Source organism: Eptesicus fuscus, chromosome 3 (genome assembly GCF_027574615.1).
Source record: "Eptesicus fuscus isolate TK198812 chromosome 3, DD_ASM_mEF_20220401, whole genome shotgun sequence".
Lineage (NCBI taxonomy): Eukaryota > Metazoa > Chordata > Mammalia > Chiroptera > Vespertilionidae > Eptesicus > Eptesicus fuscus.
Genome location: NC_072475.1, coordinates 20,441,427 through 20,695,000, shown reverse-complemented (window position 1 = coordinate 20,695,000; position 253,574 = coordinate 20,441,427). Strand labels below are relative to the sequence as shown.

At 40.9% G+C, this 253,574-nt stretch overlaps 1 protein-coding gene across 3 annotated transcripts; it reads left to right on the top strand.

Moving 5' to 3' along the window:
- Positions 1-10,003: 10,003 nt before the first annotated feature.
- PLCH1 (phospholipase C eta 1) lies at positions 10,004-166,203 on the top strand. 3 transcript variants are annotated; one of them, XM_054710964.1, is made up of 23 exons: positions 10,004-10,082; positions 90,910-91,056; positions 93,088-93,331; positions 98,919-99,048; positions 102,465-102,635; positions 111,684-111,777; positions 113,498-113,701; positions 120,935-121,055; positions 125,187-125,358; positions 127,741-127,848; positions 140,543-140,704; positions 143,392-143,463; positions 148,200-148,291; positions 148,628-148,725; positions 151,759-151,938; positions 152,030-152,137; positions 153,426-153,550; positions 156,696-156,780; positions 158,659-158,805; positions 159,035-159,114; positions 160,608-160,667; positions 161,089-161,443; positions 164,057-166,203. In XM_054710964.1, exons 1-23 carry the CDS (start codon positions 10,004-10,006, stop codon positions 166,138-166,140), a joined length of 5,118 nt encoding a protein of 1,705 aa, XP_054566939.1. In that variant the 3' UTR covers positions 166,141-166,203. The 3 variants fall into 3 exon arrangements, with proteins under 3 accessions (XP_054566939.1, XP_028002288.2, XP_008140436.3); XM_028146487.2 differs by lacking the exon at positions 160,608-160,667 and having other exon boundaries at positions 164,060-166,203; XM_008142214.3 differs by lacking the exon at positions 160,608-160,667.
- Positions 166,204-253,574: the final 87,371 nt, after the last annotated feature.

The window sequence follows — 253,574 nt, the reverse complement described above, 5'->3', positions numbered from 1 at the left end:
ACAGAGCATCTAAGATGTAGTCAATCTTGGTGACCAGCTCCTGTCACTTTCCTGACACGACCTTCTGGTTCTCCATGTAGATGTCTTTCTTGAGCTCGCCAACCACCAGCTGCTCAGCTTCCACCAATTCAGCACCAGCTCCTTGACCTGTGTACCCAGCTTCTCCTTGCTCACTTGGCCGCACAGGGCGGAGCCCTCTGTATTCAGCCTGGACTGCAGCAGTGCAGTCTCACTGGCCACGGCCTGGTGTTTCACCTCAGGCTCTTCTTGCCACCGTGAGGGTTGGGCACATCCTGCTTGTACCTATTGATGGTCTCATCAAACTGACGGTAGAGACTTACTTATTCTCTTGTTGACCAGGGTTGAGACCTGCTCTGTGATGCAGGCCATGACATATTTAAAACTTTTATGAAATCCAGTTTATCGATTCTTTCTTTCATGGATAGTGCCTTTGGTGTTGTATCTGGAAAGTCATCACCAATCATGCATGTCAAACTCAGTGGCCGAGTTTGACATGCTTGCTCCAGGTCATCGAGGTTTATGTTAATCTCTAGGAGTTTTATAGTTTTGCATTGTACATTAGGATCTTTCATTCACTTGAAGTTTTTGTGAAGGGTATAAGGTCTGCTTCTAGATTCATCTTTCTGCATGTGGATGTCCAGTTGTTCCAGCGTCATTTGTCGAAAATATTGTTTTTGCTCCATGATATTGCCTTTGTTCCTCGGTCAGAGATTAGTTGATTTCTATTTATGTGGGCCTATTTTTGGGCTCTCTATTCTGTTCTATTGATCTATTTGTCTACTCTTTCTCGAATAACACACTCTCTTGATTACTGTAGTTTTAGAGTAAGTCTTGAAGTTGGGTAGTATTAGTCTTCCAACTTTGTTCTCCTTCAATATTGTGTTGGCTGTTTGCAGAACACAAAAGATAATGAGAAGATCTTCACCAAGGTCAGAGAGAAGAAGCAGCTTATCTTCAAAGACATGACAGATCATCCTGGCAGTGCAACAGTAGAAACCAGAAGGCAGTAGAATATTATTTTTCATGCACTCACAAAATTAATTGTCAGTTCAGTGTTCTATTTTAAAAAATCTTTTAAAAACAAGGACAAAATAGAAACTGGAAAACAACAACAACAACAACAACAAAAAAAAAACACAAGGACAAAGTAAAGACTTTTCAGACTTACAAAAACCTGGAGAGTTTGTTCTAGCAGATACTCACCAGAAGGATAGGCAGTTGACTCTTGAATAATATGGTTTGAATTATGCAGGCCCACTTACATGTGTGTTTTTTCAGTAAGTGCAGTCAGTCCATCCTAACCTTGGATTTTGCACCTGAGGATTCAACCAGCTCTGGATGAAAAATAGTATTTTTGCATTCCCAGTCATGGTTTTGATCTGCAGTTTGTTGAATCCATGGATGCAAAGTTGTAAGTGGATTTTCGACCGCATGGGGGTCGGCATCTCTGATTCCCACCTTGCTCAAGAGTCAACTGTTCTTCAGGAAGAAGAAAATTATTCCCAGGTAGAAGGTCTCAGAAACAGGAAGTAATGAAGTGCAAAGAAAGGGAATATTAGTGAGTTAAAGTACATATTGACTATATAAACTAATAATGATGAAGTTTTCAGTGGGAACTACATAAAATTGGAGAAGCAGAAGGAGTTAGTTAATATCTTCTAAAGTTCTTGCATAGTTCAGGAGGAAGTTAGCGATATTGATTAAATTTAGACTTTTATAAGTGAAGCGTGCATGTTAAAATTTCTAAGGCAGTCACTAAAATTATTAAAAGAATTAATACCTTTCTAGCTAATGGGGAAAATTTGAAATGAGAAAAGTAGTAAATCTTGAAGTCAAGGAAGCTGAGAAAAGAAGTATAAAATAGGTAAGATAGATAGCAAGAACAAAATAAGATGTAGAAACAAATCCATATGTATCAGTAATTATAATAAATCTAAAGATATCATACATTGTTAGAGTGTATGAAAAATGAAAATATAGATGTATGCTATTTAGAAAAAACGTGTCTAACTATAAGGATATAGAAAGGTTAAAAGTAAAATAATAGCTAGAGATAAATAGGTGATTAAAAAACAAAAGAAAACTGGCAATATTGACATTAGACAAAATAGACTTTAAATGCCCCCCAAAATGTTTTTAGAAGCAATGAGGGTCATATTGGTTAGAAAGTTGCAACTGAGAAATATAAAAAACTTGTATGCATCTAATAACGTGGCCTCAATGTATAGTAAACAAAAACTGACAGCACTACAATGAGAGGCGTATATAACCCCAGTGAGATTGTAATATACTTTCTCCATTCTTGATAAAGTGGGAAAAAGATCAGTTACCACATACAAGATTTGAACACTATGATCAATAAGTTTGAGCTGATAGACATGTGAAGAGCACTCTATCTCAAACTGCATAACACATTATTTTCAAACACACATAAAAATGTATAAAAAGTGACCTCAAACTATGTCATCAAGCAAGTCTTAACAATTACCAAATGATTGGTATGGTACAGACTAGATCTGTGACCACAATGTATTAAGCCAGAAAGTGACAACTAAAAGAAAACATACTAGGACCTTGGGGTTTAGTGGTATCTCTTGTGAACTTTAAAAAAATGAACAAAGTACCCTTTTATTTCTTTCCCTTTGTGTACATAGCTGGGAGGGGGCTAGTGATGGAATTAGGCTGTTTGCAGAGCCTTTTAACAACCAGTTTGTCAATGCTTAGAAACCTGTGGGAAGTGGGGGAGGGGACTTGTGAGGGTGGAAAGAGGCAAGACATTTCTGGGCCTGGGCCAGAGGAAGAGGAGCCTTGCCCCCTCCCACCCCTCCCTGCACTGTGTAATTCTCTTAATTTGCCTTAAAATTAGTGGAGAAACGAGAGAAGGGGCAGCTCTCTTTGAAATCTTACCTTCTTAACTGGATTTACAGATGCTCCTTGATTTACCATGGTGTTCTGTCCAGACATACCCATTGTTAAGTTGAAAATATTTCAAGTCGAAAATGCATTTAATATACCTAACCTACTGAGCATCACAGCTTAGCCTAGCCTACCTTAAACATGCTCAAAACACTAACAGTTGGGGAAAGTCATCTAAAATAATGCCTATTTTAGAGCAAAATGCTGAATAAAGTAATTTCTTGAACACGGTACTGAAAGTGAAAAGCAGAATGGTTGTGTGGGCATCATTTTCATACTACTGTGAAATTGGAAAATCATAAATCAAACCATCATAAGTTGGGAACTGTCTGTAGTTTGAATTCTCAACGTTAAGGGAACCTGGATACTGAAATTCCCAAACGTATTGTGTCAGAGGCTATGAGGTTCAGGACTTAATTTTGGGACCTTTTCCCCTATGCCTTCCTGTTTCTAAGCACTTAATGTTTTACATATATTACTGTCAAAGCTTATTAATTATGTCTTTTGTCTCTCAGCAAGGCTTAAAGGGAAGGAAATCAGCACTTCTTCATATAAGTTAAGTGCTGTATTACTAATGGGAATTAACTCTGTGGTTTCTCAGGACTATTTTAATTCATAATTAAAGATGAATGGATTGGGATATTAGGAGGGGTTGCCCATAATACTTACTAATACAATGTGAAATATTAAGGTTGGAAGCTCTGAGAGACCATCTCATTCACCACTACCTTTTTTGGTTACATAGATGAGGCAGCTGAAGCACAGGGAGTGAAGGGATTTACGTGACACAGTTTAGTTAGAGGGAGGACTGGTTTCTTGACTTCCAGTGGGGCGTTTTCCCATGGACCCTGGTACCTTACTACATCCCATGAGCTAGTTGTTCTTTTTTCCAACAGGGTGAATTTATGCATTATGTTTATGTATGGCTGTAGCCTTCTTCCCTGTTGTTAGCAATTTGGAGAACACATGAGCCCTTGAGACAACTTTCATAGTGTTGTTTGGCTAGAAAACTTGGCCTTGGAATTTTTGAACTTGGTACAAATAGCTTACTTAAACTTCATTGCAAAGAAACCTTCCACTATTTAATACTAAAAATACAACCAACCAACCAACCAACCCTTTGCTCTGATTCCCTCCAATCCGTATACTTCAACAGCTCCTGGCTGGAGGAACAAGTGGAGTGGGATTGAATGGTGGAGGTGGGAAGAATTAGTCTTATCTGTCATGAATAGCGAAACGAGGCTCTTTCCATAGGGAAGCAGACTGCAGGGGGAACACGGTAGGACAGAGAATAGCCCTGGACTGGGGACAGTCGGTTTGCAACCTACTGTTTCCTATTAGCCTCTTTGAACTCATGCTTAATAATACATTGGTCACAGCGTTATTGTAAGGGTCATTAAAAATATAAGATATAAATATTGTATAAACCACAAATAGTATTATTAAAAAAGAATGTAACAGGGTGGGATAGTTGATTTAATGGAAGGCAGGTTCCAGTGGAGAATGAGCTGTGGTAGTGGTATTCCCAGTAGATAAAGAGGTGCACATAGCAGTCAGCATGTAGAAGATAAATCCCTCTACTTAAAAAATATATATATACATACACACATATAAATACCTCTCCCCCAAGTTCTCTTTTGAAGGTTTTCCTATTTTTACCCCCTTTGTGTTAGAATTCTGATTCCCATATAGTTTGTCTTTTATGAAGCCATTTAAGTGACTCGGACAGATTTGTAGTCTTTCATGAAAGACAGTTACAGCAGTGATGCGGATTTGTCTCAGGTGTAAGAACAGCTAAGGGAATTCTGAAGATGAAGATAAGATTTCAGGTTTTATTCTGCCTAAATGCCTTCAGAGGGTGTCAGGGAATCCTTTGCTACCAGAACAAAACTTGAATGTAGCAGATCCCTAGGGAAGGCCCAAGTAAATACAGAGCCATATTTTGCAACTCTCAGAGGACCGGTTAGAACAACATGCCCAAGGCCTGCCAGTGAACCAGTTGTTAGATTGAAACCGGAATAGAGAGCTCATGACTGCCAGGTGGGTTCTCTTTACGCTTGGCTGTGCTGACACATTTCATCAGTCGGGACTCTTTGGTTGCAAGTGACAGAAAACCCAGCTCAATGGCGTTTAAACAAAACGAACCAAAATAAAAAAGGAAAACGTATTGGTTTGTTTAACTAAAGGGTGCAGTGACAGCTCCAGCTTCAGTGTGACTTCAATGATATCAACAGGACTTAGTCTCTCCATTCCTCTGGGTTGGATCCAGTTTGCCCCGATTTTCCCTTGTAATGACAAGAAGGCTGCCTGGAATCTAGGTTTTGTGACTTCACAACTATATAGACTCACAATTTCAAGTCCAACAAACAGACAAGGAAGTTCCTACAACAGTTGAAACAGAAATCCGTATCTGACTCTCAGTGGTCTGAAACGGGCCATGTGCACCTCCCATGTAATGGCCTGGACCATGGCAGTTCTCTGATTTGTCAGGGCCAAGCCACGTGCCCACCTGAGTCGGGATGAAGCTGACACCACCTAAATCTCATGGACAGTAAGTGGGAGAAAGCAAACAGTAGATGGCTGCCACCATGAGCTTTTTCTTAAGGGGCTCTAGTTAAATTAAATGGGTGTTGGTGTGAAGGATTTCTTTTTCCTTTGTAGAGTTTTAAAAGCATCGACACATGTTTTTTTACTCAAAACATGTCCTGCTTTTCTTATTTAATGGTGTCATCCTAGAATTTAATGTTTTCTTAATTGTTGGTCTCTACTGCTACAGTGTTCTGACTGTCACAGAGTTTGACATTGGCAATTTTAATCATGTACCCGGTACAGGTAAATATGGCAAAAATTAGAAATGTAGAATGATTCTAGAAGTTACTAATCAATTATAAAATGAGGTTAGGTGCATTTTAACTTTAAGTTAATTTTTCTTAGTTCACCTGATGCATGCTTACAAGGCTCCTTTTGTTTCTTGCTGCCTTGGAGTTTTTGGAGTGTGCAATCTTTGAGCAGAGTTGATTACAGTTTCTTTTTCAAGTTACATTTATTCTGTGGAGGTTATTTATTGATACAACTAGAGTGTCAACATACTAGTAAGTTGTAAGTGAAAAAAGTAGACCATGAAATAGTAGAATCTGATACCATACACCTCTTAGGAGGGGTAGTAAGCATTTTGTGAGCCCCAAAGGAAAGTTTAAAAAAAAATCTATTTTTAAACCTCTTTGCTTTTGCCTGGATAGTGATCAAATAATTTCAATTCAAGGTGCATTGGAAGTACATTTCTAATGCAATTTAAATTATTTATTATTATTTTTAAAATATATTTTTATTGATTTCAGGGCGGAAGGGAGAGGGAGAGAGATAAACATCTGTGATGAGAGAGAATCATGGATCGGCTGCCCTCCGCACGCCCCCACCGGGGATCGAGCCCGCAACCCAGGCATGTGCCCTTGATGGGAATCAAACCCAGGACCCTTCAGTCCGCAGGCCGACGCTCTATCCACTGAGCCAAGCCAACCAGGGCTAAATTGTTATTTTTTGAAGAATTAGTTAAATGCCCACACAGAAGAGTTTCTTCAAGGAGTAGAGGTAATGTACATGAAGAGTGGTATTCAGCTTTGGATGTACTTTGGAATCATCAGTGGAGTTTTAAAATCTGCCAATGCCTGAATCCCATGCCCTGAAGTTCTGATGTATTTGGTCAGGAGTATGGCCTGAGAGTGGGGGTTCGAAGGCTACCCAGAGTGATTGATTCTAATGTGTAGTCAAAGTTGAGACCCACTGACGTGAAGCCTTACCACAGTGCCTGACACATAGTAGGTTCTCACAATTGGTGGCTAGGATTATGATAGTTGAGTGCATAAGAGAGTTTTAGGTAAATTTGAGGGAGAGATTCCTGGGGGCATTTTAGGAAGGCAGTGACATTTTACCCAGCCCTTAAAGAAAAGGGCAGTGATTGCAGTGTGAACAAAAAGATCTGGAAGTTGGAAAGCCTAGTCCATGAATCAGTGCTCAACTATCTCAATATAATAGGCATCTCTGTGGATTTGTGTCTCTGTCCTCAAAGAGTTGAAAGTCCCACCCTCATTGGATATATCTGATGGTGTTACCTATATTCATGATCTATTATTATGTAACAAATTATCCCAAATCTTAGTGTCTTCAAACAACAATAATTATTTATTATCTTTCACTGTTTTTGTGCATCAGAACTACAGATGGGGCTACAGTGGGGATGGCTTGTCTCTGCTCTTCTGTCTGGGGCCTCATCTGAAAGTCTTGAAAGTTGGATTTAGAATCCTTTGCAGGTTTATTCACTCACATGTCTATGGTTGATGTTGGTTGTTGGCTGAGGGCTGAGGGCCTAGCTGGGCTGTCAGCTGGAACACTCCTACCTAGGCTTTCTTTCAACTTGGTGGCTAGGTTCCCAGGGCAAGCATCCTGAGAGAGACAGGGAGCCAGTCAGAAGCTGTATCCTTTTTATGACCTAGTCCTGAAAGACTCAATAGCATCACTTCCAACTGATTTTGTTAGAAATGAACCACTGAGTCCAGCCCATAGTCCAAGGAAGGCAAATTAGATTCTTCTAGAGTTGAAGGGGAGAAATGTACAAGACTTTGTAGGACATATTTAAAAACCACCACATTACAGAGCACTTTAGTTCCTCCTAGCCTGTCATGGCTAGAACCTTGGGTTTGCAATCTGAAATAAGATTTCAAGTTCCATTGCTACCTTTCCCTAGTAGCATGGGTGAATCACTTACTCTAATATAATCCTTCTTCTCTCCTTCTTTCATCCAGTTAAAAGGAAGCCTAATGGGAGTCAGGTATGTGCATGTGTTTTGATAACCTTCTACAAATGCACAATATCCTTTCATCTTCCAATAACCTTCTTCCTTGGACTGAGAATGAAGAGAGAGTGCAAAATATAGACTGGCATGTGAAATCATAAGATCAAGTTAGTAGGAAAAAATGATCATGGATATAGACAGGGTCCTCTTTAATTCCATGTAACTTAAAATATTTTCAATGTAAATCATAAAGACACTCTCTGTAGGAAACAGTTACTACTGATATTATCGAAAATTATTTCCAATTCTTGGAAAAAGTTCTTATTAAAAATATAGCCCTGGCTGGTGTGGCTCAGTTGGTTGGAGCTTTGGCCCATGCACCAAAAGCTTGCAGGTTCAATTCCCAATCAGGGCACATGCTTAGGTTGTGGGTTTGATCCCAGGTTGGGTGCATACAGGAGGCAGCTGATTGATGTTTCGCTCTCACATCAATGTTACTCTCTCTCTCTCTCTCCCTCTCCCTCTCTCTCTCTTCCTCTCTTTCTTTCTGGAATCAATGAACATATCCTCATGTGAGGATTACATATATACATGTATGTATGTATGTATACATACTAGAGGCCCGATGCATGAAATTCGTGCAATAGTAGGCCTTCCTTCTCCCGGCTGCTGGCACCGGCTTCCCTCTGGTACCTGGGACCCGGGCTTCCCTCTGGCTGCCGGCTTCGTCCAGAAGGATGTCCGGTCCAATTAGCATATTACACTTTTATTATTATAGATATGCATAGAAAAGGAATTGGAATAATACACACACACTAAACAAAATTGATCATTCTAGGATAAGGACATTAAATGAGGTCAGACGGGACTTTCAATTAAAAAGAATTTAGGCATTACTTATATGCCTAAAATTCTTTTTTAAAGAAGAGATCTCTGTAGTATGCAGTGTTGGGTGGAGAGAGGAGAGGGCAGGTGAGGGAGGCTGTCTTCATAATCTGCCGTTTTCTGTCATGTTTTGCAGTAGGGTCCGTAGGAGATTTTATCTTGGAGTGCTGGGGCTCATTCTCAGCCTGAGGGTGTAGGAGGCAGACAGACTTAGCCAGGAGGGGAGGAGGCTAGAAGAACCTGGAGCCAGAGAAAAGGTAGGATAGGTTGGAGTCAGTGAGATCAGATCACTGTTGGGGAGGGTTAAGAATGAGCCTTAGGGAGCCAGGGATAAAGCTCTGGTCAAAGCGTTAGGGACTTGCACCAGTTGTCCCATGAATGAATAGACAAAGCTCTGATCATTTATTTACTTTTTTTCCACCAAGGGGCTGACTTCATCCTGGAGTACCTTGACAAAACTGTAGATTGTTTTAATAGGACAGATGACAAATTGTTTCCCACCTGTGGGCTTTCCTTCATGCCAGCCTTGCTTGGGTTTATTCTGTGACCAGAAAAAAGAGTTGGAATTCTGAAAAGTTGCTTTAGCCAAATCCTGGGAACAAAGGGGGCCTTGTTCAGGGTTATGCACATCAGCGTGTGGAGGAGTTTAAGTCATCAGTTCGGATCTGCGCTTTTCAAGTCCTTGCTCCAGTTAGCATTGTGTTTCTCTGTCTGCGGAGGGGCAAGCCCTGCGGAGGAGTAGGCAGCGCTTCTTGGTCACTCCCCTTGAGGCCTGTGCCCGATTCTAGTTGCACCAGTGAGTTCAGCCTGAGCAGAGCCAGGCCCTCCTGGTCCTACAGGGACACCTGTGAGGAACCCAAAAGAGGGAGGCAGACACTGCTACTGCGTTTGGCTTCCCCAGGGTTTACACGGATGCTGCTATAATTTCTAAGATCTCCATGGGTCACGTAGTCCACCAGAGGAAGGGACACAAAATTCAGCAACTGGGAGTGACAGTCACACTTCCGCGAGTCACCTCCCCTCCTGCCACTGCAACATCCTGAAAAGTTACCAGCATCGGCAGGTTAGGGTCCTGGCCGAATATGGCCGAGGCCTGGAGCACATAAGCCAGTCCTGAAACTTGTTCCCGGTTAGGTTTGTTTTCCCTGTAGACAGCAGCTATATGGTAAACGACATTCTACCCCCCCGGGAGGACTCTGGGACATTTCGCAGGGCCTGGAGGGTTCCAGCTCCGTGTGAGGAGTTGTATGCACCATGTGTTGCCCCCTAATGCCCGGTAACTGTTACGTTGCCAGTGTGAGTGTGTGGCTGTCATTTTCTTCATTTCTGTCTCATTCTCTTTCCCTTGACAGGGCAATCTGGTTTTGATGCTGTGCCAGAACTCCTCCGACGATGAGTTACTGGAACTCGGAGAAAAGGAACTGTGTGCAGTACCGCAGGCATTTTCTGGTGGACAACAGCGTGTTTCACGGTGAGCTGCCTCGGGTGTTTGTGTGGGTGGCTTTTTACTGTGTCTCTGACAGCACTTTTCTAACAGCCTCTGGGCACAAGGGTGGCATAATTGTTGGGTTGAGCCAGGAGCTTGAGTGAACTTGTTTATGGATAATTACCAAGGAGCCCCATTGGACCCCTTCCCCGCAGTTGTAAGCAGTGTGCCCCACCTCAGCAACCACATGTGCTACCACTCTCTGCCTTACAGGTTCGTTTATGTCAGTGCCTTTTCTTTCTTTCTTTTTTTCTTCTTTTAAATATATTTTTATTGATTTCAGAAAGGAAGGGAGAGGGAGAGAGAGAGAGAAACATCAATGATGAGAGACAATCATGATTGGCTGCCTGCTGCACGCCCCCTACTGGGGATCGAGCCCGCAATCCTGGGCATGTGCCCTTGACTGGAATCGAACCTGGGACCCTTCAGTCCACAGGCCAACACTCTACCCACTGAGCCAGACGAGCTAGGGCTGTCAGTGCCTTTTCTCTTCTACTACATGGTCAGTTCCAGAAATACCCCTTTCCGATGTTTGAAACTTGTGGATCATCAATCAGGGCTTATTACCAGCACGGTGTGTGCCTTCGATCGGGCCACATGTAAAACCAGAACAGAGCAGTTCACAGCATTTAACCAGCGCTATTGGGGTGTATTACCACAGCCATAAATCACAGAGGAACCGGGATTAGTCATTTGCGTGGCGCACAAAGACCGATTGCCTTTACCCTGCTGACTTGTTTACATTGTGGTGTACAGTCAGGGATAAGCTCTGTCAATCCTGCTATCAGGATACCCTGGAGTGAAATTTATTTAAGAGGCAAGGATTTATGTGTTTCCAGAGTTTTTGGCGTAATCTCCACAAAAGCCGGTGGAATTGTAGCAGAAAAAGAGATTTCACAGGCAGTGGAGTACTTTGACAGAATCCTATAATCTCAGCTGCCTTCAGCTTCCTAAGTTTGGTTTTTCTTCTCCAATTTGGTGACAGACAATGTTTTTATTACTTTAAAATGTTTAACATAACAAACTTTATTAAAGCACTTAAGAGTTTACAAGATGTTTTTCCACATTCCTTGTACCACCTCACTATAGGACTTTCCTAGGTAAGGAGATGATTTTATTTTATAGGTCAAGAAAGGGGAGCCGAGAAGAGATGACCAGCCCACGTTGAGCTAATTATTAGCAAGGGCAGAACTGAACTGCCGGCCCCCACCTTTCCAGGCCGGCTCTTGGCCTCTTGGCCTTGCAGGGGTGAAGGAAGGGCCCTTAGCACAGGAGACATGGGAATCGTGACTTAACCTGGGGTGCTGAGTCCTGTTTTGTTTTTCTGTGACCCTCACTCATGGAAGAGTCTTGTTCATTGCTTCATCACTTACATACAGTGCTTGCTGTGTGGTGTTTTCTCTCAGAACTTTAAAAAAAAATCTTTATTGTTGAAAGTATTACATATGTCCCCTTTTTTTCTCCCATTGACCCCTTCTAGCCCGCCCCCACCCCCTGCCCCAGGCCTCCACCACTCTATTGTCTGTGTCCATGGGTTATGCATACATGCATACAAGTTCTTTAGTTGATCTCCCCCTCCCCCCTCGCCTTTCCTCTGAGATTCAACAGTCTGTCCCATGCTTCTATGTCTCTGGATCTATTTTGTTCAACAATTTATTTTGTTCATTAGATTCCCCATATGAGTGAGATCATGTGATACTCGTCTTTCTCCGACTGACTTGTTTCGCTTAGCATAATACTCTCCAGGTTAGAACTTTGTATTAAAAGCATTGTAAATATGGTAATAGAAGAAACACACGTGCTAGAAAAACTAGCTTTATATTGTGCCAGTTTTGAAGAAGTTCAGATTTTCATGCCTTCATACATTATTTTAGGACGCCTTTGTCCAGAGATCTCAAGTTTATAACGATTTAAAAACCATTTCCTATGTATGCTTATAGTTGTATAACCACTTGAGTGTATTACTATATTGCAGATACTTATGCTGAGGGCTTGATGATCATTGTTGTATTGAATCCTTTCAATATCTTTGCAATAGTTATTACTCATCCCATTTTATGGATGGGGAAAACAGAGGCTTGGGAGAGGTTGTGAGGTGGTTTTCTAAAATTCAAACTGTGTTCTGCCTAACTTCAAAACCTTACTATTGTCTTCCTGGCTGTCATCTCCATTTCAGTAGAGAAATTAGTACCATGAGAGGTTTAAGTTCTATTAACTGTATTTTCTCCTCTATTAACTAGCCCTATGTGATCTTGAGCAGGTTATATAATCCTTCAGGATCTTATTTCCCTCCTCTGTTAAATGTATATGCCGGTCTTGATGGGTTTTTGAGGTTCTTTTGAGTTCTAATATCCGAGATCCCATTGAAGTATTTCTGAGAGTAAGAATTACTGTATTTTTGTGAGCTACATTTTCACTAAACATGACATACACAAGAGGGCAGTAGAATGCTTAAAATATGAACAGATTACTTTTTACATTCAAGAATTATGCCTTTTGAAAGGTTGCAGAGATTTTACATCTGCTCAAGATTAAAATGATTAAAGCCAATTAGAATTATAATTCTATTCATTTATAGTGAAGCAGTGCTTTAAGTATTTCTGGTAGCATAAAATATCATTTTGGATTTTTATGCCTAAGGCGATGTAATTCAGCAAAGAATGATGCCTCTGGTCTTCTTTACCTCTGCAGAGAATTAATGTTTTTAAGATAGAAACTCATTTAACTTAATGGAGTTTTGTCAGGATTCTTGGTATATTTTAAGCCCAGGGAGCTCCAGTGATAATATCTTTGAAGAGGATTTCAGAACCTTTCTGAGAGAAGAAAGGGACAGGACATGGTTAGTCAGAAATGTCAGATTTCTTTTAGAGGGGCTTCGGGAACATAGGATGGGCATTTGGAAGCTTTTTGTGGATTAACTTGGCTTCTCCTGGTCTCCCAATAATTGTTTTAACATTTAAATCAATCAAAACAAAAAGAAAATTGTCCATTATAAACAGAAAACAACCATTTCCTCTGCAAGATAATTGACCTGTAGAATATACAGACTTGGATGTGCAAATTGTGCCGGTCAGACTCCTTTTACACAGACTTAAGTGGAATTCCCAGCAGAAAAAAACTACATTAAAGTGAGGGTTATGTGGGCTAAAATGGTCAATACAAGTAACAATAAGAATGTGACATAGGTATAGTGTTTCACAGTTCATGAAGCATATTGATAGCCTGTTTTTATGAGTACAGAGGAGGTATGGTTCTCACTGGAAAAAATTTAGAAAATTACCCACAATCCAAAGAGAAACCCTGTTACGAGTCTTTTTCTGTCACTCTTTTATCTATTTCATCTTCGCAATAATCCAGATATAGAAATGGACTATTTGGAAAATCTGGGAAATGGTGGATGCTAGTCAACAGAAATAAGCTGGTTGACTTGACTTAATTCTGTGTCCAGTAATGAGAGGTATCTTGTTAAGAGTTATGAAAAGTTGTTTTAGTATTTCCCACTAGTTTGTCCTTTGCTCGGATTTTTAGGGAATCTACTGAATTTAAGGGGATTATGTACTTGTCAAAGAAGCCATTCGCTGGAGTTTGTCTCTACTTGCTTTTATTCTCCTGATATGTTTGAAACAGGAAAAACTTGGGCAAAGGATGATTTGTGTAGTCTGAACCTTCAATGGCTTATACATTCATCAAAGTATTCTTATTTAAAAATTACCTGTATCCTCAGCTGTTTCTCTTGGTTGAAGTAAATTGCAGCATTTTTTGAACCTGGGACACAGGTTCTTCCCACCTCCTCCCCCCATGATCTTGAGAGAGAGAGAGAGAGAGAGAGAGAGAGAGAGAGAGAGAGAGATGGGAGGGAGAGAAAGAGAGAGAGAGAGAGAGAGAGAGAGAGAGAGAGAGAAGAGAAACATTGATGTGAGAGAGACACATTGAGTGGCTGCCTCCCGAATGTGCTCTGACCGGGGCCAAGGATCAAACCTGTAACCAAGGTACATGTCCTTGACTGGGAATCGAACCTTTGACCCTTCTGTCTATGTGCTCATGCTCTAACCACTGAGAAAACAGACCAGGGTGGAACAGGTTCTTTAATCAACAATCACTGTATTTTTAATTAATATATACAATTTCTTATGCACATAAGCTTTTCAGACATTTGAAAAAAATATATATATTTCAGAGAGTAAGGGAGAGGGAGAGAGAGATAGAAACATCAATGATGAGAGATAATCATTCATCAGCTGCCGTGGTATCGAGCCTGCAACCCGGGCATGTGCCCTTGACCAGAATCGAACCCAGAACCCTTCAGTCCACAGGCTGACACTCTATACACTGAGCCAAACTGGCTAGGGCTGAATTTCTTAATAGAATATACTTCGAGGTGACTTAATTTTTGTTTTCATTCGTTGCTAGTTACTATTGTGATATTGGGAAAAATTATTAATTGCTTTCCTATAAGTTATTGTGGTATCATCCCAACTTAATATATTGAAATTTATTTCTGTTGCTATCATTTTGTTATAAGTGTTAAATAAAAATGTAACCGAGTAAGTATCAAAGATCTAATTGGCTTTATTGACTAATTCATGAATTGAGCAGCATCCCATCTAACAAGTAGAAAGGAGCCCTGGAGGACTATACAAAGGGAAAGTTTTTTAAAGAAAGAGATGGGGTGGGGACAAGGAACTCATAAATGAGAAAATAATTATTTGGGGGAAGGTCACCTATCTTTGGGGAACAAGAAAGTTGGTTAGGAGGATTACCTCATTGATGTTGACCAGGAAATTCCAGACAGGCTGAGTAAGATGACATTTTTGAGGGAAGTTGTAACTGTAGTTAGGTTAGCTATTAATTCTTGTTTGCTGACATGGGGCTTAGCACATGTGACTCCATTTTGGGCTTGTTGTTTCTTAACATGTGAATATTTCTGAATAACCATCATAAATCTAGACTAGGAATATTTTGAATCGAATTATGAGTGTCTCTTACTATTTGGCGATAAAATTAAGGATCGTTCTCTTATTAAATATTTATGTAGTATGTCTTTTCAAAAAGTTCCTCATATCACCCTGGCCAGTTTGGCTTAGTGGTTAGAGTGTTGGCCCACAGACTCAAGGGTCTCAGTTTCGAGACCCAGTCAAGGGCACATTCTTTGGTTGCATGTTCAACCCCTGGCCCTGGTTGGGACATTCAGGTGATAACCAGTCAATATGTCTCTCACATCTATGTTTCTCTCTCCCTCTCTCTTTCTCTCCATCTTCCCTACTTTCCAGTCTCTCTCTAAAGATCAATGGGAAAAATATCTTCGGGTGAGGATTAAAAAAAAAAGCCTCATATGTATTTTTACTTTGCCTTACAACAACCTTCTGATGAAACCAATTACTTTGGTTTAAGTAAATAAATTTCTATTTAATTCAGCATCCCTTCATGGCCAGCGGCCTAGTCAGTGAAGTGAGGGCAGAAACCAGATTGCTAGTTTGTAAAGGAAAGTAGGCTGGAATGGGATCCTGGAACTAGTTTTGTTTCCAGTTTTGCTATTAACTTGTGTAGCCTTTGTCACCTAGGAGACCCTCAGTTTGCCTGTCTCTCTAAAAATGAGGGTTTGGCCAGATTGCAAAGTTCTCCTCAAGCAGCACCATGGGTGGGTGTGTGGTGAGTGGGAGTGTCCTATAGGCCAGGATGTGGGAAGAAACGGCTGTCAAGATGGTGATGAAGAGGAGGTAAGGCTTCCTTTTAACTGTAAACTTTGTAGTTAGCTCTGCACTTGCAAAAAGCTACTTTTTAAAAAAATTCTAGGTTGTCAATGTCTCTCTCTCTTTTTTAATGTTTTTTATTGATTTCAGAGAAGAGGGGAGAGGGAGAGAGATAGAAACATCAGTGGTAAGAGAGAGTCATTGATTGGCTGCCTCCTGCATGTTCCCCACTGGGGATCCAGCCTACAACCCAGGCATGTGCCCTTGACTAGATTCGAACCTGGGACCCTTCAGTCCTCAGGCTGACGCTCTACTGTATATCAACTGAGCCAAACTGGCTAGGGCTACATTTTTTTTTTAAAGAAGCGGTGTGTGTGTGTGTGTGTGTGTGTGTGTGTGTGTGTGTGTGAGATGGTTATGAGTTCCTCTTGACCATGAAGAGACCAATAGCTAGGACTGACAAGCAATCTTTCTGGACAAGTGTCATTGTATTATTTATTATTTTTTTTAAAAGAAAAAGAGCCTGACTGGTGTGAATCAGTGGTTGAGCGTTGACCTATGAATCAGGAGGTCATGGTTCGATTCCCGGTCAGGGTCCATACCCTGATTGTGGGCTCAATCCCCAGTAGGGGTTGTGCAGGAGGCAGCTGATCAATGATTCTCACTCATAATTGATATTTCTATCCCTCTTTCCCTCTCCCTTCCTCTCTGAAGTCAATAAAAATATATTTAAAAAAATTAAGAAAATAAAATAAAAAAAGAAAAGGAATAGAGAATTTTCCCTTCACTGGAATTCCATCCTCACTGGACAAAGAAGAATGCCAGATCCTGCCTGGTAAATATGAAGGAGAGTAGAATTATGTCGAAGTGAATTATGGTTCTTATTAGCCACTTTATTCACAAATTGTGACTTCTGAAGCCTGCCTGCTTTAGGGGTTTGGGAGTATTACTAGATTTTATATGGGAGTGCCACTCCTGCACTGAGCCAAAGCCTAGCTTTTCCAACCAATGACATGCTCTTCCAGAAAATATCAACACACGTTAATTCCTATGGACGCGGTGATAATTAAGATTTTGTGACCATCAAGATCAGAAGTATTATCTCTTAGAGAGGAACACTGCATGGAAAAATTTCAGGGACAAATTGAGAAAAAGAATTAAAGTAAAAAGAAGATAGGATTTAAAGGAGGACATACACTTGAGTCATTGAAATTTGATAGATTATAATAGAATGAACTCTGGAAAGAGCCTTGCCCAGTAGATTTCTCTTTAGCCCCACCTTCCAATGATGGCCACAGGCAGAACGCTTTGAGGGCATGTAGATTTCCAGGTCTGTGATGTTCAGGGACATCTTGCAAGTGTGAAGGTTTAGCAGACTCAGTGAAGGTTTAGCAAAGCCTGATCCAGGAGTGGCACCTTGTAGGGCTGCCCTCTAGTTGGGTTGCTTTGGGTGAGTTTTCCCTTTGGGACTAAGTTTCCATGTCAGTAAAATGCTGCACCTTAAGGACAAATGACCTCTAAACTCCCAAGTGCTAACATTTCAAGAAATGCTGTCTCGCTACCTTTCCTCATCTCCCCACTGTTCAATAGAGACTAATAGAAGAATCTGCTGCGAATTAATTGACCCATTTGATTTGCACACTTTTAGTCTTCCCTTGTCTGAGATAAATCAGAGCCAACCTTTTAGGCCTTACAAAAGTGGGTACTTAGGTTTGGATAAAACACAAAGGAAATAACCTGTGTGTATGCCAATGGTGGTGAGGAGATCAAGGCTCCCTCTGGTTCCATCTTCTGAAGATGTTTCGTTTCACTCGGCTCTTCAGGGAGGACCCACCACTCCCTCTCTGCAGCCCATTCACTGCCCATTTCTAATTCCCTCTGGCGGAGGCATGGCTTCCCTTGCCCGAGGACACTTTGGTACCTGTCTGGCCCCTGCACTTTGTCTTACTCCATGTCTCTTCCCATGGAGTTGTGCAGACTGCTGCGGGCTGAGGAGGATGGGATGGCGTATGAAGTTGTCTTCTTTCTCGTCCCACATCTATCAACTGCAGTCTCTTCTCACACTGTTATGAGGGCTGCTCCTATACACAATCGCCGTAAGAAATCTCTGAATCCTTCTTTTGTAGCTGCCCACCCCTGCCCCCGCTTGTCTCTGGGGTGATGCCATTTCTGCAAATCCAGGCACCTCATTGTACACATAATAGGGCTCAGGTAATGGGATTTTGAGTGGATGGAATTCCATCCCCTTAGCCCTGTAGAGCCACTCCGGGCTGGTCCTTGTCCATTAACATTTTGGCTTGGGCGACTTCATTTCCCTAAATGTACTGGTGCTGGTGTTCTTTGTTGGGCTTGCTTCTTGAAAGATTGTGTAGCTGGATTGATCAGAACCAGGCAGCAAACTAGACTTATAAAAACCCATGTTGAGGTGTCTCAGCCTTTCCCCGTGGGGAATGTAATATGATGGGGAGATTTTGCTGGGTATGTCATGCTTTCTATGTAGAGGTCATTCAGACTCTGTAATGCTGTATAGGAAAATGGCAAGTTGAAGATCTGGATACCTGGGAAGCTCAGGTGTGTGAGAAGGAACAATGCTCTATCTTTGAAGCTTTAGCTTTAGTTGTCTGAAACAAGCCTCTTGCGTCAAGGGAGATTCTTGGCTGGCCTTTGCCATTGACTGTCACATTCTTTCTCTTAAACTTGGGGCCATTGGGAGTCCAGCCAACCAGAAAGGTCCTTAATGATTTTAATCCTTTAGGCTTGAAAACACCAATTTTCTAATTACTAAATTAGAAGGAAGAAATATGTCTAATAAACAGCCAACTTTTTTTTTTTTCAGATTTGCAGACTTTTAAGTGGTTACTTATGGGAATTATTTCTCATTAAACCTGTTACAAATTTAGACCATTGTTCTTTAAGCTTCATTTCCATAATTACAATTAATTTTCCTCTGCTCTCTCATTTTCCCACTCTATGGCTAAATTATGCACAGAGATTGATGGGCGGATGAAATGTCTTTCCACAAGCAGATTTAGGGTTCTTCCAGGACAACATAATTATTTAATTTAGTTTCCAAAGGTCCAGATTTCTTTCTTGGACAACAGTAATAATTGTTATTGATTCCATTTGTAATAAAAAACTCCACAAACTCCTGTTTCCCATCTATCATAACAAAGATTGAAAATTCTAGTTTGTCCCTTTATGCTATGTAAATGAAAATTTATCCTGATAGACCTGTAATAGTTTATATTTTTTTAGGGCTCATTCCTTTCAACAAGTATGTTGGGGGTTATTACAAGTGCCACCTGTTGGTTTCAAAGGGATATCTAGATTTTTAATTTAAAGCCCATAGCCTAGAGTGTGTTTTACCCATGTGCACAGATTCAACTCCTAACTAATATGCTGATAACTCTCAACAGTGGGTCTCTGGCTTAGACCAACCCTCTGTGCTCCATCCCCAGATTTCCATCTCTTACTTGATGGCTCCACTGATGCCTTCCAGCTCTTCAGGTTCAACATACTGGAGCAGAACTCTTACTTCCCCACTGGCACCCGCTGCCTCTCCAGCCCTATCTCACCCTTTCCCTCCCTCTTTGCACCCCAGCTACACCAACCTTTATGTTCCTTGCCCACAAAACTTACCCCATCTTCACTTAGCCAGCTTTTAGTTCATTCTTCAGATCTGAGTGAAGGTCCCTTCCCAGACCATGTCAAGCCCTGTCTTATGCTCTCCTATCTCCGTGCATTGCTGCTTTATTGCACTATCACAATTAATTCTGTGATAACGATTTAATTTTTTTTAAAATATATTTTATTGATTTTTCCACAGAGAGGAAGAGAGAGGGACAGAGAGTCAGAAACATCGATGAGAGAGAAACATCAATCAGCCGCCTCCTGCGCACCCCCCACTGGGGATGTGCCCGCAACCAAGGCACATGCCCTTGACTGGAATCGAACCTGGGACCCGTGAGTCCGCAGGCCGACGCTCTATCCACTGAGCCAAACCGGTTTTGGCTGTGATAACGATTTAATTTCTGTCCCCCACCTCCTACCTTCTAAGTTCCAGGAGACAAAGACTATACTGACTTCTATCTACAGTCCATAGTAGAGTGCATTGTATACATTCAATAAGATACTTCTGAGTGACTTTACTCAGTTTATTTAGTAGGGGAGATGAGAACAACTTCCTGTTTATTATTTTGGCACTCTCTGTTAAGTTTGGCCTTCAATGTTTGTGCTGTGGAATGCCTCATTTCTCTGGCTGCAAACCCTTTTCTTTCATTCACTCATGCTTTTGCCTTGAACAAAAGAATACCCATAAACCGCTCCTTCCTGACATTGAGAAGGAAAGGCCACTTCTGCTGAGAATCCTAGTGTGCTTTAGAAAAGCTTATTACAAAGGTATAATGCCTTGATATGGAAAAGGACAAATCCATTCCTTTAAAAGAATTTTTTAGACTTTTTGAGTTCATTTAATGCTTTCCAGAATTTCCATTGGTTATTTCTATGTGTTTATTTTTATTCAACTCTGAAAATGGAGGTTTTGCTCATTAAAATGACACTGTTAGTCAAAGCTGTTAATTGCAGTATTTTGCATGCTATTAAAATTCTCTGCTGCTTGTGTCTGAAAAATCTCATCACAGAAGTTTTGTCTATGGGTTAATTTTTACCCCAGAGAGCATAAAATAGACCTGCAAAAACAAAAGCACCAGTTTTCTCTGAAGAGAGGAGGCCTGGGGGTACATGAGGAGAATAATTAAACAGCACACAGCTTCTTTAAAAGTTAAGAACATGCACTTTTATTTCAGATTTACAAACAAGAAAATGGTCAGCATACAGGCCTTTCATCTTAGAATCTCAAGCAATGTGAGAGTACAAAGCTCACTTCCAGGTAGAAAAGTTACTCTGAGAAATAACACCCACCTGGTAGGATAAATGTGGACTCTGTGAAGACATTTTTAATTCAGCTTTCTTTTCCCATATTTGTCATTTCGTTGGAATACATGACTGACACATAACAGTGTGCTCAGAATTTCCTGTATTTAAATGTAGAAGATGGTGACTTTGCCCAATTAAAAGGAAGACCAGTGAATACATTTATTATTTAGTGTTTTATTTTTACTCCTTGCCAACTTGAAATCGAACATTAATGCATAGCCGCAAATAACCAACCATTCTTTGAAATTACACCAGTGTCAGAGTTTCAAAGTATTGTGCTTTTCAGCTAGCAGAAGCTTATCTCCAGGTGTGGAGACTTGTAATTAACTCTTAAGCCAATGGTTGCCAGCCTTGGCTGCACACTGGAATCAATATGCATATTTTTGTGTGGGGCCCAGCCCAGAGGTTTAGCCCTGATTTCATTGGTTTGAGGTACATCCAGGGCCTGGGGGGATTTTTAGAAGTCCTCCAGTGATTCTGGTGGGTTGAAAATCCCAGACTTAAGGTGACAAAAGCATATTTTCTCAATTGAACTACAGAATTTATGAATTGGATAATGGTTATATCCTATGAGTATAGCCCATTTTATGCTAACCCTGTATGTATGGGAACACTGGGCATCTAGGAAGAAGGATATGGATACAAATAGTATGTTAGAATATAGAATAAACAGGATATGGAGAAGGGCCATTTATGCTTGGGATTTTATGGATGGTGGTTTTCCTTGAGAAAATATTTTCACTTTATTTTTTTCTGATGATAGCAACACAGGCTCACTGGAGAAAAGTTAGTACAGAAAAGACTAAAGAAACCAAAAAAAAAAAAAATCTATAATTTCAGCATGTGTTTTAAGACTACACTTAAAATGATTAAAAATGAAAGACTAGTGATTCTCAACTCTTGTTATACATTAGAATCTGCTGCAGTGCTTAGAAAATATGGATGGTTGGGTTCTTCCCAAGCCCAGTTAAATCACTCTGGAGGGTGGGCCCCAACTGTCTTCCCTCCCTCCCTCCCTCCCTCCCTCCTTCCCTCCCTCCCTCCCTCCCTCCCTTCCTTCCTTCCTTCCTTCCTTCCTTCCTTCCTTCCTTCCTTCCTTCCTTCCTTCCTTCCTTCCTTCCTCCCTTATCTCTACATCTTTACCTATATAATTACATATCTTTATCCCAAGTGATTTTGATGCAGTGGGAAGTGTGAGACTCATTGGACTACAGTGGCTAATTGACTAAAATATTGAACTGATCAGAACTAAATTAGGAACTAAATTAGGTTATTAGTTTACTGATTTACTACAGTATGTATTTGGTAGTTTGTGCAAAACTGGTACATGAAAATTATGATTTTATGCAGAGGAGTGTTTACCTTCATGTAGTTATTTTTTTCTTTTCTAACATATTTATTTCATATTCCTTTTAATATCATTCTTTCATAGTGCTCTTAAAATGTGATTTGTCTTAACTTTACAGCCAATATATCTGTTACATGATATAAAGGTAATAGTATATCTTTGAGCATTAACTGACTCCACAATGTTATCTATGGCCGCCTGCTGGTAAACATAAATACTTTGGGAAGGTCTGTAACTACAGGCAACAAAGAATGTAACCTAACCCTAACTAATAGTGCTTTGTTTTGATTAATCCATATTGAGGACAACACAGTTCACAGCAGGATAATTTAAAGAATTGATACAGAAATAAATATGAAACACAGGAAATGGGAGGACAGTACTTGGAGTACATCAGATGTAACCTTGAATATCATTAAATTGTTTGTTTATCCACCTTGGAAAATTAAGGGGCACCTAGAGACTTAAGAGACGCACACACATTTTGTGGAAGGAAAGCTTTGTCAGCCTGTAGACATCTGTCTACCTTCATCAACTCTACATGTGAGAAAAATGATGCTCAGGGTCCCTGTGCTATTCCTAGAAGTTTCAGAGTTGTAAAGGAGAAATCTTGACCTCTCAAATCACTCTTGGTTTGCACGATACCTCCTTCTTTGCACATAGGTCCATGTGGGTGACACAAAGGAATTGGTCATACTTTTAAATCTAGGGTTTTCCCACTATTGTGAAACAATGATGTGCTACACAAACTTGTATCTTTTAAAGCAACTGAGGGAGTGGGTTTTAAGGTTTTAAAAGAGCTTCAAGACGCTTTAAAAGCCATTAGAGGATGCTATGGAGATACCATTATGAGTTAGTTGCCCTCAGGCTGAGAAGGCGGTGCTTAGAGAACTGGCATGGGAGCAGAAAGCTGGTATCTGCTGAGGGCTTAGTCAGAAATGCAGACTCACAGCCCCGCCCAGGACTAACAGAATTGAAATCTGCATTTTAACAAGATTCCCAGGAGAGCTCTATACACTGTAAAGTATGAATAGCACTGCTCTGAGAGACCCACTGGGCTTGGGTGTGAGTCCTCTGAGTGAGGGACTAGTCCCTATTCTCTAGGGAACAGGCAGGTGGAAGAAGGATGGGGTGTGGGGGAAGAGAAGTACTGTTTTCCACCAACAAAAGCGTTTAGAGGGTAGAAACGTGTGTGAGGTATGCAGCTAATGACAAAGACCCCAAATGGTATCCCAACGTGCTGATTCCCAAATAGGAGACACAAGGGCTACAAATGCCCAGGTAGTTTTCTTTGTAAGAATCGGCTTAAAAATTTGAACCTCCTATGTCTGAAACATAGGAAGATATAGTTAAGGATATAAGCAACTCCCTGGTCTGCAAATGATGCTTGTCAGATTGGAACTAGAGAGGACTTGAGAAGACATCTGAATGAGGGATTTGTATCAGTGAGGGAGAGGGGAAGGGGGAGGGGGAGGGAGAGAGGGAGAGAGAGAAAGGTATCAATCAGTTGCCTCTCACCCCAACTGGGGCTGGAACCCACAACCTAGGTATGTGCCCTTCCGGTGCACAGGACAACACCCCAACCAACTGAGCCACACTGGCCAGGGTGAGGATGGTTGCTTTTCAAGGAAAAATACTTTTAGTTTAATTATTTCAACTTGCAGCCTGTGTTTGAGACCATTTTCATAGATGTATGCCTATTTTAGCTCCTGAGAACCCATCAGGGAAATAATATTCTCATATACCTCTTATTTTGTTCTCTAATTATATATTTTGATCCTCTATCCCTTGCCATTTCTCCTAAATTATAAAAATCAGTGCAGAGGTTTAATATCTGGTATATGTAAGTACCATGTTTTTGATACTACTGACATAAAAATTTTTCTTGGCTAGATAACAAGTTCAGTATAAATCATAGTACTAGATTATTTCTAGATTGGATTAATTTTTTATAAAGTGATAAAATGTTATTGGTTTCCTATTTTATCATCTTTAGTATTCATGAAAGATCAGTTCTTTCCTCTTTTCTCCAAGGTCTTTAACAAAATTAGCCTTTGTAACCATTTTTGTGCTAGTTGACTATGAATGAGGAGAACTAATGGAGCAGAAAATTAAAATGCTTTTGATGTTTTAAATTTTAATACTAATCATTAATCTACACTTCAAAGTTATTTCTCATTGATACATTTATTGCTTTAAAAAGAGTTCCTATCATTTATAGTATTTTTTTTCTAGGTATAGAGCTTTGTTAGAGCTTTAAAATACCTATTTGTATGACTTGTCAAGAAATAAGAATTTTGGCTGTGAAAACCAACTTGATTATTGACAGAAGGCTCAGTTATATATGCTCTCAAGCATTTCACTGTTCATGGGGATGGATTCTTTTTTAAGTTAAAAAACATTGGGCATCTCATATAGTTTTTCACCTTCAAGAGAATATGCCTTTGCTATGAGGATGTTAGAGGGTGGTTATGCTGTAATACTCATGCTTATCTTTGAAGCGAAAAGCTTCAGAGGTTTTTGTGTAGAATTTTCATGGCTGGAAAAGACCTCAAGAAATTATTTAATGCAGTCAGTTTGTAGATCCCTTCTAGAATGAAAGCTCTGGAGAACAGGAGACATGCCTGGCATGTGGGAGATGCCCAGTAAGTTTGTGGTGAGTTAATTAGCAACCTCCCACATTGTATCACTCAGGATCCTGAGGCTTAGGAAGGTTAAGTGATGGGCCTAAGGCAGGTCTAACTAAATTATTAGTAAGTGGTGAGAACCAAGGCCCTGGGCAGTGGGGTGCAGTGCAGGGTGTGGTACTTACCACTCCACATGTGCCCCTGTGCCCACAATTCCTTGGTCTTATTCTAAACAGAGGCAGCTCCTTGATTCCCAAGCACTGGCATAACTATCAATCATTTGTCTGTGTTCCAGGTACTTATTCCCCAGTCCAGTTCGAACACAGGATATTGCTGCCTTTTCTCCTGCTTGCTTTAAATATTTGTTAATCTGGGTTCTGTACTGGAGTTTCAGAGTTAACAAAGTAGAAATAGCTTCTCTCTGTATAGAGTTTACAACCTTGTCTCTCTTTGCCGTTACCTCTTCCTCCTTCTGTGCTCAGATGGGACCTTTATGTTATGATAGCTTTTTCTTTAGAAATAATTTTATCTTCACAGAAAAGTTGCAAGAATCTATAATAATAAAAGTGTAATATGCTAATTAGACTGGACGTCCTTCCAGACAACCTTACGGACAAAGTTGGGGCTGCGAGGGAAGCCCAGGTCCCGGGTGCCAGTGCTGGCAGCCGGGGGAAGGAAGGTCTACTCTTGCATGAATTTCATGCATCAGGCCTCTAGTATGAATATAACAAAGAACCTCCATATAGCCTTTACTCAGATTTGTTTACTGTTGGCTTTTACCCTATATGATTATTATTATCATTATCATTACACACACACACACACACACACACACACACACACACACACACACACACAGTTACTTTCCTGGAATAATTTGAAAATAAGTTGCATACCTCATGGTCCTTTGCCCATAAATACCTCAGTGTATTTCCCAAGAATAAGGATATTCCCTTATAGAACCACAGCACAGTTATCAACCTAAGGAAACAATATTGATGGAACCCTTTATTATTTTTTTAAGGTTTTTTGTTTTTAAAGGATTTTTTTTCCAACTAATATCTATAGGGAAACAGACCTGGGAGAAAGAAAGTAACAGATGGAGAAAATGTTACGGCTTCATAAAACCTATCAAGTTTTAGGGTTAGGGGCAGCTTCATGGGTGTGGTCTGTATGGGGCTTACAAGCATCCTGTGCTTGGTGTAATGCTCTGCTGTTGCTATCTTGAAATTCTTTATTTTTTGAAAACAAAAAAGCCCTATATTTTCATTTTTCACTGGATCTGGAGATTATGTAGCTGGCCTAAGTCCTGGGCTAGTAGCTTTATAATCTGTAGGTGGGGAAATTAACTTGACTTGGGATGCCGAGCTATCTGGTAGAATCAAGATTTAAATTTTCATTACACAGTTGATGTCTGTCATGTTGCTTTGAATTACTCCATGCCCTCAATTCTCAGCCACTGTACTTAATTATCTCTAGATTTGTAATTGAACCAACCTTTCTCTTTTCCTCCTAAGGAACTCTACCTTCTTTTGGTACCACAGGCTCTCTCTCTCTCTCATCCTAAATTCCTAGGGTAAAGTGTTAACTAGAATGCCATTTGAAAAACTTTAATGAATTAATAATTCCCATCACAAGGGAAATGCCCAGGAGTAGTTTCTGTCTTAATCTTCTCCCTGGTTGTACAGAAAAGGCTGCCTGTGGTCATTCCCTCATTGACCGGTACCATGGCTCACAGTCCCAGCAACTGGTTTTCTTCGTGCTCCCATCTCTTGCAGTCTTCCTGGGAAGTGGAAAACTGTCCGCAATCTGAGTTTCTGTGTTGGGCGGGTCTTCTGCTTTCAGACCTTCTTGAGGTGCTCGCTATTGTCCTAATGTATTCCCGAGGATACATCGGTGAACAAGACATTCACCCTTCCTGCTCTCCAGTTTACATTATGGTCCTCCTTGTTGCTGTGTTCCATCTACCTGTTGAGGTGCCTTTTAGGCAGAACAAAAAATTTGGCACATCACAATTGTTGTTGAGGATAATAGTATAAGGAGAAAGGTTAAAGTAGTGAAGTTATTTGACTTGTAGAAGAGACACTATAAAAGTTTTAATGTGTGTAAAAAATGCACTATTGAAGTTGTGGAGAACAGCCACTTTCTGTTTCATTAAGCAAGTGACAAAGGAGTTGATTTTTTAAAATTGTATTTCTGTAGGGTATTTGGGTTAGGAATTTAGACTGTTGTGATAGTACTGTGTGCTGTGACATATTGAAACTTAACACCAGAGTTGTCGGTACAATCACTTTCCTTGGTTTTCTTCTAGAAAGAGGGGTGATGTGTCTCTGTCTAGGTCCTTTGAGGTCATCATTTCCCGGAAGGTCATGTTTTGTTCCTAATATGTCTCTCCCAGATATTTCAGGGTTAGATTTTCAGAGGAGCACATTTCCTTTCCTGTCCTTCCGGGGGTTTATGGCCACTCAGCTCTCCCAGAGATACACTGGTCAGCTATGCCAAGGCAACAACCCCAATGTTGGCAGAGGCTGGGGTCCCCTCTCACTGCTGAAGGAGCTTTGCAGTTTGGATCCTCCTTGGCCAGGCCCTGGCTTGGGCTGGCCTGGCCTGTAAGAGACTGTCTCTTTGATCTGAGCTTTGGTGGCTATTGACTTTGGATTCAGGGGATCAGAGTTCTTCTCAACTCTTTTTATACTCAGAAGAGCTTTGTTTAGCGGGGAGGTTGTTTAATAATTTAGAATCTCTTCTCCCCTTTCCCTAACTCCTCCTTCCTTAGGGTTAACTTTGTGTTTGCATTATGGGGTCAATCTGTGTGAGTAGTGTTCTGGGGTTCAGTGCTGCCAGATAAGGGGTTTGGGTTATGATATCCACATGTGCCTCCCATTCGAGCGCTCACATTGTGACCCCTGGGTAGATATCATCTGCCTTCTATTTGACCCAGAGATGTCAGATTTAGGCATGGGGAAATGTCCTCTATTACCATATCTACTCCAGCTGCTCAGTTCAGAGGAAAGGGGGAGTCTCTGTTCAAGGGTACACATGCCTTCTGAGTGCTGTGGGGAGGGGACTTGAAAATGTCACTACTGGAGTTTTGAGAATGTAATTAAAGCTTCAGCTCTCAGAGTAGATGTTTGTTTTAATATGTGTCACTGTCAACAACCATTAGAGACTCCCCTGCGCCTACCTGTCTCTGGTTAATTCTCTCTGTTAATGTTATAATTAACACTGATCAGAACTGATGCTAGAGATGCAGTCAGACGCTGATTTATGAACCTGGGTACCTTTATTTATAGCTGGCCCTGAGTTCACAAAACCCAACTGTCAGTTGAATTTCACATTTAACTGAGTCTCTACCAAAAGCAGTTGAAATGCTCTTCATATGTGTTCGCTGGCTGCAATCTCCGAGGTCTCTCACGGGGTCTGTGAATAAAATCTTGCCTGAGAGGTCTCGGTGGCTCGTGGGTAGCTCAAGCTGAAATCAGGCTCCCAAGGACTTTCCTTTGAATCATATTGACATCTTCATCAACTGACAGTGATGTGCCCGTAAATTTTCATGCTAACCTATAAAGTCTCAAGTGACGTGACTGATAAATAGCCAAGTCTTTCCAAGAAATAATGAGAAATTTTATTTTAAAGCCAAGATCTCAAAGGGGAGATGAATAAATGATCAAGGAGGCACCATTTCAAAAAGGCAGTTGGGCTTAAGGGTGACTCCTCTCTGTCCTATGGAACATAGCAAAACTAAATGTGGTTAATATTCAGCTTGTTTTGGGATTCAGATGCATAAAAATGTGTGGCAATTGCTGTCCACTGATGCATGTCAGATTTTTATTGTAGGGGAGCCCCAAACTGATTTATTTGACAACAGTGTGTGACCGATAGGACACGTTCTGTATCATTACGATGTATAGTTAGGTCTCTCCCATAAAGAAGAAAGCGTTATGGTCAGCCAGCTGGGCACCACCAAGAGGCTCTTTCACTGCAAAGCCACTGCTGCTCTTCACTTGCTTTGCGCTACCTGCTGTCCATCTTGTGAGGAAAGCTGAATCTGCTTCAAAAATTGGATGGATAAATAAGGATCATGGCTTTATAGACTATTTTTCTTCCTCAGCATTTCTGTGTGTCTATGCCAGAGGCACCCACAGCTTCTACAATTGTGTGGGAATAGTTTCTAATTGGAAAAAAAATGAGGAATTTTAAAGGTAGGCCTGAGATCTCACAGATGGTTTCCATGATCTGAAGCATGGCAACCCTGGGAAGGGCCTGGACCGGGAGTGGGCTTGGTTTTGCTCCTGGTTCTAGCACAGCTGTGTGATCTTGGACCATGTGTCCAACTTTAATCTGTTTTCTTCGCTTTAAAATATGGGTCCTATTATGTTTTCCTGCAGAATTATTGTGAAGATTAGAGAAGGTAATGTTTGATAAATGGTAGCTTTTATAACAATTGTCTCATGAAGTGAGGTGGCTCCCATGTTTGTGTCAGTAGGTTTTCTGATTGGACTTGGGAGTCTCAGAGGGCAGATAAGTGCCATACTTTTGCCCTGAGTTTGTCTTGGTTCAGAATTATGCAACTGGTGAGGTTGAGGTATAGGGAGACAGTACAGTAGAACCTCTTCAGTGTGATACTTTATTAAATTAAGTTATATCAAACCCGTGATTGGAGTGGCCATTCACTTAACTTCTAGCTATTGAATACTTACTTGTCCTGGCACTGGGGTTGGCCTATATGAGCTCATTCACCCTTTAGATATATCCTATGAGGTGAGTACTACACTCCCCAGATGCAAATAGTTAGGCTTAGAGAGCTCTTCTCAGTTGGGTAGTCAGGTTTAACAAATGAAAATGCAGAAAATATTGCCTGGGGCATATTCATGCTAAAATGTTATTTGTTGTTTATCTGAGTCTCAGATTTAACTGGGCATCCTCTTTTATCTGACCACCCTACCCATAACTCCCCAAGATCATGCAGTGAGTAGAGGAGAAAGCTAGGACTTAGAACTTTGCTTCACTGGACTCTGAAGCCCATCCTTTGACTTTTTTACTTTATGACATTTCTTTAAGACAACAGACGTTAGAACTCAGATGTGAAAAATGAGGAAAACTATGTCAGATTGGGTTTCAATTCCTTTACTCTTAAATTCAGGAGCGGAACTCAGATACATTTTTTCTCTGTCTTTCACCTGAATAGTGAAAGGTATTTTCATATTAGGTCTAATGGTTAAAAATGGAGACAGCTAAGATAGTAACTATATGCCCAGCACTGGGTTAGAATTAATCTGGAAAAAGCCCAACCTTTTCAAATGAGGGTTTCAGGTAAGAAAAAGATTTTAAAGCCATATGGTTCCTGAGGTGACTTGTTAGTGGACGCACCACTGCTCCCCAAAGCTGATTAACCTAGACTTGACATTGTACATGACCTTGAGTTGGGAGAACACTGAGGAGTAATCAGGGGTTATGTGCTATTCATCCAGTACCCCTGCAGACTTTAGAATAGGTGTTTAAGTTTTCTGATTCTTTCCCATGGGCTGCATATAAGGTTATTCGCTGATGCTGAAGAATTGGATGTATAGTAAGGGATAGATATTTCTAGGCTCTCAAAAATCCATGAGTGTTCGTTGGTGGTCAAATGCATATGCATGGGCCATGCCTGCTCTTTTAAAGCTCACCCACCTTCCCCTACAGAGCCTCAGAGTGTTCACCTTGGGAGCATGAGTGGCCCTCAAAGTGCCCCAGAGTCACTAAAGATAATCCTGAGGCACTGCTCATTGCTGTGGTGTTAGGCTCCATATCTGACCTATCTGCCGGCCTTTCCAGAGTGGAGCCTGGAGTGCTCTGAGGGCAAGAGGATTAGAGGGATGAAGAACTTGTTGGGAGAAGATTCCCTGTGGAGGAGGAGCAGTTGACTCCCTTCTCTTCTCCTGACCTCCCTTGTGTTGGTATTACAAGATTGCTCTTTGGGAGGAAAAGGGAAGGGAGGTGTTCCAAGCCTTCCTTGGGAGAACTTTGACCTCCATCTCCTTTTTTTTTTTTTTTTTAAAATACTTTATTGATTTTTTACAGAGAGGAAGAGAGAGGGATAGAGAGTTAGAAACATCGATGAGAGAGAAACATCGATCAGCTGACTCCTGTACACCTCCTACTGGGGATGTGCCCGAAACCAAGGTACATGCCCTTGACCGGAATTGAACCTGGGACCTTTCAGTCCACAGGCCGACGCTCTATCCACTGAGCCAAACCGGTTAGGGCTATCTCTTTTTTTTTTTGATTGAGTGGGAAATCAGCCCAAAGATGCCCTTTGCTTTTTGGGTAGCTTTGGTTCTGGGAAGCCAAAGGAAGTAGGAATCCATCATTTGGCACTTTCATGTTATGGAAACAATTTTGTGTTATAAGATTACCTGGGAGCATCAATCATTTGAATTATTTAACAGGAGTGGGTATTTCTGAGATCTCAAGTTTTGGGATGCCACGCTGTGTTCAAAGTCCTGGTTAGTTCAGATTAAACAATGAAGTCCATTGTTTTTCCAGAATTTCAAGGCTAATAACAATAGTAAAATAATAATATAAAATAATTGTGATTCTAAGCATTTTGTGCATTGAGTGGATACTTTCAATATCACTTTAGGGTGGGAGCTATTATGCCTATTGTACAAATAAGGAAACCAAGGAGCAAAGAATGTAAGTAACTTGCCTAAGGTCACACAGATGAGTGTGACTGGCCTATAATAGACTGTCTCTTTGATCTGAGCTTTGGTGGCTTTTAACTTTGGATTCAGGGGATCAGAGTTCTTCTCAACTCTTTTTATACTCAGAAGAGCTTTGTTTAGCGGGGAGGTTGTTTAATAATTTAGAATCTCTTCTCCCCTTTCCCTAACTCCTCCTTCCTTAGGGTTAACTTTGTGTTTGCATTATGGGGTCAATCTGTGTGAGTAGTGTTCTGGGGTTCAGTGCTGCCAGATAAGGGGTTTGGGTTATGATATCCACATGTGCCTCCCATTCGAGCGCTCACATTGTGACCCCTGGGTAGATATCATCTGCCTTCTATTTGACCCAGAGATGTCAGATTTAGGCATGGGGAAATGTCCTCTATTAACATATCTACTCCAGCTGCTCAGTTCAGAGGAAAGAGGGAGTCTCTGTTCACACTTGCAAGATGTCCTCTTACTACATTTGAAACCTCTTGTCCAACAGATGGTTGGTGGCAGAGGCAGGATTTGAACCCAGGCAGATGAGCTCCAAAACTCTTGACTGCTATTTTGTGTAGTTGTGTCTATATCAATGTCGGATATATCTTGCAAAAAGAATATTCTAATTATGCGTACTTGCATACACATACACACACCTTTGAAATTCAAATTTCTCAAGAATATTTAAGAAATTGGAAAAGAGGTGAATGGGAATCGAGGTAGAATTTGATACCTCCGAAGAGTGGGGTGGGTTAGTCTTGAAGGTAATGGAGTAAGGGGGTTGACACTGGCATGTCCAGAATGGGAGGTGCCGAGAGCTTCAGGGGCACAGCTGAAGCTGGGGAGAAGAAAAGAGCAAGGGAGCTTAATATTACAAAGAGAATTCTGGGAGTAAGGGAGTTAATTCTCAGATGCAAAGACTTGGTTACAACTCTTAATGCAAGACTACAGTAAATTTGCTTGTGAAATATCTGTCTGTCTGTCTACCTACTTCTATAAAGAAATTGATTAAAACATGCAAGTAATTCTTATATATTCTTCAGGGAAAATTGTATTCTAATAATATGCTGCTTCATTCACTAAAAACTGGGGTTTTTTAGAGCCATTCATGCTACTGCCTTTGCTCACAGGCACGTGATTTATTTTTACCTGAGAAGGAACTCTCACTGTCCAAGTGTTTTGAAACTGTCACCTTGTTCATGCTAAGTTGGAAACATTCCAGTCTTTCTGTGACCATTGTGTGTGGAGTAAGAATAAAAATCAAGGGAAAGATTTTTTAAAAACAGGGCAATATTAATCAATAAATATGTGTTTAACCCTACCGGCACAAAAGTAGTATGCAGTGTAGAGGACCACACATGCCTTATTTTTAATGGAGTGCTTTAGCCTCCAATGCAGTGATGCTTGCTTCTGAGAGTGTGTGTGTCTGTGTGTGTGCTTCTGTGTGTGTGTGTGTGTGTCTCTCTCTCTCTCTCTCTGTGTGTGTGTGTGCATGTTCTTTTCTGCATTCAGCCTGCGTCACTACCACGGCAATCAGTGTTTTCTCAATGCCCTCTGTAGGTGAGGAGGCTTTCTTTGATGGTTAAAGTCCTACACTTCCCAGACATTAAATGTGCATAATGCTCGTGGGCTTTAAGCGCTGCACTAAGCACGCACGTCTCATACCCAAAGTAGCCACAGCGCCTGCATTCCCACAATAGCGGCAGCCCTGAGCAGATGCTTCCAGTGTTCTTATCTGGCTGTGCTTTTCACTTTGGGACAAAGTTCTATACCCACATCTCCTGGATTTCTTTTCTCCACACAATAAAGCCTGCATGGGGAAGATCTCATCATGCTATGCAGGGCAGCGTGAGCCAAGTTCTTGGGACTGCTAAGGATTTCTTTGCCTTTTTTTTTTCTTCCCTTGTCCTTTTTTGGAGATGTGTATCAGGAAAAGGCTTTGCCTTTAGAGAGAAATTTTACTGCTCTTGCCAATAATGTGTAACAATATTAAACTTAATGGCAGACCTTGAAGTGTATAAAAACTTAAGTCCAGAAAAAGGTAAGAGTCATACTACTAATTTTATGGTAAGTATAATAGTCCTAATAAGAGATGGTATACATTTCTTATTTTGTTTCATGTTTAGTTAAATTAAAGCTTTACCTGACTCTTGACAGCATATTTGAGATGAAAAGGTAACAAAGTATTTTTTATTAGGCAAAAGAGCTTGTTTTCTTGCAAATGTGTACTTTTATAATGGTAGAATTTGCATGCTGATAAATTGGAAGTGCATTATTGTAATACAGTGGTCAGTGACAAAACCTTCTGCATTCTTATGTTGAAGCACAGATGTGTTTAAGATTTTGTCTAATGCTTACAAACTGTAGGTTTTAATTTAAACATTGTCAGGTCTTATTTTCAATTTGAATAATGATGAATTAAGCTGTATTTTCACTTTTTCTGGTAACCTGGACAGAATGATTCCCAATTGTATCAAAGATAGCCATGTTTCATAATTACAATTATTTTATAATGATACATAATATGTTTACAATTAGCTTTCTAAAACGAAATGGCCTAAGTATTTGGCATAGATAAAATGGAGGCAGAATCCATGTATCATGTTCTTAGAGCCTATCTGTTAGCTCCAGTAGCGTGTGGGGAACATTTTAAAGTTAGGAGAGCAGAAATTTAAAATACATGGAGACTGTTCTTGAATGATCAGAAATGTTTCTGCCTGGTCAGACAGAATAAATGGAATGTCAAGAAATGTCTTCTAAACTTATCTTCAAACTGAAATTGGTCTGGCATTTCAGATTATTCATGTGCATCTACTCAAATGGAACTTTATCATGCCGGTGCTGGATCGGAGAGCCTGCCTTGAGATTGTTGCTAGTTGTGGTATCACCTTCAATGTGTCGTGTTCACAGTTGCAGCATCGATGCTTGCTTCTTATTCAAAAGAGAAATGGGACCCTTGTTGAGAGATGTGGAGTATAACTGAGTTTTCTAAGCCTTGGAAGGAACTTTTATACAAAAACAGGGTAGAATTTGGTTTACTCGGGATGCAGTTAGAGGATTTTCCATTTAGAGTTTTGACTTTTAATGTGTTTAGAAACTCTTGTGAGTAGGAGTTGAATGTAGGAGTAAATTGAATTGCACAGAATACTATCAGGATTGTCTTGTTTTATTCATCATGGAAGTAATGACAAGAATGACCTCTATTACTTTCACCACATAATCTTTAAGATGAAATTAAAGTGAAAATTAAGCTTTAATTCTTAAACATTATGGAAATTGGAATGAGTTTTTCTAGTTGTATAAGCTTTTAAAGTTGACAAATGTAAGATGTCTTGCTTCAAGGTAGATGTCTTCACATACTGATGGTCTGACTAGAGATTTTTAAAAATGAGTATATATTTCACATTTTACTTCATAGATGTTCAATTATTTATTTTAATGGTTTGTTTTGCAGAGTGAAAAATGTCCTTTATTGACTGTACATCTTGGTATTAAAATCAGTTTAGTAGGTTGCAAGACTATTTTAAAATCATTTCTTTTGAATTCCAGATCAGTTTTAAGTGGAACATCTTAAAATATACAGGTCAATCTCAGAGTATATAAAATTAATGGAGTCTGAATTCTCATGAAACCTGAATTGTCTTATTAATAGTAATGTTAGTGGAAGTGGCTTCAATGGATGGGGATATAAAGTTGAAAAATGTTCATGGAGAGCCAGGAAGACCAGAGGGAAGAAACCTCACTTTAGATGGCACCTCCTTAGTTTTAAAACTGTATACTAAGTGCAAAACTCAGGTCTGCTCCTACATTTTGTATTTATGCATATACTTAGGAAATCATTATTATTAGCTTCCCAGTTAGAATTCATCTTAGTGATTCTTAAAGCAGTCAATACTGAATGTGTAAGGGACTTGAACTGCAACATAAAAACAGATGTCAGATCAAGCTTTAGGCATCTAAGGCAAGTGTTTTTATAATCTTGTTATGTCTGCCAAACCCAATTTCCTTTTTAGTAACAAGATATAATACTACTCTCTTGCTTTCTTCACAAGGTTTTTGTAAGAATTACTGGTATAATGTCTCTGAAAGCATTTGGAATATGGAAAAGGGCCACAGAAATGGAAACTGATATAATCATAGGAATAAGAATAATGCACATCTCATCTACTTTAATTGAAAAGAAATTATATTTGTTTAAGAGTGCAAATAAAAACACACACACATTGACCTAGAACTTTGGTAGCATCTGCTACTAATTTTCCCCTTGACTCTGTGTAACCTACATGCTGGCAGTGTGCGTGCTGTGTGTGGATGCTTTATAGGGCTGATATCAGTGTATGAGTGAGTCCTAGATTTCTAGAGCAGGAAGAAACCACAGCAATATCATTCTTTTTTTTTTTAAGGAGAAGAAACATAGACTGCACAATTTTCTCCAAGACATGAAGCAGATCTGTGGCCAAAATCAAGTTTGATCATGATGGCTGGACCTATTCTTTTCAATCACAAAGATTTTTGCTCTTAGGAGATGCTAAACATTAGGATACTTGTGATTTCCCTCATTATGTCATTTGAATTCTTTGTACAAGACCATTTTTAGGGAGGGGAAAATTGAGTTTCTTATGGAATTTTTAACTGCTAATAATTGGCACAATCACGGATATATTGAATGCTTTGTATACATGCTTTATGCTCATTGAGGATATAAAGGATAAATAAATGTATTAACCTCTTTTTTAGTAACTCATAGGATAGTGCAAAGACATGCTTGTATCACTGTAATTATGGTAGCACTGGGACAGAGGAGCATTCCAGTGGTACCTTGAGCGTGGAGAAGTCAGCAAAGGACTTCTGGAGGTGACATTTGAACTGACACTTGAAGAATACAAATAATTATATCAGGTAGATAAGCAAAGATCAAAGATGAAGAAGCAGGCAAGGGCCAGGTGTTATAATAAAGACCTCATATCCAGGTTAATATATTTGAACTTTTTACATATATATATAACAAAGCAGCAGAACATTTTAAGTTGGGGAGAGACTAATCTGATTTGATTTTCAGAAAGATCTCTCTTCAAAAAGATCAATCAATAGTTTAGAAGCTGAGGGGAGGGATGAGGCTGGAGCAAGGGAGACCAGAAGGCTGTTGCAGTAAATGGGTGAGAATACAATGATTTCAACTCAAGGTTCTTAGCTTAGATAGATCTTTCCTGAGAAAACATTGTACTTGCAAGTTCACACTGGTAGCCTTTGCCCTGATCAAAGCTGCCCTAGAATTCACACTGCTTCTTCCTCTGCACATGCCTTTTTTTCCAGTTACTGTCTTGTTGTTGGGATAATTCAGCTATAAATTAGAAATTGCCTGATATGAAACTTAACATTTCTGCTCTTACTACATTTGAAACCTCTTGTGCATTAGATAGGAATGTGCCAGTTATGAGTATTTCTCTCTTTTTTTTTTTCAGAGATAAAAAAATATATTTACCTAAGAAGCTCAGAGAAACTCCAACTCAACCTGTTTTAGGTTACAGGACATTGATTTGAATGTTGTCATGTTGCTTGCATCACCAGTCCAAATATCGCGTTAGAGTAGGGAGGTCAGTGGCCATGTCTTGGTATTTAACTTTGTTAAAAATGGCAATTTTCTTATTTAATGAAAATGATACTTATGATACTGTGTACTTTATTCTGTTCCACAGATCTATTAGTCTAGTTCTGAACTATCTGTTAGGGCAAGTTCTCCATCATTGTTCTTACTAAAAAAAATTGTTTTAGCTCTGTTCTATTCCAGATAATTAAAAAAAATATATATATATTTATTGATTTTAGAGAAAAAGGGAGAGAGAGAGAGCGAAAGAAACATCAGTGATGAGAAAGAATCACTGATCAGCTGCCTCCTGCATATCCCCCACTGGGGATCAAGCCCGCAATGTGCCCTTGACCGGAATGGAACCTGGGACCCTTCAGTCCGCAGGCCGATGCTCAATCCACGGAGGCAAACCAGCCAAGGGCCCAGATAAATTTTATAAACAGTCTGTTTAGTCTCCAAAACAATCCTTTAGGATTTTTTTTATTGGAATTGCATTGCATTTATGGAATAACTGAGCAGAACCACCAACTCTAAGACGTTGACTCCTCCCTTTCAGGAACATGGTAGGACCCACCATATTTTAGGTTTTCTTTTATGTTAGTAAAGATTTTGAGTTTTCTTCATGTAGGTTTATTCTTATGGTTTTAGTTGGTATTGTGATTTTTTTTCAGTTACATTTTCTTATTTTTAAAAACAGTTGAAAATTTTAATCTAATATAAAACATTTTCACTAGTAAAAAAACTAGTACAGAAAGTATGATTCCCTCTCTTAGTCCTCTTCACCTCTTTCTTAAATAAACCACTATTAACTATTTTACTTTACTTTTTTTGGGGTTTTAGTGTTACTTTCATATTTCTGAATGATGTACTTATATTATTATCTATTGATTTTTCTATTTTGATATTATCTCCAGTGATAGATGAAGAATTAGTTCACCTATTCCATCACCCCCAAATGTCTTTCAGTTACTCTATTGATTACCTTTAAACTTTAACAATTCACTTACACTTTTGTTTTCTGCTCTGCCAAATAGAAATATAGTGACCATAGCACTCCTTTTACCAATCCTTTCTCTCACTATCCCTCCAAACTTCTATCATATATAATGATCTTTCCATTCTTTTTCTGTACTTATAATTACTCCTTCCATGTTTCAATCATAGGTTGATTTAAAAAATTATTAATAAGAAAAGTTTACATACTATAACTACATAATATTACATTGTTGTGAATATGTAAATTCTCATAAGAGCAAAGTCATCACCTAAGTTCATTCTAGTTAAGGATACTGCTTCAGAAAAAGATGTCCGAGGAAAAGGACAGATTTTGGAGATCTCTATACCAGATAATCGCATCAAACTCATTAGAAAAATTGAGTGCCTAATAATATTTTTTTATTTATTAATTAAGGTGTTACATATGTGTCCTTATCCCCCCATTGCCCCCCCCCAACCCACTCCCATTCATGCCTTCACCCCTCTGGTGCTAATAATAATTTTGACAGTTATAGTTTTCATCCTAACTCAACAAGGCACATATAGTTGCTACCTCCATTTTGGGATGAGGATTCTGAGGTGCAGGGAGAGGAAAATAATTTGTTCCAGGTCATACTGTAATTGGGCGAGCTGAGGTTTGAGTGCTGTTGGCCAAATTTGGAACCTGGACTTGCAATCATGCTTTTTCTTCTTGATATTATTTTCATAGGAAGGAAACAATCGATTGCTTTCTCTGTAAAAATTCTCTACCTTCTCTATAAAGACAACTCAGTTTAACGTCTCCTGCATTCTACATCTGCCTTTCCATAGCCCACAGGTTGGCCTGTTTTTCCTTTGAGTAAATAGACCTGTAAATGATTGCTTCTTGAGTGAGAGACAGAAAGAAGAGTGGTGTGGTGTAAGGAAGCAGTCGGGTGAGAATGGTTATGGTGGGTCCACATCACACAAGGTTTTTGATATCCCCCTGAGAAGTTTGGGTTGGATCTAATGAAGAAAGGGAGAAATGGTAAGATTTGTAGTGGATGGATGATGTAAAATTGCTGTTTTAGGGGAAAAAAGAGTGGTATTTTAGGAAAAAACATGGTATTATAGAAAAGGAGTACTGTGAAGAATTGATTCAAACAGCCAAAGATTAAGTGTCCTGCAATCTACTTGAGAAATTAGTTCAGGCATATAAGGCCATGAACCCTTGTCACTGAGTTTTTGACAAATGATCCTGTACTATCTCTAATTACTTGTCAACAAAACAGAAGCTACCATGAGTGAGCTAGAGTTACTTCACCTATCTCTTTGAAGAAAGGTGAATGATTGTTTCTATTGATCTGTTTAAAAAATTAGTCATGGTTGAAGATGTGTATAACATAAGGTTTTTGTCTAATCCAGTGACCTGTTGCTTCTTGTTTTTCTTTAAAAATGGTGTCAGTATGTCTGTGTTTCTAGGGAGGATGAGAAAAGATAAAACTTGAGAGAATATGCAAACAGGAATCTGAGGCAACCCCTGACCAATGTAGATACAAAATCAGGAGAAGAGAAGATGAAATAAAAGCTATAAAGGATAATTTTTTTATTTCTTTTATAATTTCTCTTTGCACATCCCCCCCTCATGTCTAAGTGTATTCATCATCATTTGCCCTTTTCTTTTTCTTTGTTTCATTTTGAATGTCCAAAGTTATATCTGATGATTAAAAAAAAATAAATCAAGCACTATTGATTTATATTAGGTACTAAATGAAATTTCTCCTGGCCTTTCCCACCCCTCATATAGTACCATGGTTGATATTTTGGCTTGTAGATTTGCATTCTTCCAGGAGTGTACGTATGTGTATGTATATGTGTATGCACACTTATACAGAGAGGAGTCACATTAGTAATGAAGATCTCATAGGGCCTTACATTTTTATGTTATCAACAAGAAGAATGAAAATTTTTAATTGTGTGGGCCATTCTATAACCCCACCTTCCTATTTCTACTTGTTGAATCCCAGAATGAACATGAGATAGGACTTCAGCTATTATTTATTTGGCTATTATCATTTAGTTACTAACCTAGACTCAGTAACTAAAATGTCCTCATACAGTGAGCATTCTCCTGATACTGAGATTAGAAGGTTAATTTCAATTATTTTATACTTTCCTTATTCTTATTTTTGTATTTTTTTTTACATTTGCTCATTCTTTTTCCTCAGGTTCTCATTGATGTTTTGAAAAATGAAAAGTCCAGGAAATTAACTAGGAACATGAGTGAAGGCAGGCATGGGGGCATAATGAATAGGAATATGTAAATTTTGGCGGTGGAGGGGGAGAGGAAGAGAGATCATGTCTCGAGTTTCTCATCTACCACTTACTTTTCATTTTATTTAAAGAATTTGGCTGGCCAGTCCTCTTCATATTTGATCATGGTACATGGTCATTCTGAACTTCATTCCATATTCTCTCACTACTTTTTCCTGTCTCAAATTTATACTCCTTTTTCCTAAAGGAGTGGCGAATGGAAGCAATATACAGTATATACACGAGGGCCAATGAAAAATAGAACAAACGAAGAATGAAGTTCTTCTGCTCTTACCCTGGTGTTTCTTACTTTCCCCACTCTGGGGCACTCATTCTTCCGTTGGTTGTGATCTTTCTTCCACAAAGTCTTCCTTTTTGTGTTTAAACTTCTTTGCCCTAGTTTTCTCATTTCATTGGTTTCTTTTCATTGAAATAAAATTTAGGTTATTTTTTTGATTTATAAAATCAGATACAAGATAAGAATCAATGGTTGGTATTACTCCGGCTCTGACATGTAGTAGCTGGAAGATCTTGGAGCAGATGCCCACCCTTTGTGTTGGGCTAGGGGATTTTTCTAAGATGCTTTCCTTGGCTTTTCTTATTTTAAGCTCAGAGACGTGTCAATAAGAACAAAACAACACCACACAAATATTGGCAGGCCTGGTAGAAGCCCTGAGGATGGGGAGAGTAAGAAGCTGATGAAACTGTCAGCTGTTAGTGCAAACGGTGTGATCAGGCCCTGGCTAACATTGTAAACCAAGCATATCAAATTCAAAGGCTAACATGGGCCAAATAAACAAGGTTTAACTTTATGTGGGCCTCAAAAACCCCCCAAAAGCTTAAATTTTAATAGAAACGTGGGTTTATTTCGATAGAGACATGCTGAATACAAAGGGCTGAAATATTAGTAAATGAGTAATCGTTAACATAAAATAATAGAACATTTTAATAAAAATTAATATTTTTTCTTGAATATTAACTTACCAGACACAGAATAACTGCACAAATTAATAAGCGTAACACAAATAAACCCATTTTTCTTCTCCAAAAGGGAAATATTTCCTGTTGCTCACACCAAACAAGTCAGTCCAAGACTAATGACGTGGCAATTGGCTGTTAAAATATTCTTTGCTAGTATTAGTGGAGAGAAATGGTGCGCTTGTGTGTAAGGCGCGTAAGGGAAACAAATGCAACACGATTATAGTAATCAGTCATTAGCAAACATTGTAGTTTGTTATTAATAACTAGAGGCCCGGTGCATGGATTCATGCACTGGTGGGGGTGTGTGACCTGCGGGGATTGCCTGCTGCAGGAGCTCCGCTCATCCTGGTCAGCCAAGTGGTGCTCCCACTGTGGGAGTGCACTGACCACCAGGGGGCAGCACCTGCATTGAGTGTCTGCTCTCTGGTGGTCAGTGCGTGTCATAGCGACTGGTCGACCGGTTGTTCTGGTGGTTCTGCCATTCAGTCACTGGGCTTTTATATATTACTAGAGGCCCAGTGCACAAAATTTGTGCACTCGGGGGGGTCCCTCGGCCCAGCCTGCACCCTCTCGTAGTCCAGAAGCCCTCGGGGGATGTCCGACTGATGGCTTAGGCCCGCTCCCTGTGGAGAGCGGGCCTAAACCATCAGTCAGACATCCTTAGTGCTGCTGTGGAGGTGGGAGAGGCTCCCGCCACTATGGCTGCTCTTGCCAGCCATGAGCCAGGCTTCTGGATGAGCGGTGCTCCCCCTGTGGGAGTGCACTGACCACCAGGGGGCCGCTCCTGCATTGAGTATCTGCCCCCTGGTGGTCAGTGCGCATCATAGCGACCGGTCATTCTGCCATTTGGTCGATTTGCATATTAGCCTTTTATTATATAGGATAGATTATGTACAATAGGATATTGTAAAAATTAAGTTATGAAATTTTTATTAAAACGTTTCTTACATACCATTATATTGGCTAGGCCACAAAAATATTTGTTGTGGGCCACATGCTGCCTGCGGGCCCCAAGTTTGACATGCTTGTTGTAAAATAAACACTGGGTGTATATGGCACTTATTTGAAGAGAGGCTACAGTTTTGGTCACTGCATGTGGTAACAAATATTAAGAGAATGGAAAATGGGTTCCTTTGGGGACAATTCAAAATTAAGGGGCTGGCCATACTGTTTCTTGGTTGAACCATCCAGCTTTATAATTCTGTGGTGTTTGGTATTATCTGTCTTTTACTTCTTTTTAAATTTCTTCATTTTACTAATGTGTGTTTTTTTCCATACCACTGTTTTATTGTGCGACTACTTTATTCTATACTCATTTATTCTTGTCTTCTGGGCACAATTCTAAGTTTACATTCCTTTCTTTAATTTCTCATTTACTCAATACAGTTTATTTCCTTGTTCTTTTATTCATGTTTCTGGGAACTTTCTCATTCTCACATGTAACCTGTTCTCTCTTAAAAAAAATTTTATTTATTTTTTATTGATTTCAGAGAGAAAGGGAGAGGGAGGGAGAGATGGAAACATCAATGATGAGAGAGAATCACCACTGGGGATCGAGCCCACAACCCGGGCATGTGCCCTGACTGGGAATGACCTTCTGGTTGATAGGTCGATGCTCAACTACTGAGCCACACTGTCTGGGCCTGTTCTCTTTTTTTAAATATTATCATTTCTTTTGTACCCCAGAATGAGAGAAGAGGGTCACTGGTGGCAGGGAGACCCAGAAGTTCTAATCCAGGATCTCTCCAGCACTTTGGTACCATGGTGGGTGAATATAGGATGTGGAAAAAAAAAAAATAGGAGCAAAAGACAAACAAAGTTTCTAATAGCAGCTTAGGTTTTTCAGTAATCACTTAGGCCAATTTCACTGGTACTCATCTTCCTCATTAAAAAACACAGATTCTATGCATTTCGAAAAGTTGTGAGAATTAAATGAGGTGATAGTATAACAAGTCTTACTGAGTGCTCGGTACATAGGCCTTCAGTAAGTTGTACATCTTTCCCCTAATAATACATGCTTGCTCATTTTAGTACCTTCCACACGCACCTTGTCTGTGTTCCAGTCCTTCCTTTCTCTCACGGTTGACAACCTATGGCAGTGCTCTATTTGTGTGTTTTTTTCTCACCCTCGTCATGTACCTATCATTTTACCTAGCTCCTATATAACCAAACCAAAAATAAGTTAAGCGTATGATAAAGGTGGGAAAAGAAAAAACGAAGGATGCAGTAAGTTAAACCCTCAGCTGGCTTTAATTAACAAAACAGCTTGTTTAGTCTTATATAAATGCAAAAACAGCTTACCCACTCAATTTTGATAATCACAGCTCTCCCACAATATCCAGTTTTCCCTGAGAAGAATTAATATTTGATCATTTGCTCTGACTTCTTTCATGCTAAGTCTTTCAAATCCCTAAGTCCCTCTGCATCTAGTCATTTAGACCAATTGAGTAAAGGAAGCACACACACCAAGCAGAGAGGATGTTTTTAAAACTTCCAAGGAAGAGGACTAAAAATTATTGCATTTTCAAAAATTAAAAGAGCTACAGGGTGTTTTTCTTACCTAATTGCCAAAGGATTAAAAAAATATCTAGTGTCAGCAGAGGTGTGGGAAAATGGGCACTTTTTGCATGGTTAGTGGGGATCTGAATTCGTGTTTCTGAAGGGCAGTTTGACAATGGACAAAACCCTTTAGCTCAGCAGCTTTACTTCCAGAAACTAGTAAAGGTACTTGCACAAAGATATAGTAATAGGAATGTTGATTGCAGTATTTTTTTTTTTTTTGTAAAAAGCAATATATGGGAAACTACCTAAATGTACAGTAAATAACTTTTAAAAAATCACCCCTCACTATGGAATGACTTAAAGTTCTTTAAGTTGCTTGAGCCTCAGTTTTCTCACTTATAAAATGAGGTAAAAGACCTACCCACTACAACGGTTTGGTGTGCAGATTAAATTTTGAGTCAGCGGACATGAAATAGCTTCATTGTTTCTAAAATGTTGTGCAAATACAAGGAGAAACTTTCATTAACACAGATCTTACTGTTTTGCATTTTAAAAAATATGTACTTGACTCGTGGATTAGACCGTGAATTGGCAAACTCTGTTGGGCCCAAACCTGGCCAGCTGCCTGTTTTTGGAAATACAGCTTTAGTGACACACTCATACTCAATAGTTTACCTACTTTTCTAAGGTCGTTTTTGCGCTACACTCGAAGTGGAGTGATTGTCATAGAGACTCTATGGCCCCTAAAGCTAAAACATTTACTATCTGGCTCTTTACAGAAGACGTTTGCTGACCTTCGGATGAGACTGAATGTCTGAGGTCTTATTCATTTGCTATTTTAGGTCAGTGTCTGGGACATAGCAGATGCTCAGAGAATCTTGACTAAGGGGCTGCAATCTTTCTTGGAGGCCTGTAGTTCAGAGATTATGCAGCTGGAAAGCAATTTCAGCAGGAAAGATGCCTCTGCACCCTAGGCTCCTTTGTGCTCTTCGAGTAGCCAAGTGGCCAAGATTATCAGGGACCCTGAGTTCAGTCCCAGCAGAATCCCCCTTTCTGTGCTGCCTTTGCCAGGTTTTTCTCTGAACATAAGCAAATGCCCCTTCTCATCATTATAATTGGTATAGTCATCACACTGTGTATGACACATCACTGTTCAATCTATTATGGTTGGCAACTATGAAGGGAGTGATAATTGCAGAGAGTAAAGGAGAGAGTAAAGGACAGTTGACTGAAGCATGCTTTGATATTACAAGTGCAACCGTCTCATTAATGTTAGTTTCTGCTTGTTATGTAGCCTGACTTTGCTACTTTGAAGACCTACCAGCCTGAACAAGGGTGGTGCAATCTTGCTAGTAAGTCTTTTCCTCTAATGATTGGCAAGTTAAGAGATTATAATCAGCCGGTACAAATTCAGTATTGAGCTTGTAGAGATATTAAGATAGATGATGGAGGGGAAGTTCGTGGAGCGACATTTATTGATCGCCTAGAAGCTGTTACACTAGTTGCCAAGCATGGTAAGTAAGATAAATAAGCCAGAGTCCTTCCTTGAGGCACACACAGCTTAGTGGGAGAAGATACAAAAAGGAACGGGCAGATCCCTTCTTATGCATGAGAGACAGGGAGAAGTTTGCTAAGAGATATTATTTTTATAGACGCTAATATCTGGAGCAGCAGTCTCTTCAAATGAAATAATCAGAAGGTTGAACACTTGGACTGGCTTATGGAAAGCGGGGAGAGGGGCCCTAGAGGAAAGGAGGGAAAAAAGAGCAAAAGATTTCATTAGTTAATTAATGATAGAACTGGGTCAAGATTGACTTCTTTGTGCATATTCTGAGTTACTCAAATCTAACCAAAGGCACTTGTCTAACTCGATTAAATCACATATTACAAAGGAGCTATGTTTAGCACATATTTTTGTAGCTTTCTCTTTTTTGTTTTTGTTTTGAGCAGTTAGATTTTAAGAGGGTGCAAAACCACAAGGTATGCCCATAGAATTTGTAGAATTTAGCCATTGAAAATAGCAGGTTGTGTTGCTGTAAAAAAAATTGTAGGACCAGGAACAGAATCTCGTTCCACTTGGCATCGCTAGAAGCTACAACAATGTCCTACATGGAGTTGGTCCTCAACTATTGTTTATTGATAAATTATTGGGAGTTTTGCAATTGAAACTAAAGATTTAATATCCCTTTTAATTATTGCAAAAAAAGAGAGAAAGAAATACATAAACATAGGAAGCAAATATCAATGAATGATTCAGAGTTCTCATGGGGACTGGGGCTATTTGCTTGCAATGCATTCACTGTTCTCTCTGGCTTCTTATTTTGCTAGTCTCAAGCTTATGACAAAGAAAATGATTGATTTAAGATTATGGCCTTAGTTCCTCTAATTCTAGTGAATTAGAAGCTTGTCCAAACAGTACCTTCAAGGTCTTTTACTGAACTGTACAGCTAGAATATGGATGGGTCAATTGTTGGCCTTTCTCTATAGATTCTGCTGATTCACTAAGGGGACAAAACTTCTCTATTCTTCCATATGCCAATTCTCCATGTGGCATTATGTTTGAAATCTGCAGGCAGGTAGGGATTTGAGCTATATGGGATGTTCTGCAGAGCATATTAGACCTTTGCTATTTGGTAAATTTCATATCAAATTCAATTACCTATGAAGTCACCCTAAGGGAGCCACTCACCCTAAGGTACATAGGAAAAGGAAAATTGTCAATCTATTTTTCAACAAGAGACTTTTTTTTTTTTAAAGAGAAGCATGTTGATTTTCTTTCAGTAATATAAAACCCAAATGCACAAAAGATGCGGCAGAACTCAAGAGACTGATACGGATAAGTGGGTGGAAGAATTGTTTTAGACACCTTCCTCCCTACCCCCCCTCCGCAGTCTTTGAAACTATTTAGCTAAAGTTCAGGTGCACCTGTAGCTCAATAATTCTAATATTAGGATATTAGGTTGGAATATTTGTTTCTCAGGCACAGAAACAGTGCTGTTTTCCCCTGTATAGTGCTGAGCACACGGTGGGATTCCAAGGACCTTTAACTATAGAACAGTCCTTGTTGTGTAACACCTACTGTCGCTGGCTGCAAATAGCCTTGGGGTTTGAGATGTGCTGCTGCCATCTCGATTTCAAATGCCTTGAGTTTCTGTAGCATTCTTAAGAATTTTAGATCCTTAGAACTTATTCATCTTATAACTGGAAGTTTGTACCCTTTGCCCAACATCACCTCATTTCCTCACCCTCTAGCCCCTGGCAACCACTTTTCATTCTCTGTTTCTATGAGTTAGGCTTTTTCAGATTCCACATACAAGGGATACCATATAGTATTTGTCTTTGTCTGTCTGACTTACTTGGCTTAGCATGATGCTAAGTTTCTTTCATGATGTGGTAAATAGGATTTCTTTTTTTTTTTTTTTTTCATGGCTAAATAATACCCTGTGGGGGGTTTGTGTGTATATCACATCACATAGATTGTTTCCATGTCTTCACTACTGTGAATAAACATGGGAGTGCAGGTAGCTCTTAGAGACTGTTTTCCTTTCTTTTGGATATATTCCCAGATATAGAATTGTTGGATCATATGGTAGTTCTATTTTTAGAGGAACATCCACACTGTTTTCCTTAGCAGTTGTACCAATTTACATTCCTGCCAGCAGTGCACAAGGGTTCCTTTTTCCACATCCTTGCCAACACTTGTCTCTTGACCTTTTGATGATAGCCATTTGAACAGGTGTGAGGTGATATCTCATTGTGATTTAAAAAAATATTTATCTTTATGGTTGTAAGTATTACAGATGTCTCCTTTATTTTATTTTATTTTTTTCCCATTGACCCCTCCACCCCGCACCCACCCCTCCCAGGCCTTCACAACTGTATTGTCTGTGTCCACAGGCAATGTATACATGCATATAAATTCCCCAGTTAATCACTGCCCACCCATCTACCCATCTCCCCCAACACCCCCCCCATCCCTCTGAAATTCGTCAATCTGTTCCATGCTTCTATGTCTCTGGATCTATTTTGTTCATCAGTTTATTTTGTTCATTAGATTCCACATATGATTTGAGATCATGTGATACTTATCTTTCTCTGACTGCCTTATTTTGCTTAGCATAATACTCTCCAGATTCATCCATGCTGTTGCAAATGGTAAGAGTTCTTTTTTTTATATAGCTGCGTAGTATTCCATTGTGTAAATGTACTACAGCTTTTTTATCCACTTATCTGCTGATGGGCACTTGGGCTGTTTCCAAATGTTAGCTATTGTAAATTATGCTGCTATGAACATAGGGGTGCATATATTCTTTCTGATTGGTGTTTCTGGTTTCTTAGGATGTATTCCTAGTTGTGATTTTGACTTGCATTTTCCTTATGATTAGAGATTTTGAGCAAATTTCATGTACTTGTTGGTCATTTGTATATCTTAGTGGAAAAATGTCTATTCAGTTCCTCTCCTCATTTTTTAATCAGGTTGTTTGTTTTTGCTATTGAGTTATATGTGTTCTTTATATGTTTTTGATATTAAATGTATGATTTTCAAACATTATCCCATTCTATAGGTTGCTTTTTCACTTTGTTGATTGTTTTTCTTGTTCTCTTGCTGTGCAGAAACTTTTAGTTTGATATAGTCCCACTTTTTTTCTTTTTTTACTTGTGTTTTTGGCTTCATAACCAAAAAATTATTACCAAGACTCATGTCAAGAAACTTCCCCACCCTCCACCCCCCTATGTTTTCTTCTAGGAGTTTTATGGATTCAGTTCTTATGTGTAAGTCTATTTTGAGTTAATTTTTATGAATAGTGTAAGATATAAACTCAATTTTATTTTTCTTCATGTTGTTATCCAGTTTTCCCAATACGATTGATCGAAGAGACTATCATTTACTCATTGAGTATTTACACCTCCCTTGTTAAATATTAGTTGACCATGTATGTTTATTTATTTCTAGGCTCTTGATTCTGTTCCATTGGTCTATGTATCTATATTTATGCCAATACCATACTGTTTTGATTACTATAGTTTTGTAATATAATTTGAAATAAGAAAGTATGATGACTCCAGCTTTGTTCTTGTTGCTCAGGATTGCTTTGGCTAATTGTGATCTTTTGCGATTCCATACAAATTTTAGGTTTGTTTTTCTATTTCTACAAAAATATCATTGGAATTTTGATAGGGGTTGCATTGAATATATAAATGGCTTTAGGTAATGTGGTCATTTTTAATAATATTAACCTTTCCCATCCATGAAATTGAGATATCTTTCCATTTGTTTTTGTTTTCACTTTCTTTCATCAATGTCTTATACTTTTTAGTGTACAGATCTTTCACCTCTTTGGTTAAATTTACTCCTAAGTATTTTTTTATTTTTATGTTATTGTGAATGAGACTTTTAAAAAATTTCATTTTCAAAATTTTGTTAGTTTGTAGAAGTATAATTGATTTCTGTATATTGATTTTGTATCCTGAAACTTTAATGAATTCATTGATTTTTATTTCTAGTAGCTTTTTGGTGGAAATATAAATATTTTCAAATGCTCTATATAAATATTACATCATCTTCAAATTCCTTTGTGATTTGGATGCTTTCTATTTTAAATAAGAAATGGCAATGAATTCTATAGTAGGCCCTTTTAGTATCTCTCAAAATAATCATATGATTTTTCTTCTTATATTTGTTAAAATGGTGAATTACATTATGGATTGCCTACAAATGAAATTTTCCTTGCATTCCTGGAAAAATCCCACTTGTTGAAGCATTATTATATTTTTTACATGTTATTCATTTTATATCTGATTTTTATATCTATATTTATAAGTGAAGTTGTTTTGTAGCTCTCTTTGTACAATCTTTATGAAGTCAAGTTTAGGTATTAGTATTATATCTGCTTGATAAAATGCATTTGGTAGTTTATGCTTTCTTTCCTATATTCTGGAACAGTTTAAGTATCATAAGGGTGATCAATTCTTTGAAGGTTTGTTAGAATTCCTCCCTTAAAACCACATGGAGCTGGTGCTTCCTTATGGGTTTTTTTTTAAATATATTTTTATTGATTTTAGAGAGGAAGGAAGAGGGAGAGAGAGATAAAAATATCAATGATGAGAGAGAATCATTGATTGGCTGCCTCCTGCACGTCCCCCATTGGGGATAGAGTCCGCAATCCAGGCATGTGCCCTCGACTGGAATTGAACCCAGGACCCTTCAGTTCACAGGCCAACACTCTATCCACCGAGCCAAACCAGCTAGGGTGCAAAGGGTTAAGTCACTGTCACTAGGAATGATGGCAGGAGTAGTAGTGAGCTTGGTGCAGAAATGGTCAATGAATAAGAGAGTGCCTGAGGGTGTGGTACACAACTCAGTGAGGCCAGGTAGCAGGTGCTGGAGCACAAGCAAATAAGCTAAAGCCCTTAATGATCTTCCTGCATATACTAAGCACTCTATGAATGGTAGATGATATCTAGTATTAAATGTTTGGTGAATAAATGATCTTGAAAATGTAATGCTATGTTCAAAGCAGGCTCAAAAAATTTGAATGTATTCAATAGGGTCTCAAACATAAAACAAAACAGAACTCTTTCCCTTTACTCACCTGAGGAGAATTCTGGCCTCCTGTAACCGAATGTGGCTTTGTCCTACTGACTCCATGGGACTCTGGTGGATAATAGTCTTTGCCTGGCCATCTCCGCCATGCTGGCTTCTTTGTAAGCATTAGATACATGATGTGGTGCCAATGGAGATTATTAGCAAGCTATAAATTAATCAGATCTAAGGAGTATGATGTAGAGATTTTTAGTGTGAATATTATACTATTTGAGGGATCTAGCAACATGAGTGATTAAAATTAACTGGCTCCTCATTGCCAAAACTCTCCTGGAATGCTTGGAGAAATGAGAGGTATGGATAGATGTAAAGCCAAGTAAATGCATCACAGCCATTGGTGATTTAGCTCAAAGCAGGCTGCGTGGGACGACAGGACTGTGCTCTGTCCTCCTGCTCGTTTAGAATAATTTGATCATTATGTTTGCTGTGAAAGTCAAATTAATAAGCTTGTTCTGCATGGTTACCTGCATGAGTCCAAAGGCGGTGAGGCGTAACTTACATATTTGTAGAGGTTCCTGGAGGGAGGAAAGCTGAGGAAGTTAGGACTTGAAAGTGGAAGCTAATAGAGATGCAGCTTTCCTTTTAGTTTATCTGAGGTGAGAATTGGTCATTTCTGAGAACAGATTTCGAATTTGCCCTTTAATGAAGGTAATTGGAACAGCAAATCTGCCTATTAATAAAAGTGGAAGAAGAAAGTCAAGATTTCATATACTAATGTTTCATGTGAGATCAGCTGGAAAGTAATTTCATATTAAAACATAAAGCAGTCCACAAGTAAAGTGAGTATGAGTGGAGTATGCTTACACAACATTTTATTTTACTTTTTGCTGAAGGATATTATGCTCCCAGGTTTTCTAAATACTAAAATATTCTTACTAATTAAAAAAAATTATAATAGATGCTTGTCATTGGAAAGGTAATAATACAGGAATATCCTATATAATAAAGAGGTAATATGCAAATTGACCATCACTCCAACACACAAGATGGCCACCCCCATGTGGACACAGATGGCTGCCACAAGATGGCCGGCAGGGGAGGGCAGTTGTGGGCGATCAGGCCAGCAGGGGAGGGCAGTTGGGAGGGACCAGGCCTGCAAGGGAGGACAGTTGGGGGTGATCAGGCCAGCATGGGAGGGCAGTTAGGAGTGACCAGGCCGGCAGAGGAGGGCTGTTGGGGGCGACCAGGCCTACAGGGGAGGACAGTGTGGGGGGGACCCAGGCCTGCAGGGGAGGGCAGTTAGGGGTGACTGGGCCAGCAGGGGAGGGCAGTTGGGGGCAACTAGGCCTGCAGGGGAGGACAGTTAGGGGTGGCCAGGCCGGCAGGGGAGGGCAGTTAGGGGCAATCGGGCCAGCAGGGGAGGCAGTTACGGGTGATCAGGCTGGCACGCAGAGGCAGTGAGGGGCAATCAGGCCTGCCGGGGGTGGGCAGTTATGGGCGACCAGGCAGGCAGGCAGGTGAGCGATTAGGAGCCAGTGGTCCAGGGTTGTGAGAGGGATGTCTGACTGCTGGTTTAGGCCCTATCCCCGGGATCAGGCCTAAACAGGCAGTCATACATACCCCAAGGGGTCCCAGATTGGAGAGGGTGCAGAGGCTGGGCTGAGGGGGACATGAATTTCGTGCACTGGGCCTCTAGTTCATTTATATATGCCTTGTATCCTTGTGCAGCCTCTAAGCTCCAAGAATTGAAATGGAAGGCTTGAAAAATAGGAACATTTTGATAGGTGGTGCTAAATTTCCCCAATCTGTGAGAATGCATGTTTACCCATTACAGTTCTCCCAATTCTGATATGTGGGTCTCTCCCTATCCCCCCAATGCCAAGCAGTTCTCCAATACCAACTGGATGTCCTATAATGCAACTCAATTCAGACACTAGCTACCTGGAGATAGCATCAGATTCCACAGGTTAAGGTCTCAGTCCCCCAAGAATGCTCCCAGGTTAAGATGCCAATTGCAAATCCCAATCAACTTTAAGTTGGAGGTTTCCATGATCCCTTCCTTGGGTTTGATTAATTTGCTAGAGTGGCTCCCAGACCTCAGGAAAACATTTACTTACTAGATTACCTGTTTATTATAAAAGATTTTAACTCAGGAATAGCCAGATGGAAGAGACGCATAGGGCATGATATGAGGAAAAGCGTGAGGAGCTTCTATGTTCTCTCTGAGTGCACCAGTCTCCCCAAATCTCCCAGTGTTCACCAACCGAGACACTCTCAACCCAGAAGACCTGTGGGTTTTTATGGAGGTTTCATTACTTAGGCATGGTTGATTAAATCATAGCCATTGGCAATTCAGATCAATTTCCAGCCCCTCTCCTTTCCATGGAGGTCAAGGGAGCTCCACTGGCAACCAGCCCCCATGCTTAGTTTACCCAGGGGCTGTCAAGAAGTCACCTTATTAATATCACAAAAGACACCTTGATCATACTCAACACTTAGGAAATTCCAAGGATTTTAGGAGCTATGTGCCAGGGAGGAAGACCAAATATAGATTTCTTATTATAAATCATAGTATCAGACTCTACTGTAGCTAGCAATGGGTTATTATTGGTTTAATCTGCATTTCTTGAATTGTTAGCATTTTGAGCATCTTTTCATGTGTCCTGATAATGTCCTCTTCTATAACCATTTTTCTTTTTTTGATATATATTTTTATTGTTGATAGTATTACAGATATCTCCCATTTCCTTATCCTCTCTATCTTCCTCCTGCCACCCCCCACCATATAACCATTTTTCTTATTGACTTGTAATAGCACATCGAATATGAGGCATATACAATGTTTGCCACATATATTGCAAATATCTTCAACCATTTCCTTTTAATTTCTGACTTTGTTCATAGTGTGCTTTGCCTTTCCTTCTTTAGTTTAACAGAAATGTTCCAGTTTGGTGACTTAGGCTCATTCCAGGCTCCCAAGTAACATGTGGCTTGAGTGGTTATCTCCTCTGGCAGGCTCTCCAGGATAATGGGAGCCTACTGAGTGCTTTTTTGTGGCACTATTAGATTATTCTGTCACGTAGGGCAATGTGTTTTATTGCAAGAACATGGATTAGCATTCAGAATTCTTGATTTGGGTTTTGTTTTTCTGCTGTACACTTAATTGTGTGATCTTTTGGTGAGTTCCACTTTTGAAACAAGAATTATATCTGTCATGTCTCATGGAACTGTTATGATAGTCACATAATGTAATGGAAGTGAAATGGTACAAACTATAAAGGGCTCTGTATATATTTTTATTATTTATATGACAGGGTGTTTTTTTTTTTTGTTTTTTTTTTTGTTATTTGTTTTTTTTTTCTGACTAGTTTGAGGAAGACCACAGAAAATTGCAAAAGTATCACATTTTCTTCTCCCATGCCTCCGTATGTCTTTTGTCACAGACTACCTGAGTCTGATTAATTCTACTTAATTCACTTTGGTATTCTTCTCTTTCCTGCTATTCCCACTGCAATCATCCTACTCTGAATCAGAGCTGGAAATATGAAATGGAGAAAACAGGTTGGGTAGAGAAGTGAGACCTCTGTTCTCCCATCCCCCATAGCAGGGATTCTCTGTACTGTAAGTATAGGGTGTGTACTGTGCTGCTTGTGGGCTACACAACCAGCACACCATATGTGGGGGCTCTGCCTGAGGGTATGTGCTTGTCAGATGATCTCTGGGCCTCCTTGTAGGGAGGACAAAGTCCACTGAGTGGCCTTTTTTTTCTGTTGACCAGGATATTTGGGGGCCCACACAGAATGACCTAGGGCCGTGGTTGGCAAACTGCGGCTCGCGAGCCACATGCGGCTCTTTGGCCCCTTGAGTGTGGCTCTTCCACAAAATACCATAGCCTGGGCAAGTCTATTTTGAAGAAGTGGTGTTAGAAGAAGTTTAAGTTTAAAAAATTTGGCTCTCAAAAGAAATTTCAATCGTTGTACTGTGGATATTTGGCTCTGTTGGCTAATGAGTTTGCCGACCACTGACCTAGGGCAGTGGAGGAGAGGCTCTTTTGCCCCACATTCGTCAGTTTCAAACATGTCTCTAAATCACTATTGAACAAATATGTGAAGACTTCTAGTTGAAGAGGACCCCAAGTTATTAGCCCACGTATGTCAGTTCTGCTCTTGTCTAAGTCACTTAGTGTACTTGGTAGACAGCCCCAGTCTTGTCCTCCTAAAGTATCATCCGAACCACAGCCAGACTGACCTTTACAAAAGGCCAAGTTCATCACTTCACCTCCCTGTTTAGTAAAAGCCTATGACAGATTTCTATTGCTCTAAGGATGAAAACCAAGATCTTTGGCCTGGCCTGAGAGGTCCTGTGAGGTTGGCCCTACTTCCTCTCCCACCATACTGCCCCAGTGCTCCTGCACGTGTCCTTGCAATGGACTGCTCCCCTTGCCTTCTCCCTGGCTGACTGCTGATTTCATCTCAGCCTGAGCTCAGATGAAAAGCCACCTCCTCAGAGAAGCCTTCCCTGATAGCTCCAGCTTTGGCAGGTCCTATGTCATTTGTTTTCTCTGTCTATACTTCTCTTTCTGTAGCACTTCTGACAAATATTATGAAATACTTTTTGTAATTTGTTATTAATTGTGGATCACTCCTGCTTACTGAGCACAGGCATTCTGTCTGTCATTCTCATTACTGTGTCCTTAGTCCCTAGAAATACACTTTGTTATACTGCAGACACTCGCTATATAAAAGATAGAACAGATGACTATATAAATAACTGCAGCACTTTGGGTAATTTAAATGTGACCAGGCCTTTCTCCTGGCTGGAAGCTGGCCATTAGCCAGGGAAACGGGGACTTTGTCCAGGAGGAGCCTCCTTTGCAGGGAGGACAGGTAGACCAGAGGCCTATGCAAACGTACCTGGGCTACCAGTGGTCCCACTCACCCTAAAGTTGCCTTTTGATGACTTCTTTTTCCTTTGCAGACCACCAGCATCTTCTGGTGCTGGTTCTTCTGCCTGTTCTTGTTCGCTTTTAATCTGATTTGATGAATGTAAGACGGTTGAACCTGAGCATCAGGAAATCTCCGGCACCACCACCTTTGTCCCTTGGGGTTGGGGAAGAATTTAAATTCCCGAGCTATCTTGCTACCTACTCCCAGGGCCGGAGTATTTTAAGATGACAACATTGTTGATTAAATTATGCTTTTTATCTCATTTGACCCAAGAGTCAAATTTTTAACTCTTCAGAGCTTTCAATTCTCCTTTTACTGACTTCTGGTAAACACAGCAGGACGAAAGCACAAATTGCTCCTTCTCAGAACCCTGCTAAAATCCCTATACTACATCTGATGGGGACAGCGATACCAAGGAAAGAAAGGAGAACTGGTCAAGTACACAGGATTTAAAAATCTAGCTTTGCCGTAGGCTCAGAAATTCTTAGTACCGGATTAGATATTCCATAGATGCTTAACACTTGTTCAGTATAAAAATAATTAATGTTTATTCTGTTTTAGGATGGATGATTCTCCTTTTAATATTTTAAAATTTATTTCTTTTTTAGAAAGATTTTGGAAGTTCCTAAGTTTTAGAGTGAGGGGATGAGATAGATTTAAGTGTTTGCTAATTATCACTTAAACCCTTTTCCATATCCAAGACCATCTGGATATTTGGACTCCGCATTTTTCCCTAGAGTTCTGTGTACATCTTTCCCCACCCCTCTCTGATCTTCTAAATTGTCTGCTTTGTTGATCTACAAAGAAAACACAAATCGTTAATTGTGTCTTTCGATTTATCTTAAAGATTCTGTAAGTTTGGGGGAAAGGTTTAGGATATGTGCCTTGGCTTGCTGGTACCATCCCCAGGAACATTCTTTATTTAAAAAATTTCTTTATTGACTAAGGTGTTACATATGTGTCCTTATTCCCCCATTACCCCCCATACCCCCACTCATGCCCTCAACCCCCTGTTGTCTGTGTCCATTGGTTAGGCCCATTATGAATGCATACAAGTCCTTTGGTTGATCTCTCCCCCTTACCCCCACCCTCCCCTACCTTCCCTCCGAGGTTTGATGGTCTGATTGATGTTTCTCTGTCTCTGGAACTGTTTGTGTTCATCAGTTTATGTTGTTCATTCTATTCCACAAATGAGTGAGATCATGTGATACTTATCTTTCTCTGACTGGCTTATTTCACTTAGGAACATTCTTATTAAAGTACTTTTGAATGAAGCAGTCAAACATCTTTCATCCTGGAACTGTGAAAGTGTATGTAGGGAGTTATTTGCATTGTTAGGGACACAAATGCTTGTTGTTATGCTGGGTGGGAGAGCACATTCATTTTCCTTATTGACTCTGAGGTGAAGAATACATGCATTTTTTATTAGCTAAGCTTTTACATTCTCAGCCTGCTGACTAGGAAGAGCAAATGGAGCTGGCCCTGCATGATACTGCATTTGTATAAAATTGCTTCACTCTCTGGGAGGGAAGTTGGAAATCAAGAATGAAGGTGACGGTGAATTTTGCGCAGCTGCAAACAGGTTGACTCTATACTGTCAGATTTTGTTCCGGGGATGAATTCTGCTCGTTACATATGAGTCACTGAGGCCAGCCTACATCCAAGAGGTGGGAGAACTGGACTTGATCTTTCAATGACAGGAGTGTCCAAGAATTTGTGGATGTACTAGTTTTTTAAGCCCCAACAGCTATATATTGTAATGTCTTCTGTACTCCATTGCTTCATTGAGCTGTTTCATGAAAAGGCAGCCCAGCAAAATCATGTCAAAAACATTATCAGAAGCACAGTGTGTTCATGGGTTTGCAGTTTCAGAATTAGTGGATTGTCAAGGGCGTGAGCTTGGGGCAGGAAGCTGGTTAGGAGCGCTGCTCCAGGAGGGACTTGGTGTAGGCTCCCTACTTGGACCTGTGTTTTCCGAATTGTGGTGATTTTACCATTTAGGTCACTTGAAGGAGCGTCAGGTTAAAATGGGAACTATTCTTAGAAGGCCAGTTTTACTAAGGATTTTAGGGGACTCTTACTAGGAAGTTGAGATACCATTTCACTTTTTAAAGATAAAGGTCTTCAAAGGATTTAAGCATGGGAGTTAAGAGGTTAGAGTTGCACATTAAGAAGGTTACTATTGTTGTCAGTGTTGAAAAGAGGAGAGGGTGAGGTAGGATCATGACACTAGTTAGCCTCCAAAATGTCATATACTAAAAGGTTATGGTGTGACAGCCAAGTTTAGAGATGAAGGATTGAGCAGTAAGGGGACAGGGGAGATACCCAAGAGGGAGAAGCTAGGGTGTGGTGTAGGAGAATGGAGAAGAGAGCAGTGACAAGGTGTCTGGCTTGGGTGATGCCACCTATTCCTGAGACTAAACTAGGAGGGAGGGATAATGTGTAGGCAGCTATATTAACCATTTCTTTTTATTTTCTGTATTCTGATGCTTTCATATCTGGGGCCTTACCCTGGGGGACTACCCCTCCCAGGGCTAGCTAATCCTAGAGATGATAAACAACTCACCCGTGAGCACACCTTTCATATGAAAAACTAACCAATCCAGCCCAACCTGCATGGCTCAGTGGTTGAGCGTTGACCCAGGAACCAAGAGGTCCCCAGTTGGATTCCTGGTCAGGGCATATGCCCAGGTTGCAGGCTTGATCCCCAGTATGGGGTGTGCAGGAGGCAGCTGATCAATGATTCTCTCTCATCATTGAAGTTTCTATCTCCCTTTCCCTCTCCCTTCTTCTCTGAAATCAATTAAAAAAATATAAAAAAACTAACCAATCCAGATTCCTCATGCTCAGCTGCCTCCTTTATCATTCTCTCATATGCAGGTCACTATTCACCTTCCCTAATCACCCAATGCCCAGGTACCAAACAACTAGGGACAGCCCCTAAGCACCGGAGCCCAGCGGCTTATTTAAACTAGCCAATCCCAAGCATGCTTTCCCTGCCTGACCTGATCCTTCCTGCCAAAACCATAATAAAGGCTCTTGCCCACCTCCTACTCCCACCCCTACCGGATCCCTCTGCTTCCTGACCCACCCTGGTGCTTCCCTGTGTGGCCACTCCCACGACACGGCTTCCTGTTTCTAGGGACTGAGGGTATACCAAACCTCTCCTTCCTGTTAGCTATATCCACGTCTGTGTCACTTACTATACATACTGGGATTTTAAAACAAATCCCAGGTACCTTTAAAACCATGGGGCCAATGGAGGGTGTGGTTTTACATTTGCTGGGTTTGAAGTGTCTGGGGTACACCTGGATGGCGATGTCTAGGAGCAATTAGACACGAGGACCTTGAGCTTTAGGAAAGAGGTCTCAATATTTCCTCCCCATTTTGTCCCGAGGGTTTCTGTGGGAAATAGGTGAGATCATGTAGGAGAAGGGGCTTGAAAATTATGAAATGTTGTGTCAATAAACAGCATTCTCATTTTATCACTTTCCTTTAGAGTCTAGGGCTAATACTGTCAAAATAGCGGTACCTCGCTGAAAATAAGTGAAAAAGGAATTTTGCCTGAAAAAGGAAGTTTGCCAATCTTTATTCAGATAGAAATGTGTACAGGAGTTCACCTGGCTTAGTGTTACTGCCACCACACTGGCTTGGGTTTGATTTTAAAAAGAGCAGCTATCCTAGTGACAGAAAAGGGGAATATTAGGGAGCCCATTGGGGGTGGAGTTGGCTTGGGGAAGGGGCTGCAGGAGGTTGGCCGGCTGGCCCTGCCCCGTATTGAGGTGGGGGGAGCGATCAGGGGCGGGGCTGGCTGGGGGGAGGGGCCACGGGAGGTTGGCCAGCCAGCCCCACCCCCAGATTGGGCTGGTTTGCTGGCCGCAGTGGGTGTCATAGCAACTGGTCGTTCTGGTTGTTACAGCATTCAGGTCGCTGGCTTTTCATATATATAGATGGTTACTACACTACAATACCTGGAGTATTAATACAAACAGGCACACATTTTATTATCTATTGCTGATAACAAATTATCTGCAAATGAACAACCTTTTACTACCTTTCACAGTTTCTCTGAGTCAGGAATTCAGAAATGTCTTGTCTGGGTGGTTCGGACTTAGGGTGTCTCATGGGAATGCAGTCGGATATTAGCTGAGATTGTAGTCATCTGAAGGTTTGACAGGTTGGAGGATCCACTTTCAAGGTGGCTCACTCATGTGATTCTGAAGTTATTGCTGGTGGAGACCTCAGTTCCTCTTCATGGCGTCTCCACGGGGCTGGTTGAGTCTCCTTATGATACCGTGACTGGCTAACCCCAGAGTGGAATAATTTGAAATGACATGGTCACTTATGCCATTCTCCAGACTGCTTGCTTCAATGTGGGACAAGACTAAACAAAGACATGAATATCAAGAGTCAAGGCTGTCTGGCTATTTGGCAGGGTGGGCTCTCTTGGAGGTTGGCTTCCACTGGTATGGTGCAAGTTCAGGCAAATATAACATGAAATCTAAAAATCAGTGTCTTAAACAAGATAAGACTTCATTTTTCTACATATAAAAATCCTAAGGGTAGGTGTGGCAACTGTGTGCCCTTCTGGGTTTCAGGTTTCTTTGGTCTTTCAGCTCTAACCGTTGTTCATTAGGACTTTTGTAAATATTAAGCTGTTTGAGATGAGGGAGAAGTTTGGGGGCTAAGGGAAAGAGCTAGGTTTCCTATGCAAGGAAGCCTTGTGATGATAAGATGGCTGCTGTGGTTCCAGCCATCTAATCTACATTCAAGTAGCAGGAAGGATCAAGAACGAAAGGCAACTGCTAACTGAATCAGCCCCTCCTTTAAAGACACCTTTCACAAAAATGCACTCATGAAGTTGCACTTGGATCACACTGGCCAGAGTTTAGTCACATGACCACCTATATGTGCAAAGGAGGCTGGGAAATATTTTTAGCTAGGCACATGGCCACAGTGCTTGTATAAGCAATGAACAGTGCCTGCCAGAGGTGTTTGTTTGTGTTTTTTGTTTTTAAAAACCATCATGCTGTTTTGATTCTGGTGTAGACTGTTGTGGACTCCTAAACCTACCTTGCTTTCAATAACAAACAGAACATGCAACTGTGTGTATCCAATCACATGGGCCATTATTTTTAGGAAAACAAATAACAAAATTAAGCCAAATCTATGCTTCTCTGGATAATATTTGAAAATATTATCCAGGGAAATATAGGCTCCAATGTTTGAGAATTTGTTTTCCATATATGCCCATGGAAATTTAAATACTTCAGGTAAAGTTCCTATATGAGCAGCTATCTATGTGAATTTTCTGCCATTTGTCCAACCCAGTGCCTGACATCATTCAAAATGGACAGAGAATAGGTGTGCATTCTGTTCTGTATTTTGTAATTGGACTAGCTAATCATCATAGCTTTTTTTTTTGCTTGTTTGCCTAAAGCCTTATCTCTCAGAACCAGAAAATAGGGATGTTTGGTCTTAGTTCTACATTGAGTTCTAATTGCTGCTTATTTAAAAATCCCAATCATAAGCTTAATGTCTTGGAGAGATGAGGGAAAAGGCAAAATTCTCTACTAGTTAGCGTGGAAGACAGGCAGCTATTTAGAATAAAGTGTTAGATTAATCACAAGGGCTTTTATTTTAGGTCAGCGATTCTTAACCTATATTTCCATAAAACAACTAAGATCAGTTAGTTACAATTTGGTTAACGGCAGCTAAGGAAGGACATCCCGTGGGGAAAAAATTGTAACAGTTTTCACTTGAACGCAGACCCTTGGCAACAGAGCACTTGTTCTGAAAGGAGCAACAGTATTAATGGGCACAGTCCAAATTGCCGAATATACTTGGGTGACTTCTTTGTTGACATTCTAGCCAGTTGTCTGCGGTGTCATTGTCCCTGGTGTGTGTGACGGAGCTAAGTGTGTGAGTCCTTCTTGAGGAGCCTGGGCTGTGTTCCACGGAGAACTCTGTGACCCGCGGGTGCTCTGCGCCCTAATGCACTGATAGTCCCCCCCGCCTGTGAGGGGGTTCCTGTGATCCTTAACTGGGAAATGCATTTCACCTCTGGGTGCCACAGGACTGTTCCACTGAATGTCATTTTAAAACGCAAGTCTTGAGGATGCCATTTATTTGTAGATCTGTCTTTTTAAAATGAGAAACGACTGCAAAATGGAGTCCCTTAGATTTCTTTTCGATGAAAGTGATGGTGGAGGCAGCGTGGAAGAGCCTGCAGTGTACCCTGAGTAAAATTTTTTTTTCTTTCTTTTCTTTCTGCTTTCATTGTGCCAAAGAATGTAGTGATTTCTAGAAAATCCAAAGTCACATCTGGGCCTTGGGAAGTAGTTCAGCGTGGATGCTGGAATCGTATTCCACCACTTCTTGGTTCAGTGACCTTGGGCGAAGCTACTTAGCTTATTTATGCCTCTGCTATAATATAGGGATGATAATAGTACTGCTCACAGGGTTATTAAGCGACTCCAAGCATGCCAAGCACCGTGAATACTAGTGTGAGGACATATTACGTGCTCGATAAATTTTAGCTGTTCTTTTTATTATCGTATTAATGATTTTGCTCTTCTTGTTGGGCAAGTTGCCCTTGACCTATTTTCTAGTATGCCACCCTTCAGCAGCTGGTGAGTTTTTGAATTAACGGTTTTATTAAGATTTTTGGCTGATCTAAACAGAATTAACTTCTGGCGTAGTGTTTCATAACTTTTCTGCCAGAAAAGTTTTTTTTTTTTTCCTTTTGGGGGGGTGGTGTTTAGTATGAATTTTCAATTGCAGGATTCAGGTACTCTAAAGTAGCTTTGATGAAAATTGCCTCCCACAATTTTGACCAGAAAATGGATCAAGCATAGTTAGGGGATTTGGGGGCTTATTGTATAGGTAGACATACAAGGCAGTATAATGTTTATGACCATTTAAGTCTAAGAAAAGATATATAAAGGCAGGTTATAGGAAACACTGAGTTGAATTCTCAAGATTAGAAAAATTAATTTAAATTTTAAATTACAGTTTAGATTCAATATTATTTATATTACTTGTACAGCATAGTGGTTAGACAATCAAATACTTTAAACATTGTCCCCTTGGTATTTCAAGTACCCAACTGGCACTCTACATAGTTATTACAACATTATTGACTACCCTATGCTGTACTTTACATCCTCGTGACTATTTTGTAATCACCAATTTGTACTTGTCAATCCCTTCACCTATTTCACTCAGTCCCCCAACCTCCCTTCCGTCTGGCAACTGTCACTCTGTTCTTTATATCTATGAATCTGTTTCTGTTTTGTTTTGTTTGTTTGTATTGTTCTTTAGATTCCACTTATCAGTGAAATCATGTGGTTGTCTTTATCTGACTGACTTATTTCACTTAGCATAATACCTTCTAGGTCTATCTTCTCAAGATTTTTAAGTTAAGGAAATAATAAATGTCAGGGTCAATGAAATAATCTAAAAGGCATTTATTTTTGTGGTTTATTTTTAGATTGAAAATCAGTTTGAAAAATGTATTTCAGTAGCTGCACCTGTTGTAGAGACAGAATAGTTATACAAAGCTAAGTTCATTCTAAATGCACAGCCACTATGGTCTGCATTTCAAAATCTAACTTGAATTCTACCTCTCTCCTGAGTCAGTTTAATATTCAGTTATATTTAGAGGAAGCACAGAGAGTCCCAAATCTTAAGGGATTTAGAAAGATTTTGTGAAATTAGCAAAAGTATCTGCTACCAAGAGTTACCTTACGAATTCATTTGTTGACATTTTCTTTGAGAGGGTTAGGAAAGAGCTACAACAGTCAGGAAGGAATGTTAAAGACGGTGCTAGAAGAGCGGTGGAGTGATATTCTCCCTAGGCGATCCTGAAATACTGCTATGTTAAATAATGGGAGCTCCCTGGTGACTTAATCTCCAATCCTAATGATTTAATTACATAATCATGGAGATTTTAGACCAACAGTCTAATAATTTATTGTGCTGGGGTGCCAAAGAATGAGTCTTCATGTACTGTTTAGAAATCTTACATAAAACATGCCCTTTTGAAGACAAAGAGCCCATCTGTTTAAATTATGCCAGCAGGCAGCAGCGCACATAAGCAACAGATACTGCCCTGGGACATGGGCTGTTGAATTACCACAAAAGCCTCCTCATTGCGCTCTTGCTCTATTCCAACTCATTCACTACTCTGAGCCAGGGTGGTGTTTATAAAGATGATTTCTGATCATGGGTCACTCTCTGCTTAAAACCCTTCAGTGGCTCCCAGAGCCCTCAAAGGAAGTCAAACTGTATTGCATCCTTTCTCCTCAGTCCTTATTTTTATCCCACTCCACCATTTTATTCCCCACATAACTTGGATATTGTCATGGCAAGGAACCAAGGATGGCCAGGCTTCACAAGAGACTGGAGCTAGGAGCATAGGCTCTTTGGTGCCTACCCGTGATCTCCATGGCTCTCCCTGCCATCTGCCCTCTCCTTGTCTGCACACTGCCTTTCTCTGCCTTGGTGTGCTCAGAAAGGACCACTTCACAGCTCCCTGGTTTAGCTCACTTGCTTGCAAGTGATCATCAGAGATGGAGACTAGTTCCTCAGGCTCCGTTACAAGTTCCTGGGAATGTGAATCTGATAGACGCCCCAGCACTCCCTCCCTTGAGCCTGGGGATGATCACATGGGTAGTACTGGCTGTGAACGCAGGCTGCCATTTTTAAGAGTGGGAGTGTTTAAAATGCTCCCAGATAAAAACCCAGGGAGTGCTTTTAGATTTTCAGCCTGTGATCTGTGCATACCCCTCCTCTCATTACTCTCAAATGTCTTCAAATGGACTTTGTTTTTTTCTTTGGTACAAATGACTGATTGCCATCTACATGGTTTATTTGTGAGAAGCTAATTCAATGAAGAATTTACCTTTCCAAACAGGTGACATCTTGTTGTTGATTTTTATTTTTACTTTTATTCATTCATTTGTTTAACAAATATTTATTAACTAGAGGCCTGATGCATGAAGATTCATGCAAGAATGGGCCTTCCTTCCCCTGGCTGCCAGCACTGCCTTCGCTCCAGCCAGAGCTGCCTTTTCACTCCGGCCCAGAGTCGCCTTTCTGCCTTCCCACGCTGCCCAGAGGCCTGGAGTGGCTGGGGCAGTGCAGAATGCCTGTGTCCCATCCCGCCCCCAGCTGCTTGCGCCTGTGTATGCAAATTAACCTGCCATCTTTGTTGGGTTAATTTGCATACTCCTGATTGGCTGGTGGGCATCACGAAGGTACGGTCAATTTACATCTTACTCTTATTAGTGTAGATTATCTAGATTGTTTAGGTGCTATAATATAATTTATGGAATGTAATCATATGTAGCTTAAATTCAATTTTTTGAGGAAAATAATGTTATATATTTAAGCTGCATTTACTTGCTTGTCCAGGGTTATAACCTTTTATTCATTAGTATTCATCCCCAGATCTTGTTCCAATATTATGACAGGCAGTCAAACCCTTTAATCATTGCTTGTACATGTGCCTATGATTTAGTCAGAAGTTTTACTCATTCTAGTTATGTGTAGGAGAATAGACATGTTGGAAAAATAGAAATTTTCCAACAGCAACGCTGTACCATGTTATGCTTTTGACATTAATTAAATAGCAAGAGATAGATTTGGCATAATCTGGGAAGCTGAAGCTTTAAGATGATAAAACTTGCCCACGTTATTTTTAGAGTTGGAGGTAGCTCAAAGTCAAGACTTTACAAATAAACATTCATGTGCATAGAAAAAAATCATAGCCTAAGTCCGAAATGAAGTTACAGCTGGCTGCTTCAGGAAGAGGAGGGTGAGCTTTGATGGCCAAGTCAGCTGTTCTGCGTGTCCATAGTCAAGGGAGGAGAGCCTCGCAGAAATGCAGCATTGTCTCTCTCTTCTGTCAGGCTTCCGTTTAGCTCTTTGTGGGAACTGGTAGTGGTGAGGGACTTGCGCTGGTGGGAAGTACAGCATTGTATTTTTTAAAAAATATATTTTTATTGATTTCAGAGAGGAAGGGAGAGGAGGAGAGAGAAAGAATCATCAATGATGAGAATCATTGATCGGCTGCCTCTTTTATGCCCCACATTGGGGATCGAGCCCGCAACCTGGGCACGTGCCCTGACAGGGAATCGACCTGTGACCTTCTGGTTCATAGGTCGACGCTCAAACGCTGTGCCACAGTGGCCGGGCTGCATTATATTTTTTAAGTTCAGTAAAGGGAACTGTTGAAGAATTCTATCTCTTGAGTGTTTCTTAGGGTGATAGTGAACGGACAGTAGGAGACTCCCACAAAGAGACCTGTAGGTGAGCCTATTTGTTAAATATATGAAACCAAATTATCCTGTAGTGATGGAGGGAGCTTAATTGAACTTTTGTTCTTAAAATTGAATACCTAAAATAAAGAGAGCCATGTCACAATAGCCAATGGGAAATAAATAAGGAGAAGAAAGCGTAACACTAACAAATGCCGTCAGAGATGTACTAACGCTCAGAATGAGCTTTACTGTCAAGCTTCCATTCAAGAATCAGTTTAAAATTCTTAACTGCTGAGCCTCTTGACTCCTTTGTGAGTACCTTGTCTGTGGCTCTCAGGGATGTCAGGGGAGCTTTTCATGAGAAGATAGTATGTTAATCTATAACCAGAGGCCAGGTGAACGAAATTTGTAGCGGGGAGGAGTGGGATTCCTCAGCCCAGCCTGCGTCTTCTCGCAGTCTGAGAGCCCTCGGGGGATGTCCGACTGATGCGGAGGTGGGAGAGGCTCTCCCACCACCACTGCTGTACTCGCCAGCCAGCTTCTAGCTGAGCAGCACTCCCCCTGTGAGAGTGCACTGACCACCTGGGGGAAGCTCCTGTGTTGAGTGTCTTCCCCCTGGTGGTCAGTGTGTGTCATAGCGACTGGTCGTTCTGCTGTTCGGTTGATTTGCATAGTAGCCTTCAACCGAATGACCGAACAGCAGAACGACTGAACAGCAGAACGAACGACCACACTATGACACGCACTGGCACCAGGTCAGCCAAGGGGGGTACGATGTGATTGGTTGGGGGGGCCCTGTTATCACCCCACAATTGCCCCGCAGAGGGAGGCCCAGGCCACCCTCTGTGGGGTGATTGATGAGGGGGCTCTGCGATTGATCATCCCACAGAGAGAGGCCCAGGCCACTGGCTGGCGGGGCTATTGATGAGGAGAGGGGGGAAGCTCCACAATAGCCCCAAAGAGGGAGGTCCAGGCCACCCTCTGTACAGTGATCCATCACAGAGCCCTGGCCAGGTGGGCAGGGCCTCCCTCTTTGGGGCAATCAATTGCAGGGCTCCAGGCTACCCGGCCGGTGGTGCTCTGGTGGGTGGGCGGGGCCGGCCAGCAATCACCCCACAGAGGGAGGCCCAGGCCAGGTAAGTGATTGCACCCCACGCCTCTTGCCTCCAGAGAGAGGTGACTGGTGGCAGGGGTGGGGGACTGTGCTGCACAGATGGCAAGCAGTGGCAGTGACAGGGTTGGGGCCAGCTGCCGGCAGCCGGGGGAAGGAAAGCCCCGATAGGCCCTGATCACCGGCCAGGCCTAGGGACCTTACCTGAGGGGTCCCGGATTGTGAGAGAGCACAGGCTGGGCTGAGGGATACCCACCCCGTGCACTAATTTTGTGCACCTCTAGTAATTTTATAAAAACACTGTTAAAGACCCAATTTGAATACATTTTGAGATGAATGTTATCTCAGCAATTGGTGATTTGAAAGGTTACTTTAAATCTACTGAAAAAAAACAAAACATACCCAGGTAGGTGAGAGGTTCTTTGTTTGGTTATGAATATGTGCTATAGATGTATGCTAATTATGAAACATCATAATTAGAAAAGATAACCTCCTAATGTTCAATATTAACTACAGGTCTGTCCCGTTCTTTATGGAGAGGTTCAAGAATTAATTAATACAATTTCTGTCTGAGAAACTACATATGATAAGATGTGAGACTAATTACAAAACACATTTTCTTTTCTTAAAAGTATATTTTATTGATTTTTTACAGAGAGGAAGGGAGAGGAATAGAGAGTTAGAAACATTGATGGGAGAGAAACATGGGTCAGCTGCCTCCTGCACACCTCCTACTGGGGATGTGCCCACAACCAAGGTACATACCCTTGACCGGAATTGAACCTGGGACCTTTCAGTCTGCAGGCCGATGCTCTATCCCTTGAGCCAAACCGGTTAGGGCACAAAACACATTTTCTATAGCAGAAGACCTAAAGTGCTAATTGAATGTAGGTGCTATTCTCGTTTGAAGGAAAAAGTGATATTAACTTTAAATCCAGTTCTTTTTTTATTGTATTTTTTTTTATTGATTTCAGAGAGGAAGGGAGAGGGAGAGAGAGATAGAAACATCAGTGATGAGAGAGAACCATGGATCGGCTGCCTCCTGCACGCCCCCCTACTGGGGATGGAGCCGGCAACCCGGACATGTGCCCTTGACAGGAATTGAACCTGGGACCCTTCAGTCTTCAGGCTGATGCTCTATCCACTGAGCCAAACTGGTCAGTTAAATCCAATTCTTAATGTCAGTAACATTTTGTTCATCCTAAGGACTTTTCTCAAGTTGTGTTACAACAGGACCTAACAAGTTTTTCCCAATAATGCTGGCCTGGTCAAATTCATGCACAACTTTCTCTTACTCGCTTTTTACATGATGTGTCCAGGGGCTGGCTGGAGTTAAAGGTTGATTCTCTTCTGGAATGGACTAGTTCCACTGGTGAATGGGACTTGGGACTAAGGCTCATTAGTCCTAGATAGTTTTATTTAGTAATGTAATTTTTATATCCAATTATATTTTACAATGTTCAGACCACACATTTAGCTCTAAAAGTCCTAGATCTTAGTCAGGTTGGGAGGAAAAAGCTGGATGTGTTACAACAATTAAAGGTAGAATTTAACTTGTTTTATGTATAACATATAAACTAAAGTTAGACAAATTGCATAGGGCAGTCTATCACTGGTGAAGGACTGGGGCCCTATTCCAATTTTGAGGCCACCAGGGACTGATCATTTTTGTAGACTACAACGAAAATCAATGACTGGTATTAAAAACCAAGATTAAAAAAAAAGACAAGCTCCACATTTTTCATTAGATTTAGCTATAAAATTATCTGTCTATTGTGATAAAAGTCTCTTAAGTTTTTTCAGTTTCTATACTTATTTCATTTTGCACATGCCACAACCAGTTTGCAGACTGGCATGGGCCTTGACATTACACTATAAGACACCAAATCTAATTATTTAGTTGAAGTTGAAAAAGTTAAATCATACCTAGAAGCTTCCATTTAAAAACTTTCCCAGAAAGTTATCTTGATTTAAACTTGTTATAATAATAACAACAGCTTCCTTTTTTTTTTTTTTTCCTAACAGAGCCTCAATCAGGTTAATCCTATTCAAGGGAGGTCTGAGCATCTGCTGTCTGGGGGAGTCTTGATCAGATTGGTTATTTTAGTTTCCTCTGAATGCTTTGTGTAGGCAGGGACACCTGACCAATTCTGGCCAATGAGATGTGAAGAAAATCAGGGCACTTCTGAGAAAGTTTTCTTTTGAAAAAAGCTGCATGAAATGACCCAGGGACATGATGCCTGAAGCTGCTGCAGCCATCTGGCAGCCTATCAGTTTAGGAAGAAACTTGGACTTTTGGTGAATTCTTGAACATAAATTATCCATGTTACTGCCTTTCGAACTTCTTATGGGAATTTAAAAGAACCCTTTTTATTAGTTAAGCAGTTGGTAGTTGGTATTTATTTATTTATTTATTTATTTATTTATTTTTATTTTTTTACTTGCAGTCCAAAGCATTTAACAGTTAGCAATTCAGGAGTAGTTCAATGCATATATCTTAATGAGTTCAATTTTTAAGGAAAGGCAACAATTTATTAGATGTTTAAAAATCAATGTTCTATGTGGGGTTTTGCCCCAAGGCATGGCTTTTCATCAGGTGGTACCGCTAGACTGGCAGGCAAGAAACACATGGATCTCTGTAGAATTTGCTTTGCAAGCCAAACATGTAAGCACATGTCAGAAAAACAGGGTGTACTGCAACCATAAAGACTGTTTTTGTTTGGGATAAAGGGCCTGTCTAACCTTTGGGGTGGAATAGGTGAAAATCAAGTCTGAATCTTGTTTTGAGTGTTGCAGGAAACTACATAGTATACTTAATACTCTCAGAGCAGGCTGTGGGATTTAGATTATCAACAACTGCTGGAAGCTCTGACTGAAGGGTTGAACATTCTTCTTTTCCAACTGGGCACCCTGCTCCCAGACTTTCAAGTTGACTGAAATACCAGATGGAGGCGATAGAAGCTGCAGACATCCCTGGTGGTGTAAAAGGAATTATTACTAAGCTTTTTGGGACTTGGAGTGTTGGAGAAGTGGATGGGAAGGAAAAAGGAGATGGAGGCCAAATGGTCCATGTAACTGTAGCTGGTAATAGGGCAGGGAAATCTTAATTTTAAAATATTAAATAAATGGCATTTTAGGATCTGGTGTTATTATGTATCAGGCATTGTTGATAGCACTTTGCTTATGTTGATTCATTTAGTCTTGAACGAAGCAGATACTTTATCATACCATGTTACAAATGAAGGAAGTGAGTCTAGAGAAGTGACTAACTCTCTCGAGGTGCCCAGCCAGAGTCCAGGCTCTTACCATTGAACTCTACTCTCTCCATAGGGGATATCTCAGCTGTACAGACAAGTGCAGAGAATAGTGTAAGACTCAGCCATGTGGTCGACACTCCACTCTGTCTTAAAAGAGATACATTAGGGACGTACACTGAGTGGCTAGATTATTATGACCACTTGACGTTTATAGGCAAATTAGCCATACACTGCATCGTATGGGATATGGAAGCCTAAGGCCTGTTTGAACACCTTTGCTGTCTGCAGTTACCAAGATAAAACGTCTCCAATTCGCACAGGAACACAAGGATTGGACAGTCGAGCATTGGAAAAAAGTCATGTGGTCCAATTAATCACGTTTCCAGTTGCATCATGCAGATGGCAGAGTGAGAATTTCGCAGAAACAGCATGAAAGCATGCACCCCCCATGCATGAGTACAACCCTTCAAGCTGGTGGGGGCAGTGTTATGGTTTGGGGCATGTTTTCCTGGCATGATTTGGGCCCTTTAATTCATGTGGAACACCGTCTGAATAGCACAACATACCTAAGTATCGTTGCTGATCAAGTCCATCCTATTATGTTGATGGCGTATCCCAATGGAGATGGCTTCTTCCAACAAGACAATGCGCCATGCCACGGTGCTCGTATTGTGCAGGAGTGGTTTCAAGAACATGAGGGAGACTTTACCTTGCTTAGGTGGCCCACACAATCACCAGATCTCAATCCAATTGAGCATTTGTGGGACGAAGTTAAAAGAGCCATCAGGCAGCTGGTTCCACAACCATCAAATCTCACAGAACTGGACAGTGCTATTCATCAGGCACGGTGTCAGATTCCTCGCATCACCTTTCAACATCTCGTGGAGTCAATGCCAAGAAGAATCGCCGCAGTATTGAAGGCAAAAGGTGGCCCAACGAAGTACTGATAGGGTGGTCATAAGAATCTGGCCACTCAGTGTAGTTGGTCCCTGAGCAACTCTCTCTGCTCCCACCCCTCTTACATCCTGTGATCGTTCTCTCTCTGGCATGAGGTATGGTTCTGTTTTTGGTAGAGAAGCTCAGTCTGCTTTCTCATACCTCCTGGGCTCTGCTTACTTAAGCAGCTGTTCTGAAAGCCATTGGGAGCAGTTCTCTTCAGCCTTGGTTCTGGAGCCCAGAATCACACCTTTGCTCTGCATCTTAGTGAGCCTACCTCTGGCCCCCAATTATAGGGTGCACCCTTTTAGCCTTCATTTAGTCCTCATTTCCCTGCAAGTGCCCTACTGCCCACTGTTGGTCTTGGTGACCTGCTGCCCCATGGGTTCAGGCCTTCTTACCACTGTGAGCCTTATGGGAAAGAGAAGGGTCATGCAACTTTCCTGATCTTGTGATTCAAGAAAAGGAGGCTTATTTTGTTCAGTGCTACCCTGGGCAGTGTTTATTTATTATTTGCCGATCATCATCAGTAGGAGGCGCAATTGAGCATTGTTGTTTTTTCCTCTTACAGTACAGACAAACCATACTTGCACAACACACTGTGTTTCTTCGTGGGATAATGGCCAATCTCTTTGACTTCCAATACATCCCTCTCTTGGTCATGATTCCAAGAAATTAGATTGATCCTTTCAGAAGGATACATGAACATTTTAAAAAATATATATTTTTATTAATTTCAGAGAGGAAGGGAGAGGGAGAGAGAGATAGAAACATCAATGATGAGAGAGAATCATTGGTTGGCTGCCTCCTGCACACTCCCCACTGGAGATTGAGCACAACCTGGGCATGTGCCCTGACCCAGAATCGAACTGTGACCTCTTGGTTTATAGGTCAAAGCTCATAATCACTGAGCCATGCTGGCTGGGTTGAACATTTTTAAGTTAAATTAATTTGATATTGAAATGCAAGTTTTCCTGTCACCCTATAATCAGTAGAGTTATAGGTCTGTTAGGCTTAGTTATTGAAACTCTTAGAAAAATTTAAAGGAATTTGGAGAAGACATGGATTTTAGCCCACAATCCCCTAAATGTATGTTTACCTTAAGTTTAAAAAAAAAGTAGAGTCAGGAATGCAACAGCATGAAGTCCTCTATTAAGATTTATCCTTTGATTTATTCATCAACTGTGTTTTCATTGTTCCTCGCAAATATGAGGAGTATAGCAATAATAAAAACATAAAAAATTTTAACATCATGGATACATATTCTACTGGGAGAGACAGACAATAAGTAGAATAAGATTATGAGATGTAAAATATGTAGCCTTAGGGCATTTACATTTTTGAACTATGATATATTTGAGAAGTTGGGCCTCTGAATAATAGGCAACCTTTGTTTCTTCACCACTCTCTCTTGTCCAGGGTGACACTCTTCATTTTCTTCAGTTATCTCCTACCCCTTCTCCCCTCTTCCTATGTCAATAGAACTAACTATTGTACAAAGGAGATACTTATGAGCTCTTCATACTCAAGGAGAAGAAAATGCTGGGTCTGGAAATAGTTTATGGTAGCCCATTGCCATCATTGACCAAGTTAGCAGTAGAAGTGAAAGTAATTTTTCTTTTCCAGAAAAGAATTTTGCTGCATGTGTGTCTAAGTGGAATAGGACAAAGGTTAGCCTAAGCATTAATATTAGAGATCATGTGAAGACTTCCTCTTTAGTTTACTAATAAAGGACTCCCATAAATGAGATAAATTTTTAAGAAAGCCTCTCTTTTCTGTTCTTTTTTTCCTCTTCTTTCCTGTCCATTTTTTTAAATTTTTTTCTTGCAATTTTAAATAAACTGCACCAGTATTTTTTGTTTATGAGATCTTCCTTTAAGTCAGGGTTAGGGAACGTATGGCCCGAAATCATTTGGCCTTGCCCTGACAAGGCATTAGGGGTGAGTTAATAAATGTTTGACCAAATATAGCAGACTAATTTTTAAGTTGACAATTTTGTATGGCCTGTGAATGATATAAATATCCAAATGGCCCTTGACAGAAAAAAGGTTCCCTCACCCCTGTTTTAAACAGTGCCCTAAAAATCTTTTGTGATTCAGAATTTTATATTTTTATTTTTTTTTTTTTCAGGGGTGATTGAGCATTTTAAAGTGCCTACATGGGCATGGCTTTACAGAGACACAGTTAATTGACTTGGGCCTAATCATCTCAGAATACAGAAGAGAAAGGCAGAAATTGTATTTTAAAAACTGCATTTTGGATTGGGAAGTATTTAATCCCCACCAATAAACTGCTTTACAGCTGATTTGTTCATGATTATGGTGATGTCTCTAGAAGGCAGTAGATACTTGATTGAGTTGCCCTGAATAGTTTCAAATTCTGGATTAAAGCATGGCAGGTAATTTAAAGAAGATGTGGCTTTTTGTTGCAATACAAGTATAGGCAGTAGTGTGTGCTAAGGTGGGTTGGAACAGGGCATTTTGTGACTGCACACCAACTGGTTTAGTGGGGGTTCCGCTTGGAGCTTTCGGGAGTTGGAATATTTCTGCCACCGAGAGCAGCTCTTTTCCAACACAGTAGTTACCATTTGCTGAGATGGCCTGCCCTCTCAAGCTACAGCCACCATCTGGCCGAGCTGATGGTCACTGTGAAACGGAAAGCTGCTTTAGATGAGTCAAGCTGGCCAGAGTGGCGTAACCTTGGGTCCCCACATGTCAAGAACAGAAGGAATGGTACATTGGTCGGAAATGGGATTTTAGTTAAATGAACCTTGTTTGTTTTTCTGTTGCTGAGATAAGTGCTTAACAACAAGGCAGTCCTTCTGGTCACTGTTCACCTAGGATGGGCTCATTGAAACGGCCAGGAGTGGTAATTGTTTCCTAAATGCTGACAGATGCTTTTGTATCATTCAACCCAAAGTTTCTTCTGTTGTTAGCATCACACTGCTTTCACAGTGCTGCAAGTGTTTTTCTGAGATTGCAGGAAGATGCAGGACTAGTTGGTGCTTTCTTGTCTCTCAGATCAGGATTGTGGGGGATAAACGCTGATGATGGCATTGCCCTTGCTCTGCGAGAGGAAAAGAATTTCTGATTACAGTACTTATCAGCAATTACAGTGCTGAATCAGTTGCAAAAATTCAAAATAGCATGTGAGACTGCGACATAATTGTCCTGGAATAGATCTTCAGGAAAGCAGCCTTATGAGATGAGGGTCTCTGTGTATTACGAGCCTTTGAGTCAGCTCCGACTCCTGGTCACCCTTGGATGAGTGATGTCTCCTATGTCCTGTCCTCAACAGCCCCGCTCAGCTTCTATAGACTCATGCCTCCGGCTTCTGCTATGGAATCAATCCATCTAGTATGTGGTCTTCCTCTTTTCTTGCTGCCTTCTATTTTTCCCTGCATTAATGTCTTTTCTTTAGAACCCTGCCATCTCATGACATGCCTGAAGTAGGATAGCTTTCGTTTTGTCATTGTCATGGCCAGCGATGCTTCAGGCTTGATTTGCTCTAGGACCTACTTGTTCCTCTTTCTGGCAGTCCAGGGTATCTGTGGAGCTCTCCTTCCCGCATCATATTTCTTTCTTTCTTTTTATTTAATTCTTCATTGTTGAAAGTATGACATATGTCCCCCTTTTCCCAGCACCATATTTCAAGTGCATCATTCCCTGCCTCCACCCCCCATTTGACTTCTTCACTGTTCAACTTTCACATTTGCACATAGTAATCGAGAAATGAGGGTGTGGATGATCTTAGCCTTGGTCTCTCATGACACAGCTTTGCTCTTGGTGATCTTTCCTAATTCTTCATGGCTGCCCTTCTGAGTCTCAGCCTTCTCCTGAGTTCTTGGCTGCAGTGTTCATCTAAAACGACGACTGAACCGAGGTAAGCAACATCTCTAATCATTTCTCTTCTTTATTGTCTACTAGAGGCCCAATGCACTAAGATTCGTGCAAGAACGGGCCTTCGTTCCCCTGGCTGCCTGCACCGTCTTTGCTCTGGCCCGGAGCCGCCTTTCTGTCTTTGCTCCGCCCAGAGCCACCTTTCCGCCTTCCCACGCTGCCCAGAGGCCCTGAGCAGCTGTGGTGGTGTGAACACCTGGGTCCCGCCCCCGGCCCACTTGATGCCTGTGTATGCAAATTAACCCACCAACTTTGTTGGGTTAATTTGCATACTCGCTCCTGATTGGCTGGTGGGTGTCGTGAAGGTATGGTCAATTTGCATCTTTCTCTTTTATTAGTGTAGATGTTAAAGTTGTGTGTTTCTTCTGTAGTCATGATTCTTGTCTTCTTGATGTTCAAATGCAGTCCTGCTTCAGCACCTCTTTTTTCACTTTTATCCAGAAGTTGTTTAAATCATGGCCACTTTCTGCCAGTAAGATGGTGTCATCTGCATCTCTTGTTATTGATGTTTCTTCCACCATGTGTCACTCCTCCTTCCTCTGCGTCTAGCCCAGTTTTTTTTGATGATATGTTCTACGTACAGAATACACAAAGTGGGAGACAAAATGATGAGGGCCTAAATGTTGTTCACTCCTGTACTGAATGTTGTGGCCCAGGGCAGGGAGAGCAGCCATCCTGGGAAGGCTGCACACCTGTGGAGTGTTGACTTACACTGTTGCCTCAGTGCTTTCTTTGGGGTGATATGCCCTGCATTTCACTGACCTCTCAGTGTCATATGTGACTCTCCCAGTGTCCTGTGTTTCTGATATTAACATGGCTGTCAGGTGTTTGTCACCTTCCCTATTTACCTCCTACTTTTCTTCCTGGAACCACAACTCTTTTTTATATTTTGTGTCTTTCTTGCTGATTCTCTTCTTCACCATCTAAACGTTTACTTCCAGTTGCTCCTTCTTGTCCCTGGCACTGTTGTGTTTAATATTTTCCATTCTCTTTGGCTTGATCCCTAACACTCCCCTGTCCTCCAAGTCATTTTTTTTCTATCCTTCATCAATTCTTATATGTTTCCAATGACTTACTTGAAATACCCCACCAACCACAGGTTAATCATGTACACGGCTCAGCCTTGTTTATTCTTGCTCAGTGGTCAGCCCAGTTCTGCTGAAGAAGTGTGTGAATGTCTGTATTCATGTGCATGTGCGTGGTTAGTATAATTATTTCTGAATTCAGAGAGGCTCAAGAAATCTTATATTCAGGCAATTATGGTTTAATGCAAGCCTTTTCTCTGGGATTGACTGTTTAGAAAACTTTATAGCACATCTGTTCTGATTATATATGCAAACGTGGCTTAAAAGAAAATTTCAGTTTTTTATCTTTCTCCCATTTTTATATATATTTTTTTACTTAAAACTAATTTTAAGACCTATAGTGTAGTGATTTGGGATAGTAACTCCAATCAAAATGCCACACATTAGCTGTGATGGATGCTTGGTTACTTAGTGATGTTTATGTTATACTACATTTTTTAAAAGGGAAACTTGTAATATTAGGACCAGGGTTTGGTGAAGACAAATGATTTTTGAAAAATAAACCTGAGGGGATTCTCCCAGGCATTTTCCTTACCACATGGAAATATTTTTTCTTGTTTAGCATGGATTCTTTTTTCCCCACAAAAACACCTGCCACAGAAATAAAGTGCCTGCTTTTTAAATACCATACAACTGGATTTCCAACTGGCTGTGGCTGGCAGGTACCAGGCCTGCTCACGCAGCAGGTGGGCTCTGCAGTCTTCAGCCCTGGGAGACCAGTGGCCGAGAGCATCGCAGGCTTGTGGGTGGAGAGGCACTTGTTTTTTAGAGAAAATGTGATCACTTCTTCCATTTTCTGTTATTTGACTCTTAGATGGAGAGCCTTAAAGACACACAAGAGAGAAACCAAAGAACGTATATACTTATATGCATAGCCCATGGACATGGGCAATAGGGGGTGAAGACCTGGTGGTGGGTGGGTACAGGCTGGGAGGAGGGGAGTAAAGGGGGGAGGAATGGGAGACATCTGTAATATTATCAACGATAAAAAATATATATTAAAAAAAAGACACAGAAGTGAAACCTGAGTGGATAAAATTAGGACAGTTTACATGAAATCAATTAAGCTTTCTTGACTTTCTCCTCCCCTCTCTATTTTTAAAAATTTTTTTTAAAAAATTATTTTTATTTTTTTAAAACAGAACATGATTGCATTTTTTTAAACTATTTTAAAATTATTTATTTACAGAATTACATTTAAGTAGTTGACAGAGAAACTAGAGGAGGAGGCAGAGATTTGTAACTAGTGTTAAAGGATCATAGCACATTGAAGATCCAGGATATAAAATATAAAACATTTCTGAAGTGATATTGAACCTAAGGAGAAAATAGCATTTGCTTGATACAAAGTTGATCCTCTCACCCTCATACCCTGGATATTTTCACAGGCATGTTGATTTGGCTAAGTGATATTTCACCTATGCTAAGCTGAAATCAGACACAAATTGGAATATGTCTGGGAAGGAAAGCATCTGAGTTTGTAATCCTTTCCATAATTACCCACACACTAACCATTTCTTCTCAGTCTTCCTGTAACTTGTGGCAAAGTAGACAATCAAGTTCTATTGAGATTACCTCACTATGTGTATAGATTTCTAAAGTAATAAATCACCAGGGAGAGCCTGCTTTTAACTTGAGATGTTGTGAACTCCTTTGAGAGAGTGCCACTAGAAGAGGTACTATGACACCAAGCAGAACATGATTGCATTTAATGCACAAGTTTGATACAACCAAAAAGTAAAACACCAGAGTGAAATAGTAACAAAAACCATGGTATTTCATTTGCAATGCATGAGAAATGGTGAACATCTTTAGTCAAAAACAAGCTCTTAAAACCAGTAACAGAGACACTATAATAATGCAAGGAAACTAAAAAACAATAATTGGTGGAGGAAGTAAGAGTTTGAGTGTAAGAACTTGGAACTTCTGGGAGCATATGAATTTTTGGAATACAGAACAGGCATTCTGCATATGAATTTTTGGAATGCAGAATAGGTATTCTTCTTTAAAATGCAATTAAACCCAGGTAGAAAGTGTGCAAAGTGACTTTAAGAAATGAATGAGATAATAACTACCTCAACAAATACTTATTTTATGTCAGTGTATGTAGCACACTGTATAGGTATTCTATAGAGCAGTGATTTTCAACCTTTTTCATCTCATGACACACATAAACTAATTACTGAAATTCTGTGGTACACACACAGATATATTTTTTGCTGATATTACAAAACTTGGTTATAATTTTGACCCATTCACACCGGATGGCTATTGTTGTGTTGGCTGTCATCATTTAAAATAAAATTGAGAATCTAAGGGAAAATAGGTCAGTGCCCCTGACTAAATAGTCAGGTATTGCATCACACTAGTTGAAAATCACTGCTATAGAGGTATTTTGCTTTTCAAAGACATGAGTCTAGATGGGGTATGGGTGAGGTCAGATAAAATGTGATTGGTCATTAAGGCTCAAAACTAAGGAAGCACCTATGTACAAGTTAAGACACATCTAAAATTTTGAGGTATTGAGCAGCCCCCAACAGAACAAGAGATTATAGAGAAACAAGCAGTAATGATTATTTGACCATCAGCATTTCATCTTTTAATCCTCACTTTAACTGGGATATTTCATATTTTATAAGTGTGGGGTGAGACCTTGAGCTAATGTCCCAACATGCAACTGAGCAATAAGCCTTTGCTTCTGTCATTCAAGTGACTCTGAATTAAGGTCCAATGAAGGAAACTGGCTGGCTCCCAATGACCACATACTAAGTAGGTAGGGTGTAATGGTGTCTGGAGATGTGGTCTGCAAACTTAAACACGCCTCAGAATTACCAGGGAGAACTTTTAAATGCAGAGTCTTTAGCGACAAGGATATCTGGAGATGTGGTCTAGGAGTCTATACTCTAAAGAAAGCCAAGATTGGGATCCAGTTGCTGCCTTAGGAGAAATTAGATTTGTCCAAGGATTGCATTCAACTTCTGCCTCCTAGCAATAATGTACACTCCCCAACCAGCAATCAAATAATAAGCTAGTACTTTAAAATTAATGTGTGGTATGGTAAATTTTAAAAATATTTGCCTACTAAAGATACTTTTTGTATCTTATAGAACTAAGAGAAAAGATTTTACTGGTTTTATGGAAGGTTAAACCTTATTCATATAGCCAAATAAATTGCCCTTGCCCAATGTCACCCAAGAAATAGCAAGATTAGGAGTAAGCAATAAATGAAACATAGCCATTAAAATGGTAATTACTAAGACTGTGTAGAAAATTATACCTTAACTAGAGGCATGGTGCATGAAATTTGTGCACTTGTGGAGGGGGAGGTTCCCTCAGTCCGGCCTGCACCCTCTTGCAGTCCAGGAGCCCTCAGGGGATGTCTGACTGACAACTGAGGCCCGCTCCCCCTAAGCTGTCAGTCCGACATCCTTAGTGCTGTTGTGGAGGCGTGAGCCTCTGCGCTTGCCAGCTGTGAGCCTGGCTCAGGGCTTCTGGCTGAGTGGCGCTCCCCCTGTGGGAGTGCACTGACCACCAGGGAGCAGCTCCTGCATTGAGCATCTTCCCCCTGGTGGTCAGTGCACATCATAGCAACTGGTCGTTATGCTGTTCGGTTGATTTGCATATTAGCCTTTTATTATATAGGATAAGAATAAACATTAAGGTATAATTTAAAAAATATATATTTTATTGATTTATTACAGTGAGGAAGAGAGAGGGATAGAGAGTTAGAAACATCGATGAGAGAGAAACATCGACAAGCTGCTTCTTGCACACCCCCTACTGGGGATGTGCCCGCAACCAAGGTGCATGCCCTTGACCGGAATCGAACCTGGGACCTTTCAGTCCGCAGGCCGACGCTCTATCCACTGAGCCAAACCGGTTTCGGCAAGGTATAATTTTTAATGTGATGAACAGAGTATTTTTAATTCATTTTGTATAATTTTTCTATCTATTTTTAAAATGATCATATAGATTTCAGGTGTGGTTTCTGTTACAAGATCTGTATATTGCACTGTGTGCCTACCACCCGAAGTCAAATCTTCTCCAATCATGATATATTAAGACCCCCTTTACCCCCTACTCCCTTCCTTCTGGCAGCCACCAATCTGTTGTTTGTGTTCATGAGTTTTAGTTTTATATCCCACATATGAGTGAAATCATATGGTTCTTAGCTTTTTCTAAATGACTTATTTCACCTAGCATAATATTCTCAAGATCCATCCATGTTGTTACAAATGGCAGTATTTCATCCTTTCTTATGGCTGAGTAGTATTCCATTTGTATATATATGTACCACATCTTCTTTATCAAATCCTCTATTGTGGAACACTTTGGTTGTTTCCATGTCTTGGCCACTGTGAATAATGCTGCAATGAACATAGGGGTGCATATATCTTTGCGAATATGTTTTCAAGTTTTTCGGGTATATACCTAGGAGAGGGATTGCTGGGTCATATGGTAGATCTATTCTTAATTTTTAAAAATATATTTTTATTAATTTCAGAGGGGAAGGGAGAGGGAGAGAGAGCAAGAAACATCAATGATGAGAGAGAATCATTGATTGGCTGCCTCCTGCATGGCCTACACTGGGGATCGAGCCCACTACCTGGGCATGTGCCCTGACTGAGAATTGAACCATGACCTCTTGGTTCATAGGTTGACACTCAATCACTGAGCCATGCTGGTTGGTCTCTATTCTTAATTTTTTGAGGAATTGCGTCACTGCTTTCCATTGTGGTTGTACTAGTCTCCATTCCCACCAGCAGTGAATGAGGGTTCCCTTTTATCCACAACCTCTCCAACACTTGTTACTGCTTGTCTTGTTGATAATGGCCACTCTAACAGGTGTGAAGTTATAATTCATTTTAAATAATCATAGCTACCATTTATACACTCTGAGGATAAAAAAATGTACACAACCCTAGAATAAGAACAATTTTTAAAAAATCTACCAAGTATTCTTATTATGATCTTCAAGGGTCAGGCTCAAATTCTGTCTCCTCTGGAGTTCACCTAATCTTTGTGCACCGTCCTCCCTCTTCCCCCGCCTAAGTCCTTATTGTTCATATGTTTTGTATCCCGCCCCTATTATCACTATGATACATAACATTTCCAAAAGCTAGACCTGGTATATTATAGATTCCCAGTGCTTGGTAAGAAAGATCTTAGGAACCAGTAAACGGATTCTTTATTTTCAGAAAATTAGAGTCAAGGCTGTTTAAAGGACTTATCAGTCATCAGCCAGTTACTGGCCCAGACAGGACCTGCAGGTAGACATTCCACATGGTGAAATGGAGAGAATTGCCCTGGGATTCAGGCCACCTAGTTTTAAATCTGACTCTGCCACTTACTAGCTTTATGACCTCAGCCAAGTTCTTTGCTCATCTGCTCTACAGAGACAATTAATTGTTTTACTAACTTCAGAGATCTTAAGAGAATAAGCCACATAATATATATGTCAATAATGTTAACTCTGGATATACAGTAGACTCCCTGGGAAGCATCTATACTAATAAAAGGGTAATATACTAATTAGACTGGATGTCTTCTGGATGTCCTTCCGGACAAAGCCATGGTGGCAGGGGCCAAAGCAGAGGTAGTTAGGGCCGAGGCAGAGGTAGGGGAGAGCAGTTAGGGGGTGGGCAATCAGGCCAGCAGGAGAGAGCACTTAGGGGGTGATCAGGCCGGCAGGGGAGAGAGTTGGGTGGGTGATCAGGCCGGCAGGAGAGAGCAGTTAGGGGTGGGTGATCAGGCCAGCAGGAGAGAGCAGTTAGGGGGTGATCAGGCCGCCAGGGGAGAGCAGTTAGGGGGCGAGTGATCAGGCCAGCAGGAGAGAGCAGTTAGGAGGTGGGCGATCAGGCTGGCAGGGGAGAGTAGTTAGGGGGCGATCAGGCCAGCAGGCAGAGGCAGTTAGAGGAGATCAGGCAGGTAGGGGGGTGAGCCGTTAGGAGCCAGTGGTCCCGGATTGCGAGAGGTATGTCCTACTGCTGGCAGTCAGACATCCCCCAAGGGGTCCTGGATTGGAGAGGTTGCAGGCTGGGCTGAGGGGACCCCCCCCCTCCCATGCACGAATTTCATGCACCGGGCCTCTAGTAATAAAATAAAACAGATGCCAGCCCAGCCCCACCCCAACAGATGCTGATTTAATTGTTCTGTAGTGGGGCTGTGTGATCAATACTTTAGGAAGGTCTCCAGTTGATTTTGATATACTGCCAGGGTGGCAAACTATGAAATAGACTTGTTAGATGACAATGTACTCTATAAGTAAAGGCCATTATTTAATGTGGCTTGGGAATTTTGCCCCAAATATCTAGTCCAATGTCATATTACTGAAAAAAATGATGAAACAGGGTCTGTGGTCTTAATATATATATTTATATATATTTCACACATGTATGAATTTTATTTTTTTTAATTTAATTTTTTTTTATTAAAGTATAGTTGACATATAATGTTATGTTAGTTTCAGGTATATAACATGATGATTCAATATTTATATACCTTATGATGTAATCACTGCAAGTCTAGCAACCATCTGTCACTGTGTAAAGTTATTATAGCATATTGACTATATTCCCTGTGCTGTACACTACATCTCCATGGTTTATAGCTGGAAGTTTGTACTTCTTATTTCCCTTTTTCACTCATCCCTCACCCCCCTTTGCTCTGCCAACCAACAGTTATTCCTCTGCTTCTGAGTCTGTTCTTGATTTTGTTTGTTTTAAAGGATTTTTAAAAAATAACAAACCATATTGCAGAATGTTGATGACACTGTCATTTCTGATCCTATGTTGAAGTAGAAAACTCTTTACATATTAGATGAAACTAAATTTAAAATTAATTCATGCCCCCTTCCCCAATAGGACAACATTAAATAAATCCAACAAAACTGTATTGTTATGAATTCTTATTTGTATTTCTTTTGTTTTCCAGAGCCAACAATTGCGGAACAGAAACAATTATTGAATATAATACAGATTTCATTAAAAAACAAAAGTGTTATGTAAGGCTTTAGTAAAATAGAAAAAAAAGGTTCTGACATTTTAAAAATTACTGGTTAATTTCTTTCACTCTGGCTTAAATTCCCCCAAATGTACCTATAGTGACTGTGTGCCTATAGGTTTGCAAACAAGTTCCAAAATGTTACTGCTAACCAATTAGTTTCTAAAACCTTTCAAATAATCTCATCTTTGCCATAGGAGTGGTTTAAGCAATGGCGTAAAAAAACAGCAATCTCCACATTGTTTGCTCTTCACTGGGAAGAATCATGACTTAATAAGAGTGGCGTTTTCCCTGGTTGTTTGGAAACACATTTATTCATAAGCTGATATTACTTGACTTTAAAGCCCGACTATTGGTGAGGGAGGGCTTTTCAGGTGAAGCCATTTTCTGTGAAGAGCAGTTATTTATACTAATAAAAGGGTAATATGCTAATTAGACTGGGTCGACCGGCCATCCTCCGAACATTTGACTTCCTTCCGGACAAAGCCATGGTGGTGGGGGTTGAGGCAGAGGCAGTTAGGGGCGATCAGGCCGGCAGGGGAGGGCAGTTGGGGCAAGATCAGGCCAGCAGGGGAGGGCGGTTGAGGGTGATCAGGCCAGCAGGGGAGGGCAATTAGGGGCAATCAGGATGGCAGGAGAGAGCGGTTGGGGGCAATCTCTGTGGGATCAGGCCTAAACCGGCAGTCAGATATCCCCCGAGGGGTCCCAGATTGGAGAGGGTGCAGGCCAGGCTGAGGGATAGCCCCCCTGTGCACGAATTTTGTGCACCGGGCCTCTAGTATTTTATATAAATATCATCCAAAACATTCATGTCCATAGTAAAATGTCCAGATGCGAATCAGTTTATTTTTCCTTTAAAGTTATTCTTTAAAGGCTTTTGGATGAACAGGAATTTTGTCTTCCTGAAAGATAAAATATTTACGGAAGGCAGGTCAGTTGTTTCATGGACTCAGAACTCCGAGGAAAATGTAATTTTAGGTTGAGGGAATAACCAGAACTGTCTTTTGCTCCCGGCTCTCTGGCCCTGAGCCTGTGGGCTGACCTCTCCAGCTGCACTGCCCTCAGCAAGGTGTCTTACACTCACTGTGTACCAGGCCCCGAATCTGATTTTGGTCTGTGCTGAGAATTACACATACCCTTTACTTCTCTGGTGATTTTAGGAACTCTCCCTTTTCTTCCTCTGAGAGAAACATTACCTGTATCATTTGACACTTTTTCCACTGGAAATGAAATTGTTTTCAGAAGCTAATCCCTTTCAATCACTCAGATTTACTCTGATCGGTGGAGGCTGGCAAGAAATCAATTCACATTTTTTCATGAACCTTTTTGCTGAAAAGACTCTCTTGCAGACGATGTGGACTTTTGTTTTGCCTGCGAATGCACAGTCTGGTGATAGGCATGTTCACAAAAAAGTGCAAGTGATATTTATATATATATATATATATATATATATATATATATATATATTTTTTTTTTTTTTTTTGCAAGTGATATTCTTGTATGGCCTAACGCAGACATGGCTGTAACCCTATATTGCGATGCAGTCTCCAGGTGACGTTTACAGCAGAGGAGCAGGGTACCAGCTGTGCTTATTACTATTGGAGATGACTTTGCATCTTGGCTTTTTAAAGAATAGAGCTAGGGTGATGGAACTGTCCTAAAATTAGATCATCACACAACTGTCAATACACTAAAGCTATTGAACTGTACATTTAAGACAGGTGAATGTTAATGTATATAACTTATACCTTAAAGCTGTTATAAAAATCAGCATTGGATGGCATGTTTGGCATTCCTAACAGACTGTGACTACCTCTGCTTCAAACATGGCTGAAAGAATTGAACCTCTTAATATCATATATACGTAGTGGAAATGTTGGGAATCTCTCCCCAAAGGATACATATGTTGTATTAGGATACTTCATATCACAAGTATATATATTTACAATATTTTCTGCTTGAAGGATTTATTGAACTGATAGCCCCTAAGGAAATGTACTTATTTAAACTGATTGTAGCAAAATGATGGATTTAATCCTGATAGAGAGTTGAATTCTAAAGGACTTTGTAGGCAATTTTGTTAGCCCTTTCATTTTACAGATGAGACTCTGTTAGGCTTTAAACTCTAATTATGTAATAAAGTTAGAATATAGTTCTCTGTCATCTCTTCTGCTCTTTAAATATTTATGCTATACTATAAGGCAGCTATTAAAATGATAATTATTAAAACTGTGTAGAAACATGGAAAATGTTGATAATACAAATAAAATAAAGCAGAGGGCCAAATGGCTTAAGTATCATGATTGCAACCAGTGTGTCAAATTATGTACACATTAAGATCTGGACCATAATAGACCAAAACAATATGTGTATTATGTGATGGGTTGATGGGCATTTCTCCCTTAATATTCTTGAAAGTTGCTGCATTGTATTCACATAACTTGTTTTTTTTTCTAAAAATATTAAGGCTATCATAGGGAGAATGACGTAGGCTCAAAGGGATTATGCACGTGTTGGTAGCTGCCTGAATTTATAGCCCACATTTGCAGACTTTCCAGCACTGGGAATGTGTGTGATGAGGGTATACCATTCTAAGCCACTGGGACTCTGTCCTTGTTGACCTGCTTCTGGAACTCCTTCTTTGTTCCCTTGTTTCTCATCCCATTTAATGGAATTGACCGACCCAGAATGGTTGGAGAATGACTTTTACTGTTAATTCCTCCACTGAGGGCAGAGCATGAAGAAATTGGCTTATGCTGACACAAGTGACTTAGAGGACTCTGGAAGAATATTTTGTGATCATTACCTCCTGCGATGAATTACAAGGAATGATTTGAGGGTTTTCTTTCTCTGGTTAACTGGACAACTCAATGGCCTGTTTGAGGAAGGGAGAAGTGGGTTAGAATGACTCTCAGGACTGCATTGGACTTGATTTTTCCATTTCACTCTAACCAAATGGCTTTTCATTGTGACAGGGAAGGATCACGGAGAAAGTGGGAAGCAGCTCCATAAACAATTTAGGCAGCGTATTGTTTCAAAGTCAGCTGTGCAAGGACATTTGGATCATGTATGCTTGCCCACTCTACTAGATGGTGCTGGAGTCTTAACCCACAGCTGAGTTGGTGGGATAAATGTGAAGCTAGTGAATATTTAATATATTGTGTAAACATACTCCCTCTCTAAGGGATTGGATCCCATTTTCTAAAATGTTTTTGTTTCTCTGGATCAGGCGTCCTCAAACTACGGCCCGCGGGCCACATGTGGGTGTTTTTGCCGTTTTGTTTTTTTACTTCAAAATAAGATGTGTGCAGTGTGCATAGGAATTTGTTCATAGTTGTTTTTTTTTTTAAAACTATAATCCGGCCCTCCAACGGTCTGAGGGACAGTGAACTGGCCCCCTGTTTAAAAAGTTTGAGGACCCCTGCTCTGAATGGTATTTGCTTAGTGGCAGGTGGTATTTATTAGCTCAAGTAGCTGATTATCCTTTTATATCACTATGCTTTTCCTGTTAAATTGTCAAGATATTGTAGCCATAGCAATTCCATTTCAGGGAAAAGAAATGGGACTGTGAAAAGGAAGGGGAATGAAAGGCAGTGTGAGCAAAGCAGAGGGCACTGTCAGGTATGAGACAGTCTATCGATTTATAGTCCTTGCTTTATAGATCTGTGATGGTTCAGTTATTTCAACTTCTTTACTCTGGCTTAAACAATTTATTTTATTCTCTCTCCCCAGAGACATACATTCCTAAATTATGTCTTTTATTCTGTCACTCCTTCGCTCAGAAATATCTAGTGAATCTCTTATTGCCAATGTTATACCAGCACCTCTAACCCTCTACAGCCCAGTCTTATCCGGCCCATGGATTCTGTCAATGCCCTTTGAGTCACTCTTCCAGAGATGGAGGCCAGTCTTTCCCTACCCTCTGATCACACTTCTCCTCTTTCCTGCCCCAAAGTCTTCACTGATTCTGTTTTATTACCATGCTTCTCCCCATTCCAGCTCACTGTAGACTTCTTTTTCTATAGACCCCAAAGTATTTATGTCTTTACTTCTGACTTGGCATTTATTTTTAAAATATTTCAATAATAAAACCATAATAATAACTACCATTTACAGTGGTTATGATATGCCAGGTACCATTTTCAGTACTCCACTGGAATAAACTCATTCAATTAACAGCAATTCAAGAGGTAGGTAATATTATCCCCCATTTAATAGATAAGCTAATGGAGACACAGAGGGATTAAATACTATATTGCCCAATGTCATACAAGCTACTAAGTTGTAGACCTGGAGTTCTACCCCAGGCTGTCTAGATCCAAATTTGGTATTCTTAACCACAGCTCTGAACTACCATAATAATCTCTTTAGATGCTTCATTCTCTTCAAATTCAACCTCTTTAAGGTAAAGAGAAGTCTTTTTGCTTTTTGCTTTCCCTAATTACATAGCCCTGTGCCTAGAACTAGGAGTTGCTTTGTTTATTGAAGTTCTAATAGAGTTTTTTGGGTGTTTTGGCTTGGTTAGTTTTGATTTTATCTTGATACGATGACATACTCTCTTCTGTTCTCCCTTTAATTACTGGTATGAGATGGTCAATGTGACTGTCAAGAATTGAAATTCGTGGCCCTCATTACTTAAATGAATGGTGCTCAGTGGTGGTAAATTTACTAGTGTGAAGCTAAATCTCAAATTTTGTTCTGTGCTTCAAAGTAAACATTTTAAGAAGCATTGTGTTTATTACTTGGGTATTTGATATGTCAGGTAACGTGAGTAAGAGCAAGCTACACTTCCCTTCCCTTGTAATATCAGTTCTTAAAATCGTACTTAACTTTATGTTGTTCTCCCTTAATTTTTGGGGTGGAAAAAGGCTCTTCGTGGAGGACATAGTGAATGTTGGTTATAGGCACCTGTAAAGAGCACCTTGCACATGCAATGTTAAGCTTTGGGGTCAAATGATCTTTCTTAGTAAAGATAAGATACTCAGCCAGCAAAGTTGAAGTCTAACGTTGTTAAAGTTTATTTACTGTGTTTCCTTGATCTGTTTCTAACATCGTACTGTTTGTGGGTACTCAGCCAGATGCTTCCAGTGCTCTAAGGGTTATATATGTGTCTGTGTATTTGTTGATGAAGTAAAAGCTGTTTCTGGCTGATATGATAAAAGAACATTTGGAGGAATATTGCATAAGTTGCAGAATCAAGGGGAAAATGGAATAATTTGTCACCCTCAGGAAGAATAACTCTGACAACTGTGGCATCTTGGAGTGGCCAACCAGGAGCGTCTCTTAAGTCTTGGCCATTGCAACGGCTCAGTGCTGTTTTTATTTAGTGCTCTGCTGCTGTGGAGGGAGACAGATTTGCTGGAAGCTTAAGTCAGGTGCCCATGTCTTAGTTGGTGATTGACAGGCCACCAAAGGCACATGAAATGGGAAAAGAGTATTTCCATTTACCTGTGATGGGGAAACAGGCAACACCAATGGTCTCTTCCAACAAGGTTCATCTCAAAGCAGAGAGAATTAAATGACAGCTTTCACTTGTACAAGAGGCTATTTGGATATTACCAGAATTCAATCACCAAGTTATTCTCTATTTGGAAAATCCTTGCAGTTTAATTCATCAACACATCTTTTATGTCTAGATCCTTATTTCCCTCTATTATACACCAGGCCCCTTCTTTTAGGATAAGCCTTCCTTTTAGTTCAACAAGGGTTTTCTTTAGAGGAGCTGTCACTAGATTGTATCTCTGGAAGTTAGCAACTTTCAGTTTAGCCTCATAAAATCCTAAAGGTAGAATCAGAACTTGACAGGTTAATTAGCCTGCTCAAGCTGAGATAGAAGTATTATTGAGTGTATTGGTTAAAACTCTCTGTGTTGCAAGTGCCAGAAAACTCAAATTGAAGCTATTTGAGCAGAAACTAAATAGTTCAGGAATATGTCTCCAGTTTCATGAGGGGCTCGATACAGGGCTCAAATAGCAGGACCAGGACATTTTTCTCCCTATTTATCAGCTCAGCTTTGGGTTCTGTTTCAAGCAGACTTGCTTTTCATGGATCCCAGATGGAAGCTGGAAGCCCTGGGCTGCAAAATTTAGCTATAGAGGGGTTAAGATCCATTTTTTCCAGAAGTCCCAGTTGTCTTAGATTCAATCACATGCCCATTTCTGAACCAATTACTGTAACCACAGTGATGAGATACCCTGGAGCTGAAGGGTAGATCAATTTTAAACAGTCCACATGACTGAAAATGGAGGGAAAAATTAATGACTCAAAGAATAACCAGAAAGTTTTTGGCAGGAAAGGAAGAGGATTATGATGCTGGGAAGTAAAAAAAAAAATTATGTTGAATTGTGAAAACTTGATTTTTTAATTATATTTAAAATGATATTTAGTTATTTTCAAACATCATCTCTCTCTATATATATAAAACCCTAAGTGACTGGAACGATGGGTTACTATGACGCGCACTGCAGGGGGGCGGTGGGGCTGGCCGGCCAACCTCCTGTGGCCCCTCCCCCTGGCTGGCCCTGATCCCGATTGGCCCCCCCCCCCACCCTGATCGGGGGTGAGACCAGCCGGACCCCCACTGTGCACGAATTTGTGCACCGGGCCTCTAGTAAATATAATAATACTAGTGCCCTGGTGCACGGATTCATGCACATTGAAAGGAAATTAATTAGAAGGTGGCCAGTGGGGCAGGACTGGGTGAGACAGGCGGGACATGCCCTGGAGCCAACCTCCTTCAGTCCCTCCCCGACTGGCCACACCTGGACGGCGCAGCTTGAGGTTGTCTGCGGAGTGAGTGGGGTCCCTCCAGCAGGTGGGGTTCCTTAGCCTGGCCTGCGGGGCTTGGGCTGAAACCAGCTCTTCAACATCCCCCTAGGGGTCCTGAATTGAGAGAGGGCAGTTCTCGGGTGTTGCACCCCAGAATTGGGCTCCCTCCTCTCTGGTTCTAGGTGCATCACCCGAGAACCGCAGCTGCCAAGTCACTGCAGATCAGCAGCTCCTGCGTTGAGCATCTGCCCCCTGGTGGTCATTGTGCATCATAGCTACCAGCCAGTCGGCCGGTCATTTAGGCTTTTATATATATACTAGAAGCCCAGTGCACAAATTCATGCACAGGTGGAGTCCCTTGGCCTGGCTGGTGATGGGGACTGATCGGGGCCAGCTGGGGGGAGGGACTGTGGGAGGTTGGCCAGCTGTGGGAGGTTGGCTGTGGGAATGCACTGACCATCAGGGGGCAGTTCCTGCATTGAGCGTCTGCCCCCTGGTGGTCAGTGTGTCGTCATAGCGACCGGTCAACCAGTCATTCAGTCAAACGGTCGTAATGGTTGCTTAGGCTTTTATATATATAGATATACACTGAGTGGCCAGATTATTATGATCACTGAATGCATAATAATCTGGCCACTCAGTGTATATCCTATATAATAAAAGGCTAATATGCAAATTGTCCCCTCGACCAGGAGTTTGACTAGCAGGCAGGCCAGCCAACTGCCCATGTCCCCTCCCCTGGCCAGGCTGGCCAGACCTCACCCATGCACGAATTCATGCACCGGGCCTCTAATACACACACACACACACACACACACACACACACACACACACACTGAGTGGCCAGATTATTATGCGTTCAGAGATCATAATCTGGCCACTCAGTATAGATGAACACATATGTAGCCATCATATAATTCAGCAGTTGTTGAAACATTTTTGCCAATTATGTTTCTGTTGATTGCCTTTGAAAGCATTAACATAAGATGCTTTTACAACTGGCTATGTAAGAACTTAGAAGATCTAACATGAAATCTGAGACCTTGCTTTATGAATATAGATCCAAGTATCAAATGGTCATCGGACTCACACCAAAAAAACAATGTGTTGCACCCTTGAACAAAAGATGACTTTGTGCAGCAGTAATGCATTGTGTACCTGGAAGTACAATTTTATTTCAGTAAGTATGGTTTTTTTCCTGGCTTAAGCCTGATGAATCAATTGCTTAACAACTCTTTCCAGAGTATCTGTAGCAAATTTGCCTTCTGGTCCTGGGTGTCTTCAGGGGTGAATCAGAGGTTTTATTTGACAGTGAAGTTTCTGAACATCAGTACCCATGTGCATTGTCTGAGAGCTGAATGTGCTCTGATCTCTTGCAGTTGAAAGATGCATGAGTGTAATGCAGTCCGGGACACAGATGATCAAACTAAAGCGTGGGACCAAAGGGCTCGTCCGGCTCTTTTACCTGGATGAGCACCGGACCCGCCTCCGATGGAGACCCTCCAGGAAGAGTGAGAAGGCAAAGAGTAAGATCCATCTCTGAATTTTGTGTGTGGCCTGACACAGTAACACATGGGTTATATTGGGTGGGTTCTGTGGAAGCTTCAGACCTCTGGAACATCCATATTTTTGCAAGTTTTGGGGTCAGCTGTTAAAGGATGTGGAGAGGCAGAATAAGTTATAACCATTTTTGCTTTTTAAATTATTTGGGGAATTTAAATCCATAAAAGTTTTCTTGTTCATGAATGCTGTAAATGTTAATATTTCCCCTGTGTTGGAGACATTACACACTTACACACACACACACACACACACACACACACACACACACATATATATTTTACTTGACATATGAGATTTTATAGCCTGAGGTCTTTCATTTTCCTATGAAAGTTTATGGGTATCATAAATCCAATGGATGTTATGAATATAGACCTGTTAAAGTGTTTTGATTAGTTGACTGATTAATAAGTTAAGGAAATTGTTTTAATGAAATCAAGTAAAATAGCTTTGATCTGTCTCCTCGTTAAGGCCTGTCTCTCACACCTTCTACTCAGCACCAAGTCCGGTGGTCTCCTGTAAGGCCTCTCTCATCTGCTCCTTCCATCCTGTTGTCACAGGAACCTTGTCCAGGGTCTCATCACCTTTCCGGTGGCCTATTGCGAAGTCTCCTAACCAATTTCCATTTTGCTAGTTTTTTTCTGCTTTGATCAGTTCTGATGCTTTCCCCTTCAAGTAGCAGAAAACCCGGACCAAGTTAGGCTTACACGACACACAAATTTGTTATCCCATTTGGCAAGAAACCCAGAGATTGGCAGGCCCCAGGCATGGGGTACTGAGTCTCTAGTTCTGTTTTGCTGAGTGCTCTTGGCTCTGTCCCTCACAACCTGACATAACAGTGAAGAGGCAGCAAGGGACCTTCTCTTCATTTACTTCCTTTTTAGAAGAGAAGAACCTCTTTCTAGACCTTTCACTCTTGGCACATTGCCCCAGGTCTCCTTGGTTAGAGCTGGGACGCATTCCCACACCTAAATCAATCGTAAGAAATATGAATGGGGACACCCCAATACCTGAGCCCCACTAGAATTTGCCCTGGGGCTGGGCACATGCTCATTTTCCTGAATCATGAAGGGACCATGAGTTGATACCAGAAGAAAATCTGCTATTAAGGCAGGGGAGGAGAAAAGGATGGTGTATGTGGGCAATGAACAGGATATGCAGCTCTTCTGATTTATGCTTATCAATAAAGAGGCAAACAAGACATATTGTTTCAGTTTAAAGTACATAATATTCCCTGTAGTGCTTCTCTGATACAAATGTTCCGTGCTGCCCCACTGCATAAATAGTGCTAATCTCTCATCTACTGTTCTAGGCTCTGCACAATCTACCCTCTAACTACCCCTCCAGCTTTTACTCCTGGATTCCCCTCTTGAGCTTTGCAGTCCAGCATGAATGGCCTGCTCTGTGTCCCTGGAGTGGGCCCTATGCTTCTGTATCTTTATGCCTCTTTCCCTGGGATGCAACCTTGTTCCTTTCGACCTCTCTAACCCCTGCTCTACCTTCTCCTAATGGAATCCTTACTCTAAATGCCAATCACTTTTAACTATGCTATTTGGTTACCATTAAATTTTTTTTTTCCTTTCAATTTTCTATCTTCTCATGCATTATTTAAAACACCAAAGTTGGCTCTAGGTCTTTGTATGTTTTCCCTGCATAAATAGGTGAACTATAAATTTGACATATTTATTAGCTCCCTTTTCTACCAGTCTTCTTGCCCTGCTGGGCATATCTATCATTTTATTATAAATTTCAGCCCATCCCGACTCAATGCCTGGGAGGGCATTGCCCAGTCTGCCCAGGAAGGTCAAGTCTCATGTAGAGAAGGTTCCTAGCAGTAAGTGACAGGGCTTGTATTCCACATTTATACTTAAAAACCACAGCTCACAGGCAATGAATTTGTTCATGCTTATTTTTAAAAATTTAAAATGATTTTGCTTTTCCTTTTTCTCAGTCCGTATCCATATCTTCACCTGTCATGTATTTCACTTGCCTCACAGTACTTATTGACTCCATTTACAAAGTCACCGAGGGTCGGCAGTCTGAAATATTCCACAGGCAAGCTGAGGGGAACTTTGACCCCAGCTGCTGCTTTACCATCTACCATGGTAACCACATGGAGTCCCTGGACCTCATCACCTCCAACCCCGAGGAGGCCCGCACCTGGATCACAGGCCTCAAGTACCTGATGGCCGGCATCAGTGATGAAGATTCCCTTGCCAAAAGGCAAAGGACTCATGACCAATATCCTTCCTAAAGCGTTGTTTTTGAGTTCTGTGTGGAATCGTGTGTGTGTGTGTGTGTGTAAGTGATGATCAGTCTATGCTTATTGTCCCCCCAATTTTTTTCTTTCTTTACCCCTAGCCCTCACTATTCCCTCCTCACTCTCACAGAAAGTAAACGAATGTGTGAAACACATAAAAACAATCGTATATAAAGTCAGAAGCAGACTTCTGTGGAAGAGACTGAATTTAGCTCCAAGAAATATCCAAAATGAAGTTTCCCCAGAGAGATGAGGCAACCAGGAAAGCATTTATTTGTATTAAAGAAAAACCCTGCTTTGTTAGAGCCAGTTTAGTTTAACAAATAATTTTTTGAGTTCCAATTATGTACCCAGGACTTAGCTCCTTTATACTTTCCCTCTCCCTTTTCTAACATACAGTTTGGAAACGGAACTGATTGACACTCCAGGGGAACTTTCTTTTTACTTAATAACATTTATCCTATGTAAATTGCTTGAGAGACTGGAGGCTGAGTTTCATTATTGGTTAAACCCATTCTTGTGGTTCTGCAGTGCTGACAAGTTAAATGATTGAGGCACTTGGTCTGAAAGGCACCTCTCCTGCTGGGATCGAGCTGGTGGTTCTGGCCTCGGTTTTCTTAGCTGTGAAGTGTGGGTCTGAGACTGCTCTTTTGTCTCTTCTGCACATTTTGAATGGCCTTAGAGTACAGATGCCTCCTGTCCAGGTGTAGGGAGTAGTACCACTTCCTTGCTGTCATTGGAATGTGGGCCTTAATTTTTTGCCAAGAGTGGTGATAAATTTACATTACTCTAGCTGTAATCCCTCACCTGGGGTATTGTTGGAGCAGAGTGGAAATACTCAGCCCAGGAAAGGGTTTTGACAGTGTGAACTCCTGAGCTGATGAGCCATGATGCTTTCATCAGTATTCTCAGCGTGAAGATAAATGCAACTGGGATTCATAAGAGAACAAAACACACAAACATAGGAACAGCTTTTGGTGCTCTATTCTGTTAGTTTGCTTCTTAACTTCCTAACCTTTGGTAAAAACAAACAAAAATACTGACCCAGTAATAATGCTTTTTGGTGCAAGCCACGCAACCATACTAATATTGTTTAAGGCAATGTTTATTAAACAATAAGGAGTATTTCTTTTTCATGAACAACAGATCTGAAATGGGGCAGTTCCAGGGTTGGTTAATCAGTGGCCCAGAGATGTCACAGAGACCTAGGTTCTGCCATCTTCAGTGTGTTGGCTTCCCTTTGTTAATTATATTTTTAAGTTTTTGAGGACCTGCCATATTGTTTTCCACAACAGCTGTATCATTTTACATTCCCACCAACAGTGCACAAGGGTTCCAATTTCTCCATATCCTCACCACACTTGTTTTCTGTTCTTTTGATAGTAGTCATTTTAATGAGTGTGAGGTGGTAGTTTTTAAAAATATATATTTTTATTGATTTCAGAGAGGAAGGGAGAGGGAGAGAGAGAGAGAACATCAACGATGAGAGAGAATCATTGATTGGCTGCCTCATGCACACCCCCTTCTGGGGATTGAGCCCCACAACCAGGCATGTCCCCTTGATCGGAATTGAACCCGGGACCCTTTAGTCCACAGGCTGACGCTTTAGTCACTAAGCCAAACCAGCCAGGGCTTTTGATTGCATTTTCCTAATGTTGGTGATGTTGAGCATCTTTTCATGTGCTTGTTGGCCATTCATATAACTTCTTTGGAGAAATGGCTACTTAAGTCCTGTGCCCAGTTTTGAAGCAGGTTGGCATTTTTTGTTTGGTCATTAACTTTTAGGAGTTCTCTACATAGTCTGGATATGAATCCCTTATCAGATATATAATTCTAAAATATTTGCTTTCACTCTGTGAGTTGTCTTTTTACTCTGTTGACAGTGTCATTTCATGCATAACATTTTAAAATTTTCATGAAGTTCCATTTGTTACCTGTGCCTTTGCTATCTTATATAAGAAATCATCATCACATCCATTGTTATGAAGCTTTTGTTCTATGTTTTTCAAGAGTTTTATTGTTTTAGCTCTTACATTTAGGTCCTTAATTCATTTTGAGTTAATTTTTGTAAATGGTGTTAGATAAAGGGACCAGCTTCATTCTTTTGAATATTGATGTCCAATTTCTTTTTGGTACCATTTGTTGAAAAGACTGTTATTTTCTAATCAAATTGTCTTGCCACCCTTGTCAATGATCATTCAATCATATATGTGAGAGTTTCTTTCTGGGCTGTGTATTTTATTCCAATAGTCTATATATTTGTCTTTATGCCAGTATCATACTGTTTTGATTGCTGTAGCTTTGTAGTAAGTTTTGAAATCAGGAACTTTTAGTTCTCCAGTTTTATTCTTCTTTTTAAAGTTTTTTTAAATAATATTTTTAAGAGAGAGAGAGAATGAGAGAGAGAGAGAGAGAGAGAGAGATAAACATCGATGTGAGAGAGACACATTGATTGATTGCCTCCCACACACACCCTGACTGGGGCCAGGGATTGAGCCTGCAACTGAGGTATGTACCCTTGACAGGAATCGAACCGGGGATCCTTTAGTCCACGGGCTGACACTCTATCCACTGAGCCAAATCGGCTAGGGCTGCTGAGTATTTTTAAAAAAATCAATGATCATAAGAGAAATTGGTCTGTAGTTTTCTTGTGTCCTTGTCTGGCTTTGATATCAGAGTAATACTGGCCTCACAGAATGAGTGAGGAAATGCTCCCTCTTCTTTAATTTTTTTGGAAAAATTTAAGAAGGGTTGGTATTAGTTTTTTAGATGTTTGGTAGAATTCACTAGTGAAGCCATCAAGACCAGGGCTTTACTTTGTTGAGAGATTTTTTTTATTACTGATTCAATCTCTATATTAATTATAGATATATTCAGATTTTTATTCCTTTCTGATTAGATTTGGTAGGTTTTGTGTTTTTAGAAATTTGTCCATTTCATCTGTTATCCTATTTGTTGGTGTATGGTTGTACATACTACTCTCATTATCTTTTTATTTCTGTAGAATCAGTAGTAATGATCTCATTTTCATTTCTGATATTTGTAATTTGAGTCTTCTCTGTTTTTTTTTCTTAGTCCATTTAGCTTAAGGTTTGTCAATTTTGTTGATCTTTTTGAATAACTAACTTTTGGTTTCATTGATTTTTTTTTCTATTGTTTTTCTATTCTCTATTTCACTTATCTTTGTACTAACTTTTCTTATTTCCTTCCTTTTGTTAGTTTTGGGTTAAGTTTTTTCTCTCCCCATAGTTTTTTTAGGTTGTAAAGTTAGGTTGTTGACTTGAGTTCTTGTTTTTTTTTAATGTAAGAATTTATAGCTTTATATCTCCCCCTTAACAATGCTTTCACTGCATCCCATAAGGTTTTATATGTTGTGCTTTCATTTTCATTCATTTGAAAGTATTTCCTAATTTCTCTTGTGATTTATTCTTCAATCTATTGATTGTTTAAGAATGTATTGTTTAAATTCCACAGTTTTGTGAATTTTCCAGATTTTCTTTTGTAACTGACTTCTAACTTTATCCCATTGTGATAATAAAAGTCACTTTGTATAGCTATCTTTTTAAATCTAAAGACTTAATTTGTTGCCTAAAATATGGTCTATTCTTGAAAGTGTCCTATGTGCACTTGAGTAGAATTTGTATGTTATTGTTGTATAGATTGTTGTATGTGTGTCTGTGAGATCTAGGTGGTTTATTGTGCTGAGTCCTCTATTTCTTTACTTATCTTCTATCTGGTTGTTTCATTCTTATGAGTAGGGTATTGAGGCCTCCAACTATTATTATAGAACTATTCCCTTTTTCATTTTTTTCAGTTATTGCTTTATATATTTTGATGGTCTCTCATTAGATGCATAAATGCTTATAATATTGATATCTTCTTGCTGTATCAAACCTTTTATAAATATGTAATGTCATTCTTTGTCTCTTATAACCTTTTTTCATTAGTATAGTCACCCCTAATTTACATAGAAAGTCTTTTTCCCCATATTTTCATTTTCAACCTGTTTGTGCCCCTGGATCTCAAGTGCATCTCTTAAGACAACATATAGTTGGGCTATGTGTTTTTACCAATGCCAGTCTCTGACTTTTTACCAAAAAGTTTAGTCCATTTATATTTGAAGTAATTACTGATAAGAAGGGAGTTCTGTAATTGTGCTATTTCTTATCTGTATGCCTTATGGCTTTTTTGTCCCTCATTTTCTGCATTCCTGTCTTCTTTTGTGTTTAGTTGATTTTTTTTTTTTGCAGTGTAATATTTAAGTTATTTCTCATTTTCTTTTGCATATATTCTATGGCTATTTTTTGTGTGGTTACCATGGGGATTACTTTTAACATCTTAAAGTTATAATATTCTAAATAGAATTTATACAAGCTTAGGCAATAGTTCTTCAACCTGATTTGTTTGTCCATGTTTACTGGCAGTAGAAAGTTTCCATATTTGGATTAACCAGTTGATAACTGAGTGATTTCATATTCTGAAAATATGCTACCTGAAAAGCACATGTACCCAAGAACTGCACAAAACAGTTAAAAAAAATCAGAAGCAGTTGATATTTGTTTGAATGAGGAGAGAAAAGGAAAGAGGAAATTAATGAATGATAAAAAGGAAGCTGATGTCAAAAATAGGGAACATTATTTGAGTTAGGGAACCATTCTCATATGGTTTTGTCATAATTTGATAGGGTTTTAGATAATGTCTTAATGATAGTATGACATCCTTAATTGGACTCACATTTAATTACGTTAATTGAGGGAACAGATTTGGAATGTTCATGATTATTACACTTCAATTAGGCCTGAAAACTTCAACTGTGAATGAATAATGAGAATAATGAATCTTAATTGGCTGTAGGAAAAAAAAAATTCATCCAGTGTAAAGTGTAATTCAAGCTATTTCTGCAGTATGAGCATGTTGAATTGGAGGCAGATGCAGGACTCATATCTATTAGAAGCAATATGGTGTTGTGGTTGAAGACTCAGACTGGTGCTGGGTTCCAGCCCCAACTCCACAGGGGTGAGTTACTTAAACTCTTTTGCCTCAGAGTTGTTATCTGTAAAAGGTGATGATGTTAATGATAGCACCTACCCTATGTACCTGGTCCCCTTACTAATCCTTACTAAATCTCTCCTTCTCCTTTAGTTTATATCCTCATGTGAATAAGGAGATTGAACTAGATGGTCTAAATTTCTAAATGTAGGAGTGGAACTCAGAAAAGGGAATTGAAAAGATTGGGTACCATGGAGTATTGTGAAGGTAAAAAAGATACTAAATGCAAGGTCATAGACGGAGAAGGCCTAAGCTTGGAATAGTTGGGGTTTCATCACATCATAGAGATAGATACATAACATTTTGGATATCAATGTTGGAGTTGAAGAAGCTCTCACAATAGCATGGCTTGACTCGTTTCAGAGAAGGGAATCACCTGTTTGTGTTCTCCTTCCCCCATTTCTTCTGTTGTCACTCTTAGTAGCTCACTAAGAGCCTCCTCAAAAGAATTTCTTCTGAGTGTTCTGTTAGCAGCTTTTATTTTGTGAAACACAAGTGTTTTTCTTGACGTTTCTGCATGTGGGTGAAGCAGACCTTTGAGGAAGCTGATAAGAATGGTGACGGCTTATTGAATATTGAAGAGATACACCAATTGATGCATAAACTAAATGTCAACCTACCCCGAAGAAAAGTCAGACAAATGTTTCAGGTACGTTTTTTTACAATCAAGTTGGCCTTAGGTAAAACCCACATGAGTGGTTATTGGTATATTCAGATATTTTAAAGTGCTATTTTTTTGGAAGCTAATATTACCTGCTGTGTATTGCTTTGTTTTTCTTTGATGAAGAGAGACATTTTGTTCCATCAAGGAAAAAACACACTTTCATTCATAATTTCACTTCCTAAACTGCCTTGTTGCTGTTTTCAGAGAGTGATCATAAGCATCTTACCTGACAAATAATGGAGTAAATGTGATCAAGTCTCCTAGAGAGGAGGGCAATATCTCATCTGTCCACCTCACAGACTGTTGTGAGGATCAGAATAAAGACATGAAAAAAAAAATTGCACTTGTTGAAATCCCCGAGAGCCCTCTGTTTTATTTCAGATGAGTTTAAAATTCAGAATCCATAGGACTTAGAAGTGCTGTATCACTGCTACTGTTTAGGGAGCTCTCCCGAAGTTCCTTCAACTGCCTGTTGGTATTAGATGAGATGTTCTTTCACTGTTGGTAATTGCTTGAGAAAAAAATCCTTGGGCCCAAACTTAGTCCTCCATATAAGGTGTAGAAGTCAGCTCTGCTAAGTTTGAGTTAGTGTGAAGACAGTGTTAGATTATTAGTAATTACTGGGATATGAATTTAGGAAAGGCTCTTCTTTGGAGGCAAATTACATGCATAATCCATGATTTGCAATGATTTTCTCATTGACTACATAGGTGGTGTTTTGTACCTCTAAAAAGAAGTATAGGGGGTAAATATTTTATGATGTTTTGTGCTTTGTTTTCTAACCACTTGCTCTTAGAGGGGGTAAGGGCAGAAACAACATGAGGGGTGAGTTGCAACAATGAATGGAAGGTGGAGGCTGGCTTCCATCTGTGACCTCTTACAGTGGTCCTGTCATTTGAAACTCTAGGCTGGATATGGTCTGCATTGTGGAGAACTTGGTCCCAGTGCACCAGAGGACAACCTGAGAGGAAGGAATGAGATATGCTGTAGAAGAAATCCCAGAGATGGAGTGAGGGACTTTGGAATGGGTTGTCACGTATTTTGTGAATTCTCTTTAAACTGTATAAAAAGATTTGCCATGTTCCTGGCTCTCTCTGTGACATCTCACTTTTGTCCTGTTGTGAACTCCACATCCCCATCTGATCCTTTCCGTAGGAGGTGTTCATAGTACTGAAGAGGTAGCTGCTGATTGAATCAAAGAGGCCAAGCTTAAAGAGGAGGGTAAAGTTTATGTCTACAAAAATAATGATTTTCTGGGTACTTTTTGGACGATAAGGAAGAAACATTAGATATTGATCTATTTTTACTTCTGTATTTTTCTACTTCAGACACCTTTTATGTTTAATGCATCAAGCAGTTTAGAGGGTGAGTCAGGAAATGTGTATGTCAAATGTCTCTGGGCTCACAGTAAATCCTTTAGAGAAGTTTTAAGAAAACATTAAAGCTCTCTTTTTATGACATTTGATTTAAAGAACTTATCAAGTCAGAAGTGAGTGGAGAAGGTGTTGGGCCTGCTGTATGTAGAACATTGCTACTGGGCCTTGCTTCTTGCGGGGTTCTGTAAGTACTCGTGGTGGGAGAACCAAGGATCTTAGTATTATTTCAGGAACATTCTCTCTCTTTATTTTTTACTGAATTGATAATAAAGACATTAAAGCCTCCCTAGCATTTTCTTTGACTTTTTATGCCAATGCAAGATTCAAGTGATTTTTAATTTTTATTTATTTATTTATTTAAAAATATATTCTTATTGATTTCAGAGAGGAAGGGAGAGGGAGAGAGAGGTAGAAACATCAATGATGAGAGAGAATCATTGATTGGCTGCCTCCTGCATGCCCTCTACTGGGGATTGGGCCTGCAACCAGAATCGAACCCAGGACTCTTCAGTCCACAGGCCAATGCTCTATCCACTGAGCCAAACCAGCTAGGGCTCAACTGACTTTCAAAAAAAAAATCGTTTAATGTATGGATAACTTCTTTTGAAGTCTTTGATGCTATGGTTTAAACTTCAGAGTTTTACTATTCTTAATTTTTTAGGCATATAGAAGGAAGTCTTGAAAAGTGTTTCATCTCTATATCCAGGGTTAGATATTTTGAAACAAAGTTATGGAAGAAACATTGACCATTAGACCTAATTTCTTAGGATCCAAAAACTCTACGACCAGGAGCCTCAAACACTCAAATTGATATTCTATGGACCAATCTATCTCTACCTTTAAAATGACAGAAGTAATGGCAATCAGCCTCACAAAGAAACTGTGTATGATTAAATATTAGTCAAAGTTTTTGCTCATAAAAACTTTGACTTTCAAATCTATGTTTAAAATCATATAACAGCTGCCTGTGCTTCACAAAATCTAGTATTTCAAAATGCCATTGATTCCTTGTCAGTTTTTGTTCAGTTGCAATTGTGTACATGTAGAATGACGAAGAGCATGTAAATGAATTGGTTTTTCATGATATATTCCCAACAGTTTTATGGTTTTATGACAAATTCATTAAATCAAAAGAAAGATACATGGTGAAAGATTCTTGCTTAATAATTGCTAGAAACAAATAATTTGAACTACAAATCCGTGCAGATGGATTTTTCAGATTTCTGTGGAAGGAAGGCAGGGAGGTACCAATGATGCTGATGGCTGTAAGAGCACTAAGCTAACTATGCAGAATCAGCAGAGCTTCTGTCATAAGTAAAATTTATACATGATTGAAAAGCAGCTCAGAAAGTGATGAAAGACTGGTGTTTTTGTTATGTGTTAAGTGTATCTTCTCTCTTTTGTTTATGATAGCTTGGGCATATGATAGCTTTTTCATTCGTTTCTTCAAAAGATCAGCTTTTGGTTTAATTGTTCACCTTTGTTCTATCCATTTGTTTTCTATGTCATTGCTTTCTGCTTTTGCTTATAATTTATTTATATTTTCTTTAGCTTAAATTTTTTTCTAGATTTTTAAGTTGAATTATTAACTTCTCTATTTTTGATTTACTTTGCTTTCGAATAAATTGAAAACTGCAAGTTTCCTCTACTGCTTTAACTTCATCACACAAATCTTAATATATGGTGCATATTTTAATATGTGGTTCACTTCTGTATGTTTTAGTTTCTATTTAGATGGGTATTATGTTGTTCCGAGACACAGTTTTTTTAAAAACTTTCTTTGTTGATTTATAAATTTATGGTTCTGAGAGAAATTAGTTTTTAAAATAAGCTTGATTCTTTTTAATTTGTGATGTTGCTTGTGGTCTAATAGATAGCCAATTTTAAAACTGATCCATGTGTGCTAGAAAAGAATGTTTACCATTTGTAAAATGTGCACTCTCTTTTTTATAGTAAATATTTACCAGCACTGAATTTCCTGTTTCAAATTCTCACCCTGACTTGATTTTAATATGCCTCTTTCAGGAAGCTGATACAGATGAGAATCAGGGAACTTTGACATTTGAAGAGTTCTGTGTTTTTTACAAAATGATGTCATTGAGACGAGACCTTTATTTGTTGCTCTTGAGCTACAGTGACAAGAAAGATCACTTAACTGTGGAAGAACTGGCTCAGTTTTTGAAGGTGGAACAAAAGGTATTATTAGACTACTGAGTTGAATGTTTACTTAAAAATATTTTTGAAAGATGCATTGTTTTTTTCTTGGAGTTGGATGTAGATATAGTTTAAATTTAGGGTAGAAGTAGAAACATCACAATTCCAAAAAAAATCTTACTATGAGTTATTTAAAACGTGTTTCAGCAGCTTTTTAAAGAGGGAGTGATAAATTGAACACATATAATTTTTTACCTTAAAGATGTTGAGCATAGATATGTATATTTTTACACAAAGTAACCAATGGTAACTTACACATTTCATTTTAGATACAATAGTAATTTTCTTTATAATAACAATATAGCTAAGTATTTATTAACTATGACATAATTCCTAACTAGCAATGTAATAACTCATTGATAATTCTGATGGGAAATTGGCATTTGACCATATGAGAAGGCTAAGTAAATTAAGTGCTGGTTAGCAAAGGGAATTCCTAAATATATTTAAATAAGATCTTTTAATATTGTGTCAGCTGAATTGTGGCCAAGTCTTGTTCTATTGCTTTTTTTTTATATATATACTAGCTTTCCCGTTGCAGGAAAATTCCTGCAATGGGATTTCCTGTTGCACTCTACCCCGCCTCCGTTCCTCCCTTGCCGCCCGCCTCGCCTTCTCCTCTGGCCCTCCCGCATTTCCCTTTGCCCCAGGCCCCGCCTCTGCTCCGCCTTTATCACCCGCCTCACCTTCTCCTCCGGCCCGCCCGCATTTCCCTTTGCTCCGCCATTGTCGCCCGCCTCCGCCCCGCCCCGCCCTTGCCGCCCACCTCACCTTCTCCTCCGGCCCGCCTGCTTTTCCCTCCGCCCCCGGCCCCGCCTCCGCCCCGCCCTTGCCGCCCGCCTCGCCTTCTCCAGCCCGCCCGCGTTTCCCTTCGGCCCCGGCCCCGCCTCCGCCCCGCCCTTGCCGCCGGCCCCGCCTTCTCCTCCAGACCGCCCGTGTTTCCCTTCGGCCCCGGCCCCGCCTCTGCCCCGCCCTTGCCGCCGGCCCCGCCTTCTACTCCAGACCGCCCGTGTTTCCCTTCGGCCCCGGCCCCGCCTCCGCCCCGCCCTTGCCGCCGGCCCCGCCTTCTCCTCCAGCCGGCCTTCGTTTCCCTTCGCCCACGGCCCTGACTTCGCTCCTCCCTTCTCCTCCCCCCGCCCCCCTGGCTTGCTTGCTTCTTCGAAGCTTTACTCCCCTTTGCAGCTCTTGGCTTCTTTCGACACTGTCTTGATATGCAAATCAGCCGCCATCTTTGTTGGGGCAATTTGCATACTCGTCCTGATTGGTTGGTGGGCGTGGCTTGGCTGGTGGGCGTGGCTTAGGTGTAGCGAGGGTGCGGTCAATTTGCATATTTGTCTATTATTAGATTAGATTACCTTAAACTCTGTTTCTCACTAAAGTAGAAAAATGGTTTTTTTTTGTTTTTCCCAGGTTTATTGAGGTTTATTTGATGAATAAAAATATTAAAGGTGTACAATATGAGGTTTTGATATATGTATACATTGTGAAATGATGACCACAATGCTAATTAACATACTAGTATTCAACACCTCATATAGCTATGATTTTGTGTGTCTGTGTGTGTGTAGCAAAAATACTTAAGATCAGCTCTCTTAGCAAATTTCAAGTATATAATACAGTATTATTAGCTACTAGCTTTCCCGTTGCAGGAAAAATCCTGCAATAGGATTTCCTGCTGCACTCTACCCCGCCTCCGTTCCTCCCTTGTTGCCCGCCCCACCTTCTCCTCCAGCCCGCCTGCATTTCCCTTCGCCCCCGGCCCCGCCTCCACCACGCCCTTGTCACCCGCCCCGCCTTCTCCTCCAGCCCCCCTGCTTTTCCATTCGCCCCCGGCCCCGCCTCCACCCCGCCCTTGTCACCCGCCCCGCCTTCTCCTCCAGCCCCCCTGCTTTTCCATTCGCCCCTGGCCCCGCCTCCGCTCCGCCCTTGTCACCCGCCCCGCCTTCTCCTCCAGCCCGCCCGCGTTTCCCTTCGCCCCCGGCCCTGCCTCCGCTCCGCCATTGTCGCCTGCCCCGTCTTCTCCTCCAGCCCGCCTGCGTTTCCGTTAGCCCCCGTCCCTGACTTCGCTCCTCCCTTCTCCTCCCCCCTCCCCCCCCTGGCTTGCTTGCTTCTTCGACGCTTTACTCCCTTCTGCAGCTCTTGGCTTCTTTCCACGCTGTCTTGATATGCAAATTAGCCACCATCTTTGTTGGGGTAATTTGCATACTCGTCCTGATTGGTTGGTGGGCGTGGCTTGGCTGGTGGGCGTGGCTTGGCTGGTGGGCGTGGCTTGGCTGGTGAGCGTGGCTTAGGTGTAGCGAAGGTGCGGTCAATTTGCATATTTGTTTATTATTAGATTAGATAGTCACCATGTTGTCCATAAGGTCTCCAGAACTTATTCATTCCCCATAATTGAACCTTCGTACCCTTTGATCAACATTGTCCTCCTACACTCCCAACCCCCCCAGTCCTGGCAACCAACATTCTACTCTCTACTTCTATAATTTTGACTTTTTTACATTTCATATATAAATGAGATTAGTGCTTATCTTTCTGTGTCTCACATTTCACTTAGCATCATTCCTCTAGGTTTTAAACATGTCACAAATGGCAGGAATGGTTTAATCAATGGAACCTCTATAAAAAGAAACCCTAAACTAGTGGGGTCGGTGGAAGCAGGTTGGAGAGTTTCCCACTTGGTGAACACACAGAAATGCTTAGCAGCAAGCAGTCTCCAACATATCCCCCCTCTGTGCCCTATGCATTCTTCCATTTGGCTGCTCCTGAGTGATACACTTTATAATAAACCAGTAATAGTAAGTGAAGCACTTTTCTGAATTCTGTGAGTCATTCTAGCGAATTATGGAAACAAAGTCATGGGAAACGACAAAGACTTTCCCTTTGATTCCTTTGATTAAACTTTAGGCAGCTTCTTGTGAGCGCTTTTTTTTTAACCAGGCCCTGTCCCTGCACCTTGTCCCCCAAAACTCAGCTGAAACAAGAATCCTGTTAAATCAGTTTAACCAGAACCATCTGATCACCCTCCACATCTGAAAAATTCCTGATCCTCGCTCTCCCCAAGTTGTTATTTGGCCTGCCTCCAGCAAGAACTTGATTTGGTCAATTCAGCCAGGATCCCTCTTATCCCTGATGTTTCCTCTACCAAACCCCACCCTGCTCCTTGGTTACAAATGCCCACGGGTCCATCCTGTATTTGGAATTGAACCAGTTGTATACTGAGTTTTCCCTTATTGCAGTACATGGTGATTAAAATCTGTTTTTACTGCTTTAACTACTGGTTTTTCTTTGACAGAACCCCCAAATGGTAGTAGGGTAGGTAGAAAAGGGGATAACATGACACCTCATTTGTGGCTGGTGTCTGACATGGGAGCAGTCTATGGACTAAGCTCTTAACCTGTGGAGTCTAATGGTAACTCTCCATAGTTAGTGCGCCCAGTTAATGTCAGACAATCGGAGAGTTGGTTGGTGTAGGAAAAAAGACACTAGACCTGGTAATATTTTACTTTGCTCCATTACCACAATCTCATACATTTTAGGAATAACAGATTCAGATTTTGTAAATTTTGTTGTTGCTTTCTTAAGGATGAAACCAGATAGTATTAGCAAAACATTTTATCTAAATCAGTTATTTTAATTAGTTTGGTAATTTGGCAAAGGCAAAGATGCCCTATTAATGTTAGCTATAAGACAGGTAGAAAATGGGAACAGATTGATAAATCTCAGAGGGAAGGTGCGAGCGGGAAGAGATTAACCAAAGAATTTATATGCATATATGCATAACCCATGGACACAGATAATAGTGTGGTAAAGGCCTGGGGTCGGGGGAGGGGTGGGCTAAAAGGGGCCAATGGGGGAAAATAGGGTACATTGTCTTACTTTCAATAATAAAGATTAAAAAAAAAAAAAGAAATTGGGAAAGAGGGAAGTTTAAAAAAAACACACTAAGATAATATGGCCTTTCTACATTTCTACTTCTCTGTTTCCTGCAATTATAACTATTCTCCATTCTCATCTGAAGAGCACTTCATAGCATAGCAGAATGATCATTAGACCAGGAGCCTACAAGGCCTACATTCCACGCCCTGTAAACTTTATTGGTGGGAAACTCTAAGGCAGATCATTCAATATGGTTTCTGAGCCTGGTTTCTTGATCTGCACAAGGGGGAGCTGACATCTACCTTCCCTATCTCACAATGTCAAATTGAAGACTGATTGGAACGATGACTGTGAAAACCCTTTGACAGATATTCACAAGCACAGCAATGTGAGAAATTAAAATTAAAATCTTTAAAGCTACTGACTTTCATTTCAGTTGGGTTAGTGCAGTGGTCGGCAAACTGCGGCTCCCGAGCCACACGCGGCTCTTTGGCCCCTTGAGTGTGGCTCTTCCACAAAATACCACGGCCTGGGCAAGTCTATTTTGAAGAAGTGGCGTTAGAAGAAGTTTAAGTTTAAAAAATTTGGCTTTCAAAAGAAATTTCAATCGTTGTACTGTTGATATTTGGCTCTGTTGACTAATGAGTTTGCCGACCACTGGGTTAGTGGAATTAACCTAGTCCATTCGAATAGCAGTAGTGGATGTCACTTGCTAATGGGCCTGTGTGTCTTCTCTTGGTTTGGTTATAGTGACATTCAACCAGTGAATTTTATTTGGGGAAAATAGAAGCCAGTGTTCTGTGACATCTGTCCCTGGCAGATGACTACCTGTATCCAGTTTAATTTTCTAAATTAGCTAGAAGCTGCATATGGGCATAACCTAAAAAAAAAAAGATACATCAAGAGGCATAAACCATAAAGGAAAATATTAATGTCCTGAAACTTTAAATTTATATGTGGTCCAATATATCAAATATCATAAAATGAATATTAAGTACAAACTGGGAAAATATTTCTAATATATAAAAGAGAGAAAAAGTGAATTTCTGTAATATGGATCTAAATCTGAAGCAAGAGAGACATTAATTCAGAATTTTGTGGGGTTTTGAGTTTTAAAACAGGATTTTCACAATGAAACAAATCTGAGCCAATTTGATCCATATGGCAGTATGTCATTCATTCGTTTCTGGTGGCATAAGATTGGTGTAGACACCACAGTATTAAATTTGTACAGGTTTACTCCGTTGGAAATGAAATCTACTGCTGGCCACATATGCCATCAAGGATTATGTGAAATCATTCGCCCATGGGTCAGATTTTTATTTTACTGAGGCTCCCTGAAAATTGAATTTATGTCTTTGACAGGTCTTAGTGCTGTTTGATTAGGACTTTCATCCTTAAAATGTGCATGTATCAAGGGAAATTTTTACTCTTTTATATCCTTGAAGAAGCGCTAGTTAAGCAATAAGCTACCTGGCTGAGGTTTTTCTTGCATCTACAGATAAAAATCACGGACATCTACCAGTCTGTGGTTTCAAAGTACTAGAGCTGTTTGAGTTTATTCATTTCATTCTCCGCCTCCCCTCCCCCGTGTTTGCCAAAACATAACCAACCTGTCTCTCCAGAGTTCGGTTTCTTGGCACTGGGGGTGCATGTGTTTTGTGTTCAATCCTTTTGAGATTTTTTGTTCAGGAGTGATCATTTGATTGAATTCTCCCATCCTCCTTGACAATGGTTTTTAGCAAGCTGCTGCCCTCTTTTTATCTTTTTTCCTAAGGACTAAGAGGAGAGGAAGGGAAGGCAGAAATGCTGAAGCACCCTTATAGTTTGCAAAACCTCCTAGCTAGTAATTAAGAGCAAAGGCTAACTGCATGGGTAAGACAAAAGCAGATTTCTTTTCCTGCAGTGCTTTCATCTGAAATATGCATGGGGATGGTTAATTCCAGGGGCATTTTCAGGGCTTTCTGATCCCGTGCTAGAGGGTCCTCCTCGTCTGTAACTTTGTTTATCTGACATAAACCTGTACATCATGTTTTTGTGATTGTTCTACCTGTTGCTCCTTTTTCTTCTTTGTTCTGAGAGAGAATAAGTTTCTGTTGTTTTAAGCCACCAAGTTTGTGGCAGTTTGTTACAGCAACCCTAGGAAATGAACACACCAATCCACGAAAGCAAAACCTAAAGATATTTACATCAAAAGTCTCTTAATAAAATAGTCCGGCCAGAGAATGCCAGTGAAGCCCACGAGTCAGCAAGCTCTATTCATGAATATAGAGCGTCCAACTACTTTTTATTGCAGTAGTTTAAATATGTTTTTATTTTTTTAAATATATGTTTATTGATTTCAGAGAGGAAGAGAGAGGGAGAGAGAGAGAGAAAAACATCAATGACGAGAGAGAATCACCGATCAGCCGCCTCAGCCCGCAACCCGGGCATGTGCCCTTCAGTCTGCTGGCCAGCGCTCTATCCACTGAGCCAAACTGGCCAGGGCTAAATATGTCTTTAAATAGCCAATTTAAAAAATGGATTTTAAATAGCCAAGGCTTATGACATATTTGAGGAAATTCTCTTCTATAAAGTGAAGAGACCAAGGCAAGCAAATAGAATCAAGAAACTTGGAGGACATTTTTAAAATGGACAAAAGAATCAGAGGAAGAAAAGAGCAATAAATGGTTTAGAACATAAAGTTGAGAACATTGCCTATAAAGAAATGGAGAATAGAGAGGAAAGAGAAGGAAATTAGTAGATTTATCCAGTAGATATATCACTTTCTGAATAACAGGAATTACAAAAAAAGATAAGAAATAAAAGGGAGGAAATTATCAAGTAAATAGTACAAAAAACGATTAGCACCAAAAGATAGTAATCTCTAGATAGGCGGGGCTCGCTGAGTGCCAAATAATGAATATATAAAGATTTACGCAGAGGCAAATCATAGCAAAATTTTGCAGTGCCAAGGATAAAATAAACATTTGTGATAGGAGATGAATTGCAGCAATTAAATCAGAAAAAAGTATTCTATAAGAAAAGAAACAATCATATAACACACCCAGTGTTCAACATTTGCATAGACAAACCAGTTTACACAGTGAATAGAAATTTAATAAAAATTAAGATATAATCATATTGGGAAGATGGGCAGAGGGAGAAAGCCAGTTTTGCTGGTCAAAAGAGCTAAGTTTTTACCTAACACATAAAAGGTTAATAGATAATGTGTAAAGTATATAAAACAGAAAATAGCATCATTTACATAACTACTAAGAGTATATTAGGAATATGAAGACTCATTCCACAAGAAAAGCTAGGAATGTTGGCATTTTTAACTCTGCAATGTGCTTTTGGGTATGGGTGTGTGTGTCTGCTTTTAGTCTAAGTATCTTTGTTTTGACTTTTTAAATTAAGGATGTTGTTATACTTTAAAATATCTATACATAGATATTGAATTCTTTGTTTAAAGTATTACATATAGTATTACATATGTCTCCTTTCTCTCTCATTGATCTCTCCCTGGCCACTCCCACCCCCCAGCACATGACCTTACCCCCCTAGTGTCTGTGTCCATTGGTTATGCTTATACGCATGCATAGAAGTCCTTTGGTTGATCTCCCCTGCCTTTCCTCTGAGTTTTGATGGTCTGTTCGTTGCTTCTCTGTCTCTGAATCTATTTTTGTTCATCAGTTTATGTTGTTCATTAAAAAATATTTTTATTGATTTCAAAGAGGTCACTGGAAAAGCTTTGCTAGAAAACTTGCAAAGAGTCTGGGAATATGATATTTTTTGCTAGCACATTTTGCTTTGAGTCTTGAACTAGTAACATGTTCTTGCTCATCTGCAGTTAGCTCCATTCCAAATAATTGCAATATAAACTCAGTCTTTTTACTTTGTGAGAGGTTATTTATCTTTTGGACTGCATGTGATGAATCTACTTAGTGTGCAGCAGACAAATTAATGATGCTCAAAGCCTGCCTTAGTCAATAGAGTTCCTTGCATATAGCATGGCTTCATTTATTTATGGTATTTTCAAATGGTTTCTGGTAATGTAGGCCTCTGAATAAAGTAAGAATTATAAATTTTATGCAAAGGATGAATTATCCATTATGCAGCTAGTTTTGGGGGAAAGAAGTATTCTGTGTCCTTCAAATAGGCAAAAAAAAAAAAAAAAGCCACATACCAGAACATTTTCCCCCATGAAAAAAAATTAAATGCTATTAAATAGACTGTTTAGAAAAATTAGATTTTGCTAAATCACAAGGACTGAACCTAAGAGATAATATAATTTCTGAGAAGTATCACTGAAATATGAAATACTGGCTCACAAGATTAGCTTCCTCTATCACTATTCATTTTAAATATCACTGTTAAACTATGGGCCTCAATGGATTTTTGATCAAATATCACATCCTTTGTTTGCTACTTAATTAAAGAAATTATTCCTGAAGAGTTTACTTTTCCCAGTGACACTAAGTATGTAATGTTCATGCAGCAACCTTGAGGCCAAATCAGTAATATATCATGTCCTGCCTTTTGGTGCCTCCCATTAATATTCTTACAAATATTAATTCATTTAATCCTTACCTTATAAGGAAACCACAGATAAAGTAAGTGACTCATTCAAGATCATACCGTCAATGACAAGCAGTCCAGCTCCAGAGCTTTCTGTTACACTAGCCTAGCCATCTCACCCAGCTTTTTGTTTATATTTTTCTCTTGCTAACCTTTGTGTTCTTAAATCAACATGACAGGCTGCTCTCATGATTCAATGGAAGGATATATACAGATAATGCACAGGTAGATTTACCTACAACACTCTGTTTTGGTAAAGAATCATTTTCTTTCAACATAAATTTATGATTAGCGAACTTCAGTGTCTGCTTTTGCACATAGCTACTAGCTTACAGTGAGTGGATTTTTGGCAATGGATTTGCATTGATTATTAATTCTATTTAATTCATTTTATTGCTTCATAGAGCACATTTTTCCAGTAGTGGAAGGGTTGTTTTCACTGATTAAATGTGAAAGATGGCAAGTGGCTGTACATTAGTAACTACAAACACTACAAACACTGTTCATTAACCCACTTTGCACTATGCTTTTTTAGTGTAGAGGAACACGTATCATGAAATTTCAGGTACTCGACTAATGTTCTGTTTTGTTTAGATGAATAATGTGACAACAGACTATTGCCTTGACATCATAAGAAAATTTGAAGTTTCAGAAGAAAATAAGGCGAAAAACGTTCTTGGCATAGAAGGTAAAATAACAAAAATTCTTAATTCTTATTTTTCAATTTAGTTCACTAAGTTAAATTCTTGCAAAAATTTTAGGAAAAGAAATCAGAGAGATCTCTGGAATTACTGATGATTCCAATACCTATTTTCCTACGAAGCAGATGCCATCATATTGCCATTTCTCTTACTTCTGCAATGACAATTTACATGTTTTACTCCTCTCAAGTCAATTTGAAGCCACTATGTATGAAGATACTAAGAAATATTTGGACTTTTTTCAAATAGCTAATTTTGGGGAATAGCCTCAACCTGATAATTTTATGAAGGGAAATTAGGCCCTAAAATAAGTAATCTAGGAAACTAGGGACTTGAAAGTAAACATGTTTCTTACAAAATGTTGACAATGAGCCAGTTTTACCCAGTTGGTAGCAGTGGAGAGGTTTGTTGGAACCACAAATCTCTTTAATACAACCATCTCATTTTATCATCGAGAAAAGTGAAGCTCAAAGAAGTTAAGTAATTTGCCAACAGATAGATACTCAGAATCTAGATCCAAGGATCTTATATATAAATAGTATGATATGAATGTAGCTACTAGCTACATGCGTGTCTAAGTTGTGTGTATGTAATGAAATCAATTTCAGGCTTCTACTAAAGAAGAGAATCTTGCAGACAGAACAGATATCTTAGTGAAAGACCACTGGGCCATTTGCTGCCCTGAAGAGCATGCAAAGCCATGATTCATCTCACCATTTTTATTGTTGGCCTAGTCCCCTTGCTCCCAGGCTGTGTGGACAAGGGGGTTTTGGTGCCATGTACTTACTTCCTGAGGTTGAGGGTAATTAAAATGAAGAGGAATAATTTAAAATTTACATGATCAAAAACCATTTAAAGACAGCCAGAAAAAAATAAACTAATTTGGACATTTGCTAAGAAGTGAATCTTTTCCTTGGTGTGGCCCTAGAAGATGGATTAAACATGACTTCTAAGTTTTGGCCATAAAGAAAGGCATGAAGAAATTCTCCAGAGTCTCAGAGGATATTTACAGATAGAGTTTTACCATATGATTCTTGAAGCCTTGAAACAATTTACCCTAATAACCATTCCACTTAAGTACTTGTGAGTCATTCACATATTTATTCATATATTAATGAATGCCTCTTCTACTTAGACATTATGTTTTGAAAAACTGTAGAAAAACTGATAGGGTTTTCTACATAACCTTTAAGCATTATTTCAGAGTTATTAAATGTGCTGGCAATTAACAGCATCTTTGTAAGCCAATTTCATAGTCAAATAATCACACCCTAAATTTGGCCGTGCCTATTTTTCAAATTTACTTAATAACCTATCAAATTATTAGTACAGCATTCTACTGCTTAGTATAAATAATGCTTTAACATCGTGTCAGTCACCAATTAGGTCACAAAACATAATCTCAGCTTTAGCTCAGTAGTTACTGAATGGCTTTGTAGGAAACCTACTCAATCAAAATTTTTAAAAAGTCTGTTTTTCTGTAGGTTATATTTAAACTGCTACTCCCAAAGTCATATTTAAGTTTTTGGCATTACTTGACCCAACAAATCTTCTCATTGCTCCAGTGTTCCCTGCCAAGGCCGTCCTGAGGGTAATCATGAAGATAATCACTATGAATATACTTTGATCTCTCTTGTTTCTGTTACAATCAATCAAGTACTAGTACATATGCTTTAAAGCTATAGTTCTCCACTCTCTCTTCCAAAGGCTTCACCAGCTTCATGCGAAGTCCTGCTTGTGACATATTTAACCCATTGCACCATGAAGTGTACCAGGACATGGATCAGCCCCTGTGTAACTACTACATCGCATCCTCTCACAACACGTACCTGACTGGAGACCAGCTCCTTTCTCAGTCCAAGGTGGACATGTACGCTCGGGTGCTACAAGAGGGCTGTCGCTGTGTGGAAGGTATGTTCTTTGCCTGAGCTCTGGTTTGTGTTGGTGAACACGTTGGTCCGTCAAGTCTACTATAAATAATGGAGACCTAAAAAATGTATGCACATTAATGAGAATCATTTTCCTGCTATTGTACTATAAAGTCTTTCTTAACTCATAATCTTCTCTGGCTTCTCCCTCCTGTGAGTCAGGAGGGAGAGAGATCAGTACTTGCAGTTGAGAAATAACACCTTTGGTTGCTGAAAAATTGTACTAACAATGAAAATTTTTCTAGAAAGGTATTTTTTATTCAATAGTGGGGAAAATAGTTCAAGATTACTATTTGTTTTCAGGATACTTCATGGTCTATCAATCAACCAACATTTTTTTGATTTATAGTGGGTTCCTGGGGGTGAGTACACAGATGTAAGACATGGTTTCTATCTCCAAGGAGTGTAGTCTAGTAGAAGGGTGGAAGTTAAAAGCAATAGTACAGTATGAGAATTCTAGCAGTTGAATCATATACATAGTAGAAAAGTATGACAAATCATGTAGGCTGAGAAGATAGACTTGGGTTAGTCATAAAGGGTTATGAGTGCTATAGAGAGGAATTTCAACTTCAGCTTTTGGTATCTAGGGTCCAATAGAGAGTTTTAACACTTATAGTAATATAATTAGGCTTGAAGTTTAGAAAGATTGCTTGGGCAACAGTGTAGGAGGAAACTTTTTTTAGGATGTGTATTTGTGGGGGGGGGGGACATGAAGTTAGAGCAAATAGAATGATGGGAAGGCTATTGCAAAGATTCAAAGGAAGGGTTATAAAACCTTGGACTTGAGAAAGACTATTATATGGATATTAAAAAAATAAACTTAACAGGACCAGGTGAGAGAAGTAAAGGATATAAGGAATGAAAGGGAGAACTAGAATGAATCGATAGCACTAACCCATAGCTAAACTAGGTTAGTGTCAGCATTTTTCTGCATTAGAGAAGGACTTGATTATATAGGGCTGGGAAGATTTTGAGATATGAAAGAGGGTAAAATGTGGATAGAGGTTTGTTTTTAGATGGAATAAAGGGACAAGAGGTTTTTAAAAAGGGTTCATGTCTGAATTTCTCTCTTTCCTCAAGGAACTAGGAGAGAGAATCATCTACTAAGTATAAAATGGGTGGAGGTTGGCTTGGGGGCTTAGGAAGATCAGAAAACTTGCAAAAGTCATCAGGTAATGGGTAAGGAGTTGGCAAGATCTGTTGGGAAAGCCCCAACTAATTTCAAAAATAGTCTTTTAAAAAATTATTTTTTGTGATACAAAAATCAGCATGCTTGTACTCCTTCCACCCTCTCCCCAGCAGATTAAATACAGGAGCAGTGAGGACAGAATTATAGATTAAATCAAGCTTCTGGATTTCTAGGTCTGATGAAATGTCTTCAAGGTGTTGGTAAGAGCTCTTTTAAGTAATTGACAGTAAGTCCATGGGTCTAAGAAAGGAAGTGAAGTGAATAAAGGGCTACAAAATGAGGTTACGAGACTAGAAGACTCAAAGAGAAATATGGAGAAAGTTGTCATCACACAAAAAAAACAAGAACAGAGAGTTATGATCACCAGGTAGGATTTTGGATGCAGTTAAAAGTGAGGCCAACCATATCCAGGGCATGCCAGGGGCGAGCATGAATGGAGTAAAGCCAGAGATTGTTGACATTGAGGAGGTCAAAGCTAAGAAATTGAGTAGATTGCGCACATGGATGTTTAACTCACAAATGATGCTGACTGGGAGATTAAAAGTTAAAATATTAAAAGATGAAAAGTTAGAGATTAAAAACTGTAAGCCCAGATATCTATAATAATAAAAGCATAATATGCTAATTAGACTGAACAGCAGAATGACCATCCGGATGACCTTCCGGATGAAGCCGGGGCTGAGAGGGCTGAGCCCCTTGCACGAATTTCGTGCACCAGGCCTCTAGTAGAAGAATAATTGTTTAAATGTAGCAATAAAGTCCTAGAGAATGCATCCTGGTTCTTTGATTTATACAAAAAAGAATCTGTGGAGAAAGGAAGTAGTGTCCTTCTAGGTAAGCTAGTTATTAACTGAGATAAGGAGATTGAAGGAAAATTCCAAAAAGAGCCTGATAATAATAGGGAGTTTGTTTTGGTGGAATGGAGATCTCATGGATCAGAGGGAAACTGCTTTTTGATGGGGATACACTGGGAGTCAACATGGGCAGCAGGTTGTTCTTGGGGTGTTGGAGTAGCCTAGGGAAACGAATGAAGCAGTTAGGCGGTAAGGTAAGACTGTTAACTCGATGGGCCTTCCTTTGTCAGATAGTTTCTGGCTTGGAGATTTTTCTGCTATAAAAGTATAAGATATAATGTTATATATAAAATAGTAGTAAAGTTACAAAAGTAAATTAACATATTTTAAAAGTGGATAGTCATATAACTATCTGCATACGGAACCATTAAGATCACTACAGATTTAGCACTCTGGAAATAATGCTTTAAGTCCTGGCATTTTTGCTGTGGATACAGAGAACACCTCCAGACAACAGTGATTGACAAGTGAGTAACTTAAGCAACTAAATAATGAAGATGATCATAAAATATTAACATAAAGAAAAAGATTTCAAGCAACAAAAGGTCTTGAGGTGGCATTCTGCTCTTAGCCATTACTCTACCCTTTGTTCCCTCAGTGCTCAACAAGTTATACATGTCTGACATGCATAGAGATACGGGGCAGGGGTGGGGGTGGGGGGAGGTGGCACACACCATCAAAGTGTTCAGCTGCAGTAATGCCCTTGGTCAGGATGTATATGGTGTCTTAGGGAAGAGTAATCAGTCAGTCTTTCTTGGTAAAGTGGGCTTGTCAGAAAATCAAATTGATAACATTTTTTTTACATGGCCTTTTATTCCCCTGATTTTCAGCCTGAATTGCTTAATAAATATGGATGTTCTGCCCAGGAGATTTTCACTCTCATTACGGAAGTGATGTTGCATTGCTGGTATAATCGGTTTACAACCTTCCCTGTTTTCACTGGGAGCTCTATCAGGTGGAACGTTTTTAAGTGACATTATGAAGAGATGTCATGTTAGCTGCTGCTCGGCCTTTAGAACTGACCAACCCTGTCAGAGTGCTTTCAGGGGCCTCTATTCTATGGCCTGGTTGAAAAATGGGCTCTGGCTGTTTTGTGGCTAGGAGGATTGGTTAGAAGATTTTGACCTTGCCAGCATTCTCATGACAGCATGAGCTTTTACAGGAAATGTCACTGCCATTTGAACATGGTTACTGATACCACCTGTTAGGAGGCCAGCACCATTGGGAGTGTTATCCTCATACTAGAGACCTGATGCACGAAATTTGTGCAAGAGTAGGCCTTCCTTCCCCCTGCTGCCAGCACAGCTTCTCTCTGGCACCTGGTACCGAGGCACCCAGGACCCAGGCTTCCCTCGCAGCCACGGCTTCGTCCAGAAGGTCATCCATAAGGACGTCTGGTCTAATTAGCATATTACACTTTTATTATTATAGATTATTATAGATAACAGACAGTCAAGAAATCAGACCTAAAATCTGAACATTAGGAGAACAATCATTGACAATGGATATTCTGCCTGTGTGAAACTATCAGCAAAGAGCACCTTCTTTTATGATCAGTGTAGTTTTAAGAGCCATTTGTATGTGTCCATGATAATCAGGTCAGGGGTGGCATTGCCTTGTCTATGTTGCATTTCTTGGGGAAAAGATTAGTTCATTTGTGAGGAACCCTGTTATGCCCTTTCTCATCCAAGGTGGGACTATAAATCAGAGTATAAATTGTTAAAATTCTGTATTTTTGAAACACCTGTTTATTCTTTCAACACCTATATCCAGAGAGCAATGAAAGAATGCCAAGTGTATGTCAAAGGATGGATGGAACTTCTCTTCTGAGAAGATGCTTTTGATACATTATCACCTGCATAGTAGTGTCCTAAAACCTTTGGTCTTCTCAATAGCATATTTATTCTTAAACTTTGTTTCCAGTATTTTTATGCTATTAACTTTGTTCTTTTTTTCTTTTATTTTCTCTAAATGTTTCCTCCTAAAAATATTTTAACAACTAATGCTTAATTAATATAGGTAACTGTATTAGGTAACAGAACCAATAGGAGATCTCTTTCTCTCCCTCTCTCTCCCTCTCCCTCCCTCCTCCCTCTCTGTCTCTGTGTGTGTGTGTGTGTGTGTGTGTGTGTACAGTTTCTTTAGGAAACATCAGTATTTGCTTTTAAGGTCTCCAATGGATTGGCTGAGACCCACCTCTTTCATTATGAAGAATTATCTGCTTTACCCAAAACTTATTGATGTAAATGTTAATTACATCTAAAAATATCTTTATAGCAACATCTAGACTGGTGTTTGACCAAAACGGGGCCCAGCCAAGTTGACATATAACATAAACCATCAAATCACATTATGGTTATGGTGAACATGTTTTAGAAGGAAACGGAGATACTATTTTGAGGTAATATACAAAAAACACATATAGGAAATGTGTTACTAAAATAAAGAATAGCTATGGTCCTGAACTGTGTGGCCTTAATTAAAAGGCAGTTTCAATTGGCATGCCATTAAGCCAAATCCAGCCTGCAGAATTATGTTTGGTCCACATTGTATTTTTAAAAATAGATTAATTGAGACTAGCTAAAATATGGAAAATTTCACAGCAATAGCACCTAGGTTTTGGATTTTTCTCAGATGTGGTAACCAGAGTGAGAAGTACTTGTCTCATTAGACATACATTTGCTGTTGGCCTACTAGTCTCATTTGTGTTACCTGCTAGGCTCTTGTTGGCATTTGAGCTTGTGACCCCCCCTACCATAAGGGAGGCCAATGTCATGAGAACTGTCAAGGTTCTACAGAGAATCCTGTTTAGCCTGGATTGGGATTTAGATAAACAGAGTGAAAGTGAAAGGAGGCAATTCAATGACCTTCAATGAAAGAAGGGAAGGCATGAGGCAGGATTGTATGTGAGGAAACTTGCCTACCCGGAAGAACAAGTCTGTGAGTTTGGGTGTAGGAGAAATAAGGTTGACTTGTCAGGCAGGAGCTAAGATACTAATTAAGACAATACTAGTTCCTTTAACTATCAAACCTAAAATCTGTTTCCTTAAAACAACTGAAGTTCATTTCTTGCTTATATGAAATTCAAAACAGTTGCTCCTAATGGGTGAATCTTTGTGGCCAGGCTCTTTCTATCCTGTGGCTGTGCCACCTTCAACAATGGCTTCTAAGTCACAGCAGAAGAGAGAGCAGGAATGATTGTGTAGGGCAAGCATGTCAAACTCAATGGCTAACATGGGCCAAATAAACAAGGTTTAAGTTTATGTGGGCCGCAAAAAAAAAAAAAGCTTCAATTTTCATAGAAACCTAGGTTTATTTCGATAAGAGACATGCTGAATACAAAGGGCTGAAATAAATGAGTAATCGTTAACATAAAATAATAGAACATTTTAATAAAAGTTAATATTTTTTGAACATTAACTTACCAGACACTGAATAACTGCACAAATTAATAAGTGTAATGCAAATAAAGCTATTTTTCTTGTTCTCCGAAAGCAAAATATTTCCTGTTGCTCACACCAAACAAGTCAGTACAAGACTAATGACGTGGCAATTGGCTGCTAAAGTATTCGCTGCTAGTATTAGTGGAGAGAAATGATGTGCCTGCGTGTCAGGCGCGTAAGGGAAATGAATGCAACACGATTATAGAAATCAGTCATTAGCAAACATTGTAGTTTGTTATTAATAATTATGTATAACAGGATATTGTAAAAAATTAAGTTACAAAATTTTTATTAAAAACGTTTCTTACATAACGTTATATTGGCCGCAAAAATATTCATTGTGGGCCACATGCCACCTGGGCCGCGAGTTTGACATGCTTGGTGTAGGGCAAGGTTTTGTAGACCAGACCTAGATGTGCTACACATCATTTCTGCCCACGTTTTGATGACCACATCCCACTTCAAGGGAAGGCTGGTTAGTTAGTCCAGCTGTGTGATAGGATGAAAGAGAAAGCAGGCTGAGTGAATGGCTAGCCAGTCTCTACCACCAGATTTAGGGACCTTGGGGTTAAGCAGGCAGGGGCTGCTGTAGGATATTTATTAATATATTTAGCATATATCTACTGGGTATATAATATGTGTTGGATGCTGTGTTATGTACCTGGTAGGCTTTTGAGCAAAGGAGCAGTGTTTTTGAGAAATGAGTCTGGTAAAACAAGAGAAGGCAAACTCTAAGTCTGGGAGGATGGTGAGGAAGCCAGTGTCTCTCCAGCTTGGAGCCAATGAAGTTATCTATACACATACCAATATCAGTTTATCAATAACCATATCAGTTACTATGTGCCATAGTCTAAGTAACTTTATATGTACTTAATCACCACTGAGACTTATGATCAAGTGCTATTGCTATTTTCCTTTTATAGATGGGAAAAGTAAGACTTTAAATGATTCATTCATTTGCCCATATTCTCATAAATCTTGGCAGGACCTGGGGATTTGAACTTAAGAAGTTGATGTTATTTTGTAACTACTGTAGAATTAATAAAATGGAAATAAATCTAATGGAAAAGTAATGATTTTAAATAAAAATAAACAATAATGAAAAAACCTTGTTATTGAGGTGTTCACTGTGACTTTTTAAAAGACCTTAGTAAACTGAAGAAGTGAAATTAAAGAAACAACCTGTTAAGAAATATCATTATCCTTGGAACACTTGATTGGATTCGGATCAATTTCATTTTCTTTTTTAAAAATGTTTTTATTCATTTTAGAAAGAGAGGAAGGGAGAGTTAGAGAGGAAAACATTAATATGGGAGAGAAGCATCAATCAGCTGCCTCCTGCATACCCCCTACTGGGGATCAAGCCTGCAACCCTGTCATGTGCCCTGACCAGGAATCAACCAGAGACCTTTTGGAGAATGAGACACTGCTCAAACAACTGAGCCACACTGGCCAGGGTGATTCAGATCAATTTCTAATGAGAGTTCATAGTACATGCTAAGCTGATTGTGAATATGACATCTTTGTTAACTTATAAGCACTCACAAACAAATTATCTTTAATTCCTTATTCTAATAAACACCTATTTCTCTGTTTGACATCCTTCTCATGATCATAACATGGTATATGTATAATCTCAAAAAATAAAATAATATTTGTCTGATGTTTCCAGTAATATTAGTAAATGCCAGAAACTTCTGGTTGTTGATGTGAAGTTCTGTTTTTGGCAGTTGACTGTTGGGATGGCCCAGATGGGGAGCCAGTCGTTCACCACGGTTATACTCTCACTTCAAAAATCCCCTTCAGAGACGTTGTGGAGACCATCAACAAGCACGCCTTTGTGAAGAATGAGTAAGTGTAGCAACACCTGGGAGGGAAGCTAAGGCGGTACATGGAGCATCGCCTGATGTAAAGTGACTACAAAAGCACACACTCATCCTTGGTGTAGTCATCTCTTTTTAAAAAATTTTTAATATATTTGTTTATTGATTTCAGAGAGGAAGGGAGAGGGAGAAAGAGATAGAAACATCAATGATGAGAGAGAAGCATTGATTGGCTGCCTCTTGCAGGCCCCCAACCCGAAATCCAGGCATGTGCCCTTGGCTGGAATTGAACCTTGGACCCTTCAGTCCGCAGGCCGATGCTCTATCCGAGTCAAATCGGCTAGGGCTAGTCATCTCTTTTCTGCTACCGTGGTTCTCTCCTTCCGACCCAACAAAACATAAAACAAATAATATGGACTCTATGTACATACTTTCTCATGCTCCATTTATTCTGTACCCCATCCTGTCTCTAGACATTGCCTTTGCAAAGAGTGATCTCAAAATTTCTAAACCAGGGTGTTCAGAGTGTCTATAAAGTCTGAAAACATGGGTTACTATACATAGTAGTTTATTGATATTGTATTAAATTTCAGTAAAATAATATCTAGGTTCCAGACTTGCTGGATATCCAAATATGCAGTGTCTAGCTTACTTATGTTAGTAGACCCCTCCTTGGTATATGATACTGTTGACTATTTTCTCCCTAATACTTGCTTTTTTTGGTTTCTAGTATAACATTCTCTCCTCCATTGCTGTCATTATTTCTCACTCTCCTTTTTTGGCCTATGTGGTCTTCTATTTCATTTCCTCATTTCTTTAATAGTCATTATTTCCCAAGTTGTTGCCCTTGGCCCACTTTTTTGGTTACTTGCCTAATCATACACCCAGAACTACCCCCCCACCCCCAAGTTTCAGAACTATATAGAAAAATTCTTAGTAAAAATTCATCTGCATATCCATCCTATAGGTACCTCAAAATCAGTATATGCTATTATTTATTCAAGTATTTATTTAGATATTTAATGGTGCCTACTCTAAGAAAGGCATACTATAGTAGGTGCAGGGAGCCACAACACTGAAGAAAAGATAACACTTCTATCATCAGGTAGCTTATCCCCTAAACCAGTGGTCAGCAAACTGAGGCTCGAGAGCCACATGTTTGCCACTCTGCAGACTAATGAGTTTGCCGACCACTGGGATAGGGGCTTAATCACGAGGAACAACAACAGCCTGTAATTATTGGAATTGAGAATCTAAGTCAGTTGTCGGCATTAGTCAAAAGCTTAACTTACCATCTCATTCTGCCAAACCTACTCTGGCTCTGTACTTTTTTTTTTAGGGGTAGCACTGTCTATCAGTGGGTTTAGCCAGAAACTGGGAGTCATTCTCAATTCAGCCAATTCTTTTCAATTCTACTTCCTAAATTATCCTTTGACTCTATTGCCTTCTCTTCATTTTCACTTCCCCTTTTGTTCATCTCTACACTGGTGCAATATTTCTCTCTCTGAAAATACAAGCAAGTTGTCTTTCTTGTCTTAAAGTCCCACAAAAGCTCCCTCTAGTACACAGCTGTGTCTTCCATGCCCTTCAAAGCCTGGCTCCTTCCTTCTCTTTCAGTGTCTTCTTCCACGAGACTTAGGATTCTGCCTTCACTGACTGTCTTTAGGATTCCCCAGTGATCCCAGATCTTTCACAACTCCCTATCCTGGCATATGCTATTCTCTCCGTCTGCAACACCTTTCCCCATTATTCCACCTGCCTAATTCTTACTCATCCTACAATACTGTTTAAGCAGTGTCCCTCTGGCAAACTTACTGCTTACTGATGCCTCCAGCTGAATTAAATGCTCCCTTTTTCTCTTCTTAGTGTCTGAGCATATTTCTATTATGTCATATAGCACTTTCTTATAATTGTTGGTTACTTGCTTTTTTAAGTCTTTAAGATTAGGAACTCATTGAAAATATGAGGCTATGTCTTATTCATTCTTTATTGCCTAGCAGGTACCTGCAATATACCAGACACTCAAGAAACGATTTTTGAATTTAAGGAAGCAAATCAAATTAGAATTACATAAAATTAATCTTATGAAAGTTAGTAGCCTTTAAAATTTTTAATATTTGGTCTTGTCATTAATTAACCATGAGCTTAAAATGCTGTTCTAATAAGAGGCACTTGCTGCATAGCAGGTTTAGTTTACAGTGTGTTCTTCCTGGAAGAACCTCGAGTACTGATTTCTGATGTAGTATTACTGCTAGTCTTAGCTGAGTTGAAGAAGGGACTTTACTACTCCATTCCCAATATGTGAAGTAGCCTGTTGAGAAGACCTGCTGCCTGTGTATCTCAAGGGAGTGTCTGGTGACCTGACAGTGCTTGCTTCAAGTTCTGGAATTCTTAAGAAGAGCACTTCAAATTAAAACAACTCACAAGCGTATTTAGAACACTTTAAAAGTTCATTCTTCTTTTCCTTCTTAAATTTTAGTTGCATGTTTAAACCAGGGTTTATCAACCTTTGCACTATTGACATTTGGGGCTAGATAACTGCTGTTGTGGGATTGTCTGTTGCATGGGGGATGGTTAGCAGCATCCTTGACTTCTACCCAGTCAATGCGAGTAGCATCCCTCATATTGTGACCACCAAACTTGTCTTCAGAGATTGATAGATGTCCCTTTGCCGAGGAGGGTGGGTGCAGACAGTTGCCCTCCTCCCCTTTTGATAAACACTGCTTTATATTAAGCATCTTTAGATACTAATAGGCTTTTTATAAATAGGTCGGTCATTTAAACACTCAGTGTTAGAATTCCATGATGTGATTGCATAGACCACTAAGGGTTGCTAGTTTGTTTTTTATCTCGTTTTCTACTGCTCTATGTAAAGTCCATGTGAGGACACCAGAGCAAAGAGATTATAGTCAGATAACCAATCCAGCTTCAGCCACAGAGATTCAGCTCTTAAATTATATTCTATCCTCATGTTTTACTAATGAGGATAGAATATAATTCCAGGAGGTCACAACATATATGGTGGAGCTTATGCTTGTTATACAAGCCCAGAAATTAAAAAAAACACACAACTTTCTCTACATAGATATATTAGACAATTTAAATATTGATTTGTAACTCTGGAAAAAATACAGTGTCTCAGAAAATGTATACATACTTTAACAGCTGATAGCTCAATTTTGAAAATGAAATGTATTTTAATAAACACTGCCTTTAAATTATTCAAAGTGTGTGTATACATTTTTTTGTGACACCCTATATATTACCTATTACTTTGGAAGATAGTGATAGAAAACTCAAAAAAATAAATAAATCTGAATTTGAAATAATTTCTCGATCTGAGGGGAAAAAAACAAAGTCAGAAGAGGAGGAATATCACACAATCAGTTCTGCTCCCTTGCTGGCTTGGGTGCCATCTCTCAGGCTGCCTTTGCTGATCACTTCATTCTGGTCTCAAGTTCTCTGCACAGAAACCAGAGTGCTGGTGGAGATGGGATGCTTGAGCTTTCTTTTTCTTTTATTCTGAAAGCAAAGACTAGTATATAATTATCTACAAATGACTGAAATGCCTGGCATGGGCTCTGATAAATTCCATTATTTTATCTTCAAGAGTAGTATTCAAGCTGGGGGCTGATTATGTATTTTATTTGTATGTTTTATTTATAATATATATGATATATTAAATGTAGATATCTGCATTTTATGATATTCAGGGGGCTCTGAGATGTTTCTGGACTTTTGAATAAATAAGACAAAATTACATCATATGAGTTTAATTTCTTTAGGTTTCTTATCTCTCTTAAAATTTTCTCCTTCATTTAAATCAATCTCTCTATACATAGCTATATCTACATATATCTATATACTTATATACATATATATATAGAGAGATATATATGGTTATTTTTTTCCATGATACAAAATATCAAACTAAACATTCCCATAAGGATTGGTATTTCATCCATTATGTCTAGCAAAATATACTCAAGGGAGGTTTTTAATTTTTTTTAATGCATCTCTCATTTTCTTCATTTGAAGCACTTTAATCATCACATTCTCACAAGTTACCAGGATTGCAGGAACATAATGAACACGCAATGATTGCTGAAATCCCTGAGTTGCCGTGCTCTGTCTTTAGAATGTGTTGCTGTTCTCGCAGGTTCCCGGTCATACTGTCGATCGAGAACCACTGCAGTGTCCAGCAGCAAAGGAAGATTGCTCAGTACCTGAAAGGAATATTCCAGGACAAACTGGACCTGTCATCTATAGACCCAGGAGAAACCAAGCAGCTTCCAAGCCCTCAAAGCCTGAAAGGCAAAATCCTAGTGAAGGTAACTACCCAAAGGAACGCATTTAAAGGCATGAATGACCAACTCAGCCCTCCCTCCCTCCCTCCCTACAAACTGGTTTCTCAGGAGAATAATAATTACAGTTCGTACATGAAGGGTTGTCTTGATTTGTGTATGCACCTTGCTCCAAATTATTTATAGTCATACCTTAAGAAAAAACTAGCTATCGAGTGATCACGGGTTCTGGAATTTATTTTTTATGAAGTGAGAACATCAATACTGCAAGCCAAAGACTTAATACGTTAGTCTTGTATTGGTTCATACTGGAGAACTGTGTGGGGTACAGGGCGGAGAAGGTTCCTGTGTCCATATCTGAAAGCATTTCTTTCAGGTTCTTCTCTCCAATTTCAAGCTCCAATAACTGTTTGGGGGGTGGGGGGGTGAGGAGAGTCTTCACAGTTGCTCGGCCCTGGTTAAGGGAGAAGAGCTCCCATCCCAGCGGAGCTCAGCACGGACACAGCACCCACAGAACTCGCGTGTATGCGAAGGAGCAGTTGGTGACTAGACTGACATTTCCTAAGCAGATTTTTGTGAGAAGGGAAACTTAATACCTGCAACGAATATTATTAATGCAAGGAATAGCCAGAAAGACAGTTCCTTGAGACAGCAGATTGCTTTGTGACTTGACTTAATTCCAGTTCATTTTGTGTTTGGATTAAAACCATCTCAGATAGTTGTATTGTTTTGAGACTAAAAACCTAAGGAAGAGCAGTAGGGTATGAATATTCAAACTGGATTATATGTTGCCTCAAAGGGGTGTGTACAGAAAAGCCAGGTATCACATAGGAGGTGCAGAAAAGTCAAAGAAACTGTGATGTCATAGCAAGACTTTAAGGGAGGGCAGCGGATGAGAAAGATGTAAAGTATTCATCTTTGGAATTGGTCAAACCTGTTTTTCTGTCGTTAAATGAAAATTATAGACTGACTCCATCAAAAAGGTGTTGTAAGGCAGCACCTTATAAGACACGCTCCAAATAATGCCAGATATAACACTGTCAATTTTCTTGAAATCTTTCTAAAGTAAACTCTTGTGATGAATACTGATGGCTGGGTTAGAAAGCTAACTGTTACCTTTATCAGCTTGTAAATGCTTCCATGTTTCTTGAATTATCTTTAGCCAGCAGCCAGAAGGTTCAATGCAGACTAAGGCCATTTGATTGATATCTTTCCATTTTAGACAGTGAAACTTCAGGTAAATATTGATATGGACTGACTCCCTTCTGCATAACTGGACTTTGGTCATTTGACACAGGATGTCCCAGGGCTGATAGGTGTCAGGAGGAGTCAGAGCCGGCAATCTGAGGAACTCAATGGAATGAGTGGTGGGAAATGTGGACTATGAGTGACACATTGCAAGGCAGCCAAGGTCTATTTGCTAATAGGGTCATTCTTCAGACTTTAAGGAGATTTCCTAGATCTATAAACCATCACGCTCCTGTTTAAAGCAAAAACAAGGGAACTGATTTTCCTATGTTCCTTTAGCATCAGAGAGATTTTTGATCCAAAAGGTATTATTTGAATGGCTACTTTGGAGATAGGCAAGTTATTTATTATAATAATAATAATAACTAAAACACATACACACTTTCCAACCACACACACACACACACACACACACACACACACATAAAATGCTTCTCTTAAGGATGTGGAATGGGGTTATGCTTGCTATAATGAGCCATATATTCTCAAAAATAAGCCTGATTTTTATTTGTAAATATAACATCTCTAATTAATTTATATTTAGTTGAAAGTAATTAACCTACTTTTTCTTGAAAGTCTCTTCTTCCTTGTTTTGCCCATAACTCAAACTATCTGCTTGCTAGTCAGTATGAAGTAATGATTGGACAAGGGATTACACTTTTTTATTTTTCACATTAAAATTCTTTTTTAAATTGTAGTAAAATGAAATATTACTATTTACCTGCCATCTCCACCCTTTCAAATGTACATTTCAGTAGTGTTAAGTACATTCACACTGCCATGTAATTAATCCCCAGAACTCTTCTCCTCCTGCAAAACTGAATCGCCACACCCCTTAAGCAACTCCCCATCTTCCCCTCCCCACAGCCCTGGTAACCACTATTCTATTTTCTGTCTTTATGAATCTGACTTCTCTGGGTACCTCATGTAAGTAGAATCATATAGTTTGCTTTTTGTCATGGATATTTCACTTAGCCTAATGTCCTCAAGGTTTATCCATGCTATCGCAAGTGTCCTAATTTTCTTCCTTTTTTTGGCTGAATAATATGCCATTGTATGCATATATCACATTTTGTTTACCAACTCACTTGAATTGCTTCCATCTTTTGGCTATTGTGAATTTATTTTCTTTTTTATATTAAGTGTTTTGTTTCATTTCAGGGTAAGAAGCTGCCTTATCACCTTGGAGATGATGCAGAGGAAGGGGATGTTTCTGATGAAGACAGTGCAGATGAAATTGAAGATGAGTGCAAGTTCAAGCTCCATTATGTAAGTGACAGACTTGGCCATAATTCTTACCTGCTATTCAGTGGTTGGCAAACTGCGGCTTGTGAGCCACATGTGGCTCGCAAGCCACCGTTTGCCGCTCTGTTGACTAATGAGTTTGCCGACCACTGCTGTAAGGCATTACCCTTACCCAGAAGTTTTGACTTCAGGTTAAAGACATTAGTACATTATTAAAATGTTTTTTAAGTATTTTTCCCTATGTGCTGCAGTAAAATGCAGTAAAAGTTGCAGCTGTGTTGGAATCCTCACCAAGATAAGGATATTTATTGGATAAAAAAGGGTATTTGTTGAAAGTTACTTCGTGTGCTTGCACACAGACACTCAAATGTTTATTGAGGGAATGTGTCAAGGAGTCTTGTGTCTTCAAGTTTGATGGAATGTTAGTGATTAACCCATCTGACCCTCTCTCAGGGACAAATCCCCTGCTATTACAACTTGAGCAAAACTCAAATTGCAGTTCCAAATGTCACTGTCTTTGTTGAAATAGACTGGCTTTCCTATTGTCTCTCTGCCTTCTACTAGCAGCCCCGCATGCTGCCTGTCACGGCCGACTCACAGGACCCTGTGCACGGGGGCTCTAGGATGCCCATCCCCACCCTAAGAAAATGGACCATGGGCCAGAGGATTTCTCAGCTCCTTCAGACATGGGACTCTTGACTTGCTCTTTAAGTTGCCACATCTTAAATAAAATGGCATGGAATAGTTTGTTGCCTGCATGGTGCTTCAGGCCCCTGTCCTACATCAAGGAGCTGCATTTCTAAAAAAACACCATTCAACCCTGACCGGTTTGGCTCAGTGGATAGAGTGTCGGCCTGTGGACTCAAGGGTCCCAGGTTCGATTCCGGTCAAGGGCGTGTGCCTTGGTTGCAGGCACATCCCCAGTGGGAGGTGTGCAGGAGGCAGCTGATTGATGTTTCTCTCTCATCGATGTTTCTGACTCTCTCTCCCTATCCCTTCCTCTCTGTAAAAAAAGCAATAAAATATATTAAAAAAAAAAAAAAGCACCATTCAGTCAGGTCATTGGAGGGAAATGCAAGCCAGGGGGAAATGTAAGGCTTAAAGGGACACCCCCTCCCACCTGGGGGACTAGAATTTCTCGACCTCGCCCCGCCATCCCCATCTTCTGCAACTCATGTGATTGTCAGGATCGCATGATCCCCTGAGAGTACCATTTGCTCATGTTAGTTTGGTATATAGGGCTTACAATTTCACCTATGTAGGAAAGTAGTATTTCTCTAGATATCAGGTCTATTGTATTACTCTGCTTGCAATAAAACAGAGAAGTTTTGTATAAATTCTTCTAATTTGCATCATTGCCCTGAGTTTATCTATTACATTGTTAAAAACAGGTCTGCTCCCTTCTAGACAGTAGTAACTGTGCTACCTCCCTATAGGTACCATAGGGAGCCGGCATCATTCTGAAAGGAGGCAAGAGCTGAATGACAGCTGAAGTCTCAGTAGACACTTCTTTCTTGGCTTTGATACACTTTAAAAGATTCAGCTTGAAGTGAAAAGGAAAAATCACCATCTGTATTAATCTCTCGCCTTTTGATAGTTTATCTTGGCTCAATTTATTACCACTCGCTAATGGGGCTCTGGTTTTAGAAAATTAATCTAAATCTATTTACATAAGTGAAAATACACTTAATATTTTAAATAGTTTCTTTTTTACTCTCCCAGATATTTACATATTGCGATTAATTACTTGTGATTACGGGTAATGTGGCTCAAGTGTTTTAGCTTTGTTTTACAAACCAGACTTTTGTCTCTGATTTTCATTATCTTTGCATCCTGTTCCCAAGATCTCTTGGTTGCTAGCCTCAGGGGAGTCTATCATTTGAAACAGGGAACGGAGAGGTTTGACTGAGTTACAGGTTTAGGGAATGCTGTTTTTAGTGAAAATGATGATGAAAATTTAGCTATTATTACAATGTAGTAATTTTTTGCTCTGAGTAAAACCCAAGTTGTCTGGTTTCTACATCCACCCACTTATATAATTTTTTCTTTAATGCCAGGGAGCCTTTTAACTTTCTAAATTAAATATCTGTAATTATAAAATTAGGTAGCTATAGTTTTTTCTTAATAGGGAAAGATCAGTAACTTCACCTGTAAAAATATCCAACTGAGCCCTAACCAGTTTGGCTCAGTGGATAGAGCGTTGGCCTGCAGACTGAAGGGTCCCAGGTTCCATTCCGGTCAAGGGCATGTACCTTGGTTGCGGGCACATCCCCAGTAGGGAGTGTGCAGGAGGCAGCTAATCAATGTTTCTAACTCTCTATAAAAAAATCAATAAAATATATTTTTAAAAAATCCAACTGAGTTTCTCTTATCTTCAAAGCTTCTTAGTTGCTTTCTAAAAACCCATACAGGAAGATAGTTTCAAACATGATTCCATAAAGATAGTTATGATTTTTAATTTAGATTCTTTGATTTGGGCCTAAGTGAAGGCGGAAAACACCTTAATTGTGAAATTTACAAGCATGTCTTTGTTATACTTTCAGAGAGAAAATACATAAAGAAATCAACATTCTAGCCTGGCCGGTGTTGCTCAGTGGTTGAGCATCAACCTATGAACTAGGTCACAGTGGTCGGCAAACTCATTAGTCAACAGAGCCAAATATCAACAGTACAATGATTGAAATTTCTTTTGAGAGCCAAATTTTTTAAACTTAAACTTCTTCTAATGCCACTTCTTTAAAATAGACTCGCCCAGGCCGTGGTATTTTGTGGAAGAGCCATACTCAAGGGGCCAAAGAGCCGCATGTGGTTCGCGAGCCACAGTTTGCCGACCACGGAACTAGGAGGTCACGGTTTGATTTCTGGTCAGGGCATGTGTCCATGTTTCAGGCTTGATCCCCAGTGGAGGGTATGCGGGAGGCAGCAGATCAGTGATTCTCTTTCATCATCAATGTTTCTATCTCTTTCTTCCTCTCCGTTTTTCTCTGAAATCAATAAAAATACACTTAAAAAGAAAAAAGAAATCAACATTCTAGTGGAAATTTGTAGTTTTTACTCCACTTTTCCAAATCTTTTTTCTCTAATTTTGAACTCTTCTAAGAAATGGGGCTGTTGTCTTTTGGAAACCAAAGTGTTATCCTGTAATCAGTCAATTTATACTCCTATTGTCAGCAGAGGGCTCAAATGCATTATCTGAATGTCAAATGTAAATTGCCTGATCTTACCCTGAATGCCTGATCATATTCCTGCAAAAGAGGATGGACTGTGCATAACTATGTGAAACCTTAGAGAAAGTTCTTAACCTCAGTTGTAATGCAACAGGGTGTGGTTAGATTTATGTTATATCTGAATTATTGCAATAAACATTTTAACTTAGCATTCATGAACATTGCAATACTAACTCCTGAGGCTTAAACAGATACATTTGCACATTCAACCCATTTTTATTTAGCATCTCTGATTGGAGATGCCACCATCATGCTACAGGAGTTGGGGCATCTATCGGTAAACAAAACAGACAACAATCTTTGCCTTTATGGAGTTTATACATTATTGAGAGAAGGGGAGGATAGATAAGAATTAAAACAAGTTAACATCTATAGTGTACTAGGCAGTGATAAGTGCTAAAGGACGAAACGAGAGAAAAAGTGGAGAAAGTGTGTGTATGTGAAGGGGCTATTGAAGTTTTAAATTGGGCAGGAAAGGTCTCAGAGAGAAGGTCACGTGTGAACAAAGACCTGAAGGAAGTGAGGAGTTAGCCATGCTGGTATCTGGGGAAGAATGTTCCAGGCGGAGGGAACAGCAAATGCAAAGGTCAGAAGCAGGATTTGTGGCTCACCCAGCATTACCCTCGTGTTAAGCAGAGCCCTCACACAGGCTTCCTATTCCTGTTAGTCTACTGCTATTTCTAACTAAGGGATTCAAATCACACAGAAAGTGTATTTCTCATGTCATAATTCCTTTCTGTTGAATTAATTGAATCCTTCAAGTTTCTGCCTCCTACTGTTTTGTGGCTTCAGCCATAGAGAAACTCTGGCCTGTGATGTCTAAGCCACGAGGTATCGCAGTGTGTTCAATGATCCAAGAATCACACAGCTCAAAGGCACAGGGAGCAGTTTCCTTTCAACCACAGTAGTTACCAGATATGGTTCAGCGAGCCAACTCACCATTATTCATCTTCATGGGGTCTTCTAATGTCAAGGTGCCTTATAGACTTTCCACCACCAAAGTTCAACTTCACTGATTTTTTTTCCTCCTCTTCTAAAATCCTCTGTGAAGTTCATCTCGTAAACGCCAAGCCTTCCAACCAGTTTTAAATGAGTCCTAGTATAGTAATATGTAACAACTTTTTATTACACCAATGTCCTAAAAACATTATTCAATCTGAGTGTCCATCTTACACTAAGCATAGCCACTGTTTTCCTCTCTTCCTACTCCTTTCGCCACAAATTCATCTTTTCTCCTAAGTGATTTGTTTTATAAATGAGCTATTATAATGCCTATGGGTCTTGTTGGGCTAAGAGTTGTCAGCACTCATAGAAGGGATGAGTTACCTCATGAGGTGGTGAGGTCTTGCTACTGAAAGTGTTCACACAGAGACTAAATGCCTACATGCTGGACATGCTGTTGTATCCTGGCAGCAAGGAGTGGGGAATGGGCAAGGTGGCCTGAAAGATCCCTGGAAGATTCCAATGGTTTCTACTACCTGCTACACTTCTGCAATCCTGCCGAAGAGTAAAGGTAGTGAACATTTAAGGTCTAACATAGTGTATATATTACAGTCATGCACTGCATAATGACATTTTGGTCAGCCACGGACCGCATATATGACAATGGTTCCTTCAGATTTATAATGGAGCTGAAATATTCTTATTGTCTAGTGATATCATAGCCATGGTAACATCATAACACAACACATAGCTCACATGTTTGTAATGATGCTGGTGTAAACAAACATACTGCCAGTCGTATATAGTATAGCACATACAACTATGTACAGCACATAATCTTCAATGATAATTAATTACTATGTTATTGGTTTATGTATGTACCATACATTTTATCATTATTTTAGAGTGTATTTTTCTAATTATGAAAACAAGTTTACAGTATGCTGTGTTATACCAGCAGTAGCCTCATACATCTCGTGTTCACTGTGTCTCTTGATTTTATCATTTTCTCTTGTGCTTGATTTAATCTACTGTTGTTTTGTACAGTAACATGCTGTACAGGCTTGTGGCCAAAGAGCAGTGGCTATACCATGGAGCCTAGGTGTGTAGTAAGCTATGTCATCTAGGTTTGTGTGAGTGCACTCTAGGATGTTTGCACAATGACAAAATCTCCTAACAACACATTTCTCAAAATGCATCCCCATGGTTAAGCAGTGCGTGACTGTATATATATATGTATATGTTCCTTGTGTTTCAAAGGTATTGTCTTTTGGGAACTACAATTGCTGAGGAGAAGTCTCTTATTAGTCTAATTTTTCTTTTCTTGTTGGTAATCTGTCTTCCCTTTCCATCTCATTGTTCTGTATTTTCACTGTTAAATGACTAGGAGTGGATTTATTTAGCTATTTTCTTAGCACTCAGGATTCATTTCCTATTAGCTCATATTTTCTTTTCTGGAAATCAACCATTTTTTTTTTCTTTGAATATTGTTTCTATGCCACTTTTTCAGTCCTTTTTCTCTGGAAGGCCTATTAGATTTATGTTGAGATCTCTCAGTCTATTCTCCAAATCCCTTATCCTATATAATAAAAGAGTAATATGCAAATTGACCATACCTCTGCTACACCAACAAGCAATGCCCACCAGCCAATCAGGAGTGAGTATGCAAATTAACCCAACTAAGATGGCTTCGGCCACAGAGAGAGCAGGAGGCTTGGGTTTCCTCGGCAATGGAGGAACCCAAGCTTTCTGCCTGCCCTGGCCTCCCTTGGCCTCTGCTTAAGGCTACAAAGTTTCAATTATAGAAGATAAATAAATCCCAACAAAAATGGCAGCAGCCACGGAGCTGGAGAGAGCAGAAGGCTTGAGTTTCCCCCAGTGATGAAGGAAGCCAAGTTTCTGCAGCCCTGGCCTGCCTTGGCTTCTGCTTAAGGCTGCAAAGTTTCAATGATAGAAGATAAATAAATCCCAACAGAAATAGCTGCAGCCACGGAGCGAGCAGGAGGCATGGCTCCGCTCAAGGCTACAAAGTTTCAATTATAGAAGACAAATAAATCCCAGATACCAGGGCCTCTGCTTGGATCACCAGAGGGGTGTGTGTGTGGCTGGACTGCAAACCACCACAGGCCCCTCGCCCAGGCCACCCCATACCCCAAGGGAACCCCCACCCTGATCCGGGACACCCTTCAGGGCAAACCAGCTGGCCCCCACCCATGCACTAGGCCTCTATCCTATCTAATAAAAGAATAATGTGCAAATTGACCATCACCCCAACACACAAGATGGCTGCCCCATGTTGTCAAAGATGACTGCCCCCATGTGGACACAAGATGGCTGCCACAAGATGGCCAGCAGGGGAGGGCAGTTGGGAGGGACTTGGTCTGCAAGGGAGGGCAGTTGTGGGTGATCAGGCCAGCAGGGGGGGTCAGTTGGGAGGGACCAGGCCTGCAAGGGAGGGCAGTTGGGGGCAATCAAGCCTGCAGGGGAGGACAGTTAGGGGTGACCAGGCCAGCATAGGAGGGAAGTTGGGGGCAACTGGGCCTGCAGGGAAGGGTATTTGGGGGGGGGGGGACCCAGGCTTGCAGGGGAGAGCTGTTGGAGGGGACCAGGCCTGCAGGGCAGGGTAGTTTAGGGGCAATCAGGCTGGCAGGGGAGTGGTTAGGGGGTGATTAGGCTGGCAGGCAGAAGCGGTTAGGGGCAATCAGGAAGGCAGGCAGGTGAGCAGTTGGGATCCAGCAGTCCTGGATTGTGAGAGGGATGTCTGACTACCCGTTTAGGCCTGATCCTACTGGAATCAGGCCTAAACGGGTAGTCAGACATCCCTCGAGGGGTCCCAGATTGGAGAGGGTGCAGGCTGGGCTGAGGGACCCCTCACCCCCGTGTACGAATTTTGTGCACCAGGCCTCTAGTTTATTCATAATATATATATTTTTATCTTTGTGCTGACTTCTGGGTGCCATTTACAATATTATTTTTCAATTCATTAATTATCTCTTTGACTTTGGTCTAGAGCAGTGGTTGGCAAACTGAGGCTCGTGAATCACATGCAGCTCTTTGGCCCCTTGAGTTTTTATCAAAGGCCAGCTTAGGAGTACCCTAATTAAGTTAATAACAATGTACCTACCTATATAGTTTAAGTTTTAAAAATTTGGCTCTCAAAAGAAATTTCAATCGTACTGTTGATATTTGGCTCTGTTGACTAATGAGTTTGCCGACCACTGGTCTAGAGTTTATTTAGCTATTGCTCTTTTCATTTCAGTACTATACTCTTTATTTACAAAATTTATTGGTTCTTTTTTATAGACACTTGCTCTTATTTAATTATTTGACTTCTTAGTTTCTTGTGTGTGTTTTTGTGGAGCTATTTCTTCATATCGTTGAGCATCTAAACACACTAATTTTAAAGTGAAAGAGTGAATTCCTGTTCCTTGCATTGATGTTTTTACCTCTCTGTCTTGGCATTACTTTTCCTCATTGGTTTTAGAATTTTGAGTTCAAGTCTTTATTTTGAGTGGGATTTCCCCCCTTTCACCCTCTTTCATTCTGTATTCACCCTTCTTATCTAGTGATTTGGGAACTGCCTCCTCCTGAGACCCCTCCTCATTTCATATTACATAAGTAGGATCACATGAAGCTTTTCTAGGAGATTCCTAGAACTACAAAATTATTCATTTCAATGTGATTAATTCAGATAAGGAGAAATACATGGGTTATCCTTGACCTTCAGAGTGACATTAATTGTGTATGACCCCTCAAAGTTGAGTCCATCTAACTGTAGAGGCACAATCACATTGTGAGCAAAAAATGAATTACAAACTTAAACTGTTAGGTCATTTGGTTTTGATTTAGTGGAAGTGGGTTCATAGGAAAGAGAGGTCAGAGAAGATTAGAGAGAGATTGTTGCAATTGTTAAACACACAGACTCTGGAGCCTGGCTACCTGAGTTCCAAGCTGGCTCTACCACTTGCTAACTGTATGACCTTGAGGAGCTCACCCACCTCTCTAAACCTGAGTTTCTTTATCTTCTTTTTCTAAATGGACATCATAACATTTCAAAATGTTATTGAGGCTCTCTCTCTCTCTCTGCATGACTACCCGTTTTATAAGTTGCATTCACACTCCTGGAAAGCGACTGTCCCTCTTGGCTTTGAACTGTGGCAGCAGTATCCTCTCCTGGCCAAAATTGACATCTGAGCTGGAGCAGGAGCAGATCTACAATCCTAGGGGTCCATGACATCACACACGTACACTGGGTGACAAGCAATCAAATCTTGAGAGTCCTGCAGTCTGAAATTACCTCCGAATCCTCCTGAGAATCTGTGCTTTTGAAAGACCTGTTACTATTTGAAAGCAACTTGAGACAAACAGAAAAAATAAGGATTCTATATTCTGTCTGATTTGTACTGAGAGCAAATCAGATCAATGGGCTCTATTATTATAAGAATAAGTGATTTCTCCCTGTTGGAAATATAAGTCACTCTCATTCTCTGCCTGTTTGCAAAATTTGACTCTTTATGTACTAAGAGAATAAAATAATAATTTAACTTCAAAATGAGGGCTAAGTTCATTCCCTGCAAAGAACTCAGAAGAATGCCCGACACATGATTTGTGCTCAGTAAATGCTAGACATCATCAGTAACAAGAATGGCAGCAGCAGCATGATTGTTGCTCAAGGAAGTCCTCACCTGGTCCTTGAACAGAAGAAGGTGTTTTAAGGGAGCTAAGGAGCAGACAGGAAACGGTGGAGGACGGGAGTACATGGCTGAGTAGCAGCTGCTCTTCAGCCCAAGACTTTCAGGTTATGGGTTTGCAAAGCTGTAGTGCACTCACTAAGCACAGCTACAATATTGTTCTTTCTGCTTCCAGACTCCAATCCAGAGAGCCAGAAGACATTTGGGGATGGTGAGATAGTCCAGTGTTTTGTTTGCTTGTTTGGTTTAAAGCAAAGATGCTCAACTTTGGCTGCACATTGGAATGACAGAGGAGCTTTCAAAAATCCCAGTGCCAGGTCCCTGCCCAGAGAGTCCCCTGTAAATGGTCTGGGTGTGGCCTGCGGTTTAGAAACACTCCTCATGTGATTCCAGTGTTCAGTGTAGAGCACCAGTTTGAGAAGGTCCGCCTTTAAAGGTCAGCCCCTCCACCCCAATCTCTCCCTGTTCCTGCTGCTTCCCAGCCTGGAGCAGTGGCCAAGATTCTTGGTAGCCCTTCAGTTTTTCAGCGATCCTTTTCTTTCACGTGGAGACAAAGCATGAATGTGTTTATATGTTTGATTTATTTATTTGTAGTAGGTATTCCTGATCATATATACTTCTCAGAAAAGGAATTCGGAACCGTGATTACTTTCCTTGGGGAACCTACTCCTTGCCATACTAAAGGGCTGCCTTCCCCTCCCCCTCACCGCCATGCATCCTCCCTTTGCCACTGGCTCAGGGAACAAAAGAGCAAGAAGCATGTGGTGTTCAGCTGTGGTCCCTGGTGCAGCTGCACAGTGGCTTGGCAGGTTGTGAGGCCGTGTGTCTGTCTCAGCTTCCTTTAAGCAGTGCTATTGGGCTCCCAGACCCAGTGATAAGATATTAATGAAAATATTTATTTATATATTTTTATTTATCCTATTGCAAAATGTAAATCACAGAAAAAAAATCACAGAATATCATTCCTTCAGCAACAACCCCCCGTGTTTAGAGGCTGCGAAGTGAATAAGTACAGCCTTTGCATTAATCATTCATGATTTCACCAGCACCAGTTGGCTTGGCTTTGTATGTTTAGCCTTGCTGTGCTGACATGGAGAGTGTCTGGGCATAATGGCAACAGTTCATCTCCCCACTGTCTCTGATTCAATCTACTACAATGATTGAGAAGGAAAGGGAGGGGAACTTGGGGCATTCCGTGTGACCTGGGCACACAAGGTGCTCTTGCAGGCTTTCTCTTTTTTGTCTTCCGACCAAGCATGCCCCCTGCCAGGCTCTGGGGCATTTGATCAAATGCATTGGGGATTTGCTTCCTGGAGTTCTTTTCTTGGATTCCCTTCCGACCTTAAGTGAAACCTAGTATTTTCCACAAAGGGATACTGGCCATATATTTTACAGGTGTCAAAAGGGAATAATGCTTGTTTAAAATATGAGCCTGCTCATGATTGACTTGACTCAAGAATTTATCTTTATTTGGAACAGTATAAAAGGGATGGCTGCAGCACTGTATGGTGAAATAGGCACAATTTCGTGTTGGAAGTCTTAGGTTCAAGTCCCAGTTCAGCCGCTTCATAGGCATGTGTGTTTGGACAAGCTTTTGAATCTTTCTGCCTCTGTATCATTATGAGTAAAGTTTGTCTAGCCCTAGTGCTACCTTAAAGGGTGTCTGGCAGCTCAAAGGAAATATTGTTATATGAGCGTGCTTTGTGAGTCTTAGCACAATACAGGTTTTTTTTTTCTATATTCCCCTGTGCTCTTTTCTCCATGTTCAGATGGTTACTAGTTCTCTTTGATATTGTTTTCCTCATACTTTTGCTCATGTTGGATGCTCTCACCCTACTCTGCCAGATTATCAGCTCTTAGTCATTGTAGTAGATTGATTTGCTGCCACCAAAGGATTTGTCCAAGTCCAAACCCCTGGTACTTGTGTATGCGACCTTATTTTGGAAAAGGATATTTGCAGGTGTAATTAAGGATCTTGGGTTGACTGGGTGGAACTTAAAAATCTAATGTCAAGTGTCTTCATAAGAAAAGGAGAGGACACAGACAGGAGGTGAACACACAGGAGGAGGCCACGTGATGACCGGGACAGACAGGAGTTATTCTGCCACAAGTCAGTAAGTGCTTGGTGCCACTGTAAACTGAAGGAAGCAAGAAAGCTAGCGTCTTTGGGAGGGAGTGCAACTCTGCCAACCTTGATTTTATTTACTCTGGCCTTTGGAACTGTATGAGAATAAAGTTCTGTTGTTTTGAACAACCAGGTTTGTCGTGGTTTGTTACAGCAGCCACAGAAAACGAATACATTCATTTTTTTTACAGCTTGGCTCTGGCGTCCTCTGCTCCTGGAAGTCTCTCCTACTTTCCCAAGTCTCTCCAACATTCCCTTCCTCTGTGTGCCTGTGATATCCCTTACATCTGTCACTCTACTTGCACCTGCTTCTATAATTATCTATTGATGAGGCTGTCTGTCTCCGTGACAGCAAGAATTCAGTGGGGTTGTGCCTTGTTAATGCTTCTCACCTGGCATATAGCAGTTTGATATGTATTTGTTTTGTGCAAAATGAATTTTGCTCTCAAACTCTCTCTTCTCTTTATTCCGTCGCCCACCAGTGCTTTGGCCTAGGCTCTCAGTGCTGTGGTGGGGCCCTTGGTTCTGGCTTTTCATCTGCATTCACCTTTCCTCTCTCGGACACACTACCTGTTTTAGTAATATTTCTAAAATGCTATTCAGGCACTTGTCTACCCAGAGACTGTCAGTGACTCCACTCCTGCTTTCAAGTGCCTCTACTATCTTCCAGCTTTATCTGTCACTACCCTCCTTTATAAATGTCTTCTTTAGGAAAACTAATCTATTCTTGTGTTTATAGAACATGCTTTACTAATGTAGAACCTTTGCTAGAACTATGGATGGCAGGAAAGCTCTTCTCTTCATCACTGTTGAAATCTTAATTACCAGGCAGAGATTTCCATAACATTCTTTTCCCTTCAGTGAAGAAAGTGGTGTGTTTTAAATAGCATAATTTTGCTCAGATTTACCTATGTGGATATGGAAATCTTAGTCTCCAAAAATTCTTACTGGCTTTCCCTCATTTGAAAGCATAAAGTAGCATAGTGGGAAGGGTGTAGAGACCTGAGTTTGAATTCTACGTCAATTGCTTGCCAGCTCTGGAAACTTGAGCAGCTTATTTAATTTCTCCAAGCATCAGATTTTGCATCTCTGAAATGGAAATGACAATAAGACTTTGTAAGATTCTTGAGGGTTGACTGCAGTCATGATAATAAATTTTAAATGGGATTGGTGGGGGGAGAGGGAGGGCCGAAATGGTACAATGAGGTTAACTTATTACAGTTAATTGAGAGAGAATCTTACCTTATAATAGACAAATATGCAAATTGACCGCACCTTCACTACGCCCAAGCCATGCCCACCAACCAAGCCACGCCCACCAACCACGCCCACCAGGAAACCGTTGACGTTGGGGTGTGGCAGAGCCCAAGGCTGGGAAAGCCGCCCCAGGCTTTCCCGGCCTTGGGCACCAGCGGGGAGCCTGCGGCCAATCGCAGGAAACCACTGGGGGTCAGCTCCTGCGATCGGTAGCAGGGACACTGGGTGTGGCCGAGCCCAAGGCCACCACCCGGGGCCACGCCCCGACCCTGAAAGAAGGCAGAAAGCGGTGGCCACAGCCAAGGCCTGGGTCCCCGGTGCAGGCAGCCAGGTGAATGAAGGTCTATTGCACGAATATTCGTGCAAACGGGCTACTAGTCAAATTATAAAAGCAACGCTGGCTTGAATGAAGGGTGTATTCTAATGGATTCTGTGTTTCTTAAGGAAAATCATTTCCATCGCTTAATTCTTTGCAGAATAACGGGACCACTGAGCACCAGGTGGAGTCTTTCATAAGGAAAAAACTGGAGTCACTGTTAAAAGAATCTCAAATTCGAGACAAAGAAGATCCTGATAGTTTCACAGTGAGGGCTCTACTGAAGGCCACGCATGAAGGCTTACATGCACACCTGAAGCAGGTATAAGATGCCCTCTGGTACTTGTCCTTTGACAGGAAAAAGAAAGCATATCACATGTGTTGTTTCTGAACATTTGTCATTTGGGAAATGCTTCTCCAGTTTCATCCATTTCTATCTTCCTATTGCTTGAGAAATAAAAATCTCCTATTGCAAAATAATGTGAGAAATAGTTACAAGTTGGGTGGGTGTTGCTGAAAATGACAGGAGAAAGCCTAGCACCCCTGGACTCACCTTCCTCACGCATGTGCAGGTGAGCAGAGAAGCTTGAGCCCCCACATACTGCAGCCTCCCACCTGTCTGTCTGGGTTTGGTCAGCCTCCATGCCCTGTTGATTGCACTTCCTGGCCATGTCTCCCATCTGTCCACTTTCCGTCTTCTTTGTGGCTGTGTCCCAATCTAGGCCAATGTCAACTCTCACCTAGACTTCTCTTGCCCTTCTTCAATAGAATCTCCACTCTGAAATCAGCATGGTTCTTTAAAAATGCAAACCTGATCATATTACTCTGCTGTTCAAAATTCTTTGGCGGCTTCCCATTATGCTGGGGATAACTAACAAATTCTTTGACTAGGCTTTCCAAGGACCTGCATCATTGCATCCTTGCCTACCTTTCCAGTCTCAGATCTCCTCATTTTCCTTGTCATACCCCCTCTCACAATTGTCATACCAGCCATAACTGTTTATGCCATTGTCTTCCTCACATTACGTCTCCTCTGCCTGGAACACTCCATTCCCACATTTGCTCGAAGTACTGCTTAGTCTTTAAATTCCAGCTTCAATGTGATGTTCTAAATGAGTCCTGACTTGAGTGCTAGATTGGGTTAGCTATCCCCTTTATATTGCCCACAGTAGCCTATTTTATCTTCTCTTTTCTGAAGTTTTAAAACAACATTTGCAACTACTTGTTCAGTGTCTGTCTACCTACCTAACTAGACTATAGATTCCATAAAGACCAGAACCATGTCATTCTTGATAACCATTATTGTGCTGGCTCTCTAGTGCTTGGGACTTAGCAAGACCTTCATAAATAGTTGTTGAATGAATGGAGGCATATATTTTATATTATACTTCTATATAAAGAGGGAGTGGGAGGGGGGTGAGCTTGGCAAGAAGAATCCTTGTTTGATCACTAGTGCTAGCTTTGTAACTTTGGATATATTCTTTAACTTCACTATATTTTAGATTTCTTTAATCTGTAAAATTGAGATTTAATCATACTTATCTCAAACAATGGTTGTATATATTAGATGAGAATATATGTAATGCACTTAGCATAATCCTTGGGGCATAGTAGGTGCCTACTAAATAGGAAGCCCATTTACCTTAACTTGCCTGGGACCGCCCTGTTTTATACCTATTGTCCTAGTGTAATTATTAAAAGTATCCCATTTCACTCTTAAATGGGTCCTGTTTGGGACAATAAATGACATGATCTCCCTATAGATGGGCTATTAGAAGTAGAAAGGAACTCAGAAGTTAATTGGGTCATTCCTCCTCCATTTCATAGATAAGAAAGCAGGTCAGGAGAAGAGGCTTGCCAAAGGACAATGTAGCCACTTGGTGGCAGGACTGGGTCTCCTAACTTAGAGAGCAGTGTTGCCTCAATGACCACATCTGGCTACCTTCTTAATTTCAGGATTTTTGAACAGATAGTGGTCAGCTTTAATAGATCTTCAAAGGTAGACCACATATACAAACTGTCAACTAAAATTACCCTATAGCCCCCTACCCCACTAGTATTTTCTGAACTGCCTCTTCCTCCAACTAATAGTCTTCCCCACTCCCCACTCCAAATGGCATCTCTGATTAGTCTATATGGATGCCCTCCCTGGCTGTTTGGTTTTTAAATAGTTTTACTTACCCACATGTATTCCATGTATGAGGTTATCTCTGTTTCTTCTTGGTTTAGCAAGAAGTTCTGGGAGGGCATGGCCTGCTGTGCTGGTCTCTCCTTAAACTATGTCATTAGTAGTGAACACATTTTTAGGTTTGATAACTTAAGAAAAGTCTAAACCCTTTTAGCGGAGTGGCCTTCCTGCATCCTAATGAGAGGCTTAAGCAAGGAGATCTCTAGCCTAGAAAATTAACCCACATGAGGAAAATTCAGAGACCACCATACATCTTTCCAGTGCTCTCCACAGAGGGAATTATTTCAATAAATAGCTAAGTTTTGCTCTGGTTTACTGAAATAAAAATAATCTTATTACCTCATATATATGCTTGGGTTTTATTTATATTTCATGTTTTTAAAATTCCAAAATAAGTGTTTGATCAATGTGATTTTTTTGTATTTTTGGTAGAATTGGCTCTTAATGATTTTTTGCCATTTTTCAAAATTAAATCTATTTTAACTGAAGGTGATTTTATCCCCACTCATGGCATTCAAAAGACTACATCCTATGCTGTGGAGAGCCTTGTGATCAGGTACTGGATGGGCCACTGAGAGGCCTTTGACCTTAGCTTTGGGCAGCTGCTGGCCGTTCCTGTCTCCTGGCTGGTACCTGGGCCTCTCCATGTCAGTGTCCCCCTGGCAGACTCTGCTACCTTGTACTGGAGGGGGCGTAGCAGGAGGAAGTGACCTCATACTTCTCACCTAGAGGCAGACAGAAAGGTTTGACTGCCATTTCGTCAGAACTAAGGAAAAAATAAAAGTAAAGAAAAATAGTTATATTATGCTTTATTTTCTCAGCATCCAGATGTGAAGGAGAGTGGAAAGAAATCACATGGACGAACCCTCATGACCAACTTTGGAAAACATAAGGTACTAATTGAGATTGAAAAATGAGTGAAATTCACTTAAGTTAAGTTAAAGCAGGATGGTAACTGGAGAATATCATCATGACCTTGGAATAACTGAAGATTGCTTAAATAGGACCCCAGAAAAGGAAAATATTAATAATTAAACTACTTGGAAATTTAGGAATTGCTGTTCATCAAAAAGCAAGTAATAATGGGAAAGAATATTTTCAATACATACATCAACTAGAGGTCTTGTATCCTGACAATATTAAGAATTCCTACAAATCAATAAAAATGACAGGTACCCTAAATAATAATAGTAATAAAAAAACTGGGCAAAAGATTTAAATGGCACTTCACAAAAGACTTGAAATGGCTGATCTGGAAAAGGTGCTCACCCTTATCTGGGAAATGTAAATTAAAATGCCATTGAGATTCCATACACACCCACCACAATAGCAAACATAAAAAGATTGACAACACCCAGTGAGGAAGTTAAACTCTCATACAATGCTAATGAGAATATGCATTTGTAATAGTACAAATAGGAAATAGTTTAAATGTCCATCAATAATAGAATGAATAAATATTATGGTATCTTCACACAAGGTAGTATTTATCAGCAAAAATGACAAAATTGCAACTATAAACAATAATATGATTTTTATAAACATGACATTGAGCAAAAGAAGCCAGACCCAAGAGAGTACAGGCAATTTGATTCCATTTATTTGAAGTTTAAACACAGGCCAAACCAAATCTATAGGGTAAAAGTCAGATTAGTAGTCACCTTTGGGGAGAAGGCAATGCTGAGTGGAAGTGTCAAAAAGCCTTGGAGTGTAGATAATATTCCATTTCCTCATTTGGTGGTTTCATTTTGTGCATGTCATCATGCTGGGTGCCTATAATTCTTGTACTTTCCTCAGTGAAAAGGTTATATAATTAATCAATTATTGGATGGTGAACTTTGTGCATGAGGTTTCTTAAGGATAGTTCTTGTGTCAAGGAATATTGTATCTGGAATTTCCTGCGCCATCAGTAGGATAATTTCTTAAAAGGTCCTCAAAAATAGTCATTATAACAAAAAACTGAAAACAACCAAAATGTTCACCCATAAGGACTTCGTAAGTGAATCATGATTCATTCACACAATGGACAATTATGCAGCCACTAAAAGATGATCACTCTAAAGAGCTCATCATGCAAAACATTAAGTAAAAATGTAAAATGAAAAATGGATTACATGGTACATTAAGCATGATAAAAAGTGTTCAAACTGTATTTAAAGAAAATATATCATCATTTTCCCAAATATTATCTGCCATTGGTGATTCATTTCTTAATTCTTTTTGCCTTTTATGTTAAAAATGAACTTCAAAAAGACACTTATTTTAACACCTCAAGGTACTAATTATATGTAGAATTAGAGAATATTTCATTTCTTGATTACAGCTACTGATTTAAATTAAAGTTCTTTTCCAAAGTAAACCTTTTAGGCTGTATTTGTGCTACCATAGAAATAGAATTTATTATGTCTCAAGCCATAAAAATGAATGCCCACAAGACTATTTATAGATTATTTTAATAAATATTAATAGTACTTAAAATTGAAAGTTAATATTATGTAGCTTAGAGGATGACTTCCCATGCCATCTTATTTAATCACCACCACAATAATAATTCTTTAAAATAGATGATGTTGTACTGCCCTTTTAAGAAACACAATAGGGCCATAACCGGTTTGGCTCAGTGGATAGAGTGTCAGCCTGCGGACTGAAGGGTCCCAGGTTCGATTCCGGTCAAGAGCATGTACCTTGGTTGCAGGCACATCCCCAGGGGTGTGTGTGCAGGAGGCAGCTGATTGATGTTTCTCTCTCATCGATGTTTCTAACTCTTTATCTCTCTCCATTCCTCTCTGTAAAAATCAATAAATAATCCTATCTAATAATAGAGAAATATGCAAATTGACCATAACTCCGACACGCCCACAAGCCACGCCCACAAGCCACACCCACCATCCAATCAGAGCAAGTATGTAAATTAACCCAAACCAAGATGGCTACAGCCACAGAGAGCAAGGTTTCCTAGGTAACAGAGGAAGCCAAGCTTTCTGCCAGCAGTTGCAGGCCTAAGCCTCCACTCAAGCTACAAAGTTTCAATTATAGAAGGTAAACAAATTCAAACAAATGGCGGCAGAATGGAGCTTGAGAGAGCAGGCCAGGGTTGCCGCCAGCAACAGGGGAAGCAAAGCTTTCCACACACCCTGGCCGGGCCCACCGCTTAAGGCAACAAAGTTTCAATTATAACCCCAATACAAATGGCTGCAGGGCCTCGGAGGGAGCCCCAGGCTTGGCTCTGCTCCAGGCTACAAAGTTTCAATTATAGAAGGAAAATAAATTCCAGATACCAGGGCCTCTGCTTGGGTTTCCAGGGGGCGTGGCCTGCCTGCAAACCACCACAGGCCCCTCACTCAGGGGGGCCTATATTCCCTCACCCCATGCCCCAAGGGAACCCCACCCTGATCAGGGACACCCTTCAGGGCAAACCAGCTGGCCCCCACCCCTGTACCAGGCCTCTATCCTATCTAATAAAAAGAGTACTATGCAGATTGATCATCACTGCAACACACAATATAGCTGCCCCCATGTCGTCAAAGATCCTGCCCCCATGTGGACACAAGATGGCCACCACAAGATGGCCAGCAGGAGAGGGCAGTTGGGAGGCACCCGGCCTGCAAGGGAGGGCAGTTGAGAAGGACAAGGCCTTCAAGGGAGGGCAGTTGGAGGTGATCAACCCTGCAGGAGAGGGCAGTTAGGGGTAACCAGGCCGGCAGAGGAGGGAAGTTGGGGGCAAACAGGCTGGCAGCAGAGTGGTTTAGGGGGTGATCAGGCTGGCATGCAGAAGTGGTTAGGGGCAATCAGGAAGGCAGGCAGGCAAGCAGTTGGGAGCCAGCAGTCCTGGATTGTGAGAGGGATGTCCGACTGCCCGTTTAGGCCCGATCCCAGGGATCGGGCCTAAACGGGCAGTCGGACATCCCTTGAGGGGTCCCAGATTGGAGAGGGTACAGGCTGGGCTGAGGGACAACCCCCCTCCGTGCACGAATTTCGTGCACCGGGCCTCTAGTAATAATAATAATAAAAAAAGAAACACAATAGGAAGCTAGATAGGTTGGCCAGCTTGCACATGAGATCCTCAGAGGCTAGGGTTCCCACACCATGTGCACCAAGGTTTGTGAGTCATAACTAACACCTGAGAAGGTTCCAGACCAAATTGATGGCTTGCTGTGAGTGCAACAGAGTTGAGTGTGTATATGCCAGCAGTGTAGCTGGTTTTTTATTTGTTGAGTATGAGACAATCTGAAAGGTGACGTGGTCTAATGGCAATGTGAGTATGGAGTCCCTTTCCTTTTTTAAAGCTACATTCCTCAGATGTCCAGGGTACTCTGTGTGAAGGTCTCACCTTTGTTTGTGGAAACTGTTTTGATGGCAAGGTTTTCTGCAATTTCCTCCCCATCATTTGTATTGTGAAGGTATGTGTTGCCAAATATTGGGGTTCTCTCCAATGTGATGGGAGCGAAACCTCATCATTTCAAAAAGGTTTTATGTCTAACAGACAACACCAGATTAATCCTGAAGCCTTTCAGCCTGAATCCTATGGATAACAATTTCATTCTGCTGCTAGAAATTAAAAGGGGTCAAAACCTCAACAGAGCAGTTTGATATAGATGGTTATTTGAATGCATACTGATCAAAAGCAGGCATGGTAGTTAATCATCCTATATAATAAAGAGGTAATATGCAAATTGACCATCACTCCAACATACAAGATGGCAGCCCCCATATGGACACAAGATGGCCAGCAGGGGAGGGCAGTTGGGGGTGACCAGGCCTGCAGGGGAGGACAGTTAGGGGTGACCAGGCCGGCAAGGGAGGGCAGTTAGGGGTGACCAGGTCAGCAGGGGAGGGCAGTTAGGGGCAACCAGGCTGGCAAGGGAGGGCAGTTGGGGGTGACCAGGTCTGCAGGGGAGGGAAGTTGGGGGTGACCAGGCCTGCAGGGGAGGGCAGTTAGGGGCAATCGAGCCAGCAGGGGAGCAGTTAGGCATCAATCAGGCTGGCAGGGGCGTGGTTAGGGAGTGATCAGGCTGGCAGGCAGAAATGGTTAGGGGCAATCAGGCAGACAGGCAGGCAAGCGGTTGGGAGCCAACAGTCCTGGATTGTGAGAGGGATGTCCCAGATTGGAGAGGGTGCAGGTTGGGCTGAAGGACACCCCCCTAGCCCCCATGCACGAATTTCATGCACCGGGCCTCTAGTTAAAAATAATACTGCTGGAGTTTTAAAAAATCAAATCTGCTTTTTATAAGTCAACATGAATAGTGAGCTTCCTATAAAGATGATATGTTATTCCTTAATAGTATTTAAATAGATGTTACTTCTTTGACTATCATTCCTTATTGAGACCGTCAATGCATGACTAATAAGGTCTTTCTAAGACTTACATTTTATGTGGCTTGGAAGTCAATTTTAGAGCATGAAATCCTCAGTTTTGCCTTAGTATTATAATTATGGTCATGGCCATGCTTGTTATTAATGGTCAGGCAATCTGCAATATCTGGGCATTTATTCTCCCTCCAAGTTATTGTCCGTGTGTGTGTGTGTGTGTGTGTGTGTGTGTGTTAAAGCCCAGTCTATTCTCTGAATGTTGTAGATCTACCTGATGCAGTGAGTTTGTTGTTAAGTTTACTGATTGTTTTTCCAGCAGAAAACCACAAAATCACAGTCTAAATCTTACAGTACTGATGATGAGGAGGACGCACAGCAGAATCCTGGCAAGGAGATAGGCCAGCTGTACAGGTAAGAAGGTGTCTCCATGTTTCTTGCTCAGTCTCTCTGGGCCTCTCCATCTCCATCACCTTGGCTGTTTCAGTTGTTTGTATCTTGAGAACTGGATCACAAGGTAAAGTGCTCAGTGCGGTGGGGCCTGTAAAGATAACTGGGTATGAGACTGATTCTGAATGAGCTGTGAATTCACCACATAAGTAGGGTTTTGTAAGGGAAAGAGTGTTGAACTAGGAAACACACTGGGTTCTAATCCTGGCTCCATGAGGAGCAGGTAAGAAAGATAGAGTCAACAAAGGCCCACACTTCTTCCAGGTCTAAAGTATCATGAGTCCCTTGTGTATTTCACAGGTTGGGTCGACGGAGGAAAACCATGAAGCTCTGCCGAGAGCTCTCTGATTTGGTGGTGTACACAAACTCTGTGGCAGCCCAAGACATCGTGGACGATGGTAAGGATTGAATGTTTTTTTCTTCTGGATAAATATCCTTGACCTTTCTTTGTCAACAGTTAATTAATCTTTTGTTAATCAGATCATCAGCATACATTTCTGGAACTGGGTACAACCCAACTTGAGTTGTCAGGAAACTGACTGCCAGTATCAAGCTTTTAGCTCACAGGGAGACCTCTATTGATTACTAGGGTTGCCTGATTGTCTAGAGCAGTGGTCAGCAAACTCATTAGTCAACAGAGCCAAATATCAACAGTACAACGATTGAAATTTCTTTTGAGAGCCAAATTTTTTAAACTTAAACTTCTTCTAACGCCACTTCTTCAAAATAGACTCGCCCAGGCCATGGTATTTTGTGGAAGAGCCACACTCAAGGGGCCAAAGAGCCACATGTGGCTCGCGAGCCGCAGTTTGCCGACCACGGGTCTGGAGGCCAGAGAAACTTCCTTCATGGCAGAGGAGGACTTTATTATAAAAAAGACAAATGTGTCAGAGTAGGGCTTCCCCCACACTTGAACTATAGAGACCTGCCCTGGTTTGATGGCCATTCCCAATGTGAACAGTCAGAAAAAAAGAAGAAATTAATTGGCCTAAAAAACACCTTGAAAAGCCTCCTATTTTCTCATTGGAAAATTTGACTTTGATGAAAACAATTTAATCCAAAGATTGAGGTTTCAACAACAAAACAAAACAAAAGAAAGAAAGAAACAAAGAAAGAAAGAAAGAAAGAAACAAAGAAAGAAAGAAAAATTTCAGAAGTGCTGACTCTTCACTGAATTTTTACCTATTAATTGCCACAAATTGGGTTGAGAAATTCTAGTCACAACTGCTCTTATCCTGGGCTTTCCTGCTAGTTGCTCTTTCCCCCTTTATTCTCAGCCCTTCTCATTTCTATTTTATCCCATTAATGAATGTTTATAGACATAAACTATGGTCATGTGGCTTTTCAATCTACTTTCAATTGAGTGGAAGTTAAATGTAAATCAGAATCTCCCATTTTCTCAGTAAGTCTTAGAGAAGGGAAATGACATTGTGGTGACTTATGTCCTCACAGACCTCCAGGATTTTTCCTCATATCTCTTTCCCCCCCTCTAACTCACAAGTGTATCTTTTCCTATCTGTAGATTTTCTTTCCTTTTATATTGATTTCTTCTTCAAATAGTGACATAAAAATTTTAAATTAATTTCAGGTGAGAGCATGATAACCTGTAGGATTCTCAGCATGTGAACAACAAACACATTCTTGTAATAACTGCCCATAGCTAGAAAATTAATCTGGAGTGGTTCAATGGAGTTGAAGGTGTTTTGGTTTAGAGGAATATAATTTCTAACAAATGCCGTAGGAAATCATAATTCTATTAGCTTAAGAGAAAAATAGTATTGAGTACTGTTTAGCTCTTGAACTTCATTTATTTTTGTCTTTTGTGGGTTTTCTTTTCAGCCTTAAAATGAACAATAGACAATGAGTGAATGGCTTATTCTAATGCAAAGCAACTCAACTGCATTAATATATTAATTGACATATGCTTATCAGGGTCATCTTGATGATAATGTAGTATGCATATTTATGTGGAGAAACAGCAAACAGTGACACTGATTACAGTACTATATTATCTGCATTAACTTGTCAAAAAGACTATATTCTCTCCTATCATGTTCAAAGTATTCATCAAAATCCTCAAATAACATCATTTTTAGAATACTTGTGCTGTGAACTATGTTAATAAGTTAATGTCAATAAACTATATATGATAAGGAAAGAGTTAATTTGAAGCACATCATGAGATGAAAAATGAATTCTCTGATTGCTTTGCCTCCTACCTGTATTTATGACTATTCCAAGCTCCAGCTCTGGCCAGCATTTCCTATCTAAGGCTGTACAACCCGCAAGGACAATGGGGCCCTGGGAGACTGTGCTCTAATGAACATGCACAATCAGGATATAATTCGGGTCAGTGGCCCGGCTGGACTATAGCTCCACTCCTTGGTTTCATGGGCCATGTCACTCAGTCTGGGTTCAGACACACTCAGCTGTCACAGAACACATTGGAATGAAAATGAGGCTCCGGGCAAGTTTGGCTCTTTATCCAGACTGACCTTTTCCAGCAGGTCCAGGAGACAAATGGTGGTCATTTTGGGGGTGAGGTGTGGATGTTTGGGGAAGGGATAGTAGTAGTGGGGATATTGTAGACAAGGTGCAAAAGATGGGATTGGGGAAAGGGTAGGATATTAAATGTTTGGAGGTTTACTCCATCATGACCCCAAACCTGAGTGTCCTTGGCCCTGGATTAACCCGTCCTGATGTCCAAGCAGGCATTTTAATATAAACTTCCTGCTTGTTTACCTCTCATTATTTTTCCATTCCTTATAAACTTGGGGAGGTGGATGATTATTCTTATTGCTGAAACATTATTTCTTTATAATGCTTTTTGAACTCTTTCCCCATTATAACTTTTATCTCCCAAATAGGTTTTGACTAGTTCTATAATTCTATTCAAATTAACTTTAAAACTCAAATTTTGTTTTTTGGAATTGTGTTTTTTTTCTTCTTTATTTCTGAATGCTATTAGTTAATACATGATTCCTACGTGTGCTTTTTAGATGAATGCCTTCAATGAATGTCTCCCTGTTGTCAGGACTAAGTTAGACAGATAGTTTTATTTATCCACGGCTGTCTATATCTTTAAGATATTCTGTTTGAATTATGCACCTAATTTTTTTCTCCTGCCCACCCTGTTCATACTAGCCAGATAGACATGAACTAGTGAGATGGTCTAACTCTTGGGAGAACATGGGACCTCACAACAGGCAGTTATCTCAGCACAGTTCGTTTTTGGCCTCAAAATGTCAAAAGAGTCCCAGAATGGAATTATATGGGTCTTTCTTGGTCAGGAGCTGCCTCCACCTTTTTACTGTGGGTATCATCTGATATGTTATTAGGTCTATTGTAAGCAGTTGGTTTTTTGTTTGTTGTTGTTTGTTTGTTTTGCTGTAGTTCTCACTTTTCTTTTTTTCTTTATTAAAAACTGCCAGGAACCACAGGAAATGTGTTGTCATTCAGTGAAACAAGAGCACACCAGGTGGTTCAGCAGAAATCAGAGCAGTTCATGATTTATAACCAAAAGCAACTCACAAGGATTTACCCCTCTGCCTACCGCATTGACTCCAGTAACTTCAACCCACTACCCTACTGGAACGCAGGCTGCCAGCTAGGTGTGTACCCCTCGGGAAGGCGTGGTCCTCTGCATGTCTTGAGTCTATGCTGGCATTTTGCCTAATTCTCTCAAACTTTGAACTTGCGCAGTGGCACTGAACTACCAGTCTGAAGGGCGAATCATGCAGTTAAACCGAGCCAAATTCAAGACAAATGGAAACTGTGGCTATGTCCTCAAACCCCAGCAAATGTGCAAAGGTATGTGTTAATTTCCTAGTCGTGTATCTGAAGGCAGGTGACCGCTATTGAAGGAGCTCTCTAGAAAGTGTGATGCCCCAGTGTTTAGCAACATGATTTCAAAAAAGAGGTAGGTTCAGGTTAGAGTGTAAATTAAAACTCTTGTCACGCTATGATGTGTAGTATGTTCCCTCCTGAGGTTTTGCATATGAAGAAGGGCAGGGGTAGCAATGGATTGTCATCTGAAATCCAGTGCCCAGCATGACATTCATTGGGCATTACTTCTAAATTGGACTGTCTACCATTACTAAGGTCTGAGCCATCTCAGAAGCTTTTTTAGGGTGTATGAGTTGGAAATCTGGTGGCAAAATTAAAATACCACCTGAAACAATTTTATCAAGCCCTTTATTTTTTTTTTAGTTTTTAAAAAATATTTTTTATTGATTTCAGAGAGGAAGGGAGAGGGAGTGAGAGAGAGAGAGAAACATCAATGATGAGAAGGAATCATTGATCAGCTGCCTCCTGCATGCCCCACACTGGGGATCAAGCCCACAACCCGGGCATATACCCTGACCAGGAATTGAACCGTGACCTCCTGCTTTATAGGTTGACGCTCAACCACTGAGCCACACCGGCTGGCTTATCAAGCTCTTTAGTCAGTATGGTCCAATTACAAAACAGTGCTAACAAAAGAGGAAAGATAATGTAGTATTAGATTTAAAAAATGTCGTTTTAGGTGGGAAAAAAACAACATGTTTTTTGGTTCTGCTTATTAAAATTCTCCAAATTGGATTTTTAACAATTCAGGTTAAAATGTGTTGACAGGTGTATCTTCAGGATTCTTTACTTTGTATGTGTGTGTTTTCCTCTGCTATTTACTTAATTTCAGATCGTCTTTCTGTTTGTTATATTCACTCTATAGCCAAGATAGTTTAGGTTAGGAAATTATTTAAATCTGACACAACTGCTCCCCTTCCCTATACTATTGGCATTCGAGTGAAATGCTGCTCTTGCCCCCATGCCACGGTTGATAATTGCATCGCAGACAGATGCTTTAAATTGGCCCATTCCTTTGCCTTTGGGAGCATGGATTCTACCAAAAGCCACAGCTATGGAAATGCCAGCTGCTATTGCCTTCACGCAGAGGCCACACTGATAGTTATCTGATAATTTCTTGGCTCTAAGACACACTCTAGTAACTCAGCACTTGTCATTTCTTTTTTCTACAAGCTTTAGCTTGTGTGTATGTTAGTAGTGTGTGTTTCCATGCTACTAACATTATATTTTAACATCTGCTTACTTGGCTTAGGTACTTTCAACCCTTTCTCTGGTGACCCACTTCCTGCCAACCCCAAAAAGCAGCTCATCCTGAAAGTGATCAGTGGACAACAACTTCCCAAACCTCCAGACTCCATGTTTGGAGACCGAGGAGAGGTAAGCCACGTGTGACCCAGTGGTTAATTTAGTGACTATCTTATTGGGTTCACACTTCATCCAAAATGTCAGGTATTGTGTGTGTGTGTGTGTGTGTGTGTGTGTGTGTGTGTGTGTGTTTATAAATGAGACACTGATCTCAGATCACCAGTTATTAACCAGCTCTTATGGGCAAAGCACACACAGTCCTTGGAGGCATGAGTTCATATGATTCAACTCATTATTAAGACTGACATGGGCAATGCTAACATTGGGGTACAAAGAACAACTTTATTATCAATAGAAGCATTGCATAAGAGTATGTCTTAATTTGCCATCCACATTCCTCATCCCCTCCTCTATCCACTGATAAAGAACCTTATAAGCCAAGATAAGGAGGTTGGATTTTGTTTTAATTACAAAGAAAGACAGTCCCTATACATTTAAAAGACTACTCTAACTCCACAGACTATGTATTAATTACAAAGGTAAAGAGATATCTATTTAATGAAGACAAAGAGTTTATGGTAATACTAAACTGCAGAACTGCATGGTTTCCCATAACATTCATGATCCAGAAATGATGGTTTAACAGGTAGGAGTGGCAAAGAGCCTGATGGGCCACTCCTGACATCAACCACCTGCTCTTGGCCACATGCTGAACCTTGTCATTACTTGCTACACCTCTGTAGCATGGTTTTAAAATGTCTCCTCTAGCCCTAACCAGTTTGGCTCAGTGGATAGAGCATCGGCCTGCGGAGTGAAGGGTCCCAGGTTCGATTCTGGTCAAGGGAGTGTACTGTGGTTGCGGGCACATCCCCAGTGGGGGTTGTGCAGGAGGCAGCTGATTGATGTTTCTCTCTCATCCATGTTTCTAACTCTCTATACCTCTCCCTTCTTCTCTGTAAAAAATCAATAAAATATATTTTTAAAAATGTCTCCTCTATGACCACAGCAGCCTGTCTTTTTAGAGCTTTTATTCCATTGTTCCCCTTACAGCTGGTCTTGACCTTCTTGGCCACAATTTTCTCCCGACCTGTCAGCCCCTCTTATGTTCATGCCCTTCCTCTCAGGAGTGGCCCATCAGGCTCTTTGCCACTCCTACCTGTTAAACCATCATTTCTGGATCATGAATGTTATGGGAAACCATGCAGTTCTGCAGTTTAGTATTACCATAAACTCTTTGTCTTCATTAAATAGATATCTCTTTACCTTTGTAATTAATACATAGTCTGTGGAGTTAGAGTAGTCTTTTAAATGTATAGGGACTGTCTTTCTTTGTAATTAAAACAAAATCCAACCTCCTTATCTTGGCTTGTAAGGTTCTTTATCAGGATATTATGACTTTTTTGAGCGATGGAACCCTTTGGTATCTGATGAGGCCCTTCTCTGAATAATGTTTTTAAATGCATAAAATAAAATAGGGCCACACAGAAACCAATTAAAATTCACTTTATCAAAATATTATAAACAAATTGTGACATGCAAATATATGTGTTCATTAATACAGTAAGTAAATAGCAGGATTAGAGGTGGTCTAATAACTATTAGAATTTTAAGTTGTGATGAGTATAGTTGATTCATGAAGATTTCTGCAACAACCATAACGTGACATGAGAACATCTGTGATTTCTATGAGAGACAAAACTGCACTAGTAATACTACTATGTTGTCCTTTAGTCAGAGGGTAATGAAAATAAAGATAGAGGTTTTTCTTCCCATCCTGGCTTCCATTATCCTCTTATATTATTCATATTTCTGAGAATGAAATGACAATTTTTCTTGCTCCCAATCAGAAATTGTCATCTTTAATTTTCACTTTTTTTTTTTCTTTCCACATCTAGTAAATTACCATCTGCTAGGTGCCCTACCTCCCAAATCTCTCCCTGGACTTGCTGCCACTATCTGATTCCATTCTTCTTGTGTCTCATCTGGGTTACGGTGGGGTGAAGCAGACACAGTTACCTCCGGCTCACAGATTGAGGGATCTATATTCTCTTTACTCACCAAGCTCCTAAAAATGTATTTTCTTGGACTTCAAACATTCTCTCTGCTCTCTTGGGTCCCTTCGGGTTTGAGTCCTTCATTGCTCATTATCTGGAACCTGCACCAGGTAATGAGCTTCCAGATGGTCAACAAAGCAGGATGCCTTCCCCTAGAGGAGGGGTGATGTGGAGGGGGTGGGAGGAAGACTAAACACTCATATTTTTTCTTTTGATTATTTTTAAATCTTTTTAAATCTGTTAAAATTTATATTATAGTATCACTGATTTAACTACATTAAAATTCACAGATCAAGTGAGGATAAGCTCTATTAATTATTATGTAACCCAGTTCAAAGACAGAACCCCCAGAAAGCTTCTGTCCATCCTAGTCAGTACTGCTCCCTCATCAAACACCAACCCCTATCATAATAGAGTAATTTTGTCTGTGCTCAAACTTTTTTTTAAAATATATTTTTATTGAGTTTTTTACAGAGAGGAAGGGAGAGGGATAGAGAGTTAGAAACATCGATGAGAGAGAAACATCGATCAGCTGCCTCCTGCACACCCCACACTGGAGATGTGCCCGCAACCAAGGTACATGCCCTTGACCGGAATCGAACCTGGAACCCTTCAGTCCCCAGGCCGACACTCTATCCAGTGAGCCAAACCAGCTAGGGCTGTGCTCAAACTTTTTGTAAATTACTTTTACAGTATTCACTCTTTGTGTCTGGCTTGCTCAACATTATGTCTATATAGTGGAAATTTGTTATTTTTCATTGTTGTATAGTATTCATTAAATGGATATTTCATAGTTTATCCATCCCACTCATAACAGACATTTAGGTTGTTTCCAGTGTCACTATTATGAATACAGCTGCTCTGAGCATTTGTACAGAGACAAAAGCTCACATATCTGTTGGGTGTATACCCTGAACGCAAGTTGTAGATCATTGGGTAAAATTTGTATAGCGTTAATAGATATTGGCAAACAAAAATTTAATCCATTTTTTAATTTCTGTCCCATGTAGCTGTATCTATTGCACCTAGTACAGTTTCTTTTTCTTGTTAAGCACCTAATAAAATGGGTTACTGCTGAAATGTAGACATTTTGGCCAGTATTCTCATATTAATTAACACATGCATAGAAATGTATGAGTCATTATAATACACTCTCTTTATAGATCATCGATCCTTTTGTTGAAGTTGAAATTATTGGATTGCCAGTAGATTGTTGTAAAGATCAAACCCGTGTGGTGGATGACAATGGTAAGATGATAGTCTGTGTTCACTTTAATCAGGGTGCTCTAGAAATAGAATTTGCACTGAAAAAGAAAAATGTGTCTACGTAGAACAGAAATTCCTAAAGTCCATAACTGCCATCTGAGTTTATGTTAAGGGCTATTCAACACATAAAACTAAGTAAACATGGGATTAATGAATGAGATGTTTTGATGGACATTGTAATATAGGCTCTCAAGATTTTTGCTTTCAAAGCAAAAATTTTTTTCTCATGAAAAGAACAAATTATATTTTAAAGGGCTGAGTTAAAACTCCACTTAGGAAAATGCCTCTGTCCTGTTTTTATATTGTGTTTTTATTATGCACATCTATGTCCTGATGATTTCTCCTGTTTTCTGGAGCATGTAAGACTCTAAGGCGCAGGCAGCATGCTCTGGCAAGTCTTCTTGAATATGCACATGTGGTGAATGGGCAGCATTCTTGTATTTTTGGCTATAATGTAAAGACCGCTTTCTTTACCCAACCTTTGTGTCTTTTTCTTCGCAATCATCTAAAATTGTGTTCGTTCATACATTTGATAAACATTATTGCATACTTGTTCTTCTCAATTCTCAAAACATTGGAGACATTAGAAATTCAAAGAGAGACCTGAAGGGGAATTTTTCTAAGCACTACTTTAAGGAGAGGAATTTGGGGGTAAAAGAGTAGCACGAACTTATTACTTAAATACCATGCTTAAGAACTTCCTATATTGCATTTTCCTATCAGTGTTCAAAGGTTTTTTTTTTTCACCCAGAAGTAACTGAGAGGTCATCACTAAGTCAAGACAAAGAAAATCTCTTCTTTTGTTCAGGAGGGACTGCATTTCAATGCTTTTCAGTCCATAATTATGCCATTTGCTAAGGTGTTTAACAGGGTTAGCTGCTGATGCCCCTGAGTGCATACATTATAATAAAATTTATATTCCTTTTTAGAAAGGAAAAACTTATAGAGTACTTAAATTTTTATTAATTTAAATAATTATTTTATCTGAGAGAATCTTACCAAGAAATAAATGGAGTTTTGCATTTAGAATTTGAATTGAATTATAGACCTTTCTGTTTATTTTTAGTAGCTGTAAAAATACTTCATCTTTATGTATTAAGGTCTTGCTTCACAAGAAGCCACTGGAAATCATTAATGAACAGTCTAATTAGGCAATGTTCCTAATTGTGTGCCCCTAGGCACATTATTTTCTCTGAACATCAATTTTTCAACTATAAAATTATTTATAAATACTTATTTTCCTACTTAAAAAAAAGGAGTATGTGTTACCTGTGTAATTTTTGAATGTTGGTAATACACATTTTTTTTTCTTAAATAGAAGAAAACAAAAACAAACCCTGACCTACCACCCTTAGAAGATTGCCTTAAGAATTAAATAGCATGATATCTAAGCATTGAAATCTGCAAGAAACCTTCCTATGAAACAGTTGCTAGCGATTCTTGCAGCAGCAGAATTTTTGATGAGTGAGAGGCATAATTCTCTTGTGGGGGTGGGGGTGGGAATCATCCTTTATCATTTTATGCTAAAACATTCTTAGATCCTTACTATAGCTACTTTGACCTTATTGAAGCATCCTGAATATTGTGTGAAAGAGCTTTCCCTGCAGTGCAATTGGGCATCAAAGATTATTAGAATTGATGTAATCATTTACAGGCAATTTTCTTACCAATTATTTTCTAGCAATGGGGTAAATTCCGAGGCTTTATTTCAGTAAGGCATCATGGGGCGGCTTGGTCTTCTGTGTGAGTTTAATAACCATTGCAAGCAATTTTCACTGCCTGCTTTGCAGATGTTGTGGCCAATTCATTTTTAGCCAACCTCTTTGCTTTTTCTGATTTTTCTTTTCCTGTTTCTCTGAGGGTTTAACCCTGTGTGGGAAGAAACGCTGACATTTACAGTACACATGCCAGAAATAGCTTTGGTCCGGTTCCTTGTGTGGGATCACGATCCTATTGGACGAGACTTCGTTGGACAACGAACTGTGACCTTCAGCAGCTTAGTGCCTGGTAGGTATGGCCTGGCCTTGCCTCTATAGACTGGCCATTCCATTTTCTTCGGAAGATTTAATATATGGTGTTGATAGACACAATGTATGACATGTTACACGCGTGGAATGGTAATATGTGTGTTGACATGCTTTGTGAAATGTGAAGTCAAAATCCTAATTTGACTGTACCGGTGGGGAAGCCAAATGCAAGTTCAATGAAAGAAAACTGCTTTCTCTTCTCTTATCAGGCTACCGGCATGTCTATTTGGAAGGGCTGACAGAAGCATCCATATTTGTTCACATAACAATCAATGAAATCTATGGAAAGGTGAGAAAGATTATAGGGGTTGAAGCCGCATGCAACAATCCTATGGTCCTTAACAAAGTTACTTATTGACTAACTGCATCAAAGGACTGTACCTCTTGAGCAGAAAATTGTAGGGAAGCCCAGGGAGCCCTATGCTGTCCTGCGTTCAGGTCCCCATCCACATGTGCTCCTTCTGCTCCTAGGGGTGTGTACCCATTCCTTCCCCCCAGCGGGCCCCTCTGGGCTTGACAGAAAACTATTCTCTCAGGTGATCATTCGTTAACACAGTGGAGATAGAGTTAAATGTTGATTTTTATTTTAATTCTTAAAAACTCCCGGCTGGCTGCAATGGGAAATGTAGTGTCTCGGATGTTTGATGAATTACTTGTACTAACCAAGCTGTGATTCCAGCCAGTTCTAGGCAGGCTGCCTTCCTTGGATGCCGTTGTATTTAATAGAAAACCTAAAACTCAAGAATGAAATTTAAAGCCACCCACAGGACTTAAGAAAAAGACCACAAAAATGTATCCTAGTTCTCTCCTGACACTGCTCACTTCATTGTACGACTCCCTCGAGGTTTATAAATCAATAGGCTGTCCTCTGGTCATGCCAAGTAATTGGAGACTTGGCCACTGGAATGCGTTTGCAGAACCAGCTGGGATTTGGAGGGACTCTGAGAGCATTGAGTAAGGCCCAGAAAGACTGTGTTCTTTCCCAGAAAGAATGCGTAGCGTGGAGCTTCTCTGCAGAGGGATATACATCCTCTGTCCCTCAGCTTTCTCACCTGTAAGTGTGGAGTAAAAAAAGTACCCACCTCATAAATAAATAAATGTTATCCTTAGAAATCTGCCTGGCACATAATAAATGCTCAAAAATGTTGGCTGATATTAATATTAACCACGACTACATTGCTAGGGAATGGATGAATTCAGCCCCAATCAGGGGTGTATGTTTCTCACATCAGTCTTAGGTGATGGGATGTCTGAGAATCTAATCTCTAAGAGTGATGCAGTTTTATTCCTCGACTTTCTACGTGTAGCCCTGGGTTTCTGTTTGTGCTGCTTGTTGATACTTTTTCCTCTGGCCTAAATACACACAAACATAAGTGATCGAAAAATGACTCTTGAATTTCTAGGAATCCCAGGGTAACTAAGTAGTTTTTCTAGTATTTATCATACTTGACGGAAATCATAAAATTCAGAAGCTGTTTAAAAACTTGATCCAGAAATAAATTAAAACATGAAAAAGAAAGTGTTCCACAGGACTTCTTTCTCCTAAACAAGTGTTCACTTAGAAGTCATATAATTTATTACTCTCAAGGTCTGTTTGGGTTGGGATGCACAAACCGCCATGCGGTGGTGGTGAGTGGAGCCCTGAATGAACCCGTGGCTAAAATCACTGAAACCCCAAGTCAGGGTTTAGAGAGGCATATATGCATTTTTTCTTTCGTTTTCACTTGTGCCCCCTTGAACTGAGCCCAAATTGTGTTTGTCTGTTTGTCTCTTCCCTTACAGTGGAGCCCTTTAATACTCAACCCCAGTTACACTATATTGCACTTTCTAGGAGCTACAAAGGTAGTTGCTCAGCATGGTGCTTTGTTCTTGCTGACATGTGTCTTTTTAAAACAGTTATGGCCTCATGCTCTCTCATGTCACTCCATTTTCCTGCTTCCCAGTTTGAAACACACATCCGTTGCTTTCAGGCAGCTGAAGTTTTTAACAGTCTTGTTAACTGTGAAAACTTCTCCTGCCCCCTCGTCATCTCCGGGTTAGGAGACTTCTGGAAGGCTGCCTTCCTCACGAAGTAAGGTGGATAAGACGTGCATGACATTGTGCAAACATGCTGTGAGCTGCTGTTTCCTTGGTCCGAATATCTTGCAATGGCTGAAAATTTCCATTTTGTATTCCATTTTTCATGGAGCTGTCATCTTAAAAAGGCAAGTTGTTGACACCACTGCCTTTGCTGACTTTGTGGTTGGTCCTTTTGTATCTCCAGAACAGACAGCTCCAAGGTCTGAAGGGACTGTTCAATAAGAATCCCAGGCACAGCTCTTCAGAAAGCAGTTCCCATCACGTGCGGAAGCGATCGATCGGAGAGAGGATTCTGCGCCGCACGGCCAGCGCGCCGGCCAAAGGCAGGAAGAAGAGCAAAATGGGCTTCCAGGAGGTGGTGGAGGTAAAGGACTCGGTGTCTGAGGCTGCCAGGGGTCCGGATGGTGTTGTGAGGAGGACCACGCGGAGCCTGCAGGTGCGCCCGGTCTCCATGCCTGTTGACAAGTGCTTTCTGGGGGCTCTGTCGCTGCCTGTATCCGAAACAGCAAAAGACACCGACGAAAAAGAAAACTCTCTGGGTAAGATGCTTTAAGTTTCTCTAAAAAGAAACCCCTGTAAGCGGCATTTTGATCTCTAGTTATTATAATGTGGTTGACATTTATAGTCAAACACACTGAAAAATAAGTAGTTGTTAAAGTTATTTTTTTAAATATATATTTGTATTGATTTCAGAGAGGAAGGGAGAGGAGAGGGAGAGAGAGAAACACCAATGATGATACTCATTGATCGGCTGCCTCCTGCACGCCCCCTACTGGGGATTGAGCCTGCAACCCCGGGCATGTGCCTGATGTGAATCGAAGGATAACTTCCTTGTTCATAGGTCAACACTGAGCCGCATCGGCCGGACTAACCACTGAGCCGCACCGGCTGGACTAAAGTTATTTTTTTTAGACCAGATAAACTTGGGGGAGAGGGTGGTAGAAGAGCTTAAGCCTAAACTCACATTGACATCTGAAAGTAACAGTGAGGGATGAGACACCAGCAGGGGTGATTGCAGGGATCTGTTGGGTCTGGTAGAGAGAGGTGAAACCTGCAGAATACGAGCAGAGACCTTGGTTTTCTCGGTGGGTACCTTATATACTGATGGTTCTCAGGTTGAATAGGAATGTATTGATTTTTCTGAAGTTGAACATAGTTGTATTTCTCGCCCCCACATATAATACATTTCTGTGACTGGGAATGTTTATGGAGAAAGAGGAAAAACCAGATGTTAAAGCAAGTTACTATCTTCACTTAAACATCTCTGATTCCTCAAGAGGTAGCTCAGGCGCTGTTTTCCTGTGGCCTCGTTTCCCTGATCCCTGGATGCTGCTGGGCAGGCAGCCTGGCTGCAGCTCCTTCCGGGTTGTAGGCTCCTCAAGCATGTTCCCCAGCTCTTCCCCTAACTTGAGCAGAATACTTCACTCATATCAAGAACTTGATAAACAGTGAGGCTTGCCTTGTAATGTACCAAAGACTTCTTGGCTTGTGTCAGTGACCCCTTCTCCTGCCTTATTCTAGATAATTTAGCACCAAAACTGTGTTCATTTGATGTCTCTGAAACAAGTATGTTTTAATTAAATCAGAATAATTTCAGACAAGTCGAATGTGATACCTATTTCTTTTAGGAAATTCTCCTTTTATCATACAATCTAGTTTCAATAATCGATTTTCTCACAAGCACCATTTTGCTTATATTAATTTTTTTATTTTGAAGATATTCTAGGGAGATACACCAATTTTTGAATGGCTTATTTGAATAAGAAAAGGGAGTTTAAAAGTCTGAAAATTTTGCTAAGAGGAATATCAGAGGAGAGATGAAATACATGCTTCAAAATTTATATTAGAATTCCATTTGGGAGAAAATGAAACTACATTTAACAAAAATTGGTAGTTATTCTGTCAATGCCAAAATTAAGATTTTAATAGCATTAAGGTGAGTTAGAAAGCAATATTGAGGTGATGTTTCTTTCTTCCATTTAAAAAACAATTATATAAGTTAGTCTTTCATATATGTATATGTATATGTATATGTATATGTATATGTATATGTATAGATAAAATTTGTGGCAAATATGGAGCAATACATAGCCATGGAATTATTCAAGTTATAATGTAGAAAAAATATTAATTGGTGAAAATGCTGAATATAAAATTCTATACATAGTTCTATTCCTCTACAAAAACATACAGTGCCTGACTCTGAGTGGTAACATCATTGGAAATTTAATTATTTTCCTTATAATTTTAGGGTTTATCAAAGATTTATGATGAATATTTTTAGTTAGGAAAATATTTAATAAACAAATTATTTTTTATAGATCATGACTGAAAGCATTGAAATACTATTAAAAGAATCTGATCAAGAATACTTAAACGCCCAATATTGTCTTAGCACTATAATAAGCATGATGGGGTACCCCAAATTGCTGTGATTTGTGTGTTTTTACAGTTTTCCTTACTGTGCTTGATATTTTGCTTCCTCTTGTAGGGGAGATTGCAATATAAAATGTGTTTACTAGAAACAAAAATATGATAACAGAAAATTAGGCATTCACAATGGCATAGAATTAGTGACCGATTCTTCAATTTTTCATTTTAAAGACAATATATTGACATTTTAATATATTTATTTCACCTTCCATTTTGTTTTAGAAATTAATTATATCTTTTGCCAGAACAATTTTTAAAAATAATATGATTTGTACTTTTAATACACGCTTAACTCTGAAAACTTATAGTATCTTGCTTACAGGTACCACAATACTTTGTTTAACAGAGCTGTCTTGTTCTGTTTTTATTGCCATGCTTCTGTGTAGTACAAATCTGAATAGGAAACAACTTAAGGTAATCCTCACTGTAAAAGTATGGTAACTCATTGACATTTTTCTTTTTTTTTTGGATAATGAATATTACATCCTTAACTGATGTAATCGATATTCAAAGGGAAACTTCAGTGAAATTCCTATACATATATTTTACCATTTCATCACACAGATACTTTGTTGAAAATCTATGCAATCCATAATTATATCCTTCCACGATGTAACAGATTTACATTCTCCATTTGTCTGTCTGAAGACAAACATGAGTGTGTGCAGCTTCTACACAAAGTGCCAGATGTCACCTAAAATGTTGTTTGTTTCATTCAGCAGAAGTGGAGGATGGCAGCAGAAATGGGAAGGCAAGTATAAAAGATCAACGTTTTCCACATTTCAGCAAAAAGTTATCCTCTTCCTCCAGCGCTCTCCTCCACAAAGACATCAGCCAAGGGGACTCCGCTGTTTCTACTACCAAGATGTCAATCACAGAACAGGAGGGAGTGCCAGGTCCCAAGGGTGGGAGAACCAAACCAACAGTGTCAGGTGATGGCCAGGAACACCGCTGCCCCAACAAATCCCTCTCCCCAAAGAAGCATGTGGCTCTTAATCCTGCAGTTAACCTAACGCAAGATCCGTATGGTGTGAAAACTAAGGAGAATGGGAATGCTGGGGGCTTCGTGGAAGGGAAAAGCACACTGTCAGGAAGCATCCTTTCTCAGAGCGATCTGGAGATTAAAAGCGTGGATGGTAATTGCGGTAAGGGTAGAGCTACAACATCCTTTTCTTTGTCAGACGTCTCTACGCTCTGTCCTGACACACCTGACTTACATTCTACCGAGATCCTGCAGGAGAGTGACATTTCCCATCTTATCGACAATGTCACTTTAACGAATGAGAATGAGCCGGGCAGCTCCATCTCAGCACTGATTGGCCAGTTGGATGAGACCAGGGATCAGGCTAACCTCACAGTTGTTTCTCATCCTCATGGCACCCGTATGAGGTCAGACCATCCTCCCTTGCCCACCATGGACCTAAAAACGCCCTTCAAGCATGACTTTCCCCAGGGAAAACCCAAGGCATCCTTACTCTGCTCAACTCCGGAGCGGATTGCGTTCTTAAGTCCTGAGACCTCCGAACGCTCAACACACACAGTGGTTTGTGAAACTACCTGCACTCCTAACGTCTCCAAAACCAAACTAGATGATGACCCTTCTGCTAAGGCCAAGACAGGGGCCACGGACAGCAACCTGCCTTGTTCCTCTAACACTTCTCACTGCTGGTTACCAAAAAGTCCCACCCATGGGAAAGACTGGGAAATCCTGGAGAACAGCCTTGCCTCTTCCACCCACTTGACCCTGGGAGACGGGATAGCTGACCCCACGCTCTGTTTAATTTCTGGGGAGAGCAGTCTCGTGGAAATCGACGGAGACTCGGAAAATCTGTCTATAACCACCTATGATTATAGGCGAGAAGGCACAAGTCCCCTCGCTTCTCCTTTCAAACTGAAGCACAGTCGGGATGTGGTGGACCATTTTCAAAGAGGCTTGGGAAACGGCTACTGCAAAGCGACGCTCCACCCTCCTGTCTCTGAAATATTCAACACGAGTCAAGGGGTCAAAAATCAAAGTCGTTCTTGTCTAGCCTATCAGGGTGCTGGTTTTATGCATAAGCACTTCTCCAATTCAGATGCAAAAATGAACCAGACCTGCGTGCCCCCGTCTGGTGCCCAAGACTTGCATGCCCCTGCGCCCCAGCAGCCCCAGCAGCCTCCCCTGCCTGTTCTGAAGCTGCCCAGTCCTTGCAAATCCAAAAGCCTGGGGGACTTAACATCGGAGGACATCGCCTGCAATTTCGAAAGCAAGTACCAGTGTATTAGTAAGAGTTTCGTTACAACGGGCGTCCGAGACAGGAAGGGTGTGACTGTGAAGACACAGTCGTTAGAGCCTATGGATGCCCTGACCGAGCAGCTGCGGAAACTCGTGTCCTTTGACCAGGAAGACAGCTGCCAGGTGCTGTACGCAAAGCAGGATGCCAATCAGTTCCCCAGGGCGCTGGTCAGAAAGCTGTCATCCAGAAGTCAGAGCAGAGTGCGCAATATTGCCAGCCGTGCCAGGGAGAAGCAGGAAGCCAACAAGCAAAAGGCTGGGAACCCCACCCACGTGGGTGGAGTGGTTCTTCGAAACAAGCCGACGGCGCCCGCGCCCGCGGGGAACCGGCACTCCACGGGCTCCTACATAGCCGGCTACCTGAGCAACGCCAAGGGCAGCGGCCTGGAGGGCCGGGGCATCCCCGAGGGCGCATGCGCAGCCCTGCACGCGGGCCACGCCGACCAGCTCTGTTCGGATAATTCCGTTTTGCAGACAGAGCCAAGCAGCGATGATAAACCAGAAATTTATTTTCTTTTGAGACTGTGAATTACATAACGCTGCATTTTTCAATGTTTACAAGGTATTCTGTAGAACTGTCGAGCGTTTTCAGTAAACAGGGTCCTTGGCTTTGAAATGATTTGAACATGTATTTTTAAACTTGTATTTTGGTCTCCCTTTGACTCCACGAGTTCTTCCTGTTTATGCGATTATGTATAGATTTGGGTGGCATTCCCCACGTACCTATATGATCTTTCTCCCCTGTGGTGTAAACTCTTATCGGTATGAAATATGTGCATGCCCTCCATGCGAACCTTCTCAGCAGCTTGGGTGACAGTGTACGTATGTTTCACCTGAACTCACAGTCACCAACGTAGTCATTTTCACTCTCTAACTTGAGTTAGCTAAGAGACTTTGCAAAGGACGAAGGGATGAATTCTTTATTTTAAAGCCATTATCATCGTTCCTATTTTTCCTCCTTTGTTGAGAAGCCCAGATGCATTTTTACAACTCGGTTAAAAGGTGATTAAAATAGTTACCTTACCTTTTAAGATTTCTCTGCCCCAACCAGAATAAGAGTTCTGGTAGCTACTCCCCCCAGACCCTCTCATTTTACAGCAGGCGGTGAGGGTGTGGAATAAAGCAAACTTCTTTATTATAAAGTATACTAATATAAGGACAAACTTGTTGGTTTTACCTAAATTTTGTTACATATTTTTGCTAATGGCTTTGTATGTAACAAGAACACAGTTACCGAGCTGGTGGTTGTATTTTTGAATTTTCTGATTAAATAATAGGCTGCAAACAATGGCTTTCAGAATGAGGGACTTCCAGACACTAACAATAGTAGCAGAAATTGAAAACTTCCCCCAAAGCTTTTGAGGAATTCCCCCCCCCCCCAAAACTTTCTCCTAATAAAACCCAAGTGAATAGATAATTAGAAGAAACCTTTTCCTTCAGGGAGCCAAGTAACTATATTTTAGTACCAACATACATTATTTTCACTGTGAATCCATTTTTTATTGCATGTTCAGATGTCTCTCTTTGCTTTTTTGTAACATTCACTGCAATGATGTTCTTCGGGAATTCATGAAAATATAATTAAAGCAGATTTTTAAACACTTGGTGACCCCCCTTTTTATTTTCAATTGAAGTTCATATGATGACTGTTAAGTACAGAACTCAGAACACTTGGAAATATTTCCTTTTCATCTTTTGGCAGCAGAAGGGATAAGTTCTACAGGGGACGGTTTTAAGCAGCATTTTATGTCTCTGGGTGTTTTCATTATGCTTCAAAGACCATATTTGTAAGGTGACTTGAAAAGAAATCAAATATAATGAGTTCCTTGCATTTGGTGTTGACATTGCTAGTTTAAAAATATTCCTTCCTGCAGGGGAGGGTGGTTAGGAAGAGATCAACCAATGAACTTGTATGCATTTATGCATAACCCGTGGACAATGGGGTGGTGAGGGCCTGGGTGGGGGAATGTGGGGAGGACGGGAGTGGGCTGGAAGAGGTTAATGGGGGGAAAGGAGGACCTATGTAATACTTTAAACAATAAAGTTTTTAAAAAAAATTCCTTCCCAAATCCTGGGGGTGGGGGTGGGGGGGGAGCACAGGCAGGGGTTGGGAAAAGCAGGCAAGATGCTTTGTTTGGCAGATCAAAGTGAAAGAAACCATGGTTTGGAATCTAATCTGAGTACTGAAAGTTTGTGGTAAAATTGAAGATGTATTACCTCCTCTGCCTTATTAGGCCATCCCCAAACAGTAATTATGAAGTTCCTTTCTCTTCTCTTCGTAAGTTCTATTAGTAGAAGAAGATTGCATGTATGGGCAACGAACACACGTGGACACCAAGGGGTTGACCTGATAACCCATCACTTGGCACCAAACGTATTTTACTACTACGTGAAGCTTTGTTGTGTGAGGGAGGAGTGGGAAGGAAAGCAATCAGACCCTGGTTACCCTCAGTCCACAGTTCTGATCTTCCCCAATGCTGAGGGTGCTCCTTTCCTTGGACAAACACTGGGATGCTGGTTGGGATGGAAATGTAATGGTGGGAGGGAGAGTTACTCCTCTTCATTCCCTTAGTGAACTTGAGATGTTTTTGTCTTCTTGGGAGTTCTGAACCCACAAAGTTTCGTCCTTAGACTTTGGCTTGTTTTTAAAGTGTCCTTGTCTTAAAAGAGATTGGCAGGATGTAAATGTGTTGAAATTCATTTGCAAAGGGATAGAATGTAGCTGCCTGTCTGTTGTAATTTGACAGAATCTGTGTTCTTACAGAAATCCAGGAGTTTACATTTGGATGTCAACTCTGTCACAAAGTGATCTAGTAGTAAAATCTGTTTGGTGCCAAGTGATGGGTTATCAGGTCAACCCCTTGGTGTCCACGTGTGTTCGTTGCCCATACATGCAATCTTCTTCTACTAATAGAACTTACGAAGAGAAGAGAAAGGAACTTCATAATTACTGTTTGGGGATGGCCTAATAAGGCAGAGGAGGTAATACATCTTCAATTTTACCACCAACTTTCAGTGCTCAGATTAGATTCCAAACCATGGTTTCTTTCACTTTGTAGTAGAATGGATCAGGAACTCACACAGTCACAAGGAAATCACACAGCAGGTGAGATCTCAAGCAAGATAGTAACAGGCTTGCAATTTTTTTCTTCCTTTTGCGAGCTAGCAAGTCCAGGAAGCCCTCAGTCTCTGCCAGGTCTGACTAGAACAAACCCTATGTAGTTTCAAAGTTTCCTCATTTGACTTCTTTCTTGCAAGCTAGATGGAATATTCCAAGGCTGAGCAGTGACAGGTGGCTGGGAGAGTTGTCTACAGCAGTGGCAATATCCACAGAAGACAAAGTTTCTTTACATAAATCTGATCAAGCCATCTTTCCTGCTTAAAAGCCTTTAGTGGATCCCCAGATTTATAAAATAAGGTTCCATATTATTGCACACCAGGTCTTCTTTGATTTGGTGCCCTTGTCTGTTTCTACAGCCTGGTTTCTTCTGCCTGAGAATGCCCTTTCCTTCTTTGCACACTGCATTTTCCAAGGTGTATCCTGGGAGATCCTGTTCTCTAGAGAGTCTTCTCTGATTGTCGTCTTCTCTTCCCTTTGTACCCAACCCATCTAGAATTTCTTGATTCCATTTGGGGATCCCTTATTCCCCTCCATTGTATCAATCTGTTCACATGTCTGCCTCCTCCACTGGACTTTGACTTCTCTGAGGGCAGTAATTAGACCTGTGCCCTTTCCCTAGCTCAAGGCCTGGAACAAGATTCTGTGCTTTTTTTCTCCTTCCACACACACAGCAAACTGAGACATTGGACAAATGTTTTCTCTCACATTTGCCTACGTTCTCTTACTTATCAATTTATCAAATGTTTACTGGATGCAAATAGGTACCAGGCTTGTTAAGAACAGAATCCTCTGGCATATTTCAACATGGTTCTTTATGTCCTGCTGCTGCTGGAAACTTGAGGGGAATTTTCTCCATATTCACTGTGAGGACCTAGTGGAGCTCCTGGAGGTAAAACTCACAAAGGTGTGGGGGCCCAGTGACTGGTTCACCCTGGAGTTTTTAATTCTCAGATTGTCCACACTGAGCCTCCAGTAATTCATCCATTACAGCTTTTCCTACTCTGGCATTGGTTCCCATGGAGGTGACTGTTCCTGGGTTTCTGCTCTGGTAAGTTGTGATTTTCTGTATTCAAATATAAAAATTCTCTCCAATTTTGGGAGCAGCAGTTTGCCCTGTGACCTTATATCTGTGACAGATCTTTTAAAAAAGCTGTTAATTTTTCATTTTGTTCTGCTTTATAACTGCTGTTAGAATGGAGGGGTGACTTCTAAGCTGCTTAATGTCAGATTGGAAACAGAGTCCTGAATCACCCACTCTTTAAAAGAAACTAAAATAGTTGACTTCTTGCTCAATATTACAGAAAAAGTACCTACAGCAAAATCTAACATGCTAACATTGTATTGAGGGTGGTGAGGTGGGTGCATTCCTAGGGAAGCAAGAATGAGGATAAAGGCAATTGAGGCAAAAAAAAAAAAAAAGAAAGAAAGAAAGAAAGAAAGAAAGAATGAAAGAAAGAAAGAAAGAAAGAAAGAAAGAAAGAAAGAAAGAAAAAATTCAAGAGGATGAACTAATAAGATCGCCACATCTTCCTGACACAATCAGCCAGATGCTGAGATTTGCAGGATGTCTCCTGAGAAGCCATATGGAAACACCACACCTCAGAGCGGTCTATCGGAGAGAAGGGAGGGTGAGAGATGTACCTCCTGGTGTCCTTCCCATCTACTATCTTTCAGTAGTAAAGTTCACCTTACAAGGCATTAACTTCCTATATGTCCAGGTTGTATTCTGTAGCCCTTCCAGGCAGCCCCTGGGGCAGTCAGAGCCTCTGGCCTGCAGTGTAGCAGTCACTCCCTCTCATTTGGGGCTAAATGTGGGGGCCTTCAGTGTTCAGTGGCAGTGGCTGGGACTTAAACACTGGGTATATTTCAAATAGCTAGAAGCATTGCAAATGGTTGCTGTCTGGGTGGAATGGGGTAGACGGAGTGGTGGATCTAGGGTGATACATAGACTGAGTTTCCTATACTACATCCCTGCACCAATCAGATTCACTTGCATCCTGTTAAAACATCCTAGATCTTGTATGAGAACAGGATGCTTTCTCTACTTCTTAAAGAAGGAGGTGCAAGGCCAATCCTTCCAAGTAGTGGTAAGTTTCGATCACTTAAGATTTAAAGAGGATTAGAAACCAAGCAATAGTTTTCACTGCTGCAGTGGGACCCAGGGTCAAAGCTGATATTTATCAACTCCCTTGTCTGTCACCCATTCTAGTATCTCTCACCTTTAGTCAGTATATCAGCCACTCTAGGTTGCTTGCTTGGTATGTTGCACAGTCCCTCACCCCTGGTATACATGAACTCTTGGTTGTTTTCCTTAGTCAAGCAATAGTTGCTGTGAGTGTCCATTTAAAACTATCATTGGGCACAGAATCTCCAAGAGGTGCCTCAGTGAGTCCTGCAATGTAGGTATACTTGTATTTGTCCCCATTGTGTAGCAACCACTGGAATGACAGTCAAACCATTCCGTATAGAAATTCTTTTCTTGTCCATTGGCATGCTGAGTTAAAAATAGTTCAATTCCAGTTCAGTAAAATACTTAATGTGTTTTCTGGGAAGCAATGCTCCCCTGGGAATCAAGATCTCCAAATCCAGCAGATACAAGGTTGTAGGGACAAAAAGTACAAATTCTGCAACTGGGTCATTGAGAGTGATGGTGAGAGAGGCTAAGCCGAGTTCTACCTCTTGGTTTCTGGAGCACCTGCTTTTGGATCCTTGTATAGGTTCTGAGCTTCCCACCAGGGCCACTTGGTTCATTCGCCTATTGTGCAAGCAGTGGGTTGGCCAAAGAGAAGCTGGTTGACACTCTTGAACCTCCTGTGGCTATTCCTATATTTTCAGAGTCACTCCTGAGAGGGACTGTATTGTGACAGTGATTCATTTCTATAGAACTCCAATATAGCATTGCAACTGTCTTTGATCAAGACTTAGGTTCAAGACTTTTCCTTCTCCATCAGTTGGTTATAGGTAATTTCCCATGAGGCCATAGGTGTGAGCTTAGGAAGTGGCACCTGTGCAACAGGGGCAGGTGATACGGAGTTCCAGGCCAACAAGTCATAGTTTTTGCATCTTCTGAGCTACTTGAGTCTTTTTTTTAAATACTAGAGCCTGGTGCATGAAATTTGTGCATTGGGGGGGAGGGGTCCCTCAGCCCGGATTGCGAGAGGGTGCAGGCCAGGCCAAGGGACCCCATTGGTGCATGATTGGGGCTGGGGAGGGAATGTGGGAGGGCTCCAGGGTGTGTCCGGCTCATCTCGCTCAGTCCCGATCTCAGCCGGACTCCAGCAGCAAGCTAACCTACTGGTCAGAGTGTCTGCCCCCTGGTGGTCAGTGCATGTCATAGCGAGCAGTTGAGCGGCCTTAGCATATCATTAGCATACTAGAGGCCCATTGCAGGAAGATTCCTGCATGAATAGGCCCTTCTTCTCTGCTGCCTCGCTCCCTCCTATCTCCACTGTCTTGCTCCCTCCCGTCTCGGCTGCCTCACTTTCTTCTCCGCTGCCTCGCTCCCTCCTGTCTCCACTGCCTCGCTCCCTTCTCGCTGCCTCGCTCCCTCCCATATCCGCTGCCTCGCTCACTCCCATCTCCACTGCCTTGCTCCCTCCCATCTCCACTGCCTTGCTCCCTCCCTCCCGTCTCCGCTGCCTCGCTCTCTCCCATCTCCGCTGCCTCGCTCCCTCCCTTCTCCACCACTTCGCTCCCTTCTGCAGCGCTTGGCTTCCTTCTACGCTGTCGCTCTCTTTGTTGGGTTAATTTGCATGCTCGCTCCTGATTGGCTGGTGGGCGTAGCACAGGGACAGTCAATTTGCATGTTTCTCTTTTATTAGTGTAGATTATGCTTTGATTGGTTGAATGGCTGACCGGATGACTGGACACTTAGCATATTAGGCTTTTATTATATAGGATACCATTTCCTTAACACAGTAGTTTGTTTCTATGCCTTTCAATCTTTTTTCTGGGAGTTTGTGTTAACACCAAGCTCATGTCAGGCAACTCCAATTGCACAGTTACTTGTGCCATGGTCAGGCTTTACTTCAGAGGGTGTGTCCCTTCATGTTCCAGACCACTGGATCCCTAAAAAGTTCACTGATGTGTCAGGCTCCTTAATCATCAAGCACTTACCACCTACCCTCTGACATATATGTGTTTTAGTAGGGCATTCAAAGTTCTTGACCCATTTTCCTTACTAGGTCCAATTAGTAAAATGTCAATTAGTATAGAAGGCTAGCTTGACGGACTGCGGAATATCAAGATGATTGTACCACTCCAGAATAGACCATGACAGACAGCAGAAAAATTAACACAGACCTTGGGCAAGAGAGTGAAGATGTACTGCCCTCCTTGCAATATAAAGGTTAACTGCTTTTGGTCCTCTCTGTTGATAAGAATCAGGAATAAAGCATTCAGTAGAGCAAAAGCCTCAAATGATGTGCCAGAGGTTGACTTGACTTACTCTAATAAAATTCATATCTAAGCACAGAAACTGTCCTTTGGGATACTGCTTTGTTTATAATAATCCACTGCAACCCACCACGAGCCATATGCCTTTTTTGCAGAGGCCAGATGGATGGAACGACTAGGTATATTATGGGAACCTCCATCCCTGAATCTTTTAAATCTTTGTTAGAACAAGTTTCTGCAATTTTTTCGGGGAGGTGATACTGCTTCTGATTTAATGTCTTGGCCTGGAGGGAAGATGCATTGCACCTTTTAAATTATAAGCTTCCTTAATTCACAGGTCAGGAAACCAGATGCCAACTTCTAAGCATGTCTGTCCCATTAGGCATTCAGAGACTAGAGAAATAGCAACAGAGTGAGTCCTTGGATCTATTAGATCCACTGTAAGATGGACTTGAGCCTGAACACCATTTGTAGTCTGGTATCTATAAGGTTCTGTTTTATAGTAACTGGAGGACCATGTTTTGATGTCAGTGTCAGGTGTTACCTCATTCTTACCATTCTCAAGAAGTCTGGATATTCCCTTTCTTTCTTTCTTTCTTTCTTTCTTTCTTTCTTTCTTTCTTTCTTTCTTTCTTTCTTTCTTTTTTTTTAAAAAATGTGTTCTTATTGCTCCTAGAGAAAGAGAGAGAGAGAAACATTGAGGTGAGAGAAAAACATGGATCAGCTACCTCGCGCACGCACCCCGATCGGGGTTCAAGCCAGCAACTTGGGTGTGTGCCCTGACTGGGAGTCAAACTGGTGACCTTTCAGTGCATGCGATGATGCCCAACCAACTGAGCCACACCAGCCAGGGCTATTCCCTTTTTTCGGTGCACAATTATTCTGGCAAATTTAAGGAAGGGTTAGAGAATTATTTGCTATCCTTTTGGTGTCATCGTGGGGACACAGATTTCCCTTCCAACAATAGGCTCTGTATCTGTGAAGTGACTTATATTTAGTAACTAGAAATTGCAATTTTCCATTATAATGTCTAACATCGGCCTATGCTCATCAGTGGCCAATTCTTTTTGGCTTTAAAAATCAAACAAAACCTTAGTTTAATGGTTCTCAAGCATTCACATGTATCCAATCAAGCAGAGGGCTAGTTAAAACAGATTGCTGGGCCATGTCACCAAAATGGAGTGGGGCCTGAGAATTTTTATTTCAGACAAGTTCCAAGGTGATGCTAAAGTTGCTGCTCTTAGGATCAAGCTCTGACAACCACTGTTCTAGAGGGTTGTTTGTCTGTGTTACCTTTGGGAAAAACAGCATTGATTAGCTGTAATAGTAGATCATTCCAAATTATGGATGAGTTGTCCATTTGAATGAATTCTCCTGTCAGTCTTAAATTCCAGATTCTTGATCTAACACCCTCAAGACCTGCCCCCATTGATGTTTCTCTGGTTCTTTCTTGATATATTTATAATCTGGACTTACCACTTGCCTTAGAGCTATCTATACCTTTCGCAGAATGTCTTAAAAGGACAATCAGCTGCCCTGAGCCTGTCAAGGAATTCAATACCATCATAATTGGGCGTCAAACTGGTGACCTTTCAGTGCATGCGATGATGCCCAACCAACTGAGCCACACCAGCCAGGGCTATTCCCTTTTTTCGGTGCACAATTATTCTGGCAAATTTGGCAGTAGTCCCATAATTATCAGTGGCAACTTGATATCCCTAAGGCTTACCCTAAACCTCCACCTTATCCCAATCAACCACAGGGCAGAGCATTAGTAATTCTGATGCCACAGCGTGCCAGCCATCATCACTACCCCACTTCTGTTACCAGTTGCCTCAGGCTGGCTTTTTACAGAAGACAATCTGAGGGACAGCTTTCATGCTAATGTTTTACGGAGGTACAGTCCCAGGGAAGCAAGAGTAAGGGGGAAGGAACCAGGCAAGGAATGAGCGGGGGGAAGGAACCAGGCAAGGAATGAGGGAGGGAAATGACAAGAAGAATTACCAAGCTGGTCATGGCTTCAGAGCTAACATAGCTGGTTGCTCAGTCTTGTAAGACATTTCCAGAGAGGCCAAATGAAATTACTGCATTTCAGCTCAGTCTATTAGGGTAAGGAATGACGGACAAATACCTGTTGACTCCCGTCTGTCTCCTGCCTTTCATTGTTGACATCTGCTTTCTTAGGGTGTTATCTTCTCCACCTTGCCAGCTGTGTTACCTAGCCTTTCCCAGCTACCTGAGGAAGCCAGAGCCTCCATGGGTGTAGTCTGGCAGGTGTCAGACATGGTGATCTCTCTTTGTCAGTTAGAGCTATACGTGGTGGTGGTGGCAGTGGGCGTAGTAGTTGGGATGTAAAACTGTAGGTCAGGTGTGATCCGTTGCTGAGGATGTTCTGGGAGGTGAGCAGACAGCTGTCATGGTGCAAGTGGTGGTGGGAGGGCCAAGCAACAACAGTGCATACACTTGGTTCAGCGCAGCCGGTTAGTGTATTTGTCTGGTCATTTTAACATCTTCTCTAAGGCCCATTAAGAAGCAGTTTCAATACCAAGATCTAGAAATTAATTTAAAAAAATTTAGCCGAATTCCCTAATCTTATGAATTTTACAAAATATTTTGTGAAACATACATATAAATAGATAACATTAACATAATCTGACAAAGGCAAACACGGGGTGAGCAGGGAGCACAGCAAGGGGCAGCTAGCTCAGTTTGGGGGGTTGGGGCTGGTCAGGGACAATCTCTTTGAGGCATTACTGGCTTACAACCAGTAGCTTAGGGCCCATGCTCAGAAGTGCCCATGCTGGGGGTTTAATGCTTTGTGGTCCCTTCTTTGAAACTCTTACTAGTTTTATCTTTGAGTGTATGTTTTGTAAATAAAGTCCAACGGGACATGGAGCATATGCCAGGGGCTTAGTTCAGATTTACCTTCTGCTGCTTCCCTATCATCCCAGGAGGGGTTCTCAGCAGCCCTGGGGCAGAGAGGCAGGCAGTAAGGAGGGTAGGGGTTGGAGGTGGGGGGCAGTGGCTACTCGCTGTCATCGCCCTCCATCCCAAGCATAGACCAGCAGCAGGAAGAGTTTAGGCTTGGACCCTGCAGTGTTTGGGGTAGGCAAGGTGTCAGATGTCCCCACCTGGGCTGGCAGCACCACAGGCATGTTTGGCAGGCAACTGGGTGGAGACCTCTCTTGCACCCTCAGTTCAGGTACCAGGTGTGCCCTGTGTAGAGGCGCTATCCTTGGGTTGGGTGGCAGTCAATCTTGACTTCTCCACGCACATTTTCATCGTGCCTTAGGTCCATAAAATTATGTGCTTAGCTCTGCCTGGAGCTGATGATGCTGGAACTGATTTTTGAAGGATAAATAGAAAATTTCCAGGAGAAAAGGATGGGGAAGGATTTGGAAGGGTCTCCTAAGAAGAGGAAATTACATGAACAAATGTGTGAAGCATAAAAATCTCACCACACATGCAGAAGGGGCTTCTTTTTCTCCTGTCACGGACATGTTGGTGGATGGTGGTTCCATTTACTGAGATGAGGAAAAGGTATGGGTGGGTCAAGGGAAAGGCCCCTCTTGATCAGGATAATTTGAGATTCCCATTAGGCACCTATTTGGAGCGGTCAAGTTGACAGCCTGGAGTGTCAGGTAGAGATCAGGGCTGGATATGGGTTTGGGAATGTCCGGCACAGGTGGATCAGGTGGGGTTGCCCAGGTAGAGGATGTAGAGAGAGCAGAGAAGGTTTTTAGATGGTGAGCAGAAGAGGAAGGCCAAGGAAAGGAGATGAGAAACATGCAGTAACGAAGGAAGAAATTGGGAGAGTGTCATGGAAGGAAAAGATGACAGCATTTGAAGGAGGTCTGCACATAGTTTAAAAAGTTTTAGGTAAATATTGCAAGGTCAAGCTATTTCACAGAAAAAATGTAGATCTTCGGCCTTTCATGAACAATTGGCAGGTCTGACAACAGAATGGGGCTCACATTCTGCAGGGTAAACTCCTGCATTCTCCAGCTTCCCCCATCCCTTCTCCCTCTCGTCTCACTGATTGCTAGGGCTTGTCAGTCCTCGTTTACCATCATGCTCCCATCATCAAATGTCCACAGGAGAGAACTGGTTCTCTGTGCATGCCTCTCTCCACCATAGCCTGGAAAACACGAGATGGCCCCAAAAAGCCGTGGGTTTAAAAGCAAACTTGGAGCCCTAGCCAGTTTGGCTCAGTGGATACAGCGTCAGCCCATGGACTGAAGGGTCCCAGGTTTGATTCAGGTCAGGGGCGTGTACCTCAGTTGCAGGCTCTATCCCTGGCACTGTTTGGGGTGTGTGCGGAGGCAACTAATGGATGTGTCTCTCTCACATCGATGTTTCTCTTTCTCTGTCTTTTCCCCTCCCTTCCACTCTCTCTAAAAACCAATGGAAAAATATCCTCAGGTGAGGATTAACAAAAAATAAATAAATAAAAGCAAACTCAGAGAGAGTGCTTTTCTTTGTGGAAGGGAAGAATAGTGTGTGTGTTTTAATAAGGAAACACAGCCTCTTCAAAGAAGCAGCCCTGCCTGTCTTATTCGATTGTAATTCATTATCTCCTTGGCTTTTGAGTTGATCCTACTTGAAATTCATTTGCAAATTCAGTTCCCAGGACAGATCTTTCTCAAATGGTTTCATCATGTTATTTTTCCTACTCAATTAACCTTCGTGAGTCCAGAGTATTGGTGTCCATGTTTTCGAAACACAGAATATATGAACTGACTGAGGATGTTTCTCAAGTAGAAATTCACACTTAGAAGCATCTGTCTCCTGCCCTCTGCTGATTTCTCCCAGCTGCCAATTTGGAGCAAAATGGTACTTGTGATAAGGCCTGACATTGCCAGTTCAAACCAAATTCTACCCGAAAGTCCATTTTCTTTTCTTCTTCTTTTTAAAAAATATTTTTTTATTGATTTCAGAGAGGAAGGGAGAGTGAAAGAGAGACACAAACTTCAATTATGAGAATCATTAATCGGCTGCCTCCTGCACATCCCCTCACTGGGGATCGAGCCCACAACCCAAGCATGTGCCCCAAACAGGAATCGAACCATGTCCTCCAGGTTTATAGGTCGATGCTCAACCACTGAGCTATCTCAGCCAGGCACGTGTTTATATTTTATTATCAAAAATTATAGAAGAAAGAAATCACTCATATGTCAAAATTCATCACTTGTTTGCAGTCACATTTTTTCCTTAAGACTTCCAAGCTCTTCAATTTGTTTTTACTCTGCATTCCTTTGACATTTATGCATTGAATAAGTCATCATTTGGCATTATTTTTCAGGCTGTGGTGTGATTTATTTTTAAAGCTAGTTCCTTATTTCCATTTTGCTTTTCTCAGCGAGACCACAGCTTGCTCTGAACACAGTACAGTGTCAGAGGGCATAATCAATGCGCTGGGTTTCTCACACTCCCTCAGTGTATCCTCCACCTCCAGTTGCTATTTCAGTGCTTGTTCGTGTAATATACTTTAAATAATGTTTTGAACTTTTTTTTTTCATTTTTGAGGTCATTTAAGACTGATAAAACCATTGTAAAAATAGCACAAAGAATTCCTGCACAGCCTTCACCCAGCTTCTCCAAATGTTCACATCTTATAATAACCATAGTACAATGGTCAGAAACAGGAAGTCAATACTGATACAATACTATTAACTAATCTACATTCTGTATTCAAATTTTACCAATTATCCCACTAATAATCTTTTTCTTTTTTTTCTGAACCAGATTCCATGCTAGAATTCCACATTGCATTTAGTTGCATACCTTCTTGGTCTCCTTTAATCTGTGAAAGTTCCTCAACCTGTTTGTTTGGGGGTTTTATTGTCTTTCATGGCCGTGGCACTTTTGAAGAGTACTGGCCGGTTATTTTGTAAACTGTCCCTCCATTTTGGTCTGTCTCATATTTTGTCATAATTAAATTTAGGTTATGGATTGTTGATAAAAATTTCACATACCTGGTGCAATGCTGCTTCCACTCGGGGTGGGGTGGTCTCTTCCACTGGCAAAGAAGAGTCATCAGAATTTGGGAGACAGCTTTGTCGGGGTCTCCCCACAGGTCCCCATGCTAGCTTCCAGGATCCCATTCTTTCCGACGCCCTCACTTTAACCGTAGACACTCTGTGAGGCTGGGAGTTCAACTTGTATTGTAATTCAGCCCAATAGCATGATAAGATTCTGCTTTTGCTTTTCAGCAATCTCAGCCCTGTAGCTACAGGAGATTAGGGTCCTTCCGGACACAAATAGAAGTTTTCAGGTCCTTAATGTAGTAGCTGAGCTGGGAATTTATATCCATGAGCTCATCATTTTCTTTTCACTACTTTGTCTAACAACATTAAGAGCAACCAGCCAACCTCATTATATTTGTTAGATTCCCAAAAATGTTTGTAAGTACCATGTACACACTCAGCTCCTTGCTTCTTATAAGTGGTTGATTATGAGTATCCAATGCAGACATTTTGTGTATCTCTATTGCCAGATCAAGCCATGGACTATCGGTGCTCTCTCTACCACAGGGAATAGAGCCATTAGCATCTTTAAATCTAATTAGATTAGGGAGCCAAAAAAGCCCAGAATCACCAGAATCAATTCAGAAAACTCATTCTTAAAATTATTTTCCTCTACAACTACTCACAGTACCAAAATATCTGTATTAGCCAGGGTTCTCCAGAGAAACAGGAGGGAGGGAGGGAGAGAGGCAGAGAGAGAGAGAGAGAGAGAGAGAGAGAGAGAGAGAGAGAGAGAGAGAATTGGCTCATGCGATTATGGAGCCTGAGGAGTTCAGATCCAGGAGAGCAAATGGTATAGTTTCAGTGGAAGTTTGAGCTCAAAGGCAGGAGAAGAGCGATGTCCCAGCTCGAAGGCAGTAAGGCAGAGAGAAAGAGTCCTTACTCAGCCTGTTTATCCTACACTGGCCTTCAACTGATTGGATGAAGCCCACCCATGTTGGGGAGGGCAGTCTGCTTTACTCAGTCCACCAATTCAGATGCTAACCTCATCCAGAAACACCCTCACAATCACACCCAGAATAATGTTTAACCAAATATCTTGGTACCCCATGGGCCAGGCAAGTGGACACGGAAAATTAGTCATCACCTTTTCAGCAGATCAAGTCAGGAGGCTAGGATATCATTTTATCTCATTATTGACAATGTTCACTTGGACAAAGCAGAGTCTTCCAAGTCTCTCCACTGTAACATTACTATTTTCCACTTTGTATATGGCAGGTATCTTAGGGGAAGGTATTTGAGACTGTGTAAACACTCTGTCTCATCACACTTTCACCTACGAATTTTAGCATCTATTGATGATTCTTGGCTGGAATAGTTATGACTGTAATGTTACCAAATGATGATTTTACATTGTCATTGTTCCTTCTACATTTACTAATTGGAATTCTACTCTCCAATTTATTTTCTTAGTCAGTTAGTTATATCACTATGGACTCATGAATACATGCATTTTATATTCTGGGTTGTAATCCATTACTCTCATTATTTGTTTTGTTTCTCAACTTTTCCTAGATTTGGGTATTAGGAGCCTCTCTTTAAATCATATTTAAATAGCTTTTCTCTATGAATTATCCTGCTCAATTATATAAAACTAGAGGCCCAGTGCATGATTAAATCATGCACGTGTAGGGTCCCCTAGGCCTAACCTGCCATCCAGGCCATATCCACTGCCCCACAAAGCCTAGCATGCTCCGCGGACACTGCTAGCAGCCTGTTCCCCGCTTTTGATGGCAGGGGGTTCCGCTGGTGCCGGAGCGGACACACAGCTCCCCGCTTTCAATCGCGAGGGAGCTGGGTGCCTGTCCTCTGGTGAACCAGGCCTTTCAGAAGCCTCCTGCATGGCGGAGGCTTCTGAAAGGCCTGGTGCGGGAGCGGACATGCACTCAGCTCCCACGCTTTCACTTTCAATCGCGGGGGAGCTGGGTGCCTGTCCTCTGGTGAACCAGGCCTTTCAGAAGCCTCCTGCATGGCGGAGGCTTCTGAAAGGCCTGGTGCGGGAGTGGACAGGCACCCAGCTCCCACACTTTTGATGGTCCGCTGCAGGACATGAGCTCGCTGCCCCAGTGGCCCCTTCTGTGCCGCAGCACAGCCATGGCGCAGACGCTGAGCTCGTGCCGCCGCTGGCGACGCAAGCTCAGCGTCTCGCCGGCCCAATCGGCCTCCCCAGCCACCCCGAGTCCCGCCCCTCCACGCCTCCTGGCCAATCGTGGGCATAGCGAAGGTACGGTCAATTTGCATATTTGTCTATTATTAGGTAAAATTAGCATAAATAGGTTTCTCTATGATTATAGCATTATGGATTATTTGTATAGAAAAAGAGTAAGAATGTTTTACTCTTAGAAACATTTAATTAAAGATCTACACTAGGAAATGGGAATTTAATAGCCACCCCAGATAAAAACAAAACATTAACCATAATGACCCCCCCCAAGTTATTTTACTCTTCCAGATCAATCACCGTTCACGGGAATTGAGTGGAAATGTTAGAGAGACATTCTCACCAGCTGAAGATGCTATTTCAAGTAAAATGTGAAAAACACACACATAAAAACAATGACATTTTAATGTGACTTCTATTGATTTGATTTCATAAATAATAAATATATAGCATTTAGTGCTCTGATACTTTTAATAATTCATTTATTTTTTATCACAAAACCTTTATAGCTGTAAAAGGCTTACCATATCACCCCATCTATATTCATTTTTTTTTTTTTACTGCAAGTCATGGAAAGCAATTGTAGTTATTTTATACCAAAATGAATTTATTGAAATTATATAGGATAACTCATAGAATTGGGTAGAACAACTAAGGAATCTGGCTCAAAAATGACCCGTGTCAGGGGGGGCTGCAGCAATCCATAAAGAACTAGTGAGCATACCCTTTGAACAGCCTTGGCCTCCCTGAAATAGTCTCTGTGTGATTCCACTCAAGGTCCAACTATCAGAGACAGAGCATGTAACGTACCATGATTGCCGGTCCCCAAAAGAGGGGGATAGTGTTTTGGTTCGGGTTCCCCCCAGAGTCTGACTCTGAGACAAGGGTTCAAGAGCAAGTGGTTCATTTGGGAGCTAATCCCAGGGAGGTTTATTTGGGAGTGGGAAAGAGAGGCAGCAAAGGGAAGGAAGCCAATAAAGGATGTGTTATCAAAGGATGTGTTCCCACTTGAGGCAACTGGAATTTAATCTCACAGGGAAACAGCTTAGAACACACACTGGAGTTAACTCAACTGAAAGATGAGAAAGCTAAGCTATTTTCCCACTGTATCCCTTTTACATGATTTGTGGAGGGCTTCTGGGACATTAACTCTTGGGTACTTCTGGCTTGTCCTGTGTATGAATTGATCATGTTATTGTAACTAGACAAAACTTCTTGGGCAAGGAGTCATGGGATTTTTGCTGTGAGCTGTCTTCTGGGAGTAGAAGTGAGTACTGAGAAGACATGGTCAGGGAATGGACATGTCTGCTTCAGTGGTTACCTTAAGCCAAATGGGATGTTACTAGAAGACGGAGACTGGAGACTGAGCAAGTAAAAATAGTAGTTACTCATTTCACCTTGAATGCAACCCTTTCATTTTATAGAAACAGTTATTTATAGGTCAAATGGTTACATCTCTATCAATTAAAATTCATCTTTCAAGCCAGAAGCCCCAAAACACAGCAAATAGGTGAGATTTGGTTGGAGAAATAAATTAATAAAGATGGACACTCATGCTGGGGAAAGTACTGCTACCAGTAGACCAGGCTCCTGGCCATGTCTGTCTTATCAGACTATATTTAGTTAATGGCATTACTATCTTAAACAAACTACCTCAAGAAGAAATAGCTTTCATGGACTGCTTCTAACTCAGAATTCTATAAGGGGCATGCTTATTTGCCAAGAAATGTAGGAAAACTTCTGTCTTGTCCTATTGCCAGGACCCAAGGATAGATGGTAGAACTTCTCCCACCTCCCTTTTCTCTGTTCAGTTCATTGGGTGGGAAAGAGACAAACATCCTTTCAATTGTGCCTACCTTTGTGTTTGATTTCAGGTTTTAAGTGACTGTTGATAGTAACAATGATCAAAAAATGTAAACTCATATGTATTTTAAAACTCGGGAAGGATAGACATGGGTTATATAAAATTTCCAAATTTATTTAAAAAATGGAGCAAAGAAAATGCTTCAGGTTGATAAAGTAGGTTCTTATTTTGAAGATCATATCCATATGTGGAAAGAAGATTTTCACTTACTGCTGATAAATATAAATTTTTAAAAAAATGTCCTGGGTTATTAATGATAAGAAAAATATTCACATTACCTAGCTAAGTAAAGAAAAAGTTATTTGTAAAATGATTTGCATTAAAAATATTATAGATGAATTTTATATGAAAATTATATGTAATTGAACATATAACATTTTATAATGAACACAAGTTACTCTTTAATGAGAAAAGAAAACCATTTAATAGGTTGTAGTTCTTTCACTAATTTTAAACTGCTATATTTACTGTTATCTTCTCCCCATAAAAATTTTAAATATCACTCAGATTACATTAGAGTGTTACTGATTTAAACCTGGTGCTTAAATTTCTTTTATTTGCAGACCATTAGGTAAGATATGTAAGGGGAGAATGATTTACTGCAATCTTACAAATACTATTTATCCTCATACCACTAAGCTTTTACCAAGAGGAAAAAAAGCTGGGGTAAAGCGAGATATATTCCACAGTGTATATAGCATAGTTTTTATAAAAATATATTGCTTAGATAATTTCATAGTTGGTAAACTAATTGAAACATATCTCCAATATGATATGCATTATCATGTGGTATGTTATATGCAATTGTGGAAGGGCAATTTTGCAGCTTGAGAGTAGGACCCAGTATTTGGTTTGTTTCATTCAATTTCTTTATGTTGATGTTCCTCCTCGTGCCTTCCTCAAGAATATAATGCTAGGCCAAGTTAACCTGAATGTATTGGGGATTCTACATGTTCTGTTACAAGATAAGAGAGCCAATATTAAATTAGTTTACATACAGCACATACCAGTTAAAGACAGTAGATTGAATCTGTATAAAACAGTAACTACTGGCTGAAAATATGTGCTGGTCCCCAGTGTTGTCCATTTTTGGCTTACTAAGAAGCACATAAGCTGGTGTGCCAATGAGAAATAAAACCCAAATTTTCATCACTTAGAAGGAGGTGAGTCCGTGTGGCAATCCTAGGAGGCATGGCCTTTCATAGTTAATTTTATGTCAACTTGACTGAGGCATGGGACCTTATTTCTAGGTGTGTCTATGAGGGTGTTTCTGGAATAGGTTCAAATGCGAATTGGTGGGCTGAGTAAAGCTGATGGCCCTCTGCAGTGTGGGTGGGCTTCATCCAATCCACTGAGGGCCTGAATAGAACAAAAAGGCAGAGGAAGATTGAAGCTGCTCTTGTCCTGACTATTGATCTTACCTTGCCATCAGCACTCCTACTTCTCAGGCTTTCAGACTTGGACTGGAATCTGCCATCAGCTCCCCAGCTCTCAGGACCCCAAACTACACCACTGGCTTTCCTGGAGCTCCAGCTTGTAGATGGCAGATCATGGGACTTCTCACGTGAGCCAGTACCTTATAAGAAATCTCTTTCTATATGTATATCACCTAGTGGTTCTGTTTCTCTGGAGAACTCTGGCTAATGTGTGTGCCAATATAAACAACTCTCAATTTTCAAAAACTGACTTGAGGAAAAATACTAGAGGAGGAGAGAACCTGGTCATAGAACTGAGAGTAACCTGCTCCTTTAGGAAGTGCTTCAAAATCTGATTTCACTTCCCAGCTTTCACTAAATCAGAAACTGAAGTGGGAACCCAGAATCATTTGAGCCATAGTTCAAAAGGAAGTATCTTCTTATTGCCAACCATTCTATTTGCAAGTGTCCTCCTAGACTGGGTCCACCTACCAAGTCACAAACTTGGCTGCCTAAACTGCTTATACAACTGCTAAATATTGATATGTCATCCATAATTTTCCAGAAGGAGAAAGTAAGATGTAAATTAGTTCACAAATTCCAAACTATGAAAATGTTAATGATTGTGTCTATTGGGTTTACCCAAGCAAAGTAGGAGATGCTGGAATTGGAGAACCCAGAGGTAAAGATGTAGAAATAGAAATGGGGGTTACTTCTTAGGAACCTGGTGAGCTGGACTGTCAGTTTCTCAGACTGATACCTGACATTCCAGGCATAGCTGCGTCTGCCATGAGTTCAATGGGCTCAACCTCCTTGAATATTCAGACTGAATAGTAGTGAGAGTGGATGAATAGGCTGGGATATCACATAGGACATATTTCTAAAATAGATGCTAAGCCCAATAAAGTTAATATAGAAGGATATTAACTACCCAAACCCCAAGGTGATATTGGACATTAACAAGCTGTCGCAGTTATTAAGTATGACATATTCTCTCAGGTATTCCCCACCCTCATCCCACCATCACCAGTTTCACCATCTAGAATTGGTCTGATTCAAAGTAACTGAGGCTCAGATGACCTCTCCCTTCTGGAAAACTTTGGGTCACTAAATGCTTGAGGGTCTTCACCTAAATATTAAAGGAATGATGAGAGAAAAAGGCTCATGTTGCTTCCCAGCATTGATTTTTCTTATTGGATTTCTATTTGAGGGAAACTCAAGAATTATTTTGGGGTTTGTATGAGAAAATAAAAGAGTATTTAGACCTTTATGAAAAGACTAGAGGCCCGGTGCACAAAATTCATGCATAGGGCGGTGGGGGCGGGGGGGGGGGGGTCGTCCCTCAGCCCAGCCTGCACCCTCTCACAATCCAGGATTGCTGGCTCCTAACCGCTCGCCTGCCTGATCGCCCCTAATGACTCTGCCTGCCTCTGTGATCACCTCTAATTGCTTGCCTGCCTGCCTGATCACTCCTAACCCCTCTGCCTGCCTGCCTGATTGCCCCTAACCACCTTTGCCTCCGCCCCTGCTGCCACGGCTTCGTCCAGAAGGACGTCCAGAATGACGTCAGGAAGGTTGTTTGGCTATCCAGCCTAATTAGCATATTACACTTTTATTATTATAGATAGTACTGTTTTAAGTTAGAGGATTTTGGGGAAAATAAGATGTAGGCTTTATAAAAACTTTATAAAAGCTAAAAACAAAAAGTGATTTTAGTTTCTGAAATAGACTCTGGGACTGAGGAGCAGGTGTACTTTTGAAATTTCAAATTTATATACAACTAATACCCCTTTCTAAAAGCCTTATTGTCTTTCTGGTTTAATATATCTTATAATGCCATTTGTTCAAAGGACAATGGAAGAAAGTATATTTTGTTGAAGAAAAAACTTCTAAAGTAAGTGAAAATTTTCAAGTTTTACCAAACATATCTTTAAAAGTGACTATTAACTTTAAAAGAACTCTTCTAAGCCCTGAGCTAAAATGGGTAAATACATGAATGGTAATTTCTTGGTCTTGCTTGAGTACAAAAGCATGTTGGTAACTGCCTGGCAATGCAAAACAGAAAATTGGCAAGCAGACAACTTATTTTCTATGCAACTTTATTTACTCTGGCAACTTGTTCAGCAAATTTTGTTAATTCATTTGAGTTAATAAATGAAAAAATTCTATAATTATGCACAATATTATTGAAAAACACCGAGCATTTTTAAAATTACCCACTTGAAAGCTGAGCTTTAAGATGCCAGAAAAAGTTCACATTAAGTATAAAATCTTGGAATAAAAAATGTTTATGGACTCTGTGTAATTTAAGAGATAGATGAATTAGTGGGTGGGAGGACTATGTTTTGGTTGTTGATTGAGCATCAATATAAGAACCAGACAGACGAAGTCTCTAATTGCCACTAGAGACTTCGTCTTGTACCAGGATGATGCTTTATTCTGGGGGTTCTTTAACAGAGTCTATAAATGAGCAGTGTTGTGGGTTGAAGTATGTAATCCCCTTTCCCCAAAATATCTAGGGTCTTTACAGAGGTAATCAAATTAAAATTAGGTCATTAGAGTGGATTCTAATCCAATATAAATGGTGTTCTTATAAAAGGGGAAAATATGGATTCGGAAATAGACATGCATAGAGGAGAAACAGTGTGAAGAGACACAGGGTGAATATGGCCATCGACAGGCCAAGGATAGAGACCTGGAACAGATGCTTCCTTACAGCCCTCAGAGGAACCCACTCTACCGACATCTTGAATGTAGATTTCTAGCTTCCAGAACTGTGACACAATGAACTTCTGTTGTTTACTGCCATCCAAAATTTGTGGCACTTTATGGCAGCCCTAGCAAACTAATATAGTCAGTTAGTGTGTATCTTAAAATTGTGTCATGATTTTGTGTGCTTGTGAGTGGAAGGACATATATTTTCCTTCTTTTCTCTTCCTAGAATTGGACAAACAAAGTGCCAGGATAATAGAAGGAAACAGATTCTTTAAGAAAGCATAACAATATTAAACAGATGGATAAATATGGATTAACATATTTACTACAAATTCTGAATGGCTTATACTGTTGGGAAAGAAGTCACTGTTTTCAGTTGACTCCTGAGAAGACAAAATAAATCCTAGAGAGATGCCCACATACTGCTGAGAAGTTGTTAGGCAACTTCTTTCCACTGGCCCAGTGGGATGGGGTGGACAAAATCCTTGCTGAGAATCCTCAGAGCTGTGGACAGTGGAGGAAGGAGAAAGGGAGCCCTATAGCAGGGAAGGAACGTGGCTTTTCCAGGACCAGGAGAAATAAAATGCTGAATAAAGTTGTTGAGCAAACCAGAGATGAACTATGGGAGCATTTGAAAATAGGCCTTTCTAGGATCCTGAGTGACACATGATAACTTGAGCCACTTGGAGAGGAAAGAAGTCCTGGGGATTCTTAGGGCAGTTCTGCCTCTGATGGTGGAGAATGTGGTGACCAAAGGAGACTGCTGGGTCTGCTGCATCCACATTTCCCCCAAAAGGCTGCCTCTCTATCATTCAATCAGCAAATCCCTAGAATTATAATTCACGTTGGCTTTTCTTTTTGTTTGAGGGCCAGATATAGTGATATCTTGATGGCCATGAACTGTTCAGACACTTTGCCCTGCCAGGCACATATCACACACATTAAAAAATACCTTAACAATTTAAAGATTTCTCTCTTGGGTCCATCAGGCTCAAGGAAAAATTTTTGAGAGTTGTTTACCATCAAAAATTTCAATTGTTTAGGATTAAAAATTTTAGGACTAGTACATTGTCACCTGCAGAGGCATCAGCAATCCAGGCTTAATAAGTGGATAGAAAACAGTATTTGAACCAAACATTCAGTCTAATAAAAGGCTAGCTAGGACACCTTCAAGTTTATAAAGTTTGTTTGAAGGTTGGATCAAACCAGGGCTCATAATGCTCTCCTTCATCTGGGAGTCAGAGGGGGAGAAGAGGATCTACTATTTTTCAGAAGGTTGACTTTATCACCCATGAGGAGGTGATAAGGCTTGATTCCAAAGTTAAGAATCCCTCCCATTTCTCTAGGGGAAGGGAGAGATGTACAATAGGAGGGTTACATTGAAGGTGAGGGTTTAGGAGCTCAGTGATTTCTCTCTGCAGGTTTGTGAGGGAGATTTCTACCACTCCTAAACAGGAAGGAAGTGCACTCCCTGTAAAGAACTTAATCTGGAGCATCAGTGATCAATGGGACTGCAAATGGTATACTGGAAGCAGAGTGACATATGGTGTATGGCTATGACAGAGGGAGTGTTGGTGGTGGAGAGCAATCATCAGTGTGTGTAATCTGTTGTCCCTGAGAGACCAGCTACAATAAATCTAGAGACTCAGTGTTGTCAAAGTATGAATGGAGAAAACTCAGTACCTTTTCACGTACACAAGGGATTGTGGATACTGGTCTTTGTGAGAAATGAGAAGCTTCCATGGAGGGGGCCATAGCAGGATGGGTCTGTTTTCTCCTTTTCCTTTCTCGTTGGTGGATAAACACATAAGAACACTCTGGAGATGCCGACAGGATTTCTGGACAGTGTGAAAGTGCTCATCACTGGGAAGCTATCGCACCTTAAATGAGGACATCTATGAAGGACTTTTTCCCTCTCTTCTCTCTTCTACCTCCCAGAATTATCTGCCCAAGAACCATGTAGATGGCATTTGGTGGAATGAAGGGATGATTATCTGGATACACACACAAAAAAATATTCTAAAGGCACAAAGTCAAAGAGAAGCCTCTTTAATGTCCAAGGAACCTCAAAGAAGATAAAGCTGAAGTAGGCGAGGAGATTTCTCTGTTCTCTGTAAGGTGATGGCTGTGTGGGTGTGTTAACAGTTAAGAACTAAGGTCTTACCCCAGTAATAAGTCAAATCTAATATATTTTTTTGGACTCTATGTACCTTTTCACCTACACAAGGGATTGAGGATACTGGTCTTTGTGAGAAATGAGAAGCTTCCATAGAGGGGGCCATTATCTTACTGTAAGCTCACCATCTGATGAGCTAACAGTAAGATAATTTAAATCTAGACTTTACTACCTCACCCTTTCCAGGAGAAGCCAATAATACTAGGGTTTCAGAAACATAGGTGAGGTTTTTTCTTCACTAGGCAGAGAGTTATGGTTCCTTTATTGTTTCTTGCCAGCCTGTTTCATCTGGGGAGTGGGGAACATGAAAGGTGTGATGACCACCATCAGATGTGCACCTACTATGTGTCAGGTTCATGTACACGTAATACCTTACAAATCCTCACAAAATCCAGAAAGTAGATTTAATTTCCTCCATTTTCCAAATGAAGGACTTGAAGCTCAACAAGATTAAATGATTTGACCAAGATCAAGAGTAGTTTGACCATGGTGAAAAGCTTGGATTCAAATTTAGTTCTGCCCTATTCCAAAATCTCTGTCCAGGCTGGTCCGAGTGCAGTGGTGTCTTACAACCAAAATCTCTGTCCAGTTTGTTTATTTTACCAAACTCTCTCCTAGGATGTATATGAGTGTGTGTGTGTGTGTGTGTGTGTGTGTGTGTGAAAGTTCTTCTTCTTCTTTTTTTTTTTTTTAGTAGTATGATGCTACTATTATGGCTAGAGGCTAGAGGCCTTTCTCCCTCAGGCCTTCACCTCGGCAACTTTAGGACAAAACTATATGACTGATTCCCGCCTCTATCTTGAGGGCTTGAATGAGGCTTAAAGTTAGGTTTGTCTTGTTGAATTTTTTCTTTAGCCACCTTCATCAAGTAATGCACTTTTATTATGCATTATTCCTCTGAATGTATTCACATGTGGAACACTGAGTATATTCAGTGGGAGACTAAAAAGATTTGGGGCCTTTCACCAGAAATGTTGATTTATATGCACATATTTTGCCAAGTGAGATTTGTAAATTATAATATATTATTAAATCCCTTTCTTCTCTGTCATGCAACATATTGTGGAAACAACTAATTTCAATGCATCAAAGAGCAAAGAAAGAGCTGAAGGTGACAGTTCCAGGTCTGTATCGTGGGAGTTGGGGGTTGGGGGGGGGAGAATGGAATACCCTTTAGTGAAAATTAAAATCCAAATGGCTACAGATGATGAAGTTGACAGGGTGCCATATAGCTTTTTTCGATGACTGCACTTTTCAAAATATCCGGTAGTCAACAGTGGTAAGAAAAAAAACCTTTGAAAATGTTATTTCTCAGAGATCTTGCCATCACAGGAAAAAAATCTAAGTGTAGACATGCTTGCCTCTGTTTGATGAGGAGATCAGACCTTCGTTTGCTTGTCCATTTTATGCTGTTCTTAAGAACATATGTATCAAGCTGGTTCTCAGTAATTGTTCTTTTTTCTTGATGTCAACACTGACCACTTATATAAGCGAAGACATTGACATTCTTTTGTATTTGTAAGGGTTACCGAATCTATTGATCTTACAATGCGGAGTTTAGTCCTAGCACTGTGTTGAGAACGCTTGAGGGAGCTTTTCTCATTTCTCAGTGAATGCTGCACATGCGTTATTTAGTGGCAAAAAGCAGAGACTGCAGTAGATGATGTCTGAAACCCAGAAAAATTTCCCAAGAATTCTGAAACAAATTAGTTATTTTCTTTTAATATATCATCTGAGGAGATGATTAAATTAATATTCAAGGGGCTATGTAGCCCACTAACAAGAAATAACCAGAGGGAAAATTATTTTTGGTTCTTGATGAGCTGATGGTGAGAGAATTATACTGTATTTACTCATATTTTTCTCCGTGTAGGCACTTCTGATCATTTCCCACCTCCCTGTCAATTCTACGTCTAGTTTTAAGGATAACATCTAGTTCCTCCTCAGAATCTGCTATGTTTTGACAGGTTAGGTGCGGGTTGGTACCGCAGAAGTCCTTGTTAGAGCAGTTGAAGTGGCCATAAGTTCCTGATCCTGAATTATTTCCTAAGGGCTGCCAAGTTGAATGGGTTCTTAACATATGGCGTCCTTCTCTGCAGTCCCCAGGCCATTGGTTGTACTTGAAAGGCATTTTGACTTGCTTGATTTCTCCTCACTGCCCCATTATGGTTGTAAAATATTTTCCTTAAGGGGGAATAATTACTTAAATAAATGCAGAACACTCGGTAGCTGCCTCCTCATGCTTATTCACCTGGAATAAATCTATTCCTGCATTTCTATTCAGAATATGCATAACACCAAAATGCTGGGTTTATATTCTCTCATGTCTCGAATATGGTAAAGGTTCCTCTTCCAAAAGAATTTAATGATGCTTGGATGCACCAATGTTACATTTTTAAAAGCACAGAGGATTCTTGGTTTTTAGTTTCTTCTAATAAACACTGGGGAGTGTTTCAAGCTCAAGATGTCTGTTAATTCTCAAGTAATGTCCCATTCTTTCTTCTCTTAGGCTACATTCGCTCTTTCTCACCATTCTCAAAAAGGAGAATAGGTGTTCTATTTTGTTTGTTGGTTTGTTGTTGTCTGAGTGTCCTACGATATAGCTCTAGAGCACACTAGAGAAGTTTCCAGCTTTCTGCCCATCTCCACCCAGGCTCTCCATTGGTTATAGAAGAATCCCTCATGCTGGTGGTGAACATCTATTCTTGGTTTTAGAAGCAGGTCCACAAAAGGGATTATATTGCATGAAGAACATCGAAACCAAAATACTAGAGGAGAGAAAAAAATGTTAATTAATGGAAAACTAGGGTTCAAAACTTGGCTTTTGGGTATTTTAGGCACTATGCATAGCTCTCTGTGGGAACAGAAAAGAGGAGCACCTGTCTTAGAGGAAGAAGGAGAGAAGCTCAGGGGTTACATCTAAACTAAACCTTTAGGAGTTATCCAGGAACCAAAGGGGAGGGACAAAACAAGTATATGCAAAGTTCCATGTTGTCTGTGCAAGAAAGCTGGAAAATCCAATCAATTAGGGGGAATGTTTTGGGGGAATCCAAGTCCCTTTGGAGTAAACAAATTTATCATTCTCCTTCCTAATGTTGGGGTTATGATTCTTAAGAAAATAAGATTTAGACTGTGGGCATTCCTAAAAGAGCAGGATCAAGGACCTGAGATATATAGGGAGATCAAAGAAAATATTTGAGATTTTCCCCAGTAACCGTCTTCCACATACAGTGAAACTGAGGCAGAAAGTTTCTCATCTAAATACTTGGTTTTATAAATGCGTCTCATTTTGACAAGCTGGAAAGAGATGTAAGCTGGAAGGAGGGAAAAGGTAAACTAGAAGGATGAAAAGGTTGAATATTATGACTTTTCCCTGTGGTGTGCTTAGTTTTTACCTTTGAGCAATCACATTTTCTTTGAAACCTAACATGAATGCTAGTCTGAAATGATAAAATGGTATGTGGGTCACTTCACCTTGGATAAATAAGATGAATCATTTCAACTTTGCCAAGCACATGCCTTATCTTTTTTCTTTAAGGGAAAGATAATTTCTTACCAAAAGCAAGGAAAAATCATTAGAGTAGTTAACTTTTCTCTGACAATATCTGTCACTCATTAGTATTCTTTGAATGAATTGCCCTTTAGTTTTATTTTGAGTGAGCTGATATATTTCCTCTCTAAGAACTAAATTTGAAATAGGCATGAGAAGAGAGAGAGAGATGGAGGGTGAAGAAGAGATAGAGAGGAGAGAGGAAGGGGAGGGATTATTTTAAGGAATTGGCTTACCCAATTATGAAGGCTGGCAAATCCAAAACCTATAAGATAGGCTGACAGGAGACCCAAGGAAGAATTGATGTTGCAGCTTGGGTTCAAAGCCTGGCAGAATTCTCTCAGAATTCACTTTTCCTTCAGGGAGAGCAATCTTTTTTCTTAAGGCCTTCAACTGATTGGACAAGGCCCATCCACATTATCAATAATAATCCACTTTACTCAAACTCTACTGATTTAAATGTTAATCTCATCTGAAATGTACTTTCACAGCATCATCCCAGTCTACTTGATCAAATATCTGGTTACCATTGTCTAGTCAAGTTGACACATAAAATTAACCATCCCAACAATGTATATTATGATTTTGCCCCTTTCCCACCATGTCTTGTCTGTAGCAGCAGGTGGCTTTGCAGACTAATGCCTATTATTTCAGGATAATCATCATATGTTACAGGAGCCAAAAGTCCACTTTACAATAGTATCCCTAAGTGTTAATTTAACAACCCCCAACATAGTTGTAGTCTTTCTGGTATACTATGACAATACTCATACTATCTAGGTTCTACATGCTTACAAAGCATCAAACACTCTCACATTGAGGGTCATTTATCTCACTAAAAACAGTAATACTAATAACATTTATAATTAGAGGAGCATTGGCCTGAAAACAGAAGTATGCCCTCCATTATATCAAACATTTGAAAAATCAACTTATACACAATCTTAAGTACTGGAAGCACTAAAACAACCATCCCCTGGAAAATCAAATTCCTCAAAATTAGCTTTAATCTCATTATAGCTAAGATTTTTCTTACAGATAAATTATGAGTAAAAATTGTTATACACATCTGTCAAAGTTATTTATTGGTTACAATACCTTATATCATGATGGTATACCCATTCCAACTATAGTTTCAAAATGTAGCTTTTATTATAAAAAAAATAGCTACATTTCTGTGACTATGCCCTTATAATTGCATTTCATTATGTGCAAAATTATCTTTCCTAAGCACAATAGATACTCATGAAGTAGAAACAGTTTGAACTATGTTACCTGCAATTATTTTAATTCTTTTTTTTAATCTTTATGAATTCTTTGCTGAATTCTACACTTAGTGGATAAAATTAATAGCCTATTCATAACCACAAAAACAACAAACAGGACATCAATGATGTTGAAATTATACAGACTATGATTAACTTTGATTCATACATAACTTCAGCAACAGATTCAAAACCTGGGACATTTTGTCTCCCGGACCTTGATAAATAGTACCACCCATAGAACTTCTGATCAATATATTAATCTTACAAAGAGATGTGCTCTAATCATGAGCTATGCCAGCTGCAGGCAAAACAAACAAAGAAACAAAGAAAAAGAGATGCTATTTTAGAAGTTTTAAATCAAAAATTGGTAAGATTCACAAGACCTAGTATTTGTTAAGAGCCGTGCTTCGAAATTGTGACTCAACCGTAGCACTTGAAATGGCACCTGTCGAATATTTCAAAAGCTGACCTGCAGCTTTACTATAAACTAATTAAGGAACTTGTATCATTAAAATTTTGGTTAAACATTGAGAGTATAAGTTGTTCCTTGATGACATACCCCAATTAGATACAGCACCAGGAAACATTACCGTCTTATCAGAAATTCTAACATCACAGCAATTTTCAATTTAAAAATTCTAATTCAATTTTTTTACACTATTATGCTTGCTCAAAACACTTGAATTACCAAAACAGCCCCTTGAGAAACAAAATGAAGCAAAATATATTTGTCTTTTTTAGTATCCCACGTTATTAGGATTACTTATTGTCATCTTGATGATATTTCCAACAATTCTGTTTCTTCCACCAAACCGTTTTATTAAGAACTGCATAATTCATTACATTTCAGCAATGGTTAGTCTAATTGCTTTAAAAACAACTAAAGTTAATTCACAGCCACTAAGAACAAACTTGATTTCTAATCTTTATGTGACTTATTTTATTTATTTATTCTATAAACCTGTTAGGGGTGCTATACCAGACATTTACCACAATCACTCAAATCTCAAAAACTCTACAAGTATCAGGGACAGTTATTATTGGTTTCCTTGATAACCAAAAGCTCATATATACATTTTCTACCCTATGGAACAACTGTTTCACTTATCCCTGAACCATATTAATAGTCAACCAATAGCCCTTGCTATGCAGCTTACAGCTAATGTGACAGCTAGCCACGTAGTAATTCTCCTCATTAGAGATGGAATGTTAGCCCTGTTGCCAACTAGCCCTTTGGTGCTCTCAGTTGAATATATTATTTTAGTACTTCTTATAGTTTTAGAGGTAGTAGTTGCCTTAATTCCCATATATCTTCTCTCCTAAGAAATCTGTATATCAAGATCCACCAAATATATACTTACCATATAGGAAGCTCAAACCCTTGGCCAGTAACAGGAGCAGTATTGATCCTATTATCTATTAATCCCAGGATTGATGATATGATTCCATTTCAACTCATCAATTCTATTAAAACTAGGATCATTAACCATTGCATTAGCAATAGTTTGATAATGATGAGACATTTGATAATAATGAGACATTGTACAGGAGTATATTTCCCAAGATTGTTGCATATCAGTTGTATAAGATGACTTGGATATAAAAAATCCTCTTCATTCTGTCAGAAACATTTTTTTAAAAAAATTCAGGATTATGTTGAGTTTTCTCAAATGTAACTGCTTTGACAGACATAGACCAACAACTGGTATTTACCTACCACATCTACTAGAAGTGCCTTTATTTAACACTTTATTTTCCCAACTTCTGGCATTCTTAATATGTGAACCTCCCACTGTCTAACAGAAGGAAATCACAACTATTATCACCAGTGTTTATTACCATTTCTCAAAGAGTTTACATTATTATAAGCTTCAGAATATTATGGAAAAGAATCACTGTTTCTGGCAGCATTTATCCTGCAAAATTTTTTAAAGAAAGAGTATGGCATGGATTACATGGAATGATTGATAGGGGACTCCTAATCATATGCTTTCTGCATCAACTAAAATTTCACTTCATATATCATCAGCACTGTAGGTTTAAAGCTGCCGTCTGATGCCGACTCCTTGTGGATGTCAACTGACTATTCTTTTATGTATTAATTTATTGATGAGGAGCCTACTTTTCATATATATATATATATATATATATATATATATATATATATATATAATTGATTTTAGAAAGGAAGGGAGAGAGAGACATTAAAACATCAATGATGAGAGACAATCATTGATCAGCTGCCTTCTGCACTCCTCACACTGGGGATTGAGCCCACAACCTGGATATGTACGCTGTCTGGGAACAGAATCATGACCTCCTGGTTCATAGGTCGATGCTCAATCACTGAGCCATACCAGCCAGGCATGAGGAACCTACTTTTCAAGTAGCTTCACTGTCTTTGGAATTTTCATGCTTATGTGAATTCCCTGTGCATGTATTAAAATTTTATTTTCTCCTGTTAATCTGCAGTATGTCATTTAAATTATTTTACCAGCAGAAGGACGAAAGGGGTAAGGGAAAAGTTTTCCTGGCCCTGACAGCAGTATACAGGGTCATCCTCAAGTTTGAGAACCATTTTCCCCAGGAATCACTGTTCTAGGCACACACATGCAAGGCAGGCCTGGTTGCTGCCACAGAGTGTATGGTACACAGTTATGTTGTGTGGATAATTGGCTGCAATCATGTGAGCAAAGCACTGGGCTATAACAGGGATTCATATTTGCAATTATAGGAGACCCTGGGATTAATTTTTGTGATGAACATTACTTTGTAATGGGGTTTTATGCAACTAAGAGAATAAGATTTGCTAATGGAATTAAGAGCACAAACAAGGAAAATGCTCATCTATCGGTTAACCTGAATTTGCATTCACACAATGAATAGGCTAATTGCAACTCTGAGTCCTTCAAGGCTTTGTTATTCCCTTTTTAACCAGTGTTATCTTTTTGTCCTTGGAAGTAATGAAACTGTATTTCTTTTTAAATGCTCTCAGACCCACCAGAGCAACATTTGTCCTCGAATAGGGAAAACTTGCAGGATTTTATAAGTTTGAAAACCCCCAAATCTAGCATTAGAGAACAGAAGCCACCAATAACAACAGAGGAAGAGGAGAGAAAGAGAAACAGAGAAGCTGGCAGGATAAAAGGCATACCTAGGGAAGAGAAACTCACATGAAGGGGGGTGAAGGGTGGGAGAAAGAGAAGGAAGGATGGTAGAGAGGCTAAGTCATTGACAGTGGAGAAAAATACAACATGTCTCAATTTCTAAAATTCTATATCAATGGACATTTACATGACTTTTCCCATGTTTTGAGGAGGCAAAAAGGGCTAATTCCAATGTAGCCCTGATATTTGGGTCTAGTGATCTGAATCCAGGCCAGTAAGCTCAGTGTACATTCCTGATAGCCTATGATTAAGTCACTATCTCTTTCCCAGATACTGGTCTTGCAGAACCGGTTACAGAGGCCATTGGACTGTGGACAGTGCACTGGCCAGAGGGAAGGCTCCTAACTCTGACGCCAGGCCAGACCACCAGATATGGCCTGGAGACCCCCAACACCTGGGGGCCTTCTTGCAAGGCCTGAGAAAAGGACCGGAAGCATAATCCATGCTTGTGGGACAAAGATCACAGGGAGGGAGATATAAGGGAGGACCCCATGCGTGTTCCTTCACTCAGATTTGGAAGGCTGTTCCCTGTGTCCGCTGGCGTATTAAACAGTGTCCCTCCTACTTCCTCAGAAGCGTCCTTGGTCTCTTGGTCTTCTGCAACATTTTACATCGTAAAGTCAAAATGCTGAACTAAGCCCAAAAGTTGTGAAATGAGAGGAGGAAGGATAAGATCAGAGGAAAGTGGTGGACGGACAGTGTGGGCACCCAGAGTAGGAGTGTGGCCAGTGGAAATAGGGCTCTTCCACAGTCATGAGAAAAACATGAGAGGATGAGGAGCGGTGGTAGGATGTATTGCAGTAGAAATACGGGGTCTCATCTGCGACAGGTGGTCAGCTCCGTCCTGCTGTGAATGAAGTCCAGCCTTGTCTGCACAAGCCGAGGAGAAAGGCCGGGATCCAGAGATTCTGTGCCATTGGCCCGGCATCTGCAGGGCACCGGACATTTTTGTAGTTCAGTTCAGGACATACCAAAGCTTAATCCAGCTCAGTCTCTGTCCCCATCCGGTTAGCTTAGTCTCTGTTCCTGACTGACTGCCCCGCAATCAGGTCTGTGCTTGGAGCCGAGCTTGGAGCCATGGGGCTGCTACAGAGAGCGGATGCTCCCCAAGGAAGGGGCGAAGGCTTGCTCCTGAGCAGGGCCTTTGTTAAGCTTTGATTGTTTTCATTCTCTCATGTTTGGGAAGGGGTAAGCTTTCTTTCAAGCTAACCAATCTCTTTTCTGGCTTTTCGTGGGCTTGTGCGGGGCCCTCTCCCTATCCTGTACCTTTCTTGGACCTTCTGGGGTTCCATGCCCTCATCCAATCCAATCCTTTTCTCAGGCTAGACATCTCCCCTTTATGGTTGCCATCGATCTTGGCTTCTACTGTGTAGGCCTCAACACAGGAATTTCCCCTTTACTACCCCCCTTCTCACCCCCCCTCCCCCTCTGTAATCGGGGCAGACAGTGATTCCCTGTGGAGATTGGAAAGCCAGTCCTTTCTCCTCTTATGGGGACTAAGGGATGTTAACTCCCTTAGCAGAGATTCAGCTATTCCCTGGGGCATGTGAAGCTGTAACTTCTAGACCTAAACCTGATTAAGTATAATTTCCAGACTCAATCAGGCCCAGCCAATCTAGCTCCCCTCTCTTGTTAACTCCTAGCTGCCTCTGCTAACAGAAGAATTTAGTTGCTTCAGTGCTTTAGTTTACAAAGCATTTATTTCTTCCTCACAATACTATAACAGGGACAGGAGCAGTAATACTAACTCACTTGTACAGAGACGAAAACTGAGGTCCAGAGATGATGACCAGTGATGTACCAGATACCCAGCAAGTGATGGAATCCTAGTGTAGAGAGAATTGGAGACTGATCAAATGAAAACAAGCAAAGGCTGTGTTGTCGACTTTGTTACAACAAGGGAGCCAGCTATTGTCTTTTAGCTTCTGGCAGACATGCTAAGGCTGGTGGGGCAGTGGGAAAGCATTCCAGCGGGAAGAGGGAAGGCTTGAGGTATGCCTGCTTGGAGGCGGTTGGCATGGGGGAGCTTTCGTTGGGTTCCACTGTGACTGGTTCGGGGTGCATACCTGGTCCTCTCTAATTGGTCCTACATTGGAAGCAGGAAAGCTGTCAGTTATTAATCAAGTCCTGGCCTTTTGGGGATGATTGTTACACGGGTTTTTGTTTGATTTCCTGGGTTTTACTAGAGATAATGTCTGACTTCCTACAAGTCTGATTTAGGCAGTGGGTTGGCTTCCGGGCCTGGCTAAGGTAGATAATGGATTGCTTTCCTGGGTTCCTTGCCGCAGGTTGTGGGTCAGAGGTCTGTTTTATATACTGTCTGGCTGTTGTCTCTTTGCATAGTTAGCCTCTCATTACTGAGTCCTTTTAGACTTTAGTTAAAACAAAACAAAACAGAATTATGTCCTCCACTTTGCTATTTTGCCCAAGTCCGTTCTGGAGGGTGTTGGAGCAGGCTCTTTCTGGGGTGCACAGGTCTTAAGAGCTCCAGCTAGTTACGCATTAGCATTTTAGTGGAAGTTAGTGTGGGAAGGTTTTTAAAAAAATTTTGCCAAGCCTGTGCCTGGATTAGAATGCAAGGAATGAACAACTTTTGCACTTATTTGCCTGATGGAGGAAGACAACCTCAGTTGAGGGAGAAACTTGTCTTCTAATTAGCTGCTTGAGCCCCAGGATCTGAGTTTGCTATGCAAATGAGGGACTGCAGAAGGCTGTGGGGTGACAAGCTGCCCCTCAAACCATCTGGATGGCAGGCAGCCTCCTTAAACTCATGGAGCTCTTCTCTCTCCTCCTGTCCACTGGGAGGGATTGCTGATGCAACAGCTAACAGGTAACTGGAATACATGAATCCTGAAACCTCATATTATAGAAATTCTTCCCTTTCCAAATGCTAGGAAATAAAGGGACCTTGAAGTCACTGGCCAGGCTGCCTGCCTGTTACTAATGTGCAGCAGAGGCAACAGGAAGGGGAGGGAGCTTTGTGCAGAGGAGCTGGTGCTTTGGTCTGAAGCCAGCTCCCCTACCTTGTGCGGTTGGCAGTTGCTAACGTGTGATTGAAGGGAGGTCCCAGTAACCTGACCCAGTACCCCAAATATCAGTGATTTGAATAGCCATTGGCCTCTTTCGGACCTGGTGCTTCCTCTACTAACACATCTGAATCGCTTTAGGGCACACATTTATACTCTGCTGAAGGTTCAGCGCAGAGAACAGTGGCCTCAGAGCAAGGTGGCCTCCTGCACGGTGATTGACGAGCTGACCAGTGGGACTCTTGTTAGATGTGATCCAGAACTGAAGTTCAGGACCTGAAAGGGGTTTTCTCAAAAAGCCTCTGCTCCCTGTTAACGTAAAAAACAAACCAACATTGAAATCTGTAAAGAATTTTTGTGAGTTTATTTGAGCCAAACTGTCGACATATGCCAGGAAGCAGAACCTCAACGAACTGAGATAACGCTCCGGAGAATGGCGGGTTACATTTGTATTTATACATTGCCATCAAAGGAGGGACATAGGTGGGTTACATGAAATCCACTGGTGATAGATTATGGAGGTGGGATAAAGCAAAGCTGGGAAAACCCCTGGGATTGGATAAAAAGTGAAATGATGGACACATACTTAGGTAGGTGCAGGAACAATTAACATGATAATGAAGGGATTTGTGGTATCTGTCCTGGCGCCCACCACATTTGGTTGTGCCCCAGGGGCTCCAGAAAAAGGGAAGTTACAAGTTACCCAGACATTTCAAGGGTATGTTATCATAGATGCAAAAAGACAGATAGGCTCAGTTAAGGTAAAGGTTGACCTTGTCAGTGAAGATACCGGCCTAGGATGTAACTGCCCACCATAACTGCGTTTAGTTAGAGTTTAATTTTAGACCATCCTTTGTGGTTACTTTAGGTCTCTGAGTTTGCAAGACTGACATGCAGGCCACCCCTGAGCTTGTCAGGTCAGCCTGTGGCCCCTTTCGTCCACATCCCTGTAGCCAATCTGAGCTCTGGGCTTTGCAGTGCCCAGCGGGCTCACACTAGCCACCTTTCTGTCCTCAAATGTGCCAAGTTCTTCTGCACACAGGGCCTCCCGGCCTGCTGTTCCCTCTGCCTTCAGTGAAGGCAGTGGCTTCTTCACTAGGCTGGACCCTACTCATCGGCCATGGGCTTAACCATCACTTCCCTGTGAAATGGAATTTTTGGACTGGAACCTGGATTCTTTGTCTGCCGGAGTCGAAGAATGAATCCATGGACAGAAGATGGTATAGCAAAGGTGGTAATTTATTAAAGGACAAGTACGACTCCCACAAGGGGAGAAGGAAAGAGTCCCACAGAATGGACTCCCATGTGGGGAGGGGAAAGGGTCCCACTGAATTTCTTTTCTCTATGGCTTATTGATAGATCCTCCCTTCCCCCAACTGATGGATGGAGTATGACGTAAACTCCAGTTTACGTCATACTCCATCCATCAGTTGGGGGAAGGGAGGATCTATCACTTATAAAGGCTGCAGATCCTGGTGCCTTGATATTCCCTCTGATTGGTCACTATTCCCTTGGACTGGTTACTATAGTAACTCCTGGGCTCAAAGGTTGAACATCACATGGGACATGTGAGGTTCTCCCCGACTCCTTCCTTATTGTTTTCCTGTTCCCTTTGGGCTCTCTTCTTCTGGATGAAGGGCTTCCTTCCCTTTATTTTGTAAATACAGACCTTTTGCTGTTCCCAGCTCCCTCATTCCATGGAAATGTACCTGTTGCAGCTTTTCAGCTCCCCTATTCTATGGAAGTATACCTTCTGCTGCTCTGCAGCCCTGTGCTTCCTCCATGGTCCTCTAAAACTTCTAAAATTTCCTAAAACTGTCGTATTTTACTCCTAAAAATTCCTGTTCCACCTGTGCACACTCCGCCTCAGTCTGGGTATGTTCCTGTGTTTTTCACTCTTCAGCTATGCTGTATTTTTCCTTTGAAATGCTTGTGGAGGGGAAAAAATAGTTTTACTAGATCCTCTTAGGATTCCTGGCTGGGTCTGAAAATTAAACTAACAAAGAGAAAAACATACAAATTCATTTATGTTTTATGTGACATGGGAGCCTTCATAAGGACTTGAAGACCCAAAGAAATGGTTAATCCTGAGTGTTTTTATGTTACATTTGATGAAGGGTAAAAAGTTATGGAAGAGGAGCTAGGTCAGCAGTGAGCTCAGTGTAGTAAACGGGGGTGGGGGGGTGCGGGGGGCAGGGAAGTTGGGAGGGGTGGGGAGAGAACTGAGCGAGGCCTTGTTTCAGATTTCTCTCTGCCCAAGGAGATAGACTGAAGTAGGTAGGACACTCCATCAGGTGTAGGGAGGGCACCTCTCGCATGAGGGTTTTGTGACCTGCTTCAGTGGCAAGTCAAAAGTTCTACCTGCATGTGCCGTTTTTTGTTTTTCAAATTTCTTCAGCTTGAAATATTCAACATGCCAAATTGCCATGTTTCGGGGTACTGTGTCCTGAACCCCGTCACTTATCACAATTCAAATGGAATACTTACTAGTATGATAATTTTTTAATGTCTGCCTTGCCCACCAGACTGTAAGCTACCTGGGGGCAAGGATGGTATGTCTGCCTCCACTGCTGAATCCCACCCCAGTGCCCGGCATAGCAGGGTGCCTGCACAATAGACACAAAATCTACTGTTGCTGAATGAATGAAAAGCACAATAAAAACTCCATGCCTGCTTTCTTTTACTAAATCTGATTCCCGTGGTTTAATCTATATTCTCTGTTCCAGCACACTTTACTCAGGCTCTCCCAAATTGGCATAGTTTCTGCCTGAAAAATAGTAGTCTTCATCTTTTTTTTCAGAGACCTAACAGCTTGTGTGCCCCCAGTTCTGCTCAGTCTCTGCCTGGCACTTACCTCTGACCCTCACCAAACCTTCGTCCCCTCATCCTGTCCTTTGTCTTCATTCCCTAGAGGGGTGGACGATTTGGAGAACCACGGTGCCCTCTCTCTTGTCATTTAAAAGCCAGAGTTATGCATCCTGGTATGAAGACTGAAAGACAAACTGCGCAGCTCAGATTCCAATCAGCCTGGGCTCTGAGCAGAACAATTTTTATGCATAACCTTACAGGGAAAGTCCAAGCAGAAAAAAGTGTCTCATCGCTGTGAGCACAGATCTTGTGGGGATGGTCTCTCAGGCTAATAGGTGTGCTGTTTGCTGGGTTTTGTAGCAGCTACTGTTAGGCTGCTGCTGCCAAGCTCCAGGGAGGGCCCATTTACAGGGAATACAATGCTAATGACCCCTCCTGGAATCGGAGGTGCTTAGGTGCTTAGGGGTTGCTGCTGTGTGTTCTCATAGATGCACCATTCCAGCCCTTGTTTATGGAAACAAAAAATAAATTCAGATGTTCTCTGTGGCTTTTCGGATAAAATTTTCTTGAGTCTGGGGCTTTAAATCAACTAGTTAGTGATTTTACCAAGTGGCAAGCATAAAACATCCCATAGGAAAGTCTTAATTTTCCAAGTCAATAAATCTGAAAACCAGGACTGAGACTGCAAAGGTTGTGTTAAAAATAAAAAAACCTTGTAAATTTCCATACAATTTATAAATATGTAAGGGTTTTAAGTCCCATTTTTGATTTTGGCATTATCTGAGTGTGTGTACTTCTTTCTTCCTTCAGATATGGTACAACATTTCAAGTTCATCTGGGGTTTCTATCATATGGAAAGTTGTGTGACTGACACTGGGACTAAGCAAGGTGACACTGCTTATGGGGGAAAGGAAAGACAGTGGGTTCTTCTGCTGTATTTTTGTTGTAAATATTTTCCACATAGAAAATCTAAATAACTGTTCTCAAAATGCTTATGTATTAAATACATGGCTGGTTTGTTAGGTCCAGTGATGGAAAGGGTTGAAAAGTATAAATAAGACAACTCAAGATTCAGTCAAATTCTACCACTAAATGGATAGATTATGGACAGGGACTCTCAGTTAAGAGGCTCTTAGAATAATTCTAGAAAAAGATTATGAGCACTGAACCAAGGAAGTGTGCTATACAACAATGGTTCCCTAGAGGCCGTGAGGAAATGGGACAAACACTTTTGGTTGGCTACTTAATGGCCATCCCAATGCACTTCTACTAACTACCTCCTGTTGTAGCAGCAGTGAAAAGCCAAATGCTCACTTTTTCAGCCTCCCTTGCAGCTACCATTGTCCAAGGTTCTGTCCAGTGAGACAAGAGAAAGTCAACTGGGAGAAATCTAGGTAGAATTTTACTCCCTGATAAAAGGAAGGACCATCATGATGATTCTAATTCCTCTTCCTCCTCCTATTATGCAGCTGTCCACTTGTCCTGGCCTTGGACATGATCATGTAGACCTTATCCTTGCATTTGCAATGACTATGCTGTGATCATGTGAGGAAGGGGATGAAAATTGCAAAGATGCTGCCTGAGTCCTGACACTAGGTTGCCTTTGAGCCAGTTTTGTAACTACCCAGGTTCCAGATTTCATTTCTTTATAGTTTAAGACACTCAGTTTTCTGTTATTGTTGTTGTTACTTGAAGCCCAAATCATTCTTAATTGATAGAGGACATAATATAGTTGCCACTAGTTTTAGGGAAGCAATATAGACCAATGAGAAAAAGTATAGATCTTGTTTGGAATTAGATAGACCTGGCTCGATTATTTACCAGGGATATGAACTTGATTGAGCTAGGTAATAAACATCTTGGAACATGAATTTCCTCATGTGTTAAATGAAGAAATTGGACAAATGGATGCTAAAATCAAACCATGAAAATTTAAAAAAAAAAATAGTTCCCTAATGTGCTAAAGGTAAAAAAAAACAAAAGAGGGACAGAATTACAATGTACAGTATAGAGAAAACTAAAGGAGGTAGATACTCTCAATGTGCTATAGATTGGGTTTTGTTGCCCTACACATGACCCAGTATAGTGCATTTTAAAGGAGCAGACAAGGAATTTATCCATGGCAGCTCTGTTCTTGCCGAGAGCTTACCTTAGAACATGAGACCCTCTGCAGCCTGTCAGAGGGGTTTTCTTGTTGCTTTAAGATATACTTAGCAGCTGCTTCTTACTGTCACTGTCAGCTCTGAGGATCTGGTCTCTGTGGAGCCTCTGTAGCATTTGAAGCTTTAGCTGGATGGGTGCCATGGTAACGGCTACACTCCTAGCACCAGGGATGTGCTTGTTTTTCTAAGAGCCAGGCACTGGCCTTCCAATTTGGGGGAAAATAAGCTTTCTCTTTTCTGAATCCTGCCACACAGCTCTCTAGCCTCACTTTTAACCAGTGGGTTTTCCGGCAACTAGACTTCCTCAAATTGGCTGGCCACACGAGCTGTTTTTGAACTAGAAGTTTCTGGGTTGGGACTTCCCTAGGTAAACACTCATCAGGGTAAAAATGTGTTGAATCTAGCAAAGTGTCACTTCCGAAGGGAAAGAAAGAAATGTGATGATAATCATCCCCTTCTTTAAAAAGGGAGCTTCTTTGGAGCCCATTGGCCAAATTCTCATCTGTCTCTTGTAGGAGACCAAATCAGCTCTGCCAGGAAATAAAACACTCTCCGTAAAATGCTGGGTTCAGGGGGATTTGTAGCTGTGTGAGGATGTTTGGAAACTACAAAGTATGTATGCAACTTTTTCCCCAGGAGAGGCTTAATCACTGTCTGACCACCATAGTGGCTCCTTGTATTCAGCTCTGGCTTCAATCAGCCCCATATATTGTTCCTTTCCTAGCAAGGTAGGCACCCAGGGCTAGAAGAAGCAAGAAAGCAAATGAACAAACACCAAGGCCAGGGCCCACCCCTGTGAAGAACACCTTGAGTTTTCTCTCTTACTGGAGATAGGGCTCTGGAAAGTGTGCATTTTTTTTTCTTTCCGTGAAGTATTCAGTTACAATAGTATCTTCAGTTTAGAGAAATAACAGCCATGCCCTATTTTATTTTTAATACTCAGTACCTCACATTATGAGTGAGAGAGTAGAGGGGATAATCAGTTTAAGCCTAAATTGAGTTTATTTCCAGGAGTGGAGCTTTCTGGGGAAAAATCTAGATCACTGAGGGGACAGAACTACCAGGAATCTATTTGCATGTGGAAATAAGGAGCCTCCAGGAGAACAACTTCCCCTGGGAAATAGTCAGGACAAGCTAAGCTCAAATGTATGGTCTTCGTTATCAAACTAGCTTTGAGAATGGAATGGGGCCCATACCTCCTTTGTCTGAAGCTTTGGCAGAGTGTGGGAACTGTAAGTGAAACACAAAATAAAATAGAAGTAATTGTTTTCACACAAAAATCTCTGATGAAGCAATGTAGTTGGCCTACTTTGGCACCACGTGGATTCTGTCACACTTGAGGAAGGACCTGGAACGTGAAATGGGTGCAGCACACTCAGTAGCAGCAGTAGAGAGTAGAAGGGAAAGTAGTCCTGAAGGGGAAACTGTTTGGAGACAGAGATTGGAAATAGTTTCCAGACAGGTCTTCTGTGGCTGTGGAGACACAGGGAATTAATCATGAGCAAATGTGAGACTTCACATGAGGACTCCCACAAACGTGGAAGGGCCATTTCAAGGGTGCACTAGGCCCAGGCAGAGTGGGCTTGCACCAGGAAACCACAGCTCGCTTAGTTAGTGGTCCTGGGCTGGCAGGCCCTGGGACAAAGCATTGTATAAGTGTGTAGTTCTAATACACCATGGTAAGTGCCGTGACAGAAGGAACAGCAAGACAGAAGAGACACACTTTAATCAGACAGGGCCGATTGAGAGATGCTTCTGAGAACAGGTGAATCTGCAAGTTGGCCTGGAAAAACAAGTAGGAGCTAGTTAAGTAAAAATGGATAGGAAGAGCATTCTGAGCAGAAAGAAGAATGTGTGTCAGGGAAGAGAGGCAAGAGACATGAATTGAGCAGGCATTGTAAGTGGTAAAGGTAGAGCATATAGACTTCCTGGAGTGGAGTGGTGGGAGGTGACATGGAGAGCATTGACCATGTAGTCAAATGATAAGTTGGGAAGGTCCTTGGATGGCATGTCCAGGAGTTTGGGCTTAATCTTGAAGGCTGAGGTTGAGAATTTTTAGTTGGGAGAGTGATTTGATTAAATTTACTTTTCAGAGAACCACTTCTAGCCACAGTACATGGGCAAAACAGCTAGAGATGAAAAGATTCATTAGGAGGTTCTTCTAGCAAGTACAGCAAAAGTTATGAGAGCCTGAACGAAGCAGTTGTAATATTGCAGGTGTTTTTTTCAAAGATGGTCAGACTGTAAGGTTGTCATGCATTTTCCACAGGCATTGTGATAGTCTGGGAATGTGGCGGCTTTCCTAGACATAGACAGCCTTGGGTTCAAATCCCAAGACTTTTAATGGCTGACCAAGTTTCCTTCAGTAAGATACATATGCCCGCTGTCTGAGTCTACATTTTGCTCACTTATAAATGGAGATAATGCTACCAACCTCAAGGTGCTGTGATTGAATAAAACATGAGGTATGTAAAGAGTGTCTCGCAAGTACATTAAGACATATGACTTCCTTTTCTGTTCTCACGGGGCACATACGAAAACTTGCCATGCTGTGCTTACCTAAATCCAAGTATTAATTATTATTTTTTACACCAAATTCCCTCCCCATTTAAATATTGGTATGGAGACATAACTCTTCCAAGAATCTCAGGAAAGAGGTTGAAGCAATAAGCAGTTGTCATATCCCCTTGTGACTTAAAAAATGTTTTTAAAATATATTTTTATTGATTTTAGAGAGAGAGAAAGGAAGAGGGAAAGAGAGAGAAACATCGATGAGAGAGAAACATTGATTGGCTGCCTCCTGCATGCCCCTCACTGGGGATCGAGCCCGAAACCCAGGTTTGTGCCCTGACCAGGAATTGAACTGGTGACTTCTTGGTGCATGGGTCGGTGCTCAACCACTGAGCAACACTGGCCAGGCTCTCCTTGTGATTTTAATGCCTACATACATATAAAGAGATATGTGTTTCCAAAATGTGCTTTCTAAGGTCTTACCACCAAGATTTTAAAGAAGGTAAAATAAATGGGGGAAAAAAACCCATCTTCTTTGAAACAAAAGGATGCATCTGAAAATTCTTGGAGATAGAGCATATTGGTTGATTTTGGGGGTATTTTTAACCAAGTACATCAATTTAACACACATTATATCAGCAGTTGCATTTTGTATTCCAAAACTTGATGGGGAATCTGAGATCCTGCTGATAATGGAATAAGGAGCACTTTTAGCTCTAAAAAGTCTAAAGCTAAGTTCTCATAAAAAATATTCTCTAAGTTGTTCTGGTGGAGGAACATAAAAGAATAAAAACTGTACCTTGAGCAGTAAAAGCAAGCATTAGAATCCCCTGGAGTGCTTGTTCAAATACAGACTGCTGGGCCCCAGACCTAGAGTTTCTGATTCAGTAGGTCTGGGGTGGAGCCCAGAGATTTGCATTTCTAACAGATCTCCAGGTGTTGCCCAAATTAGTCCATTTGGGCTGCCATAACAAAATACCACAGACCAGTGGTTCTCAACCTTTCTAATGTCGCGGCCCTTTAATACAGTTCCTCATGTTGTGGTGACCCCCAACCATAAAATTATTTTCGTTGCTACTTCATAACTGTAATTTTGCTACTGTTATGAATCGTAATGTAAATATCTGTGTTTTCCGATGGTCTTAGGTGACCCTGCTAGTGGTTCTCAACCTGTGGGATAGTCTATGGCATAGACTGAGTGACTTAAAATTCAGAATTTATTTTCTCACAGTTCTTTTTTTAAAAAAAAATATTTTATTAATTTTTTACAGAGAGGAAGGGAGAGGGAGAGAGAGTTAGAAACATCGATGAGAGAGAAACATCGATCAGCTGCCTCCTCCTGCATGCCCCCTACTGGGGATGTGCCCGCAACCAAGGTACATGCCCCCTTGACCAGAATCGAACCTGGGACCTTTCAGTCCGGAGGCCGATGCTCTATCCACTGAGCCAAACTGGTTAGGGCAATTTTCTCACAGTTCTTAAGGCTGGGAAGTTCAAGATCAAGGTGCTGACTGATTTAGCAAGGACTCTATTTCTGGATTGCAAGCAGCTGCCTTCTTGCAGTGTCTGCACAGGGAAGAGAGGGAGAGAATACACAGCAAGCACTCTCATGTGTCTTCTTATACAGGCACCAATTCCATCATGAGGACCCACCATATGACCTCATCTAACCTCTGTTACTTCCTGAAGGCCCTATCTTCAAGTATCATCAGATTAAGGGTTATGGCTTCTGTGTATAGATTTTAGGAGGGACACACCTTTTGTCTATAACATGCTGTCCCTGGTTTCCCCAAATTCATGCCCTTCTTGCATGCAGAATACATTCATTCCATCCCAAAATTCTTCTCAACTGTGAATCTGGGATAGACATTCTCATTCCAAAAGGGAGAAATTGGAAGGAAAAAGGGATGATGGGTCCCAATCAAGTCCAAACCTTCGCAAGATGGATCTTAAGGCTTTTATGATAATGTGGAAGATCAGGTTCAAAGGTAGAAGTCTCAGGATCCTCAGAATTCCATACCTATTCTTATATAGACCTGCCCCTTTTTTCCCTATCAACCCCATCTTGGGAAAAGACTCAAGAAATGGGCTCAGGGCCTTCTGATTAGGGAATTCCAGTATCCCAGGAATTCAGAGGAATGGGTCTGGAAGGGAGACACAGGCTCCATAGTGGCATGCCACTTAGCTTCATGGACTCCTTGCCCATGGGGACAGGTGAGGCCAGAGAAGGAACAGAATGGGGCCCTTTAAAGTAAAGGACACAGAACAGAACTCAACATGATCAAGTCTAAGAGTAATACAGTATAAGAGGAGGTGATGTGACCTCAGAAAAGAAAAACCATGTAATGATGCATCCAGGCCAATGGGACCATTTCAGCTTCACAGAGATCCCAACGTGAAGGACTAATGTCGACAAAGGATGTCATAAGGCTCAAAGGCCAGATAGGGCCCTCACCTCCTATTCTCCATGCCTTGGCCCTTGGAGAACCTGGGTGGACTGACGTTAAGTTCTATACTACCTGAGTTGGAGGTGGAGTTCAGATTCTGAAATTACATGTAAATTGAGCTATAACAAAGTATTAATATTTTCTGAATACATAATTTTTTTTGGATTGAGATAGTTCCCATTATATATATGTATTAGTCTGCTAGGCCTGTCATAGCAAAATGTAACAGATGGAGTGGTGTAAACAGCAAGAATTTATTTCTCACAGTTCTGGAGGCTGGAAGTCCAAGATCAAGGTGTCACAGATTTGGTTTTTCATGTGGTCCCTCTCCTTGGCTTGCAGATGGCTCCCTCCTCACTGTGTCCTCACATGGTCTTGCCTCTGTGTGCAAACATCCTTGGTGCCTCTTCCTTTTCCCATATGGACACCAGTCCTATTGGACTAGAAACTCACCCTCATCATTTAACTTAACCTTAATTAATACTTTAAAGAAGATTTAATCATCCCAGCACACAGCAGTTTCAATTAAGTATCTATTGATTAAGTGAAAGAGTTCTGATAAAAAGAACTTTGTAAAAACACACTAAAGTATAGATACAAGGGATTTTAAAAGTATATTTGATAGAAAAATCTTACTTGAATTAAGAATAACCATTAAGCCTGGCTGGCATGGCTCAGTGGTTGAGCATCGACCTATGAACCAGGAAGTCAGGGTTTGATTCCTGGTCAGGGCACATGTCCGGGTTGCGGGCTCAATCCCCAGTGTGGGGCGTGCAGGAGGCAGCCAATCGATGATTCTCTCTCATCACTGATGTTTCTATCTCTCTCTCCCTTTCTCTTCCTCTCTGAAGTAAAAAAAAAAAAATTTTTTTAAAAGAATAACCATTAAAAACTAGAAAAATATTTTATAATGTCTCAAAAATACTACATTTCTTAGTTCATTCTAATATAGAACCAAGTTAGCCCTTAATATCAGTTTGAGAGTCAAATACAGAGGGAAAGAGATGCATGCTACTGTTTTAAATAGGGATTTATTTTAGTGGATTATTTATATACAATAATCTCAACCCAGTAACTCTTCTTCATAGGATGTTCTCTTTTTACTTTGATTTTGTTCAGTGCTTTTTGCAGTAAAACAATTTAACAACATTAATGCTTTCATTCTAATGCCACTTCAGACTATTGAATTATTGATATAGTATACAAATCACACTGTTTTCGTGGCACCAACCATTTGGATCAATGAAAAATGAGATGAGCCTATTGTTGTAATTCAATATTTTATTTTTTTGCAATGTGTACAAAATTTCTGAACCCATGCCTTGGGTCATAGTTATGTTCTTTGCCCTATAAATTAACAGCGGTTTTTCTATATGAGGAGTTAATCCTTAGTAAATAACTTCTGAAAAAGACACGTGAATTTATGGTACTTAAGTGCCTTTCTATTTGGGAGAAAATAATTCTTATTTATGTAAATGTCCAAGCTAATGAAAGGAGCCAAGGAAATGTTAGGAGTAACCTGCCTATCTTGCCATCTGAGGTGAGAATAGCGATGCTTGTCACCATTCAAGATATGACCTTTCCTCTTTGCCCGTCGGCCACTGTCTTGCTTTATTACCAAAATGTATAGAAAATAATTTTGTGGAAAGTGACTCCATTTTATTTTATTTTTTTAAGAAGTCCTTTTATTTATTTATTTATTTTGAATATATTTTATTGATTTTTTTACAGAGAGGAAGGGAGAATGATAGAGAGTTAGAAACATTGATGAGAGAGAAACATCAATCAGCTGCCTCCTGCACACTCCCCACTGGGTATGTGCCTGCAACCAAGGTACACACCCTTGACTGGAATCGAACCCGGGACTCTTGAGTCCGCAGGCCAACGCTCTATCCACTGAGCCAGACCAGTTAGGGCGTGACTCCATTTAAGCTTACAAACAAACCAACTGAAAACTGAAACTTTTTGCCATAGAATAAACTATATTAACTACTGTGTAGGTGACAAAGCATTTTTTAATACGGATATAGCTACTGTTCTTTATCAGTCAGCTGGGGTCAGGGCTGGGAGACCAAAGGACACTTTTCAAAGGCATTGGAGTCACATCAGAAACAGCCTACCTAATTAGGTTTTCCGTGGACATTCCATTTAGCGTATTGAATCCCTATTATGAACAAACGGCTGTGTTTGATATATGCCTGCCATAGTAGCAGCGGTCAATTGGGGTCAAGAAAAAAGTATGTTGGTTTAAAATACTTTGATGTCATCTAGTCCCAGACTGTTGATGTGCTGCTGAGGTCCTCAGAGGTTAATTGACCTCCCCCAAGATCATCTTGCTGCAAAGCTGGGGCTATCACACAACCTCCTGAATTTCAGTTCAACTCTACTTCCACTTCATCACTTGTCTCCCCTGATGTCTGCTTTTTGCTTACTTAGCACAGTAAACAGATGGTTCCTCCCACCTCCCGTTTAACTAAATGACCATAGCATTGTAGACCTTAGCCATGCTGTATTCTTTGCAAGACAACTTTCCTCTCTCCCATCTTCCCCCAAGTGGTAAGCATTTTGATACTCAGCTAGCTACCAAGAAGGGTTCGTGAGAGCACGATGGCTACACTTCACATTGCTCAGTTACCTCCCTCCTGGGCAGGGCACGGAGCTGGGGCATGGAACACAGCTGGTTTTCCAGGCGCAAAGATGAAATATGGTAATGGAGTGGGCTTGGCTGAGGTCAGGAGGGTAGCAAGCAGGGGGCTAAGAGTGAAAGTGGGCTCTAGAAGCAAAACCACCTGGAGAAAGCAACAAATCCCACAGGGGCTGGGTAGGCTGGGCCCACCCCATGACTTTGCTGGCCCCAGAGGGCCTGGCTGCATCCATGCCACAGAGTGGGATGGACTCCGCTCACACCAGGTTTTGTGGTGGTTGGGCAGAGGGCTATAATTGAGTAGAATTGGGCCCTGCTAGAGGAATTATATTTTTAGGATACATGTGGGGCCCTATAGAAAAAAGGCTTCCAAATTTGTCCTAAAAGCAAAATAAAACAAACAAAAAATAAATTTAAGAAACAACTCTTACATACTGTTTCCAGTATTTTCAGTGCCAAGGAAGACTTACCCAAGAAAAAAAATGCCAATTCCACTGACTGTAAATCAAGTAGTAACTTATTGAACTCAGTATCACTTCTGACTGAACCTCCAACAAATCTAAATGTGTCCCAAATGACATCTTTTAGAAACAGTTGTTATACTTTGATTTGAATAAAAAATATCTCTTAATCCATCCAAATATTTCAAAGAGCAAGAAAACAATTCAAAAATTGAAGGAATATATAAGGAATGTAACAATCATTAACTTCTCCATTGCTTTTTAAGATTTCTTTCAAAATTTGTACTTAAGAATTCCTTTAGCTTAACCCCCCCCCGACCCCCGCTTAGTTTCAAATGCACAAAAGAAGCTTCATACCTCCATATGCTGGTATGAAGTTTAAGCAGTTGTTGAGTGGGCAAATCTATAGTATCTCCAGAGCAATTGAGTTCTTGTTCCCCGGCATATGATGTCAGTTTGGCTCAAATAAACTCTTAAAAAAAAAAAACCTCTCTGAAAAGAGAGAGAGGGAGAGGGAGAGAGAGAGTATTCTTTCAAAAGCTCAGCTAAGTGGGGGAGAAACTATTTCCAATGTGGTGATTAAGAATGTTCTCCAGGTATACATTGTAGATTCCAGTTGAAAATGTGCTAGTAGAATAGATTCCAACTGTGAAATATTTTTATTGTAGATTCACATCAATAAACGTTCAAATGAAACAGATGGCAAAGGTACTGCTAGACATGTGAAATTCAAGACCTAGTGTGTATGCAATGAATTGAAGAAGCATAAGCCATATCTGGCACTCTAGCTGCACAGAAATCTTAGAAATGCATTTTTCAGCTTTCTAGCCTCCATATGCTGGTATGAAGTTTAAGCAGTTGTTGAGTGGACATATCTATAGTATCTCTCACCCTTGACTTGTTTGAGCAGAGTATATAAATATGAATATTAAGAAATTGATAGGAAACAATAAAAAGAAATGTAGATCTTAATAAGTTAGGGATGAGCAGAAGAATAAAAATAGAATGTGTAACTGTCAAACTATCAGAAAAATATATTAATTTATCTAATAGAAGTTAGTAATGAAGGACCTGCCTCCCCACAAATATATGATAAATTGAAAACATGATGATAATTGAAAATATGAAATAAAATTACAAAAAAATCTGATGTAATAGAATTGTAAATGGACTAAATCAATAAAAAAAAGACTCTCAGATTGGAAGTTTCTAAAAGAGAAATATTTAAGAAAAAAACTGCAGAAAGGAAGCTGAAAATAAAAGCATTACATGTCAAGATGTGTTGAGTAGAGCTAAATCAATTTGTGAAGGAAGATTTATAGCTTTAAGTTATATAATAGAAAGTAAAGTGTTTTGTCTAAGAAGATAGAAAAAGTTACACCATAAAAATCCAAGAAAAATGAAGAAAGGAAAGAATAAGTCTTAGAGCAAAAATATAAAGAGCAATAAAAATAGAGAATAACGTATTGAAAACTTTCAAAATACTAGTTTTAAAAATAAGAAGATTAGACAAATCTTTGAGAAAACTAATAAAGGACAAAAGAGAACATGCAAATAAGACACTCAATGAAAAGGGGGAAATAATTACAACTAAAAGAGGTCTTAAAATAATAAAATTATAAGCAACCATCATTCTCAGATCTAAACACAAAAATTCCAATTGGACCAAAGGCTACTAAAGGAATTGAAAGGGAAATTATCCGACCTTCAAAAAGAAGTTTCAGTCTTGTTATTTTAATGGATGGATTCTAACAGAATTTCAAGGAGCAAATAATTGTCATCTAAGTAAATTGTTCCAGAAAATTGAAAAGACTAACAGCAACCTTAGCTGTTTTTGAGCCTGGCATAATTTTGATTCCTAAAACAGAGTCAGTAAAACAAAAGAAAAAATTAAGTACATTGTATTTATGACAGAGAAAGAAAATTTCTAGGTAAAATATTAGATAATGAAAGGCAATCACATATTATAGAAATACTACAGGCCCAGTGCGCGGATTCATGCACTGGTGGGGTCCCTCGGCCTGGCCTGTGGGAATGGGCTGAAACTGGCTCTCCAATATCCCCTGAGGATGCCCCAGATTGTGAGAGGGCAGTTCTCGGGTGATGTACCCTGGAATCGGGCTCCCTCCTCTCTGGTTCCAGATGCATCACCTGAGAACCACAGCTGCCAAGTCACCGCAGCTCAGTAGCTCCTGCATTGAGCATCTGCCCTCTGGTGGTCATTGCATGTCATAGCTATTGGTCGGATGGTCACTTAGGCTTTTATATATCTGAATAATATGATCTAGTAGTATTTATCCCAGAAATGCAAGACTAACATAAAATCAGAAAATCTATCATTAAAACCCATCACATTAATAGATAGAAAAAAATTGATAAATTTTAACTTCTCTTAATGGACAAATAGTACCTCACAGTAAACTAAGACATGAAGGAAAATTTCTTAACCTGGTAAATATTATGTACAAAACTCTACAGAAAACATCATGTTTAATGGAGAAACTTTAAATTTACTTCTTTTTAGATCAGGAACAAAAGAAGAATATGGCATATCAGTACTGCTTACTGTTCTACAAATAACTGAAGGTCCTGGCTCATGCAGAAAGATAAGAAATAGAAATGAGAGATAGAACAATTGGAATGAAGAGCAAGCTCATCATTTTTTTGCAGAGTACATATGAATTCACGTAGAAAAAGAGCTTAATAAACAAACTCTTAGTTTAATAAGAGTGTTTAGAAGTTTGCTAGTTAAATTTAGAAAAGTCTACCATAGCAATAATTTTCTAGAAAATGCTATAGAAAAAGGCACTATTTCTAACAACAAATAGAATAAAGTAGTTAGAATTAACCTACAAGGAATGAAGTGTTATAATAAAAAAATTAAAAATCCTTATAAGAAACATAAAATGGTCAAAAGAATAAGCAATCCACAGAAAGAGAAATCTAAATGGGTAACAAGTATGTGAAGAGATGTCCAATTTTAGTAGAAATCAGAGAAATGCAAATGAAAATAATAAGACTCAGACAGCCATCAGACAGCCATCAGACAGCCAAAAGTTAGAAAGTTGGATGATATCATGTGGAGGAGCAGGAATTGTCAGGCCTCCCTGTTGAGAATGTAAAGGAGCCATCTCTGAAGCACCACATGGCTGTACTTGGTAATAAACAGTGGGTGCAAATAATGGACTTCCACATAGCAGTCACAGGGAATATTATATCCAGGAAGGAGTCGTTTCCTCTTGGAAACTGAATGATATATATATAACTCAATATACTAGTACTTATATGAATTGAGATCATATTTACATGTCTTTCCAAGACACATTTAGACCCAAGGATATATATTAAACACATTAGAATATATGCCAATGGGGCAGGGGGAAGGGAATTAAGCGTGTGGTTGGGTTACGATGAAGAAAATACAGAAAAAAGACAAGAGAAGGGCTTAGCAAGGATTGATGATGACAGCCAGAAACAGAAGAATATTGTACTCAACTCTCTCCTTCCAAAGTCTCCAAGGAAAACAGCAATGAAGCAAAGTGAGGGGTGTGCAACACGAGTCCCTGAGGCTGAGTGAGGAGTTGAATGAAGTAGAAGGTGCCATCTAGAGAGACTCCCTGGAGCCCTTAGAGCTGGCACCCTGGGCCCTTTCCAGGCCTGTGGCAGGGTGGCAAGTGGAGAGGGTGTTCTGAGGGGCTGAGCCTATCCCACTGGACATGGATGTACCCCAAGCTCAAGCCTGATTTCCACGTTGCTGTGAGCCCTGGACCCTAGTGATATGCATATAATGGGAATAATTTGATATTGTTGAAAATATTATTAATTAATGGGAATAATTTGATAATTTTATAATAATATAAAATGGGAATAATTTGATATTGAACATATTGGAATTGCTATGTTAGTGCTCACTGCTATGGGGTGGTATGTTAGTTGAGGCTGTTTTAACAAACAACGAAGACTTGGTATCTTATAAACAACATAAAGCTATTAAAGTTTGGAGGCTGGAAATCCAAGGTCAGTGTGCCAACATGGCCAGGTTCTGGTGAGAGCCCTCCATGGGGTTACAGAGGCGGACTTCTCCTTGAATCCTCACAGCTTAGAGAACAGAGAGAGGGAGGGAGAATTCCTGTCTGCCCACACTTGATCTCCCTTGTGACTTGTAAGGGCACTAATCCCATTCACAAGGGCTCTACTTTCATGACCTCATCTAACTCTAATGACCTCCAAAGGCTCATCTCCTAATACCATCACATTGAGGGTAGGGTTTCAACATATGAATTTGGGGTGTCACAAATATTTGGTCCATAACACCTGGTATATAGACTCAGTGGCAATATGTCACAGGACAACTTGTAGAAAACATACCAAGCCTCCCTTTCCAGAAAAAGAGAGCTCCTTGAGGACCGAAGGCCCTGAATGCATGCCTCAGGCCAGCACCTTTGCTGTGCTCTCCTTAGTCCCACCATTGAGAGTGGTTCCTCTCCGGTCAGGGCACATATCCAGAGACTCTGCATGCAGCGGTGAAGTGGGGAGCAGCCTTGGCCCATAGCTTTGCACCCGAAATGATATCCAAACGTAAATTAGTCCCTGAGCGGGTATGAGAACATCCCAGTAATTAGTTCTGACAAAAGCTGCATTAAACATTTCCAGGTCATTTGGTGCTCCGCGTGGCTCCATTAGGCACATGCGAACCCGCAGGCATCTGGCTTGTTGTATTTTTGGAGAGCACACCAGGATGAGAGAGAAAGTCACCAAGGCAACTCCGCGTGGCTGGGAGACAGGAAGTCATCAGCTCTGGGCTCTCCTGGACTGGCTTTGAGACAGAACCATTTATACCCCATTTGACTTGTTAGGTTCTCTTATGTGGGCAGCCGCATTCCAAGAGAACATGGATTTGCTTGGTGTCTTTCTAATATAGGCTCCCAAGTGCCATAATTAATATAAGCACTCCCATTAAACATGTCAGATCTCATTTTTGGAAATTTAAAATCTCAATTTGTGTTATCTCTGCTAGTTTATATTCAGTATTGTGTGATTCATCACACAGCCTGTGTTATAAGATTCCTTAGGATTTCATATATTCCAGCAACTTCTAATGATTTGTGTAAACATACCTGGCTTGCATGAAATGAAATAGTTTCATCATTTAAAATGCGAAATAGTCCCTACTGTATTCCTTTTAAATTTTGTTTTGCTTTCAAGCTAGTAGTTTTGTTCTTTTTCTTTTAAAACTCAACTTATTTAGGGTTTAGGACCATTTCCCCCTTCAACATTAGTTTCAAACTTGCTTTCAGTATTGTATTATTTTCCTGAAGAATTTTTGGTCATAAAGGGGATGGCTGAATAAAGCTAATGAGCTAAATACATTTCCCCCTATTTATTTCATTTGAACTGCTTAACACCCCATAGCATACACACAGCTGAAGTATTTTCCAAATTGTTTTTAGGTTTGTATTACCTAACCGAGTTCTAGACATAGTTTAAAAGAGGGATTAAAATCAACCACCATAGTGGCAGCCCTTAAACATCAAATTAGGATTTATTTTTCCAGATAAACAACGATAAGCGTTTTTTTGGGGGGAAGGAGGATTGAAAAATTATTTTCAATTACAGTTGACATTCAATATTATATTACTTTTGGGTATACAGCATCGTAGTTGGAAATTTATATAACTTATGAAGTGATTTCCCCATAGATCTAGTAGCCACCTGGCACTGTATATAGTTATTATGTTCCCTATGCTGTACTTCACACCCCCGTGACTTACCCTTTGTGAAAATGCTAAAGCTGTTCTCATTGCATTTCTTTTACTATTGTTTGAACATTTGCATGAGATTATTTCACTGGCTAATGTATACAGCTCACCACATAAGCACATGTGGAAATGTTCTGGAGTTGCAAGGAAACGTAGTAGTTATTAGTCAGTCAACCACTGAATTAAGGGTCATAGGTCTTTTCCTAAATTAGAGGATGCCTCTAAAGCCAGGGTTAGTAGTTATTGCTATTGTTTTCCTTGCAATTGGATGGCTATTTTAGGATGCTAAGTGAAAGGGTCTGTTTTCCCTTTTTTTACACTCAAACACAATGCTAAGAAATAGTCATATATTATCTGTTTTGCTTCCAGCTTTCTGCTAAATGTGAGATTTAAAGATCTGCATAGTCTGGATCCCAAGACAGAGCTTGCTCGGTAATGGGATGTAATAGAGAGGTTTTGCTCATAGGTCTTTGGTGGAAATGCAGTGGCTGATCCAGTAGAGGATAGTAGTAATGGGGAGGCAGACCTTTAGAGCAGAAATTTTGGGTCAGTTGTGTCTGTCAATAATAATTCTTTTAACTCGCCCTAACCGCTTTGGCTCAGTGGATAAAGCATCAGCCTGTGGACTGAAGGGTCCCGGGTTCAATTTCAGTCAAGGGCATGTTCCTTGGTTGCGGGCACATCCCCAGTAGGAGGTGTGCAGGAGGCAGCTGATCGATGTTTCTCTCTCATCGATGTTTCTAACTCTCTATTTCTCTTCCTTCCTCTCTGTAAAAAAATCAATAAAATATATTAAAAAAATAATTCTTTTAACTCATTCAGGACCATGAGAGATGAGATTCTTTCTCTTCTCTATAAGAACGGTAGAGAGCGAGTCAGCACAATCTAACAGAGCTTTGAGCAGCGTCTTGGACAGGTGTTACATTTTCTTCTCTCTCGGTGTATTTACCTTCTGGAAAAGAGGCACAAACAATGGTTACGCTCTGTTAACTTCCTGTTGCTCCCTGAGGAAGAGAAAAATAATTACATGGTCACTTTAGATTGTCCTAGGATTTCCGGGGGTCTCTACCAACATTCTACTTCTTAATTTTATAAATCGGTAGCCAATGCCTGAGACATTCATAGGTGCATAAAACATCCTCTTATTTGATTTTTTAAGGCTAAATAAAGATGGATAGTTAATGATTGTCTGCCTTGATGATAATGTAAAGATAAAAGATAGTACTCCCAAGTCCAACAAATGTAGACTTTCTATGCAAGGGTATTCCCAGCAGTCTGGAGATGACCATTTACAGATTTCAGATTGGTGACAAATTTGTTCAATATATTTGGCTTGTTGTTGCTGTCATTCAGTTTTCAACTTTATGAACAGTTTATTTTATGCTATGTTTTCTTAGAACTAGTAGGTTTCATCTAATTGAGTTAGATCTAAATTGGAGTCTAATAACTGAGGCAAGTTCCAATTGACCTCAGCATTTTTTATTTGAGTCTGACATCATGGCCCTAAAAGTCTTAAACTGAAACACCATGTAGGATTATTGAGCGGCACCAATTTCCTCCCATAAGTTAGTTTATCCATTAATTATAGTCATTTGTATGTCATCGTATGTCTTGCCTTTTATAAGGCACTGGCTATAACATTATTCAGCTTATTTAAATTGGCACAATGGTTTCCTAATCCAGTGCTGCTGTTTTTCAGTATTTACCACTTTAATTATTTTGTGATTGTTTAGAGCCTAATTTAGAACCTTGGTCATTAAACAGGGAATGCTTATTGGAAGGTCAGGCCCCTGCAGCTACCAGACTCAAAGCATGTGAATCACGTTTATAATATGTCCTTGAATTCTGTATCTCTCCACCTTCAGGGCAGTGAAACTCTCAGAAGACTAGGGGAGCCCTGAGTCGTATCCCTGATAGACAATCATCCTTCTCCTTCTTGAGCACCTATAGAGACAAGAACTCACTACCTTCCAAGCAGGCACCAAGGGACTGGATGCTGCAAAAAATGTGGGGAAGTGGGTGTGGGATTGATGGAGTCGGTATATGATAAGAACAGGAAATTATGCTTACAGACTGGGGTTTCGAGTTTAAAATGTGACCAGCAGAATTATTCTGGATATTCACAGTACTTGGGCCACATATCCCTGGCTTCCCGACTATTGCCCTTTAAGACATGGTTTCACCTGTATTCATCCCAGCCTCCATGTTTCGAAGGTATTCCACATTCTGCACAGTTTGCCTTTCGACTCAAAGTTTATCTTGAATTAAACTTCTCAACTGAGCCACGTAAATCATGATATTCTGTCCACTCCCTTTAAAGTTCCTTACCTTTGGCTTTGGTGATAATATCTGAATATATTTATTTTACTTGCTAACATGATGCCATAGTTTGGCTCTTTTAAGCTTCTGGAAGCAAAGACACACTCACGCTCAGGGTATAAGGACGTGCAACAATGGGGAGATAAGAGGCCCCAGCAGCAGCCCTGGGGCACCTGGGACGTTTCAGTAGATGTGCCCTCAGAAGCAGGTGCCTGGGTTCCCTCTCTGCTGCCTGGTCACCAGGGGGCTCAGCGAGTCCTTGACTTTGCATCTGTTGCTCCTGCCCTCTGGCTGCTGCATTTTCTCTTCTCCTGGCTTCTATTGCTTCTTTCTGCCCCTTCTCTGTGTATTTTTTTTCAGGTTCACATTAAGATATTTGAACTAGAGCCCAGCCAGCATGGCTCAGTGGTTGAGCGTTGACCTATGAACCAGGAGGCCACGGTTCGATTCCCGGTCAGGGCACATGCCCGGTTTGTGGGTCGATCCCCAGTGTGGGGCGTGCAGGAGGCAGCCGATCAATGAGTCTCTCATCATTGATGTTTCTATCTCTCTTTCTCCTTCCCTTCCTCTCTAAAATCAATGAAATATATTTTTTAAAAAGATATTTGAACTAGAAAATGTGTAGGCCACTCCCCCCTCCCTACCCCAGATTTCAAAGTAAATGCCATAGGAAGTTCTAAGGCAAATATAAATAAGACTAGATGAAGTTCTGATCCCACCCCCTGTGATGATTACTTTAATGCTTTACACAATTTAAAAATGGCAATTCTTTCCAAAAATAACGTTTTTTGGCACTGGTGATCAGAGAGGAACTTTGTCTGCCTATTCGGTAAGCAGAATATTTTTATTCCCTCTACCCAACTGCTAATTCTTTTTTTAAACGCAAGGCTCTCAAACAGTCTAAGCGGTGAGATCTGAATAGCTCAATTCAGTCACAACTGTGCCTGTTTGGCAGGTCCCTGAGCCAAGCAGCTCTTCAGCCAGGCAGGCCTCCTTGGTCCACCAGCTGTAAGCAGGGTTGCAGGGTTATGTGATACCAAACAGCTAGCTGGATGGCATCCCAGAGGGGGCAGCGGGCCTAGCAGACAGATTGCATTGCTGTTCACACAATATTTCTATGCAAACCACTGGAGGACTTGCTTACCACCACATGCAACACCAGGATTAATTCCTTCACTTGGAAATGTGGTAACACTCAGCGCAGTGCAAACTAACTCATGTCACCAACCTTTCCAGGGGCACTTGATTTACAGACCAGGGCTCCAGTGAGCCATATGGCTCTGGCCAGACAATTCTAGGGTTTGCAGGTGGCAGGGAGCAGAGAAGCCACCTGGCTCTCCACCCACAAGAGGAGACCTATCTCCTCCTCCGTTCAACTTGAGTGTGGGGAACCCACCAGCTGGGAACATTTGCAAAGTGCTGGAATTTCTGCAGCTTTATGTTGATGAAGAATGTCAACGCGACAGGTTTAGGTGAGTCTATTTTTGCTCTAATTGTGTCACTGTTTTTCCAAGGAGGTGAGATGTGTGTGTATAAATTACCCATGAATTCTTCATGTGGAAACAGACCTAGAAACATAGGCAGACCCTGGAGACCCATCTGCTGGACCTGCATCTACCCTGATGCTCTCATGCTTATCTGGAGGCTCCCTTTGGTGGCTGTCTTGAACTCTTGTGCTTGGCCCCGGAGCCTTCCCTCTGCTCGCACGATGCCTGTGACAGCTGATGCTTGTTGCCAGGCAGCCTGTCACGTTGCCCAGTGGCAGAGAGTTTGTTTCCAGGGATGAGAAGAGGCTGGCAGACTGGAAGAAAAGTGGGTTGTTTTTATTTTCCTGTGCAGGACTAACTACGTGCAAAGGCGATGCCTTGGGCATTCTCCCCACCAGCAGCAGATGTCACTGCTTGCAGAGGAGTCTGTCTCACCTACCCTCCCACTTACTTTTCCTGGCGAAGCCCGAGGCGATACAATTAAGTCAAGCATGACTCCTTTTTGTATTGAAAATGCTCTTGAGCTTGAATTATGGATTCAAATGGCTCTCAAAGAGAGCACACACGAGGGGCTCCAAGTGCTGCCAGATGGCGGGGGAGCCAGGGAAGCAGAGGCTGCCTCTGAGAGACAGCACCTAGGAAGGCCCTTTCTCTTTTCTGTACAGCAGGAAACACACACCCCTCCAACCCCAGGCCTTCCTCACCTTCCTGAGATTGGGCTGACTGAGCAATCTCATTCTCATTCGGCCTTTTGAACTCCTGGGCCCCAATTATGGGACCATTAGCAGGATCTTGGTGTTCAGCTGGGTTCTTCAGGTCTGTGGCTTGTGTCCTGTGACTCCTCGGGCCATGGAGACACCTGATCTAATGCAAGGGGAAGACTGGAGCAGCGCCTGGTCTGTGAAAGCCTTTGAAGAGGAGGGGGTGTGAGGAAGGAAAACACAGGGAGAAGAGAGAGCCTATAGACAGCCTGCTCCTCAGAGTAGCCACGGCTCTTCCGAGCTGGGGATGGGTCTCAGCTCTGCGTCCATTCCCAGAGAATCTAAACTAAAGTGAGCCTCTCTTTCCGGCTCCTCTGATCTTGTAGTAGGTCAGAATGTCTCACTTCCCCTGAGCATCTGCTGGACCTCTGTCTGTCCACTCGCCCACATGCCCCCCAACCAACAAAAATGGGTCTTCTACTACCTGCTGATGCTGTGCCACATGCCGATGAGAAACTGAATGAAACACAGGGGCCATGACCTAGGGTGAAGCTCCCACGTGTGGCTGATCCCCAGGACCTCTCAGGAGCTTTTAGAAATTCCACATCCCAGACCTATTGAGTCTGAATCTTCAGGTATGAGGCAGGTTTTAAAATCTCTGCTTTAAAAGCTCCCCGGGTGATTTTGACATTCACTTGGTTTTGAGAACCACCTGTGGGGAGGCGGTCACAGTCAGGAGGCAACAGATAAGCTAATAGATAAGTTACAAGGGCTATTGAAACCCTTGAACAAAGCTCTTCGGAAGCTGAGTCCACTCTGGAGAAGTGGGGAAAGGCAGCCAGGGGAGGTGATGTGGAACCGGTTCTAAAAGCATGAGTGGTTTTCCAAGCAAGATGTTGGTGCAATGAGATTCTAGCCCCCACAAACAGCCCTCACCAAAGCTTGGAGGAGGTGTTGCTGAGGGAGGATGGGGTACCCTTGAGATGCATAAGCAGTGAGTCTGATATTGAGGCACACAAGGATTAGCTTATGTCTTGGGGAAAGTCAAAGGCTTGAGTTTAGGGTTCCTATAAGATGCCCCGAAGGATGTTCAAGAAAAAAAATGTGAAATGTGTTTGAAATTCAGGAAAGCTGTCTCACTGGAGACATGATTTGGGGAACCAAAGCATGTGGTTATCCAGGAAGCCTTCGGCATCTGTGCAGCAGCCCGTGGGGGCAGCTGGGAGAGCTGCGGGATGGGCTGAGGCTCTGTACCCCAGAGGTAGCTCTTGGAACTCCAGGCCTTTAAAATTCTAGAGGGAGCCTGGGAAGCTTCTTGGGGAATAGCTTTTAGAGAACCCTCATGTCCAGAGTCCTCTTGAGGATGATCTGAAGTGGGTGCAGGTTGTAGGGAGAGATACATTTTTTTAAAAAATGTATTTTTATTGATTTCAGAGAGGAAGGGAGAGAGAGATAGAGACATCAATGATGAGAGAGAATCATTGATTGACTGCCTCCTGCATACCCTCCCCGGCCTCCCCACTGGAGAGATACATTTTTAATAACACCTTCTGCTATGTTCAGTGGGCCAGGGCCAGGAATGTGGCCAGGCTATTGGCTGAATGCCTCTCCCCAGCCACTCTTCCAAGAACGAGCTGGTGCCTGAGCACAGCGTCACTCACTCATTTATTTGCCAAACACTTCTGGGGCATCTGCTGTGTGCCAGGCATTGTGCTGGGCTGGTGGATGTGAGGTTGAGTAAGACACAACACCCAGATGTGTGTCTACTTCTACCACTGAAGTTTTTAAAGCTCCTTTATTTTTATTTCTCTCTGAGCAAAACGGGGTAAATCTCCTGCCATTTGTTGTTACCAAAAAATGTGCTATGGGTTGAATAAACTCAAATGAGCAAAAGAAAATCAGAAGAATCCAGTTTGTTGGTTTCTTTTGCTTACTCTATTCAACAAAGGGTTTTAATGTTGTATTTAGAATATAAATTGTTCCCCAGGAGAGCTCTACTTGGAAACAGTTGATTGAAGAAAGTTTCTGGTTCTGAATTATCTTTTTGGATAGCAAAAGCTTTTGGTGAATAATGATAACAATAATGAAAGATGCCCCGGAAGATGCCTTGTGTTAAAAGAAGGGGGGGGGAAAAAAATCTCAGACTTTTCCAATTCTATGTCCAGTCTCTGTACAAAAGCCTGTTAGCTTCATGCTGTTTTTAGTCAATTTCACAGTGGGGAGGAGAGAGACTGATGGCTTAAGAGAAACAAGTTCAAAGTAGGTAGCACAATTGCTGAAAGCATTCCCTCAAAAGGAGAGCTTTTCAGTGGGAGCTAAATATGAGGAAATAAAAAGCTAACAGAAATATAGGTGCACAAATGGGGTGGAGATGGGAGTTGCCAGGTGATGGTTTTAGTAAGTACAACTTCAGGGAGGGTTGTGAGGCTGCTGCTTGAACAAAACAAAACAAAACAAAACAACAAAAACCAGGGCACTTTGGGCAACCAAACTGACAGTAAGTGAGCACAGTACAAGCGTTGCTATCGTATTCCTTGAGGAGGGCATTGCCCAGCATCAGCACTCAACTGCGGACGCCTTGGGCTACAGGCGAGATGCCTTGAGCAGGGGGCCGTGCATCCTCACCCCAGCTCTGTCACTACTCAGTACCCATGCCTTGTCTCCATGAATATTTACTGAATGAACAATTTGCATGCATTTTCTTAATATTAATACCAACAAATGCTCTGAGGCAATGATGATCCTGGCAGTATGACCATTGGTCCCAGAGAGTAGGCTATTATCATAAAATCCTGGAGGAACTTAATTGAATTATTCTTTCTCATTTCCAAAGGAGAGGGGGCTACTTAAGTTGGTAAGAACCAATTCTTGACCCCCATCGCCATTAGGTGTGCCTTGGACTTCGCCAGAGGAACTTCCCTCAAAGAAACGTATGAAGAGAACTTGCCATCACACAGTTTAGCCTGAACACTGGGTCAGGGGCAGCCATTTGGATTTGACAAAGGACCACATTAAGATCTGAGGTGTGGCACGGTGGGTGACACAAGGCGGGAGTGGAAGAGGACAGGAAGTCTGTGGTGGAGTCATTTTCCCTGACACGGTGCCTCAGAAAGGGAAGGAGGCAGGGGATCGTAAAACTGCTGATCAGTGAAAACAGGATTCTTTCCCGGCCATTGAACATGCACAGTGGCCCTTCTGTTGTCCCATCCACCAATGCATGCCACTAGGTAAAAGCTGATGGAAATACGTGCTTGAATTATTGATTGCACAGTGATATCACTAAAAAGAAAATTCTAAAGGGAAAAATTACTCCGTACTCTTTCTACACTAGCAGACCAATTGTTTTACTTCCATGTACATGTGTGCAGGGACTGATTCTCATTGGTGTCTGGTCATTGGGATCATCTGTGGCACAGATGGTATGCACTAACACCACGCCCCTTCCTTCACCATTTATTAGAACGTCGTACATCCCCAGTGTTTCTCGCAGAGGCCAAAATGTTTGTGGCTGCCATATGGTCCCCACCTTCCTTATTTTATGAGATCCTGGCAACCAACCGTCTCCAGCCCTTTCCCGGCCCCCCTTTAATCTGACAAGGCTGTTCATTCACATAGACTAGTAAAATGTGGTGTGTTTTTCTGGATGTGGTATGGGGTGCAGAAGCTCCTTTTTCCTAGCATGTGCATGGGAAATTCTATCAAATCTTCCTATACTGTGATTTATTCGAAGGCAATATCCATTCTATTTGATCTATATGGCTCCAGAAATCAGTCTGTTCACATCTAAGTGCAAACATCTTGCTTTGTTTAATCATTCTTCTATTTTTGAATAGTTATTCTCCCAAATAATATTTTAAAAAATTAGTAATTTATCCTTTCTTTTGGATTATTCTTAAGGTTAAATCCCATGAGTTGAATTCTGAATCAAAGAATGTAAGTTTATTTGGCTTTTACCAGGATAGATGGTAACGTGGACCTACCTAGAGCTTACTGGACTGGGACAGACCATTAGAATCGATCTCTTGAAATGTTTCCATTTTGTTTCCCATGATTATAGGCATGTGTGTCTGGGCAGAGAGGTGACTGCCCCTGACATGGCTCTTTTTTGTGGGGCTTTTCATTGAGGTTCTGTGAAAACAGAGGTGAGCGTGGAGAATTTCATGTGACTAAAATATAAGGCACCTCGTGATTTAGTTTATCACATTTGGGTCTTGACGTGTGATATTTACTACAGTCTGTATGGATTGACGGGACTATCTTTCTGCCAGTGCTGTTGTTTTAAAGACATTTTGGGGAAAAGATTACACTTTCCCTCCGGATATAGTACAGAGTGATGCCATTTGCTTGAATAGCATGTTAAATTAACTGGGCCAAGCCTTGGCAGTAAGATCTCCTTGTGGATTCCCTGGGTGGATACAGTGCGAGCTCACCTCCTGTGGTGCCAAGCGGGGCTCTGGGGCCGTGGAAGGTCATGGTGGCAGCAGCTGCTCCTTAGCTGAGAACAGCAGTGCAGAGCCGTGGCTTCCAGGAAAACCCGAGAGGAAGAGGTGTTTGTAAAGCTGGGAAGTCATTGCCCAGGAAGCTAGACACCTCTGTGAGAGAGCCACATCTAACGCTGGTGACAAAATGGCCTGGATTCGGTCACTCTCTTTTGTTCCGTGGGGAGGGAGGCTGGTCATCAGAAGGCCCGAGCAAAAGGCAGCTTCATTTTGCAGGCACTCAACACAAAGTGTTGCTGGTGGAAATAGGGTTCTTCCACGGAGTCGGGAGAAAAGTGTTTTGGGGACCCATGTGTAGGAGGACTTGAGGCTTATTGGAGTGAAAACAAGGCACTGTCCCCAGGTGCCTGGTGTCTCATCTGTGAGCAGGCATCTCAGCTGTATCCCACTGCGAAAGAAGTCCAGCCTCTGGGGCCACAAGCCTGCACCCGTGCCTCTCAGGCCCAAGAGGGCCAGGACCCAGAGATGCAGAAATTCTGTGTCTCATTCCCCACCTGCATGTCCGCCACCGAGGCTGCAGGCCATGACCAGCGCTGTGGAGAGCATGCCAACAAGCAGAATGGCCTATGGGGTTTTACTAAGATTTGAATATATATCTCGGGCTTGGCAAAGAGCAGGCTTTCTTTCAAACCAATCTCTTTCCTGGCTCTTTGCAGGCTTGTGCTGTGCCCTGCCCCTGTGCCATTGTGACTTCTACTGTGCATGCCTCAGCAGAGGAATTTCCCCCCTACTGGCGTTCCTACCTCACCCCCTACTCCCACATAATCTGGGGCAGTGGTCGGCAAACTCATTAGTCAACAGAGCCAAATATCAACAGTACAATGATTGAAATTTCTTTTGAGAGCCAAATTTTTTAAACTTAAACTTCTTCTAACGCCACTTCTTCAAAACAGACTCGCCCAGGCCGTGGTGTTTTGTGGAAGAGCCACACTCAAGGGGCCAAAGAGTCACATGTGGCTCTCGAGCCGCAGTTTGCCGACCACTGATCTGGGGGAACAGGCAGGTTGTCCCCTGGGGAGATCGAAAAGCTGGTCCTTCCTCCCTACTATGATTAGCAACTACTGGGCCGAGGATGTGGCTGTTCCCTGGAGCATCTGGAAGCTCCAATTTCCTAGTTAATCCAGCTTTAATTAGATGTTTGGCTCCCTTCTCTTTCATTAATATCAACCGGCTGCCTATGCTATCAAAAGGAGTCACCTTCTGCCCAGCAGTGTGGCTCAGTGGTTGAGTGTCGACCTATGAACCAAGAGGTCAAGGTTCAATTCCCAGGTGTGCAGGAGGCAGACAATCAATGACCCTCTCTCATTATTGATGTTTCTAATTCTCTCTCCCTCTCCCTTCCTCTCTGAAATCAATAAATATATGTGTGTATATATATATTATATTTATTTATTTTTTAAAGAGTCACCTTCTGCCTACTTCTCTCTTCCTCTGAAAATCTTTTATTTAGCAAATATCTGTTAAGTGCCTGCTATGTGCTAGGCATTGTGCTAGGAGATATGGTTAGAAAGATAAAAAATGCATGACTCTATACTCAGAAGGGTCATATTTTGGTGGAAGAGATGCCCGTATATCTTAATGTTATACAATATCATTGGTATTGTAACAGAGATATACACAAGGTAATGTAGAACCCCAGAATAGAAAGTAACTCAACCTGAGGAGTTAGTTACAGACAGGTTAGTTCCCAGAATAGATAAGGCTTGAGCTGGGACTTGAAGGGTAAGTGGGAGTTTATCAGGCAGAGAACAGAGGGAAAGATGTGACAACATAATGACAGCAGAGATGCCTGAAGTGCATATGATCAGGACACATTGTCATAGTGAAAAGTGGAAGCAAACTAAATGCTTGACACCACAGGTGGCACCTAAGTACATCATGAAATATTAATGTGTTGACTGTTCTGTCACTATTTACTTATTTATTTTTAAATATGTTTTTGTTTATTTTAGAGAGAGAAGAAGGGAGAGATAGAAACATCTATCAACTGCCTCCTGCACGCCCCCTATTGGGGAGCAAGCCCACAACCTGGGCATGTGCCCTGACCAGGAATCAAACCGGGGACCTCCTGGTTCATGGGTCGATACTCACCCACTAAGCCACACCATACAGACAACGTTCTGTACCCTTTAAATGATGTTTACAAAGAGATGTTAACATATGGGGAATTTCTCATGCTATATGGTGTTAAGAGAAAAATCAAGACATATCATATAATTGTCTATATGAGACTGAGCTCATCTTTTCTGTACATAAAAATTTAGAAAAAAAATGTGCATGTCATTGCTTTTGCTACTTTATAGTTTTTTAACTCAGCTTTCTATAGGTTTATATTGTTTTAATAGAAAAAATATGAAGTCAGAACATTAAAGGAAATATATGGCAGTTTCCAGAATAAAGACTGGAGTGTTTGGAGCGGAGGCCTGGGGGAGGGAGATGAAGCTGGTGGGCCCTAACTACTGTGCTCGCTTACTTATCCGGAGGTAATAAGAAATGACAGGAACCCCAGTTTTGTATTGGACACTAAAGAACACTGTTAAAGTAGAAAAAAATGACTCATAAGGGGTGAAATATTAAGCTTTTATCACATGTCAGTTCTTTGCCTTGCTTTATCATGGAATTGCATGGTGCTGGGTGGACCCGGTTTTTTGTGGGTACTGTTGCCTCTCAATGAGCCCCTCACCGCAGTTTTTCTCTCCTGGAATAGGTTACGGCTCCTTCCATTGAACACTAAGAGAGGCACTGGGCTCGTGTTTCTGTAAGTACATTTCTGTTTTGTTTTTCTACTTGTATATACTTCAATTGGTGCCAAGTTAAATATGTATCCATCTGTGCTATTGTGGCATTTTTTTATTTTTTGGCCAAGAACTGTGCACTCATGGATGGGGATGCAGGACTTCTAGGTTTCGAAGGGGACAAAAGGGCAAAGGCTTAAGATGTGTTTGCCATTGTGGAGTACTATCGTGGAGCACCCTGGGAAGCCAGGGATCGGTGGGGAGCATTCAGTGTTGGGGCTGGAAGGCCAAGGAGTAGACGTGGAGCAGCCCTAAGCTCACACACGCATTGCCTACTTCTCCGGTTTTCTAAGGTTGGAATGAAAACTGTGACAGACCCTGATGGTTGTCTGACATCGGTGTGTCTAACCTGCTAGGTTTTATTCAAGCCAGTGCGGGGTGGGAATCAAGGATGACAAATTCCGACACAGGTAAGGGTGTGTCTTCTTTGTGCACACACAGATTTTTGTTCCCCGAGCCCGGCGGGATGGGGGTCAGTCAGATGCTGCTGCAGCTCTTTCTCACGTCCACCCATGGAAGGCAGCAGCTGGAGAGCTGACCGGCCACCTGGTCTCATATCTGTCTGTCCTCAGTGTGAGGGCACAAGCTTCCCTGAGAGAAAGTCTCGTGGTGCAGCAGAGAGAGGTTTGAATTGGTGCTGGTGGTTTAAGGAGCACATTGGGGGCTTCAGATGTCCGGGGAACAGCAAGCTTTCGGGGGAGGAGTCAGCTGCACAGAGCATGCACTTGCCAGGGTCTGGTTAGAGGCAGATTCTGCAAGGAAAAAATGACCCACCTCACCCAATTAAAAATGGCAAAGTTTGAATCTGAAGAGAACTCCAGGTATCAGTGAATGCAAATACTGGACTGAGAAAGTTCAGGGGACTTAACCAAAGCCTCTGAAGTTAGTCAATGGCAGCATTGGAGCTAAAACTCACTTCCCCGAGTCCCCCAAACTGTGCTTGAGAGCCACCATACCCTCCTTCACTGTTGCTTCATCATTTCTATTAGCAAAAAGATGTTAAGCTCACCCTTTCCTCCTTTAATAAAGCAGCATAAATACAGATTAAAAATGTTTTTGCAAGTTCAGATTCCAAGAAAGCTGGTGATGCCCTTTCTTTTAGAGACTAAAACTATTGCAAACTCACCAGGAAGCCAAAAGCTGAAATGTGAAAAGTGCATTCCCCAGACAGACTTAATACATTATGAAGACAGAATTTTCCAAGACCTGGATCCCCAGACCCAGAGGCCGGCAGGATGGGGTCAATCTCGGAGGGCAGATGCTGCTGCAGCTCTTCCGCCTGGCCTCACATCTGTCTGTCCTCAGTGTGCGAGGACATGTCTCCTCTCTCCTTGAAATATAAGCATTAACTAGCAAGATTCAAAAAATTGAACCCAAATAGATAGTCATCATTTTCCTTTTTCCGTTCTGAGTAATGCATGGTGCTCTTTGCATTGGCTCTCACATAATGAGTATGTATATGTATGTGTGAGCACCTGTACGAACATGTGTGTGAGTGTGTGCACATTAGAGTGTATGTGTGATTGTGTGTCTGTATGTGTGACTACATGAGTCTGTGCATGAATGAGTGTATGACTGTGTGATGGAGTGTGCAAATGTATGTAAGTACATATGAGTGCATGAACATGCGTGTGAGTGTGTGAGACTCTGAGAATGTGTATGCACTTAAATGCAAATAGGAAGTAAGATATTCATTTATTTTGAACAGTTGTGATACACACCTATTTCCAGTTCTCTTCAGATGGGAAATCCTATTCATGTTGACCATAGTTTTCAAAATAATGGTTTTAATAGGTTGAAGTCACATGGATGATATTTAGAGATGTTTGACAATGTCAGGAAAATATTTACCTTCCTTTATTAACTGCACCAAGTTTTGATATGAGGTTCATATTAAAGGCCAAGATTCTACTTTCAGATATAGCAAAGGCTTCATTTATAGGAAAAATACCTATTCTAGTCTTGCCTTCCTCCATTTTAAGTTTCACACTACAGCCAAAATGTCTTTTCAGAAGTCATTCTGAAATGCTCAATGAACATTTTCAAAAGTACTTTGTTGCGTGAACAGTAGAAGTTGCAAATGCAAATGGTTCAGGCAGAGCATAGGTTGTAACGGGTTATGTGCAAGACAATAGAGAGTAGTGGGGACTGCGGTAAACTAGAGATAACATGTTCTGTCAGGAAAGGTCAGCTGCCACTTGATTCCAAAGATTTTTGTTTCTTGATGAAACCTGGTTCTAAAATTGGAAGATATTATTATTCTTCCTTAAAAGAGGCTAGAAATATATTTTTTTAAATGTAAAGTATCCCAAATTTTAAATGATGGCAACTAATTCAATCAAAAGGCATACTCCAAAAAAAGCCTGACAACTGCCCATCTTGGTGTTTGGACCACTTATGAGAAAGTGCTATGCAAATATCAGATGTGATGATGATGGAGGTGATAAATGCCATTTCAATGTTTGCTAAACAATGCTCTAAAATAACTGTGCATTTCAGTAATCTAACAAATGGCCACCTCGTTGCATTCTCCCAAAGCTCAGCTCACCTCTCCAGGGTGGCTGCTGATTGCTGGGATGAGGTGGTGGCATTTAACCCCTAGAGCAGCAGTCACTATGCTCCAAGCCACAGGCCCAGCGAGCGCATCCTCAGAGGTGCAGGAGCCAGCTCGTTCTCGTCACTTGCAGGTCATGTTCTTCAACCAGGATGTGGGATGCTTAGGGACAAGAATGGGAAATGAATGGCCCAGTAGCAAACAGGATCTTACTGGAAAAAAAAAAAAAAGAATGAAAAGGGTGGAACATCATGATGCCATTTATTTTTATCAAATGCTTTTAAAATCCAGTCTGTTGCCTTCATTTTCGTCCAGTGAACCCCATGCTATGCAATGATTTTGTAAACATCTCTCAGGCCAAGAGGCTTTGGTTAGGCTTCCTGAAGGATCAGCGCTGCTCTGAGAAGTTTTGGCCTCTGAATGAATTTATGAGATGACATTAGCATGATTGCTTCGGTGACATGCAGAGAAGGACACCTGAGGCCGTGGTTCCAGATGAGAGCTTCTTGAAGGTGAGGATACAGACCATCAGCCACATGCTTCCAGCACCTGTACTCTCCGAGGCCCTTCCTTGTCATCCGGGAATCTGTCCCTCTGGTAGCGGGAAAAAGCCTCTTTCTCCCGAATGTTTTGCTTTCATCTGAACCTTTTTTACTTGGCAAAGAGGTGGGAGGCTGCTTCCAAGAGTTTTCCCTTCCCATTCTTATTTGTCTATCACCTGCTCCTCTCTCCCCCCTTTATAACACACGCACACACACGCACTCACACACACACTCACATATGCACTCTCATGTGCACTCAAGCCTTCTCACATTGCTAAATTCTCATTTCACCCCCGGATCAGTGCTGGGAGGGGTCCTCTTGGGCAGTGCTAGCAATGGTTTGGGGAACAGGGAAAAAGAAAGAGAAGATAAACACCTTCTCAACCCAAATTACAATTCTCACCAGGTTTACAGTTAATCTTTTAGAATCATTGTGTTTTTACTTAAAAATAACTTTTACCAGGAGGAACGCCTTTGGCTGTGTTCCCGACTCTAAGAATCTCTACTGGCACTTCATACTGGTTGGCTTGTTCACCCATTCAATTGCTATTTCTTGAACCTCCTCTCTGGAACAGGCGGGCACAGTTCCAACCAGTGGTAACAACAACAAAAGACAGAAACACCCACCTCCCTGGTGGATGTAAGTGAATTAGAATAAGAGCAGTGAGGTTTTTCGGCAGGGGGCAAATTATCAGCAGGTAGGTGGTAAGATCAAACACGCATGACTAACACGATTTGCAATTTAAGTGCACAAACACTATTTTCTGTAACAAAGCAGCTTCTCCTTTATATATATATATAAAAAAATCACAATCTTAAAAACAATGGGGAAGAACAAAGATGGGTGAGCAAAGACAGAGAACGCATCCCCCCACCTACAGTTTATAGTGTCAAGAGATAAACTGAGGCACAGTAACAATGTTAGGAGTTTGAGCAAATCCATTAGAATCAGGCAGCATCCAATCGAGCAGGTAGATGTCAAGGAGCTCCGAGGAGCTGTACAAAATGAAAGACTTTCATAGGCAGCAACACAGGATGTCACAGGAGGCAAAACAGCAGAGTGGTTGTTACTTTTCTTGAGGGGATGGCAGGGTCTATGAGCAGATTTCCTACCGTATTTTCTGGTGTATAAGACGACTGGGCATATAGAAGATTTTCCTGGGTTAAAAAGTCGTCTTATACGCCGGAAAATACGGTAACTAGTGCTGACCAAGCAATTCCTGACGGACTGGTTTAAGCTTTCATCTCTGGGAGGGCCAAGAGACTGCAATGAAGTCTCTATTTGCCGAATCAACTCCATTTTCGGCTTGTCCTGTTTTGTTTTGTTTTAATATATTTTTATTGATTTCAGAGAGGAAGGGAAGGGAGAGGGAGAGGGAGAGAGAGAGAAACATCAATGATGAGAGAGAATCAATGATCGGCTGCCCCCTGCATGACCCACACTGGGGATCGAGCCCGCAACCCGGGCATGTGTCCTGACTGGGAGTGGAACCGTGACCTCCTGGTTCATAGGTTGATGCTCAACCACTGAGCCAGGACTGTTGTCCTGTTTTTAACACTAGGCTTGCCACCTGGGGAGGGTCCCTTTTTCACCTCTCAGTACCCTCTTTATAAAATGGGGTCAGTTCCTAATCACAACATAGAACTACGATGGAATTTAGGTAACATGCTCTCAGGCAAAAGCATTTTGTCCACTGGAAAGCACTACAGAGCAAGTTATTATTAAGTCTGAGGGGAGCTGGGGACAGCTGTGGCGGGACAGCTGGGTTCCCTCCTGGGCTGGCGGACGTTAGGAGAGGAATTGGCAAGACAGGATGAGCTCAGCCATCAACTGGCACCCTGCTGCAGCCATTCACAGTGTGCCTCCCCCTCACGTTCCCCACTGCTGCCCCCTCCTCATTCCAGTTCTCATGTCCTCCTCTGGGGGCAGATCAGCAAGTGAGGGGCTAAGTAGACACCAAGGAATGAGCTGCCCTCTCCTTCTTGCAAACACCCAATCATAATGAAAATCTCTAGGGGCCTCTCACTTGACTTGGGGAGTGTAAGCCTAGCCTCTCTCCATGGACGCTGCTCTCCCCCAGTGACAGACTCCCTCCCTCTTCTTGTATAATCTGAGTAGGGGCTAGGATGCCCTGGGAGGTCAGCTTGATTCTGAGGATTGTCTGTGAGCCTGCAGGCCCCACACTGGCTCCAGCTGCAGGCAGATGTTGTCAGCTCTCCGGACTAAGAAAGGGTCTTCAGGAGCTTTGTTCTTGGCTAAGAGCCTTCACCACAGTTCTAGGACGTCAAGAAAAATCCCACTTGACATTCTGTAACACAGCCAACCTGCTCCGTTCTCTGCCACAGCGCTCAAATCACGACCCCTGGTGGTGCAATGACAGAAGTGCAGTCCAGAATCCCACAGATAGCTAGCACGTAGTTCAAAGGTATATCTAGACCTTACTGGTAGTTTCAATGAGCAAATATATCCAGTTTTATTTACACTTTATGTTACTGTATGAAGACTAAAATTTTCTTTAAAGAGTTTTTTTTTTTTTTTAAATTTTAAATCCTAAAGGAAAATGTTTCAGAAACAAGATTTTCAGTGCAAATTTGTTGTGAATGATAAACGGGTAACGCAACATCTGTTTGATTATTTTAATTAATTATTCAAAAGCCGTGTAGCAACGGAAACTGAGACTGGCCCAAGGTCACCCAGCTGGACCTGTCCATGGCCAGGGAGAGCCAGATTCCGAGGCTCCCGACCCACGGCGCTTCCCACCACAGTCGGCCTCACAGAGTCACTGTTGTACTTCCTAAAACCTGTGCAGATCATCCTGCCCCTAACTTGGTGGTTTGACTGCATGGTAAGTGTACCCCAAACTGTGCTCGAGTATGACAGACCTCTGTGATAAGCACAAGGCATCAGGTGGCATTCTTTAAAGTTTATGTCATGGTATGTTAATTAGTTTGGTGCGAATCTCTATCTGGAACACGTAAGCCAATTGTCAAAATACCCCTTTTGCAAAAATGCAAAATTCCTGAAATGAGGCAGGAATACAGAGATGCTGGGCCCACTGGATTTCAACAGGAGACAGACGTGCTTTTGGAGTTGGTTAAAAGGTGAAGCACTCTCCCTGCTCACAGGCAGAGGGGAGACGGTTTCCGACCTTCTACACCCATGGGGTTTAACTGTGGGGTCACTTCTACGTGTGCATTGTTGGGGGAGACACCAACTTGTATATTTAACGACAGAACCATTTTTAAAAATGTTTTGATAACTGGTTTATTAACTTGTAGCCAACATATAAACAAATTCTTTTTGGATTATTGGGGGGGGGGGGGAGAATAGTAAAAAAGATTGATTGGAGGGAACAGTTTTTCTAATTGCATCTGCATGGGGTATAAGCAATAATTTTGTTAAAAGATTTTTCTGCAAAAAGAAAAAGATGGAAGGAGTTTATGCATTTTTCAGACATGCCAGAGATCCAGAGACGTCTGGTTTCATGGCGGGTGAAAAACAAGAAAGCACCTAGACAGACACTAGAAAGCCAATTATTTCAGGACAACGTGACTGACCATCTTAGTGTGTCTGAGTTCCAAAACCACAAGAGTAACTGCTTTAATGCGCTGCTTTGTGAGGTCCCTACATAATTCTCCCTTGGAGAGAGACCTGGCCTAGGATGGTTTCATAGGCTCACTTTCAGGATATCTTCATTTGCTTTGCTTGGTTGATACTAAGCCTCCATGGCCGTAGATTCTTTCTATTATGTGGTAGATGTGTGTTGGTCAGGATCTGTCTTCTTTTTTAAAATATATTTTTTTATTGATTTCAGAGAGGAAGGGAGAGGGTGATAGAAACATCAATAATGAGAGAGAATCATGGGTCGGCTGCCTCCTGCACGTCCCATACTGGAGATCATGCCCTGACTGGGAATTGAACCATGACCTCCTGGTTCATAGGTCAACGCTCAACCACTGAGCCACACTGGCCAGGCAGGGGCTGTCTTCTGTAGCCACCACACTGTGTCTTCTACAGAAAGCATGCTACTGACCACAGGGCAAGGCCTGGTCCTTTAAAAGAGAGCTGTCTGCTCAGGCTGCCGTAACAAAATATCACAGACTGAGTGACCTAAACAACAGAAATCCATTTCCTCACAGTTCTGGTGGCCAGAGTCTGCAGTGGACTGCATGTTTGTGTCCCCAAATTTATATGTTGACACCCAAATCCTAACGAGATGGTATTTGGAGGGGAGCTTTTGGAGGTAATTAGATCATGAAGGTGGAGGCCTCATGTGTGGGATTAGGGCCCTTAGAAGAAGAGGCCAGCCCTAACCAGTTTGGCTCAGTGGATAGAGCGTTGGCCTTGGACTGAAGAGTCCCAGGTTCAATTCTGGTCAAGGGCATGTACCTTAGTTGCGGGCACATCCCCAGTAGGAGGTGTGCAGGAGGCAGCTGATCGATGTTTCTCTCTCATCGATGTTTCCAACTCTCTATCCCACTCCCTTCCTCTCTGTAAAAAAGTCAATAAAATATATTTTTTTTAAAAAGAAGAGGAGGCCAGAGAGCTAGCTAATTCTCTTCCCACAATGCAAGAAGGACGTAATAAGAAGTAAGCAACCTGCAACCAGCCAAAAAGAGAGTCCTCATCTGACCTTGCCTGCACCGAGATCTCAGGATTCCAGCCCCCAGGGATAAATTTCTCTTGTGTATAAGACACCCAGTCTATGGCACTTTGTTCTAACAGCCCAAACTCACTCAGATAAGGTCCAAGACCAAGGTCCCAGAAAATTCGACTCTGGTGAGACCTCTCTTCCTGGCTTGCAGACATATGCTTCCTTCTGTGTTGTGACATGGCCCATCCCCTATGCCCACAAGGAGAGAGAGAGAGAGAGAGAGAGAGAGAGAGAGAGAGAGAGAGAGAGAGAACTCTTTCTCTTCTTATAAGGGTACTAGTCCTACCAGATTAGGGCTCCACACTTATAACCTCACTTAACCTTAATAACCTTTCTAAAGGTTCTATCTCCAAATAACATCACACCGGGGGTTAGGGCTTTAACATATTAATTTTGGGGGTACACAGCTCAGTCCATAAGAATTCTTGTGTGGAACACCCATATAAATTGATGTCTGCCCCTGCCTTGTGGGCTCCAGCACGGATGTCTTCAAGTCTCGTGTGACTTGATCCATTCTGGGATTCACCTCCTGGACTTTTACAACAGGCTCTATCCACAAATCAGCTTTAGTTCCTCACCTGTCTGCTTGCACACATTGCTTCCTGTACGGCTTCAGTTCCCCCTCCTCCTTCCTGGGCCTGGTGTCAGAGTTGCCTGCCTTAGGCATCTTGCTACAGAAACAGGGAGCATGAATCCATTCTAGCCCTTTCTGCTTCTGCCGAGTACAAGACAGATTGTCAGGATCCATGTCAAAGACCCAACCTTGGAAGAAAACTCAAACCTGAAGTTCCCAGAGCCTGGCATTTAGATCTTGCCATTCAGCAAATATCATGTGAAGTGCTAGACTAGGCCTGAGAAAGATGTAATCTCTACTTTCACAATGGATAGGGCCCCTTTAAATCCACAATGAACTGTCTACCAAGAAAAACCCAGAGTGTTTTATCAAAAGGTGGACTTTGGCAGCAAAATATTTGCGGATAAATCTAACCCCCTTGGAAACTCCAAATCCCCTTCTGTTTGTGGCGATGCATTTATTCAGTCTTATACCCATTCAGCTCATCACACAGGGAGCCGAGGTGCCTGAAGGGACCAGGCAGGTGAGACTGGAAGGACAGACAGACAGCGCTCATGCTAGAAAGGCTTGTGTTTCATGTCAAAGGTCATTATGCAGGTAATGGCAGAGGCCGAGGCAGGGGGGATGGTTCATGTGACTCTGACGTTGTTGAGCCCAAGGACGTGGGCCCTGGGGGCGAGGGAGGCCCTCAGAGTGACCCCTGGCTTTTGGCCAGTGAGCTGGGGGGCCTTCTCTGAGAAAGGGATGCAGATGCCAAGAGCAGGTCTCCGGTAGGAGGGAAGGTTTTGCTTTCGAGGATGGATCTGAAGTGCCCAGGCGCACCTAGATGAGGGTTCTTGGGGTCTGTGTGTCCGCTGAGGCTGGTGCTCTGGAAAGAGGTTCTTCCTTCTTACCCTCTGCTTCTTTGGTTCCAACTTCTGTATGGAAGCCTTTCTCCTTCCTGGTTCTCAGGTCGTCCCCAAAGTTCTTCCTGGAGGGCTCCCCCCATGGAGTACCCCTTTTATCCATGAGATCTGCTTCTGGCTTTGGCCCTCAAGCATGACTATTTTGTCACCACCTCTGCTGTCCTGCCCAGACCGGCCTGGCCCTCCCCTTCCGTGTGCTCAGGCAGGACTAGGCTTGCCTGTCCCAGGCCAGTTCTGCTTCGGGTTGGAGGCCGGCTGCATCTGGTCACTCCCTGGTTACTGCTTTGCTGCAATGCTGTGGAATCCTGAGCTCTTCCAGGCCCAGACCTTTCCTGGGCATGCTTAGAAACTGAAGAAGCAGGGAGAGAGTGTTAGGTCTGATCAAATAATCGATTTGATATCCCCTCCCCTGGGAAACTGACCTTCAGATCATTTCTTAACTGACAGTAGTCCCTTTCGCTTAGACCACATTCCATTTGCTAAGACCAGTAACTTTCTCCTCTGGACTTGCCCAGGATCTGTACCTGCCCAGAGAATTCACGGCTGAAAAAGCCCACCCTAGAGTCCTTTAAAACCTCTGACTACCCCTCCCCCTGGGTATAAAGTGCTGGAGTCACTTTATAATTCTTCACTACTTTCTGCCTCATGGGTTCCCCCTTTGGTGACCCTAACAGAGAGCACAAGGACATTGCCATCACAAGGCCTTTTGGGGAAGTAGACCCAGGAAAAGTCATAAACACATGGTAAAAATCAAGACACAGGAGCTCGGGGGCCCTTTCCTAGTAGGGGGACAGCACAGGGGCAAGGCTGGGCCTTTCAGGGGATACATCCTGCCCTCTTCCTCATTTTGTCAGACTCAGACTAGAGAGCCCCTCATTTCAGGCAAGGTAAGAGGCCCTGATTTTGAATCGCTAGAATAGTAATAAAAAATGTAACAGCTAAGCCCTGGCCAGTGTGGCTCAGTTCGTTGAGTGTCGTCCCAAAGGTCGTTGGTTTGATTCCCTGTCAGGGCACATTCCTGAGTTGTAGGCTTGATCCCCAGGAGGCGGTGTGCAGGAGGCAGCCGATCTATGTTTCTCTATCTCTCTCTCCCTCTCCCATCTTCTCTCTCTAAAATCAGTAAAAACATATTTAAAAAAATAGAAATAGATGCCAATTAAAAAAATTTAAGTAACAGCCAATATTTATTGAGTACTTAACTGTGTGCCAGGCACTAAGAGCATTGTATATATTACTTCATTGAATCCTTACAATGCTATGAGGCACATACTGTTAAGATGAAGACATAATGCTTAGGCCAGTTACATGACTTGTCTAGGCATCTCACAGTTGGGCAGTGGTGGAACTGGGCCCCAAACCTGGCTACCCAGCTTGGATATTGTTATGTGGCCTGGGCTAGATTTCATTTCCTCCCCTATACAAATCCCCTGGTTTATTTATGTATAGGTGTACCATCTAGTGGTGTAAAATGAGAAATGCATGTTATTTTTAGAAGTGGCTAAAAGTATGATTTGAGTAGCCAGTCTCTCTCTGATCCCTGAAGGATAACTGACTGAAAATCCTGCAGTAGAATCTTCCCCAAAGATCTGTTTTAGTGATATGAAATCATTCAAATTATTTCTCAAAATAATATGTGGGTTTTAAAAGACAAGCAAAATTACAATATTAATTTTAAGTCAGACTTGGGACAGAATTAAGCTTTTTTTTTTTTTTTTTTTGGTGTGTGTGTTTATTATCTGCTCAGTGCAGAGTTTTCAGGGCATCTTGCATTAAAACACATGAACCTTGTAGGATAATTTTATAGTTTTGTTGTGGGTTAAAGATTACCCAATTTTCTTTAAAAAAATAATCAGTGCAAGCCTGTAAGATTAATATTTTTATTCTATTTGTAGAGCTAAAGAAATTGAAACATAAATTTGCCCCATGTTATGTAGTTAAAGAGTTAGCATCACTAAAACTCAACCCAAGGCTGCCTAACTCTTTTTTGGCCTCTTGGCCTTGTCACATAATGTTGCTAACTTAAATGGCTACAGAGTGAGTCATTGCTACACTGTTTGGTCACAAATGCCCACTCCCTCATGAGGAGCATTTTTGCTGCTAAAACATGTTCATATGGGAAAAATTCAAATATATTTTTCACTTGCTGGCAAAAACATACTTTTATAAAAAGCAAAGATTATGTAGTCTTATTTTCCTGGAAAGAAAAATCTAAATGTGATTCTAAGACTCTAATGATAAATGCCTAAATAAATTATTGGAATAAAAGTTTAGAATGGGGGGATAAGGACACATATGTAATACCTTAATCAATAAAGGGGAAAAAAGTTTAGAGAAAAAAATAGAAATAATGAGAAGGACCATTGACGTTAATGGTTTTGATTGAGGAGGTGACAAACTTTGATTCTTACTGATTTATGAATACATTGATTAGTTACATCTTTTAGGTAATTATTGTTTGGTTATATCTTATGAAAAGGGAGTGGGAGACTACCTTTGAATGTATGTGAATGTCTTCCTTAATTCAAAAAATTCCAAGGTGTATCATTGAGGTATTTTAGAATTTAGTGTTTCCAGAAATTTTTGAGTAAAATGAGTTGGGGAAAATTCTTTTACTCTTTTGAGCTCCTTTTAGGACAAGTAACAGTTTACCCAACAATGATACACATTCATACAAAATTTATATAAATCAGTGCAGTCAGAAGCCAAGAAAACTGTAATTTTCTAACACTATCAGCCTCCTCTAACTCCAGTATTCTCTTCTTGGAATTCCAATTTCTTCCAATTCCAAAAAAACAATAAGCTTCAGAGGTTCTATGAGACCACTGTCTGCTCATCAGCAAGGGAAATGAGCATTTTTAAATGGTGCATCTGGCTCTATCCTTATTAGACTTATGGGGAAAGATCGAAATTAGGACATTGGAAGAGGTGATGGGTATCTACTCATTTAAGTAGTAGAAACAGTTCCCGTTAAGCTTTAATCCCAGGACCTGACCATGTTTTGTGTTTTGTTTTTTGTTTGTTTGTTTGTTTTGTTTTAAAGTTACATCTCTCTCCAGGAAGGTATGATTTAATATCTGGTAGTGCTGAACCTTCCTGGCTGAAAATAAATTAAAAAAAAACACACAAAGTTTTTAATTTTCTTATGTGCTCTTGGCAAAAATATAAGATACCTGTCCTGCATGATTGGAATGCCTGACTTTAAAATAACTCTCAGGTGTTAAATGGAATGCATTTGTTATTTTACTTTTTTTCAAGCAAGAGGTTGCCCTCTTTGTAGAAATTGTAAGATGATTCTAAAATTCAGATGAAATTGTAAGAGACCCAATAATCTTGAAAAAGAAGAACAAAGTTGGAGGATTTACACTTCATGTCTAGAAATAAGCCTGTACGTCTACGGTCAACTGAGTTTTTAAAAAGATTCTAAGAACATCCAATGTGGAAGGAAATGTCTTTGGTGCTGAAACAACTGGAGAGCCACATGCAAAATAATGAAACTGAACCCTTCCCTCTTGCCATGTACAAAAATTCACTCAAAATAGATCAGAGACCTACATGTAAGACCTGTAACTACAATACTCTTGGAAGAAACATAAAGGTAAACCTTCATAACCTTGGGTTTGGCAAATCATCCTTAGATATGACACCAAAAACACAAACAACCAAAGGAAAAATAGATAGAACTTCATCAAAGTTAAAATTTTTTACACTTTAAAGGATACCATCAAGAAAGTGAAAAGACACAGTGGGAGAAAATCGCTGCAAATCATATATTTGATAAGGATTTGGTAACATCCAGAATATATAAAGAACTCTTAAAATTCAATAATAAGCCCAGCCAACGTGTTTCAGTGGTTGAGCATTGACCTATGAACCAGAAGGTCACGATTCCTGGTCAGGGCACATGCCCGGGTTGCTGGCTTGATCCCCAGTAGGGGGTGTGCAGAAGACAGTGGATCAATGATTCTCTCTCATCATTTTTGTTTCGATCTCTCTCTCCCTCTCCCTCTCTGAAATCAATAAAAAAATATATATTTTAAAATTCAATAATAAAAAACCCCAAGTAAGCTAATTTAAAAGTGAGCAAAGGATCTGAACAGACATTTCTCAAAGGAAGATGTATAAATGGCCAATAAGCACATGAACATCATTAGTTATCAGGTGAATGCATATCAAAACCACAATGAGATACCACTTCACACCCACTAGGATGGCTAGACCCAAAAGTCAGATTCTAACCAATGTTGTTGAGAAAGTGGAGAAATCTAAACTTTCATGCATAGCTGGTGAGAATGTAAAATGGTGAAGACACTTTAAAAAACAGTCTAGCCGTTTCTCAAATGATTTAACAGAGTTACCATAGGACCAAGAAGTTCCACTTTAAGGTAAAGACTCAAAAGAAATGAAAACATGTGTCTATAGAAAAGCTTGTGTGTGAATATTTATTCCAGCAAAGATTATGTAAGCTGCAGTTATTATTCTTAATGAATAAAAGGTGGAAACAACCCAAATGTCCATCAACTGATGAATGGATAAACAAAACATGATACATACATGCAATGAAGTATTATCTATATACTAGAGGCCCGGTGCACGAAATTCATGCACACGGGAGGCGGGTCCCCTCAGCCCAGCCTGCACTCTTCTCCAATCCAGGACCCCTCGGGGGATGTCCGACTGCCGGTTTAGGCCCTATCCCTGGGATCGAGCCTAAACTGGCAGTAGGACATCCTTCTCACAATCCAGGACCACTGGCTCCTAACTGCTCACCTCCCTGCCTACCTGGTCACCCCACGCAGCCTGTTGTTTGGTGGTCCATCTGGTTGTTTTGGTTATGACGGCCCCTGGCTTTTTATATATTAGGATATAATAGAGAAATATGCTAATTAACGGGGACACTGTAATGGGTCAACCGGACAGGAGGAGGTTGTGTGGGCAGCATCGGGGGTGGGGTGGTAGTGGCTGCGGCTGTTGCGGGGCCCAGAGAGCGAGGCAGGGCGGAACCGGCGACTCAAGGGTGGGCGGCGCAGCACGATTTCGAATCGTGCACTGGGCTCCTAGTTTAGCCATAAAGAAGAATGAAGTACTAATATGTGCTACAATATGTATGAACATTGAAAACATAAGTGAATGAAGCCAGTCACAAGAGACCACATACTATATGACTTGATTCATATGAAATATCCAGAATAGGAAGTCTATGGAGACAGAAAGTAGGTTAGTGATTGCCAGGGGCTGGAAGTGGACTGGGGAGGTAGAGGGTGATCATGAAGGAAGTGAGGTTTATTGTAGAGGTGATAAAAATGTGCTAAAATAGACTGTAGTGATGATTGCACATATCTGTAAATATACTAAAAGCTGTTCAATTCTGCACTTTAAGTGAGAGAATTATATGGTATGTGAACTATGAGCTCAAAGCTTTTAGAAAAGATACATTGATGAACAATTTCAGTAATGTAACCACATCTATCTATGTCTGTCATTTATCTATCTGTAATGTCTTATAAGACCTGACATTATCATAGGGAGAATATGAAAAATGATATTAACAACTTCAGTTACATTTAACCTACATAAATGCGATAAGTTTGCCATACAAAATAGAATGGAAGTGGATTCTGCTGCTTTTAACACTGCTTTTTATAATGATAAATGAAAGACTCCTCAAACTATCGCTGGCGAGTGCTCCTGGCCGTTCCCAGCACCTCACACCTGGAATGCGACAGTTCTCGCTGCGCTCCCCGCCACCTCATACATCACTGCTCAAGTCATCTCTGCAAGCCGCTGCTTTCTCTCTCCCCAGGCCGGTGCAGTTTTTCCTATTCCCTTTCCAAGCTTTCTCCTCTAGAGCCCCACTTGGAGCCCAGATAAGACCTTCCAGGGCCCCGGAACTAAGGCGATGATGGGGTCACACCTCCTTCATCACTCACCTTACAGGATTCCAAGTAAAACATCACTCATCTAGAGAAGACAGGAGTTACTTCTATGTTGAAATGAAAACAGCCCCTTTTTAGAATTGTGTTTTTGCAAAATTGCAAATCAACTTGGCCACGTTTCTTGTTTCTCCTTCTCCGGGGCCTCTGCTTTGCTCCTGCCGTAAACAAGTACTTCATTCGCTGCTTGGATCATGGGCCTTTGTTTGCCAGGGCCTCCCTCAGACCCTTCTCCCTCCTGCTCTGCTCCTCCACCCTCAGCCGCACTCTCACCCTGACTAATGGTCCCCTAGTCTCCACGACAAACTTGTGCTTGGCTCTCACCGCAGATGGCCACTGCCTCTCTCCCCTGAGCCAAATACCAGCAAAGGCCCAGCCCAAGTCATGCCTTCTCGAGGACAGAGACATTTTTTTTTTTTAACCCCACATTGGCCCTGCCAGAATCAACATGTGTTTTGTTTTTGTTCATCAATAACTGAAAATTTGGAAAAACCAGGTGGCTTTCTGTAACACTTTTTAAGACCTCTTTTGAAATAGCTCGTTTTAGAGACCTTCTGATATGAAGGACATAGACACTGGAAATATTGCTAGGCGAAACCCAATTAAAAAATCACCAAAGAGCCGAAGTGGATAGAGCATCGGCTCAGTGGATAGAGCATCGGCCTGCGGACTGAAGGGTCCCAGGTTCGATTCCAGTCAAGGGCATGTACCTTGGTTGCGGTTATATCCCCAGTGGGAGGTGTGCAGGAGGCAGCTGATCGGTGTTTCTCTCTCATTGATGTTTCTAACTATCTCTCTCCCTTCCTCTCTGTAAAAAATCAATAAAATATTTTTTTTTAAAAAATCACCAAAGATTTTCTTTGAACTCTCCCTGGATGATGCATGGCTTGGGAGGGCAATATTTTTTAGATTGGTAGCACTTGGCAGAGCTTCCTGTAGGGAATATTGTTGACTCATGTACAATGAATAATTTCTACATTGAAATTTATGTCTCACTGATCTGATGTTTCTATCTGCTCAGACGCTTTAGCATACATTAAAAGGAAACATGTTGGCATGCAATCAAGAGAATATTTTTCATCTAGCACTTTTACCAGGAAGATATTATTGCTTTTTTAAACAAAGAAGCTGATTATTTTATATTTACAACAGAATCATTCACATTATCAAGCATCAATAATTTATTTTAAGAGAATGAAAAATGATTGATTGATGGCATACACTATATGTTCTAGCTTAGGAATTTTCTGAGTTAATGGAAAGGCCATTTTTCTTCCATCATTTCTTCCCACAAACACAAGAGATTTTTTGCTAGGTAGGGGGGCAGTTTCTTATACTTAAGAAATGTTGATGTGACATTCCTGCCCTTCCAAATCCTTATGATTGGATTTTCAGTTTCTGTCATAGAGGCTTGTCACATGATGCCAGGAACTGATCAACAGTTTTGGCTGTAAAAAAAATAATAAAAAAAAAAAGAAACGTACTCTGTCTTGGTTAAGTTTTGAGCAGGGGAGTGACAATCTGATTTATATTAGGATTATTCTGATTGTTGGATTGAAAATAGTCCTGGGAGCCCTAGCTGGTTTGGCTCAGTGGATAGAGCATCGGCCTGAAGGGTTCCAGGTTCGATTCCCGTCAAGGGCACATACCCGGGCTCCGGGCTTGATCCCCAGTAGGGTGCGTGCAGGAGGCAGCCAATCAATGATTCTCATCATTGATGTTTCTATCACTCTCTCCCTTTCCCTTCCTCTCTGAAATCAATAACACACACACACACACACACACACACATTTTTTTTTAAAGAAAGAAAGAAAATAATTCTGGGGAGCTGGGTTGGGGGCAGGTTGACTACTTGGCTCTTGCAGGAATCCAGGAGAGATGGCCGTCGTTCAGACAGTGGGGGTGTGGAGGCATGGCTGCATCCAGATCTATTTTCTACTTAGAGTTTGCTCGATTTGCTGATGGATTGGTTAGGACAGTGAAGGCGAACCTATGACACGCGTGTCAGCACTGACACGCGTAGCCATTTCTGATGACACGCGGCCGCTGAGGCGGCCGCATGCCGAGGATAAAACATTTGCTGCTCCTGAGGATGAAACATTTGCGAAATAATGTTTTTTCCTCAAAGTGACACACTACCCGAGTTATGCTCAGTTTTTTGGCGAAGTTTGACACACCAAGCTCAAAAGGTTGCCCATCACTGGGATAGGAGATCCCTGAGAGGAGATAAGCCATAATGACCCGAGGCTTTTGGCCTGAGGGTCTGGAGAATGGAATTGCCATCAGCCAAGAAACAGAAGACTGTGGATGGAGTAGTTTTGAAGGGAATAAATAAATGTGGCAATGTCTTGTAATTTATAAATTGCTGTAAAAATGTCAGTCTATAGAGTCAGTCTGTAATTTAGCATGTATTTAGTACAGAGTGTTGCTTTTTGTCCAACTTATTCTTATGTGAATTTCTTGGTTTCTGATGATCACATCACACCTGAATATGCCCACATCACACCTGTCTCCCCCTGACCCCCCACCCTGCCCTGGCTCAAACATGGTGCCGAGGTAAAGATTGTTTCAAAGATGGAAATCACTAGGTTGGCATTTGTTGACAAGTGAGAAAACTTGCCATCTGCTTGGCTCATGAAATCACTTAAAAAAGCAAAATGCGCTGTCACCAGTTTGCCTCAACAGTCATCGGTAACACAAGATGTTTATTGAGAGTGGGGTGCCTTGGGTCCAGGCTGCCAGGCTCTGGTTCAATTTTTAAATTTCTATTTCTTGGAGGCATCACAGCAAAAGCTCTTGGTGTCAAGGGATACATGGCATGTAGCACATTAGTGCAGCGAGGTGGGACGTGCCCTTCAGCTACTAAGAAGGGGGAAAAAATGAAATGTTTCAAAACACCATATTCTTGCTTAAAAGATAAATAACATTCTTTCCAGCCATGATGATATAATAGGGACTAGATTCAATCTCCAACATTACAAAAAGGAAAATCAGATAAAATATATGAAACCAAGGTTTCCAGGCATTGGCTAAGAGGCAGTACAGGACTGTGATCCCTGAGAAAATGACAACCTAAGTGATAAGGTGAGCTTACAATTGACTGACTTACTGCCCAAGGGCAGTTTCCAGGTTGCAGAGCCCAGAAGTCTGGCTGATTGAAGAGACAGAAATTGGAATGCTGGGAGAAGACGTGTCTAGAATTTTGGGAACAGAATACCAGAGAAGGGAGAGCTACTCTGAGAGTTCTGGAGACCTGTTAATGGGTCTTCTCCAGTCTTTGGCCGAGTCCCGATCTGTACATGCATGAGAAGAAATTCCCCGAGGTCGAGGTCAGGCAAAGACCCTCAGACATCATAAGTCAAACATTTCCCAGAGCTCACACTGGGCTGGGAATAGCCCATATTTCTGTCAGCCAGGGTGGAGAATTCTTGTAAGACCTGGAGATTGAGTAGAGTTTTAAAGAAGGGTATTAGCACTAGACCAATAGTTTCTCCTAATCTATCCTGATGAACATTGAAAGCAACTTTCAGAAAGATAAGACTGTTCCTAGGTAAGTCAACTGAATGCTAGAATAAGTCCAATACTCTTTAAAGCGATACAACAAAATCCAGGACCCCAAAATGTCAAGTTCACAATATTCAGCATTCAATCCAAATTAGCAGGTTTATTCGTGTCCCAGGGCTGCCATAGGAAAGGGACACAAACGTGGTAGCTTGAAAACACAGAAATGGATTCGCTTACACCTCTGGAGGCTCAAAGTATAAAATCATGATGTCAGCAGGGCCGTGCTCCCTCTGAGACTCTGGGTGGAATTCTTCCTTACCTCTTCCTAGCTGACGATCCTTCGAGTTCCTTGGCCTGTAGCTGTATTATTCTAGTCTCTGCCTGTCACCACATCTCCTTGGGCCCCTGTCCTCTCCTCCTCTTACAAGGGCACCAGTCATATTGGATGAAGGGCCCACCCTCCTGCAGTGTGACCTTATTTTAACTAATTAGTTCTGCAACAATCCTATTTCTAAGTAAGGTCACATTCTGAGGTACCATGGACTAGGACTTCAATATTTCTTTTTGGGGGACAAAATTCAACCTATAACGAGGTATGCAAAGAATCGGGAAAATAGAAATAGCCGAGATGATGAAATTAGCAGACACAGATGCTATAACAACTTTAATAAAAATGTTCCATATGCTCCATTTGGATTCTTTTTATTAATATGTGTTCTTTTGAATTATTCTTAATATAATTCCATTTAATCTCTGTAATAGCATAAAGGACTGAGGTAAACATGTAAATCAGAAAGTACCCCCTAAAACCACTTTGTGGATGTGAGTCACAGAAGTTTTCAGAACGGCTTCCTCATCTCTGAAATGAAAATAACACTTACCTCACAGATAAGTTGTGATGATTAAATGAAATTTTTATAAATTACTTGCTATATGACCAACTGTTCATAAAATTGTAGCAATTACTATTGTTAATAAAACTGTAAGCAATGACAAAAGCAATTACAAGTCAAATTAGTACAGACCTATGATGGATGATGCTAAACACAGTGTAATTATAATGGCTTTGATTTATTGCTCTTAGTCAGAACTTTACTAATTCAGACAAGTTGGAATAGGGAAAAAGTCAAAGCTAACTGAGTGAGCAGTCTTAATTACAGAATATTTTTTAAGACATGGTTTTTGATTACTTCTAAGTACATGCAGTAATTAGAACCAGACTGCAGAGTTTTCCCTAGTATATATCCTTAAGGGACTGGCTTTAATGATTACAGAAAATACTCTTTCATTAGCACAACAAGGCTTTCAGTTGCTATAAAATGGTTCCTTTTCTTAAGCATTTTGTTTTCTTTCATGGCAATATAAATCCTGTTGGAATGAATTATTTAAAAAAAATAGATTTTACTTATTTCAGAGAGGAATGGAGAGGGAGAGATAGAAACATCAAGGATGAGAGAGAATCATTGATTGGCTGCCCCCTCACACTAGGGATCGAGCCGGCGACCCAGGCATGTGCCCTGACCAGGAATCAAACCATGGCCTCCTGGTTCATAGGAAATGCTCAACCACTGTGCCACGCTGGCCAGGCTAGTTGGAATGATTTGAACAACAACCATGTGGCACGTTCTTCATAGATCCAGGCACCAGCCACAGGCACCAGCCATGGCTGAATCCTAGGAGCCCTCCTGTGAGTGTCTAGCCTCTGGTAACATCACTTCTTTCCTGTTGCCGGCCAACTCCCCCCACTCCCCCCTCCCCCCCTCCCCCGCCACATACACACACACACACACCATGGTGGTAGCTGCTTCCTGCAGTCACTACCTCTGGGTTACCTTTGCATGCTATATTGTGCTCTTTGACTGTTCCAGCAACCATATAACCAAGTCCCTGAATTAAATCCCCTCTGTTTTTTGTTTTTTTAAATATATTTGTATTGATTTTTTTTTACAGAGAGGAAGGGAGAGGGATAGAGAGTTAGAAACATCGTTGAGAGAGAAACATGGATCAGCTGCCTCCTGCACGGCCCCTACTGGGGATTGAGCTCACAACTAAGGTACATGCCATCTACCGGAATTGAACCCAGAACCTTTCAGTCCTCGGCCCTACGCTCTATCCACTGAGCCAAACCAGTCAGGACCCCTCTGTTTTATCAGGGTAAAAGGAGACATATGTAATAAAAATAAGAATTAAAAAAAATACCTAGCATAACTATTCTCTTCAATAGACCCCAGCAGATACCACCCCTGAAGAAACAGCTAGAACTCACCAGAGAGATGCCAAAGATAGAGCAGAGGGTCAGGAACTAGAGAAAAGAGGTGGGCAGTGTGGGAAGAAGTAAGGGGGGGGGGTTCGATTTCAAGGGCAATCAAACTAACTCAGCAGATGACTCCGCTTTGTCAGGGGGTTTTGTCATAACAGCATGCCTACTAGCATTTTCCTGCTCTCTAGCTGAGTAGCCTTGCAGAAGTGCCTCCACTACTTAGGGTTTTTCAATTTGCAAAATGTAAGGATTAGACTAGATGAATTCTATGCTTCCTTTCCGCTCTAAGTTTCTCTTGAAATAGTTGATGCTTTTGCCCAGGGCCAGTTCAGAAAAGCTATCATTTCTCCCCCCCTCTGGGCTAAGTGAAGTCAGGATTAAGACAGCAGAAGGATTTGGCTTCCTGGCGTGCATGGCCTCCTGGACAGGTGACAGAGAGGTTATGCACAGTCCCTGTCAGGTTCAGAGTAGACGGCTTAGCCAGGGGAAGCAGCACCTGTCAGACTCAGCAAAAAGCATGGCCACAGAGCAGCTCCCATGTTGCAGAGCAGCGAGTAACCTGTCAGTATGACTGTGTTTGAAAGGAGGTCTTTCGGAAAGTGTGGCAGCGAATGAAAATATAACCAGAAAGCGATTTAAGTTGCTGGGAATATATATAAGTAGGAGCTGGGCTGGATTCCTGAATGTGGTGTAATTCCAACGACTATGTATTTGTCTTCCCAAGGGTAAAACGTAATGCCTTTTCTGAGTAAGTTTTACAAGAAGGAATAAGGTCGATTCCTTTTTACCACTTTGCAAAGAACCAACCTTCTTTATTGTTGAAAGTATTACATATGTTGCCCTTCCCCGCCCCCCATTGACCCCTTCGAACCTGCCCCTGTCCCAGGCCTTCACCCCACTATTGTCTGTGTCCATGGGTTATGCATACAGTATATGCATACAAGTTCTTTGGTTGACCTCTTCCTACCCATGTCTTCCCTCTGGGATTTGACAGTCTGTCTATTGTTTTTAGTGGCAGCCAGGTCTTCTTGATATTAATGTAATTGATATGGGAAGAGGCTTTGCATTTGTTCCTTTGAATTGTTGGGAGGTGTGCATCCTAGACTTCCCGGGGAGCTTCTGGCAAAACCTGTTTTGTGAGGTGACCTAATATCAAAGTCCTACACCTTCAGCAGGTGCAGATGATGCTATTAGAAACTGCAGAGATCTGGGACTCCAAAAAACATCATTTGCAATTAGCTTGAGGGTAGCTCAGCTGCCTGGCTTTCAGGTTGTCAGTTAACATGAAAAAGTGAGCATCTGCTGGATAATGAACACCTGGGATGGTGATGGTATCCTGGGTGCTGCAGGTGTTTAACTTCCATGGGCCAGATATACGCATGCAGAGGACTTGCAACTGTCCTTTCAAGACCATAATGAGGGATGCTGAGACAGTTACTGTCCATTTTCAGCTTGTACCACCTACTGAGCCAACCCACCCTTATACTGTGGTCATCAGCTGCTTGTCATCAATTCCCCATATAGCCATAGGTTTGAATTGAGGGGATGGCAAAGCATTTGA

Coding starts and splice junctions, on each gene's coding strand:
- PLCH1 (XM_054710964.1), top strand. CDS start 10,004: ATGAGTTACTGGAACTCGGAGAAAAGGAACTGTGTGCAGTACCGCAGG. Junction 121,056..125,186: donor CACGCCTTTGTGAAGAATGA/GTAAGTGTAGCA, acceptor CTGTTCTCGCAG/GTTCCCGGTCATACTGTCGA. Junction 125,359..127,740: donor AAGGCAAAATCCTAGTGAAG/GTAACTACCCAA, acceptor GTTTCATTTCAG/GGTAAGAAGCTGCCTTATCA.